Below are 288,358 nucleotides of genomic sequence, written 5' to 3'. Positions count from 1 at the left end.
AAAACATCCAGAGTCCGACGAATAGCCACAATCAATTTGGACGAGCTAACGAGGGTGGGGGAGCTAAGTGATGGGGGGAGAGGGACAAATTGCTCTCTAATGACGGCGGAGCTTGCTTTAGCTCGGAGAGATCGAATGTACAACTAAAGTATAGGCTCGAACTTTATATTATAAAATTTTATTTAAAGTCGGCCACTTGAATAGAGATGCCAGTCTTGTAGTGACTATAGTTTATACAACTATAGCCAGTAATGTAATTTCAACTGAGAAATGACTGGCTAAAAAACTCATTAGGTAGTTACCATTTCTACTCCATCATCGGTCTTATGCCATGCATTAAGCCATTGTAAGCCACACAAGTTTACCCTAACAGATATATAAATCCTTTATTGAAATATACTAAAGATAAAGATATTCGTTTTTTTTAAGTCGTATTATTACTGCATACCTATATGTATTTTCAAACGTCTAAATTTGTCCGATAAGTGATAACAAAGATGAACGACTAGGACCATCTGAAAATGTCGTGCCAGTGGAAAAAGAAAACCCCAAACGCAGCATGAGACGATAAACTTATTCAAAGAGCTGACGCTGGCAAAACATTTTGATCACCACCAATTACCAGTGTACTAAGCGGTCACAAATATCCATATCGCCATCTCTATTCCACACAAAGGAAATGTGTTTTCATCTCTTTTTAACCGAACAGTAAACTGTTCTTAATCATTTTATAATCAGCTTCAAAAAGCACTATGAAATCTACATTCTATGATAAAATTGTACTTTGAAGAATAAATCAATAAGGTTTAAAATCCCATGCGTGAATCAGTTAAACTACGCAGAGGCACTGCTGGAGAAAAATAACAGTTACGAAAGAATATGTTAAAAATGAAAATAGTTAAGCAAACTGAAACTTTAGGATGTTGTTAGAATAGTATCTTTTGATAGTAACAGTGGTATTATCGCGATAGTAATAAAGCTTATGTTCGCTTAACCGACTAAAGAGCATTAATAAAATAAAATTACGCTTCGTCTACACCCCGTATGTGGGCGGGGCGACAACAGTCGACAAGATGAGACTCTGAGTACATCACTACGATGCCGCGGAGAACGCACGTATCGCGCGTTCCAAATTCGAATTTATTTTTTTAATTTTAAATTCCGTGTGTGTTTGTGGACAGTGTTACGTATTTTTTTTTTGTTACAAATTGTGAAATGGAGTCCGAGTTGGAATCGCAGATTAAAAAAAAAGCCCCAAAACCATTTTCAATAGAATCTATTATCGGCGACAGAAAGTCTCCCGAAATAGACATAGAGAACAACATTTCGGAGAGTTCTAGACTTTCCGAGGAGGAAGAAAATGAACGATCAGAGGGATTCAATAGGATGCGATGTTATTTGAATGCACCATTTTTGCAACAAAATGTGAATTTTCCTTTTTTATTGGGCTATCCCGAGCCGTGGTTGTCGAGGGTTTTCGGTGCTGTTCCGACACAGATAGCGCAGGAGAATAGAGAAGAAGAGAAGAGGGAGAGTCCTGTTAGTGTTGGGAGTGAGCTGGAGAGTGATGGTGCGGAAGACAATGCACAGGGTAATTATGAATCTCCTACTAATCGTTTTTTTTTTTGTAGTTAGCTATACCTGTTATGGATATCACTAGTTGTTACGACAAATCCAACGTGTCATTTGACAGCAAAGGGTAGATGAGAACTCATTGATGACTTGAGTTTTTATAATTATTAATTTGCCCTTTTATCGGTCCTGTGCCACTGATAAGCAAAGATATTCTGTCTCGTTCTTAGACGAAAATAGACCTACCTCGTTGCTCCAATGGAAATCTATAACGTTTTGAAAACAAAATACCAAATAAGTTTGAGGCATCCAAATACTCCGAATCGCGACGTTCTAATATATCTACACTGCCGAACCTTTGAAGTAGCGAACGCCCGCCAGTCATAGTAAAAAATATCTTTATTCAGGAAAGTAAGTTTAAAATTTGTACCACCAGCAGTCTATTCTCCTCTTATTTTTTTTCCTAATTCAAAGGTTGCCTGGCAGAGATCGCTATTAAGCAATAAGGCCACCTTTTGTATTCTACTTCTTTCTATACGTTTCTGTTTTTATTATATGTTACTGTTGTGGTATACAAATAAAGAGTTTAATAATAATAAGTAGGGCCATAGATGGCAATAATGGTGCGTACAAATATCTTTCGGTATGAGCCCAATCACGAGCGATCCGTTGCATGCAGAGATCGATTGCAGATCGTTGCAGAATGAGGCTAACGATGGCTTCATACCGCTCACACACCTACGGTCAATCGCTATGACTCGTTTGCAACGGCACGTGGCAGCACAGAAAGCTCGTGGAAGCCGAAAACCTAGTAACTTATGCAAAACGCATGTGCATATATAGCTTTTACTAGAAGTTTAAGTAGTGTTATTGCGTTCAGTGCATAGGTAGCTCTTACCAGGTAGGTACTTAGGTATTTACTTATTTCGTGAGGCTAACTTGGGCAAGTCCCTAATTTTTTTTTTTCTCATGGGATAAATCCTCATGGATACCACCGCGCCACGGAGGCACGGTGATTATGTCGGACTCGTACCGACTAAAACCGCACGGTGTTCCTACCAGTCGCCTGGTGGCTGGGTCACGGGAACACTTTCGCACACATCCGCGACCCAGCTAGCGGAGGGCCAGTCCCTACCTAGCTTAAGCCGGTGCGAGAGTTTTCACGATCATTACACGCGAGATTGAATTTATATAAAAGTTTTTAGTATGTAGGTTTTGGGGTAAATTTATCCTGCAAATTAAGTTATCTAAAAGTCCCGTTAAAAGCCATTTAGCTATTTTAGCATAAAATAATTTATAACAAAATGGCTCTTTATAGTCTCATAGGGCTTGAATGTTTTTACGGGTTAAAAAGTATTAGCCTATGTCTCTTTCCGGTCTATAGTCAGGTTATGTGTAAGCTAGTCCTGTATCTGAGCTCTTCGTAATTATATAATCACGTAAATACTAAATCCGTGGCTTTATTGAAGCGAAAATGAAAAGGCGGTTTCCCACTAGTTGGCGAGCATATAATATCGCATAATATATATATATATGTAAACTAAGGTACCTGATGAATGATGATACAGTTCGCGTTACCACCTCAATGGAGGACATGAAAAAGCTCTTACAAATACTGCAAACGGAGAGTTTTAGGCTTGGGTTGTGCAATAACAAGAGCAAGCAAAACTAATGATAATTGATCTTGCTGGCAAAACATTCGAGTAATACGGACACCACGGTGTCTACAGACAATACAAAGACGATTTTTTTTTTAGGAATTTGTGTTTCTGATTAAACCAGTACCCTTATTATTTTGACAGAATAACGCGGGCTTGTTGACGTGCCTCCGAATAGGGGCAGGACGAGTTTGAACCTTAGGGCTCAAAGAAGCGAAGGGATTGTCGGCTTCATATTATGAGGCCGACCCTGGGTTCAGGCGACGACTGGAGGGAAGGGATTTCCGACGGTAATTAGTCCGCACGCCTCGAAGGTCGTGGTGTGAACCCACGTCCGGATGGCGACAGAATTCGAGGACATCGACTTCGCCGGCGAAGCCGCTGTGCAGAGGTTGATTGTGTGTCCTGAGGGCATTGTCAGTAGTAATCTAATCGTCGGGGTTGTGAAGGATATGTTTAGGCCTCTTCTTGTTGAGAGTGGTTTCTTTTTACTCACCCAACCTTAGGGTTAGATGAAATTCAAAATTCAAAATTCAAAAAAAAATTAAAGTAAAAAGAAGCCGCAACTATGAGAGAGTTGGGATGCCGAATGAACTTCTCAAAGTAAATTTCGAGAGTTTATTGAAATATTGGGCGATTGTGGGGAGTTTGTGATCTCTATGCGATCTCCATGTTGCGCACGAACTAGAGGCAGCCGGTAGCGTTGCGCATGAAGCGATTTTGAAGAGTCTGGAATCTCTCATATGCGTAGGGAGAGTGAAACGCGGAGGCGACGCTCGCATATGATATTATAGGGCGAACACAGATTTCAAAATTCTAAATTCATTTATTTCAAGTAGGCCTACTTTATAAGCACTTTTGAAACGTCAAGTAGGTATGTTTGTAGTGACTCTAAGAGGTTTAGTAGAGTGTCACTTTATGACAAAGTGACAACTTGCTACGCCTGTTTAACTGTTTTCTCATATTATTTCTCTACTGAGGCCGAACGCAGCGCGGCCCGCACCGCGCTAATGTGATCTGCGAAACGACTGTCAAATGTTTCACTCAAGTACGTGGTTGTCTTTCGCCACGGTATAGCACGGTTGAATAAGTTAAGGGTTCCTTTTACATTGGGAGTGTACCATCTGTAGACATTAGGTATAGAGAATTACATTAACTTTTCTGGGCTCTCAAATATGCAAGGATGGTAGTTGTCATTGTGTCCTCATCCAGGGAAATACTACCATTCTTATTTCTGCCGCGATATAGTGTCGTTATATATATTATATATCAATACAGTATTTCGGTGTAAAGCGTGGTTTCCGCACGCACTTGACGTTTTACACTTACGCCTCAGTTTGATGGACACAGGGCGTCACGTTGCAGGACGTGTTCCGTGCATGCGTGCCTGTGAAATGTTACTCTGCTTAAGACGATGACTATGCAGTATCCAAGACCATCAGGTGCGCCATTTACTAGGTCTGTTGATTATTATAAGTATAATAAAATCTACAAACAGAAGCATCGCGATGGCGAAGAGTGCTATGACATGCCTAGACGGTAAGATATGGTGAAATCGAGGCATAACAACTAAAAACACGAGTCGAGCCATTATTTACCCTATTTTTATGAATGCAGCTGAATCATGAACCATCAAGGCAAGAGAAAGGCGAAAGATAGGGGCGCGATCGAGATGTGGTGATTGAGGCGCGTGTTGAGATCACCCTGGCTAGCCAAGCACACAAATATGTCTATACTAGATTAGAGATTATTCGAATTTTCTCTCATCTACTTACACATAAGGCAAAATACCCCGGTCACCAACGAGATGTGCTCAGCAGTAAAAAGAGTCTAACTCATGCAGATTCTATACTATCAAAAAAAAAAACATTTAAAATGTAAAATTAATTTATTTTAAGTAGGTCTAGTTTATAGGCACTTTTGAAAAGTCAAGTCAGCCTGTTTGTGGTGCCTCTACCATCGGTTCGGGAGGCAGCTTCTACGCAGAAGAGCCGGCAAGGAACTCAGCGGATTGCCCTTTTTCAACTGAATTTTTTAGGTTTGCATTCTTTAGAATTTCCTATCTTGGGAGAGACGAAAGCAGAGTGGACTGCTTCCAAGCAGCCTTGTCGCTAACTCGCTAAAATGGACAAAACGTAAACCAATAAATATAATTGAATATTTAATAGCTGAGATCTTTCGACGACCACGATCTTCAGTAATGACGGAATGAGCATGGAAATAGAGACAGAAAACTTACCTAAAAGTTATTTCACTACATAGTATAAAAAAAAATCGCTTCCCGCTGTCTGCCTGTTCTATACGCAATGGATTTTGATGAAGTATTTTTAATAGATAGAGAGATTCAAGAGGAACGTATACATGCATAATAAATTAGAGAAACACGGTCAATTTTAGAGGTTTCAAATGTTATGTCGTAAATAAACACTTTTTTTAGCGCTCGCATTGCAAACGCTGCTGGCTGAATGCTAAGATAATAAGAATAATAAACATTAATGTACATTATTGTACACCTTAAAAAGGTCTACAAAAAAGACCGCGACGGTGTGTGTTTATCCCTACAGATACCGTATTTATCTTTAACATTTTCCACAGTACAAATAACACAGTATTATTCTTTGACCAATTAAATACTATAGATACGTTGTGAATTTCATGAGGATCAAAATTTTCCTTCACTGCATTTTCTTCAAATGAGATGATAAAGCGGGGCGCGATATTCAACCACGCGAAAAAAATATCAAATCAGGCAAAAAAGCACTCTGAAATACATTGCGCTCGTTCGAAGCCAGGACGGATTTTTAGTAAATAAATTAATATATACTACGACATCGCCATCTAGCCCCATAATAACCGTAACTTGTGCTATGAGCACTGGGGTAACTGATGAATATATATTTTTTAATAATATACATAAATACTTAAAGCATACAGAATACAGTTAAACACCCTTATTTTAGTTGTAGTAGGCTTTTTGTGATCAGTCACAGCTCAACAATCAACAGCAATACAAGCCCAACAGCATTTTTGCAATGCTGTGTTCTGGTCAGCAGGGCGTGGATGGCGGAGTAATGACAGGCACAGATAAGGCTTCACAACTAAGCCGTTGCGGACACAGGACAACACTGCGGTATGTGTTCCTTTCATGCCCTGTTAAGTGTTGCTCTGTTAGGCAACAGTTTTCCACTTACCATGAAATGGTCCATCAATTATTCACTATAAAAAAACCCAGACACTGAAAAACATTTATGTTCCTCACACGAGCATTTTTCCTTTTCAAAGTCAAAGTCAAATATTTCTTTATTCAAATAGGCACATAGATGGCACTTTTGATGCGTACATTACATGCAAAATACGACATAGGAGTGAGTTGATGGCGATAAATAAATTCGTCAACTTAAAACTAAAGCTACGAGGGTTCCAAACGCGCCCTGGTCTAAGAAGAAGCACACAACAAACTTAGCCGGTTGTTATTTTTTTTTTCGTTATCACCATCTCACATTGTCATTTAAAAACTATTAAAGAAGCAACCTGATTAGAGCAATAATTTACACTCAAGCTTTTTTATCGTTGACGTAGTCCTTAATACTATAATAGGACTTTTCTATAAGCTTATTTTTAATACAAACTTTGAACTTTTTCAGAGACATATAAACTGGTAATTTATTGTAAAATTGTATACAATTTCCTTTAAATGACTTACTTATTCTGTGTAGTCTAGTATATTGCACTGCAAGTTTATTTTTGCTTCTAATGTTCAAATTATTGCAGTCAAATTTTCTCTTAAATTTAGATGTATTTTTGTGAACATACATTAAATTTTGAAATATGTATTGGCTAAAAACTGTCATTATCTTAACATCTTTAAATTTATCTCTCAATGACTCTCTCGGACCCATTTTATAGATCGCACGAACAGCCCTCTTCTGCAGCACGAAAACAATTTTTAGGAATAGAACTCATTGATAAACTGTTAAAACCTCACATTTATTTCCTAACTAAATAAAATCAGGCGTACCGATTGATAGCTCAGACAGAAGGTCGCCTGCGGTCCCAATGTTCAGGAATCGCCGCATTAGAAAACGCAGCGTTGGTTAGTTGTAATTCGACGCATTTTAAACTGAGGCTTCTGGTCATAAATCATATTTATCTATCTATTTTGATCGCACTTACAGGTCTTATTGAGATGTGTGTCGGTGGGTGTGCAGTGTAGTGAGGTGTGTAGTTATAGAAAACAACCGGCATCAAGGGTGTAAATGGGACAAGTGGATTACAGTATGACAGTGCATACCGGAATGTCTTCTTCACTACCTAGACTCTGCCCTCCAAACAAAAGTAGGTACACATTATTCACTTGGTTTCAGTGCATTAATTGTACTCTATCCTATATTCTGCTAGGGCCCAATGTAGAATAAGGACATTATACTGATGATCACACAAAAAAACAGCTCTAAAATTCTACTATATATTATAGAGTAGAATTTTAATGAATAAAAGAAATATTGAATATATTCTAAATTATTTAAATTAATAAACATATTATAGTTAAATAACGCTTTGCTATATCTACTCACACACAAGTACAGATAGGTTCAATAAATTCCTAAAGCACATTAATAAATAACCTATTTCACGCCTGTTATCGTTTTGAAATCATACACAAACATTAATATCCGTGGCTGTATGATTAGTGACGCTTGCTTGAAATTTGAAAAAGAAAATAAATGTCACGCCACTAGAACTGCATCTGTAGCGTGAAATTGACATTTGACATTTGAGATTTCCGAACAGAATATTTGCAGCCGTTTTGGCGTGAAATGGAGTAATAAGTTGACAGCTGTCCTACCTTTATAAGGTATCACAATTATCGATAAATTAAACTAAGGTGTCAAAAAATATGATAAGGAGCGAATTCGTTATCTAACTCACACCTTCTTATTTCGGTTATTAGGTAGGTAGGTACATAATATGCTCCCGACTGGCTCAGCTTAATTGCAATCGGAAATAAAACCACTGCACACTTTTAAACCAGATTGTTTTAAGCTTGGATAGTTTTTACCTTTGTAAAGCGTATCGAACCTGAAAATAATCGGGAACTACATAGGGTTCTAATTTCTATGAAAAGATTTCTCTACGTAGCACCTTTTTCAAAATCAACAATAACAAAAATTATTCCCAAGAAACTCATTTTTATTTATTATATTTAAAATAATAAACAGAAGTGACCACACAGGAATATTTTTCAAAACTTTTTATAATGGATTTGTATCTTTCCGTTAAATCAAAAAACGAAAAGGTCCTATGTGTGACTGAATGTATGTTTTTATAATGTATGTTTTTTATGTCTGTTCATCGACTTCTCGCAGACTGATTGCATTATCAGATTGTGACATGATGATAAGAACAATAATACCGGGCTTAGTTTGCTGTGGGCGAAAGTGCTCTTTGTTGGTTTGTGTCAATCAGTCAACGTGCTGACGTGATTGCGTTACTTTTTGCTGCTTGTATAAAGCACAAAGCAACAAACACACTTTTTTTATTTTTATAATTTTTTATTACTGTTTTTACCTATACTTGGAGGAATTAATAATTTAAATTTATAAAACAAACACACTTCTGCTTTTTTAATACGAGCAGTTCGCCCAATGGTTTCATCCACGTACTCTGACAGGATGATTTTTCCTATACAAAATTTCATCCGTTATGTTACAACCCACTGCAATGCATGCTTCAAGCAATTAGTACTGAGTACTATGCAATGGTCCTTTGTCAGACGATAGTCCGATGCTAAAATTGAAATATTTATGCATTATAAATTAACGGATCTCTTTAATTTTCGACGACCGTGCGATGGTACCTAACGTAAGGAAAAGATAGATACCTATACTATTTCGAGAAAGAAAAACAACATGAAGACGTGACTGAAGCACGCACCGAACAGTTTAATAATTTCGGTTGGAAACCTTAACAAACTTAAAATCACATTGATAAGGTTTTTTTTATTATTTATTTTATTTTATTTATTAGGGACAACAGATAGTCATACACAAAATAAAATTAAAGACAGCTAAAAATAAAATATCACTAGCACAAAACCCTCATCATTGTCCACGAATTACTAAACTTATATTAAAAAATAATATTATTACAAAAATAATAAATAATTCATCCTTCAAACTACTACTTTTTATTTTGATTTTTTTTATATTTCAGATTGTTTTTTTTAAATTATAGATTTTTAAGCCTTTTAAAAAACCCGCCCGCCGCGATTCGTCGTTTGCCAAAAAATTGCAGCTTATTAAATATTTGTCATCAGTAATTTTGTATGCCAGAAATCGGTTCAAGAGTTCATCGGTTTCAAGAACGATGAGCACAAAAACTCCTAAACAAATTCATCAAACATTTTATCACTGCATGTAAAATACTTAATGCTTTTAAATTTCGAACGAATTTTTCCCGCGTGAAAAATTTAAACCGCTCCGAACGTGACCGCAATGGCTAGTGAAGTCCGCTTATCGAAATTTACCGATAAATATCCGATTCAAGCGAAACTGCATATTAAAGGTTCACGGGCGATTTAACTTCGCCGACTGACTTTCGAACGCACTATTTACGAATTCGAATTTTAAATTCAGATCGCGCTGCCGCGGCGGCGGGAACTCGGCTTTATTCGTTTACAAACATATCACATGCAATTAATTTTAGATCAACCATTCTTATTTGTATGAGTTTAAGGGTGCTTATAGCTTGTTTTGGTAGTAAATAAATTTGTGATGTGTTTACAATTCATTTGACGCGTTCGATAACTGTCAATAGACGTTGTCGCAAACGTAAGAAATAAATGTGTTTATTTGCTAAGGGGATCTTTTTATCGGCGTTTTTTCATGGAAATTTGCTCAGACGAATGCTTAAGTTCGTTGTCGATTGACACATTGACACCACAGTCTACGAATTCTAAGAAATTTGTCTCATTACTTTAGCGTGGAAAAGAAATATTAGCGTCGATATTTTGGGACGACGCGACGTGCCTTAAACGTCTAAAATGGAAATTATTATAAATCATCATCATCATTATTATCCCACTACACGACACGGGATATCCCACTACACCCTTAAAATAAAAATAATTTAGGCCAAGTGGATTGGTAGGCGAGCTTTTGAGATAATTTTGTCCTCTAGCAAAGGAAGCCGAAGTCCTTGTAACGTTAAGCTCTCACTGCTTCTGAAGTCAGAAATCATTGGCTTCAGTTGAAAAGGACAGGGCAAGAGTAGGTATGGTATTGTCATTATGCTCAGCCTATTAATATGCTGGGCGTAGGCCTCCTCTCTTATAATGAGGAGATGCTTTTAGAGCGCAGACCCACCACGCTGTATCCAAGGTTGGCGGACTTTAACCTTTATCAAGGGCTTAACGTACTTTCCAAGACACGGAGGTAAACACCGCTAATTTTCTGCCAAGTTTGCAAGAATTCTATTTTTTTAGCATAAAAATCCGATACCTAACGATTTAATGGGCTGCCGCAACACCTGCTATTATCCAATATTTCATGAAATCCTATTTATGAGGGTCATGGGAGCTTATGTCATATAATATGTTAGCACAAAGATGCTTTTGCCTGTAATATATTTAAAAATAAATGGTATTTTCGTTCAGACTGGCGAAAATTATTCATTCCTAATCAGGAACAACTTACCTTTTTTATTTAAGAAACTCAAATTTTTTAATTTTTAACTGCAGCGGTTTAGGCAGTAGGACAAGTCTTTTCAAGTATTGACATTTTGAAGAATTCCTGACATCTTAAATCTTTATTACATTTCTTTCATCTCTTATTACTTTCTTTTACGTCGGACGGTATTCGCGTCCAATCATAGCGCGCTACAGTGAGAAGGCGGAGTGCTGACGGCGCAGCGTCCGTCGCTTTTTATTTGCTTTTTATCGACCTTGCCGTCATTACCGAGGTGCAATCTAAGGGCGCTTGTACACGCTAAGAAAAAACGCCGGGCGTACCTAAGAATTCGTGTCGTAACTAGAAAATAACTGTGTACACTGCTCGCAGCGGTGCACGAAAAAAAATCTTGTCTGCGCAAGACACGACGCGGCGAACGTTGTTGCGGAGCGGCGGGGGGGCGGTGTAGTAGGGTTGAGCCAGCCCAGTTTTTGTTGTGCGTTGTGCGTTTGGTGTGGACGTGTATTGCAGCGTAGAGTACAAAATGGCTGATGAGTTACTTATAACTTTAGTAGAAGGACGACCGGTATTGTGGGACAAAACTTTAGACATATATAAAGATAAAAGACTCACATACGAAGCATGGAGAGAAATATTTACTATCTTAAACAAAGACTTCGACGAAATGACAAATGTCAAAAAAAATGAATATGGTAAGTACATACAACATATTACTATCTTTTTACAATTTTCAAAAATACAGATTACTAGATATATTCTATATAGCTATATATTATTATAAATATTAATCATTGTCGTTACCCACATTAAATACATCTACAATAAAAGATTTAAGTTGCAAGCAATCATAAGTTCAATAGCGCTAAGTAGCATACGGACACGGCTTTGCTAAAAACGATAATGACTAATACTTATAATAAAATACGTATAAACATGAAAAAAAATATAACATGTAATTGTTTATTTAAACAATATGGCAGGTAAGAATAATTCCTTGTTTCACACTTTTTGGATTAAAATTTAGTAGTCGGGTTTTAGTTTTAGAACTTATTTTTTATGTGTATTTATCTTGCCATGGCAGTGATCCTTCATCAGAGGAAAAATATTCAGTATATTTTTGACGAATTTCGTCTGCTGTGAGATTATTGCCTTCTAAATGCAATGGACTATTTAATCGGTCTCGATTGATTAAAGGCTCAACGTGACCTTCTTCTGTATGAATAAAATTTTGCAAAACGCAAGTAGTTTTTACAATAGCAACTGTTAAATCGAGACTTAAGTTTAAAGATCGGTGCAGAATTCTCCATTTGTTGGCCATTATTCCAAATGCACACTCGACGTATCTTCTTGCCCTTGTCAAGCGATAATTAAATATCTTTTGTTCTTTTGTGAGTTCGTTACCACCGTAGGGTCGAAGTACGTTAGCATGAAGTGCGAAAGCTTCATCAGCTACAAAAACATATGGTAATATATAGTTAGTATTTATTATAGAGCATGGGGATGGTATGTTTAACGTATTGTCAACAAGTTTTTTCCAAAACTGTGTTTCTTTGAAAACATTTGAATCACATTCTTTACCATACGACCCTACATCAATAAAAATGTAATTGTAGTTGGAATCCACAATAGCCATGAGAACAATAGAAAAGAAATGTTTATAATTTAAAAACATTGATCCACTTTCTTCGGGTTTAATTATTCTAATATGTTTCCCGTCCAGTGCTCCAAGACAGTGTGGAAAATTGGCATTTATTTCATATCTTTGTGCTATATTCAACCATTCTTCTTGTGTTGGCATCCGCATATAAACTGTAGATAATTCTGACCAAATATGATGAGTAACTTCACGTACAATGTTCGCTATTGTTTTTATTCCGATTCGAAAATCGAAATGAAGACGTGCGAAGGTATCTCCAGTTGCCATGTATCTGTAAAAAATTGTAACAATGTCTTAGAGCAAGAACACACTTGCAACTTGCAGTGCGATTAATTGCAAGTGTGTTCTTACTCTTACAATGAGGTCATTTCCTTTTTTATATGAAGTTTATGTCTACTTGCAATAGATGGTACCTACTTTCTAACGGTAGTTCGTTTTTTGTTTCAGCAAAGTCTACAGCAAAAAAATGGACAAGTTTGCGAGATAGGTGGATGAAATGTCACAGAAGACTTAAAGAAATGAAATCGGGATCGGGTGCTAAGAAGATTCGTAAATGTGATTTTTACGACGAAATGTTATTTTTGACAAAAATTGTAACACGCCGAGACACTGAGTCAAATATACCCGAAACAACAAACGTGGAAAAAAGTCCCGTAGAACATACACCGATCGCGAAAAAAAAGAAACAGGATGTTAGCGAGGTGGACAAAAATATGGCAGAATTTATAAAGGCTGTTACCAAAGAAGAAGAGAGCCGTGCCATGTCATTTTTTAAAAGTATAGCTCCGAGTGTTGATAAGTTCAGTGATGAGGAAATGGTGGATTTCCAGTTTGAAGTTTTAAAACTTGTGCGTTCTACGCAACAACGAAAGGGAAGTGATGTTCAGCATCAATGGAGTACTGAGTATTACAAAACAACGCAGCCTTCTACGTCGTCATTTAACGTACCCGGCCCATCATACTCGACTCGACCAGGTTACAGTACTCAAAAATCTACATCCATTGAATTTGACACCGAAACTATTAGTAGTGTGGAAACATCGCATACAGATGAATTTCACTTTGACTTTTCTGAAGAATATGAACATGTGGAGTCTGTTGAATTTGGAAACATGTAACACTTCAAAGACATTTATTATTGTATAACGTTCAAATCAATATGCTTAAAAAAATTACTTACCTTAATGTTACGGCCAATCTAATGTATGGAGGAATACTTTCTCGCATTTTGGTATTTTCATGTCGTATATTATTTTCTATTGTTGTCAAAAGCTTGTCAAACGTAGACATTTTCATGCGAAAATAATCCACAAATTTTTCCTCATGTTGTCGCATGACACGGTAAAGGGTAATGAACCCGCCAAACCCATTTTTCTCTTGTATAATTGGATGAACCCAGTAAAGTCTCTTGTTTTTTGTTTCCTTTTTTATTTTGTTATAATAATAATATGCAATTATCATTCTTTTTTGCTTTGTAGTTAACATTTATATAAATAAACGAAACTCACTGATTACACTTGTTATTACTTGCGCGCCCTACGCCCGACTGTCGACTGCACGAAAAGAATCGTGTCGTGTACACGTTTCCATTGGTCTTGTCTGCGGAAGACACGAAAAGTTTTCGTGTGTGGAACAGACAAAATTCTTGTCGTCTACACGAAAAATTTGTCTTGTCTGTCGCAGGAACGGCAAATTTTCTTAGCGTGTACAAGCGCCCTGACACCGTCTATTTCACATGATAGAATGTATTCACCCACAAGTTGCGTTGACCCCTCTGGTTTGGAAACAAGCCGCTCCGTTTACATCTCGCAGTGACATTCATACATTTTTTTTTATTACACCACAAGTTACACCTTGATTGCAATCTCCCGACGGAAGCCGACTAACATGTTATGGGTACGGCAATAATATACTTTAATGGATTCTACGTACATCGTACCGTAATGCTAAATCGCTTGGCCACACATCTCAGTAGTAGGAGGGTGGCCGTAGCCTCTCACTAGACCAGACCAGAGAAAATTTTGATACCTATTTTGAGTTTCCGAATTGGCCCTGCTAGGGGATCAAACCCGAAACCCCGCACTCTTAAGACCACTTCCGGGGGTCAACGAAATTGTTGGAAAAGAAAACTTAAGTCTCAAAAACCGAAATATTACACAGGCTTTAGAAGTACATTATTTACTTTCTCTGAGACTTATCTGTGAAACCGAAACGCTAATAGTGTCTGAGTTAACCACTTGCGTAATTTTTATTGAAACACTCACATGCAAAATTAAAATCAAGTTACTCCTGTCACTTTATTAGGTTCGTGTCGCGTAACGTAGGTACCATGCCCTTGTCGGTTTTTTATCTTCAATAGAATTGTTATAAGTTTGGTTAATGAATTTTTACAGGGTGATTCTTTATGAAATGTACTTATGCACGCCTCAACAGTATTTCGTTATTCGGTAACACACTGTAAATATCTATTTGCTTTTATTCAAAGTAATCCTTGCGCTACGGATCGTTGGTGCAATCTTAATTCAGAAACTGCTACTTTGGTCTAGCGGTTAGCATAATTGACTACGGATCACGAGATTTTAGGCTCGTTACCCGGATTAGACTGTTCAGCCCGTTAATTAATATGATCAATTCTTTATTTCTTAAATAGTACACCCTTTAAAACCTCATGTAGCCACTATACTACTATTTCAGTTAGTTGTTGAGAGTTTTCTGTCAAATAACTCTCAGTGCAAGCCAGGTTTTAGGTAGGTAATTGGGGATGTCCACCCCATTATCCGAAAACCAATTTTTTAACTGACAGTACCGGTGTAGTATGACTAACATAACATGATGTGATACTAAGGCTGTCATTGCTTATCTTTTGAAACATATTTATACAGTTATTTCTTTAAAAGTATTGAATTCATGAAAACATTGTGGAACATAAGTTTTTCATTATAACGAATCCTTTAATTAGCTTTGTAAGTCCTTTCTAACTTTAGCCTTGTATATAAATTTTTAAAAAAAAATATTACTGTTTCTCTCAACCAGGTAACGAGTCGGAGCCAGACCAAGAAGACGGAGCAGACACTCCCAGAGAGAACAAGTCAAGAAGAAGACGTACAGCATTCACATCGGAACAACTGCTTGAATTGGAGAGGGAGTTCCACGCTAAAAAGTACCTCAGCCTCACAGAGCGATCTCAAATAGCCTCCGCCCTCAAATTGAGCGAAGTACAGGTAGATTTATTTCAAATTCTGTGTTTTTTTAAGGTTTTACCCAAAATAGAGCACCATTGAAGGTACGTTATACGTTAACATTAGGCAAACATTCACCAAATGTTAGGTGATCATCGCTTCCCATTGTCACCACCAGAGGAGGCATGAGCCGTTATCAGCTTTTAAAGATTTTTTTATTTACTCCTTGATTAACCTCAAATTGTAGTTTTGAGGGAACACGTTGGATAATTTATAAATTTTTTAAGTGAGATCACTTTCCTAACAAACCTGACGAGGACTGCTCACACACTGCATAGAATGCAAACTCAGAAAATTCACAGCTAAGATAAATAAGAGATACCTTCTCCAGCCTGACAGAGTAATAACAGTTTGATGTCTTGGAACTAATATCCACGCTCAAATTGAACGAAGTGCAGGTAATTTAAAAATAATGGTTGGCAAGCTGGCAATCGCCGTGGTCTTACAAGCAGGAGGTCGTGGGTTCACTTTAGGTGCGCCTATTTACCATCCTATTATCAAAGACGTGCTGTGATAAGCTTTGTATGGGATAAATTTACCGCTTATTGATAATAAGTGGAATCGGCGCGCGGCGGCTTAACGTACTTCCCGAGGGGACAAACAAGACCGACCTCTTTTCTCTGGTCTATTATGAATATCATAGGGGGAAGGTAAAAATCTTAAAAATGTTTTATGAACGCAAAGACGGAATGACCATAAATTATCTTTGTTTCAGGTTAAAATATGGTTCCAAAATCGCAGAGCGAAATGGAAACGTGTGAAAGCGGGACTGGCTTCCGGAAGTCATTCAAGTGGGAAGAACACCGGCACCAAAATCGTCGTACCAATACCCGTTCACGTCAACCGATTCGCAGTCAGAACACAACACCACCAAATGGAAAAACAAAATCTACAATACCGACTTGATAGAACACAACCCTTACCCGGTAGTCTGTTACAGTCCCAGACATCAGCATTCCTCTCCGCCTCGAAAACCGATAATCGACAAGAACCTGTAAATCTTAATCCGCTCAGTCGCAGCAGTATTTACGACGCGTCGAGGTTAATGTCACCGGCAGTCAATTTGAGACATTATGCGAACCAAAATATTCAAAATGCGAGGCACAGTTAGTTTTAAAGTAGTTGTAAGTATGTAAGTATTTAAGTAATAATTGCCTAAAGATTATTTGTACTATAAAATTATTAAAGATTGTGTGATAAAGTTTTTTTTTTTTATTTCATTCATAAGTCCCTATGACAGTTGTTTTTAAAATTGCCGACTTGGCAGCAGTACCTACTAGGTTCATCTGCCAAATTTAGATAGAGATTTAATCGTCGATATAAAATTACCAATTTAGGTCTTTCCACCACAGTTGTGCAGCTCACATTTTTTGGACGCATCTCTATTTTACAATGAACACGTTTCCACTTTTATTTTTAGCATTGAAAGCGTTTCCACTTGTATTTAGTTAAGCTTTTTATTGTTGCATATTATATTGCACATTCTTATCTACATAGCTTAGCAAATCTCTGATGGAAAAGCAGTACTGTAACGTAAAGAAAACGTATTTTGCTAAAAAGCATACACTCAGGCTACAGAGCTTAGAGGATTACTAATATATATGTAAAGAACTCTTTTCTCGAGTTCATATATCGAACCTTTTCTGAAAGTCACCAATGTTTTTACAGTGATAAGTGACATAAAGAAAAGGATGTTTAAGAAGAAATTATTTTGATTTTAAAGACCTGAAGTAAGGGCTTTAAATGTTGTTTCTTGTATTTTCACAGAACCGCAATATCGTCTTTATTTCAACTACCCATTGAAGGGAGTATTATAAACATTATTATATATATATAAATTTTTCTCCGCTTGAAAAACCGGTAAATCGATACGTGCAAATTTGCTACGGTGCATCACTATTTACGATGCATCCGTGCCAATGGGTTCATTGTTACCAAAATATCACGAAGTGGTTAATACTTAATGCATTGCATTGACAATGGCTAAATCAGTCAGCACGGCTAGCATGGGCAGTAGACCATTATATCCCCGGGGAAAGGATAAAAATGTATCTTCTCCCACAGCTCTATCAACTCTCAGAGCACTTGTGCGCCAGTGGAAAGTATATCCAAAAAAAAGTCAGGGGATATAATCGGGGGATATATTTGTTATCTCCTGCCTAAACTAGCCTTGCAGTTGAGAGCCAGAGTCTCTAGACTACTGATTCCAGATATTATTAATTAGATACCTGGTGAAGTTGGTACCACTTAAAACTCACTGTATTTTAGCTATAATTATGCGATTGCGAAGCTAGCTGCTGCGTTTCGTTCGCGGTTATAACAGTTTTTTACAAATCCCATGGGAACCGTTTTATTACCCGTTTATGAACGTATTACCGTTGTGGACAGCCGGTTGGCGCAGTGGGCAGCGACCCTGCTTTCTGAGTCTAAGGCCGTGGGTTCGATCCCCACAACTGAAAAGTGTTTTTGTGATGGACATGGATGTTTTTCAGTGTCTGAGTGTTTATATGTATGTTATTCATATTCATCAGTCACCTTAGTACCCATAACACAAACTTCGCTTACTTTTGGACTAAATGGCGAACTGTGTATGGTTGTAGTAGGTGTATTTATTTATTTATTCCGGGGATAAAAAGTAGGCTCTATTACTCTCTGCTTTTGAAGTTATACTTCTTTTGGCGCGTTATGGAAAAATGATGAGAGTAAATTTTTACGATGCGCGCGCACACCGACACCATGAAGTTAGCTATAAGGCTTGGCAGTGTACACTTTCAATTGTCACAGTCTGCGGGCTCATTACGGTGATTTAATTGTTTCAATTGTACAAAAATCGCAAACTTTAATTTTGAGTGAAACTTGGTTGTCCGATAATTAGTCTATTAGTTTTCCAAATTTATTATGACCATTTCTTTTATTATGTAGGAATAAGTATTTTTTTGTGATATTTAGATAAACTTTTTTTAACTAGATAATGCGTTATAATAAAACTTTCACTGTATCAAATACCTTTTGTTCTGTTGTTAGTGTCGTTTTTTCTATAAACTTGGAATAAGGGGAAAGGCAAAATTTATGAAAAGATTTTTATCTTGTTACGAAGTATAACTTCTAACGCGTGTACATAAGTAAACACACGTTTTTTTTTCAACTAACTATGCCAATAACCATGTTGATGGTTCCTTAATAAGGGCACGTAGAAAGGACAAACACATAAGCACACTTTGATATTATATAATATTAGTAAGGATTATAATCGATTTGAACAACATCTCTTAAAAGTATAATTCAAAATGACATACTAAATTCCCAATATCGGGTTTTAGCCTTTGGGTTTTCCAAATTGTGTCGGACGCTTCTTCTAGTAGAGACGGAATTTAACCCCCCACGCAATAACGACAGGATGTTATAAGTTTTATTTTCTCCGGGCTGATACTGAACACAGTGTTACAAGTTTTGCCCCGACCCGGGATTCGAACCCAGGTAATCGTGATCTTTAGTTCAATTAACAGACCGACGAGGCAGTTACTTTTATTTAATCTGTACTGTAGTCATAAAACTTAAGAGTTCGTTTTTTTGTTTCAATGGGGTTCCAGGGAATTACCAGATTCGGATCGGATCGGTCGGATTTTAAAAATCTGCTTTGAATTGGATAGCCTAATCCATAATTTAAATAACCCTATAACCTTGTTATAGGGTTATTTAACTACACGTGACATAACTTAGTAGTCGAGCAACTGGCGGTTGAAGCGACGTGGTGGTTAGAGGAATGAAAGTTTGTATGGGATTTTTTACTTATTATTTGTTAACGTGGGCAAAGCATCTAATCTAGAAATTAGATAGATATAAATTTTCAAGTTAGTATAATCTGTATACTAAGTATATGCAAGACTTTTGGAAGGTCAATATTGTCTAATTGTTGTGTTGACCGTAGAGAGTCTATATTCTGTAGATACGCCTGTTTGATTAATCTGACGGGATTCCCAAAAGAGCATAAACCAAAATGATGAGTGGTCTTTGGACTAGCTGAAACAATTTACAAGAAACTTTCAAATGCTTATTGTGCTATTCAATAATTTTAAAACTTTTCACCGCGAAATGACTAACCGATTTCGATGAAACTTTTCATTACTTAGTTGAAAAGAAAACTTTGCAAAGAACTCCTGCAAATTCCTACCTAACTACACAATTACACACCACACTCCAATTTTATTTGTAAAAAAAAGAACTCTGTGGTAAAAATAAATCCATCTATCATAGCCACCCTACAATAAACGTCAAGTGGGCGTGGTAGAACACAAATTCTATTAAAAGCTATCAAATTAAAGCTTTAACACCGCAAAACCTACAAGCGAATTTAAACCCTATGTACAAGATATAGAGCGCAATAAAATAGCTTGCGGAAAATTCGCTACTAATCCAAATTTGAAATGGATTTCTTTATTGACCATAGATCGTCTGTACAATCGATATTTAGCTCTACTTCTGGAGCTTTATGGTTCAAAATCGTGAACAAAATAATTTGCAGCAAATCCAAGTTCTAAATATCTTTACTGACCAAAAGCTGTTACTACAATCTAAACTGAACCTTGTCTTAATCCGATAAGAGTGAACTTTTAATACCTATATTTTCAAGTAAACATACAATTCGCTCAAATGATTTTCGACTTTAATTTAACAATTTCTGAGTTTATTTTTGTACGATAATAATTAGTCCATAGCTTGCCAAAGGCACAAAACGATTATGCGATTGCCCTTTGACATCGGATGAATGGTAATGAAAGATGGCCGATTCTTATTTGCAGTTATAGAGTAGGGTAGATATGTCGTTTTATGAAAATGTATTTTTTTTAATTTATACTTTTGGAGCATAATGAAAATTAAATAAGGATGAGATCGTGTACCTACTTAAATATACTTCATCACATAAACCTATTGCCAGCCCACTACTAAAGCCACGGGTCTCCTCTCACAATTACAAGAGTTTAGGCCGTAGTCGACCACGCCACGCTGGCTCAGTGCGGATTGGTGGACACAACACGCCTTTGAGAAAATTACAGAGACCTCTCCAGGTTTCCTCACGATTTTTTCTTCACTGTTGGAGCAAGTGATCGTACTGGGATTTGAAATCGTTCACCGAAAAATGAAGCCGAAGTTCTTACCTCTAGGCTATCACCACTCTTTATATTTCAAAGATTTAAAAACTTCGTTAGCGCGTAGTAGAACTTCAAGATAAGAATTCTCAGTAGGTACTACCCCATAGTGCGGAAATTCAAATTATTCCACCCCCGGGCCTCGAAGGGCATGATAACACAAAACCTTGTCCAGATATAACGATTCATTTGCCAGATCCGATCACCGTTGTTATACCGAATGGATACTGTGATCTCGCGAACGTCGCTTTCAAACGTCACTTTTACATGCAAAAATAAAACGAAAGTGACGTTTGACAGCACAGATTGCAAGATGTTGCATCTGTCACCCTGCATTTTTTTTATTCACCTACAAGTTAGCCCTTTACTGCAATCTCAAGCGGTAGTAAGTAATGATACTGTCGAAGATGGTAGCGGGCTAATCTTTTAGGTATTTAGGAGCTAGTTAAATTAAAACCCATATAACCCAAAAGGTTTATACTCGTATTAAGCGGCATCTTTTTTCAAGAATCAAGCTTTTTTATCGTTTAAGTAATCCTTAAGTTTATAATAGGATTTTTCTGTAAGCTTACGTTTTATATAAACTTTGAACTTATTGAAAAATAATCCCGTGTCCCAGCTGTGGGCCCCTATGAACCCTTAAACCGCTGCGCTATAGGGACCCTGTTAGGGCAAGCAAAACAACAATTTGTCGCAGTTTATCAAACACGCCTCTAACGGCCCCGCCCATAGATTAGCAGCTATTAAACGCATCTGCCGTGAGACGATGCCACCGTTCCGACTGCAACTAGCTGTGACTTGCTAATACATCTACAGTATCCTGAACTTTTTTATAGCTCGTATTGTAGATATTCTTCATTTTATATCATCTGCATACCCTGTATGCACGCCACTGGTGTTGTATGCTTCTGTAAGTTTATTTAACCTGTAATTTGTGATCCACTTTCCGCCTCACTATTAGTTTCTTGTGTTAAGTTTTGCTTGAAATGTGCTTTGTGTTTTATTGATTTAAAGTTGTTCCATCTAGCTATATATCTTTAGTTATCCCTAGGTAGGTACACTTCTAAAATCATGACCCCCTTTTAACGTAGTCGGTTATAACTTACCCCACACGCTACAATTAACAGTTAGTTGCTACAAAAGCACAAAGCTTCAAATCCCTGGGGGCGTGGCTGCGCATTACTCGATGTGACTTTTGGGGCGCGATAGATTGTATTTGTGAATTTGTGATCCCGGTAATTCGGGTGACAATTCCTCTATTGTTGGCCATTTGCGCGGCCGGGGCGCAGATGGTAAGGTTAAATAATGGGAATTTAAAAAAAGGACAATCGAAAAAGCGACGATAGCCGGTTGTGGGTGTGGATAGAAAGATAAAGTCTTTATTGCACAAATTAAAAGCGAAAACAAGAAATAACAAAACAGAAAAAAATATATATACCTAGTATTAAATATAGAGTATGTTAAATTTTTATTTATAATATTACTATATGTTTATGTGGTGTACAATTAAAGTGTATTCATTCATTCATTAATTCATTCATAGAGTACTTAGTTGGTAAGGCTTCAGTCTTATCCCTTCAGAGGGACTAAGTTCGGTCGCTGGCAGGCAGCACTACTTTTTTGAAATGGAAACTTCCTTAGGCGCGCTGAGCACTTTTTGGCTGAACGAAATACGTGGAACTCGCGTCACCGTCACCGAACGCTTTCCCAGAGCTATACCTATACCTACTGTGTACATATCAGTGGCGTGCACTTCATATATGCACAAAAGCACTGCCTACCCTAAAATTTATATATAGGAGGAGGAATTTTGGCGTTTTTTGCAATTTTCCTGCTCTATGCATACCCTCGGATGAAACCCAGTGCAGGCCACTGGTACATATGTTTGGGTGAACAAAAATCGTAAAACTCGCGTCATCGCCCCCGCAAGCTGACATACGCATACTTTGTATATGTGTATACATACATTTCGGTTTCCTTTCTATCGGCAGTCCCCAAAAACTAAGTACTTCTTTTAAAATCATCATTATCATATCAACCGACAGACTTCCACTGCTGGACATAGAACTATTGTAGGGAGTTCTAAATTCCACGGTTTTATGCCGCTTGGATCCAGCGGCTACCCGCGACGCGCTTAATGACGTCTGTCCACATCGTCGGGGGTCGACCAACGCTGCGCTTACCAGTGCGGAGCTGCCATTCCAGCACCTTGGGAACCCAACGTCCATCGTTTTAAAATACTAAATTGGATTGCGCTTGACGATTATCATGTTTTGTGGAAAGCAATTATAGGGTCTAAGTTGGGGCGCGCTTGCCTAGAAAATGCCTGTTCACTCTCTCAACTTTACGGAGTTACGTGCTTTTTAAGCTATTAAAGACAACATCATGAGGAAACCTTCATGTCTTAGCGTAATTTTCTCTATTGTGAAATCTTGGGATTCTTGTGAAATCTACCAAACCGCACTTGGCTAGCATGGTACTTATACTGCGGCCTTTGAGACCTCTCACATTTTTCTTGACTCGTACGCCCGGTATCAAAGGGTATTAAGGTTGACAATAAGAATGCTAAAGAAAATGCTATAAATATTCCAATCCCAAAGGATATAATTGGGGATGGAAGTTTGTTTAAACGCGCTTATGTCCCCGCTATTAAAGGTCGGATGTAATTATATCTTATTGCGTTTTATATCCCAACTCAGAGTCGCAAAACCGCCGGGTTATGCAACGCCAAAGAAAGAGTGTATGGGACAGAATTTGTACACTTAGTTGCGCGGGACAGCTGGTAAAAAAATCAAATCTACGAGTATATATTAAAAAAAAATCTTATATATATATAAAAATCTCGTGTCACACGTATTATCTATCGAATTCCTCTGAAACGGCTAGACCAATTTATATGAAAAATTTTGGTCTTATATTTGATAAGTCTGAGAATATCTCAAAAGCTATTTTTGATAACCCTATAAGCCTACCTCTTTCTCTCCGAAATTGTTTATTTTATTTCTTGGACTATATTTAGATTTTATTTATTTTGTGATTTTGGTTCTCAGACTATTTAAAAAATAACCAAAATAAGCGTGGAGTCACGCGCAACAGCTAGTAAATAATACATAAGTAATCGCTCTACCTAAATACCAAAAACACGACACATAATCGCATCAAGTCGTGATATTCGCGCGCGTCGCTAATTCTATTTCCATGTCATATTTGTGATGCTAATGCTGATGCTACACGCTGCGATACGCCACTTAGCTCAAGTGATGTACCTTAGCGATATCGATAACTTTCTTGCCGATTTTTTTATTTTACCCTCAAGTTTTACGGACCTTACATATCTAACTTGGCTTTTTAGCGATAAGGCCGCCAACTTTACCCGTGTGATAAATATGGAGTTATAATTAGTGAAGCGAACTGGATATGGCACGCAGGCACATAGACAACCACCTACGTTACCCACGCCTGCAGAAAATTAACAGTTCGATATTCCAAGGTATTGAGCTAATTGAGCTTAATGGACATCGATAAAGTGCAGGGATGTCCATCACTCTGGAAGGAGGGTAGGCGGAGCATAAAATTCATACCGCTGTCGGCTCGCTGCGATCTGACAGCTTCCCGCCGAGGGATACACAGAGCGTGGTTCTTCCACGCTCGGCGTAGCTTTTACAATTACCACTCATAAACTATTGTTGTCATTAACTCTAGCGCCAAGTGAAGCGTCTGTTATTTTAGGTCATAACTTCTTTATGCGCACACTTTATGAGTACTTTTAGTGTCACCGAACAATTTCCATGAGCTATATATAAACTGTATAAATCAGTTAGTAGATTTAGTTTTCACCGCTATCAGCTGTCCCCCAGGACTTTTTTTTCAATAGACCAGTGCTTGAAGACTGCTTTTACTCAACAGGCATGAACGAAATTTTAATTTTACACGAAATCCATGATATATTATGAAAATTACCTTAATTTGCTATACTCCGCGTATATCTTTATCCATATCCCTATCACTCTCGCTAATGCTAATAATATTATAAATGCCAATGTAAGTTTGTTTGTTACGCTTTCACGCAAAAATTACTTTCTATTTTAATCGAGTAATAACATGGACTATATTTAATTATATTAGTAGTAAGGATTAATAAGATTTCAACCTGAAAAATAGTAAGTCAGAAAAAATTATGTTCCTGAGTTGATTTATCCTCGTGCGCTAACAATATCGTCGGTAGGACCTTCATAAATACTTTTTACTTCAAAATACACAAAACGAACCAAATTGCGGGCAATGGCTAGGCTATTCAAACTATACCTAAGTAACTAACTATACTCTATTTCGCTATCCTTCCTCGTGTCATGGAATCCAGAGGTATGTTAAATTTAATATTCTTTTCACGTAAAAAACAGGCGCCACTGTTTAAAAAAAATATCACCGAATCGAAAAAAGGTGTAAATCCGGCGGATTTACTACAAAACAAAACACACACAAAAAACGTAAAACAATAAACCATTTTGTGTTAATTTTTAACTCTCTGGCGCCGTAGGACAAAAAATAGAGATATTATAATATTAAAACTATTCACGAACCTCTTTATTTTTGCTTGATGTAAATATTTTGAAGAGATTGTTGATTTATGAAAAGCGGAAGAGAGTTATTTTTTAAACTATTTTAAGTTCATATGCGCAGTATTTGATGGCGTTAAAATATATTTGAATGCGATATTAGTAGATTGGGCATAAACCAATCGTCAACTTTAATTATCTCGGATACAATGGGTTTTATGACCAAGTTACACACTCAGCTTTACACTTCGATTGCGAGGAAATTGGTTCGTCTAAGGTTCCCGGTTCAAATCAAAAGTTAATATTTAAGTTGACGATAAAATGGCTTTTATGCCCGAGTTAAGCACTGCCTTTATTACGATTGAGAAGAAATAAAATATTTTAAATATAATAAATGATTTCTTATAATGACAAAATTACTTCTACTTAAAGGTAGGTAAGTGCCTAATGGCTAATACGCGCCACTTTTGTTTTATATATTGGAATATATTTTACATAAAAATGCACTTACAATTATTATAATATTACTCTTACTCTTATTTGAAAGTTTTTTTAAATTTTTTAAACAATATTTTATTAATTAATAGTTAAGTTTACATGACGCGCCGGCCTTGTATATGCTAAGCTAGGTGCACTTGTAATTAACATGCATGTCGGTGCATGTTTATTGCGTGTGCGTGTGCGCTATACTTATTTAAAAACGTATAGGTAATATGTAGGTAAGTTGTAAAAAAATAAACGCACGCCTTTAACAGTGCTAGTAAAATAATAAAATAGATAAAAAAAAACTAAATAATAATAGAATCTCTGTTAAAAGTTACATCTGAGAATAGAAAAGATTTAGAAAAACAACAACTTCATAGTTTCATGATTTCCACGAGTTATGTTAAGGCGATCCCTAGTTATTTTTGTGCATAATCGAATTTTAGTCCGTCTAAACAAAACTGTTTGAGATGGTTTATAACTTTTAAATATTTGTTTAGAAGTCTTCTTCAGTCATTCATTCATCACCAGCTCATTTCCTACTTAATAAGAGTGCCTTACTATTACTTCGGTTAATATTATTAATTTCTATAAATAGGCACCTATCTATTTGCTCTTAAAACACTGATATGAAAAGCAAAGCTTATTTTCCGCTTACACCAAGCATAAAAAAATACTTTAATAGCATGAGATATGAATAACATATTTGTAATTTGTATGTATAAACTATACTTGTTTAAATAATTCCGACATGAGCTAATAAAGCAATCAATTTCTAATTCCATATTCCATAAACAACCTTCTTTGTTGCACCGCTCATCTATGCCCGCCGTTGTCTATGGTCCTATTTCTTTTTAATTTCTTTACGGGAGCCGCCGATCACGCGTTCATGGAACAATCGGCTCATGTCTTGAATTTACGAGTTGGTTCGATTGAATGCAATTATATATTGGTATCGGTATCTTCTCTTTAATATTATAAATGCGATAGTGTGTTGGTTAGTTTTTCCCTTTTTCACGCAGCAACAGAGTAGGCACGATTGATGTTATTTTTGCGCATCAGATAAGTACCTGTAGTTATTGGCTGGAGAGTGATTTAGAATATTTTTTATCCCGGAGGGACCACCCGTTAATATGCGATAGATCTTCATCACAATTTTGTTTCAAAAAATCTTTGAATGCTTAATATTATTGAGACAAAATCCTCATTATCAACCCAATACCAGACCGCTAATGGACACGGGTCTCCTCTCAGAATGAATTGTGATTGAGATGTGACAGTGTAGGCGAGAAACTTGAGCCCTGAGGAACTGCAGCATTAATGAAATTACCTAATGAAAATTAAATTTAGTGTTTGTATCTCTGAAAATTAAATCTCTTTGGAATTGGATTCCATTTATAGCATGCGAGCCTGTGTTTTTTTTTTTTTTCTTAGCTGTTATTTTTCGCAAATGTATTGCATTCTCTGTTTTTTCAATTGGTCCGCTAGAGGTATGGAGGGTAGAGGTAAGGAGAGTCATCTGTGTATATGAAAAATTGTCGTCAAAATGTATTAAATTAGGATGGCGCCACATTTGCATCAGGGTAACTCTTAAAAGAAGCGCCAAATATAAATATTGTTAGAGTAGGCTTGAAAAATAAACAAGGAAGTATGGAGATACAAGGAAGTAAAGTTATATTTACCACAATATTTTGTACAACGTAAGTTGTTGAAATTCTCAATAATTAACTACTTTAGTCGATAATGACATTAAATTTTTTAACTCGGCATACTTCAATTCATCTACAATTCACCAGCGCCATTGTGGAGGATTTTTGAACTGTTATTTAGCGCATACACTGGACACTTTTTCAACTTTTCTCCCATATAAGATGACTCTCCTTACCTCTACCCTCCATAGCTAGAGGTCAGGCAATGATCGATGACTATACAACCTATTTAATTTTTTTTTTAAAAGGAGGAGTTTTCAATTCTGGTGTTTTTTTTATGTTTGTTCGGCCATATTCATACTAACCAATTTTTTTTTGTAAAGGGGATTTCAACAGATCAGACAACGGAACCTTCAAAAAATTACAGCATCAACCACGATTGCTGCTATCGCATAAATATGCAACATAACATGAAGCCTGAAGACTGGAGAGGCCCAAAGGTTTACGAAGATGTATTCAGTGTATCGAAGTACACCTATATTTTCAATCAAAGTTAGTAGTAGTTGCATATTTATTCAGGAATGAAAGCTAAGTAGCTGTAGAACATAATCAAGCTTGATTCACACACTTACTTCTTAGTTGGTAACTATATTTTATTCAGGAGTTTTTTATTTTATCTTTATTTATTTGGCACTTTAATCCAACACGGATGCATTCGCATATCCGTGTTGGATTAAAGTCATCCGGCACCATCATTCTTTAAGTTACTAGGTATATAAAATAAAACTTAATTATTACATTAATACCTACTATAAGAGATACAATCTGTTATTGCTGCCTACGCAAAAATATCTCGACAACAGACCTGAAACCTTCTGTGGTCGGTTGAGAGAGAAGGCTCGTTAGAGCACCTACGTCAAATCTGTTTTTTTGTTAATTCTTTATTTATTCGGGACTTTTCTTAATTCTATTTTATTAATATTAACAATAATAGACAGACAGCTGGCCCACCTTATGATAAGTGGAAAACCATCGCCTATAAACAGCTATGTTACGTTTGTTACTGTACTTTGTCACACAGGACGGTACTTTGTCGGCCATGTAACGTGTTCTTTACATGGCCGACAAAGTACCGTCCTGTGTGCATTAACCTGAGGCGTAGGTGTTAAGCCGCATGTTCATTTACTTACACCGGCAAACCATCAGACCCCAGATTTGGGCCGAAAACAATTATAATGCTGCTAGACGACAGTAATTAGCATAGCAGTATACTGATTACTTGGGTTCTGTTTAATTTTATTTAAACAACTAAATATTGGCAATGCAATGGAATTGGAAAAGTGCACGGCGGCCATGCTTTTTTTTCACTGAACATACAAGGATCACTTCCGACCAAATGCCGTGTGTTCAGCAACCTATGCCGTAGGTTTTTTGGCTTATTGTGCATGATATTACACCGGCAACCACGTCTTTAAGATTGGAACACAAATGCTGCTTGGCAGGAGAAATAAGCAAAGTGGTAGTATTCCTTGAGTAGATATTGTAAGTAGACTTAAATTAAAATGGCCAATACATCACACACGATATGTTATGCTAATGCTATAATTGGAATCGGTCCGTCTGTCGGCGCTGCGGCCATCAAAGTGCATTACGTGACGCTGTTGAACGGACAACTGTTTGTTTGTTCGGAGAAGTTATCATATCTGTGGATAGGTATATTAATTTATCTATGCAAACGATGACATTATTAGACCTGTATGAAAAAAAAAAATAATTTTATAGTGTTTTTACCTAGACTTGGAGGAAATAAGAAAATTATATTGTAAAAATTTGTATAAAATGCATACAAAAATTTCAGAACCATGAAACCAACCAAGGAACCAAATTTGAACTTGCTCTCATTCCTTCAGAGCCGAAATAAATAAATACGCTCTCTTTTAGCGGCAGGTTGATGAGCACAGAGCGGCCTTTTTTAGGATGTGCTCCTTGCATTTTCTGCGAAAAAAAGACGTGGCCGCCATGCTCTTTTCCAATTCCTTTTTTTTGGCAATATTAAGTTGCATAAATAATATTAGACATAACACTGCTTGGGTTATAATTATAATTATTTTATTTAATCAGTAATCAGCATCTGCAATGTAGCATTAAGTAAGTACCTAGATGAAACTTGAACATTTTTGTTATAATGTGTAGGTATAATTGATATCCATTCAGTCAGAAATAGGCTCTTTTTTGCTATGTTATGAAAACTAAGCTTAATTGGCTATACCTTCGCGGAGTATAGCAAATTAAGACTAATTTTCATAATATATCATGGATTTCCGCAAAGTAACGCCTGCTTTTATCCAATATCTTTTTTCGCTGTCAAGAACTTCATAGATTTAATAGTACTTACTAGGAAACTAGTAGTAACTACTTTTATATTTTTTGATCTTTATTTTCGTATAATGATTATACGAAAGGTACCAAAGAAAACGTAAGTGAACATTGGGTAATCTTATAATATACTTCTTCACTCGTTGTAGGTACTTACTCCAATCCTTTCCAGCTACATTGATTTGAAAACCAAACTACCGAACCGAAATCAATGTAGCTGTAAAAGATGTGTAGTAAAAGAAATTGAAAATATAATGGTTTGATAATATCACGCATTACTTTGCGGAATTCCATCATATATGTACAATGAATAAACCTAATTGCTATCGGAAATAAACAAGAGGCAAATCTGTCCGAGGGTACATTGCCGAAGATCTGTTTGTTGTGGAGTATAAAGATTGAAGAAGTTGCAGATTACACCACACAGATTCTCCTGCTTTTCCGAAGTAGGTATAGCAAATTAAGCTTAATTTTCAAAATATATCATGGAATTCCGCAACGTAATGCCTGCTTCTATCCAATATTACGTTTAAGAAATAAGATTTAGCAAATCTTATTTCTTTGTAGCTCCTTATTGTTTGAAGCTATAATTTCGTTTCAGGCAAAGATCAATGCCCATACAGCTAAGTAGTAGAAAATTTATTTTTTTAATTGCGGCTGCATCAATGGCTTGGGCTGCATGCGATGCGCGTCGCGTCGGCGGCATAAAGGAGGTTTTATATGCGGACAGCATTCGTAATATATGATGAATGCGTGCTTAATTGTTGTCTGTCGTCATCGGCCATCGTTCATATGAAATCGTCGCGTAGTCCGATGACACATCAGCGATAACAACCGTAGGTAGGTAGGTCTTATGTAGTACTAGCGTTCCTCTGAGATTTAGCCCGTTTTTTTTTAAAGTTATGTCCCACACATACTTTTAATCTATGACCCACTGCGTTGCATCACCTGCCTGTTGATTGCCTACGAATGTTCTTACGTGAAATATAAGTGTGTGCAGAAAAGTTTTTTTAATACCGACTGGCAGTTCTAGAGTTTGTAGCGCATTAAGTCAAACAAACAAATAACAATTTCTTCAGCTTTATAAGTACAGAGTATATATTATATAGGCCTGTTTTATATAGATAGACGCCTGCATTCAGACATAAGTAAAGTTCATAAGGAAGCCATAATGTTAAAGGTATGATATTCATATGCATTATGAATAGAAGCCCATAAAATTATAACTGGTAACAGGCTAACAGGTTAGCCCGTAACCTTAGACTGCAATCATTTATCAACACTTTACGGGCATGTAAGTGCAGTCAGGGGAAAACTAAAAAAAAAATATTAAAAAATCCTTTTGTGAGAACCCTGGCAAGTACGTACGTACCTCTAAATTTTCGTATTCATGTGCGTTTGTGTTAGTCAAGCTATTAAATAGCTTCAACGTTGAAGGAAAAGTATGTGAAGAACCTGCATGTCAGAGATCTCCATAAAGTTCTCAAAGGCGTGTAAAGAAGCGGCCAATAGACTAAGCGTTTCGGTACGATGTTGCGTAGAATACGATTAGGGCAATTTAATATAATCAGTCCACTAAACCGCACTTTGCTTAGTCTAACAAACCAGTGTGTCTAACACACCAGTGTGTTTACCTAAGCAAAGTGCGGTTTAGTGGACTAATTATACTAAATTCTCCTAAACTCTTCTCATTCTGAGAGGAGAATGTGCCGTAGTGGGCCGGTAAGTGCTTGATGGTGATGAAGAGAGTTGAAATTTCGTTTCCTTTTACTTTCGTTGTCGTTTACCTTTAAATAAGTAGGTACTGTAGACACATTATTGCACGTATCAATGACAGAAAATTTTGATCGTCAGGCCTTCAAGGCTGTATCCGTTATTATGAACCTTTAGTATAATAATAGGTCATAAATAAGCTCACCAAATACCGATACACTCGGTATCCTTCGATTATTTGGTGATACGTCCACGTGCCTGCACGGCGCTCTAGTAACGACAGCAAAATAGAAAAATCTGTAGCTAGTCCATTTTTTTTTTTACCTCTCTTATATTGTCAGCAAGTAAGTTTTACAATAAATATAAAAATAAAAAAATAAAATTTCTTTTTGTTATTAGGTATGTATGTTTTAATATTTTTTAATATATCAATTAAATCATCATCAACCCAATTCAGGCCCACTACAGCGCACGGCTCACCTCTTAGAATGAGAAGGATTTATGCCACGCTGGATAAATGCGGATTGGTATACTTCACACGCTGTTGACAACATTATGGAGAACTCACAAGCAAGCAGGTTTCCTTACGTTCTTTAATCGTTTAAAGCAAGTGATATTTAAATTGCTTAAAGTAAAAAACGCACATAACTCCGAAAAGTCCGTGGTGTGTGTCGGAGCCCGAACTCGGTCTCCACGAAGGAAAGCAGAAGCCTTACCTACCGCATAAAAGTAACGATAAAATAGTTAGATAAATTATATGAAAAAATATATTATGAAAACATGGAGTAGGTATCTAATAAGTAGACTAATGTTACAGTTAATTTATAAAGTGGGTAAATAATTAAACTTTTGATAAGTATAAATTCATATTTGGCAGATATTTATGTTCATGACATTGTGTGTGGGTATTATGATATAAATACGACTGCATTATCGATGCACCGCAGTCCTACATGGACTCGAACAATGCAAAGATACCTCCCGGTGTCTTAGTCGTTTATCACTATGTACGTAATATAGGATGAAATATCATAAGAATATGTCTTAAATTAAAAATTTCACAAGACGGTGATTAGTTTGCTTAGCCGTCTAAATAAGCCGACGGTTATGTAAAAACAAATAATTAGATGAGTCTAAAGAGAAGATTCGTCAACGGAATCAGCACAGGATTTTACGCTTTCTTAGATACCCCAACACGGCTAGCATAGGCAGGAGGTTAAAAAAATATCTGCCGTGGATATACCATTGATAAAGGATATAATTTACTTTTGCTCTTGCATAAGCACGGCAACAGCGAAAAGGAGAAGTTTAGCGCCATTTACTATTAAACATGTGACGTACTTAATATAATAAGTAGGAATAGATAAACATTTTGTCTATTCCCCGTGGAGAAAAAATACTTAAATGTTTTCTGGCCATGCTAGCTGTGCAGATTTTAGTTAAAGAAGTTTTTTGCTGTCGCTACATTCGAGCGCCATCATCCGGTGGCCAGGCCAGCACGTGAACAAATCTTTTTATTATGATAATTATTATCATTGTCCATTGCCAACGGATATTATTCTATTAACTATTATATTAATTTCAGATATTTAAAAATCAATTCGAAGCCATATTTGGAAGCGCTATTATACCTTTTAATTTTAATAGCAAGCGCCTGTCGTACTCTGTATTCTTTGTTAGTAATCAGCACTGCGACTTCTTCTATGTTCAATTTGTAATTCCTTAAATATTCAGATACAAACTTCTCTTCTCTATTCGATACATTCAGCAATAATTATTAGAGGTTTTTTATGTAAATTACGCAAATTAATTAATACACTAACATCAAAAACGTGGGACTTTTCGACCATCTTCCAACTCCCATTTTACCACTTTATTGTTTATACTATGCCAGTGGCAACTCGCGATGGGTGCATTTGCTACAAAAATAGAAAACAATTATATTTTGATCTAGATCTTGCAAGTCAAGTTGACTAGCTAGTCTCCTATCGGCTGGCACTACTGTATTTTTTTTACTTGACTAATGTGAATCCGGCAAAACCAATGTCAGTAACACCATTGCGAAATAGGCACGAATTAGGCTTTACGCTCTTTAATCATTGCCTTTAATTTGCCACACAAAAAAAAATTGCTACGCATAATGCAAATTGAAACCACCATAAAAATAAAACTATTAAACAAATCACCACAACAATAACTGAATAACAATTACGCAACAATTAGCATTGTTATGACAAATTGGATCGAAAACAAAACAGTGGCAGTGCCATTTATAGCGCCAACGGATTCAAGATGGCAGACAATTATCTGTCATTTAGCGTTCGGAATAAATTCGAATAAGCAAAAAAATGTATTCAGCAGAAAAAATAGTACGTATGGTTTCAAGCATAAGGGTCATAATTTGATTCTTTATTAAAGTGGAAGTGCTATTTTGCTGTGGTAAATTTGACGATTGTATGCAAAAATTGCAAACCGTTTTTTAGACGAAACGACAATATATAAAATAAGCATTCGGAGTTCGTTTAGAAATAAGTTTAGTGCAATTTACAGCGCTTCTGGTGGTTCAGGAGTTACTGTCGGTCTACAGGTGCCAGATCATCAGGACTGCCAAAATGACAGAAAGTGTGATGAAATAAAATACGACACTCACAAGATTAATAATAAATTGCCCTTTAATCTTTATGATATACTTCCTTCTAAAATTCCTCTTCCCTTAAATGTCGAGTGTGTGTTATTGTCAGTGTATAGTCGGTATGTATAGATGTATGGTATAGATGTTTAATCTATGTAAATTTATTAAAATTAATATATTATAACTATGATATTTATATTTTAGATATAAATTTTTAATTTTATTTCACCTTCAAATGATTGTTAAATTCATGCGTACTTAGGTAGTTAATTTCACTAACAACTTCTATTGTAGGACGAAATTATGAAATAGACATTTATTTTTCTTCACTAACCACTCTAGTTCGTGCCTTTTCCAAACTACTTGACACTGGCAAAGTACATTGTGCTGTTTTGGCACTGCGGAAAGCCATAAAATTAAAAGAAGAAGAAGATTTATTATGATAGGTGCTGTTAACTTTGACATTCTAATGTTTCGGCATTCAAAAATTACTATGAACGCCCAAACTAATGTTAATGCACTTAGTGTAAGGTGTTGTTCAAATACATTCGCTTTATTATTGTATCATCTAAATAAGAAATTCATGCCCTTGCTAAGTGTCCTCACTTCGCCAGTCTCTGGGTACATAGAGTCGAGATCGATACATAGAGTTGCTACTTGCACTACATTGATTGTGTGGTTCCGCCGTTTTAATTTTAATAAAAAAATGTTTGGAAACATTTACTGTATTTATTACTATTATAAGTCGTATTGACGAATCGTCCATACGATTTGTCGGATTGTCGTATCGTTCAAACAAAAGGAGGCATACATACGCCTCTGCTCAGTGTCATCACTTTGCCAGGCGCTGCACTGGTGGCATGCGCATTGCATTCATTATGATTCAATCAATTTCGACGAAGTAATTCAACTAACGGATATTGGCTTCATAAGTTTTATGCTTTACTCTACGCCCATAACTTATTTGCGGTGTTGGTTTTGATGACTCAGCTGTTATAGTTACGTTTTACGAAGATTTAATTCAATGTTTATATACAAGTTCCAGAACGTATCTTTGACGAAGGATTTATACTTAGGATTTGTATCATCTTTGTTTGTAATGTAATCCAAAGAGGATTCAAACATCTATCACTTAAACTAAAATATGAATAAATACAAAACCACTGACCTCTGTAATACTACAGTTAGAGGTCAATGATACAAAAGACACCTTAACTAAAACTTAATCGGCCCAGTGCAAGTCAGACTCGGGCACTGAAATTTAGCTTGGAAATATGCATAATTGGCTACGTATTTATTTAGGTGAAGGTACCAAGTAGAAAAATTATCTTCATAAAATTGGTTTTTAAAGCATTGGCTACCCGTGATTTTTACAATTAAAAATAAAAATGACATCCTCTTCAAATTAGCTGCAACAACTGCAATCTCACCTGATCATAAGTAATGATGCAGTCTAGGATGGTAGCGGGTTAACCATTTAAGCCGGCACCGTTTTGGAACGCTTGTTTGGCGCCACGTCTCTGAATAAGCAAACTCAGGACTTCTCACTTATAAGACAGCTTAGTGTTAAAATGGTAAGCACAAGGGAGGTTGTCAGAATTAGCTGCAATTTTAAGCGCATGAGTAAAATCTGGTAAGTTGCCATTACCATAATTCTATATTTTTTAAAATTCGTCAAAAATAAATGTAGCTCAAAATGTCCTAATTCAAAATTTTAAATTATTGGTTTCATGTACGCTTACTCTTTTCCTAAGCAGTTATAAATTAAGTCAGTCTGTTTTTAGTAACTCTACAACCGGTTCGGAAGACAGACTCTACCGAGAAGAAGCAAGCAAGAAACTCAACAGTTGATGTTTCCCACCGTAACAATATACAATTTAATATTCATTTTGCTATCTTATGAGAGAGCTGGGAACTTCCAAGCAACCGTGTCATCATCAATTATGTGTAATCAATAACATCACCTGGCTGTAAAAAATGTGTTTTGTAAGATAATTTATAAAACACGTATATTATATTATATCCTGATGGATGCAAATAAAGGCAATTTATTTAATTTTCTAAGACCATTTAATATCCCATTGCTTTATTTGTATGATTATTGATCTCAAAAATACCAATTTACAAAGTATAAGTTGATTTTTCGATAGTTTAAATTTTAGGCCTTTTTACCATCCCTTACAAGGCCTACAGACCGAGTTTATAGAAAAGTTTAATATTGTTTTAGTTTTTCGTTAAAACTTTGTAGTAATTTAAGTAAATTACTGATTAATAATAAAACTTGTTAATTATGTTGGATATTTTTCATTTTATCACAAATTTCCCTTAGCTAGGCCTTAATACCCGCGGGTACCTTATATATCATTTGACTATTTTGTTAATTACCTATGTATAACAACGTCTTTTTTTTAAATTATAGTAGATCAATTTCATATGTGTTTTGTACAAGTCAGACATTTTCAAGGGTTTAAATAAACCTAAATCGAAGCATAAAATAAATTTTACAAACACGCAGTGAAACTTATGCATTGTTAGGTCCAAAATTACCTCGAGAATCCTCACTAATATTAAACGTAATCTAATCGTAGTAAACTAATATTAAACGTGCGAAGGCGTGTTTGTTCGTTTGTTTGTCCTTCCTTCACGACCTTACAAAGCATTCAATCAACTTAATTTTTGGCATACAGTTAGTTGAAATGATGAAGAGCAACATAGTATTATATCAGGGAAACAAAAGGTCCCCATGGGATTTATAATAAACCTGGACGAAGTACGTACAACGGCAACAGCGAGTCATATTATAAAAGCACATAAGTAGGTACTTCGGTACTCAATCCAAATAAGGTACAAATGATTTCTGTACCTTTGCAAGACGATGCAGATGTCACTAATTCGAATAAGTCGGTTTTTAAATCTTCTTTGTCCACTATGCCCGTGGCATCACTGTCAAGCATAAAGTAACATGTTCTTTGAAAAAAAACTACGTTTCCAATTCCCAGGAAACTATTTAGTATTCAACGCGTGCGTGGTTCGGAAGCTATGATCGATTTTATGACCTCTAATCTATACAGCGTTACGTCATCCGATTCGATTATTAACGTAGAGTGGGCAGAAACAAGATGTCCTATCTGAACACGAGGCGTATGCATTGCACAAAGCTGTTTGAGCTTTTTCTTAGACCAAGGCGCGTTTGGAACCCTCTTAGCTTTAGTTTCAAGTTTACGAATGTAGTTATCGCCATCACTACTCACTACTATGTACACTTTTTGTATGTAATGAATGTATCAAAAGTGCCATGTATGTGCCTATTCGAATAAAGAAATATTTGACTTTGACTTTGTTGGCAGGGGCAGAGTGTTGGGGGTTCGAACTCCATACGAAATGCCTTCATCATCATTATAAACCCGGCTCACCAAAAGGTCTCGTCTCAGAACAGCTAGCATAGGCAAGAGACAAAAACTACATCCCCTACCTGGTTCTGGGCTTGGACCACAATTCAGGCCATTTTTTAAATATATTACTATGATATTTATTTATTTATTAGCTTTTCAAGGGAAACAAACAGTACTATTACACATAAGAGAAATGCCGTATTTTTATATCACACAAACCAATGAAGTTTCCACAATCAGCAACTTCACCACAAAATAAACATTGATTCTTAAAATCAAACACTTCACCTCGTTTTTTACGGAGTACTAATGGAGAAGTTATAGTTTCTCCTTCTTCTTGTTTCCGTTTTGCTGTTTGGATACAGTTTTTACTAATGTAAACACTTCGGCACTTTTCATGCACTTTAACAGAGGCTACTGATTTTAAATAATCAAAATTTAAAATCATAATAATTTTACACCACCTATTTGTTCTCGCTCTTGTTGTCTCCTAATCTTAAGGTTGCCTGGCAGAGATCGCTTTTTAGCGTTTTGTATTCTACTCCAGTTTTTTTGTGTTTCTCTCTATTCGTCCTTAATTTTCCTAACTGTGTAGTGGTGTACAAATAAAGAGTTTTAATAAATAAAAATTTCCGTCGTTTCGGTAAGTGTTGTTAAGAAAATTAATACTGAATAAAAAGTGGATAGGTTAGGAAAAAAATTATAAAACATATTATAATAGTTAATAATAATTAACAAATATTTATAATCATTGATTTATCGATAGTTCATCAGCGACGAGTATATATGGCGCGTTTTCGACCGGAAGCACCGGTTGACCTGAAGTGATGTTGTGACCGTGCGCTCTCCGCCCTCTATCTCGATAACGATTCACCGTATAAAAAAAAATTTTAGACAAAATTTGTAGACAATTTTGTATTCTACATAATTGATAATAAATACAAATAGCAAAAAACCCATAGGAAATGAGATATTTCCAAAAAAAGCGTAAAAAACTGATTTTTGTGATCTTTGACCTTGAAATTTAATAGTTGCTTACACCCTACCATATGTAGGTTTTGAGACAACATTTAGGGTGTCAACATACAAGTATTTACAGACTTACAGCTGGGTATCTCGAATTCCGAGATTCATACCGAATTTAAGCTAAAATGACTGGACTACAACTTAGTTATACATAAACGTGCACCCTAGCAATTGTGGTTAATGTTATTACTACAAGTATAAGGGTTTAAGTACAAAGCGAAAATTATACCTACAACAAAATTAAATTAGAACAAAAAAACAAAAACTTTTAAAGCTCATTTCACTTATTTGCCATAATTATACTTATTACTTTATTCTCTTTGCTTTATGTTGTCTATAACTTAGTGTTTATTTTAAACTCATTGCCTACGTTGTGTAAAATAAACTTTTGAATTCGGCCGCCTGAATGCCAGGTTGCCAAACCGTGTTCTATGCTAAACGACCAATGATACCATCATTATTGTCTATGCCCCGCGCCGTTCCAATTTCAAAATGCAGATCGATCGCAGGAAAACTGTGGAGTCGAATTATCAAATATTTATTTATCTTTCGCTTTATCATATACTAGCAGTCCCTCGCGACTTAATCCGCGTATGAGTCAACCTTAAAAAATAGTCATATGTTTTCGTGGGTTTTTTGTAGGCATTATCAAGCTTTACAACTTTTTAATGCCTACAAATCTCTCATTGGCAGCGTTCGCAAGAAACGTATTCGCTTGACCTTTTTTCTCCGATTTACTTTGCAAATCCGACTACCACGATAAGTTCTTTTCAGTTTTCAGGTTAATATATAGCCTATGGCATTCACAAATAGTTTACCTTATATTCGTGCAAGAATTTTCAAAATCAATTCATAAGATCCAGAGATTACCCCCGACATTGTCACAAACTTTAACTGTATGTAATACTAGCTGACCCGCGCAACTTCGTCTGCATCAAATATAATTAAAATATTTTTAAACATTTCGTTACCCATCGTAACGTATAAACGATAGGTCCAATTTGAATAATTTAAAGAGGAATTTGCAGGTACATAATCAATTTTAACTACAAAACTATTTATTTGGATAAAGATCTGATAGGAACGTCACCATCTTAAGATTGTACCCGTGTTTTGATTGACAAATTATAACAAAAAGCGGTTATTGTGCCTTAACAGTTAGACATTTAGCCTCCCGGACTTTTTTTAGTAATAATGATTACTTTAATCATGTCCATCGATCCATACATACATACATCCATCCATCCATACCTCCATACTCACAAACTTTTGTATTTATAATATAAGTAAGATGGTACGTATGCATTCGATCGTTGTCCCATAATTATGCCTTGCGACCCGCTGTTATCTGTGAAGATTTATGTCCTTTATCTCCGACAAAATTTATTAGACCTTCATTAAAATTACACAACACATGCTTGATAGTAAATACACTTACAAATAAGAAAATAATTATTTAAATCGGTTTAAATTTAAAGGAGCTATAAAGTAAAAATTGTAAAAAATTTCATGTAATTTCCCGGGAGAAGCTTATTGTTTATCGGGATAAAAAGTAGCCTATATGTTGACCTGGAATATCAGCTACCTAATTATATTTATATCCGTTCAGTAGATTTCACGTGATGCCCGGACAGACAGACAGACAGACAAACAAAAATTAAATAAAAATCTGTTTTGGACTCAGTGTCGATTATAAAGCATCCCCCGGTCAAAATTTTCTAAATATATTAAATGTACAGAAATCTTCCAGTTACAGTTTTATTATAAGTATAGATTAGTAGAGGGGTTTTGATTTGCATGTATATCGAAGGCTATACAAATGTTTAAACGGTCCTGTATCCAGGCCCTTCAATACATTTAAACATTCCAAACTACAGAAATTAGTAGAGAACTAATTATTACATAACTTTAACTAACGTTAAGTAACAAAAAAGCGATTTATCGATTAGGATTAGTTTCGCGGCATAATTACCATCCTTGGCGCATGAATATACCGCTATTAATGTACGAAGTATACGAAGAAAAGGATATTACGGAGATTTGCGGCATTCAAGATTAAAAAACATCTGTTCCGCAACTTTTTCCGTGGATCAATATTTTAAGAGAAATATCTATACAATAAATACGTGGTCTCAACCGCGGACACAGAAATCAATGCCAACATAAAAAAAGACAAAACAATAATTCACAGTAACTGTTTAATTTTGTAGTTCTGAGGCAATGTCTTGGTTAATGCCTTTTTTCTAGCAGGAACATTTTTCCGGTCCTGTAGGTAGCAGTGGGTACCTTAACCCCAACAGCTACCATTACCACTTACCAACAGGTGCGATTATCTCGTACCACAAAAGCAAAATTATAGTGGAATAAAAAAAAATTATAGGATAATGATAAATAAAAATATTCCCTCCACACCACCCTTGTCCCAATAAGCAAATGTCGAACCCAGAACAAATTGGTTGGATGACTGTGCGTATTTACTAAATAATGATATTTACATATTGTTTTGTCACTTTCCACTTTACTATAGACTAGACCCAAGCACGCGGTTTTGGATGCAAGCACAATAGTTAGTTATAATTTTTATACTAATGAATTTTTTATCCTATATCCTATATCTGGTATCGCGAACCTTTAGCACGTGTGCCAACGACGACACGAGAGTAAATATTGGGCATGTCATTAATTGAGAAACCACTTCACCAAACTTCGTGAAAAATACCTGATAATTGATAGAAGCAGGCGTTATTTTTCGGAAGTCTGAGATGTACCTACAGTGCGCAGTTAAAATTTAAATCACGATGGCACACATAGCGCAAAAAAAGGTTTCTTGTAAAAAAGTTTCCAATCCTTGTCCTGTGATATATAACTCAGTGATTGCACAAAGTTTAGAGTTATTGTACCTACTAACACATAGAACGCATGGAACTATCTTTGCGTCAGAATGAAAGATAGTTATTTTTTAAATATAAGTCTAATCCTATATTTTTAATGTCGTTTTAAAATAAACGCACATAAATCACAACCTACCAAATGAAATCATGAATATAGGTCGCTCTTTGTTTTTTTTACGAGATAAATATCATAGCCAATGCGTTTGTTTGGAAATTTGGCGATTGTCTATGGACCCGCTATTGTTTTATTTTTAAAAGTCATTCAAAGATTAGGCTAAGGTTGTTTTTTTTGTTTCCTCTATATCTAATTGGTTTTACATCCGGTGTTAGGGATTAGCATGGTAAACTATTGCTTCTACCCAGCGATATAATATTATAGGTAAATACAGACTATTCATTATAATTATAACATATAACTCATGGACTGTAATGTAAAGTCGTTTTTTGTACCCATAGATATACAGCATGGAGATATATATATATATAAATAGACCTATGCACTTTCATGCATACATACAAATTTTACATGGTACCGAATGGAATTTCTATGATGGTGATAACTAAATTTGTAAACTTAAAATCAAAGCTACGAGGATTCCAAGAAGAAGCCAATAACAAAATTACCCGGCTTTTGCTTTTTACAATCGACTTTCGTTCGGACGCTTTTAATTTTGGAAATTTATAATTTCTGAATTTTCACTGGTCTGGTCTAGCGGGAGACCTTGGCCGCTAGTTACACTCTAGAAAACACTTGCCGCCTTACGATGTAGTATTATGGGCTCGAACGCGATGCCGCGTAGAAACCTTGGTTGGATGGGTTTCATATAACAGGTTACCTACTACTACCTACGCTACCCTCTTAGACTACATAAACATTTACCACGAGGTTTAATTGAAGTCAAACTAACTTAAAGTGAAATTAAAAACAAACCAAAGCATAAAAACAATAGTCTTTCAATAGTTTCTCATTCCCGTAGATCCTTTATCATACTTGTTTAAGCTTTTTGAAACCGGTTGATTGTGCATTCTGGAGTTTCCTATTTACTTAAAAAAACAATTTAAAGATAAACCTAGTTTAGTTATTCACACATAAAATCATCTACGACAACTATCGTTTGATGACGAGTAGGTACAAATGCGGTGAAATCAGCTGCCTTTTGGTACTCCAGCACGTATAGGAATCGGCTAAGAGTCTGAAATCAAGCAGGACCTTTCCCTCCAGGAAATATGCCACTACTAGTAAACGCGTGTGGTATATATAGTAATTAAAACAGTTCAACTGAGGAAATGGAGCAGTGCGGCGTGCCGCACACGTTCGGAGGCTTTCCTTATGTCTAGTGCTTTAGTACCTAGTACCTACAAGATGTTCTGTTTTGTATTTATAACCTGAAAACTCCGTCGTTTATTAACCAATTTGGAATTGACTTGACTTGAACTATTGAAAGGATGTTAGGCAAAGAATATTATTTGATAGGATATCTTTATGAATGGCACCATAGAAATATCATCAAAAATTAATTAGGTAAATGGAGATTTTTTGAGTGATTGCTACAAAGCCAAACTGCTCGCTTTTTCGGAAGGACACTTGCCGATAACCACCTGAGGGGTTGCTACGGCGTCACCGGGGGAGTTTGGCGAGCGCGAAAGCTCGCCATGAGAAGAGCCCCAGGGCTCGACGACATCGGGGGGGGATCAAACTGCTCGTTGCGGAGTCTCAGTAGGAGGTGTAGGGCGGTGTCGCAGCAAAGCAATATGCCGCTTCCGCTTCCACGTCGCGGTTGTGTTTAAATGCGTCTATTACCCACTTGGCACGCTGCAATAGGAATTATAAATTATAACAATTTTACCATTATGCCAAATAGTGCCAAACCTAGGAAACTAGGAATTGAAAGCGTGACTTCTCGTGCAGTAAAAGCGCATCACTGTGTTAGCGACTGTATTGGTACAGTGCCTACCAATACAGTCGCTTTTTAGGTAAGGTTCTCATTTTTAAGCTCTCGAAATTAGGTATGTACCTAATATTTTAGTAGGTAATAGGTATAGGAATCCTAATAGATCTAATAAAAAAATACTATTATGCTGTTGACAGAGAGCCCATACAAATACTCCAATAAATAACTTCAAATGCCATCAGTAGGTGATTCATTCTCACAAATAAGATTAGGCCATCTAGTGTTGAATAACCTAACTAGTTATTTAGCAAATAAACTTACAACGACATCTAGTGTTCAGTAGAATAACTAAAATCTATAAATAAAACGAAGGTTTTGTCTATGGCACTTGGCACGACCACTTGAGTGAAGTTAAATTTTGACAGTTCTAATGTAACAGTGGTCATCTTATTTTTTTATATCTCTTGCATTTTGATACAAAATATTAGTAATTCGTGAAGTGGTATTACGTGAACAAGATGAAAATACGAGCCCACGCACTTCGAGAACGGTGGAATGCGGCCCGCTAGCATCGGTGAGTTAATAAAAATTGCGATACGATCATTGAATGTCCTTATTTTTAACTGATTAAAAAAAACTGTAGTCAATTGCCTGTTAACCTTTTAACTAAAGGCGAGAGACGCGTAATTTGACGCTATGCCGTGTATAATTTTATTACGATTCGCCTCCTTGCCGCATACATTTGTCCGACACTAACCGGCTGTATATTTTCGGCTTTCGCAGTGATACAAACCCGAAGTCGTTTACTTATCGTACGTAATTGTGGTGTTATCTCAATTAGTACAAAATTCACATTTAAACCTATGATTGGCTCTAAACTGTATGATAAAATGCCTTAACCGATATTCTCAGTTATCTTTTTAAAAAAATAGCGAATTTTTTAATCGTGTAAAGTTGGCTGAGTGGGACGCTTCTGAAGTTTTGGAACGAAAATGGAAGGAATTTGAATTTTTAAAGGTCAGTTTCCAATTATTCATTTATTTAAAAATATTTGTAAAGCCCAGCTTTCAACAGCATATTTTGTTTTTTTCAATGTTGTTTTTAGTTCTTTATCTTTAAAGAAATGCTGTTGGACTCTAATCAGAAGGAACTTTATCTGATAGTAGAATTTTTCTTTGACTATTTTAATCTTATATTACCAAAACATTTTCTATTTATTTTTATTTATTTTGTTTCAATCCACATAGCCCTTCTAGTGGATCATGAAGGGCATTCTTTTGAACTCTTTTGTGTGTTCTTAATTTAAATTTTATTTATTTAATCATAATGATTATAAATATTTTAATAAAATTATCAAACATTGTGTAACTTAATTGACTGAATGTGAATTTTCAATTTGTGAGAAATTGATAATTAGTAACAATAATTTATTTAGTTATTTAAAAATTTAATTCCTAATTTGAAAATAAAATTGAAAATTCTATTGATTTTATGTAGCAAATTCTGGGAACACCTATTACTTGTAACAAAAAATCTTCTAAAATAAAACAGCACAGCGGATATCATCATCCAAACTGGTTACTACTACTATTTTTAGTTTAGCAGGAAAAATAATATGGATTAAATTATAATATATTTATCAGCATAAATGTCTTATTAAATATTTGATTTTGCAATTTAAAAGATTTTCTAATAAAAATATTTAACCTTCAACAAATCAGATGGAATAATCAACAGTTTTTATGTTTTTATATAATATTATACTTTTTGCACACTTTAAATTCAGGTCAACTTGTATTTTGATTTAGACTACCTATATTTTTAAGCAAGGTTTAATCAGTGTATTTATAAGTTTTCATTATTATTTAGTATATATGCACAGAAACATGAGAAAAAGTAAACGAAATCAATTTTATAATTATGTTGACTATAGGGATTTATCATTTTTATAACCTTTCTAATTCTTATAAGTCTGTTATATTTTTGTTTTTCAGTACATAGTACCCTAGGTGTACAGGCTTTCTGTATGTCAAATTACATCAAAATCAATTTAGCAGTTGAGCTTAGAAAAGGAATTAAATAGACACACTTTTGCTTAAATTTAATTTTGGATGCCAAACATTAAGGTGTACATATATATTTATGATGCCTGATGAAAGGTAATGAAACAAGATCCGGGACAAGGTGTGCTAGTGGGTAATTTACTCTTGATACTATAGTAATATGCAGTAGAAATACTACAAGAGAGTTAATACAAACATGTATCAGTCTGTATAAGAAAATCAGGTACAGTTATTGTGAACAAAATGATGAGGGATGGTTTAAATAAAAGAAGGTTTGAAAAGACATGGGTCTTTTCAAAGGAGTTCTAAAATTCACAAGTGGATGTCCTTTGGTTGATGATGATGACGATAATGATGGTTTTAAATAACTTCTTTAGATTAAAATATTTAAATCTTTATCAATATAAATATTTAAATTTTTACCAATATAAATATTTGAATTCGTATTGATTTTCGATCGCGCTACGAGTACTTTGTGTGACTACATTTTATTATAGTGCTATTAATTACTCTTAAATTCGTATAAACGCACACGTAGGTAAGTACTTACTATTTTTATTTCTCAGGTGGAAAAGTAGTGCTATTTTTATTTCTTAGGTGTAAGTAGTTTAAAAAAAAATAGATTATATAGTTAAAATTTCATATAAAATAGATACAAAAAACAAAGAGATTGTCTCTATTTATAATTTTCTACAAATATTGTTTACAATATGAATAAAAGGCTATTAAGAGAAATAGAGTGAAATCTTACGACTCATTAATAAACCAATATCGAACTAAGAACACGTTCTCAAGCTCGTCATACCGAAGTATGATCGAAATCGGTCCTTTAAAACCTGAAGAATCCGTGTTTTGCAGACGTAAAACAGGCCTACTTTAAAAGCAATTTCGCGGAAGGCAGATTATAACCGAGAAATAGAGAAGCTGGCAAAGAGTTTTATGTAGAAGTAGAGCTTTTCGTGGCAGAGTTCGTCCGGAGAAGTACCGCCTTGCTAATTTCTACCGCATAAAAGCATTGCTATCGCCAAGCGGCAGTGCTGTGTTCTGGTCTATAGGGTGCGGTTGCTGGTAACATAACAGGCATAACACCTAAGTCTCAGTTTGATGGACGTGTCCCCCGCATACCTTGTACTGTGTACATATTCGATGGGTTTTATTAGGTGGATGGGTCGGCTTGGTCTCTCAATGATTGCTATAATAAAACTCAACACTTGATCTATATATGACAAGGTTGATTATTCACAAATTTATTAACTATAACAAATCTAACGCGGGCGAATCCGCGTGACACAGCTGGATCATTCATAAAGGTTGAACATAACTTCAAATTATTTATAATCTTGCTATATCATTAATCTTTAAAGTTAAAGATAGTGAATACATTTATCTATTTTTATCTTAACTATCAAATAATAGGTATGTTATATAATAAAGTTACACCTTTACAGAAATAATTGTATAATTTTGTTTATTTAGATAAGCTTATGTAAATACTGTAGACTAAAGTCTTCGAACAGTGCGTTGCGGAACTGTTGAAACGTGGTCGCTTACTTATCTTCTCTTTACTTCGCCTCACAAGGAGGCTCAGAGTTACTCAGCGGGCGATGGAGAGAGCTATGCTTGGAGTTTCTCTACGTCATCAAATCAGGAATGAAGAGATCCGTAGAAGAACTAGAGTTACCGACATAGCTCAGCGAGTCGCGAAGCTAAAGTGGCAATGCCCACACATAGCTCGGAGAACCTATGAACCTTAGAGTCTTAAGGTCCTGGAATGACGACCCGCAGCGGTAAACGCCGCGTAGGTCGGGGCCCAACGAGGTTGACAGACGACATCAGGCGAGTCGCTGGGAGCATTTGGAGGCAAGCGGTCCAGGACCGTGGATTGTGGAACCTACAAAAGACCTATGTTCAGCAGTGGTCGTCAATTGCTTTAATTGATGATGATGATGAATATAAATACTAAATAGGTTATTTATTTCGTTTACGTCCTAGCTGTAAACCGTACCCTCAAATCAGCGACCCTACTTTAGTTTGCGTCTAGCGTCAACAATCAGAAGACGCGCCCATTTCAGCAAGTCTTGTGACTGAAATAAATAAAATAAATATACTATGACAATACTCACGTCGCCATCTAGCTCCACAGTAAGCGTAACTTGTGTTATAGGTACTAGGATGACTGATGAATATTTTTATAAATAACTAGCGCACCCAGCCCGCTTCGCCTGGCTAGATTTTGCTTTATTTTATTAAAACAATAAACTTACATCACTAAATTTTTAATTTTAGTCTCATAATATATTAAATCATTTATTTCTCTTCGTATTCATTCACTTCTATTCTCTTCTCGAGCGGGTGAAGATCATTATCTACACCCATGTACACCCAACAATAGAATATCATCATGGTAATTAAAAGCTGTATTTGACAGTTTGACAGTTCAGAAATAAGAGTGCTCCGATCGTCACCAAACTTTACAGGATTACTCGCCAGCTCAATCCGGAGATTCCCTGAAAGTTTAATTGAAATCGGTCCAGCCTTTTCGGAGCCTATACGGAATATACCCACACACTTTCTCTTTAATATATATAGATATACGTTAATAATTTTAATACACAGATAAAGACCCAGACACTAAAAAACATTCATGTTAATAAAACAAGCATTGTCCAGTTGTGGGAATCTAACCCACTGCTTGGACTCAGAGAGCAGGGTCTCTGCCCAATGCGCCAATCGCCCGTCTAATTAGAAATTTACGATGTCTACGCCCTTGGATCCATATACAAGAGTTAATAGCCTAATGGTTAGGGCTTCGGCTCCCTTTTGGGCGGAAAGAGTTCCATCGGCACGCACCTATAACTTTTTCGTAATTATGTGCGGTTTTAATGTAAGCAACTAAAATAGCGTTATAGTAAAACATCGCGAGCTAACCTGCCTGAGAGTTCTCCATGACGTTCTTAAAGTCGTGTAAATTCTACCAATCCGTACTTTGCCTAGCGTGATGGATTACGGCCTACACCCTTCTCACTGTGGGGGGAAACTCGTGCCCCTATGCTCGTCTCTAGAAAGCAAGCAAAACGTTAACCAAATAATCGTCAAAGTACTAGTTTATGAGTTATATTTAAAAATATATACTTATATAGGATACTTTAAAAAATTAAATATTATTATTTTTTTTAAGCTGTTCGTACGTAGGTTTAACGTCCTTATTTTAACAGAAAGCCAAAAAAATCAACGCTTTCTTTTAACTGGAAAAATGACTTACCGGGGCGGAATTTTCAAAAAGTCTGAAACACGTGCTTCTTATTTTCTTAACAGAAAACACAAACCAAGTTTTATAGAGTACACCACCTCTAGAATGCTCAAACAACAATATCTGTTCAAAAATTGTTTAATTATTTCAGCCATTTGGGCTGTAAGTTGTCTATCAGTCAGAACAAAGCGTTTTGTATATACATATTAGAAGCCAAAGAAGCAGTACAAGAACTGATTTCGCCGGCAAATGTAATAAAAAAAACTTGAGAAAGAACTACCTGAGAAAGTTTATTTCAACTGTCACCAAAAGGAACCCGTATTTGTTCAACGTCTACACTAAACTTATAAAATAAATAGATAATCAATTAATCAGTAACATTACGGGCCGGCCATTAAATAGAGTAGGTAGTAGGTTTTATTTTATTTAAGGCCCAGTTACACAGGGAGAGTTTATCTAATGCGAGCGGTAATGCGATTATCCTACGACAACTCTACATATAATATATACAATTTCCTTATACAAAATATTAAATTCCATTTAGTCTTCTGTGTTTGTGAATCGATTTTCTTTTTGTTTTTTCGTAATTATTGACGAAAATCAGTGTTATATCGTAATAGAAGTAGTAGTATTAGTAGATAGACATATTTACATGTCTGTGCTTTTAAACAATGGTCGGGCGACAATCGCAAATGTCGAAGCGAGATTTAGCAAAATCAGGTTATATTATGAAAATTAAGCTTATAATATATCATGGATTTCCGCAAAGTAATGCCTGCTTCTGTCCTATATTTAAAATCAGGTTACTTTTGATTCCACAAGACGACGACGAACACAGATGAAGTCGCGTGGGTCAGCTAGTTTGATATGGGGGCAATTTTTTTACACTAGGTAATAAGATTATCTCCAAGCAAGAAATTGAGGAACTCACCTTGTGTAACTGAGCCTTAAAATCAACAAAATGTTCAGTTATTAATGATTTACTTAACGTATCCTGCGTTTAATAGAACGAGTTTTCTTTATTGGCCGTTATTTTTAAATGTAACGAATCGAATCGAAGTGTAAATATTTGGAGACACTTTTTGTTAGTTTTTGTGGTTATATAAGGTTTATAACCGACTTTAAATGTAGTTGAGGTTCTATCAATTCGACTGATTAGTTTTTTGCACAGGAGGGTATTCAGGAGGGTATACAGGGTGGGAGGTCAATTGACGAAACAAACAAAATTTAGATCCGGTATGTTGTGGGGTACCCGAATCGCCATGTTTGTTCCGCGATTTTTTATGGTTTTGGAGTTATGATTTTCTTTCGAGTTTTTGAGGAATTTTGACATGATCTTAAACAAAAGCAAAAGTCTTTTTGAGTTTTTTTTTTTTTTTAAATGAATCCTCATGAGTTGTTATTTTATTCATAAAATAATCAGCTGCGTAACTTTGATGAAAGTTATGAAAATGTTGGTCTAAAGTATACGTTAAAAAATCGTGATTCGGATACTCCACAACGTACCGGACCTATTTTTTTTTTTTATTTCAATTGTCCGGCCACCCTGTAAAATAGACGTGTGGATATTGTGTATTGGATTTTCTGGCGACCCTATTGGCCAATTTATTATTTGAAATTGGAGTATCGTTCGTTGGCTTACTCTTAGCGTTCCTAGTGTGTCTATCCCCTTTCACCAATGAACCCTATTGTTTTCCCCTATATAATTAACAAAAACATTAACATTAATATAAGAATAAATTTATATATAATGTCCCACCACGTGACCACGACCACTCCGGAAAGAGTGTCACGACAAAGAAAAAGATATAATTAACCCAGAGCGTACCAACTATAAGAATACCAAATTGCATTCCAATCAGTTATCAGTTTTTGAGTGATTTGCGAATAGACAGACGAATTATTTTTTTTAAACAATACTTATGTTTTGGGTTCTATATCAACATAGATTCCCGCGATCGAAACTGGTATTCACCAGCGCCAATTGTATTACACGAACATCTTATCTATCTATTACAAAACTTTAATATTAATATGAGTATTAATGTACAGGAATCGTCCAGTTACACAGTTTTATTATAAGTCTATAGAGATTATATTGGGTTATCTAATTATCATATTTTTTATGTTAGATTAAAAATCAGCGTGAGAACATTTAATCTAGATCGCTTTCTAACCGATTGACAGATCATTAGTGTATGAAGTCACTGCTTAATGTGCTTATATCGATGGATGAACCCGTTTTATAGTGCTGGTTAATAAAATATGTTGCAAAAATTAACTCTTATGTTAATTTTGCAATATATTTTATTTTAGACTCGATAAAGTCGGATGCCTTCATACAAATCGTTTTACCTGTTATTTATAGTGCAAGATTATTTTTTCTTTTTGTAAATAAAAATTAAATAAATATACTATGACAATACACACATCGCCATCTAGTCCGAAAGTAAGCGTGACTGATGAATATTTTTATGAATAATATACATAAATATTTATAATATACAGATAAATACCCAGACACTGAAAAACATTCATGATAATTACACAAACATTTTCCAGTTGTGGGAATCGAACCCACGGCCTTGGACTCAAAAAGCAGATTCGCTGCCAATCGGCTGTCAATTTTTAAGAACCAATTTTTAATAGACCTAATTTGTCGATTAGGTCGATTCCCGGCAATTTGGGAATTTATCCTTTTTTTAGAATAGAATTCTAAAAAAGGAAAGATTTATTTTTTGTTTGATTGTTTGAACCCTAAAGTTCTGGCCATTTTAACCATTGCTTGGCCAAAAATAAGGTAAACTATAACGACGTAACATAGGCTACAACTTTTTTTTAAACAAACTTGAGATGCCAAATTTTGTCTATGAAATATGTTACTTGGTGTGCGCTGTAAAAAGTATTGATAAAACATAAAAAATATGTACTACATGAATAAAGTACTCATTATTACCTACACGAGCTAATGTATATCGCTATCATAATTAGGTCAAAATAGCAGCTTTTGAGTTCTAAAATTTTATTAGTAGAAAGTTATAAATTCTATTATCGCTGGTAGAAAGGTACGAAGTTGATTAGGTACATTAGGATCGCAGTATTTATTCCTATTTTCTTATAAATGGTATTATATAGAAAATACTTTACATTACAATATGATATTTAATTAAGAAGTTATCAGAACAGTTCTTTTTTTTAATTCTATTTGTATAAAATGTATTTTTTAAAACTACACGAGATTTTTTTTCGAGATGTACAAAAAAATCTATCTGTCTATCTATCTGTATTCTTCTAAAAAAAAATCAGCGTGCTACTTTAAAATATCAGTAGAACTACACCTAAATTGAATGCCACACGTCTCTCAAATAAACTAAGGGATGATTTAAAAACGAACGCGGGCGAAGAAGCGAGCGACAACTAGTATATTTGTATAATTGTTTGAGTTTTGTCTAGTCTGGCCTCGAGAGTTATACTTTTTAAATATTACAAGAATTTCCAAAATTCCACAATTGACGGCGATAGCTCGATGACATTTCGACTGCATCATTACTAACTAACAGGTGTGATTGCACGGGCTAACTTGTAGTTTAGAATAAAAGAAAACATAACCTCTGCCTTTTTTGAAGTCGATTAAAACACTTACACCGGACAGCGTGCTACCACCCTTATCGAAACTTTCGCACGGCGAAACGCAAACTAGCTTCCAATGTTCAAACAGTGTTACATTTTTTTTTCATACAAAAACAAGTTAACATGCAAATTCAATAACCAGTTGGGACCACTTGTTGTATTATGTATCTACACGAAAAAATAGGAGTCTCTGTTTGTTGGTTTTTAAATAATTTATTTTAGTAGCGGTTTAAAAGTAAGTGCCCGTTACATAAGACATTTTCCAAACAAACTTTTCAATTAGGGTTAAAAGAAACGCCTTTTCAAGTATTTTATTGAAATCTTTGCATATTTCTATGAACAAAACAATCACCATCAAAAATAAATACATGTCAAACATATACTGTCGTCGCACCGTTTTTGAACCTCTGATATGATTACAACTCTAATGATATGATTCCCTCGAACCTGTGGTAGCCCAGTGGGTAGGACTTCGTTCACTTTCAGGGGCCCGGGTTCGAATCCCAGCACGCACCTCTAGCTTATCTAAGCTATGTGCGTTTCAAGTAATAAAAATATCACTTGCTTCAATGGTGAAGGAAAACATCGTAGGAAAACCTGAGCCATGTCTGAGAGTTCTCCATAATGTTCTCAAAGGTGAGTGGACTACGACCTTAACCCCTTCTCATTGTGGGAGGTGAGTGGTGACCCGTTCCCTGTAGTGGCCCGGTGTTGAGTTGATATGATGATAATTATTTTCCATACAAACTTTTCACTAGGGGTTTAAAAAACGCTTTTACAAATCTTAATATAAGAATATTTTTATGAACTAGCATCAAAAACTGGACTGTCGCACCGTCTTTAAACCCTCATTTCGTCCATTGAGGGGTAATAATATGATAACACTTCTGATGATTTGATATCTGCTATTAATTCCTTGAATCGGTGATAGCCCACTGGGTAAGACTTCGACTTCAGTTTCGGGGGGCCGAGTTCGAATCCCAGCACGCACCTCTTAACTTTTCTAAGATACCTATACCCGTAGCTATACAATGCTACGCAAACGCAGTCGCGAGTTACTACTAGTGCTCCACACTAAAGGCCGACCTCTTTTAGTTTAGTGCCAAAATAAACGAGTATACCTAGTTTTATGGGATTAAAAATAAGCCTTTTACTTAGATATACAGAACGAGGTTAGGCGGTACTTCACATCAGCTCAGGGTTCTTACTACCATCGCTTAGAGCAGCCTTACTAGCTGTTGCCCGCGACTTCGTCTGCGTTTGATTTTGTTTTTGATGTGGCATTAAATTTAGTTGTAGATCTAAAAAAAATTAAAGTATGTAGTATCGCTAAGCCTTAAATGTGGGGTTTGCTGTTGTCCGCTGAGGAGTTCTGTCCTCTATCTCCAAACACAATTAAACACATATTATAACCTCTATAGTACAAAAATAATTATTTAATTCGGTTATAATTTGTCGGAATTATGGTGTAAAATGGTCAAACCCTCATCCCCTCTCCCAAAGGAACCGAGCTTAATGTCGGGATAAAAAGTATCCTATATTACTTCTAACACTTCAAAGAATATGTGTTCAAAGTTTCAAGAGGATCGGTTTAGTAGTTTTTGCGTAACAAACAAACTTACATTGTCATTTATAATACTGGGATTGTTGACATCAAGCCTTAGAAACAATTTTTATCCGCACTTTTTAGCTGTATTCTCTTTTTTTAGTAATAGTAGCTTCTTGTGACAAAACTCGTCCGGTAAAGTACTACGACTATTTCTGCCGCTAGGCTGTGAAGGGCGTGGTTGCCATTGTAATAACAGCACTTGAGGCTTAACACCTTTGCCTCGTTGGACACTTCTATATATACATCATTAGGGTGGTAAATTTATCATCTTATTTATGTATATATATATTTATAAATCTTTTTGTGTAATGTCTTATTTATAGCATCACCATCCTCATAATATCTATGTTTGTTCCTTTTACGTCCCCTTTTACGTTCCTTTTACCCTCTTGCTCTAAGATGTGTATATCTCTGTAAATACTTTTTTTCTTGGTACAATACAAGAGTAAGAGTGTTCATTAATTGATTCATTAAATTGAACAAGTCCTGCTGAAACCTACCAGACCAGACTAGGAATTCAGATATTATAAATTGCCATATTGCCCCTGCCGGCCTCCCCTCCTCAGACCTCCCACATATAAGACGCAGCTATCACTGCTCCAGGTTGGTCGAATTATTGTGTGGCGGTAAACCATAAAATGTTAGAAATCTTTAAGTATACATCTATACTTAGAACCTTTAAAGCAAACTTGACTTGACATATTAATAATGCGTTTTTTATACACATGTATAATTTAATTCAATAATAAAAGTGTTTAAATGTTTAATAATGAATCATGATTACAGTATAAAAAGCTTAACGATCATAAATCGGTTACTAAAAGTGAAGTAAGCTAAGGTTTATCACACACTGTAAATTTTAGTATACAGAGTGATATCCCGTCTTTGAGAATCATCATCATCAATTCCGATTGACGTCCACTGCTGGACAAAGGTGTTTTGTAGGGAGTTCCAAAATCCACGGTTCAGGGTCCTTTGTTTTCCGGATGTTCTTGAGTTATTTACGGTCCATACTAATCGCGTCTAGGCTGACATCCGGGATATCTTCGGTATCTGTCCATATAATTTCATTTTAAAATTTCACCCCTAATTAAATAGGGGTGAAATTTTTAAATGTAATGTAAGAAAAAAGCCCGTTATTTTTCAAGTTTTATCGGTGAAAATTGGTATTTAGGTTGATAATTAAAATAGTAAAATACGTGTTCCAGGATTTGTAAACATTTCACCCCCGAAGGAAAATAGGCGATGAAGTTTATTTGTCAGAACGCGGTTAACTAAATACCACTCTGATTTTATAAATATACATTTTTGCATTGGAAAGCCCAATTTAAAATCCGAACAAACGAGAAATAGCGCTGGTGGGTCACGGAATAAAGTTAGAATGGGAAACTTATCCAAGTAGAAAGAGTCGCGGACAACCACTATTACTTAAATATTTAAACCCCTGTCGTTAAAGAGGGAGTAAATTAAACTGAGTTTGTTGTTGGCCTTATTTTAAAAAAAAAGCCGCCCGGTTATCTCGCTCAATAAAAGTAACCCGATCTCGATGAATATGCATATAACATATGACATATAAAGGTTAATTCAAACACGTTACATGCGCTGTGTCTATCTGTATCTATATATTATACTAAAATGTAGCATACACGACCTGATTTTTCGGAGATCCTCGCGTCAATCAGTGATCTATGCATATCATTATCTGGTTCATCATCAGCCACAGACTATCTCTCTAATTGGAAGCTTTGCAGTTTGCAGGAGAGCATTATCGAAGGGTCAGTGTTTATGCCCGTCAACCTGCGTTGGTGCAGCGTGGTGGCTCTGCTCTCTTAAATACTCTTCTATGAGCGAGAGGCCTTTGTTGCATGCACAAGGTGTTTTTTAGATATTTAAATTATAAATTTTAGATAGGCAGTGGTTTTATGCAATTGGCAAGACTGCCTGTTCCCACACTCATCTTATAAGGTAGATATATATTATTTGCATACATTTAATTAATTGCAGTTAAAAAGTGTCTCTCTCCATAGGTAAAGGTTTTATAAATCGGAAGTAGCCAGTTTGATTTCCGCTCGCTGCGACTGTTACATTCCCATGCCCAAAAAGGATATGCACGACTTTTGATAAAGTTTAAAAGTTTTTTTTTGTTTTTTATTTGCAAGCGATAATCTCTAGAATGTTATTTTTTGCATTTGATAGGCCAACTCTTAAAGTAAAACTCTTAGCTTTAGGAGCCGAAAAAGCAAAGTAGAAGCAAGGGAGGGCGATGCAATGCAGCGGTTCGGAGTATATAGTGTAAAATAACGGAAGTAACAATAAGCTTAATTTGCTTTAATCCGAAAAAAAATAAAATTGTTAAATTTGTACAGTGCAGTTTATAATTTCCGAAATGTACTCTCTTCGCAAGAATCGCTCTGACACCGGGGCATCTTCAGTAAACGTTAACTTTACAATAAACAGTTACTAAGATTCTTTCAATTTCTGTCAGACTGGCAAAACGGCCAGCTATTACCTATAGCTTCAATGAAGTAATCTAACTTCATCCTTCATTTGCTCGCACTTTGAAAAATTCACTAAAATAATCATCTTAGTTCACTCGGTCTAACATCTGCGCTCGCAACATTATTTCAATTGGAAAAATTCAATAAAATAATCCTCCAACTTCACTCTGTCCCATACCTGCGCTCGCAACTTCATTTCATTCGGAAAAATTTAATAAAATAATCATCTAGGTTCACTCGGTCTCAGTGGCGTGCATAGAGGGTATGCACAGGAGATGCAGATAAAATAAAGAAAATCTCCAGTAAAACTTAAGGATAGGCATTGTTAGACTTATAAATAGCTTATCCTTAAGTATTTATAACTCGTACTAGAGATTATCTTCATGTTATATCATCTGCATACCTCTGTGCACGCCACTGCGAGTCGGTCTAACATCTGCGCTCGCAACATTATTTCATTTGAAAAAATTCAATAAAATAATCCTCCAACTTTACCCTTTCCCATACCTGCGCTCGCAACTTCATTTCATTCGGGAAAATTCTATAAAATAATCGTCTAACTTCACCCGGTCTAACATCTGCTCTCGCAGCTCCATTTTATTCGGGAAAATTAATCTCATCTGATTTTCATAACTTAACGTACATTAACTTGTCATCTCACAAAATCCGGTGGGTGCGAGTTTTTGTCGTTTTTGACCATTTAGTTGCGGAATGCCGTCTAAATGTCAGACGGCCAGTCTAGATCGAGAGAAACAAAGCGAATAAATAAAATGGTTACTTTTAACCTAATCTTAACTGAGACCAAGGTCTCTTGATTTTTTATATTTACTAATATTATAAAGACGAACAATTATTTTTTTTGTATACCCAATAGGCACCGAAAGTTCTGGACCGATTTTATCAATTTCTTCGACAATATAAAGCTAAACTCTCAAAATATGCAATCCATAGTAGCAAAGTTTTTCTAATAAAATTGATAAGACGTGAAAGTTTTTGTGTGCTTAAATTCTATTAGATCGCCGGTAGAAACAAAACTGATTTTAGTATGGCAGTATAATACTTATTCTAATAAATATTTTTATCATACAGGGTGTTTATATAGCAGCATACTACTTTTTAATTTATTCCAATCGTATATTTAATGCAAAAGTTATTGCGAGTTTAAAATATGTAAGGGCTACACCCAAACAAAACAGTTATATTTAGATATACACTTAATTGGAAAAGTTCTTTTCAAAAACTACAGCTTAAAACAACCAACAACTTTCAATATGCTTTAAAAACAAAACCAAACGCGGAAGATGTCGCGGGCAACAGCTAGTTTTTAATAATTATAACTGACCCAAGATGGCCCAAGTGAAAACCATCGCCATAAACAGAGCAACCCTTCCAGCATGGCATGCCAGACACACGTACTATAAAGTGCCGCCCTAAATTCAAATTTAAAAATGTTTAAAAATTTAATGATGTAAGTTTATTGTTTAAATAAAATAAAGCAAAATCTAGCCCGGCGAAGCGGGCTGGGTACGCTAGTTTGTTATAAAACGATATAAAATCACCCTTAAACGAATTACTAATTTTATGCAGCGTGTGTCCACCATCTTGAGGCATAGGCCTTATGTACCTGTAATTACTTATATCCGGTCTGCACACCGGTAACCACGCTGTACAGGCCGGATCAGCAATTTATTTATTATTTATTTATACAATTTATTTGTACACGACAAATAGGAAAAAAAACAATGGACTCAACAAAAATAAACTTTAAAAGTAGAATGCAAAGGGCGGCCTTATCGCTTAGTAGCAATCTCTTCCAGGCAACCTTAGGATTAGGCAAACCAAGGGAAGCAATGCTGCTTGGCGACAAAAATAAGCATCGCGGTAGCATTTCCACGGACGAGCTTTATCACAAGCTCTACTATTTTACTTGTAATAGATTACTTTTTACACAAATCTCCAACTTTACTAAACTTGTAGTGTCAATTTAAAGATATCATTAGAATTAAAGATTTTAAACTAAGATTTTCATGGTTAATCAACATTTCTTAAGTATAGTTCAACGGGTACTACATACCACGATAATATTTTGAATTTGTCGTTATTTCGACCCAGTTGGTAGTCAGATTCTGCCCGTGACATCCAACTTGACATCTCGTGCCTACGCAGTCCCGTCGTGACCACGATTCATGCAACTGGGTCGAAATATCGACAAATTCAAAATATTATCGCGGTATGTACAACGGGTACATACCGCGATAATATTTTGAATTTGAATATAACTATACTTAAGAAATATCATTAGAATATTGCTATCCTTTTCCTCTAGGAACATAGTGAAAAGGATGGATATACGATTTACGTTTGCGATCACATGTGTGCCCGACAGCACGTATTGCAGTAGCTTGATGGGTAAAAGCTCCGTTTTCCCCTTTCCAATGATACATTAGGTCCGTGCGTAGTAGTGGGAAGTACTAGGCGAAGAAAAATATGCAGATTAAGTCGCGTAGATAATATTCAGCATCTAAATTTTTAACATGTAGTCTGGGTGGAACGAGAACCTTGGTATAACCAGTCCGTCAGTTTAATGTCTCAGTCAACAGGTTATATTGATCAGATCAAGGATTGAACTCGTATCACCAAGACATGATAATAGCGTAATGACACTACGCGGTCAAGAAGTACCGGGATATGTCCTGCTTGATCTGTTACGGTTTTAGACGACCTTTGTTAAATTATAAAATATTTATCTTTGAAAGAATTGCCGCGTTAGGAAAGTCGTGTTATCCCCCTCGAAGAGCACGTTAAGCCGGTTTTTTTTCATTAACTTGCTGTATATAAAGGTAAAACTCTACACTAATAGACTGCGCTGGGGGAATTCTGTACTATACACGCATTTTTTTCGCATTTCAACAATTAACAAATATTCAACGAAAATAAATACTTAATGTTAATAAAACCAAACGATGTTTGCTAGTTCGAAATTGAACTCAGATATTGACGTCCTTTTTTCTCTTAGGCAATTTATGTCAAAGTATGTTTACATTATTTTTTTCTTTTCGTTGACCTTCGTTTAATTTCTTTAGTTGCCGGGATTACACCAACGGAAGAGTAACCGCTGATTCGCAGTTAATGCGATTCGCAATAAGTCGGGTATACACCAACCAAAACGCATAAGGAAATCGTTTGTGAATTGTTAATGCCTTGCTATTTAAAATTCATTGAGGAACGTTAAATATCCTTGCTTAAACTTTCAAAAGAAGTCTTGGGTCTAACGAGGACCTTGGTAGAACCAGTCCGACATACAGTTTAATGCCTCAGTCAACAGGTTATACCGATCAAATCTAGGATTGAATTTGTATCACTAAAATATGATAATAGCGTTATGACACCACGCGGTCGTCTAATACAGGGATGCGTCCTGGTTTTTTTCTGTAACAGTTTCAATATTTGTACATTTAAATGATTAAAAATAAATCGTAAAGTTCACATTAATTACCAGTAAGCTTGCAAACACATCATATTCGAGCTGCTAATAATTGAAGCATTTGAATGTTATTTCATAAAGTCACTGTTTATTATGCACACATTTGTTTCGAAATTGACAACATGGTTCATATACGTGCAGACAATATTGAGAAGAAGCCATTTTTCTCTGTTGTAAAATTTAACGGTTTAAATTTAATAATACATAATAATGGACAGATTTCTGCAGTTCTTACGGAAAATAGTATAATTAGTGTTGCCCAAATTCAGTCTTGGTCTTGCAGTCTTGGTCTTGTTCTTGCGTTTTTGCAAGACCAAGACCAAGAACAAGACCGCGTATTTTTAGCAAGACCAAGACCAAGACTGACCGTGCAAGACTTGAGCAAGAACAAGACATAGCCTGCAAGACTCTTGCGTCTTGCAGCTAGGACTTAGCGCTATTTCACGGAGTAGTTAGGTGTAACAGTTCGGTGTATAGGTAGGTAGGTACGCTTAGGAATTCTATGAGACGCAAAAAACTATATCAAAGAATATGAAAAACTGGACCTATGCGCATTACGACTAATACCATAAACATAGCGAATAAAAAAATATCTATTAAAATCAAACTGAGTGCATGCATAGTTATGTTTTAACCATCGGCACTTTGATAATGCGGCATCAAAGGTTTTGTACTTACTTCTCAAAGAAATTTGCCGCTTTTTGGAAGTACATGGTTATGATACACGCGCCGGCGGCTTCTTTTGAAATCTAAAACAATCGTTGCCGCCGCGCCGAAATCATAACATTTGACACTATTCATGCAAAATAATTTCGAATTTTAAGAGTACCTACAGGTGTTCCAAAGAATAAATAAGTTTCAGATTGGTGATTTTAGATTGGTGGAGGACGCATGAGACAGAGTATCCGATTTTATCGAAAATGGCCCGTGATTTTCTCTCAATACCTGCAACTTCAGTACCTGCTGAGAGGTTATTTTCTAAAGCATCATTAGTAATTAGAAAACATAGAAATAGGTTAAGTGATGAGTCAGCCAGATGGTTACTTTGTATTAATTCTTGGTCAAAAGAATTGATATAAAGTATCATAACCTAATGATAAAGCTGTTGATTTGTGTTGTATTTTATTTTTTATTCAAATAAATGATAAATCGTAAAACTCTTTTATTAAATTTCTTATAAGTTGAGGGTTCAATCTCTTTCTAGACAGATAAGTATTGTTCTTTAAAATACAGTCTAGTTATTGTAATTAATTTGTTTTTTTACATGTTTTAGCAAATGTAAGCTTATAAATCATAAATGTTTATTAAGAAACAGTTACTTCCATGGAAAACGACATATAGGTCAGTTGATTTTTCGAATTTCTTATCAAATCTTCAGTTATTTATTAATCTGCTTGATCTTTACTATGGCTATGTTAATTCAAGCTCACAATGTTCCAATTCTAATACGTTTTTCTAAGATTTAAAGTAAACTTTAATAAATAGTAATAGACTAATAGGTAATTGCAAGACTTGCAAGACTCTTGCTGCAAGACCAAGACCAAGACCAAGACTGGGAGCGCAAGACCAAGACCAAGACCAAGACCAGGTGTATTGGCGCAAGACCAAGACCAAGACTGGCTAAGTCTCGTCTTGTTCTTGCATTTGGGCAACACTAAGTATAATTCTGCATATATATTCATTGTTAAGTAAATTTTCCCTTATGCTGTGTATTGATCGCAGACGATTATGATCTTTGAATAGATTTAACAAAACTTGTCCTGATTAATTTAGCTTTAATGGTCATACTAGCTGTATTCTAAGAGGACTGTGAAGTTTTGATTGATCGTTAACGCAAAAAACACTGAACTCGTATTTTAGCACAGATTTAATGACCACTCCGGTTTAATTCAGAGCAACTCAACGAGAACTCAACACTTCTCTTCTTTTCTAGCTTTTAGGGGTCCGTAGTCAACAAAAAACCCGCCTTCCTCCCGTCTGCAACATGGCTCACGAACTATTAGTACTGGAAAGCTGTAATTTAGTGCGGGTATGCAATATACAACGTGTAAATGAAAACCGAAATACTCGTAATACGTCACAAACATTAGAAGAACATTATACTGTCTCTGAGACTTATCTGTGAAATCGAAAACCTAATAGTTTTTGAGTAAACAACTGCCATAGTTTTTACTAAAAGAAATCAGACACAGCCCTTACATATAATCAAAATTAAAATCATATGACTCCTGTCGCTTTATTAATAAGTACACGCTTACCATAGGTGTATGGGCGTGTCGGTTTTTTAACTTCAATAGGGTTGCCATAAGACACTTATACAAAAGACATACACAAAAATAAATATGCTTCTTTTGAATTATTATTTTACAGGTGGATTACTTATGAAATATACTTATGCATCCTTCAACATTATTTCGTAATTCGGTTACACGTTGTATAAAAAATCGGTAATAGCTCAGTAAGTAGCCTTCGGTTTTCCTTTTAGAGATACCGAGTTAGATATCAGGCACGCCTCTTTAAATTTTCGGAGTTGTATGCGTTTAAAGCAATTAAATATCACTTGATTTAACGTTGACGGATAACATCATAATGAAACCTGCAAGCTTGTGAGTTCTGCATAATATTCTCAAAGACGTGTGGCGTTTCCGAATCCGCACTAATAGCTTAAGCCTATTATTCTGATAGGAGACCTGCGCCCTAGTGGGCCGTTATACAAAATTGATTGCACGTGTAAATGAGCAATCGTACATTGCGAACAATGGCTATGACCCTTTTGCAACGAGACGTAGCATAACAGAAGCTAATGCAAGTATAATTACTAATGCAGATAGCTTCTGCATATCGCTTGCACCAGTAGCTCAAGATTGCATCATAATCACCATCAATGGACGTCCACAGCTGGACTCAGGTCTTTTGTAGGGAGTTCCAAATACCACAACCTTTTTCTTCTTGGGTAGTTTAATGTCATCTGTCCGCCTCATCGGGATCTACCAACGCTGCGTTCACCGAGGCAAACTCGAAATTCCGGAACCTTGGGACTCCAATCTCCAGATGCATGCAACCTACTCATACATAGTTACAACGAAAGAACTTGCAAACATACAAGTCGAATTATAAACCACAAACAACATCCTAACAAGCACAAAATCCACGTGGGTTTAAATTTTTTGTCAATCTTGCTAATTATTCGATAATGTAAAATATAACACGTTTGCTAATAAAGCTATTAATTGATTGTATAACAAGCGTTTTCCGGCGACTTCGTCCGCGTGCAATCTATACATTAATATTATAAATGCGAAGGTTTGAATGGAATTTTGTTACCCACTCACGCCAGAACGGCTCAATGTATCTAGATGAAATTTAGGACAGAGATGGATTCAAGCCTGGAATAGCATGAGGGCTACTTTTATCCATATTATATAGATTTGTTTCTGTTTTGAACAGAGCAAGTCACCGACATGATTTTTTTAATAGTGTTTAATATTGGTAGTTCAGGTATCAGTGAATAACATAGGCGTACATGTTTAAATCTCCACAAGAAAAATTCGCGGGCAAAAATTAGTTTATAATAAGTAAACTTTTATACCTTGTTCCAGGATATTAACATATTAAATCAATGCCTTATTCGACAACCTAAAAACAAAAGCTTGTTTTAAATTGCTTAAAGGTAGAGCTATGATTGTAATGTTTCTAAGTATAAAAAAACACGCGAGTCGCGAAGCTGAAGTGGCCATGGGAAGGGCACGTAGCTCGGAGAACCGATGGACGTTGGGGTCTTAAGGTGCTGGAATGGCGACCCCGCACCGGTAAACGCAGCTTAGGTCGGCCCCCAACGAGGTGGACAGATGACATCAGGCGAGTAGCTGGGAGCCACTGGAGGCAAGCTGCCCAGGATCGTGTATTGTGGAACTCCCTACAAAAGATCTATGTCCAGCAGTGGACGTCAATTGGTTGAGGTGATGATGATGATGATGGTAAAAAACCCAAGAATCTAATTAACAATCTTACAATTCCCATTTTACCCTGTTTGGTTTCCGAGCCTTTACCCCTGCACCAGAGCTTGTGGATTATCGGACAAACTCGTAGAAGAGATTTGTTATAATAATCACATTTTTCTCTCCCTCATTTCACCCCTTAAAGAGGGGTGAAATGAGGGAGCGGTGATAGCCTGTAGTGGCTAGGACTAGGCCACTAACTACATTTTATTATATGAATGATTAGTTTCAATAGGGAAAGATTACCACTATTTTCACTCGATTTGTTACGTACGCATTATGCTCGAAATGCTACAACATTTCGCGCATTCTCGTTTCTTAATAATCTGATTACTCAGCACCAACAAATTGACATATTTAATATAAGTTTAGCTAAGTTCATAAGTTATACTCTCATTTACTGTGAGATGGTGATAACAAAAAAAAATACCTTGCTAAGTTTGTTGTGGGCTCTTCTTAGACCAGGGCGCGTTTGGAACCCTCATAGCTTTAGGTTTCAGTTGGCAAAAGTTATCACCATCCCCTTACAATTATGTAAAAATATTATATGTATGAATGCTCCATAAGTGCCTGTGAGAGGCCTACATGAATAAAGAAGTTTGGAATTTGAATTTATATCCAGACAAATTAACTAATATTTTTGTAATGTACATCTGTAACTGACTTAGTATACGTTTTGGCTAGCTGTAAGTATACTAAGGATATAAATAAATAAATAAATAGCAAAGTATTTTTCTTCCAGAGTGATATGACGACGCGCAGCAGCGCGACCGCGATACGAGCGCGGCGCGGCCACAAGGAACGCTCCAAGAACTTCACGGAGCTGGAGAAGCGGACGGTGCTCGAGCTGATCGCGCGGCACCGAGACGTGCTCCGGCAGGGGCGCTCAAACAACGCCACCAACCGCAGCAAACAGGTAACTGACAGGCATGGGGGTGAAACAACAACAGGAACGGGGGTGAAACTACTTCAAATAATCCAGCGATCAAATAAAACAGAGGTGGGGATGAAACAACATTAAGGACCCCAGGTGCACGGGTTAAACTACTTCAATTATTACAGACGACGCGGGGATAAATAAACATTAACAACAACAGGGACAGAGGTGAAACTATTTCAGCTAATCCACCAAAAAACACTACTTCGAATATTCCAGAGAGTAGGGATAAAATAATCTCAATAATTGCAGCAATGTGGCAAAGGGTATAATAAACTGTACATCCACAATAACAACAGGCATAGAGGAGACAATGGTAAAAAAAAATGTATGGTAATTTAGGATTTTCGAAACATATTCCTCACCCATTGCGTCAACTTTTCCGTTTTTCAGTTATTCATTTTAAGAAAATGCGAAGAATGTGTTTAATGTTTTATTCTTAACGAGCCTCGTCTCAACTTGTACGGGTAACTTTAAAGTTAGAGGGCTTCAAACTCGACCTCCTCTAAAGTGAGGCCAAAGTCCTAACCGTTAAGCTAGTACCGCATAGACAGTATATCCCATTGAACATAAGACAGTCGAAGTCACTGGGCATATTTAAAAATGTTGTTAAGGCTCATTATCTCGTTCAGTAAAGACTACTATTATTATTTATCTTCTCAAACTCATATTTAAGTATTTATGTACACATTATGTATATAATAACGCATCAAAAGTGCCATCTATGTGCCTATTTGAATAAAGAAGTATTTGACTTGACTTTGACTTATGGTATGTTAAAATATGTAATAGTATATTTATTTTTTATATTAATCAATAGAATTATTGTATTTGTGTAGACTGGCTTATGTATTAGTACTCGTATGTAGATATTTGTATGTATGTACTAAATCGTGTACCCCACCTATTCGTTTTTCTTTTTAGTTTTCCTAATCCTAAGGTTGCCTGACAGAGATAGGCGGCTCTACTAGGCCGCCTTTTGTATCATGCTTCATTCTTCAAGTGTTTGTTCTTTTTTTTTGTCTCGTTTTTCTGAGTGGTGTACAAATAAAGAGTTTAAATAAAAAATAAATAAATATCTTCATCATGTCCCATTAGCGGCCCACTACAGCACACGGGTCTCCTTCCACAAAGAAAAGAGTTTTAGCCACCACGGCCGAGTGCTGATTTAAATTCTTCTGACGCATTTGACGTTTTTAAATCACATAACTTCGATAAGTTAGAGACGCGTTGCCGGTGTTCGAATACGGTCCCACAGAAAAAGAAGCTGAAGTCCTAACCGCTTAGCTATCAACGCATAGACAGTATATAAAACGTATTAATTGTTAAACGCTGAGTAGGCCAGCGCAACAGTAACCCGATACTATGCGGTGTAAGTGATTTGCCTCGTGGAACCGCTCGCTGTGGTAAAGGACTGCGCATACTGCATCTATAACAATATCAGTTAGTACGCAAAATTGGTGTTTTTTTTATAAATAAAATATTAATAAATGTACTACGACATTACACACATAGCCATCTAGCCCCAAAGAAAGCATAGCTTGTGTTATGGGTACTAAGATGACTGATGAATAATTAGAATAATTATATGAATAATATACATAAATACTTATAATATATAGACAAACACCCAGACACTGAAAAACATTCATGTTCATCAAACAAACATTGTCCAGTAGTGGGAATCGAACCCACGGCCTTGGACTCAGAAAGCAGGGTCGCTGCCCACTGCGCCAATCGGCCGTCAAATTCATTTATGTTAAATATAAGACGTAGGTACTGTTTGTAACAACAATAAATTCCTATTCTTTCTTCATAACAATAAGAAAACTATTTCTTTGTATTTTAATAAATCAATCATCCTACCAATTAGCTTATTAAAGTCCTACTCGGAGGAGAGGTTTTTGGAGCTAGGAACCACTACGCTAGTATGCGAGTTGGCGGGTTTTAACGATTATCATAACTCGTTAATACACGTTCGTGATAAAGATGCGTTCAGGGCGCCCCTAGGTACTGGGGTGGAAACCGCCATTTTCCTAACCTTTACAGCAAAACCCAAAAAAATCTTTGCCTGACCCCGGATTAAACTCAATTATGAGAATTAAGCTTAATTTTCTTTCTACTCCGCGAAAAGCTGGAGAATCTGTATGGTGTAATTTATAATTTCTCCAATCCTTATACTCCCGTCAAACAGATTCGGTACTGTAGTACCCTCTACGCACGTTTCGCTCCCGAAACCGGAGCATCCTCAGGAGATGTTGACTTTACAATGAATAATTGTTGAGTGAAAATTCGCCAAATGTGACGCCTTTCTTTCCTTCAAAATTAATTTATTTCAAGAAGGTCTAATATAAGTGCTTTTAAAACGACAATTATGTCTGTTTTTAGTGACTCTACCACCGTGTCGGATGGAGGATTCTGCCAGCAAGAAACTCAGCAGTTTCTCTTTTCCAACATCATTTTACAATTTAACAATCGTTTATCTATCTTGAGTGACATAAAAGCGGAGCGGATTCGGACCCAATACCTCGTGATCCGTAGCTAAACCTAATAGTCATACGAGACATTTATATAAATCAATCAATGGAATTCATTTAAAACATATCGTAATGCACGCGCGCCTTTAAATAGCAATACGTTTCTGTATACTTACGCGCTGTAAGGAAAAAAACGCATTTTGCATTTATTATTATAATTAACATAACTCAGTTAATACCAACTTGCATTATAGTATACATAGTAGGTATATTATGTTATAATTACCTAACTTCTTCCCGCGAGTTTATGATGCCGGATAAGGACAAATCCTATCCTGTATTTATCCGGTAAAACCTAGGACGTTTAAAAAGCAGCGGGTAAATGGAAATTAAAAAAGCAAGTTGTGATAACTTGCTAGTGATAACCCAGTGGGTAGGACTTCGACTTCACTTTCGCGGGTCGAATTCGAATCCCAGCATGCACCTCTAAAAAAAAAAAATTTGGAGATGGCAATAGCAAAAACAACACCCGGCTATGTTTTTTGTGGGCTTCTTCTTAGACCTATACGGCTATACAATGTGTCCCACGAGATAGTATTAGAAATACTCGGAAAAACCCGGTACTCTTTTTTTCTTTTGCTAGAGACGAGATAAAGAGTAGATATAATTTTCTCGTGGTGCTCATGCTAGCCGTACTAAAACAAATTAAAAGTGCCATCTATCTGCCTATTTGAATATAGAAATACTTGACTTTGACATATAAACCTAAATCCACGCCTTCCGCTTAGCTGGTGTGGTCGACCATCTGCGAGGAGGTGAATAAGCGCTGCGGAGGCGAGCGGCCGCGAACTCCAGCGCAGGTCAAGATGTGGTACGAGAACTACAAGAAGAAGTGCAAGATGCGCGCGCACGACTCACAGGTACGCACGCGCTCAACATCACAGACAAAATTCATAGATGGCCAAGACACGGCCGCTTATGACGCTGTCCTTGACACTCACTAATTCAAATTCCAAATAAAAATTCATTTAATCACAGTTCGAATGATATTAGAGCACTTTTGAAACTTCATCTGTTTGGTTCAAACGTAGCTCAATAATAAAAAAAAACACACGCACACCCTTCTGAAAATACAACAATACAATATAGATCACATGGACGCTTTATATGATATCGTTTGTATCGTTATTTCTCGAAAATATTGGTCACAGGAAAAGTTGTAAAACAAAAGTTTTAACTTTTTGTTGATACTGTTTACCAAATCGCCTTAGTAACACCTTTCGCACTACATTACTTAAATTAAGTAAATACAATTTTTTTTTTACTTCTCTTATCACGTAAAAAATCTTTTCATCACTTTTTAGTGTTAAGTTTGTTTTAAAAATAGAAGAAATACAAATGTGTTGAAATGAACAGAAACGTATAAAATACAAAGATATATTTTTTATTACTGTATGCCTTCATCATTTTTTAATATTTTGAATACGATCTTTACACTAAATTACATCTTTACATTGTGTACTGTATACTCCTTACTGTTTCTTTTCCTGTATGTTATAATTGCAATAAAGTGTTTCTTCTTCTTCTTCTTCTTCTAAAGAGTAATTGAAAAATTGTTTACATAAGAAAAAATGGAGTGTAAATTAGATTCGTTTTTTTTAGCAACCGACCTCGGAAACTCCCAGCCTCCTCGACGGCATGCTGTGGCAGAGCATTCACCCCCTAGATGTCAAAGGTAAATCCCGTAAAACAATTAGGCCAAGATTATGAGAAGATTGCAATGCAAGGTACAAGTCCTACAAAATGTTGCCCTGTGTCCATCAACATGAGGCGTGGGTGTTAAACGTCTGTAAATGCTCCTGCAACCACGCACTTCAGACAGGAACACAGCAAGCCTGCTTGCCGACAGAAATAAGCATAGCGATAGCACTTGAACCCACATAACATGCAATTACAGCGAAGTTCCGAGTTCTATTCAAGAAAAATCGGAGAATTTTGTTATTTCTGAATTGTCTCTGGCATTGTCGGGTGGCAGGCTTTTGCCGTGGCTAGATACAAAACTACAATAAAGACGTGCCGCCAGAGGTTCTGGTACGATGTTATACCTCGATGTCATACAACATAAACTGCCCCCCTAACAGGTAAGTCCGCTACCATCTTAGACTGCATCATCACTTTCCACCAGGTGAGAAATCAGTCAAGGGCAAAAGAGAGAAATATATGCTTACGTATGTGTTAGACACATCAAAATTGATTTTTAAACCTAATAAACTCCCTTGTTAGACACCCACAGCATTAAAAAGTTTCCGAAGCTTTAACCATGTATTCACCATGTATTGTATCTGTGAAAACATGTAATTGGCTATACTTGATTACTTTACTTTCATTTTTTATTTTCTGTTATTAGCTGTAAGTTTTCCCGTACAATAAAATAAATAAATAAATAAATTGTTGTTTCAGACGAGGAGGGTGAAGCGACCACAAGCCTGGAGGGTGCACACAGCGTCAAGGATGAAGACTGTCTGCCCGTCAATGTAAGTACAGTTCCCCATTGTGGAATAACATTTCTCCGTAAACATTTTATAATTAAATTTCTCTATTAGATATTTTAATGTCTCTTTTAGAGAATGACGTCGCTCCAAGTATGATAAGAGCAAAGAATAATCATCAAAATCGGGTTCGACGCACAAAATCAAAATACGCTCATTCGCTATTTAAGCTGAAATCCGATTAATTTTTTTGACAGATGTCCAATGGCCGCCTTTCGAATACGAACGACAGCGACGACACGATGCCAAACGTACTTGAACCCCAAGTTCAAATCATACCCCAATCGTCTCCCAGCCCACCCCACTTAAAAAGTCTTTCCACACCCCAAATAAACCCGCTAACTCTCAACCTGCCTTTACTAACCAATCCGCTGCAAGCGATCGAACAAGCGAGAATACAACAAAACTTCTTACAAAAATTGAACGAATTGTCAAATACCCCACTAAATCTAAGCCATTTGGATGAAGAGAAAAGAAAAAATGGCCACGAGAGACAAGAAACGTCAGATGACCAAATCAAACACGACTGCGGAACAGCCACCGAAGAGGAAAGGTTATACTTCACAGCCAAAAGGCAACATGCTGTCTGGGAGCATGAGGCGAAAATGAAAATTTTAAACATGGAACTTAGACAGAAAGAGGAAATTTTTTCATTGCAAAAACAACTCTTCCTCATTGAGTTAAGGTTAAAAATGGATTTCCTTGAAAAGGCCAGCGCTAAGTGACAGATGCCATTACCTGATATTTAATTTATGGTCAAACAGAATGGCTTGATCTCACAGCTGTGAAGTCAGATTGAAACAGAAAATAGCCCCGCTGTTTTTGTTTTATTCAATCAATGGTCCACAGGCGTGAATATTTTAAAATAATTCCCTATTGGGATGTCTCTATCCTGCGTTAGGCGTTGAAAAGAGACGGGTGAAACGTAATAGATAATATAAACCGCCATAGTCCATTTTGTGCCATCATCGTAATTTTAGTTTACAGTTGTTGTTTTTTTTTAAATAATGTAAACCTTTGTTGCTTAGGTTTCTTTTTACTCATTCTGCCCAACATTTTGCTCAAAAAGGGTTAAATTGCATGATTCGTTTTGAAATATTTTTTTGTGTATAGGCATATTCATAACTAACAACTATTAGCCTTATACACCTATTTTTTCGTAAAACCAACTTGAAGTATGCAAGTTTAGAAGGAAATATAGAAATAAAATCTACATATTTGGGCATATTCTTTTATCACTTGCCATGCCATTTTAATTTTTATGGAATCGTAGGTATAGTTTCAAGTAGGATGAATTTTGGTACAATTAATAAAAACCTGTATTTGGCGTCATTTCAATTCAATGTTGCCAAAATTATTATTCGAATTGTACCAAAAATGGGTTTTGCATTGTGATGATACAGATAGGAATTTATTTTTGTAACCGTTATTTTGCTTAGGTTATTTTGTACCATATTTTTTTAGTTTTTAGTACATATAATGTGCTTAAAATTATTTTTAATCGCGCAAATAAATTGCGGATTTATTCTTATAGTATTATATATTTTTTTAATATTTTTTGGCAGCTATTTTATGTTACGTCGTGCAAACTAAAACTGCCACATATTTAATTTCGCATGTGTAATTATTGTTATTTTTATGTTCTTAGGTACTTAGTGTCTTGTTAAGGGACCTTTATGTTTTATTTTTTCATGCAAGGTTTGATTACCCGATATTTGGGGTAACTTTTGACATTTGTGTCGAATCCTTTGGCATGACGTTAAATATTGTGAAATTTCCTAGTCTAGTAAGTTTTCGATTATTTTTATGAAGTAGTAATTATAAATTAAATTTAAATATTACGCACACAATAATGTTAAATATATTTTAAAAACTGATTTAAAGAAATCGCGAAATCTGTGAAATTATTATTTTTATTTACTATTGCGTTTGATTTATATATCCATAGATATAAATATTCTTAACGCAATAACTTTCATAAACCTTTAAAAACAGTTTTTAAAATTTTTTGAACGTAAAAAATATATTTATTTTGTTTAATGTTTCGTGATTTTATAAAAAGACAAGGCATATTGCCTTTGCTCATTCAATGAATTAAACAATAGCTGGCAAAATAAAAAACTGTGTTCGCGTGTACGCATACGAACACATAACTCACTTTTGCAATCACTTTTAATTGTATAGTACAGGTCCCTACTTCATAAAAATAATAAATTCAAGTCATCGACGTGCCAATAACGAGTAACTTTGTTATGTAATTATTATATATAGTTATTACATTTATAAGAAGACATAGACAAAAAACAATTTTAAAAGAATAATAAATACGTAAACTTAGACAAATACTGAAATACGGAAAATTTTAATTCGACACAGTATATGATATTAAAATTAATATATTAAGTAATTTATAAATAATACGTAGGACGTGAAATAAATAATGCAGTACAAAAGTGTTGTTAGAGCAAAAAATAATTACCTCATTCTGACAGTGTATTGTAAATAAAATAGATTGTAGTTTGTAAAAGTTTTAGAAACATTTTTTATATGGGACTTACACCCTCTTTGTTTTGAACCCTTGCGAAATAGTTGGCAGGTATTTAGAGGAGTCTACTAAAGTAGTAGATTTTTTGCGGGCAGCCACACTGACGTTTGAAACACTTTTTTTAATATTGTGATGTATTTATAAGATCTCAATACATGTTATATAAATTTTTATTTGCTGATGATATTAATTAAAAATGGAAAACATCTATATAATTCATACTATGAAGTATTGAAATATTACGTATTAATTTTTATTTCATTCATGTTAAGTTAATCTGATTAAATTGGATATTATTGATATTGAAATAAAGAATTTATTTTCTGTTCCGAGGTTTTTGATTAAAGGACCCCTCGAGAATATATTACACTTGTCTCCTTTAGTTATAATTTAAAATTAGTGACAATAACTAAGGCTTGGAGGGTATAAAGAGGTAAAATATAGGGTCATGCATAAAGAAGGTTGGAAAAGGTTAAACCTCTTAGCTCTTTAAGTTAAAGAAGAGATAATAACCGGGACCGAACCGCCCTCTTATCGTGCTATTCGGAGCAAAAATAAATATTTTGATATGATGGTGATGATAGATATAATTTGTTATACCACTTTGATGCTGTGAGAATTATTCTTCCTCTTTGGCATACAATAATTTCGAGGACAAAATTATTGCGAAATTGATCTTGTTGCAAGCTATAGGACTCCTGATCTAAATCGAATAAATGTCTCCATCAGATATTTGGATTCGAAAATCAAAATAATGTTTACCTGTACCAATGACTATACAAACAATCAGTAATACTCTCCCCGATGTCGTCGAGCCCTGGGTTCTTCCCATGGCAAGCTCTCGCACTCACCCCACTCCCCCGGTGACGCCATAGCAACCCCTCAGGTGTTTATCGGCAAGTGTTCATCCGAGAAATCTCGGTACAGTAATGCAGTAAAATTCAATTCAATTCTTGTTTATGGCTTTTGTCTGTGCCAACTGGGCACAAGGTACTTCGCCAATGTCTTGTAGATGAAGAAGGTACGAAGGAGATTGATCGGTGAAACTAATGAAAAGTTAATTTTGAATAATGCAGTAAAGTTAAAAATAAAGAGTATACAACTGACATTGACATTAGACAGTCCCTAAACAGATAATTGTCTGTGAAAGAAGTAAACGTCAAATCATTTACGCTGTGCGTCAAACAACAACAAAACAAAGTGGTGTTTCGCTTTGTGCTGTGTGTTTTCGTGGTTATTATATTCAAACTTTAACATGACAATAAAATAAACATGGATAATAAGTTAAGGAAAATAGTATGCAGGACCTGTCTTTCCGAGGCTTCTGGTTATAAGTCTTTACTAAGCAAAATGGACGGAGACAGCCGAACCTTACGGGAAATTATTTCTAATTTTATCAATATGGATATATTATTGAGCGATAAATATCCAAAACAGGTTTGCAATGAGTGCTACGCGATGATATTCAAGGCAGATGAGTTCAAAAAGCGATGTTTACAGTCGGAGACTATACTAAAAAATGGTTTTCTATCTCACACTTTCGAGGATCTCATAAAAAGAGAAATAGTTTGTACAGATCATACTAATACCGCTGAATCTCAAATGAATGATACTTATTATGATAATTGTATTAAAATCAATCACACAGCCAAAGGTGACTTAGAAATAGCTGTTGTGGACAATTATTTTAATCCAAAAGAAAGTCTCAAAAACGATATGAATTACGTTAAAGAGGAGCACGACGATTTTCTACAAGATGATATTAGTGATTTGGCAGACAGCATAGTTGTTGAGAGACCTGATGTTGAAAATATTCAAAATACTGATGTTACAAACTTAATGAGAACAAAAAGTTACGACAAAATTGTGGAGAAAACCGAGGTCAATATAAGCAACAACAAGATCTCATTAGTATGTACAGTGTGTCATAAATTTTTTTCTAATTATGAACTTTTACAAGTGCATTCACTTACACATAAAGAAGAGAATGTTGACAAAAATAATTATAAATGTACAGTATGCAACAGTAATTTCACATGCAAAGTATCATTAAAAACCCATACCAAAACCCATAGAGTAAAAGCCAAGGTTAAACATAAAAAAACAAAGAATAACATAGATAATAAAAATGGTTTAAATTTAATACTAATATGTCCAAAATGTGGTGAAAAATTTACCAACATGGGTTCATTCCAAACACATCTAAAGACGCATAAAGAAGACAATGAGCCAAATATCACTATTGATAATATTATAAAATTAAATAATGAAAAACAGAACTACCAATGTTCATTATGCATGCGTAAATTTGTACGTAGATCCTCTTTAGTAACTCATATAAAACGCCATGAAGACAGGTAACTATGTGTTTTAAAAAATCTTTATTTGGGTATTTTATATTTTGGTCCATAAAATCTCATAATGCTGTTTTCTGCACCTTTTTCTCTGTGTGTAGTAATTATAAACATTTTATAGTCCAAATGGATGAAATTTTATTTTTTAAAGTAATTGTTTTAATTTTCATGTCCTGTAGTTAGATAGAATATACAAATTTCATTTTTTTATCATATCATAGTAATACGTAATTATTGTTTTATTTTTAAATCTTTATTTAAGGAGCTTGGTCCTAAATATGATTAAGTCGCTCCGTAAGGGAATCCCAAGTTATTTATTAGTAGTTAAGTAAAGTACCCATGTATAATAATTGTATAGCAATAGTTTGTGAACACAATAGTCATGTAGAAAACAAAAAAGTTCTCTTATTTGAAACCCAAGGATGTTCAGGGACAGGTACTACTAAATAATCAATTTGATTTGACTGGACATGTGGTGCATTTGGGTGTCATGATGTGCCATATCATGGCACCCAAATATGTGTGAGATGTTATATAATTAAAAGTTTTGGTGGGCTTTGTCCTATGATAAACTAGACTAATGAGTAATGACTATGTGAACTAGACTAGTCTAGGGCACAAATTTAGTTAGCTCCAAAATTGCACTGGAATGGAAGTACTATTTGAATCAACAAAGTTTTGTCTTTGACTTGGTTCCTCTTTCAACTTACTGTTCGTTTACAAAATGTTTTTTGTATAATTCACAGAGCACAGATCAAGTATCCATGCAAGACTTGCAAGAGAGAGTTTCAACATAAGGCCCATCTTGAAAATCATGTTGTCTTGGTACATTCAAAGGACAAAGGATTTATGTGTGATATTTGTAATAAAAGTTTTTCTACCCAAGAAAGTCTGGATAGTCATAAGGATAGGCATAAAGTTAGCAGGAAACATGAATGCAAGGTAATTTTTTTGAGTTACGCAAGAATTTGGTTTAATCAAGATTAATTATTATTATTTTACAATTAACTAGCTGTTGTTTATGCAGTTCATAGGTATTGATGTTTTTATTGTTATGTAATTTATATGTAGTTTTACAGATATTTTTAAATAGTGTTTTCTTGTACAAAATTACATACAACTGAGAAAATTCTTTTTAAACACACCCGGTTTTTAAAAAGAATTTTCTCAATTGTATGTATCTCAAAAGGAATTGTTTGGTTTAGGTCTACTACTTAAACCTTGTAAACTCACAATAAATTCTAAATTAAATGTCAGATTAGCATGAATTAAAGCATATTTTGATGCTAAATAAATACCCTTGATGGTAAAATTCTTTATTTGAATACTGTCAATAGAAATGTAACCCACTTCTGTTTCTAGGGGCAATTTAATAAAATTTAAGAACACAAAAGCTGTTATTGCGACTTAACTATGATAGTTAGATATATTCCCTTGTTGACTTTTTTATAGGTAATAATGAGTACTTTAATCATGTAATACATTATTTTTATATATCATTAATATTTTTCGCAGCACACGCCTAGTAATTAATTTTGCTACTTTGGGTTACATTAATGCATCTTTCTTAAGGATCTCCCAATTTTATTGAAAATAAATTATATCCTATGTAACTTCGAGATAGGTTAGGTTTCACAAATAACATTTTTTTTATGTATATGTACCTATTGAATATGTATTTCAATGTATTTATATGTACCTATTGTTATTGGTATCATAGAAAAGGTGTGAATCCACCCAACCATATCACGATTTTCGTATAATAACTTAATTTATATTAATTACATTTTTATTAAAAAGTACAGGGGTACTTTTTTTTCAACAAAATAATTCGTATTGGAGACTAAACTTCACGCTCAGAGTCTTATCTTATTTCCATAACGTGCCAATAGAAGTCATCACATCTTGTTATTCTATCTAAAGGCAAATTGAAATTATATTTTTTTTATACTGACAACCCTAACATAGATTCTTAAGGAAATAATTGTTACTATAGTCGGAAAAATGTAATAGGCCCGTTTTGATATTTGTGCAAGACCATAGAATGTAACTTTAAACGAAACTGAAAGAAACAAAAAAATAAAAATCAATTACATACAGTGTTTTAAAAAATACGTAAATTTTTTTGGGACGTTAAAGATTATGAAAGAATATATCGCGAGTATTCTTTTTGCGCTTACTTCATAGTAGCATGCAATTTATAATTTTGCGAAACGTTCCGAAAACAGTTACGTTCTCAGTCTTTTTTTTTTTATACTAGAGCTGTAACCATTTTTTTACTGAATATCGAAATTAAATATTGTGTAGTTATCTTTACTGCAAAGAATGAGCTTGGTTCTCAAAATGGGTTCTAAATAATGAGTCTGAGATGATGTATCTGACCAAGCGGCACATGACTAAAGCGTCCCCACGCGCACTGCGCAGTTTTTCGTTCCTCATCTTGTAAAGTTGACTGTGCGCTCGTTTAAGTTTGATATATATTGTTTACTATTACGTTAACTATGGCTCTTCTATTTCGGACATTAATTTAAACATAGTGATTTGACTCGATTTTTGTGTTTGTTGTTATATAGTACTAACTCTGTTTCAACATGTTGAAAAGTGGACGTATAATCAACAGCCAGTCACGCGTATTGGTTGTGAAGTTAAAGGAATACTTTGAATGAACGAACACTGTACAATACATAATAATATCAATCAAGTACCGATACAAACTTGAATTGATTTATCGTGAGTATCGAGTACAGAGTTTTATGGTTCCATAACTATAGTCGTAAAAATGTAATAGGCCCGTTTTGACATTTGTCATTGCGACGTAACTAGTTATGGAACTATAAGACTCTGTACTCGATACTCACGATAAATCAATTCAAGTTTGGATCAGTACTTGATTGATATTATTATGTATTGTAAAGTGTTCGTTCGTTCAAAGTATTCCTTTAACTTCACAACCAATACGCGTGACTGGCTGTTGATTATACGTCCACTTTTCAACATTTTGAAACAGAGTTAGTACTATATAACAACAAACACAAAAATCGAGTAAAATCACTATGTTTAAATTAATGTCCAAAATAGAAGAGCCATAGTTAACGTAATAGTAAACAATATATATCAAACTTAAACGAGCGCACAGTCAACTTTACAAGATGAGGAACGCAAAACTGCGCAGCGCGCGCGGGGACGCTTCAGTCATGTGCCGCTTGGTCAGATACATCATCTCAGACTCATTATTTAGAACCCATTTTGAGAACCAAGCTTATTCTTTGCAGTAAAGATAACTACACAATGTTTAATTTCGATATTCAGTAAAAAAATGGTTACAGCTCTAGTATAAAAAAAAAAAAGACTGAGAACGTAACTGTTTTCGGAACGTTTCGCAACAATTATAAATTGCATGCTACTATGAAGTAAGCGCGAAAAGAATACTCGCGATATATTCTTTCATATTATTTAACGTCCCAAAAAAATTACGTATTTTTTAAAACACTGTATGTAATTTATTTTTATTTTTTTGTTTCTTTCAGTTTCGTTCCAAGTTACATTCTATGGTCTTGCAGAAATGTCAAAACGGGCCTATTACATTTTTCCGACTATAGTTACGTCGCGATGACAAATGTCAAAACGGGCCTATTACATTTTTACGACTATAATACTTAAACACTTGTATATTGACACCGGTCTGGAATGAATAAATATTTATTTATAACTTCAGAATCTAATTTTGTAGGTCTGCGGCAAGTGTTTCACTATGCTATCGACTCTGACGGAGCACCTCAAGATACATACAGGCGAGAAGCCCTACCTGTGCGCGGTGTGTGGTCGTGGGTTCAGCCAGAAGAACAACATGACCCAACATATGCGGCGGCACCAGGGCTTGAAGCCTTTCAAATGTGACACTTGCGAGCGGGGGTGAGTGAAACATTTCGATTTATCTATTGAATTACTAAACGCGCATAACTTGGTTAAAGCTTTAACATCGCGTCTTCCCACTTCTGCACTCCTGGTATTGCGATTCTCTTTTACATAGTTAAACTTATGCGTATATCTGTTCTGTCACGGACGGAATATGACAGTAAATAATATATTTCTTATCTTTGTGTATGCTGTCATATCAACCATGGCAAATTTGTGTATAGTCTAATATTAGCAGTTCCCTCCTACTTTGTCCGCGCACAACTTTGGATAGTTGTTTTCTTATCTTACAATTGATGGCATGCTGTTTTTTTTTTTAGATTCGTGTCAAAAGGTGAACTGGAAGCCCACGCCCGCAAACACAGCGGGGCGCATCCATTTGTATGTGACGATTGTGGCGGCAGCTTTACTACTTCTAGCTCTCTGACTAAGCACAGGTATGCAACTCTTTCAGAAACGACTTACGTTCAGAACCTAAAGTATAAAAAAAAAAAAAAAATTGTAGTTATTCTCATGCATTCGTTTTGGTTTTCGCGTATAGAGCTCAATAACTGTATACATTTATGTGAATAAATTATAACTCATTAATTATTACACTAGCTGTTGCCCGCGACTTCGTCAGCATTTATTTTGGGTTTTTAATAATCACGCTGGTACCCTCGTATTTCTTTAGATGCATTTTTTTTGCAAAATTTTACATAAATTAGTTAGGTATTAGCTTTTGCAGAAAAATATAATTCTATGTCGATCTCCGGGATGCAGGTTACATGCGTACCAACTTTCATCAAGATCAAACAAGAATCAGACACTTTGGCGTTTATAATAAACTAGCGACATGCCCCGGCTTCACACGGTTGCAATGTTTATACTTATAGGGCGCAATTTAAAGTGATTATTAACACAATTTTGTGATACATTAATTAAATCTGACTTGTTGGCAATGCTATACATCACATAACAAATCTTTGAATGTCTTTGCGTCTATCTTCATAATATGCATGTATGCACTGATAACACTACCTATGGAATCATATCTATCTATTGCTGCAAACTGCATTAAAATCTGTTGTGAAAAATCTAAGCGTATAAACAGCGGGAGTGACTTTATTTTATGTTTTGTAAAGAGGTGTGGATTAAGCTGCTAATATATATGCATGTATTTAATTTCACAGGAGAATCCACACTGGCGAACGCCCATACGCTTGTGACTTATGCCCAATGAGATTCACCGTACTAAATACTTTGAAGAACCACAGACGTACGCACACTGGGGAAAAGCCTTTCCAATGCTCGCTTTGTGAAAAGGCATTCACCCAAAGGAACGATCTCGTATCACATATAAGGTGTCACACGGGCGAGAGGCCTTATATATGCACGTGTTGTGGGCAGGCCTTTAGAAAGGCCTCCGCTTTAAAAGTCCACATTAAGGTGCACGGTAAAGAGAGCATGGCTATGTAGCGTTGACTAGTAACGCTAAGATGTATGCTACAAAAAAAAACGGTTTTTTTTTTGTATAAAACTGAAAATACGCTAAAACTAAAAATTAATGAAGAGACTGTAAACTGTAAATTATATATTTGACCTTGACCTTTTAAAACCCTAGTGTTTCTTCAAAAACCAATTCTTAATTAATACTCGGTGTAAAAGACACACACAAAAAAAAATTGAAATTATACGCGTTATAAAGTATAATAAATAGGTCAATATAATATTTAGCTTTTCATTAAAAGCAATGAATTACCTAAAAACAGTGATTTTCGTTAAAATCCTTAATGTGTATAACAATGCAGTATTATCGCAATACTTTTACGCGAATGTACGATCGTGTGTCTTACGATGTCACACGAGCGAGTGGCCTTTAATTTTGCACTGCGTTTAACATTGACAACGGGTAGAAAATTAAAATCGCTAAGATATAATATATAAGAGAAAAAATCATCTAAATGTAAAAAACTAACAACTTTTCATAAGCTTTCATAAGCTTTAAATTGTTTTATTTAAAAAAAAAAGAAATATATTATAAATAAATTATTTTTAATATTATAAATAAATTATTTATAATATAATAAATAATTTAATAGAACTGATCCTCACACGCTAAATAATAATAAACTATAGTATTGAACATTCAAATATAATTAAATGAGGTGTGATGAAATGAAAAAAAAGTAAAAATGAAAATCAAGGCATGTCTTATAATCAATTGATAATTATTGCTTCATGTTAAAATTAGGGTTTTTTTTGAAACTAATTCGTTTTATATTACATAATTAGAAAAAAAACGAGAAATTACCATTCAAATAACCGATAAATTAAAAATCAATCATATCTTCCTCTCAAGATTTCTTGCTCGTACGTGCCACACACTAAAAGTATAATTAATATTACTGAACTTTAACGATGAAGGAAAACATCGTGAGGAAACCTGCATGCCTGCGAGTTCCCCACAATGTTCTCAAAGAAAGGAAATCTACCGATCCGCGATGGGCCACGGCCTAAACCCTTTTCATTCTAAGAGGAGACAAGAGCCCTGTAGATAAATGAGGATTTGTTTTTTTCGGGATAGCCGTCTTACTTTCCGTCTCTTCAACTAACTCTGTGCCAAAAATCAAGTTAAATGGTTGCTTAATTAGGGCGTAAAGTAAGGACAAAAAAACCATGACACTTACGCATTCATAGTATTACAGAGGTATGGTTTCTTACAAAGTAAATATTTGCCATGTTGTCGCCGATTATAGCAAATTAAGTTTAATGTTGTTTCTAATACGTTTGTTTACGTGGTGCCATGTAAAAGCGGTAAGTGTGTTGTAAAGAGTTGGTAAAAAATATTGTTAGTATTTGTATTGTCAATAATATTGACTGTGAACGGGCAGCCTAATAAGTGAATTTCGAGCCAGTCTACATTTGTTTATACAATAAGACTGCTCTTCCAAAAATTTTGAAACCAACCCCAAGGCGATTTAGAGAATCTGTATCTTTTAACCACTGATTAGGTATGAGTTTGTTTAGGTAAATATAAAATTCTTCGCCCTGACAGTCCGGTCCGGTCCGGCCCTAATTACTTAAGACTGGACCGGACCGGACTATATTTATAATAGGTTTGATGACGGTAACAAAGAATCACTAAAATATTGTATTTGTTGATTTTCATTTTGATTTCAAACTATCAGTTGGTAAGTTTTTTTACTAAAGCTCAAATTTTCCTATGATGTCACGAGTACAGGCATGGCAACCAGCGAGCGTTATCGCGAAAAATGATTAAATTTAATTTACAATTTTCATCTACAACTCCTTATTTCTGCAAAAAAACATATTTTTTGGATATAGTAGATACTTCTGAATATTATAGGGCCGTTTTCAAAATTAGTAATCATGGCTGTTAGTTGTGTTAAGTTAACAAGAATTAGCTTGTAAATTATTATTTTTTTAACTTTTTATGATTAAAAGAAGGAAAAAAAAGCATTCTTCCAATTGTTTTGTGTATTTCTAGTTGTCCCCGGCATGCTTCTTTTGTCCTCTCTACCCTGTGAAACGCACTGTTGAAATTCTCAGTAAACTTCGCATACTAGGTCATAACTCACCTTAGTACTAGACTTTTTCGCTCGCAATCGAGGACTCGAGGAGTCGTTTTCGCATAATATCAAATGGGCTTTATTTTATCAATTTTAAAGTCGCAAATCCCGTACTTCTCATTTTTAATTTACAAATGTTCTGCCAAAAGCACTAGCTGAAGAATTACAGGCAAATCTGAGCTTACAATACGTATGAGATCCATTTTACTCGGATGTTCGTTTCAATTCTTGAAAACGACTCCTCGATTACGAGCGAACAAAACTTGCACTAAGGGTTCAGTTTTATCATAATCGAATGGATGATACATGATATATTTTTCGATAAATCTACTAATACCTCATTTGACTGAATTTAAGTTTAAAAACCTCTGATTTTAAGGACTCATTGTTAATATTTTTCATCGAATCAAACCTTCCTTCCCGTTAAAAAATATCGATAACGTGGACGATGGGACTATTTCTTATATAAATATTGAATTCCCACCGTCCCCGTTAAAAAGATAGATAACGGGACGATGACGACACTGTCGATAACTTTGGGACTGCACTTAATTGAACTGAATAAAAAAAATTATAAATTACGTCCACAATTATTTATTATCATGTGCCGCCACATTTACTTTCATAGGACTTATTCAATACAAATACGCTATACAAATGCTAGTTTGTAATGAACACATAAAAAAATCTTAATTAGTAACACATAATACTCTTTTTTTTTAATTATAGATGTAATTACAATGTAAAGTCTTTTGTTTTTTTATTACGTACAAATTTTGACAAACAAGTAGGTACTTAAAAAATAACAGATTCTTTTTTTTTTAAGTTTACAGTCAATGCCACTTGTTATGGTGTAAGGATTCTAAAGATACACCATACATCCTAATCTGCTCTGTGAAGGAAATTATGAATTTAATGCAAGACAGTGTATGTGTGACAGCTCCTAATACAATACCGGATAAATAGGAGATTTTTTTTACCAAAATATATAGAAAAGAGATAATGCTATGCATTCGATGATTTTTTTTCCATTTGTCTATCTGAGATCAGTCTCTGCACGTCTAGCATGGACAGGAGACAATTATGTCCCCAGGGAAAGGATAAAAATGTATCTTCACCCATAGCTATATCAACTCTCAGAGCACCGGCGGGAATAATATCCAAACAATATGTGTAATAGTAAACAGGAGTGAACTTTTGTTTTGTTAATTATATCCCCTGTCAGGTTTGTCTCCTGCCAATGCAGGACTAACATCAGATATGAGGCATTCAATGCTTAAAATAAATAATTTTGTAGTTTACTCCAGATTTGTTTCACAAAACTAAGCGTGAATAAATAAGTTACTTGTTAAGTCTGCGCTCGAGATCAATAAAATATTCAAAATTATATTTAATCTCCGATTAATTATCAGCGTGCTAGTAGAAGTTGGAAAGGGAGTAAGCCGATATTACGTAACAGTATTTCAGTATTCTTAAAAATGAAAATCTTATGTTCCACAACTTTGTCCTGAGATCAACACCTTTAGAGAAATAATTGAGCAAAGTTGACATAAAAATACTTAGTGACCAGTTTACATCAGTTTTGCTTACTTTTACGGTCAAAGTTCTTACATTATGTTAAAACCATAATTCACACACACATAAACTATTATATATCTTTATCCATATATTTCCTTTCCGAAAACCTTATATTAATTTCGGACGTCAATAAATAAAATATTATGTTAAGCACCAATCTTAAAATAAAATGCAGATAATAAATAATATTGAAGCTTTTAACAATCATTAATATAATTTCATGATTTTAGCTTAGCTTATTTTTTATACACGGCGATATTTTTATTTAACATCAGCAATTTCTATAGTCTCTGAGAGTCTGAAATCTCCTTTAATCTAAGGTATGCTTGCAATTTACAAAATGTATTGACTGACGGTACTACTTATAGAAAATAATATATATTATTTAGTTTAAAAAAAACTGTGTATGAAGTGCCTCAAGAGGCATTGTTTAATCGTATATATTTGAATCACTTCAAATTAATACGAATGTGTAGAAAAACATCGACGAATGTGTAGAAAGTATATCTTCTTCAAGTATTAAGACAAGATTTTTTATGTTACCATCGCCGTATATTAAACAAAGAAAGAGATGTATCAAATAAATATTTATTTGTTATTGACTTGCAACGCGGCAAGTTGTTTCTTGAGATCCAACAGTATGTTAACTTCCGGTTGCCACACTGACTTGTCCTTTGTTGAACCTTTCAGCTTTCTTACTTTGTCACCCTGCAAATATAAATACCTTTAATTTGGACACCAGTAGCCTTAGTACAAAATTTTCTCGCTCGCAATCAGACTCTTTTTAGAGTAAAAAACTCTGTATGATCAAAGCAAAATCGAACGAATTCCACTAGTTTTATATTCGCAAAACCTGTACTTCTGACTTTTGTTTTACAAACGCTGTCAAAAGCCTGAGCCAAAACTTGTAGGCCAATTTAAACTTCAACACAATGAGACTAAGATCCATTTTACTCCGATATTTAAGTATTTTCATAATTCCTATCGACGTCTAAAGTAATTTAGCAGTTGAGCGTGACACATAATTTATGCACCATCCATTTTCCACTCTTTTATCGGCTTCGTACGCTCAGGTTGCCTTTAAAAGATCACTTTTAGTGATAAGGCCGCCTTTGCACCCTAGCACTAAGTACTATTACTGTTTTCCTTGTATTTTCCTTTTTTTTGTTGTGTTGCAATAAAGTTTTTCTATTCTATTCTATTCTATAAATACCTACACAGAAATACATATACCGAAACAAAAACATTCATGTTCATCACACAATCATTTTTCAGTTATGGGAATCAAACCCACAGCTTTGGACTCAGAAAGTGGGGTTGCTGCGCACTTCGCCAATCGGCCGTCAGAATGAAACTCGAGATATGATGTACTTGAACTGTTAAAAAAATAAATTTTTTTCGTTGAAATCTCGTTTTTTGGATATTACACATAGTATATGAAAACTCAAGAAGCCAAATCTCATCTAAATACAAAAAAATATGCAAATTCTACTCTACTCTGAAAAAAGTCACATTTAACTACAGAAGATGAAGAAAGTATGGCGGGTAATAAGGCACTTACGATAGTATCCGAACTACGCCGGACGGAACCGAACAACTTGCATAAGGTATAACTCTTTTTCTTTACGTGACGATTTCTTCAAAAGTTAAAATTATTAGTTATTAAATTAGTTTTTTATATATTAATTTAAGACGCTTACCTGTTCAGCGATGGCCTTTTCTAAGTTGGCAGCACTATTATTAGCGGCTACGTTGGGAACACTGGTTTTAGATTGCGACTGCGCATCCCCCAGTTGTTTCTTTAGCGCCAATAGTTTGTTGACTTCCGGTTGCCAAACTGACTTGTCCTTGGTCGTAGATTTTAATTTCCTTACTTTCTCACCCTGAAAACGAATTGAATGCCCTAAATGTTTACTTGGATACTATTGTCGTAGTGACAATAATATCCAAGTAATCCTTGAACTTTAAAAAAAGTCCTTCAAATATAACAGTGTAATGAACAACGTGGTGTAACGAGCGCCGGGATCAATGCCAAGCGTACCGAGGGGTTTATGGGCGTCAGGACGAAGTTTAGAAGCTAGGCTCTCGCCAGTGATAGGGACGCCATAAAATTCAAAATTCCTTTATTTCAAGTATGCTTACTCTATAAGCACTTTTGACCATCCAGTCTGTCTGTTGGTAGTGCCTCTACCACCGGTTCGGAACGCAGATTCTACCGAGAAGAAGCCGAAAAGAAACTCAGCAGTTGCTCTTTTTCACCATCAACTTGGTTTCTTGGCAATTGTTTTTATATTCACTTTAAGACTATTATTTTGTCTTAAAAATAGTATATTATTATAATAAATTTATTGAGAAGCTACAGTAAGAATACCAATTTTTTAGTAATTTAAATTTAAGCTGCAAATTCGAGATTCACAAAAGTGTAGTAATTCCTAAACTTTCCATTAACTAAATTAAAATTTTATGTTCTTGAAAATCGATTATAACTTGTTTGTATTAGTTAAATTTTAAAACTATTATGATTTTATTAACGTTAAGTGTTTCCAATTATATCAAGTTTTACCTGTTCTGCTACAGCCTTTTCAAGATCAGCAACAGTCCCATTGCTAGTATTGCTCGGAGCGGGAGCGCTTTGAGTCGGCAGACTGGATAATTCCTTTTTCAACGCCAACAGCTTGTCAACTTCCGGTTGCCATATTGATTTGTCTTTGGTCGACGATTTTAGTTTTCTTACTTTTTCGCCCTGAAATTAATAAAAAAGATTATAATATAAAAAAAATCCTCCTTTACCTAAAGATCGTTCACCGGGTCATCTACTGTAAGATAAACATGTGTCAGTTACTTACTTGAGTGGCAATGGCTGCCTCTAATTCAGCGGATGTAGACTGCTTCTTATCGCCATTCTGCTTAAAGAAAAAGAATAGCTAATAATGTAGCAATGGAAGTTGTATATTACATTATTGACAAAATACAATATAAAACAAAATAAGTGTACAGAGTATTGTCTATACAAAGCACTTGTCTATATATTTAAAAAAAAAAAGTTGTTTGTTTTCAATCATAATTTTTTTAAAACTACTAAACACAATTTATCATCATTACAATAATTATTTATATTATTTTATCATTATAAACCTACTTTATCCAGATGCAACAAAAGCTATATTTTATTCAATAATTGGGATTTTAGCTTTAAATAATGGTCAGTAATACTTAAGCACTATACTATGTGTAAATAAAAACCGAAAAAGTACTTCAGAGGCTTTAGAGGTACATTGTAACCGAAACGCTAATAATTTTTGATTAAACCATTGCCATAGTTTTTATTCAAAGAAATAAGACAGCCCTAACATCACATGCAAAAGTAAAATCAAGAATCCTGACACTTTATTAGGTAAGCGTCGCGTAGTACATAGTACTATGCACGTGTCGGTCTTTTATCTTCAATAAGGTTGTCATCAAACACTAAAAATGGTTTGAATTAGTTTGCATGAAAAAATTAATATGCTTCTTTTGATTTAATATTTATTATCCTGTATAAAACATGCTTATGCACCTTTCACCAGTTTTCGTAATTCCGTTACACGTTGTATATTTACTGCAAAAATATTAATCTCTAGTAGATTTGAAAAAAATCCACGTTAACATATATCATGATCATATATGGGTCAATGATGATGACAAATTTATCGGACTTGAATGGTTAAAAATCGCTATGGTACTTCGTAAACGCTATTGAGTGAAAGTGAGAGAGAAGATTTATTGACCTGATAACTAATGATAACGGCCTTATTATAGTTACTATAGGAACCTTATTGGCACGTTCGCTCTGCGTGCCAGCGTATTTGGCACGCAGTTGGTCCAGAACTTCCGATTCGAGCTTGGTGAACAGCGGCTCCGGTTTTCCGATCACATGCCCAGCTGGTAGGTACTGGACCAGAGATGGATTCCTGGAAAAACGTTCAACTTGATATAAAACTTCACTAAAGTGTAATGTGGTAATTGAGAGTTTGGTCCCCAGGGGAATTTATAAGTTCAGAATTTTTTCCTTAAATATTCTCTTGTCTGGTCTGGTGCCTAGTAACAGGTAGTACCGCTACCATCGTAGAGTGCTTCGACAATTAAGCCAGGGTTCTCGTACCAATGCCGAAATATCAGTATTTTTTAGTTACTTTTGTATCAGTATTACAAGAAGAATCTCTAGCAGTCCTATAGAGGTTCTCTATATAAGATTGATGAAACAAGAGATGCCGCAGAGATGGGGGTTCAATCGAGCCAGGTCTAAACTTTTTATATAAATTTTAAATTAATTTGCAACACACGTGAAACTCACGAAACATGGATAAAAAACACCTGCATCCCACAATGAATACAAATCTCTCATAAAAGACACTTTTAACTCGCATGCGAGACATGCAATACTAGCATTAACGACACCTGTTTTTTTCGTGCTGAAGATACCAACTCGCATGAAATACACTTTCATTTTACATGCGAGACATACAGATCTATTATAAAATACACTTGCATCTCACATGCTGGGCATACAGAACTCGCATATAAGACACTTGCATCTGACATGCGAGACATACAATACTAGCATTAACGATACCTGTTTTTTACGTGCTGGAGATACGAAACTCGCATATAAGACACTTGCAACTGACATGCGAGACATACAATACTAGCATTAACGACACCTGTTCCTACGTGTTGAACATACGATACTCATATAAAATGGGACACATACAAAACTTACATCAAAATAAATACTTATTAGTATGTTTTATTCCACTACAACATAACATAGGTTTCTACGTCGCACCAGAGTGTCTCGTTTACAAATGCGACTCACTGTGGGTTGATCCTCAAGGCGTCTGCGTGTACGTTGAGTTGCGCGCGCAGGCGTCGACTTGTGTCGGGCACGTAGGGCGCCAGCAACGTGCACAGTAGCGCCACCAGCTGGCAGCAAAGAGCAATGGCGGTGGCACCTCGAACCCTGCACATAACATAGTAATCAGCATGGTAATATACCTTGGTGGTGACACAGAGTAGAAGAAATACTTTATTGCACACAAACATAACTTACCTAGCAAATACCTAATTGGTGCAAGCAAGTCGACCTAAGTCTGAGCACAGAGCTAAGGAGGTGACTTATTGAATAGAATAGAATATAATTTGTTTATTTACCAGAACAACACAAACAGACTTACATACAGAGTAACTTAAAATTTTGTACTTAATTATTAATAGCTTAAGTCTATGATGTGTTGTGCCAATAATGTACCTACAACGCTGGTATTCTTTCAGTACCTATTGAGTTGAGGGAAGTCCAGTTATGAAATCACATATAAAAACAAAAAGTATAAACTTTATAAAAGAAAGTAAACTTCATAATGGAAAGGAGATGAAAATTCATTTTTATTTAAGTAGTAATTTATTTTTATTTAAGTAGTAACACATTGATCACAAAGACGCAACGTAGTTATTATATATTAAAGTGTTTTTTAAAGCTTGGGTATGAATTGCTCTAACTTCATAGCTCAACATTAACTCGACTGCGAGATGGTGATAACAAAAAAAAAACCTGGCAAAGTTCGTTGTGGGCTCTTCTTAGACCAGGGCGCGTTTGGAACCCTCCTAGCCTTAGTTTTAAGTTAACGAATGCAGCTATCACCGTCACTAACATTAGTGTAACATGTTAATTGTATGAACGCTTCATAAGTGCCTGTGATAAGGTCTACATGAATAAAACATTTTTGGATTTATTATTTATTGCAATAAAAAAAAGACAATTTGTCCAACTATTTCTGGAACACATCGCAGAGTTTTTTGCAAGCCTACACTTTATCGAAAACACATCCTACATATATTTGCCAAGATTTTGTGCAGACCTGGAATCTTTTTGAAACATTCCCATAAGCCAAGGTTTCGCGTGAGGCTTTTTAACAGTCCCGGAACTGACAGGCAGTGGCGTGCATAGAGGGTATGCACAGGGTATGCAGATGATACAAAATGAAGAAAATCTCAAATACGAGTTATAAAAACTTAAGGATAGGCTTTTTATAACTCTTACAATGCCTATCCTTAAGTTTTTTTATAACTTGGACTGGAGATTTTCTCCATTGCATACCCTGTGCAATGTGCATACCCTCTATGCACGCCACTGCTGACAGGGCCTCTCGAATATGTTAAGAAATAAATAAATTTAGAAAAAAACACTTTTACTTCGTAGACTTACGCAAACAAATCAGACCCACTTACTTATCGTCATCGGAGCCTTTGAGCAGCACCCAGGGCTGCGTACTTTGCATATGCTGGTTCCCTATACGCGATACGGACAGCACGTGTCTAAGCCCCTCCCGCAGGCGGCCCTTCTCTATCTGCTGCACGTACGCTGGAACAATGGTTCGCTATTTATATATTCAAACGCCCAGAAGCCGTATGGCCAGCCCACAGAATTAAGAACATACCGAATCCTCATTCAACCATTATTGTATGCAGTGTATTGTGTCCAAAAACATAAAAAAAACGCCCCAAGCACGTCACACTTCACACCCGCAGAATGTTGCTAGATCAAAAATTTTATGGTAAACGTTTAGAACATGTGAGGTAATATAATTACTGTCAACTGCTAAATTAAGCATGAATGATATGAAAGGCTAACCGCCTGTTAGAGAAACACTGCAAAACTGAAGTGGTTTAGATGCTTCCATATTAGTTCTGTACCTATATATCCTATGCTTATGATACTACCAACATAAAATAAAATCCAAGTTGAATCTGCAGTTCCTGAGGTAGAGAATACTTTTACTTGTGATGAAATTATGTATGCGGTTCGGTTAATACTGAGTTGTATGATTTATTACCTAACTTCTAAAAGGAGTGTTATATTTGTCCTACATAATATGTGTACGTAAACGCATGCCAATTTCGCTATATGACAGGTTTCAAATGAGTGAATGAAATAATTATGATTGATTAAATATGTGATGACTTACAAAAAAAGTTATTTATTACCAAGGATGTTCTCAATTTGGTTGTATTTTTTTATTCTGTTTCCTCAGAATTTATGAATCGATTTGAAGTTTTTTTTTTTGTTTTAAACGGTATACTTCCCATGAGGTCCCATTTTCATCAGGTTAAGATCTGTTGAAGAGATTTTGGAGAAATCGAAGGAACTCTTCTAATATTATAGGGGCACTTATAGCGATTCAGTATTTTTTAAAGTAACTTGAGCATTTGCTTTCGAAATTCTTTATTTAGTCAACTGAAACTGATGATAAAGACCACGGATGATGCGTGATGTAGGGTATTGTGGCGCCATCTAGTTAGATACCGTATACAGCACGATTACTTACCACCAGAGAGAGTTCCCTACTCTCGCCGGACACCTGCGCGAGGGGGAGGAAGACGTACTGTTGTCGCTCTATGCGGATGACAGTGCATATTTTGCGTCATCATTTCACCAACTCGTCGCTATCAACCGAATGCAACGTCTGCTGAACCTGCTTCCAGAATGGCTGGACAGGTGGAGGATGGCTGTCAACGTGGGTAAGACGGCCGCCATTGTGTTCGGCGTGCGGAAGCCACTGCGTCTACTCCAACTCCGAGGCCAGGACATAGCGTGGCAGACCTCAGTTCGCTACCTAGGGTGCCACATGGACGCGACATTGAGCATGGTGAGTATGGTCAATCATGCAGTGAACCATGCACAGGCAGCCGCGTCGATGTTGCACCAAGTCCTAAGTTCCAGACTTCCAATAAGGACCAAACTGAGGATCTACGGAGCATATATCCGCTCACGCCTCACGTACGCAGCCCCAGCCTGGTTTGCCCTCTGCTCGGCCCACCAAAAAGACCGGCTACAGGTTCAGCAGAACAAGTGCCTGCGCCTGATTGTAGGAGCTCCAAGGTACGTCAGAAATGACGTCATCCATCGAGACACCAGGACGCCTACCGTGGAGGTTTTCGTCCGCACAATCGCACGCCGCATGTTCGCTCACGCAGACTACGGGCCGTGCGAACACCTCCACGGAATAGCCCTAGCGCTGGACAGACCTATAACAGGGCGTCCACTACCTCGAGAGCTCCTCCAATCACCCCCGCCAGCGCGACAACGCGGAGGCACAAATGGTGACATCGATGACTCAAGGCCCATCGGAATTAACAACATCCCCGCGCGCGCCCACGACGACTACGCTGACAGTGACGCCGACATTTCACGGACAAGACAAACCAACAGGCCCAAAGCCAATGATGGCGGGCCCTAGCCCCTAGACAGGAGCTAAAACATCAATTACCAGGGCAGCATAGCTGCCCTGCGAATAAGACCCGGGTAAGGAGGCGTTGCCTCGAGGCCCGTACCCCCGACCGGCCTATTGGCCGCTTGGAGATGACCCACACGAGAGAGAGTTTAAGGCATCTTTTAGAAGAATAAATAAGAGAGAAGAAGAATGCATAGTTACCGATAACTTCTCTGTTAACGAGCGCGACAACTTCGTAGTCGGCTTCTGTCAACTTCATGTCGGGCAGGACGCCTTTGAACGTGTTTGCGCAGAAGCTCAACGAGCGGTGACAAAAGTTGCCCAGATTGTTGAGGAGTTCAGAGTTGTTTCTGAATAACAAAGAAATTTTATGAATTCTAAGAGCTCGTAAAAAACGCATTAAGAGTAAATTATGAATTAAAGAATATTGCCAATTGGCGTCATTCCATTTTGCCGCAAAAACATATTTCGTACGAACGTTTACACAAATTTCTATTCTATTCACTCTTGTCTGAATCCAAAACTTGTTTTTCTTTAGTTGACTATATATATTACGAAAATACGTAGTGAGTGCCGCGACGAGTTCGAAAAAAAATGCTCAGAACGTACTAATTCGAAAAACATGATCAGAACGTTTGCTCGGGTTCGAGTGTGTAGACAGCACTAGTTAGGAACACCCGCTTTACTCAGATCTGAGCACTCAAAGTGTTAAAGGAAATAACAAACATCAGGGCGTCAAAACAGAAACTTTTGTAAAGTTTGTAAACAAATTCTACTAAACTAAGACTGCGTTAAAAAAGTAAAATGTATTCTTGTTTACGGCCTGGCCTTGTTTGCTAGTAGGGGCACATTTTTACGGAGAGTAGATAAACAAGAGTTAGGACAGAAATAAAGAGATTCATCGCGATATATCATAATTTTGAACAGTGAAATAATTCTGCTTCCATTAAAATTTCAGCTTTTATAACAATTGAATGCCTACCACTATTTAAGCTTCTAGTAATTACCTGGTGCCCAATTCCGTCCAACTGAAACTAGAGTCTGACGTCTCAGGTCGAATGCTGGCCAGGTAGAACCGCCACACGTCTGCTGGTATACCCGTGTCCTGAATCATTCCATCATTTCTTGGTAGATATCTTATTTTTCCACTACAAGATAGCCCTTGTCTGCAATCTCACCTGGTAGTAAGTGATGATGCAGTCTAAGTGGGCTAACCTGTTAGGGAGTATAGTAGCCATACCCCTTATCGGTTTCTACGCGACAGCACACCGGAACTCTAAATCGGCATGTCTTTGCCTTAAGAATAAGCTTGTGTTATGGGTACTTAAAAGGGATACTTAAAATATACAAATAAACACCCAGTCACTGAAAAACATTCATGTTCATCACACAAACATTTTCCAGTTGTGGAAATCAAACCCACAGCCTTGACTCAAAAAGCGGGGCGCTGCCTACTGCGCCAATCGGCCGTCGAAGTAAGCTAGATAGTTAAGAGGTAAGCTAGCTAATTTAGAAGTATGCCGCATTGTTTAACGATAATTTGGTTAAATTAAAGGTGCATCGGCTAACGCAGCTTGCTACTTTTAAGATAAGTTTCCTAATTTATAGATGCATCTGTTACGTTAGAGGTAAATACAAACATACCTGAGCGTCCGTCCCAAATACGCCCACACCTCTCGACTTGGAGAATTTGCCTTCCTCGTAGTTCAGGTATTCTGAAACATTTATAATTGAACTGGGTCCATCAGAGAAATAAAAATAGCCGATGTATGTTATATGTCTGCCAACTCCTTTAGCGTTGTGGTCTTATAGCCGGGGGAGCCCGAGTTCGATACCCAACATGCACAATTTGGAAATGTACAATTTCTGTATTTTCTCGAGTCTTCCGTTGTGGCTAGTCATCACCGTGCCGACAAAGACGGTACGGTACAGTACTGCGTAGGAACCTATTGATAGTAGGTATAGGTTTAATATAAGGGACAAACACCTAACAGGTTAGCCCGCTACCATCTTAGTTATAATTATAACCAATTTAAATTTTAATCAAGGACTAACTTGTATTGAAAAAAAGTCACTTTCCCATTATTATGACGATGGCTTGTGGAGTTCTTCGTTTGGTACATTCAGCCACCGGTAAGGTCAATTCCAATGAGTATACAAAGAAGGTTGATTGACTAAAAACTTAATACGCATATTATGATTAAAACCGTAGAATTTTTTACTTACCTGTAGCAAATATATGGTCTACCAATGCGTAACCCTCGTTAACTCCAATAATGGTCGCCGGAAACATGATGCCGTGGAACGGAACGTTGTCTTTCGCCATGAACTGGTACAACTTTATCTGCAATCGAAAAATAATACACTTGCTTTCCGCAACTTTGTAGGAGTTTGTTTCTTTAATTGATTAATTGAAGTTTTTGACATTTCACTAGCGAAGATGTGAGCGCTGTGGCGTCCCAGATTTGAGTCACGGCAGGCGCAAACTGGGAATAAATAATTTCGGCCGTGGGTATTTACTACACTACCGACAAAGACATGCCACCAAAGGATTTAGCGTTCCGGTACGATGCCGCGTAGATTTCGCCCCGCCTATAAATTTAGGCCGCTCCCATCTAAACATCATCACTTCTTCTTCTTTTGCTTCATCAATTACCAACAGATGAGCTATCAACCAAAAGCTAACAAGTAGTGAAAACACAAAATGTTATCAGATACAATTAAAAAATTACATTAAAATTACACTAATTGTTTAAAAAAAGCGGTCTTAGTTTTGTTTTATATTAAACAGGGCCTTAACTGTTTTGCTGTTGCTATAGTAATCCGTGACCCTATTTGACCTTGAATGTAAACAGAGCTAATTTTGGCACTGCGGAGTTTTAAATTCTATTATTTCTCTAAAAATATTAATCTCAGGAGTGGAACAAAAACTTTTGATTACTATGCATATGTAGGTATATATGCATGGTTATTAAAATAAAATAAATAAACTTATTGTTATAGTAGTGATTTTTAAGACAGAGCTTGTTTGGGGAAGTACTATCGCCACGCTAATTTCTGCCGCTAAACAGCATTGTTGCAATGCTGGGTTCCGGTCTGAAGGGCGTGGTTGCTGGTGTAATTACAGGCACATTAAACTTAACAAATTGACGGACACTGGGTGGCATGTTGCAGGACGCGCTCCTTGCATGCCCCGCAATATTTGCTCTATTTATAGACGATGGCTTTCCGCTCGGTCCGTCAATTATAACTATAAAAAAAACAATTTAAAAAAAAATTGACTAAAAAGTAATTAAAACATTGATTTCAATTTATGAGAGTAAAGAGTCAATTGAATATAGAACATATTGAATAGAAGCAGGCGTTACTTTGCGGAAATCCATGATATATTATCAAAATTAATTAAAATTAATTTTGATGAATATAGTACAAAATATACTCACATCATAATCCTTGTCTTTTTTCCACCATTTTTCGTAGTTTTTAGTGAAGCATTGTGTTATACTGAGGTAGCCTAAGGGTGCGTCGAACCAAACGTAGAACACCTGGATAAACAATAAAACATCGTTATACCGCCAAAATTATCTCTCATCGTTAAGGCGGCGTTTGTAAGAAACTCTTTCAACCATTTTTTCCCCGACTTTGTAAATGTTATCTCCTATAAATTATTGTGTTTGTTTTTTTAACTACATATTATTCAGTTTCCAAAAAATAGGAAACAAAATGTGTAATCTATTTCATCAAATTCTCTCCTATACATATAAGTATTTGTTTCTTTATCACATCGTTTGTTAAGAAGTTCCAACTTCAGACAGTTAATTATAAAGAGTTTCTTTAATATAAATAAAACAAACTTTACATTAAAAATAAATGATTTGACACGACAGTAAAAAATAATTGATTTGACGTTACAAAAGTAGGACTTTTGTAACGTTAACTAGACTTGAATATATGAATTTCGATTATATTTTTTTGATTTTATTTTTCAAAAGATTATTAACTTAATAAGAAAAGTAAGAAAAAATTAAGTGTATTCTCACCTTATTAGTATAACCCGGAACAGGCACGGGCACCCCCCACTTCAGATCCCTAGTCAAAGCGCGCGCCCGCAACGAGTCCCTCAACCACGATCGAGTGACAGCTCTAGCGGGCGGTGACCACCCGCCTTCTGTATTGTTGAACCACGTGCGAATTGAAGGCTCCAACTGTAAATATAATATTGTTTTTAGTCATCTCAACAAATTTGACGCACTTAAATGACCAAATAAAGATTACCTGTCGCTTATCGACAGAAACGTAATACCAGTGTTATTTTTGGGACCATAAAAATGAATTTATTGTAGCCCAATTCTACAATCGATAACTATACATCATTAACCTTGCTTATCTCAATTCAAATAGGACGTCTTAATGAACAAATAAAGCTATAGTAGTATATTAAATAAACAAAGTAGTAGTATAAACAAATATATCGTTATACAAAAAAAAATGTAAACTACAGCATAGTTCAATTATATATAAGGATTAAGATTCAACAAATACCAAGCAACCAAATATAATTAAGGACTGAATCTCAGTGTTTCCCAATGCAATTTACCTTTCGCAGATCAATGAACAAATATAACTTTTCTATATTTGTCACCATCACCATCACATGTCACCATCTTAATAACCAAATAAGGATTGAATAAACATAACGAACCATATAACTTACTTGTCACAGATAACAAATATACCTTACCTCATTTATCTGAGTTAATAAATACAAATTACCTGTCCGAGCTCGATGAACAAATGATCACTTGATCTAACGGTGGGTTTAAGGGAACACACTTTGCATCGCGGCTCTATCAGCTCTATGGCGTTGATCAGCTTGCCGCATTTGTCACATTGGTCACCTCTTGCACTGTCATACAGACAGCCGGGATGAGGGCACGTGCCTTCCACGAACCTGGGCAAAAAATAACGTAAAATAAACCAATGAAATAAAAAGAAACACAATCAAAACAAAGAAATCTTAACAATTTCTAATCTGGCAAGTATGTAAAAAAGATTTGCTCGCTCGCAATCGAGGAGTCGTTTGGGAGTATGGAATGGAATACATGAGCGTTGGAGTGAAATGGATCTTTTTTGCATTAAAGCTAAAATTTGCCTACAATTATTTAGCTGCGCCTTTTGACACAACGTTTGTAAAACAAAAATTAGTACTAGTAGTTAGATATTATAATATGATGAGTATGATCTTTAACAGATAAATTACATTTGTTCGATAGTCAGTCAAATACTAAGTCAGATAAGTTTAGTACATAACATTTTGTACCTTTGGGTACCTAACCTATATTGTGTTGCGGTAGGCCAGTAATATTTAGTAATTAAGATGCAAAAATTAAATTTTAATCACAACACTTGCACGACAATATCTTACATGTTACATGAATTAAGAGTGTGGTACCTGTCAGCCAAGAATCTCTGGCAGTTTTCGCAGAACAGCTGATCGACGGATTGGTTACTGACGAAACCGTTGTCCATCAGTTTTAAGAACATCCTCTGGGCGATTCTGTTATATAGAGAAAATATTATCCTTAAGGTTATATTTAAATATTTTGTGCTGTGTCGTGAGGGCAGATCAAAACACAGTTGTCACCACCCCCTCTGTTCCCTCGGATGTCTTACGAGGCGACTATGGGAACCTCCTTCGTGGAACTACTTCCATCTACTGCGATCAACAACCCGTTTGCACAGGCTTTAGTTAAGTCCAGTAGTGAGCTGTTATTTTACTTATTTTATCTCAGTGGTTTGGAAATGTCTTCAGTATCAAAAAGGGACATGCCTCAGTTTGAGACGACTTTAAACCAGTGGCGTGCAATGGGTCTGCGATCAGGGTATGCATAAAGCAGGGAAATTGCATAAAATGGGAAAGTTCCTTTCCAATACGAGTTATATAAAATAATTTGAAGTGCACGCCACTGCTTCAAACAGTTGACTCTTAAAGATCCCCGAAAAATGTATTGGAACAAAAAAAATTCAATAGCATGGACTGTAAAACCCCATCGGCATTAACCCTTTTTCCAACCGGGCGTATATACTCACTCAGTCTGCTGTGCAGTGCTGGTTCGGCCGAAGTAGTCGAACCCGATATTGAACCAACGATACACCGCGTCGTGGATCGCAAAGTATTTATCGCAGATCTCGCGAGGCGTTATGCCCTCTTCCAGCGCCTGGGGAAAAACAAAACTTATTTATCGCCTACTCTAGGAGTCTTATATTGTGATTCTTAATCACTCAGTCCAGTGTTTTAAAATTAATGTACGACTAATTTGATCCATCCCGTAAGTTTCAGCCCGAGTTCGCAATATAATGCGCACAAAAATATGTTAGTTTAAAGACATTTATTTCTTAAAACGAACACAATAGTTCACTTACATCGAGAATACAATAAATAATATTTTAAAATTAGTAAATAAAAAATCTCAAAGTGCGTAACAAATGTACCATATTATTTAAAAGTAATAATTTTTGCGGGTGGTTAAAGAAAAAGTTAGCGAGCGATAATCGAAAATCGTTTTATAAAAAGGAGGTCACATTAATTTAATTTCAAAGATTTGTAATGTTCCTCAAAACCTTCCTCTTGAATCACTCTACCTATTGCTGAAAGCTTCATTAAAATCCGTTGCGTAGTTTAAAAGATCTAAGCGTCCCAGGGGCGGGAGCTACTTTGCTTTATACTATGTAATTAATGTTTTATTATAAATTATAATAATTGCATAACTAGTTACTAACATTTAAATATATTATACATGCATATAAGTGGAGCTAATTATAAACAAATTGTGTGTTAATTAATGAGTAGGTACTAACTTTGGTTTCTGTTGCGGTGCCGTATTCATCAGTCCCACACACATATAACGTGTTGTAACCACACAATCGACAGTACCTGTGGTAATATTTATTTATTTATTCATAAGACACACCAGTAATTAATTGTAACTACATTCATAAAAAAATTCAATTATGTGTTAGAATGACTCTGTCTAGTGCCATTACAATAATCAATTATAGGTGTATACAGCATTATCGTTATTATCTCCGGTCAAAATTTAAATACTTAAATAAGTATTTAACTAAAAACTATTAAAAATAATAATGTAAATATGATATTACTATATCTATTATAATAGCTTAATTCAAGCAAGACCAATGAAATGCAAAAAAAAACGCTATATTATAATTATAGCCAACCAACCGCATCGTCTCAACCGCTTGCCTTAGATAACAATTCTCACCTAGCGAATATGTCGGCGGAGAGTACGCATCCAATGATGTTTCCCAAGTGGGGTACATTGTTTACATAGGGCAAAGCGGAGGTGATGAGAACGTTTCGGCGACCCTTTATTGGCAATCTGTGGACAACAAACATTTTTACATTAATTTATATGCATTCATTAAAAAAAATCACATATGTTGGCTCGTTAAAAAGGAGTTAACAAGCCGATATATGAGCCGATGATGAGCATTCATGTCAGGGAACACTTTTGTTTTACGACTGTTAACTAAGATGTAGATTTAAAGAAACATAACTGTAAAAAGTTATCATATAAAATACACAGTGACAACCATATTTTCAGTTGACAAACATATATATATTTTAAGGTCAAGTGGGAGCACATTGTCTCTTAAGACTATCTAAGAGCAAGCTGTAAAGACACACTTCATTTTAACCCCCACCGCAAAAACGACGGGTTGTTATAAGTGTGTCGCGTCGTGTGTGTGTGTGTGTGTTTGTGTGTGTGTGTTTGTGTGTGTGTGTATGAGTGTGTGTGTGTCAGTGGGTGTGTGTCTTAAGGTCGTTGTGGGTGTAGATTTGAGTGTGTGTGTGTTGCGTGCTTGTGTGCGTTACCGAGGTGATTACTGACTATACACTATAACAAATTTAAAATCAAAAAAGACCTCCACTACAAAATGGTGATATACCTTTTTTAACAACTCACTCAATATGGATATCAAACGAAAGAGTTTACTAGTAGAATAATGAACACTATGTTGAAAGTTAGGGGTTTTTTTTTTTAATTTTTTGATCATTTTATTCATATGTCCTATAAACCGGTCACGTTTCTCAGACAGACAGATGAATCAAAATAACTTGCCACACTTAAGACGCATCGCTCGTTCGATCGATAAAAAATTCGAATTGAATTTGTGTGATAATGAAGAAGAAATATTTACGGTGGTTTCTCCGATTTCATTGACTCAGGTAAGTTCTGGACACCGTTAATTAAGTTCTGCTTGGCCGCTTCGATTTCCTCGGGTGTCACACTCAACTCTGGAGCTTCTTCGGGGGACCTGAAAAAACATATTATATATACGCGATGTTCCGACGATCTTCCTGGCGCAATGTTGAGCGCTGTGAAGTTAAGTAGGAATTTATTATTTATGAATTTTCTAGTCAAGTGGGTCACTTTGGCGTGCCTCTAAGCGATTTAGTGTTCCAGTGCAATATCGTGTAGAAACCGATTAGGAGATATGACTACCATACTCCCTAACAGGTTAGCCCGCTTCCATCTTAGACTGCATCATCACTTACCACTAGGTCAGTTTGCAGTCAAGATACCACAGAAGTGTTCCATTTCTTTTGTATTTATTACTTCTTTATTTTTTGTGGTGGTTTGGTGGTCAATAGAAGTGTATTAAGTTTTGTAGTCGTCTTCGAGTATCGAAACGCCTTAACGCAAAAAGCAATATGGACCTAATGTTACACGTTTTAAAGTCTCATATTCCTTAATGATTTTGTATATTGGAATGCGTATTGTATATCGATGAATTCCAGCTATTAAATAAGTTTCATAAACTCCGTTTTACTTTGAAGTTCGATTAGAAACGTGCAAATCTTATCCTGGGGATACTTGTATAGCATGGCCTAGCTTATCACATTCTTATATATAAAATTAACGTACCCTATACGTGATACCATATTCGTTATTTGTGGAACGCCCAAAGCTGCATTCGAACCAAATGGCCCTTCCACCGTACCGTCCCACTGACTGAGCGCATCCTGTAACAAGAAAAACTATTACATTCAGTTCTGTCGACCTCCCAGTGGTGTGCGCGTGGTCTTATTATTGTTAGGTCCTAGGTTCAAGCTTCAGTAGAGCTAGCACAGGCAGGAGACAGAAATTATATCCCCCCTTTATATCCCCTGACAAGGGATATAATTAACATGTCCACCTGCTAAAGCACGGGAACATCGATGATGGAATAGGAGAAGTTTATCCCCGTTTTAGTCTATCATTTATTGATTTTCATTTTTTTTTTAATTCTTAACAATGCTTATTATTATTTATATTAGGATATTATTTCCACTTGTGCGTCAGTGCTCTGAGAGTTGATAGAGCTAAGGGAGAAGATAAATTTTTATCCTTCCCATGATAGCCGTGCAGGGAATTTAATAATTTCTGAATTTAACTCAGTTCAAGCCGGGGACACTTTAGCCAAGGCTAGTTAACTACCTACTCACTAATTGGATATGGGTTTAGTATAGCTGCCATTCCCCACCAGGTTAGCCCTTCTTAGACTACATCATAGCTTAACACCAGGTAACATAAACTACAGGCTAACTTTAAGTGAAATGAAAAAAATAAAGTCTTACAATTAGCCAATCCAGCGGTAATTAATTTTCTATGGCTAGAAGATACAGATGGTAGGCTGTAATAAGGCAGTAGTTAATTATTGTCGACACCGGAAACTTGGGCAATTGCTGGACTAATAGATTTTAAAATCCAAACCCCAGTATTTTAAAATATATTTATAATCCCTCTCACCTGCACAGCTTTGTTAGATGCTAACTCTTCCAACCATTTTGCAATGTTGGTGAACTCGTTAAGGTAGGTCTCTTTTAAGGTTTTATTAAATGCGATGGGATATAAAGTACTCCATATTGATATATCACCTGCTGATAGTTTATCCTGAAACAATACATTCACGTCACGATTAAGAAGTCTGGTTGTATCTCATTAGCCATAGTATATATATTTCTACTGCTGCTTAAACAAAAAATATTACAATATAATACAAGAAACATGATTCTTTTGTTTAGTTTTTGCTTGAACTTAATAATGTTATTAAGTAATATCAAATACAAGGGATTGTCTCTATATTGTCTGCGAATGGTACAGAAGTTAAAGCCCATACAAAATACCAAATAAGCAACTATTAACAAATGCTAGTTTGCTATAAAATCCACATAGGCAAACAACAATTATTAAATATCCTACTTATTTCTAGGTTTAAATGCAAGTTTATATAAAGTGTTATGTGTCTATTTTTTTCATTAAGTGTCTATTTTTTTAACAAAAACTAATAAATTACTCAAGCTTTTTTTTTAGTCATTCCTTTAGCAATAATTAATATAAAAGGGAAAAAACGAGTCACTTTATGCATAGCATATAAACAAATTTTACTATTGTCTTGCACAAATCTTTATGACAGTTGCAGCTAATAAGGGTATGCAGGTTGAACTAAATAATCAACTCACCAAAACAACATATTTTTGTTTTGTCAACAAACCCTCAAGCATAAGCAGTAAGGAGTTTAAAACCTGCTTCAAATCAGACGGTACAGATTTGCTGGTTAGTATTGTAGATACCACTGGTTGCAGGCGTGTCGCCTCCCATTCTAGTATTTCATTACTGGAAAGAAATATATTTATTAACGTGACTATTTTGAGAGAAAAACAATAGTCGTATTTGTAAGGCTAGCCGGCGAAAATGGGCTAACAAGAATCCCCTCTAACTTAATAGTTCTTAAAAAAATTCCACCATATCAATCGTAATGTTTATGGATAAGTCACAATGACAAACTTTACATAGAAAATATTTTTTTAAACAACCTTTCAATGCTCATTAGTAGGCATAAAATATAATTGGTACAAACAAAAAGATATTTATTTATCAAAACAACCTTATGTAGATAAACCTTGTCCTTTAAAGTACGTTATTTAAACACATCGCTTAGCATATAATGTAACATTAATATATTGCACCATCACATTGCAGTAAGAGAGTTAACTTTAATGAGTAAGATCTTCTTCAAGTTTTAGATTACTGAAAGACCTAAACTGGCCCATTTGTGGCTCATTTGCTTTAAAATATTTCCTTATGACCCATAATTAATGAGTGGGAAGCTACCGGGAACAGTAAGTATATTATAAAATATTATAAAATAAAATAAAGAGTAATTACTTTCATAATTTTGCTTACCATTTACCCATGTCAGATAAACCAGAAAGTAAATACAATGTAGCTGCATTACTGCTAAATATCGTCAGGTTTTCATCCACTTCAAGCAATGGCAGCACCTGAGGGCCAGTGAAAATGTCTGTTGTACCTAGGACAGAAACAATTTTTGATGTCAAACATATGATATTGGCGCGCCTAGGCGGTAAAAATGAACCCATTATTATCAGTAACTTGTTAGAATAGTTTGTAAAGCATTGGAGTAGCATGGAGGGTAAATGCTATAATTCCCTCTCACCTATGAGTGCCCAGCAGAGTGGTATTAATAGGCTAAGGATGATGCTTTGAAAATTATAGACAGAAATATACATTTTATCGATTCATTTTATTTATTTCTATAATATAATTTGTGTTGTTTTGTTGAGTTGTCTAACCTCCACGACAATGTAAAATATAAATGATGCAATAAGAAAATTTAAAAAAGAATCACCATCGTATAGCTATAAACTAGACTGTTAATAAAATAAATTTACTTTAAAAAGATTTAGAGTAAATAAACCTAATATTTAATAGAGAAACAAGAACAAAATCGCAATATAAAAATACCTTCCAATGAAGTTTGGTGTATCGTGAGCCCTTTGCCGGCTAATTTACCGGCTATCAGCAACTTCAGCGTTGCTGTGTTGTTTTGGTTTGTATGAACTTTCATATTCGCTATATTTAATTTTTTTTTAATAAAATAAATACCTAAATTATTTCTAACATAACCTATGTGTAACTCAAACCTCGCAAAGTTGGCACTTGGCAATTACTTGTTTTGACATTGACATATGGCATGGACCCTCACACTCCCACACGTTTAAGAAATTATGTTGTGAACCTGTTTTTCAGTATGTGTTTTGAAATAATAATAGTGATTAAATATAACCATAAAAAATATTTTAATTTTTACAGGATTTATGTACCTACCAAAAAAAACAGGCTATAGAAATATATGTTTAAAATTGCCACGTAAACGGTCTCATCAAACCGCGTGTCGTCACTGTATGTATACATATATGTCTTTAAACCGTATTGACCAAGTTTTTAGGACGCTAAATAATAAAGAATACGCATAATAAGTCGGTATTTTGTTAGATATGACAAAAGCGTACGATAAAGTGTGTAATATGATATACTATTGCTGCTGTAAAAAAGCTGTATGACCTAGGCATTCGAGGAACAACGTATCTTCAAACAGATCTTCGGCAATGTACCCTTGAGTATAAGGATTGAGGAAGTTATAAATTACACCATACAGATTCTCCTGCTTTTCGAGGAGTAAAGCAAATTAAGCTTAATTTTCATAATATATCATGGATTTCCTTTCTCTAGGTGGCATCTTTAACAAACATCGTTATATTTTTACCAATTTACAGAACACTCATATAAATTATACACATAAACCTTCCACATGAGTCACCTTATCCATTAGTGAAAACCGTATAAAAGTCCGTTCAGTGGTTTTTCACACCCAGACCGATACAGTCGCGGCGGGGGACTTTGTATAAAAGATTATATAAGCTAGTTGAGAGTTCTGGGTGAGGATCATGTGGGGGAACGTGAGGCAACAGATAAGTGATATATGGCTGCTGAATCGAGCCGTGGTGGTATGCTGCCGATCTACGAATATGTCAGCAATTATAGCGAGGGTTGTCAATTTCTAAATATTGTATTTAACACTTTCTCATTTATAAACAATACTAGGTATAAAATATTTAAAAAATATGTGGACGAACACAGATCACAGGCAAATGCTAATTTTCAATAAATAAGACTTATTAAAATTACAATAAATATTTACTAAAAATTATTTACATTATATTTATACATGTAATATAAATTCAGATGATTTTAATGAAAAAAACGATGTGGCATTTTTGTTTATTTTGTCAGCCTCTTGGAATTTCGCATGTGTTCGCATTCAACAACTTTGTTTTTGATTTCAATTATTCAGTTTGTGTCTTCTATCTTGTCATGATGATTTTTTTTCTTTTTTTTCCTTTTCAAACCTTCATGATCTGGAATATCAACATTAACTTTGCATTTCAATTTTGCAGATATTCTACCAATTATTAATGCATTATTTTCATTCTTAGTAACACTGTCATTTGATAAATTATCAATTACTTGTACATTTACACAATCATCTGTTCTATCGCATTGATACTTCTTCTTCTTTCTTGTTTTCATTATTTCTGTCTCCTCTGGAATCTCAGCCTGAGTGTTTTCTTCATCAGTTTTGTGTTTTGATTTTGTAGGTTTTCTACCACTTACTAAATCATTTTCATACACTGCCTCACTGTCTTTTGGTACCTGTTCAGCTTCTTGTATTTCATTGCTTCTTGTAACTGTACTGGTGCATCGTATTTTTTTCTTTTTATTTTTCTTTTTAATAGGATTCATCTCAGTTTGGCTGTTTAAATTTGCATCTTCAACAATTTGAGAGTCTTCTTTACAAATATATTTTATTTTCTCATGCTGTGTGTACCCTTTGTATTTTAGCTGTTGTATAAGAATTTGCTCTTGCTGTTCTATCCTTAAAAGCTTGCCTAATGCCTTTAGACCATGACGTGCACCTCTGTAAAATAATAATTTAAGAACCATTATAAAATAGGTTTCAATCAAGGAGTTGTTCATTGGCCGATGTCAACAGATACCAGCCAGATTGAATGAATGGCGCGAACGTTCTATTGAAGCCGGATCTCTAAGCAACAAGGGTCACCCAGGTGCGTGAGGAGCGTTAACTTCCATGGGTAAGGTTTACATCTATGTACCCGTGATTGGCTTTGTAATAATACGTTTTGATCCATAATTTTTCCAGTTGACGCGTGTGAAACCGCAAGAAACAGCGATATAAATATAAAGATAGTAATAAAATTTATAAATAGCGGTGATTGCCTGGTTTTAGGGCTTTAGCCTCTCGCCTACCAATCTACACAATTAATCCTGCATGCCTAAGAGTTCTCTATAATTTTCTCAAAGTCTATCATACAGTCCTTTTACCAAATAACATAGAGCCCAAGTCCTTCTCATTCTAATATTGTGCTAGAAATCAAGAACCATGCGCTGTACTGAGCAGATAATGGGTTGATAATGATGATAAAATATATTTCATATAAGAACCCAAATAATAATTTTTTCACGTCTGTGCTATATTCAACTTATAATCTGTATAAGTAATTTCCTTCCTATATCTAAGTTATCTGATGGACTACTACCTCTCTTTGAGGGATGACATTTGAAGTGGTGTGTAAATTATGTATTAAAATTTAGTTATGCATATATTTAATATTTATATATATTAAGTATATTTTATTTAAATTACGTAATGTATTTGTATTTATACATTTTGTTATATGTGTATATATTACAATACTCTTGGCACTATGCTGTTCTCTTGCTTTAAGTCCTGTCTACAAAGGTTGCCTGTAAGATATCAAGAAGAGGCCTTATTGCTTGCTTATCTGCATTGTGTTTTACTATAAACTACTGACTGTTTCTTCTCCTTTATGTTATACTATTAATATATATAAAATTTAACTTTGAACTATTTCACTTTCACCTATCATTCTTCTTTTCTATCTCAAAAACAATGCAGTGCTCTGATTTTGCAAAAATAAAAAAAAAATTGGAATTCATACTTATGAGCTGTTCTCCCCTGGCAGGCTACGTATAATTCTTCATCTGTCAATTTTACTTTGTCCTTGGTGTCATCTTCATCATCAGATTCCGAATCAGAGTCTCTGACTCTAGTTGTTATATCACCACCTTAAATTAAAAGATGTAATACAATTGTTTAAAAAAAATCAGAACTTATTAAGGAATTCTATACCCAACAGGATAATAAGGTGAAAAGGTGATTAAAGTGTACTTGTTAAAAATAAAGAAATTTTAGTTCAATATTATCAAATAACTTTACTACAAGAGCAAATTTAAAATTTTCAGATCTATGGAACACAAGTCTCTTATTTTTTAAATTTCAATTTTAGAGTAAAATGAGTGGTAGAATACAGACATCAACATGCGAAGCAACATGAGATTATTGTCTACAAAATCTAGACAAAAATTTCTTCACCTTGCCCAATAACAGCAGTCTTAACAAACAATTCTGAATACTGCTCATTGTCTTTGGGAATTTCCTTTTTCTTTTTTTTCAACTTCCATGTGCTGTTTGTTATTTCAAATTCATCTTTGCTCTTCCTTTGTATTTTTTTTGTTTTCCCATCTTTATTCTCCACCTAAAAATATACAGAAGATTTGTAGTAAGCCATCTGGTCCTAAGATATTTTATTATAACAAAGCTATGTTTTGTCAATCCTAATATTGAAGCCCCCAACCATGGCATTAGTGTTTCATCCTAAAGAGCAAATAATTATGTGTTTTTTTTTGTCAAAATTACTGATTCTTATTAACATCATATGATTCTTCAGGCTATTAATGGCCATTCTTCAGGCTGTTAATGCCCCCTAATCACTTCTAGAGTTTTAGAGCATAGATCTAACATTGCTTCAATGCAGTTTGTAAGGTTTTAATAGTTTCACATGTTAGTGATAATAACAGAAACAAAATGATAAACTTTTCTCCAGGCAATTTCCTAATTCCAGACTGAGACCTTTCACAGAAAAACCCAATACAATACTGCACCTTGCCTCCACAGTAATTCCTAACGGTAAGTAATTGATAGTATGTGAAAAAATCTAACCTCTAAATTGCTTGCAGCTTTATCATACAAGGTACTCCACCAATGTTCAGTAAAGTCTGCAGCAGGATCGTATCCAACACCTGTAAGACTGTGCTTTATTTTTGCCTTCAGTGGTTCTGATATGCCAGTTTCATATTTGCCCAGACCTTTGCCTGCATAAAAAAATATGGGTTAAATATTAATGTTAAACTGTGTTTTTTTTAAATGCCCCAATAAATGGATGGTTTAATACAAAAGAAATTTGTTAATCTAAGTTTGGTTTAAGTTAACAAGTATAGATAGGGCCCAAATTTTACTGCTGCACTAACCAGTTCTGTCCTTCACCAATGGTCACCTGGGAGAGATCGCTTTAGGTATAATATTACCTTTTGCACATCTTAATTGGTAGTTCAGCTTGCTTTTATTATTTTATGTGTGTATAATATCTTTAATATGTGCAATTAACCTCAAATATAATTAAGGCCTCATTCAAAAGGCAAAAATGTGCATACCATTTCAAGTAGATCTACTTGATATGGTGCATCTCTTTCGGCCTGAGGAACCAATAAAGCATTGCGAGATCCTGGGTACAATACCCTAGTTGGGCCAAAAATTGTTTTTCCAGTACTAGAACAAAGTATGGACATTGGCTTGGTCCACCCAAGAGCCACCGAGAGCAAGTAAAGCTTTCGGTACCGGTTATTATCACAAACGACATGTTTGTGATAATAGTTGTGGAGTGTTATGGCCCACAAAACTACATTGGAACAGCATGATGAGTCTATGCTATAGAACCCTCACTCCTTAGAGTTCCAACAGAAGGATGATGACTTTGTGTACTCATGAAGAAATAAGGATAAGCTCACCATCACTCCAACCGTATTTTTCCAGTTGTTTTCTTGCGAATTCCATTTTATTTTTTAGATAACTATATTAAGTAAGTTTGCGGAGTATGCTTAAATCTTGTGATAAGCGCTGAAGCAGTACACAAGATTTGCTGTATTTTCATATTACAAAAACAATTAATTTAAACAAATATAACATCGCAATTTCCAAAGAAACATTAGGTACCTATGTACAAAAATACCAAATATTTCTAACCTACAAGAATTGAAGAAATAAGTAATAACCACCAAAGAACAGTGTTGCCAGTGGTAAAAAGTAACAGTACCTAACAACGTTATTTTATGTGAAAAACACACAAATCAGGTACTATACTAATGATACTAATTTACAACATACGAGACGTCATCTGTCTCTTCTTAATCAGGGGATTAAGGAGAGACAGATGAGAAGAGAGAGATCGAAAGAAACATCTTTTTTTAATTTAAATCTTTAACATGGTCAACCAAAGTCGGCTCACAGAGATTATGTGTACGTAAAAAAACACAGACTCTCGCTTGTCTGAGCATAGATATAATATAGGATAGAGATTAAGAAATTCACCAGAGTGAATAAGAGAGTCAAAATATTTAATAAAATAATAAAATAAAAGAGAGTCAAAATATTTATCGTCCTAAAAGTAACATGAAAGTATCTTTCTGAGTCGTACCATGGAGGTAGCTAAAGTAACGTAAAATGTTAAACAAGTAACATTCTGGTTCTACACTACCAAAGACCCTTAATCCTAGATTGAGCCCTAGATATTTAATACGTACCACTGAAAGATACAGGACCTATAAGGTTTTTTTTGGACCTGAAATACAAGTTGTATCTCAGGCCGGTTGTATCATACAACTGGCTTATGTCGGAAATTGATTTAAAATTTTTAATAAGCAATTTTGGCCAATGGGTGTTCACGCTTATACAAATTTCCATTCCCTTTTTAAAATATTATACTACGATCAAAAACGTCATTAGATTATATTATTTTTTCTTGGACTGCCTGCCTAAATATTGCCAATACCTTTTAACAATTAAATTCTTCAACACGCCCCTCATTGGGGTAATATTATTGAATGAATATTACGAAAAAAAACCGGCCAAGTAAGTAAGAGTCATGCTCAAGAAATAAGAAAAAGTAGGGTTTAAAATAAAACTATATTATTATTTTAATGAAACTGTTAATTTTATTGAAAACATCGGCATCTTGAGTCAATTAAGTATGAAATTTTTGCCACATGTACAGGTTTTTTTTTAGTTCGAGAGGGAGGTATATGAATGAGGTATCCGTGAGGTGTGTGCCAATATAACATTACGTTACGAGCCCCAGTTAACGCGTGTCAAAACCGCGGGAACAGTTTTAAAAAAATAAGGAAAAGAAACCCGCAAAGTTTATTTCCGGACCATATCATCCAGATCGTCGATCGTAGACTCATTGTTGCTAAATAAAAAGGAGAACAATATTAATTAAATATTCAAATAATCACACTATCTCTCTATACACGGGTTATACTGCGACTGTTTAATTTTGATGAAACAACATTTTTTAATATTCCACCTCCCATCTCCCTGGCGCAGTGATGTGCGCTGAGGACCCAGGTTCCATACACAGCAGGGGCAATTTGAAACTTATAAATTTCCAAATTGCCCCTGCCATCTGACTTTCTTTAGTATGGTTTGATGGGAGGCTTCGGCGGTCAAAGACGTGCTATTTTTGTTTAAGCGGTCTTGTATAATACCAATTAATAACTACCTAACAGGTTTAATCACTAACACCTTAGACTGCATCATCACATACCACTATTTTGAAAACAATTTTCCAAAGTGAATTGACATATTTAAAAATAGGGCTATCCATTTCCAGCAGATACTGAGTGAAAATGAGCACTACATATAGATGTACCAAGATATTTGGTACAACAGGCCTTACCAATTTTGACAAAACAGAAATGATGCCTAACTCTTAATGTTTAACTTCATGGTAATAATTATCATTGGGATCTCTTTTAGACCTTTCCAAATAGCGTAGGCCGTGGGAACCCATTGATGAATAGTTTTCAAACTGCTCTTTCGATAACAAGTCAGGCCTGAAGTTCTTCAGGAAGTACACCCAACATTTGACTGTTTCTCGGTCAGATGATTCTCTGGAATTACATTTATAAGTTGTTTATGCAAGTTGTCCACAAATGGCAAACAGTGAGAGATTTGCAATTGGTGGCAATCCGTCCTTTCCACCTTATTCAGTTGTGGTGGGTATTCAGAGCTGGAGCACATACCCTCATATGCTTTGAGTTTTTTTTTGCAGCAAATAAGCAGACTTTACTCAAACTTTAAAGCAAAACTCCCAGGAGCTTTGGTAAGCATGTGTTTTTATAAGCAGGAAACCTCTGATTCAATCCCAGGCAGAGGCAATTTGGGAATTTATAACATCAGAATTTTTTCAGAAATGTGCCAATTATATTATGGGTTTTGATATAACTGTAATACCCCTAAAACTTTTGCCTGTTACCAATTTACTTACTCTACATCATCACTTAATTTTAGATAGAACAAAAACTTTAAGAACTTTAAGATGGTAAAGAAGTTTAAAAAAGTAGCAAGTAGTGTTAAGTGTATATTATGGATTACTTGGTTGTTGTTTTAAAGCAAAGATAAAAGCTTAATACTTACGATTTATTAACTATTATGTCATCAATTTCTCTAACATAATAATTGGGATGGTCTTCTAATATATCTAACTTGGAAAGCATAGTATCATCTACTTCGTATACCTCGCCTAAAAATTGGATTATAAATCTATATTAAAATTGACATAAAAAATTATCAACATAGGCAGAGTTTTTTGTTTTATTTACAGTATCTTGGAAACTGCCTGTATTTCAATTATGTTTTCATTAATTTTTTAGGGTGAAAGGCACTACCAAGACACTTTTTGCCAAGTTCTGTTTTCAAAAGTTGTTGTAAAGTGGATCTTTTTGAAATAAATAAATTTAGCATTTTAAGGTCTGTATTTTAAATCTTTACCTCTGACATAATGCCCATCCCCAGGGCTGTATAATAAGAAAGGAATGTTGTACTTTGTTCCAATAATCAATGGATACTTAGTCTTTGTAGTTCCCTCTGTTATAAATTTACCAATACCATGTTCTGGATTCGTTAGCCAATGGTGGTTCGGTTCATTACGTTTTAGTGTGCCGTACACGAACACTTTGTGGTTCATCTGCGAATACAGAGTTCTTTACATCCTCGTTAAAATTATAAAGAATCTAGAAATCTTCTAGGAACATACGGTTCGAATTTTTGTCTGGATTTTTGTTCTTATAAAAATTGTTCCCAGTAGATGGGTCATCTATTGAATAATAGTAAATGCGAATTTAATATTAACATTTTTAAATAAAATCATTTATACAACAACAATAAAGAAAAAACAATGTTCACAGATTACTAAATACTACTTAAAATTGACGTAAGATCCGATAAAGTCGATCAAAAGTAGTTGTCAGTTTTTATCCCCGCCGATTATGAATATATTGTGACTTTTTATGTTACGTGCCGAAATAACAACAATTGAGCTAAGTTATGTAAACACATATTTTATTTATTTATTATTAAAAGTATATGTAGTCGCAATATTTTAATTCTTACTTGGATGGGTTTGATTAGATGCCTTAATTACTATGTTTTTGAACAGCATATTGTCTGACGTACTGATGCTTGTATGTTGCAAAGTAATTTACAACTCTCCCTTTTCTTGTCTGGAAAAAAATAGCAGGCTTGAATACCAGGACATTGGATTTTTATTCATAATATCATGTACCTAGGGGGCGGAATTAAAAAAAAGTATTTTTCAGTTGTTATATTTAACTGCAGGGTTTTAGAATGTGCGTTGATAGTTTTTAAATTGTTCCCTTTTTTTAATATTAAATAATAAACCATCCTTTCATACAATTTTTTTGTCCAAAATAGTTTCGATGTTTCACATGTGCCAGTTGCAGGCGTTTCGGAACGGCACATATTTCTATATTTTAAACTATTTATTTTTATAATAGACTACTATAATATAATGGACTTAAAGTTAATTTGTCGGAATTTTTCATTTTATGCCATCTTCTTTATTTTTACATCCCTTGTTAAAAATCCTGTGCACGCGACTATTGTGATCTCTATTGAAGACATACTAAACTTGCATTTAAGACTCTCGCGAACTGAAAACGAAACGTACTATAATTGCATAAAAGATACTCATATACAAGATGCACTAAACTTTATGTATGACACTGGCAATCCAAATACAAGACATTGAATGAAAGACTTTCGTTCTTATAAAAACGTACCAAAACTCGCATAAAATACAAGTTGTTACCGTACACGAATTATTCAATACTTGCGTAAAAGATACTTGCGACCAGTATACGAGACGTACTAATCTTCCATAAAAGACTTGCAACCCAAATATGAGCCGTACATAACTTGCATAAAAAACACTTGTGCAATCCAGTGGTATGCACATCCTATATGCACAAAAGCACCGCCTTGCCTAAAACTTTTGTATAACTTATAAAGGAGAAAGATTTTTCAATTTGAAACCATCTTCCATTTATCGTCGTTATGTGATATTTACTTATGATAAATATCCTATTGTTAAATTTAAATATTTTTATTTTTCTCTAAGATGACTAAATTTTAAAATGCATCAAAAAAAATTACCCATCTTAGAGACTTCAATTAAAGGGGAAATTTTTTTACTCTCCATTTTCTCATGACATTTATGACAATAAGTGTCAACTGTCGTAACTCGTAGTAGATTGCAGTCGATTCATTCAAGAATTGTTTTTTTTTCATCAGTTGAAAATTTTGCGTACACATGGATTGTTTGCGCGTTTCGAAATCAAATCGCTTATTCAGTGATTATTATTTGCTAGCGAATCTTTTCAGTATGTGCCGCACCGTTATTTAGTGGTTAATTTATTAAACAGTGAACATTTTTAAATTATTTGGTGTTAGAGTGCTAAAATACAAATCTATCAAAATGAGGCTAGCGGGCACAATTTTTTCGAATGTTACCAAAATGTTGGACTTTTATTCACAGTTTAACCCATCGCCGCTCTCAATAAAACAGTTTATTGACTTCGGTAAGTCTTCAATTATAAAGTTATCTCAATAAAACCTATGTTTTACGGCTTAAGTTTCAATAAATAATTGTGAATTTTTCAAGGTCGACCAGAGTACCGCCGAGCTGTTTACATGTTTTTATATGTATGGGACTTACGCAATTTAATAATATTAATAATGAGTTATATATAAGAAGTTATTACTTATTAACCATTATAGTGTAAACTATGCAGTAAGTAAGTCAAGGTCGTTAAGGTTATTATTTTGCGATGTTAAAAACTAAAGATACACATGCGTAAATATTGAAAACTTGTGTATAAATACACAATATAATCATCAAATGTTTTTAACTGCAATGTGTATAGCATCTGTAATGATTTAGTTTACTCTGTTTGATCACTTAAATTATTATTATGAAAAATATAGTCCATATTGTATTGTAAAGTTTTATTACTTTACTATTTCAGTTGTTAAAAATATATAATAAATCACCCATTATTTAGATTTCTGTTTAGCTGGTGGCAAAATCCTCATGTATCAGGCTCCAGCTTATCCATAAAATTCAAAATTCATTTATTTCTAGTAGGCCTAATATAAGCACTTTTGAAACGTCAAGTCTAACTGTTTGTAGTGACTCTACCACCGGTTTGGAAGGCAGATTCTACCGAGAAGAAGCCGGCAAGAAACTCAGCAGTTGCTCTAAACATCCATTTTTCTATCTTGTGAGAGATGAAGTGGAGCCGGATGCTTCCAAGCAACCTTGTCATAAAGCTTCTAATGTTAGTTGAATATCATCTTGCCATTAGCCAGCCATCCAAAACGGGTGGATAGGATAACAAAATGTCACCCTTTTGTTTTATTTATCTAGGTTACACTGTAGTAAATGCCTAGTTAACATTCCGTATAGTGTGTTAGCTTGCATCCTCAGGTCAGTTTTATTTCGGTTGATATGTCCTCATAATCTTCATACCTTTGTGCATGCCTTCTTTTTTCTTTCTGCCGTATTTTGTAAGTGACCAAGTTTTGCAGCCACAACTCTAGCAGTTAAGTAATCTGATACATTCACAACACTTTGCTTTTTATAATTTCTAGTTAATGTTATGTTTGCATTGTGGTGGCTAAGAGGAAAACCCGAAAGAGTTAAATCAACAGACTGAAACACAATTTAATTTAGTTATTCAGAATAATTTAGGTCAATAAACAAACTTTACTATTAATACAAAATTAACCATTTCAGTATGTATATAAAGTTTAAAATTCTTTAAAAACTGCTTTCAGCGAACTAAATTAATGAATGAAAAACAATTCATAACACATAGACAATAAGTGTTGTTTTAAAACTAAAAACTTTTCACACTCAAGGTATAAGTGAAAAGTATTGTTACCAACAACACAATAAGTGCTGGCAATCATAATCTTTTTAAATCAGTTTACTTCAGCAAGTAATTGTTTGTATTCATGAGCTGTTATTCATGTGTCAAATAATAACAAATCTATATCTATAAAGCTGAAGAGTGTTTTAGTTTGGAAGTGCTAATCTCTAGAACTTCCAGTTGGAGTTTAATAATATTTTTTGATTTGTTATTCTCCAGAGAGAATATAGCCTAATTAACGTGAAAGTTTGTATTGGTTAATTTTTTTGCTTTATTCTACTACAACTGGTTGATTGGTGAAGGGCTGTTCAAAGCGAAGATGCAGTCTAAGATAGTAGGGGGCTAGCCAGCCTGTTAGTGGTATGGCAGTTTTATTAAACCTAAAGCCCTGTAAGCAATTTCTAGATGGAATCAAACCCAAGCGCTTAATCCTTTGTTGGTAGGGTTACTAGCCATTGACAAAGCATTACACCACACCAGAGAATTCATTAACTAAAATTCCCAAACTTCCTCTACAGGGGTCAAACCTTCCTACTCCCATAGTCACCACTGTGCCAGGGAGGTTAACATATTAGAAATTGTATGTTGACAAACTCAGTGATAACCACAAGTTGGTAACAAAATATGTGTAGAACAATTTGAATGATTCTGACTACAAAATTATAATATAACTTTTTTAGCATCTTTCTCTTCTAATTATACATTTTGAGAGTGTTTCTCATGTTTTTAAGGTTTCTTTTATTTAATAATAATAATAATATAAGAATGTTCTGGAACAAAACAATAAGGTAGTAGGTATGACACAATCAGCCTGTATTTAATTTATAAATTTAGGTCACAGATGACAATGTTTACTGAGTAATTGTAACTCAATATGTTTAATTATATATACCTAAAGCTTGTGTGATATTTATAATGAACTAGCTGTTGCCTGCAACTTTGTATTTTTTACAGTTTTAGGGCTTGTACACAAAACTGCGGTGCGACGTCGCATCGCAAAAACCTGCGACCTCGCACGACCCACCGCAAGAACATACGAACTGATTCGCATCGCGTATTTCTGCGATGTTACGTCACACTTGTTGACCATATTATGTTTAGTTCGCTCTGAGACTGCGCGTGGGCAAGACGTGTACTTTAATGTAAAAAAATGACAGAGTACGACGTTGATTTTTTAATATCACTGATTGAGGAGCGCCCTGTTCTTTGGGACACTAGTAATGAAGATTATAAAAACAAATTCATCAAACAAGATGCTTGGAAGGACGTATGTAAAAGTTTATTTCCAAATTTCGAGGAAAAAGAAAACAATGAAAAAACTAAACTTGGTAAGTAGACAAAAACCGTGATAGCTAGAAAGCTGAAATTTTCACAAATGATGTATTTCCGTTGCCGCTATAACAACAAATACTAAAAATTAAAAAAATATATATATTAAGGGGGGTCCCCATACAATAAACGTGTTTTCTATTATAGATAATAGTACGGAACCCTTCGTGCGCGAGTTCGACTCGCACTGGGCCGATTTTTAGTTTTGCGATGTGATCCTTTTGTACCTGTTGTATTGACTTAATATCAAGAAAGCGAGCAGCAATGTAAGCCGCATTGTATATTCTTAAATTTTTTGTAGTTGCCAGCTTAATGCTCCAACTTCACTAGTAAAGTAATCCGAATATTCGTTTCTTATTATATTTGCACTTACTACCTGACTACCTACATTCGAAGTGGTAAGTTGTTGTTGAAGTGGTTGTAGTTCAGAATCTATGATCATTTCAACAGGGGTGTCTAATCCATCACGGTTAATTACAAAGTTATGTAGTATGCAACAAGCCTTGACAATGTCTATTGCAAAATTATATGAGACGTTAATGGGCCGGTGAAATATTCGCCACTTATTGGCCAGTATGCCGAAAGTACACTCGACATATCTTCTTGCCCTACTCAAACGGTAGTTGAATACTCTTTGTTTAACGGACAAATGCTTGCCAGAATAAGGGCGCATGACATTATTCGAAATAGAAAAAGCTTCGTCTCCGACAAAAACAAATGGAACCGGTTCTTGAAAACCCGGTAACGGCCTCGATGTTGGTGTAGGCAAATCACCTCTCATCAGTAAGTCGTACAATTTCGTGTTGTGGAAAATAGTGGAGTCGCTTTCCTTTCCATACGCTCCTATGTCCACATAGATGAATCTGTATTTCGAGTCAACAATAGCTAACAAAACTATTGAATTGTAGCCCTTGTAATTAAAAAAAAGTGATCCACTGTTTGAGGGACTACGAATACGAATATGTTTCCCATCAACGGCTCCAATACAGTTAGGGAAGTTGGCTTTCTTGTCAAAGTTCGCAGCAATTTCTTCAAACAGCTGTTGCGTTATTTTTGGTATGTTTTCATTTAAACAAAATTTCCATATTGCACTACAAACTAATCGTATTATTTTAGCAACTGTACTTATTCCTCGATAATAATCTAAATGTATATTTCTGATTTCATTTCCGGTCGCTAGGAATCTGTAACATAAATAGAAAAAAAAAGGATTAATTTATATAATAAACTTGAAAAGTAAAGAACACTAACCTAAAACGATATAAACATACATAAATTAAATATTGTCTATTTTTTTTGCAGGTAATTCAGTAATACAAAGATGGAGGGGGATTAAGGATACCTTTAATAAATATGAAAAGAAACTCAAAGATGCAAGTAGGTCAGGGTCTGGATCAAAAAATATAAAAGAATACCATCTGTACAAACAATTAAAATTTCTTAAGAAAAATTTACAAAATGAGACCACTACCAGTATAAAAGATTTAGAAAATGAGCCAGATAATCAAGAAGGTTCATCTAAAACACGTTACCAAAAGCAACCACCAAAAAGAAAGATGGTTAATAATAATTTTGAAGATGATATTGTAAAGATTTTAAAGGAAACGGAGAATAGACACATATCTTTTTTTAAAGGTATTCTACCATCTCTTGAAAGGTTAGATGACAATAAAACACTAATCTTTCAGAGCAGAGTTCTTCAAATTTTAACAGAATTGCATCAACCTCACGGCTACTACTATCCGAATAGCAACTACCAGGGTGGCTATCAAACTCAACATTTCGCTACATCTCAACAAACGCCACTTGTACGTCCACAGTCATCTGCGAGTTACATACCAGATCAAATTGATTCACCTAGTAATGATTTTTCTACCTCAAGCATATTAAGCACACTTTCAACTGAAGAAGACTTTGATTTTACGTAAATTTAATCGATTGTAATATTTGGAAAACTCTTTTCTCAATAAAAACTTATGTAAACAATTAATGTTTTACTTTACTTACCGGATAGTGAGGCCAATCATTTCCAGAGGCATAACAGGAATTCTCCCCTTGTACGATCGTTTCTGAAGATATGGTGATAATAAACTTAAAAGCTGTTCGAATGAAGATATGCTCATTCTAAAATACTCAAAAAATTTTTTTTCGTCGGTTTTCAAAGCTTCATATTTTAGATGGAAATAGTTCCCATCGGGATTCATAACAGTAATAAATGGATGAACCCAAAATCTTCTTTGTTTCTTTTTCCTGTATCTCCTTAGCAATAACAAAAGTGCACACTTCTTTTTACGATCCATGTCACGACCTAGTATTCAATTTAAAATACGTTTAGTACGGTTGACGGTCGTCGAAGGAATGTTCACCCTGGGAGACGCCTTGCCGCACGAAATCGCATCGCAGCAATTCGTGTCGCAACTTTCTGCGTTGCGAATTCGCATCGCGTCGTATCGCAGTTTTGTGTTCAAGCCCTTAGTCTTAAAGCCACAGAAATGTGTGTTACAAAAAAAGATGTAAATTTATGTTTCTTAGGATTCATGAAAAATTAAACCCCAAAGGGCTTAATTAAATTGGGAATAAAGGTTTATTTATTAGAACAAGCTATCTCTGGAACTCTTGCCCAATTCTTGAGAAAGGTTTTTTTAACATGACTCTAAATATCCTTAGGAGTCAAGCAAAAGACGGGCGATGCAGTGTGGTAGAATGAGAATTTGTATGTAGCTCAGAAGGGGATAATGGATCGTAATAATTAATCTCGATAAATACAGTCAAGTTTTACGACATGCACCTGTGCATAAACAATAGCTAAGTAGGTATTTACCTTACACATAAACAAGTGATTAGGTTACATAAAGGTACGTACATAGGGTAATTCGTAGCAAGGGATCACAAGCAACGGATTGCACGTGTGACCATATATCGAGCCATAACCGACAAAAAAACTATTTCGATATAAAAAAAATATCGATATACCTGAAAAAAAACAGGTATTCATAAGGAGGCCGCCAGAAGTAAATACTCAAAACAATGGAATAATTGTGTTTCGTTATTAATTACATACGTAGGTACATGTACTATATTTTTCTGCATAAACATATATCACAAACTAACTAATTATTGTACTGCACAGTGGTTTTACAATTTGTTAATTAAAATAATAACTATCGAAAACACTTAAAACAATACAAAAAATAAACTGTTCAAGTGGTCCACATGACTGCTATACTACGCGTCATTACTCTGGCTAATTACGCTACGAGCATGTCGAGGTCATCGGTGACGCAAAACCGTAAGTTTTTCCCCTATCAAAAATCTATGGCGGTCACCGAAGATGCTACTGGAAATACATAATACATCGTAGGTATTTGTGTGATCCATTTTCGATACTTGTATTTTTTATGTTGATATATCGATTCATCGATATTTGTTTTACAAGCCTATAACTACCTACCTACTATAAGTTGTTGGCTTGATGCCACGTTAACGCTCACGGCCAATGTCAGTTATAACGCTGAATAAAACCATGTACATCCCAAAGTAATTAGACATAAGGTAGAATTTGACAAGATTTTTCCATGAAGATTCTCTATCCGGCGGAATAACTCATAGCGATGAACGAGCAAGTAAGCGCTCGACACCTACGAGAACCATGGTCAACCCAGTGTTAATACTTCAACTTTCTAATGTCAAATCAGTAGGTACCAGTCCAGAGTTAGGAAATTGTCACCCTTTTGCCTCGAACACCACATATACACGTCGGTCACGGTTATTATCACTATTACGTTATAATAATCGTTGAAGGCTACCAATCGGTATTGGAGAAGAGTCCCGTAGAAGACGGGGTTTTAGAATAGACCCTCGTTTTCTAAAACCCCGTCAAGAGAGCTAGCCTGCGCCCAGAAGTAGGACCTAAATAGATGAGGATGATGTAACTCCTCAATTTGGTAGTCGATTCTAATGAGTCATGAGTAAAAAATAAGCATCATAAAAATGTATAAGTACGAATCAAAAGTGCCCTTTATATATAAAGGTAGAAAATTTTGTGTTTTATTTTATGACGTCATTGCCTGCATATAACGGCATTTGTACACGGCTTACTACAATTCGCTTCCCCCATCTATTTATAGCTGGCTGCAGAATGCGAGGAGGAAGTTAGGTTTAGTACTTTAAAGTGCGATATCACCAGCATGATCGGTCGGATGTTAAAAGCAGATTAAGATTGACTATTGATAGGACAGTTTTTTTGCTGTTTTTGGCTAAAAAAGCTGTTTTACTTTTTGTTTTTTCGTTTGTAAAGCACACTTTTATAAATATTGGTTGTCACTAACGTAAACTAACGCTAATAGGTTACCATATTGTGGATTAGATTCATTTTTTTTCAGACGAAGTCGCAAAAGGAAATGAATGTACATGCGAGAAGATACACGTGCCGAGTCTTTAAAGTAGCCAACGCTCTCTTCAGCATGCCGGCGGTGCTGTTAAATCTCGAAAACTATTTGAGCAAGCGAAATGTATATATCCTTATCGAAATCATTCGTTTTAGATGTACATATATATTATAAACACTTTACAGATACTATATAAACATAATAAAATAACCTACTAGTAGGCACTAACTACAGTGCAAAGTCCAATGACGTGTTGTTTTGTATCCAAAGAACAGATAGGGATACCCGTACGTACCGTGAAATTTAATTCTGTGCGACCACGGCAATAAAGGGTATATTTTAGAACGTGCTAACCTCTTGATCTAGGTATAATTCGAGTTAATTTTTTTTTTAAATTTTCATAGCCAAATTCTTGTGGAATACTGAGGGAAAAATACAATGTTGTAGAACCCATCTCGTTCTAAAACATTTAGGAGTCAAACAACGGTCGGGCATGCAACGCAGTATGTCGTAGAATAAAAGAGAGGAGATAAAACTTATGAGAAGTTTTTGAAGAAATCGCGTGGAACCGTTAGTTAATATACATTTTCTTCTATCTTCTTCTATTTATCATGAGATATAGTTCGCTTATAGACAGTCGGACGGACGACACGGCTGGACAGACAGCGGAGGCTTAGTTATAGGTTTCAGAATCCTAAAAAAGCTTTAATCAATGAATCCGATACAGTTTGAACACCCCTCCTCGTCCCGAAGGCGTTGTACGAGACGACTAAGGAAATATAACAGATAATGGGCAGCAGCGTCCTCTGTATGGTGTACCACTACTACCATCTACTGCGATTACCAACGTCTGCCCAGTGATTATAAGCAAACCCTCCCTTTTTAAAGCCTTTTTCTAGCAGCGAATTGTTATAGGCTAAGATGATGATGATGATGACTATGTTTTTGACGTAATAACTTAAATATTGAAATCGGTACCAGGCTTACATAAACTTGTGAGACGTAAACAATCATGACTCAAGTGACCGTGCTCGGTGTCACGTGGACGAAGCCGCTGTAGTCGGTTCGCACGTACGCCGTACGCCGTACTAGATGCCACACCTGATTTTACTTTCAAGGGTACAAAATATGTTCTGTATAATGTATGAAACCATATAGAAACTGTTCAATTATGCTATTCCGAGCCTACTTACGAAATGAGTAAAATAACATTTCAAATATTCTTTAAACACACACATTTTCTAATGCAAGCCGAACGCCATGCCATGGCATGTCAGTGCCAGTGCGCACGGGTGAATTCCACACACCTTTATTTTTATTATGGGGAACTCTCAGGCATGCAGATGTTTTCCCTAACCGTTGTAGCAAGTGGTAATTAATTCCTTAGAACACATATAACTCCGGAAAGATAGAGGTGCCTGCCGGAGATCGCTGCTTGGCCTGTCCATTGCCACTTTAGCTTCGCGACTCGTTGAGCTATGTCAGTAACTAAATTTTTCTACTGATTCCATTTCTGACTTGAAATAATCCGCACATGCTCTATTCATTGTCCGCTAAATTACTATGTTAGCTCGTCCGGGAAGTACTATCGCCATGCTTATTTTCGCCGCCAAGCAGCATTGCCGTGTTCCGGCTAAAGGTCGTAGTTACCAGTGTAATTATGAGCACATGTGTCTTAACATAAGACCATGGTTGAGGGTAACAGGATGGCACGTTGTAGAGCGAGAACTGAGAAGTGTTTCTCTGTTCATAGGCGATGGTTTTCGACTTATAACACACACTTGGGCCATCTCCTTGGTCCCTTCAATTAGTAGCATAAAGTAGCGTGCACTTCATACACGCACAAAAGCACTGCCTACCCTCAAATTTTTGTATAACTTATATATGCGAAGGATTTTCCCATTTTATGGCTTCTTTATGCCTACCCTGGTCAAAAACCCTGTACACGCCACTGCTGGTACCTAGTCCTTATTTAGATATCATGTTCCGAGAGGCCATCGTAATGCCTTTATTACCCAGTAACAAGTGCCATTTAATAGCGTGATGGAGATTTAGATATAGCGATATCTTAATGTTTGCTATAAAACAATTTAGATAAATAACCGATGATTCGCTATACCGTTTAAGTGCTTTTTAATACTAGTGTATTATGGTAGACCAGTTGTTAAATACTCAGGATTTGTTTGTAAGCCTTTCTGGCTCAGTGGTGGGCGCGGTGATCTTACATGTGTAACATCTGAGTGTGGTATAACATCTGGAGTTTTTCTGGTCTGGTCTGGCGTCTGCCGTGGCTTGTTCACTACCCTACTGATAACCTCAGCTCAGAGTATAGGTTCAATAAAACTGTCACATCCCGAACAGGTCAGCCCACTGCCATCTTAGACTGTGACATCACTTAACACAAGTTCTGATTGCAGTCTCACAGCTAACTTGTAGCGAAATAAAAAAAAAACAACTGTTGTCATCCTATTAATGCCCCATGCTAAGCATAGGCATAGGCCTGATCTCTGATTAGGATGGAGAGATTTGGAGCCTTGACCCACTATGGTGCTCCAGTATGGATTGACGGGTTGAGTGGTAATGCTATCAGTAGGTACGTTTTTATCGATCAATTCTAGCATCAAATATTTGCCGATGCGTTTAATGATTATTACGATAAGTGTATTATTTCTATTTGTTTTTTACCTTGTTAGTATCTATCAAGGTTGTAGATTATAGATCAAACTGAACGATTGATAAGTAAAGCGTGAACTTTGTTTTTTTTATTTGAAAGTAGGGGGATAAAGGTAGGTTTTTATTGACTTGAATAGTTCTAGAAGTTTTTTGTAAAGTAGCCAGCGAAAATTTTCGCAACAAAAAATATACAACTTTTAAAGTTATTTAAAACGCTCCCAACTTTCAAAATTTACCTCGCCAGCGCAGTGGTAAGTGCTGTGTGTCTTTCAAGGAGGTCCCGGAATTAATTCCGGGAATGGGAAAATCAGAAATTTTGTCTGGTCTGGTCTGGTTACTACGGCCGGTAATAGAAAATTTACTGTCTGTGTGTTGGGTAAAATACACGGAATGTAACCTAACACACACGAATATAAATCACTAGAAAGTCGCGCGGACTTTTTCGCAGTGCGGGCCCTAAAGCGGATTTGCTAAAATACAAAAGCCTTGTCTTCAAGTATTATCAGTGGGCAATGAGTCGATGACATTGAATATATTATCGCGTATTTTATCAAGCTCACCTTAGAATATTTACTTGTCCTCTTAAAAGTTTTATCTGTAACATTTCGAGTACCTACTTAATACAAAGGGATAACGAACTTTAGCGTAAAGACCTAATACGTTGTTTTCTCTTCTCCTAGTACTTCTGTATCTAGTGCTATAAATTCATGCTTAATGTTATGAATGCTTGTATCTTTGTTTATACCTTTATCCGGCTCAAAGATGCTGATTAAGCATGTGATATTTAGTTGCTTTGCTTTAAATGTGAAGACACATAATTCTTTTTATTATGAGAGGATACCCGTGTCTTAGAGTGGACCTGTAAAGGGTTAATGATACTCGTGACGGATGCACTATGTTTATTGTAAATCACAAGGCTGCTTTCCGATTTATTTACTTTTCCAAAAGTTGCTATCCGGTGCAGTGGCCACCTGCAGGCCAATTCACTATCTCGGTTGACACCAAATTTAGCTAGCCACTGTGGAAATTTCCCAAACCTCCCTGACAACCTCTCTGGCGCAACGGTTAGCGCTGTGAATTTAAGTGGGAGGTTGCGGGTTCCTTTTCTGGCAGGGGGCAATTTGGAAATTTATATATTCCAGACCAGAGAAAATACGGCTTCGGCTGTGGCAAGTCACAACAAAGACGTGCCGCTAAGCGATTTAGTGTTCCGATGCGATGTCGCGTAGAAACCGAATAGGGATATGACTACCATACTCCGTAACAGGTAAGCCCGCTACCCTCATAGACCAAGGGAAAATTGTAGTTGTAGTGGAATAAATAACAAAAAGAAAAGTTTCTAGTAAATTAAGTTTCCGACTGAGTTAATTTCATCTCGGTTGCCAGGTAAAGGTAATGGTTTGGGCGTTGTTTGATGGTTACTTTCCACAGGGGCTAGCTAAATTTGGTGTCAACTGAGAAATTGAATCAGCCTGCAAAAATCATCTCCATACAAAAAAACGATGTCTGTTAAATTATGCGTTTTGTATGAAGAGTCGCTGAATAATGGAAAATTTTGTGAATCGGGCTGCCGATATAAAAACATAGCTTGTTAAAAGTTAAACCCTGAAATAGGTGAGAAATCGTTACCTAGTCCCCTGACAGGACGCTCTCATCCCGGCGAGTGTGTTCATTAACATTAATCACTATGACCTTGGGTGCCATATTGCCTATTTTTTCCTTTATTATTGTACGGACCTCAAGGCTGGTGATAATATAATACATATAAACAACGTTGGTACATAATAGGTATATTTGTATTACTACTTACAAATCGTATAAGAAGCGTAGGTCAGTTGAATGATGCGTAGGCTTTACCTACCTAATTACGTACCTAGTGCCTTTACTTACTCCATTTTTATCTAAGTTACAATGTAAACAATCATTTCATTACTTTTGAGTGCAAGTTATGTCGGTTTGTTTTTATAGTTATTTTTTTTTTACTCTAAAAAGTAATGAAGAAATTCGACAACTTAAAAGTCAAAGTGAAAAATTTATTTTTTCAAATAGAACTGTAGATGGCATACTGCGTCTATATAAAGTTGGCCGTCTCAACACAGCAAGCTGATTTAAAACATTGCAGTACATACATTAGAATCTACAATATTAAAAAAAAATAGAAAAACGAACCGACTTTGTAATACAACTAAAAAGCAAGAAATAAATATTTAATACAACATCTACAAGTCGTTGCCAAGTAGGTTCTCTTGTGTAAAAAAAAAAAAATCACTCTTTTATGTCAAAAAGAAATTCACGCATAATATCTAAGTTATAATTCTGTGGTTATAATAGCCGGAAGTCGATTATAACTCAGAAGCTTATAAGCTTCTAAAAAGAAATCTGTTTTCATCAAGCAATCCATCAATGCAAGTAAACATCCTGAAGCATTAAGATACTTGAGGAGTTATCCCGGCCCTTCTGATCCTTTATTGTGACAAGCATAAATTGCTTACCTACCATTATACCTTATTTCAAGCGCAACCAGTGTAATACTTATTATTGTGTAGCTTCGGTGGCCATCCTTCATCGTCATTTTCATTTGACAAAATAATAGTTTTCGATAGCAAATGCTCAAGTTACTTTAAAAATACTCAAATTGCTATAGGTGTCTCTATAATATTTGAAGTTTTCCCTCAATTTTTCCAGGATCACTTCAACAGTTCATGACCTGATGAAAATGGGACCATATGGGAAAAAATATTTTTTCAAATCGGTTTGTAAATGACAGAGTTCGGAGCCGACAAACATAAAAAAATACAAACTAATTGAGAACCTCCCCCTTTTTGTAAATCGGTTAAAAAACAATACCAGTACTTCCGTTCAAAAGTAAATATTAAGTTGAAAATTCCTTATCGTGTTTCGAAGCCCAATTTCCGAGTAAGGCTATAAGTACCTAGTTACTTATAACTATATTTTTCATTTGTGTAATTATACTTAAAGTATACATAAAAAGTAAAAATATAATTTACAAGTATGGTGTCTTAACAAATGAGATTTCCATTTCTCTTCTTAGCAATCGTAGTATATATTTTTCAAGTTTTGAACACTATAACGTCTCTTAGGCTTTGATAGGTATAACGTGATTATGATCATTAGAGACATTTACTCCTAATGTGATCTAGCACTACAATAACTTCGTGACTCGGTCGCGACTTGTGTACCTTTGTCAACGTCACGATTAACGCTATTATCAATTATCACTATGTCACGCCCCGCTATGTCGCTGATAAGGGACATAACACTGCAGAAAATACAATTTTGTTATGACTATCTATTTTCCATTGTAGTATGCTACACAACAGTTTGTAGATATACTAAAGCTAGTGTTAGTAATGGTGGCATTGAAAGTGATCAGCTAATCGTTTGTTAGGATCAATAAAAACGGGCTTAAAATACAAATTTTATTTTCAAAGTGACAATAAAAATCGCAAACACCCTGCCATGATCATACTATGTGACTCCGTCGCGACTATGTGTATCTATCACCTACGTCACAATTCAAGCTATTTTCAATTATCACTGTCACCGCGTCACGCCCCGTTACGTCGTTGATAAAGCACACAACACTGCACAAATACAATGCAATAATATTATGACTTATTTCCGCCAATGCAGAATAGGAAATAATTCTTAACGCCAATGGGTTTCTAGCGCGGTGATCCATCGAATCCAATGCATCGAAGTAGGTACTTGGCAAAGCCATCCCATTAAGGGAAGCCGTACGAGGAGAAGGTTTTTGAGAAATTTTATTCAACACTCTAAAACGAGCCTGCCTTAACGCTGAAAAGCGCGGGAGTCTCTTCCTACATTCCTCCAACTCTCTTAGAGGTAGATTTCCTTATAAAAACGGGTTTTATGTTATACCTTATATATTTTTTAACGTGCCTGTGAAAGTTCCGTCAAAATCGGTTCAGCTGTTCCAAAGGCTAACCCGTACGAACTGGGAGACAGACGAACAAGAGGTAGTCACACTTGGTAAGAGGTAGTCATTTCGAAATCACAGACATACACTTCAATTTTATTTATGTCTCTTAGGGTTTTAGTCCACCACGCTGGCCCAGTGCGGATTGGTAGACTTCACGCGCCTTTGAGAACATTATGGAGGACTTTTAGGCGTGCAGGTATCTTTACAATGTTTTTCTTCGCCGTTACGGCAAGTGATTTGTAATTGCATAAATTTAAAAAAAAAAACTGAAGGTTACAGATGCTTGCCGGGGATAGAACTCTTTCCCCGAAACAAAAATCGAAGCCCTAGTGACTTGGCTATCACCGCTTAGTCGTAAGAGTTGGTATAATAAATAGTATCTAGACTAGCGGAAACCGCCGTAATGATCTTGATCATGTTGAGACGGAGCCAAATTTGCAGATTCAACTATTTCATTATAAAAATACAGAAATGCAAAATCCAACTAATAGTATGTGCGTAGTTGCAAGATTAATTATATTATTGGCGTCACGATTTGTTTTTCTCATTAACCGCCTGCAACCTTTGTGTGTTGTGAAACCGCAGTGGTGTGGGCTATGCTTTTGTAAGTCTGAGGTTTCTGGTTCTTTAAGATATTAAATATCATTGCTGAACTCTTCTCATTCTGAGAGGAGACCGGTGCCCTGTAGTCATCAGAGGATCAGTAATGAGTTGATGATGATAAGGATGATATAAGGATTTTATTTCAAGGGGATAAAAAGTATCTTAATTCAATAACATCAAGTTGAATTTAAAAAATCCACATACTTTATAAACCAATTTTTTTATAATGATCACTAATGATTAAGCTGACAAGTTTTGTCTTCTGCTTGCTTGATTTCTTGAACAAGCTGTTCTCAAAAAAATTCAGTCAGATTTGAAATTGAGACATGCATTCTATTGAATTAAATAATCACATTCCTGAGGAAGGTTATAGGCAGTTTAACTTAAAATTAGCTGTAGGCAAGGCCAAATCAGGTCCTTCGTGCCGTTTACGTCCAGGGTGCGACCCATTACAAGAAGCGTGTGTTCGAGCAACTGTCGAATTCATCGCTCAAACGAAGGAAACGAGGTAAAAGTACATGTGGGTGAGGTGTGCGGTAGGACATTTAACTGATATTCTACACAATATACTCCATAATATTTGTGTAATATTTGTGTGATATCTGTATGGGAATTTTATTAGTAGTTTGATGCGGTACGAAATCACGGAAAAACGCTAGTAATAATATAACACTAATAGAGATTTACCCATTCTTGTGACCTTTATAAATTTTTTTGTTTTGTTAAAAATACAACTGACAAATGGAGTAATAGCAGCCAAGAATTCTACAATGATATAATGTTGTGTTTACCCATTCGACATGCTTTTGTAAAATCTATGCTATCTGTCTATCTTTATCTATACTAATTCTTAAGCCGAAGAATGTGTTCTCACACACTGTGTGTCTGCACACTCATCTCTGTTGTCGTAGTTAAAAAAATATTCTTGAAGAAGGTTATAAGGTCATACATATTTAAATTTTCACCCTCGAGGGGATTAACTAGGTGGTTTAAGTTATATCAACATAAATTGGTATTACTATCAATAAGGGTAATTAAAAGATTTTTACTTGTTTGAACGCTATAAACTTAGAAAATACCAAACCGATATAAAAGTTATTTTTTGCAATTGGTAGACCTATTCTTGACGAAGGTTAAATGATATTTAACCTACGCTACGACCCTTAGGAGCCGAGAAAACGTCGCAATAGTGCAGGCGGGTGAGTTAGTGCGGTGTACCAACTATGAGGCTGAAAATAGGAATGATAGGGTGATCCAAGAAGAATGTGAACGCATTCAAGGCCATGGTATGAACCAACTTCCAGATAACGTGAGAATTAAAAAAATAACGTAAATTAAAATCATTAAGAGGCGTATTTCAGGGCGTATACTGGGACCTTTTTTGTTCCTCCTTTCCATTAATTACTTTTTTAGCGCACGTAAATTAGAACACTACTAATAATAGAATAATTCTGAACGAGAAGTTTCTACGTTATTCAATTCAGATGTTAAAAAACTCTGACAAGCGTACAGATAGACAAAAAGGCAATTTCACCCAAATATACTAATCAGACTTCGTTACTCTATATCAATTATATATTTAGAGTCAATGAGTCCTAACAAGTAGTATCTAGACGATCGCATGCCGTCTGGTCGCCAAGGACATGTTTATTTGTAAATACGCGAAATGTGTGCAAAGTCCAACCAACCGGTCGTAGGTCGACGGTCTTTGAGCGCTTGCGTCACAGTATAGAAACTCGTCGATTGTGTAATTGGCCAGTTGATTTAGACGCAGGTACCATTTGCACTTTTAGGAAACCATACATTAACAACGCTCGCAACTAAGGCGATGTTTACCATAGTTGAATTTATGTTTTTAAGACGTGCCAAGCGATTTAGCGTTATGGTAAAATGCCGCGTAGTTACCGACCAAGGGTATGAGTTTAATATAGCTGCCACAGTTGTCTGTTATAATAAGTTACAAATAAGAAAGTGATACAGACACGCGTTAACGAAATGCGCTTCTGAATCGCTCCAAAAAGTCACCGTGGGCGAACTCCATAGTGTTTTTTACCATCCATGAAATACTTGCCACTTTCAAACTATCATACCTTTGAAATTCTTACTTAGATACTTTGACCGTATTCCAAGGACATCATTGTTTATAAATAATACACCAAATGGCTTCAAAGTCCGCTCACACTATTGCCATTGGCATATTTTTGTCATATATAATGTAGTTAATTATATCCGGGAATAGTGTTGTCAGTTGACTAATATTTACCGCTAATTCATGGAGATGGCTCTTCGCCATAGTTACCAAGCCAGCGGTGTCGTCATGATAAATTCTTTCTTAGAGAATTTTACTATAGTGTGTGAAGTCCTCACTTTTTCAATACCGGGCAGAAAGTACTTTTTATCATTACTCAAAAAATATAATGTTTGCAAAAGTGTATCAAAATTAGCTAATGTGTGTTTTTTTTATATATCAGTTTAGTAATTATAAATTATATTATAATGTGACAATTTTCTTTTTGACTAACAAAATGATGAATAATTTAAAAAAAAAACACATGTAAAATTATACTGATTTAAGATTTTTTAATTTTTTTTTTATAGTTTTTATACTTTCCCAGCACACCTTATGGCCGATTGGCGCAGTGTGCGACCCTGCTTTCTGAGGCAGTGGGTTTGATTCTCACAACTGGAAAATGTATCTGTGATGAACATGAATGTTTTTCAGTGTCTGGGTGTTTATCTCTGTAACACAAGCTGAGCTTACTTTGCAGCTAGATGGCGTTGTGTGTATTGTCGTAGTATATTTATATTTATTTATATTCTTGCCAGTTGTTTATTATAATTTTTTTTATTGTTTATTTAATTAGTTGCCAATTAATTCTTTTGGTGAACAATGTCGATATAGTATGTAGTAGTACTCGCTAGTTAAATACTGTATTTAGTTTTCTTAGTACTATTAAACTTTTATTGCAATTTTGAGCACAAGACTGTGTCGTTACGACAGTCTGTTAATCTATTTATTAACCCCCGACGCAAAAACGACGGAATATTATCACTTTGTTTGTCTCTGACATTGATTTTGTTTTGTTTGAAAGGTGAATTAGTCTAGAGTATTCTCAGTTATGATTCATGAAAATCGGTATAATAACCGCCGCCAACAAATGGCGGAGCGGATTACATATTTTTCCAGAACTCTGACTGAACTCTGAACAGAATTGGTATTGAATGAAAAGCTTGACTAGAAAAATGTACAGTATATAGAAAGTCGGTGGTTTTTTAATTTAAAATTTGTATATTATTATCTGAAACGATTTTAATTTAGTTTGCCGCCTACGCGTCGGCACGGACGGATTTCAAGACATTTTCCAAGCCGTCAGCTTGGAAAACTACTCCTGCCTACGTGATATGATAAAGCGTTATTGAATTTTCCGTTCCAACGCATGCACATGTTAACAGATGCTTAAAAGTGATTGCAAATTATTGCCAAATAATTTAACAAATTTATGAGACTTTGTACAAATGAAATAATCTTTCTTATTTAATGTATTGAAAAGTTTAGAGAAAATAAATCCTAACTATTACTATAAATGCGAATGTACGACAAGAAGTTGTTTGGTGGCTGGCTTCGCCCGTGGCTAGTCTTGCAAAATCGCTTAGCGACACGTCTTTGTCGTTTTTGTGGTAAATAGCCACAGCCAAAGCAACTGCAAACAGATTAATTACATAACTCGTTAGCTGGAGACAGACTGGATAGTTCTCTCTCCTATACGCTGAGTGATTTTTTCTGACTGCAAAAGCAGCTGAGCTGAGCTGAGCTCATGCGCTAGTGCCTCGATATGGGCACCCCACTGTAGCTTACAATCCAAGGTAACTAATAGAAAAACTGTAGAATTCTCCAATTTAAATGATTCTCCATTTATCATTACTTCTTTATCAACTTTACATTTGGTAACATAAATACCACACACTTTGTTTTCTTTGCGTTCAAAACTAAGTTATTAACAGTAAACCAGTGAGATACATGCGACATAGCACGGCTTTCATCGTCAGAATTGTCTTTACTTCTGTCAGCCTTGAAAATTGAGATATATCATCTGCAAACAGTACAATGTCACAAGAGTTACTGACATGGTGTGGGAGACCATTTAAATAGTCGCTCATTCTTATCGGGAGACTTAGACCTGCGGTTTTTCGTTCCGCAACAGGGCTTTAATCGAGGGTTGATTCATAAACATGTCTTCGTAGATTTCTGCGTCTGTCTCAGAGATCAAAATCGCTCAACGTGTAAGCTAGCGTGTACTAGACTTAAAAACTCAATTTAAAGTCATACAAATTGCTTGAAGGCAACTTTTGCCTTCCAACCTGTCCGAATACTGATGGATGGACACTAAAGTATAGCTAAGCCTTTAATAAGCGATTAACGTGTCTATTATAGCCTATTTTCGAACTAAGCCGATTAGTTTCGTTGCCGATTTCGTGGTTTTCAACGTCGGAAGCAACCACTGACATTACTGATTCTCTAAGCGCGTAAAACTTTATGGGGCTGCTGTCTATTAAGGCTTGTGATCACATCAATAACCTTGATCGTTCACCCCGTACTGATTTTATGGACAACCGTGGGATTTCCATATCCGTTAACTGTGGGTCTGAATCGGGAGCAATAATTAAATCATCATTATCACTTCAACTGATTGACACCCACTGCTGCAAGTGAATTCTTTATAGGGAGTTGTGTTGCTTGTGTTAGCGGCTCGCAGCGCTCGATGCCTTGTTCGGGGTCGAATAACGCTGCGTCTACTGGTGCGTGGTCGCCTATTCAGCACCTTCTTGGGGCCTCAACGTCCAGAGTTTCTCCGAGCTAAGTGCCCCGCCGATTGCCACTTTTGACTCGTTGCGCTATCTATAAAAATAATGTTGTTATTGGAAATTCAATACAAATCCTTTATGGTAAAAAAAAGCTTCCTTATGATAAAACAAAGATTTCGCATAGATGTTTACAAATGAAAAAGTTACATGAGATTAATAGATTTTTCATTACCATTATTACGCGAATCTAGATGTTATATTAGAAAGATTAACAAAACCCAATTTACTTCTCATATCTTGTAGATTTCTAATTATTATTTTGCGCTAAGTTATTACACCACCGCCAATAAGGTCTTACACTTTACAGATTAGATTATTACACGCTTTTTAAGAATTTTCATTTGAGAGAGTGGCCTTAACAAAAAATGCAAATTTCAACATTGCATACTGAAATCGAATCCGGTTGTGTTACGCTCTTAACATTAGTCACTGGAGTGGAGAAACTTTAAAGGTACTTCGACGTATTGACTCCCGCATTGCGGGTAGGTACTATCGAAGTCTCGGGAGTACTATTTTGTTCTGTTGTACTCGTAGTACATCCATACTACCTAAACCTAATATTATTATTATTAATAATAATAAAGCAAGCAAGCGTGCTAGGACTCAAGAGTCCCGCAAAGGGACTTTGCGGCACTCTAGAGTCCTAGCGCGCTAAAGATATCTTGAAACCTTAAAACGGAGGATACTCTTAGCCCTTAATAAGGGATAAAAGTTATAAATGAATCTCAAAATCATGAAATCTTTTATTTGGGATAAAATATTAAACTGACTGCATATATAACGGACACATATAAGGTACGGAGCTAATATAAGGTAACTAAATAAAATGAAATAAACTAAAAACAAATACAAAAAAAACCTAAAATAAAGATAGAATAATTAAATGCTGTTTGGGCAGTGACATAGTACTATGTTCCGTTAATATATCTATGGTGTTAGTTCTCCCAGAGTATCACTTCCGCGTTATACGCTGTAGCAGTAGTTTAGTGATCACTACTAGAGCGATTTTCAGGCGACCTCTCTCGACATCCCGGGAGGACCGGCCGAGAACTGCTATTTTTGTTGGCCCCTAGTGTATATAATCTGTGTCATATATATACGCAAATAATATAGTTTACCTCCTTCCTGTCTGCCAAGCGTTACTAAGACTTGGGTCCAAGATATCGGACTTCCCAATTCCTTTTTGTTGTTGTCCTTTTGATGTATATCCAGCAACATCTTTTTAATTTTAGACTTTAAATAAAATATCGATGTACGTTTTTCTATTAATATTAAGCATTTGTTAGACGAAGTCAGTTTGTAACGAAGAGATGGTTTAACATGCTTTCTACTTTAAAGTGTATATAGTAGTATTATAGAATTCTTGTTAACCAGAGCGCCTTTGACATTGTAGACTGCATAAAGTCCTTGTGGTTAAACCTTATCACTTGACCCCGCTTGATGAACAACAATGTAATATAAGCCCACTGTGTACCTAAGCAAACATATTATTATTTGCGGTGTCCTGTTACTTACGTACTGACCATACAGCTAGTTTATAGGGTACCCGTAGTTCCGTACCCAATCATATCGACCCATTACCGACCCACTATAGGGCACGGGTCTCCTCCCACAATGAGAAGGGGTTAAGGCCGTAGTCCACCACGCTGGCCTAGTGCGGATTGGTGGACTCCACATACCTTTGAGAACATTATGTAAACTCTCAGGCAGGTTTCCTCGCGATTTTTTGCTTCACCGTCGAATCAAGTGATATTTTTAATTACTTAAACGCACATAACTTCGAAAAGTTAGAGGTGCGTGCTGGGATTCGAACTCGGCCCCCCGAAAATGAAGTCGAGCTCCTACCCACTGCTCTATCACAAAGGTGATCCTATTAGGTACTTAGAATTAGCTATCTTTCTGTTTCCGTCTGTTTGTGTTCTGTCACTAGGCTGTATCTCATGAACCGTGATAGTAACCGTAGTTGAAATTTTCACAGATGATGTATTTGTATAATATAACAAAAAATACTACAAAACGTTACAAAATAAATAAATAAATAAATATACTACGACAATACACACATCGCCATCTAGCCCCAAAGTAAGCGTAGCTTGTGTTTTGGGTACTAAGATAACTGATGAATATTTTTATGAATTATATACATAAATACTTAGAAAATACAAATAAACACCCAGACACTGAAAAACATTCATGCTCATCACACAAACATTTTCCAGTAGTGGGAATCGATCTGGGCCTTGGGCTCAGAAAGCAGGGTCGCTGCAAACTGCGCCAATCGGCCGTCTATGGAAGCTCCCATACAACAAACGTTATTTTTTTGGCTTGTTTTTGCTCACGATATTGTTAACGGCAACACGTAGATACTTGAAATATTCACAGAATATTTCGTTTTAGTTTAACTCAAAAAAAAAAATTCAAGGAAAAAGCACGTTTAGTGAAAACTGGCATTTTTATCTCGAAAAATTGACAGGAGAAAAATAATTAAGTAAGTGTTCTGTATTCATGGTAATCTTTATTTGTTGCAGGGTTGAACGCGTGCGAAAGGAAATCTTATTTGTTCCTGAGGAAAGAGCTTCCAGTGAGGTGAGTGCAAGATATTTTCGGAGAGTGCTGGTGTGAAAGCAGGCAAGCGCTTGTCTATGTTTAAAAATTAAGGCTTATTCCGACCTACGGAACGGGACTAACGGAAAATGATCATAAGTTGTAGTCAAACTCAAGAATTTCTGTATTATATAAATAGGCCGCCAGAGGGGCACGTTTCTTCTTCTTCTTCTTCTTCAGGGCAGTTTCCGCACGTAAGCGCTTCGCTTGTTGTACGTGAAATTTCCCAATGTTGCTCGCTACTCCAGCCATCCAAGCTCGTTCCAGAATCCCAGCATGCCGCCCAGGTTGCTGAGGATTTCTGGGATAGTGGCTGGTGATCCCAGGTAGATCTCGCGTTGCTCTGTCACGCCCGTGCACTCCAGCATCACGTGCGTAGGTGTTTCATTCTTCTCCATGCATGCTCTGCAAAGAGGGCTGTCGGTGACACCTATAATGGAAAGATGTCTGTTTAAGGAGCTATGTCCTGTTATGAGTCCCACCACCTTCCTAAGTTTGCTTCTATCCAGGCGGAGTAGTTTGTTAGTTAGATGTTGGTTTAGGTTAGGGAAAGCTATTTTGGTTTGTTTACAATCTTTTGCATTGGACCAAAGTAGGGAATGCTCCCTTTGTGTTTGTTCATGTAGCCATGTTTTGTACTCACTGAACGGAATCGGTACGATCGGTTCTGGCCCTACTACCTTCAGTGCTGTGGCTTGGCGAGCTAGTGAGTCCGCCGCTTCGTTGCCTGGGTTCCCGTCATGCCCTTTGACCCACCTTAGGGTGATGTCATTAGAGGCAGCGAGTGTTTCCAGGGCGTTGTGGCAGGGGCACGTTTGATACATAACATATTTTTTTCATTGTAGCGAGTTGGTTGCTAAATGTTCCGAATGCTAATTTGCGATACTAATTCTCAAGAGCAAGCAATCCGCTTAGCCAGATATTCTTCTTATTCCTATCACCACTTTACAAAGTCTTAAGAGACTTTCATTTTTTAGCACTGTCAAATTTGCAAGTATGTTACAAATTTGACAATGATATGATGATGATGATATAATCAAATATGTATTTATTTATTTATTAAGAGCACTAACAACATGCATAATACAAGTTTTTAAACATAGCACACACAGAAAAACATGCACAGATATGCACGTCAATGACAAGTGCACATAGCATTGACAAAGCGTCATGTAAACTTAATTTGACAATAAACTTAACACTAAATTTAACTCACCGATAAGTGTTCGGTGAGTATTTTTCTAAAAGCTGTGGGTGAGTCATGGAAGATATCGATGCCAGGTATCTTTTTAGATAACTCGTTGTATTTGTTGTAAAGTAGTAGAGATTTACGTAGCAGAGAAGGACTATCACTGTGCTTCTTTCTGCAGTTGTTTTATTTTAAGTAAGTTACGTTTTACTAAGGACCACATACACAGGCAATCGTCGCAGCAATCCTTAAAGGAGAAATCCGTCTGAACTTACGCCAGTAAGCATGCGATCACCGAAATCGTAACAAGTAGGTACTCACCTGACAGAACCCATCGCCTATAAACCGAGCAACACTTTGCAGGATATGAGAGGGTTACGTCCTGCCCTGCGCCCTGTTACGATATAATTGTTCAGCCTCATATGCCTGTTATTACACCGGCAACCACGCCCCTCAGAATACAGTAAAGCAGTAATTCCTTTGCCGTAGAAATAAAATATAATATGTGTATGGACCCATTTAGAATATCGGGTGATATAGGAAGTACTGGAAAAATATTCGTAATTTTTCTATCAAAAATCAAATATTAGTTTTGTGATAAAGAGTTCACTGATTCACTTGACGACCTTCGCTTTAGTTGCCTTGCGAAACTAGCGTTTTTAAACCACAATTAATAATTGACAAGTAAAATTTTCCCGAACAAACTTTTATCCCCTATATTACTCACTAGAGGCAAGTTTTAAGAACTCGATTTTTATACAAATTTCAAATCCGTTTTCCTCATTCATCAGCATCGCCACCTTTTCCTTTTTAAATATATTTACAGTATCTTATATCTTTAAACGACCAATTCTTGTATTTTAAACGTCTTATTCTTGTAAATAATTGGAATCTCGGCATCGGCTCCAACGATTTTCATGAAATTTAGTATACAGGGGGTATCGGGGGCGATAAATCGATCTAACTAGGATTCATTTTTAGAAAATGTCTTTTTATTTGTGTTTTCCGGTAATAACCGATTTGGTGCAACGAAGTTGCACGGGTCAGCTAGTATTGTTTTATTTAAACTAGCCTATTAATCTTATTGCAGCTTTTGTTAACAAACACTCTATGGAGTGAAGCTGCCCTCTATGCTATTACGAGTTATAAGAAACTTAAAGATAGGCATTGTAAGAGTTATAAAAAGCCTTCCCTTAAGTATTTATAACTCGTACTGGAGATTTTCTTCTTTTAATATCATTTGCATACCCTGTGCATACCCTCTATGCACATCACTGGGTGTTCTAGGTTCGATCCTTGGCAGGGGGCAATTTTGGAATATATAATTTCAGAATCTTAATGTCTGGTCTGTTGCGGCGGTAAGAGTTTAATATAACTGTCTTAGCCCTAACAGGTTTGCCCCTTGCGATCTTGCATCATCAGTTATCTCATCAGAAGAGATTTCAGTCAAGGGCTAACTTGTAGTGGATAAAAAACAAAAAGCCAACCCCACGTTTCTCTGCCCCTTTGATTTAAAATCTATTTTTTATTACTTGTCAAACATTTCATTACTTTTTAGTGTGTAGTATGATTTAAAAATAGAAAGAAAAAGATACATTCTTGAATCATACATCTTGATTTAATTATTTTTTATATTTTCAAAACTATTTCTTGATACTAAAAGTTTGTGAGAGATTTTTTACATAATATGACATTTAAGAAAGTTAAAGTACCTATATATGGTTAACATTTACGGCTTCAGCAGGTTCACGCGTTCCTTATTTTGATTCACAGCAGATAATATGTTATGAGGCTTATTTACTTGGCCTCTTATGTATTAAGGTGGATTTATAATACTACTTTTATAGAAACCGCAAGAATGTATAAAATTATACATTTTTAGGGTTTCTTAACCAATACGTATGTTAAAAACAAAACATTGTCAGTCTTTCACCACTTCATATTTTTGGTAACCGCTTATGCTGTCGACTTATAGTTTGTTTTAGTACCTAAACTACCTAATACAATATATTTGTAGATATGGGTTGTTCAACTTTATCTTATCTTATCTTATCTATATATATCTTTTTTATTTTTTTATTTTACTACAAGTTAGCCCTTGACTGTTATCTCACCTGGTGGTAAGTGTCAAGATAATGCAATCTATGATGGTACCGGGCTAAATTGTTAGATATATTAAATCCAGGATTATCGGTACCTTATTCGCGACATCCGGGGGCATATGTCTACCATTACAATTGTACCTCAGTGGTCGATCACTGGCAAAAAGTTGATAGTCCCCTTACAATTATGTAAACATACATGTATTCATAGGTGCCTGTGATAGGCCTTCTGGAAAAATTTTTGAATTGGAATTTAGTACCTACTACTAATGAAAAAAATATTAAATAACGTTCATTATTATTAAAACATTAAGTTGCAAAGTCAGTCTTTTATTCTATGTTATATCTATCTTCTATAATTATAAAAGATTTAGACCCGATTGACAGATATCCTACAGCCAAAACGACTGAACGTAGAAATTTTAAATTTTGAAAGCATATTCTTTGAGCACTTTGGTAGTTGGAAGGTAATTATTTTATATTTATAATAATAACTCTCTTTATTATTTACACCATAACTATTAGAAAAATATATCAAAATTCAAATTTATACTTCAGTTATTTTAAGTATACCTTCTTTATAAGCAGTATTGAAACGTTAATTCTGTCTGTTTGTAATGACTCTACTACCGGCTCGGAAGTCAGATTCTACCGAGAAGAAGACTAGCAAGAAACTCAGCAGATGGTTCGTTTCCAACATCGTTTTAAAGTTTACCAATCCTTTTTCTATCTTGTGAGACATGAAAACTTCTTCCACCATGCTTATTTTTACAGCCAACCAGCAATGCTGAGTTCCGGTCTAAAAGACGTGATTGCCGGTGTTGGTGTGTTACAGGCACATAAAGCTTAACATCTATAAATAAATAAATAAATATACTACGACAATACACACATCGCCATCTAGCCCCAAAGTAAGCGTAGCTTGTGTTACTGGTACTAAGATGCCTGATGAATATTTTCATGAATAACATACATAAATACTTAGAATATGTATATAAACACCCAGACACTGAAAAACATTCATGCTCATCAAACAATCATTTTCCAGTAGTGGGAATTGAACCCACGGCCTTGCGCTCAGAAAGCAGGATCGCTGCAAACTGCGCCAATCGGCCGTCCCTCAGGTTGATGGACACAGGCGGCCCTTTGTAGGACGTGTTCCGTGCATGTCCTGCAAAGTGTTGCTCTTTTTATAACCGATTGTTTTCCATTTAAAATCAGTCCAACTCGCACTTAGCCGTATTATTTATTATTAAATAGCCTTAAATTGATCTAAGAGCTAGCTAGCTTTTGTACTGCTGGGTATTCTGTACGCAAATTTGCAGCTTTTATGAATAGCTGAATCTGTTTCTTCCACTGCTTCCATACGTCAGCCCGGCTGACTGGGCTGCCATCCACATTGAGTTCCAGGGGTGGTCTTGGATGCTCCATCGCGAATAAGCATGCAATCCACCGTATACTTCTTTTGTTATAGTAAATCAAAGCAAACCATGTTATGTTGATAAAACTCATGTTGGATGACAACTGACTTTATTATCAAGGTGCGGAACCCGGTGTTAGAGACTGACTCGCACCGGGGCGATTTTATTTTATATTCATCGCACTCACTTCAATTGGAGTGGAAATAGCGTCTTTATTACGCTACATATAAAAATAAACAGTTGAGGTCATTGCCCCGTCCCCAAAAATCGTTGAAGTCACAGCATGTACGCACTCATGCATACTAGCTAATGACTGTGACTTTGACCACTTTACTTACCTAACGAGTAAAGCCCTTTTAACAGTGCAGGTATGCAGTTTACGTAGCCGAAACCGACAAGGGATTATTATTATATCTGACTAGCGAATCCCAGTTCCCAGAGATCTTTGTCTGCATAGAATTTTTGATATGACATGAGATTAAGAATTTTTTTAGAGCTTATTTTTATCACGGGAAACCGGAAAACAAATCCACATTGAGTTGCCGGCAGCAATTCGGTAGGTAGCAAGGAAAAATGAATCGCAATTGATGATATCATTTGAACTTGTAATTCTGCACATGATGTGTAGGTCCACACACCTTGACACTAACAACAATATTATGTTAATTGCGATTTTATTGTTTAAGCACACCTTATTGATTGTATTCTAACTCAGCTGAAGTCGTGTCGTGTCATAGATTATAAATTTCCTAATTTGTCTAGGCTGAGGATCCCGGCACTCCTTTACCGATAGAACAAGTAATATTTAATCGCCTAAAACGCACATAACTCCGAAAGGGTCTTAACCTCGGAGCTCGAAAAGGAAGTTCTTACCCTAGCCCTAGTAAGGACTAGGCCTTAGGTCAACAACAATTGGTTTTGTTTTTTATTTTATATACACGTATAAGGGCTTCGCTCACGTGCCCTAATGTAGCTTATATACACTATTTCAGCTCTAAATGCATGTACAGTAGCATATAAATGTACAGTCAAAGTAATTGTAGGCAATATTTGTCTTGCTTTAAGAAGATCACTATAAGCATCCAGATCTGTCCTCCTTCTGTCTTCTAATTCTAAATAGCTGCCACTCTGCTGGACTAAGAGCTTTTACTCAGCTCGATTTTCAGCCAGACTTTCTTAATGCGAGGGGTTTACTTTGCATCCATTTGTCTGAGTATTAGGTTCGCTCGATTCGAGTATGGAAATACTTGAACATCGGAGTAAAAGGGATATTATTCTTAGGCTCAAATTTGCCTACAATTCTTTAGCTCGGGTTTTTGACAGAACGTTTGTAAAACAAATATGTAAAGTACAGGACTTGCGACTCTAAAACTTGACTCATTATGACCATTTTACTTTGACGGTATTGTGTATGATGCGAAAACGAGTCGATTGCGAGCGAGAAAATCTTGTACTAAGGCTACAGACAAATACCTTCTGCACATCTTTATATACCAAGAACTGAATTTAACTCTCCGTTCCTTTAAGGAACCCCTACACTGGTCCGACACGTTTTAAAGTAGTTGGACGATTATCTCGTACTGCCTCTCAGTACTTGTATTAATAACGAGCATGCACTTGCATTGTTTATCATGCTAAGTGAGCCGACACTTCCTTTGTTAGATAATATACTGCGATGAGATATGTAGCGAAGTAGGTATCTATGTTTTCTTCGATACCCTTTTTGTCTACTACGCTGGCTCAAGATACGCGGCCAAGTTTGTTGTGGGCTTCTTAGGCTCAGAGCGTACTTTGACTTTGTTCAGAATTTTCCTAGGCTGAGAAATGGAGAAACTTAAATAAATAAATATACTACGACAATACACACATCGTCATGTAGCCCCAAAGTCAGCGTAACTTGTGTTATGGGTACTAAGATAGCTGATGAATATTTTTATGAATATACTACACATAAATACTTATATTATACATAAAAACTCCCAGACGCGGAAAAACAATCATGTTCAACACACAAACATTTTCCAGTCGGACACATAACTTTGCCTCTATTGAAATGTTTCTTCAGACTAAGTAGTAAGTACACTTAGTGTAAACCGAGACAGAATAATATCAGAACAATCACGTTACAACCCTTGGAGCCGAGGAGCCGAGCAAACGAAGTTATAGTGCTTGCTGACGATGTATTAAGTCTGGTAGAATAGCGGATGAGACGATGTATTAGGTATGGTGATGGTGGCAGAGGTCCCGGATAACTGCTAGTCTATATGCCACGCTTTAACCCTACATAAACTATAGGTCGATCATTACACTTTTCCGCCAAAATTTCTTATTTCCCGTGAGGTGCGAGGATCGAGATTGTATAAATGAACACCATATCGAGATTTTCTAAATGTACATCATAACGATATTGTTTAAATGTACATCATATCGAGATTGTATAAATTTAAATAATATCGAGATTGTGTAAATGTACATCATATCGAGATTCTGTAAACGTACATAGTATCGACATTGTGTAAATGTACCTACATCATATCGAGATTGTGTAAATGTACATTATATCGAAATTGTGTAAACTTACTGCGTATGGAACTTGTTAGTTGATTATGAACTTGTTCTTTTCCAGGCTAGCGAACATAATGAAGGAGATCGCGCTATTGCCGGACAACCTGCTTCGGATGCCCTCCCTGGGGCTGGTGAACCAGTGGTACGAGCGCTCCTTCGAGGAGATCATCGAGTTTGAGAAGAAGGAGCCGGAGCCGCCGGTGTTGAGCCAGTGAGTACTTCTCTGTCGTTACAGCGCAGTGTTAAAGGGACAGAGTTATTTTCTTGCATTATCATCATCCTAGCTGAATAGCCTACTATTACTAGGGAAAAGGAACATAAAGTTTACCACTTTACAATGGTTTATAACAAGATCTGTTATCTAAAGGTGAGGTACATCATTACATTCAAAAGGCTTAGAAGGGTTGTAATGATGAACTGAATTTCACTACACCTACGGGTTGTAATTTGATTTGAATTAAGAAGAAAACCCTGTTGTAAAAACTATCGATCGTTTTACAATACCACTACATTTGATACAAAATCAAAGAATATAGATTTCGTCCGATATTCAGTTTTCTTTTTAATGTTTAAAGCTGATAATTTTAATGGCGACTTCCACGTATCTAACCTAAAAAAAATACAAACTTCTAAACTTTACTTCACCCCTTTAGGGGAGTCATTTCTAGAAACCGTTTCTTAGCTGACGCCGTCGTTCTAGAAGGAACCTACCTTTAAAATATTAAGTTTATAGGCTTTATAGTTCCTGAGATTTTGTGATTAGTCAGAGAGTGCGTGAGTCAGTCACTGGTTTCCTCTTTTATACATTAAAATTAAGAAAATCCCGCTGATGCCTAGTTCATTTGAACCATTTTTCTTTCAGATTCTGTGAACGTCTAGTGCACATCCGAAATAGGCACGCAGATGTGGTCCAGACCATGGCGCAAGGAGTTCTAGAGCTGAAAGAGTCGCACGAAGTGGACCCCGGCATCGAGAACTCGATACAGTATTTCCTCGATCGATTCTACATGAGTCGGATATCAATTCGGATGCTCATTAATCAGCACAGTGAGTTTTAACACCACATTTAAATTCCACCTCTATCCATTTCCATCTCTATATATATATGGATCTAAATGAATTTAGACTCGATAAATTATTTGATGAACCGACTCGGCTAGGAATCGTAATGAACTTCTTCGTTCGTCTAGTTAAGTGGTTAGATATAACCGATTAAAATATCACTTGCTTTACCGGTGAAGGAAAACATCGTGAGGAAACCTGCATGTCTGAAAGTTCTCGATAATTCTCAAAAGCGTGTGAAGTTTATAATTAGGCCTAATTTTACTTTTTGATTTTGAGAGGAGACACGTACCCTGTAGTGGGCCCATATTTAGTTGATTGTCTAGTGGATTCGGACCGAGCATTGATAGAGGAAGGCTGTGCTCACGTGGGTAATTAATGGATGAAGATTATATGACTCTAAAACTTACTTTATTCTCGGTCAATGAAGATTTGGATTGGTTGGATAGTAGTTTTATAAAAAATAAAAATCACTAAGATATACTCTATGAGGAGAAAAGGTTTTACCTGCAAGTAATTTGTATTTAATTTTCAAATTAAATTTTTAAATAAATTGACAACTCTACCTATCTACTATTAAACGAATAATTTATTTGCTATTGTACCTATTCTGTTATCACTTATCATACAGTACAAAATGGTTTACTATAAAAACAACGGCATAAAGCAACAGAGGCCCTCGCGTGGGGAGTTTGCTTTACCCAAAACACATATTTGCAAATTATATAACCTATATCATATTTGCAATTGCCAAAGTGACGAAAAAAAATATATATTTTTTATTTTTATTGCTTCGTAGAATTAATTTGAACTGCATAAGATGGTTACAGCATCCGGATTTAATTTATAAAAGCATCCATTTATTTTTGTTTACCTCCCTCCCTGGCACATTGGTATAATTGTGGTTTTATAAGAGGGGGGCCCGTCCCTCCCGATAATGGATGGATTTTAACGATACCTTATACATCGAAACAAGCATGAAGAAGTTATGGTAGAGTATGAAACGTATAAGATACGTATATATACATTAAACATACATACATACATGAGCCATGAAACCATTAGACAAATTTTTTGGGCAGTTGTGCAAATCATATCTTGTCTTAAATCTTCCATGCTACTCTATAAAACAATAGGTTAATATATTAAATGTGTATGAATAAAATATACTTACATAATATATCTATCTATCTACATATACGTACGTACACTATATGTACATGCGATAATTTATGATAATTTTCGCGGAATATTGAGGTCGTGACTCTGCAGGCAATAAGCGTGCTATAATATATATACTCGTATAAACAACAGCACTTGTTTTGTAATCTAAGTCATTCTGATACGTTTATTAAAAAAAGTTCCGCCGGAAATAAGAATGTCAGTACAGCGCGGCGCACCAATATGGGTGTATAGCACTTTGAATCGACTGCCTTTCGAAATGAGTCGGCAGCTGCTTTTTGTCGGCTTAACACTTTTTAGAACACTATACCTTTAGGGTTTTTTCTAAAGTTATTTGGTTTGTCCTCTACATGGTTTAAATAGCGGCTGAAATTTTGTATGATTATTTAAATTAGAAGTTTGGCAAATAAAAAGTATATTACACGCAGAGGCGTGCATTGCATATATGAAAATAAGCAGTTCATACCCTACCCTCAAGTCCTTACAGATCCTTCAGATAGGAACATTTAAGTTTGGTAATTAAAAATACACTTAGGAAAAATTATATGAAAGCGCCATCTAGTTATGAGCGGCCACACTTCTGGGTCAAACGTCGCTAGACAGTTCATTACACAAGCATTTTCCAACTTTGGGAATACAAATGGAAAATGTTTTAATTATCTGTATGTTATAAGTATTTATGGACTTATATTATTCACTAAAATATTCATCAGTCATCTTAGTAGGTACCCATAACATAAGCCACGCTTCCTTTGGGGCCTTTTGTGTGTATTGTTTAAATTTGACCTCCATTTTAATTTAACATTCTCCTTATTTAGATGTTAAATAAACATTGGTATTTTCCAAAATTAATAGAAATTATGAATAACTGCAATAAAACCTAAGAAAGAAATGACTATTCAATAAGCCTCTAGCGAATACCGAAGATCCCAAAAAACTATCACCATTCTAAATTTTAGACAATAAAGTTTTGAGTAACAATGTGTAGGGTGCAAGGAGTAAAAACATTCAAATTTATACTAATATTATAAATGCGAGAGTGTGCTTGTTTGTTTGTTTAAATCCGCTATGTGCGACTCCTTGTTGCACCGATCTTGATAAAATCTGGCACATAATAAGACATTGTGTTACTTCCATGTTGATCAATGTACTGTGATGTGACTATTATTATTGTGTGTATTGTCGTAGTATATTTATTTATTTTTTATTATTTATTGCTGATCTCGTCTTCCCGCAGCGCTTCTGTTTGGCGACCAGCTGGGCTCGCGGCAGGCGTCAGTCAATGGCATGGGTAACGGGGGCAGGCATATCGGCTCCATCGACCCCGCGTGCGACGTTGCCGCCGTGGTGCGAGACGCGTTCGAAAACGCGCGGTTTTTGTGCGACCGCTACTATCTCGCGTCGCCGGAACTTGAGCTGATGCAGGATGGAAGTAAGTAGCACAACTATACTAATAACAAAGCTGAGGAGTTTGTTTTTGTGTTTCAACGAGCTTTTATCTGGATTTTTTTAATTTGCATTTCATATCCCAATTATTAACGATTATAATAAAACTATTTATTACTTTGAAAAGTTTCGCCCCATAGGTGGTAAAATAAAGGATGAAAATATATTTTCTTGTTTATTGGTCGAAATTGGTATTTAGGTTGACTGTTACAACAGTGAAACTCAGGAAATATCTGTCTTGTTATTGATAGCTCAATTCTTGAGAATTAAACCGATTAAAGGTTTCTATTTATGTTTAGTATAACGGCAGTTCCAGAGATTAGGACGTTCCAAAAAACAATTCTTCGCAAAAGTGACTAGATATGATTTTCTAAGACTCCTTTATCTCCCAGGGCCGAGCGACCAGCCAATGCCAATCGTGTACGTTCCTTCCCATCTCTACCACATGTTGTTTGAGCTGTTCAAGAACTCTATGCGTGCGGTCATGGAGAGTCACGAGAACACTCCCCCTCCCATTCAGGTCAACCTGATCAGGGGGAGGGAAGACGTCAGCGTCAAGGTGTGTACTATTGTCTAGTGATTAGGAAGTTCGATTTAGGATTACGAAGTCCCACTTAACGGTACCTGGCTTCTCACCCAGGCTTCTCAAGCCAGGTATATAAACTGATCGAGCCCACGAGAGTGGGTGGGTAGTAAGGCGTTCCAGCGCAAGACGAAAGTGTTTCTGTTTGCGCAGTGATTAGGGCACCCATGCCCGTTTTCACTAACGACGAACAAGGCAATGCCTAAATAGATATTAGAAGTAACGCCTAATCTAAGGAGATTCCTAGTCATACAAGATCCGTCCACCCATGAAACGTTTTGTTTTCTATAGATACCGCCTGAATCAATAAGCATTCGATTTACGTGATGCCTACGTTTAGTGAAAATGGACATAAGACACAAAAGTGTCTCTGTTTGTGCAGCGCCACTATAATTGTCTTGTGTGACTAGGCTGATGGTTGTCAATAACTCAGTATTACTATTTTCTTAACGCGAATGGACTATAGCATATTCTGACCCTATTCTGACCCTCGACACCCGTGGGTATCGTTCGAGACCACTAAGGGGACGCTGCTGGCCGTCCTCCGTTTTTTTCTCGCAACTACTTCTAAATTCTGCTGCAATCATCAACCCGCCTGCCCAGCGTGATTTTAATGGGAAAACCTTCCAATTGAGATAGGCTTGTCGAGCATTGGATTGTTATAGGTTTTTTGATGAGTCAATTTCTTTGTATACTCATTGGAAGTATCGTACTCATTACAAATATAACTGTTATAAATTGACCGAGAGCTACTTTATAGTGAGCCACATAAATTTAGTTAGCATTTTTATTTACATAAATATTTTTATTACGTTAATTTTAAATATTATGTGGTAATTTCCCATGTCCACGTATGCCTTTTACGCGTTTTGGTTTCCTGGCGGAGATCGATATGTAGCCATAAGGCCACCAAATTGTGTCCTCTATCCAACTCGCTTTATGTATTCTAATTATCTGTTGTTTTTTTAATTCTGTATAGTACAATAAAAGTTTATTCATTAATTCAATAACAACAACAACAATAGTATTATTATTATGATAACGTGTCGCAATGGCCCCGCAGATCTCGGACCGCGGCGGAGGTATATCGCGCAGCGTGTCAGACCTGCTCTTCAAGTACATGTACAGCACTGCTCCGCAGCCCTCCAAGTCAGATTCCCACAACGTGCCGTTGGCCGGTGAGTGTAAACCTTTATTTCACAACGCTCTAAGTTAATAATCAATCTAAACCAAAATCTTTAGATGGCAGATTTAATTTATTAGTGCTATTTTTATCTACAGGAGAAAGCAGGAAAAGGATAGAACTACTAACTAAATGAATTCAAATTCAAATTTTCAAATTCAAAAATGTTTTATTCATGTAGACCTTATTACAGGCACTTATGAAGCGTTCATACATTTAAATGTTACACTAATGTTAGTGATGGTGATAACTGCATTCTTTAACTTAAAACTAAAGCTAGAAGGGTTCCAAACGCGCCCTGGTCTAAGAAGAGCCCACTACAAACTTAGCCAGGTTTTTTTTTGTTATCATCATCTCACAGTCGGGTTAATGTTGAGCTATGAAGTAAGAGCAATTCATACCCAAGCTTTTTTATCATGTATGTAATCCTTACTATTATAGTAGGATTTTTCTATAAGCTTTAATAAATTGTACTTATTGGGTAAATTTATCATACCATTTGGTTTAAATTGCCTATTAATTTCGAGAGAATATAAACACAAGGTAAAGTACGTCATTCCATAAGGTTATATAGGGTCGTAATGTACTGTAATCCATTACCTATGAGTTGTAATGTGATTTGAACAAAAAAACATACTGCATCCGTAGATAATTTGAATTCCGCTTCGAAGAATGATGACGTTTCTCTTACTTTTCTAAGTTTAATGTTGCCATCTCGCTTCGATGAATCTCTTTCTAAACAAAGTCCGTTCAGCGCAAACCATAGAGTATATAGATTTCTGAATTTATCCTCCAACCCTTATAACTCCGGAACGGTGCAAATGAAAATATGTGTAAAGTATACAATGTGTAATTGAATTACAAAATACTGTTGAAGGGTGTATAATTATATTTCATAAGGGATCACCCTGTAAAAATATTAAATCAAAAGAGGCATATTTATTTTTTCCATACAAACTAACTCAAAACATTCTAAATGCTTACTTTTGACAACCCTATTGAAGATAAAAGACCTACACGTGCATAGTACCTCTTCTACGCGACGCGTACCTAATAAAGTGACAGGAGTCACCTGATATTAATTTTGCATTTGATGTTAGGGCTGTAGCTGTAAAAACTATGGCAGTGGTTTACTCAAAAACTACTAGCTTATCGGCTTTACAGATAAGTCTCAAAGACAATAAATAATGTACCTCTTAAGCCTCTAAAGTATTATTTAGGTTTTCATTTACACGTTGTATAGTACATAACGCAAGGAAATATACTGTCTTCATCTAAGACGCCCCTAAACCTATTTATGCTCAGTATAACCTAAGATATTGCATAGACTAATATTAAACACTTTCAGGTTACGGATACGGGTTGCCCATATCGCGTCTGTACGCGCGCTACTTCCATGGCGACCTGGTGCTCGTGTCATGCGAGGGCTTTGGAACTGATGCAGTCATATACCTGAAGGTAAGGCTTACTACTTTTGTTGTTAAGATTTCGACCAGATTCGATTTGAGAACATTGTAAACTAAAAAAAGACCTAAACTGCTGCATGCACTTTTCTTTTTTCAGTCATTTTTTGTTTTTTTTTGTACCAAAATCATCAGTAATCCCCACATATAAAGTGTTTTTTTTTATGTAACCCATAGTAAAAATTTTCGTATTGTTTAAATTTGACCTCCATTTTAATTTAACATTCTCCTTATTTAGATGTTAAATAAACATTGGTATTTTCCAAAATTAAACGAAATTATGAATAACTGCAATAAAACCTAAGAAAGAAATGACTATTCAATAAGCCTCTAGCGAATACCGAAGATCCCAAAAAACTATCACCATTCTAAATTTTAGACAATAAAGTTTTGAGTAACAATGTGTAGGGTGCAAGGAGTAAAAACATTCAAATTTATACTAATATTATAAATGCGAGAGTGTGCTTGTTTGTTTGTTTAAATCCGCTATGTGCGACTCCTTGTTGCACCGATCTTGATAAAATCTGGCACATAATAAGACATTGTGTTACTTCCATGTTGATCAATGTACTGTGATGTGACTATTATTATTTCCAGGCGCTGTCAAACGAAGCCAATGAACTACTCCCAATCTTCAACCGAACGTCTAGCAAGTTCTATCGGACTGCACCAGCGGCTGCTGATTGGTCGGGAACCGTACCGAATGTGTCCCGAAATCCTTCCCGGGACAAGCCGTCTCTGTCACACAAAGCGTAACGCGTATATGTTACAAGAGGACAGATATATATATACCATCTATATTGCATGTTTTCTAACCGGACCGGAACCTATCGTGTTCCGATATCCTTCGCGGGACAAACCGTCTCCTATATTATGTATTATATACAACCAATTTTGCAGGTTTTCTTACCGGTACCCGTACCGAATGTGTCCCGAAATCCTATTCGCGATTTGCCCTACTTATCACACAGCGTATTACGTATATATTTTAGTAAGGGACAGCTGTATAATATATATAATATACAGCATCAAACACGCATATTGTATGGTTCAACATCCGCGGCATTTCATGCAAATTTCTCGGGACTAATATCAAACGTGTCCCGAAATCCTGGGACAAGCCATCTCTTTGACACAAGGTGTAATGTGTATATGTGCGAGTAGGACAGCAGTTAGCAAAAATTTCATTGTATTATATTTTTATGACTCATGAGGCTTTTATGTGGTTTTTACTTCAATTTACAAGATAATTGTTATCTTAGTATAATTATAATTGTATCTTGCATTACTATACTAAATATCGCGGTAAGGCAGACTAGGTCTGCGAACTGCGGCAAAATCACAACGACTGCACACCGACTCAACTAAACGACCACACACTTTTCTCACGATCGTTCGAAACCTCAACTTCCGCTCCCACCCATACATATGCGCCACAAAAAACATTTTATTTATATGAAATGTTTTATTTTTCGTTGAATATTTTTTTTATATTATTGAATGTGATACTCAGTATAGTATAGGAATACTAAGGTTTGCGAGGTTAAATGTTTTTATATGTACAACTTCCGCGTTGTGTTATAACCCTGATAGTTGCTAACCTACCTCCATACAAAATCGGCGATCTCACAACAGTGGTTGCACACTCTCGCAAATTTCGTATGGAGATTACAGGTCGGTTGTAGAAACATTCAGAAAAGGTACACAATACTGGATCTGGTGATGGTGAACAGTGATTTTTATTTTTATATACTGTTTTTGGCCATAAATTGTATACACTTTGTATGAATTCATAATTTCACAATAAGAAAACATGTATATGTTTTAATTATATTGAAATTGTTTAGATGAAATGATTGACTGATTAATTTGAAATTAAATTTATGAAAAAAATGTGTAATGTATTTTTAAGTTGGTTTTATGTTAAAATTGAATGGATTCAAATGTCATCGATTTAATGGAATTGTTTTTTTTTTTGCGTTTTTATTTCGGATTGAAATAAGAAGAATAGAGTTAAATATATTTTGTAATAATAAAGAATTAAATCTCACTAATAAAAAAAATACTAACAAAAACTGCACAATGAGTACATACAGAATATAAGTAATAAAAAAAAACATTAAAGTGTATTGCGTAGATGCTAATTAAAAAAAATATATTTAAGGCTAGCGTGTCTTTGTAAAAGTCCGTGATATACAATAAACCACTGACCTCTGTTATTAGCACACTGGACTGGCATCAGTGTGACTAAGCAAAATTCAACTTTCTACCGTACTGTGAGATATTCTATCATTTATTTGTGCCCTGCTCGGCTATCACGGGCAGGAGACAATTATATCACAAAGGAAACGATATCAATTTATCTTCTTCCACAGCTTTATCAACTCTCAGAGCACTGGCGCACAAGTGGAAATAATATCCTAATAAAATATAAATGTATTAACAAACGGGGGCAAAATTCTCCTATTCCATGTTATATCTCCAGTGATTTAGCAGGTGGGCACGTTAAGTATATCCCTTGTCAGGGGATATACATTTTATCTCCTGCCCGTGCTAGCCCTGCTGATGAAGGACTGTTGCAAGGTACATTTTTAATTAGGCTACTGAGTGAGGTATTGTCAATGTACTGTGTTATTAAAACTCAGTGTGTTATTAATAGAGGACTGGCTGTCCCTACACAAAGGACAGCTGTAATTTTGTCCCCATTTGAAGCACCATATGTGACATATGAGTGTCTCTGGAACTATTGGATTAGTGTTTTAGTAATTCTAAGTTTAGTTCCTCGGCCACTAGTTTTAAGCTAGAGATAGACTGGTGCAATGTACGCAGCCTATACAACGCATTATGGTATCTTTTGAAAAACTATGTAATATGCAATAGAAGCACATATCGTATGAAATGCAATCAGACGCCGCCCACGCAACGTCGATCAGCAATGTCGAGATATTTGTGGCAAAGTAAGGTGGAAGGGATGATCTTAGCCACTCACGCGTTTAACCAGTATGTTTGCAGAACTAACACGTGGCACGTCATAAAGAAATAGTCATTTGAAAAATACAAGTGTCTGTTACCATCTTACGTTGCTATATGTTGTGTACGTGAGACCAGTCTGTCTGTAGCTTTACTAATTGATGAAGAACTGGAGACAAAATCGAGGTGACAGCCCTATCCAGTGGGTATTAATGAACTTAAAAGTTTAATTTGCTATAATCCTGGACAGCCAGAAAAATATGTTTGGAGTAGTTTACAATTGTTTATTTGTCTTTTATTTATTTATTGTAATCAGGAAATAAAAAATGGTTTATGATACCATAGAGATATGTCTGTCGGTCAAGGATTGAAGCAAATTAAACTGAATGTTAAATGCAAATAAATAATAACCTAGGACTATTAGGTATAGGGAAAATCATTTTTGTAATGACATTTTAATAGTACAAAATAATGTTTTATCATAAAATCATAATGTCTTTGTAGTTTATTCAATCTTGGTTTATTAGATCTATACTATTCAACTATTCAACCCTCAAAATTTAATAAAATTAGTTTATAACAAATTGGTCCAATAAGAAGGCTGGGTTTTCACGCAGCAATAATGATCCGATGGTTAACGAAGGAAACATTCTGTTATGACCTGGAACCAAATTACATATTTTATTCTTTATTATCTTTATTGACCCAAATATTATTAATGACCATGTGTGTTTCCTTTGTGCTAAACTATGTTGAGTAAATATGAAATCAATAAGCAATCACTTATCATCAGGTGAACCACTTCTCGTTTGCTCGCTATTAATATAAAAAAGTAATGCAATAACTTTAAATTCGGTACGTCAAAAATCACCTATCGCTTACACCAATTAATGAATGGAAAAGGCTTAAACTAAGTGAACTTATACATGGAAAAAAATTTAATACATGTTTTAATGATTGATATGAAATAGATTTAAATTTAAATTTAAATTAACAAATTAGCGTGATACGGTTTAGTACTAAGCTATATTTTGTTTATCAGTGTCAGATAATTAAAATCCAGTCGCAGACTGTTTATAAAAGTTATATATACTTCAGAAATATAATTCTTAGATTATATTTTTGAACAATCAATCCTTAAAAAAATGTTTAATAGCACCTAATGCAGTGCTGCCATCGCTAAAATTTTATTTTCCCTATTGTTGGGGAAAATGTGCGATATTCCAAAGAAGTGTTAGAAAACAGCCAAATTGTTTTATTTATTGTAAATGTAATTTGATAAATGTAAACGCGCCATTAATTTCTTAGAAAGTACAAATAATTATGTACTATGTCATTTGTACTGCGTTCCGTTAGACCACCACTAAGAAACCTTCTGTTTATTATTGAAAAAAACATTTTCCCCTTAAACTAAGAAATATCCGTAAGTTGGGGGAAGATAAACGAACTCTCTTTTTAATTCTTTAATTTCCAAATTTTTTAATTACAAAAATAATATGTTTTCATGGGATAAATTTGATGTTTTGACAGTGTTTGCGTATCGGTCTAATTTATTCCTGAATTAAAATTATCTGAAGATTGAAAACTGGCCTTAAACATAACAAAGCACCTAGTATGAGACTTTTGCCTACTTTTACTTATTCGATCGCGTGAAAGCTTACTACGATTTATATGTAATCAAACGTACCGTACAAATCTTTGTACTTAACTTTCACGCGATCAAAAAAGTAAACCGGTAGCAAAACTCACCCTCGGCACCCTGGTATCGTAATATGTGAAGTTAAAATGATGTAGTAATATTATTGTGGTTGTGGATACATGTGAGAATCAGCAATATCTATGTTGTTTTCTGTATTCTGTCATAGATTCAATTTTCAGATGTGCTCTGTAGAGTTAACAGCATAAGATTCCAACCAAGCCCATGTAAGCATTTCCGAGTATCGAAACACTTCATTCTCTAAGTAAAATGGACCAAATGCACTTCGTTTTAGAGTTTGTTTTCACAACAAAAGTTCTGCCAATTGAGGCTGAATGAAGACGAATTTGAGATTTAAGAACTAATAAATGAGATCTAATTAACTCTATAGTAAATGTTTCAACACTCGAAATTGGTTCTACAATAGTAGCGGGCGAAGTAAAATGGCATCTAATGTGGCATTGTTTTTAAGCTGTATAACACATTTTGCAAAGTGTGTTATAGATATGAATTTGAGCTTAAAACTAGGTCGATAAAGTTCAATTTTACTCTCATGTTACAGTATATCGGTACTAAAAAAGGAGAGCGTGCTTTTAACTCAACTGACCGATGAAAGAGGCATAAGATCTCTTCTCACTCTAAATTAACATGTCTATACATCTATCAATATTGCCAGGTGCAAGTTGATAAGGTATGTAACTTAACGGTGGCAACCTCGCCGTTGGGAAATTAAGGTGGGCATATCTGTTAATATGAATGTTTATATTTTTAGTAAAAAAATCGTATTTGGATAAGGTAGCTCTGTTAAACAAATATTTTTATAGTGAAAGAAAACTTAGTTTTACAAGTACAATAAGGTTTTAATTTGTATTTTCATATTGGCATTATGTAGTAATTTTTTATTTCATTTTTCTTGAAAAAAGTAATTTTGAACTCATTGCATTTTTCTATTATTTATTTATTGTTTAATTTTTAAGTGTTATTCCAAAATCGATATTTAATAAATAAGTGTAGAAATAAAGTAGGGAAAAGAAAATGTTTAATTTTTATTAATAAAATGTATGAAAAAATAATAAATAACTGGTTTTATTCCTATCACGCAAAATGATTTATCGATCGAGTTATAAAACTCGCAATAACTGTAATAGTTCGTAATAATCCAGTATCGTGTCTGACCCAAAGACAATCCAAAACTAGCAAAAAGGTTATTGGCTTGGTTGTGTTAAGAAAAGCTAACGAAAAGATATTAAATATCTGAGCAACTTCGTTAAATTACGTTATTACTATGGAGGGTAGAGGTAAGGAGAGTCATCTGTGTATATGAAAAAGTGTCGTCAAAATGTATTAAATTAGGATGGCGCCACATTTGCATCAGGGTAACTCTTAAAAGAAGCGCCAAATATAAATATTGTTAGAGTAGGCTTGAAAAATAAACAAGGAAGTATGGAGATACAAGAAAGTAAGGTTATATTTACCACAATATTTTGTACAACGTAAGTTGTTGAAATTCTCAATAATTAACTACTTTAGTCGATAATGACATTAAATTTTTTAACTCGGCATACTTCAATTCATCTACGATTGCTACATTCATGCCATACCCTGTGCATCCACCAGCGCCATTGTGGAGGATTTTTGAACTGTTATTTAGCGCATACACTGGACACTTTTTCAACTTTTCTCCCATATAAGATGACTCTCCGTACCTCTACCCTCCATAGTTATTACTGCGTTTGAGAGCTATTTCAAACTGGCATTAATTAACCGTCATTCGTTAGGATCTAAAGTCTGAAATCGGAAAACCCAGTTTCGTTTGTTTACTTTTATTATTTTCGTCACTTGGCTCGTTTATTCATGTCCCAAGTTTAGTTGAACCGTAGTTGGGCACAAATCGCATAAATTTATAGATTATTTTATTGCTAATAAGTATAATAAAAAAGCTAGAATCCAACGCCGTAAGCCAGTTTACTAAATAAAAAGGAGCTGTCAATGACCTGTCAATTTTATAGTGTCAAACTGAAATTTTAGGTTATGGGTTGTCTATGATCAACATTTTATTCGAAACTAAAGCAATAATTTGGTAAAAATGTCGAGCTCCATTATAAAATTCTTAGCTTTAGATAAAGTGGCGACTGTTTTTAATATGGTACGCCAAAATGGTGGCATCTTAGGATCGTTGCATAAACTTTATAGGTAAAAAAAGTGTTTGTTATTATGTAATATTTTGATTGTTTTCAGTATTCTGCAATAATTAAGACAACGTAAGCTCTCTAGTGGTTTCTTAAAAAAATGAATGTAATCATATATCATGAAAATCTCTTCCTATCATAATTTGTTTATTTAGTTTAGACACTATTGTTTTTATTTTATATTAAAAATATTTTTAAATTGATAAGTAATGTGACGACTAAGACAGATTACAAAAAAATACTCAATTTTCCCTATGTTTATGTATGTATGTTAACATTCTGTTTTATTTATTATTTATGTGTAAATTTTCTAGATATAGATCTATAAGGTTCTAGATAAAGGATATAAAAACCAGTGCAGTTTGTCTCAAGAGTGAGTCAAAGCAAATCCTGATATTATTAATACAAGTGATCATGAAATATACATAGTGCACTCTAAAACCTGTGATTTAAAGTGTGTTCTAGAACCTTGGATTTAAACTTATCAATTGGGTAGCACTTGTTAGAACTCTAAAATACCAAATCATCTTACACAATATTCTTCAATATATACTCTATTTTTTGAGGAATGTATTTACTACTACATTTGTTGTCATACCTACAGTTACAAAAGGGATTGTGAACTTTTAATCCCTTTACATGTAACAAACAGTATATTTTATAATATAAGTGCATAAGTTTGGTATTTCTCTACAATGACTTACCATGTGGGGTTTCTCTAGCAAAATAAATTGTAAACAAAGCTGTATTAGCTTGACTGGGCTTTACGACAGTTCTGTTCAGTTCTTTGCAGCATATTCTCAACCAGCATATACTTATTCTTGACCCTATTTTTGACTTATGTATACATCTTCTTTAAACAATTCAGTAAAATTTCTCAAATAAAAAAGAGTACAAGGTTTGTTTACTATTTCAGTTATTTATTATTTTAATTGTTATTATAATATTGGGTGGGATAAAATAAAAATACTATATTTGACACATTAGACTTATCTCATTTTACATCTGGTTTTTGTTAAATACTATTTTTACAATGATGTTAACCTCAAAGTTTAGGTAAAAAATAGTTAAAAACAAAATATAAAACTTAACTTATACTGCACTGCCGCTCTTCGATAGCATTGGAAAAATAAAATTACATATCACAACATTGCATACTAAAATGTAATCCGCTCTTAAGAATAAATAGTTTTGAGGGCTCTATTGCTAATTACCTATAACATTGGTCAGTTACATGAAAATTTTAATATTACAGACAAGAAGAACTAAAAGACGGCAAGCTTGTTGGTGAGGATTCATTTGGCAATAAGTATTATGAAAACCCACGATACTTCTACAGCAGGAACAGATGGGTGGAGTATTCCGACAACTTCCACATGAACTATGATGCTAGTCAGGCAAGTGTACTTCATGTTATCACTTGGGTTTCGTAAACGTCAACATTCTTGAGAACAGGACCTGAGACAAACTTATTGTACAAAATTTCTTGGGACTTTTTGTTCAATCAATACTCAAGTACTGCAACCCAGACTCAAAGATGTCATTTAAAACAGAGTTGTAGCACTGATTAAACAAAACTTGCTATAAATGCTAATTTACATGCTCTTATGAAATCATAGTGAAATTCAGTTAATAATGCTGGCCAACAAAGACATACAACCTCCAAATTTAATTAGTATGGCTTGAAACTATTTTTGGAATAACTGATATTTAGGTTTCCATCTCTAAATGTTAACAAAACCCCTACCATATTGAGTGTGATTTTGTTCCTGAAAAAGTACTTTTAATTACAATCTGGTAAAATTAAAAATTCATTTATTTCAAGTAGGCCTAATATAAACACTTTTGACATGTCAATTCTGTCTGTTTGTAGTGACTGTACCACAGGTTCGGAAGGTAGATTCTAGCGAGAAGAAGCTGGCAAGAAACTCAGCAGTTTCTTTTTTCCAACATCAACAATTTACATTTTACATTTTTACAGTAATTTTTCTATCTTGTGATAGATGAAAGTGGAGCCGGATGCTTCCAAGCAACATTGTCATTAAGAAATTCATCAATTGTATAGTAACCTTGCTGTAATAAATGTGTTTTAACATATTCTTTAAATTTATGCTTTGGTAGGTCCAATTACCTTAGGAATCATATTATAAAAGCGTATACTCAATCCCACAAATGACCCCTGTTCCTTTCGCAGACAATATGCAGATGTCACTAATTTATGACCATTTTTTGTAAGTCAACTGTTTATATCCACTTTTTGTTTATACTGACTAATTTATGTCTTACAAATACTATATTATTATTAATATATTGTGAAACTACAGTAAGTATACCTATTTCTTTAAACTTCTCACGGAGGGATTGGCGTGATTAAAGTTTATATATTGATTGTACAGCTCTTTTCAGTAGAAAAAGCATTGTTGCAAGCTAGTATATAAAAAACTTGCATATATATATATATATAAAGTTTAGCGCATCGTAGTAAGGTCGTCTGTCTATCAGTATTCTACAAGACATATTTAGGAGTGTGCTCAAACTTGCATTGTTAAAAATCTCTCATCAGATTACGATAACGCACGAGAAAAAAGTAATTTGAAAAAATAAACAATTAATTCTAAGCTTCTCATTTTGGTTTTGCAGGTCCCTGCTGAATGGTACGGTTGGCTGCATTACAAAACGGATCTGCTACCCCATCAGGTAATATTTATAAATATCTTGCTGCGGCAAACCAGTTCTGTAACTGCAGCTTTGGTCTGGTGGTTAGCAAAATTGTTGGTACAAACCCAGGAATTAGGAAATCTGTCCATCGCTTTTCATTTGTTTTTATAGTTACTGTTGGTATATATATGGGTCGCAGGGAAAAGAAAAGACGTGTGCACTGTTCGACTGTCTAGTTTATATTGAATAAATTCAGAAAAACATTGTACAAGAAACGAACAGAAAATGAATGACATATAAGATTAGGCGCTAGTGTTGGAATAAATGCATAGCCGCAGACAACACAGACTATTGCACCAAAGACATGTATTTTTGGTATATTCCAACAGTTACAATTGACGGGCCAAACGATTGGCCCATGTGGCGAAAAACCATTCTCTGAACAGACCAACAATTTGTAGAGCATGCCAGTCCACCAACCTGAGGGGCTGGTGTAAAGCCATGTGCCTGTGATTAACTGGCAACCAAGCCCTTCATACCGAGAAACAGCATTGATTGCAACAATGCTACTTTGCTGCAGATATAAGAATGGCAGTAGAACCCAGATGAGCTCTTTCACAAAAAGCCCTGCTACAAGTAATGTCTGTATGGATGTTTGGATGTTTGTTACACTTTCAAGCAAAATAACTGAACGGATTTGACTGTGAAATGAAGATAAATTGCGTGTTGGAGGTGTATCGAAGAATAGTAGTATTGATAAAAAATATTGACAATAATATTGACTGTGTGCTTATAACTTTAGTGATAGTATCCCATATTACTTCCTCGAAACATTTGTAAACTATTCACAGCAGGTAACACTGCGGGCGCAGCTAGTATACATATATATGCCAGGCATACTATGCCTGTGCTTTGGAGTGTATGCAAAGCACACTTTGTTTATTATCTCTGACGTGCAACAAAACAATCTTAATAACTCGCCAACCCAAATTGTAACATGGTGGAAACTGACGACCTCCCTGGCGCCGTGGTCTATTATTTATTTATTTAGAAGAAGAATAAAAGAAAACACAGACAGAAGAAGTATACAAAAGTCGGCCTTATCGCTTTGTAGCGATCTCTTCCAGGCAACCTTAGGATAAGGAAAACAAAAGGATAACATACTGCAGGTTGTGCATATTAAAATGTATTATGTGGACGGTACTGGGTTCAATGCCCAACAGGGGCAATTTGAGAATTTATGTCTTCCGAATTTTCGTTACAGTGCGATGGTGCGTAGAAACTGATTACAACAGGTTAGTCCGCTATCATTAGATCATATCACTAACTTTTTTTGTCATGTCATGATGACTGCTAGTAAGTGATGATGGCAAAGGGCCGACCTGTTAGGGGGCTTGGCAGATACATTAAAATCGTCCTTAGTCGGTTACTACGCGAAATTGGACCGGAACGCTAAATCGATTAGCAGCACATTTTTATCCGTAGGGTGCTAGCTAGCCACGACCGAAGCCTCCCACTAGCGCAGAACAGAGAAAATTCAGTAATAATAAATTCCCGAACTGCCCGGAAACGAATCCGGTAACTTCCTCTTAAAACCACAGCGCTCACCATTGCGCCAGAGGGGACTTCGAAAGCCGCAACTTGTAGTCGCATAAAATAAAACTTATATTTATCATATATATACGGCAGAAAGTGTGATTGCCAAACTGCAAGCTTGTAAATAATAATAATAGGTCACTTTCTTCCTGGGTTAACAAAGTAACTTATAAATAATCATCTGTGCTGTTACAGGACCCAGGCAGACCCAAATACAAGTGGATGGCGGAACACACAGAAAACCTGTCTGGCACCACGGGCCAGTACGTTCCGTACAGCACTACCCGCCCGAAAGTCGAAGCTTGGATGCCTAAGCCAAAAACCAGTGCTTAAAAAAATGACCATAACACGAAAATCTATTTGTGAAAAGTATATAAATAATTTGGGTTTGTTTTAAATTATAATTACAGATTATTATTAAAAAAAAATTACAATTATTTGTATTATATTTTGTTACGATAGCTTAGCTGTAAGTAGAAAATATAATAAATCTGTTTTAGTTTAATTTTTGGTTATATTATTTATCCGGCTTATTTTATTCATCCATGATAAGTGCCGTAAGAATAGATTTGTAAATGGCAGCCGATCTCGTGCTATTGCATTCGTTAAGAAACCGCATCTCTGCTTCCTCCGGAACGTTTAGAAAAACGGTAATAGCATTTAAATCAAAGGTCGGTTTTTTATTCTACAAGTTAGTCCTTGACTGCAATTTCACCAGGTGGTAAGTTATGATGCAGTCTAAAAAAGTAGCGAGCCAAACTGTTAGGAGTAGTGGAATTTTTATCATCATCATCATCATCGAAGCCTTTAGTAAATGCTGGAATAAAGGCCTCTCCCAACGGAAGGGTTTTCATATAATCACCACGCTGGGCAGACGGATAGGTGATCGCAGTATTAGATGCATAGAGAACGCTGCTGACCGTTGTCCGTTATATTCCCTTAGTCGTCTCGTACGACGCCCGCAGGATTCTGAAGGATGGTGTCAACGGAATTCTGTTCTGCCGTCACCACATGGCAGTTATCGGTTAATCAGTTTCTACGCGGCATGGAACCGCAACGCTAAATAGCTAAAAGCACATCTTTATCAAAACTGGCAAGCCAGGGCCTTCCGCTCCTTAGATGACAGATCGCGCCACAGCTTTATCGAGGTCGATAAAAACTAGAAATACTTCGCCTAGGTCACAGACTACAATGGTATATCGGGGGCATAACATCGATACTTTTTGGCACTTGTGTCATCCCTACTCCATACAAAATTTGACAGACAAAAACAACTGATGCGTATCTGTATGTAAGAGTAATAAGGTGTATGTAGCCTTATTACTTTTTGCAGTTTCTGTACCCAGCTGTGGGATTAAAAAGTCTAATGGTTTATGGTCATTTTAATACTTTCTAGCTGCATTTCACTCAAGTTTCAACAAGGGTTCCTCAGGTAACCCAAAAGCGAATGCTAGATAACAATCACAATGAGTTAATTCATATCAAATTGGGGCCTGTTATTTTATTTCTCCGCACTAAACAGGTTTGGTGCTACGGGTCCTGGCCAGTTGTCCTCAAACCAATATAAGACCTAACGTTTAGCTGTAATGGTGAATCTGTATTCTGTAGTGTGCACAGGGTGTTGTATTATTTATATTACTGCCATCCCGAAATTTAGGAATAGTCAAAACTTGAATACTGGATAGTTGGATACCATTAAACATTTCACTAGTTTCTATTTTACTTGTCATTATTGTTAGTAGGCGAAGGTGTTACTTAATTTTTAACCGGTAACCAACCAACCAAATTAATAGAAAGCATACATGCGTGGTTAAGATGATAATGATCATGATATTGATGGCTAGATCCGATATGGCGGACTCCCAAAAATTATGGATCAATTGTTTATTATTCATCCCTGAAGATGTCAAAATTTAATAGAATATTGTAAAAAATTAAAAAGATTGTTATTTTTTAAGTTATTTTGATTTTTTTACGTTATCTCCCCCGCACAGAGAGTTTTTGGTTAACACACTTCTACATAAGATACTTGAGTAGTTAACAATCTAACATGCGTCTAAATGATAAAAACCGAATCTAAAAACCATTTCCAAAACGTTCCTACACATAAAGATGTTCATTGTTGATGTGTTACGCTAATCAAGTGTAATTTAAGAAGTTTAACAATCACCTTTAATGTCACTTGATTAGCGTAATCCTTCAATATTAGAACGTTAGAAATGTGTGGAAGTATAGTTAAATATTTCTTACTATGTCGTATAATGCATAGAACTGGAAATTACCTACAGTCGAACCAGAGTCAAATACAAACCTGTCTACTAAAATGATAACAAATCGAACATAAATCGTGTAAAATACATAGTTAATGTATTTAAGTCCATCAATCCAAATGTTACACAGATAACGATCCCAAATACTAAAATAGGCCAACGATAAATGTCTTAATAAAGTTTGAGAACCTTTGACTCAGAACAACTGCTCGCTCTGTAGTTACTAACGCAGAATGGAGCTTTAAGTTTAACTATCAAATAAATATTAACCTTATCATTAATGCATAGAGTTCATATTACATCGTGTTTTTAATTCAAAATGGCCACACTAGTGCACTTTCAATGTGCAAACGAAAATCGACTTTAAAAGCCATTAATTAAAGTATAAATTTATGTAGTTTAAAATTAAGTTGCTAAGAACAAAACTTTTTTCTCTCAGGTAAAAATATCTTGACTATAGCCAGTCAAAACGCGACGCGGACACCAACGCATCTCGGATGCGTTAAATAAACTTTACAAACTATAAACTAAGTTGTAAAGTTTAGTTTATTCGTGTTAGTGAATTAAACTATAATGTTTGGTGCTAGTGAGTTTAGTTAGTTTGTATGACGCTTTGCAAAGTTTTGTAACAGTTAAGTTCGAAAGGATGCTAGTAATTCGAAAACAGGATTTGATGTGACGAATTTTATGGTATGTAGGTATTTGTTAATTAATCATTGAACACTAACAAAGTTCTAAAAAAGTTCGTTAGGCATTACAGCGAAAGGCTTTTGCCGTTTCCTGGAATGAAAATTAAAAAAAAGTTTGCGTGGGTGGGCAAAAAATAGTGATGGGGCCGCTGGGGCGTATACCTACCTCGATACTAACGTCTTTCAATTTTTTTTGAATTGTGTATTTTTTTCAAATACTTAAGCACCTAGGAAAACGTTTTCTTTGTTTCTTTTGAAATGATTTGTTACAAGATCCTAGTTATTTTAAAACACAACAGTTTTCTTAACTGTACGAATTTTGAGTTTTATAATAATGGCCCCAAGCAGCAACTTTTCAATTTATAGCCAGTGTCAATCAGATTTATGTTAGGATCCTAGCGATAACTATACTAACTCATAAAACCAATTTGCATCAGGCTTTTTAAAATAATGATGGAATAAAGACACAAAAAAATGCTATGGCCGTGGCTAGTTACTACTGTACTGGCAAAGACGTATCGCTAAGCAATTTAGCGTTCCAGTATGTGGTCTACCGTCTATAGTGGTTATGCTATTTTTAGTGCCTACCTATGTGTTTAATATAAATAAAATAATTAAATAAATAAATATACTACGACAATGACTGATGAATATTTTATGAATAATATACGTAAATACTTATAATGAGAAAAACATTAATGTTCATCACACAAACATTTTCCAGTTGTGGAAATCGAACTCACAACCTTGACTCAGACAGCAGGGTCGCTACACACTGCGCCAATCGGTCGTCAAAATAACATAACGGCCACAACCCTAACAGATTACAACTACTACAATCTTAGAACGCATCGTCACGTACCACCGGGCGAGACTATAGTCAAACGCTAACTTTTGATGGAATAAAAAATTTTTTGGGAAGTCGTGTAAAAAAGAGGATGTGATTAATAAATGAACACAACTATTGGCGATACAACTCCATATCTCCGTCGAATCTGAACCGACAAAACTACCTAACCTGATCTTAAAATTAGTGGCTTATTGCTAGTGTTTTTATTGGAGGAATTTTAGTGCGAACGAAACCTCTTCGCTCTGTTATTTCTCGACCATATCATGACACCAAAAAAAATATATACCTACCTCTATATCGATATAATGGCAATCAGGAATGTGCGCAATTAAGAATTTCTGTCTAATTTGAACGACACTAATAACACGAAGGTAGATAAAGGGTAGGTACCTATATTAGTAAAAGTTATCTTTACCTGCTTAGGACTTGAAGCCATTGTTACGAATGTTTCGAGGCGCACGTCACTGGCGTACCTATTAATGTTCTACTCTGTAAAGGCCACCGTCGATTGTTGAAGGTTTATCTCCCTGGCGTAGTGATGAGCTGTGGTCTTTTAACAAAGTCCCGGGTTCACTCTGGTCAAGCCAATTTTGGGATAATGTGTTTCAGGATTTTGAAATGTATTTTAAATGCCACGGAATCAATCTCAGTTTACTTTCCCGTGATAAAAAATATGTTACAAACTAACAATCAAACACTTTCGCATATTTACATTATAAGTTATACCTAACTATAGATATGATATTGCAAAAGGGGCTGATATAAAAGGGTTTAACTAGGTCAAATGGGGTTTCTTTATAGTATACGATAATTATACTTCATTTGACCTAGTTACCTCTATCATTAAATACTATAGTTTTAGGTATGTTGTAGGCCTCACTTGCACATACTCTCATAGGTAACTAACTAGCAGTGGCATAAGGTTTTTGACAGCATAATGCAGGAAGATGTCTGAAAATCGTGAAATTCTCTGAAAAAAAGGTTTTTTTAGGGTCACCCACCCTATCCTTTTGTGCTTAATTTTTAGCTAGGATGTCGGGTATACATACAAGTCTGTAGTTTTGGTACTTGCTACACTGTACTAAGTGATTGAAGTATTAGAAAAAGGTCTCAATATACCTGCCTACCTATTGGATAGCTTTCTTCGTACCTTATTTAAAAGTACCTATAGTATTTATAGTGTTGATAGCCTAGTAGTTACGACTTCGGCCAAAATATTGGGGGTTCATTTGAAATAGTTCGTTTGCCTTCACGCATCTCAAATTTTTGGTGTTTGTCTGTTTTTAGCAATTGAGCATCAGTCATTACTTTCTTTGATAGTGAAGGAAAACATCGTGAAAACACTTGCATGCCTGAGAGTCATCCATAATAAATTCGAAGTCCACCAGTTTGCACTTGTAGTGGAATACGGCCTAAAGGTTCCTCATTCTAAGATGAGAACCTGGGCTGTAGTTTAATGGTTTGATAATATTGATCTTGAAATATTCGAATAAAAAATAGTTCGTATGGAAAACAATGTTTTGAGACGGTTCCCTCGGATTTCTTGAACAAAGTCTTATGTAATTGTAATCTGTGTCAGTCACTTGCGACATGCCATGCTGAACGGCGAGGAACCGAACAAAAAGGTTAAGTTTGTTGCCGCGACCTCTCTTTCTAATCTTTCGTGAATAAATAAAAGTACCTAAATCCATTTCAGAAATTAGCCGGAACAAACAGACAGACAAAAATTGTAAAAATCTTATTTTGGTGTGTATATATGTACCGTATATAATTATATTCATATACCTACATGTAGTAAAAAACAGTTATTTCAATATTATAAACAGACAATCTGTATAATAGATGGAACTCTTTGCTTTTACGCCAAACAAAAGAAATAGAAAAAGGAGTATACCTAGGTAGTAAGTAAAACATATTTATTATTACATCGTCCATCATGGTGGACTCCACACGCCTTTGGGAATATTATTGAGAACTCCCAGGCTTGCAGGTTTCCTCACGATGTTATAATTCACTGTTGAAATAAGTTTGAAAAATTATAAGTGTTTGCAAAGTCGGCCTGACTTTGAATCCCAGAAAAAACTCGAAAGTAAAGCCGAAGGCTGATACCGCTTGTCTTATTATGTTGACAATTATTAAACATTATAAATGCTTCTTACATTAAGAGAATATTTTTTAACATATATATTATAAAAAATATATATTATAAAAAAACTTATTTATTACTATTAAAAAAAAGTTATATTAAACCATACTCCTTCAATATCGTACCATAAAGTATATCGCAAAATTTCTGGGCGACAAGTCTTTGTTGGCAGGGTAATAAACTAATAGTTAGCCACTGCTGAAACCTTCCACCTGATCGAAACAGTTCACAAGCCTTCCCTATTATCGCAGCATAGACAGACTATGCAACTCAACTGTGGGTTAATGGGATTGTTACCTACTAGTGCATAAAACTGTAACTGTAACTGTAACTTTAGTTTTATTTTTAAATCCCATTATGTTACGGTAATGACAGCTTGCCTCTCCGACTGGCTCCATGTGATCGTCAATCTGTTTTTTTTGCCATATGGTGAACGTTATGGCGTTTTATACGCATCAGTAAATCACGCACGGGTCAAAGGTTGTTAAACTGTATCTATCGTTGTCTATACTAAAATATAAAATCAGAGTCTTTGATTTTAAGCTCATTATTTTATTTGAACGATGGCATAAGTTAGAAGTTTAGTGTTATTATCACTAACATCATTCTTAATATTATAAATGCGAAGTTGTTTTTCGTTATTACTTTACGCCCTAACTCTATATCCAATCGACTTGATTTTTGGCGTAGAGTTAGGTGAAAGGACGGATTTTGATATAGGCTACTTTTTTTTCCCAGAAAACCTAATGGTTTCCACGGGATTTGTAAAAAACCATAATAAACGCGGACTAAGAAAGCAGGCAACCGATGCGCTCTGGTATGATTATAATAATGTTAAAACCCACCAACCAGAATTGGAGCAAAGTGGTGAGTCTGTGCTCTAAATGATCTGATTTTCCTAAGAGAGTAGGTCTGTACTTTGTGGTGGAACTTCTGAAAGATTAAGCTCGTGCGCTGTGATAGAACTTTAATAGGCTGATAACGATGAAGCCATATTTCATTAAAAATCACGAATTTAAAAAAAAATCAAATCCAGATTAAAAAATCGTGTCAACTGGCGGAATCTGTCAATAAAAATTGGTCACTTGAACTTCAAGTGAGTAGAGCGAAGCCAATGACCGCACAATTAGTTCCACACTAACTAACAATGCTGTGGGAGAAATTCCCGGCTAATCGCTGCGAGGTAATAATCGTTTCGATCATGTTACGTGACGTTCACGTTACGACCCTTGATACCTCCCTGGCACAGCGATGAGCACTTTCATTTTATGTGGTAGATCACGGGTTTAGGATTTGGGAATTCATAATTTCTGAATTTTCTCTGGTCTGGTCTGGTGGAAGGCTTCGTCCGTGGCTATTTACCACCCATCGACAAAGCCTTGCCCCTATGTGATTTAGCGTTTCGGTACGATGTTGATACCGATTAGCGGTATGGGTTAATATAACTCCAATACTCCTAACAGATATAGCTGCCATACAGGTTTCGTAGATACTTGATGTCGTCTGCACACACTGTGTTCTTTCGTCACAATAATATGAATATAACAACATATAGTAAATACGGGCGCGAGTCTATATCAACTAGCTCATAAAGTATCGAGTAACATAAACGCTATGATATTACAATCGCAGTGTAAACAAAAACCCATTGTCTATCTGAAGGGCATCGATCAAGACAATGAATTGCGGTAAAACTGATTACAATTTATAAATAATTGCTGAATATAATTTAATAAACAATGGCAAGCTTCTTACTTTTTTATTTATTACTACGCTTTTGTACACCACTACAATATTAATATATGTTACGTACAAAAAAAAAGAAACAAAGAAAGAAGTAGAATAAAAAAGGCGGCATTATCGCTTAATAGCTATACTATACTATACTTTGTGGTTGGTGCAGGTAGAAATAGTTCTTTACTAAATTGCTTATAACAAGCCTTTTTGGAAATACAATTCAAAATGATCAACAGTAGGCGGATAAACAAATTCGATCTACGGATAAGGTTTTAAAAAAAATAGTGTCAAGTTTCATTTAAATAAACAATCAAAAGTATAAACATGTAATTGGTAATGTAAACAGCCAAAGCGGCATTGTCTCGTAAGAGAATGGCACTGTTGAGTGGAAGTGAGCCGGAGTTACGCCGAATTGACCCGTGGCCTCGATGCGTGGGAGTGGTCGCGATTAATGCCTCTTTTGGAGTACTAACGACGATGTCAATATTATACGGAGGTCGAAGAATAGCACAAGAGTAAATACAAGGCAAGCTAGAAAGGGGGTTGGAGCCTATAGGGCACTAAAAAGAATCACTAATACTTTTTTTTATATATTTATGGTGTTATAATAGAAGTAAACGATAAAAAAGCAGAAGACTAAGGTCTAAATAAAATGACGTGAAAACTCATAATATTGGCATAGCAAAATTAGAATCAGTCGGTAATCGCATGATTGTAGTCAAAATGTCAAAAACGCATAATATACATGATACAGTCTAGTATAAATAATAGTTTGTGTATGTACACCCTATGTATATGCTTATACATATACATAGGGTGCGTCGTCGCTAGTCTCGGTGCAATACTTGTAGGGTGTCAGTGACGTAAACACAAAGATTTTCCCCTACAGAAAACGACTACCATGAGTAACTAATTGTAATTACACTGAAGTCAAATTTAAACGAACGTGTTAGTGAATTATTGTTTAAAATTTAAATAATATCTAGGACTAGGAATGTCCTTTATAATAATATGTTTATTTAAAACAATTTTGTAGTTGGTTCTCTCCATTCCACTAGACAGACAAGGCAGTTAAACACAGTAAGTTAACTGAAATCTAGGACTTCAATTGTTTAAGCAATGAACATTGTCTGTGACATAATTTCGCCAATTGACGCCATCTTGGTTAATTGACCCGGCTTAGAAGGTCATTCAGACACTGTATCTCTTTATAAGCACTTATCCGGGACTATGTGTACTTCAATCCTTAAAGAGAGAATACGTATACAGTTTCGACAAGCATGAAGAAATTTCACTTAACTTTTTACCCGACCATTAGTGTGTACCTATTTATCATGAAGATTGTGTGAAAACATAAAAACTAGAAAATATAAGACACGAGGAATGTTTGTGATTCCAATTTTCAATTTTCAAGTTGTAAATGTTAACACAATATAAAATATTATGAATTTGTTTCGCGTTACTGGGAGTTTATATTTTACCTCTAATAAATTATCGTGATAATATATTTAATAAAAACAATATTATGAATGTGAAATATTGTGTTTCAATGTTAGTTACTCCTCACGCCAAAATGATAGAACCAACTTTGCGTAGTTTTGGAATGGACTTAGTACATCCCAAAACTATTCTATTCATACACACGCTGATTACTTCAGGCTATAATTTATCCCGAAAAAATCAAAAGTTCCATCAAGTAAAACTATTTCCAAACTTCACGCAGATAAATTCGTGACAAGAAGGTAGTTTTCAATCTTTTCTCAATAGATATAATATAAATTCACGGGTAGTTAAAATAATAATTAATTAGCCACGACTAGGTATATACAATGAAATTTGAATGAAAAATGGATTTACCCAAACGCAGTGTTAACTTCATTGCATCAACTTTTATTTTCTCTTCCACGCATGTACAGACTGTTCCACAACATTCGTTTTTATTGCTATAATTATATATTAGTTTCGCATCACTATTAGCTATATTAAAGTTAACGATTTGTTTAAAATTTACTACAAATTAGTATAAGACGCGAATCTCGACATACAAATCGATTTGTTTTTAAAATTGATTTCCGAATATACCGATAGAACAGGGTTACCAACAATCTCAAACGGAGACGGCTCCATGATCTTTTAGTTGGTGGAGTATTTTATTTTTAAATATTGGGTAGAATCATGGGGTTACTGCGCGGACCTATTTACGATGAGTTTTTCTTTAATAAGCAGACTGTGAATGTGTATGCGTACAATGAGTACGCATACACATTCACAGTATTCACAATAGACTAGGATAACCAATTGGTACTATGAGACGCACAAAAACATGTAAAACAGTCTAGGTGTAGCAATTTGTCTGTTATGCGGATTTTCGATGAGGGTGTAATCCAAAATATTTTATGTTTGTGTTTGTAGCATGAGTTTAAGATGTCAGTAGTCAAAAACTTCCGTTTTAAAAAAGTTTTCACCTACGAAATTATATGTTAGTTTAGTTTAGTAGTGGTAAAAAATTGTTATTTTAAGTAATACCTAGTTAAAGATTTATTTATTTATTATTTTAAGGAGTTCATTATAAGGTTCTTTATTTGTTATATTCAAAATTATTAAAACAAAATCTTCATGAAAAATAAAAAACCAGACACGCTTTTTGTTAAATTTTATATGGGACTGCATGTCTAGTTCATTATTGATCGAAGTTTACATCTTAGTAAGCTGTAACAAGTTAACAAATAGTATAATAAAAAGTAACTTAGCTTAAGTTACTCCTAGTAAAGGGCAGTCACAGGAAGCCGATGGACAGAAGCGGCATATGACCATGTAGTGTGAAAAACCCTACGAAAGAACCTGCCCAGAAGTGGACGACTTGAATTGAAATGATAATGAGTGGCACCAAACCTAGTGTAGCAGTAAATAAATCACTAAACTGCGCCTATTTGTGCAACTCGATTACAAGAATCGTCTGTAACGGTCGATGAAACAAATTAACAAAATCGATTATGCAAACGCGAATTCTTGAATCACCTCAGAGAATAACCGATAGATAAAGTCATTGTTTATTGATTCCAATATTTTTTTATGACTGTGAATGGGATTTATAACTGCATTTGGGATAACTATTATAGATCCCGGGACAAAGTACCATAATATTGTCTTTATTAACAATTACAAAATAGAGTAGCTCTCTTAATTACTTACTTAAAACAATTATTCTTATAGTATAGGTTTATTTCTGTAATAAGTTACTATATACATATAAATTCCTGGGATACCTAACAGTGGCGTGCACTGGGTTTCTTACCAGGATGCATACCCTGGTAAAGCAGGAATATTGCATAAAATGGCAAAAATCCTCCTCTTATACGAGGAATATATAAACTTTAGGGTAGGCAGTGCTTTTGTACATGTATGAAGTGCACGCCACTGGTACCTAAGTATTTAATGTGCACAAAACAACTTTGATGACACTGCCTTGGTGCAAAAAATGGGATACAGAAGTACATTGAGGTAGATTTAAAATGAAAATAATTTTCAAAATAAATGGATTATTTAAATGGTAATTCCAGACTCGCGTTGAAACAAATAAACAAACTTCTGCTTTTATACGAGCATAGATTATCGAAGGTGTCAGAGGATATGGCGCAGTGATAAAAGATGTGGTTTTATAAGTGGACGGTTCCGGGTTTGATCTCCGGCGGGGAAAATTTCGGACCTTATAGTTTCTGAATTTTCTTCGGTCTGGTCTAGTGGGAAACTTCGCCTTTTACTAGTTACCAGCTACCACCCAACATGGATTAATATAATTGTTCTACCCCTTACAGCACGGCTAGCATGGGCAAGAGACAATATATCCCCGGGGAAAGGATATAAATTTATCTTCTCCCAGAGCTTTATTAACTCTCAGAGCACTGGCGCACAAGTGGAAATAATATCCAAATAATATATGTGTATTAATAAACGGGCGTAAACTTCTCCTATTCCATGTTCCAGTTATTTAGCAGGTGGGCACGTAAATTATATCCCTTGTCAGAGGATATAATCAGGAGATATAATTTTTATCTCCCGGCCGTGCTAGCCCTACCTGGTTAGCCTGACACCATCTTAGACTGCATCATCACTTATCTACAGTTGAGATTGCAACCACTAACATGTAGTGGAATAAAAAAACAATCTTTAGATCAGATGGGATCGCCATCGATCGCTAGCCTGTGAATGAGTAGACTACGATTGGCAGCGAGATTCACATAACTCCCACGGTAAAACAAAAACTCGTAATAACGTTGACAGACCCGCTTGGGGTCGCTGACCGGTGTCATTCAATCACGGAAGATGTATTGTGATACAAAAACATCAACTATAACTTCTTTACTCACATGTTTGTCTAATTATTTTACCCACATTTATAGCATCAACAAATAGAGAAGGTACAATCATTTTTTGAAACCAAAAAAAGCGGTGACTGCTTAGTGGTTAGGACATCGTCTTCAATTTCGAGGGGCCAAGTTCTAACCCGGGCACGCATTTCTAATTTTTATAAGTTATGACCGTTTGCTTTAACGGCGAAGAAAACGCGTGTTTCCAAAGGCGTGTGAAGTCTACCAATCCGCAGGGTGATTACGTATCTCGCGACAGGCGTAAATCTTGCAATCACTGCTGTTAAACGTCACTTTTCCATACAATAAATAAACAAAATTGACATTTGACAGCAGTGATTGCAAGTTTGTTATTTTGTCCCCTAATGTAAACTTACCACGCGACCTCAGTTACGCCTAATGCAAAATTCATTTCCTATGACTTAGTTAGGTTTTCGATTTATGGAAATTTGTACTAAGACTACGTAATCTATAGAGGGATTAATATCTCATCATCGATGCTTTGGCAATTCCTGCAGATATCCGTGCCGGAAATGCCTCATTCACGGGCGATCCGTCGCAGCGATCGATTGCAAGCAAATTGCAGAGATTCATCGCTTTAAAACTGCCGTCGACACTCAACACACGAGCAACCGATCGTACAACTAGAATGTCCTAGTAACTTGTTTAAGTCGCATGTCCATGTGCCTTTTTGTCATAAAGAGACTACGAGAAAATTAAAAATTGCACAACAAAATTATGAGTTGTGTTCTTTAAAATAATTATGTTAGCTAGTGAAAGCCATAAATTATTATTCTTTTGTACAGTTTATATTTAAATGTATTTCTTCTAATTTTCAGTTGTTTTAGTTTATATAATTGGCTTCGGCTCGTTTTTAGAATAAATAATCATAAAGAAATAAAATATTGTTTTTTTTTTAATTTATTGTTAAATTTATAAATTAAAGCACAATTAACAGCTGCATATCGCAAATGTCATTTTGACAGATGTTGTTCAATAAAAAGGGTGTAATGAGCACAATCAAACGGAGTATGCGCTTGCGTCGGTATTTTTCGATTTTGCGTTGACAGCTGACCGGAAGCAGGCGGTCAGCTGAGTTAAAGTTTGTTTTTCTTAAACGAAAGGCTTAGGCTGAGTGCCCCTTATGGCTTAATATATGAATATAAAACAAATCTGAACTGAAATAAATAAAAAAATAACAATAAATTGAGATGCTGAGTTTTTCAAAATGGGGTTCAAACAATCGAAAATCGATTCGATCTTTTTAATATTATAGGTGCTATCATTAAATCGATGAAGTCACAGCAGGAATTACACGGTTAAAATTTCGAGAGACGAAAATGCCGAAGTTACTTACCTCTAACGCTAATTCGCAGAAAGGTTTTTAAAAAAAATATTTATCACAGTTTTCGAATAAAATAAGAAAATATTATAAATGGCATGGCATCTTGAAATTGCAAAAACAGAAAAATGCGCAGAGTGCCCATGTAGCAATTTAGCCTTTAGGTTGCGTTTTACTGGCGACTTTCTGAAATCGATTTCGATCATGTCAACACTTAACAAATAAAGTTTAAAAAAAAAAAATCTAAATTTTAAATACCGAATGTAGTTTAGTGATGTTACTCTAAAATTTTAAATTGTATAGTAATCGATATCGATGTTATAAATTTTGTCTCTTTGTTTCAGAAGCCGCGATATGTCGCTAGCGGACGTGCGCTCAGCGCGCAGTTCGCCCGCACCCGAGGCCTGTCCCGACTGTGACACCGGCGCGTCCGTTACATCCGATTTGCATAAGGTGAGTACAGGTCCTGCCCGAGATCTATAAAGCGTGCTTAGCTTAGACTTTACAATGGAACGTCGTTTTTTATAATGTTAACAGAGAATCCGTGCTCATCGCGTGCTTAGCAAAGTTAAGTTTGCAAAATCGACGACTTGAAAGATTTTGAAGTCCTATCAACACAACACAAATCAATACATCTTCTTGTTTATGTCTTAGGGATATCTTTTAAGTTAAGGTATCCTTTTTTCCTAGATAAGATTATTAATAATAATTTTAAAAACACTTTTTCTCCGTTATTATTTGCTTCTGTTTAGCCTTATTTCAGCGTTGAATTCCAAAGATAAGCCAAGTTAAACGTAAGCAAAGTCCAAGCCATGTCAAAGTATGGATCTCAGCCGCAGTGTTCGTGACATTGGAGATGAGTTGCAGGAAGTTTATGACGGTGCGGCCATGTAGCATGGAAACCTGTGGACACACAATACTTACCAATACTTCTATATAGCCTTCCCTAGAGCTAAAACTCGCGGCGGTCCAAGAATGTCATGGCTGGAAGGCATTGTCTGAATGATGTTTTGACTATTTACCTTGATTTGATCTAACATAATCCTTGTTTGTATTTTATTTAGTTCAGCCATCCGAACTAACAATTATTAATGCTTATGTGAGTTTGTATGTTCGTTTGTTATTACGCTTTCACGCCGCGTCTACTAAACTATGAAATTATGCAAAAACGCTGTAATTTTTTTTTTTTACTTTTACAACAAGGATCACCCGAATTAACTGTCAAGCTATTGTTTTAAAAATTAATTACCTTGGACACTTACATGAAAATATGAGTATACTATAACGGATAGTAAGTTGACTTAAACCTTCAAAGCAATTTGTTTCTCTTTTCAGTATCAAGTAGCATGCACATGCAAGCCGGCGTCAGCGCAATACGCGTGTGCAGAGGAACCTGGGCCTCCCCCGCCAGCCAAGACGGACACACCTCCCGCGTTACCTCCACGACCTCCCACCAGTGTTCTTGCTGCCACTAATAGGAGAAATAATGGTAAATATTTAATAACAACTATTTTTTACTGACACATGAAAGTAAGTGAAAGTGATGGTGACGTGAACCGTGCTTGTTTTAACCTATACCATTAACCCTTAAACTGACCTAAAGCCTGGTTAATAATTTCGGTATTAGTTTGCCTTGAATTAATTTCAACGTAATTCTTGATAAAGTTTATACTTAAATTACAAGACATTTACTTTAAGTTAGTATATTCTTAAATCCATAAAATTACAAAAAGCAACAATAAAACTGGTTTTCACTCTTGATTTATCTATCTATCTATCTACCTATCCAATAATATCTTCTTGGTCTGTTTATATCTCCTAAGAGATCTCTACGCCATGCGGTATCGAATATCACAGACAATCCCGCTCTTTTGTGCATATGTCAATGACATAGTTAATTGATGGCTTCCGGTCAACACATTGTGTCTATTCAATGCAATAACTTGGTATGACGCCGCAAAAAATAAGATTGATGATTTTTGCGGTACTTTGGAGACAAAAATTATTACTAACCTATAGTGATGCCAATACACAAAACAGGTTTTGTAAAAACGTTCCCACGTAATCTCAACAGATACAAAAAATGTCTTTACTTTTTGACAATAGCGTAACCTGTACCTACCTGCCGGTTAGTTGTTTCATTTAGCGTGAGATTTACACGCTCGATATCCTGGACTCGTTTTCGAGTATCGAAGCACTACAATATAAAAGTACAATAGACCTAATTTCTCTACTTTTGCAAACTATCAAAGGTTTGCACGCGTTTAAGCTTATAATGCAGTTGTACTAAGTTTCATTTTACTCTGACGTAACAGTACATCATTCCAGACAGTAATTCATTCCCCGAAAAAGAGTAGTGCGTCCAAAAATACTAAGCTAATTAATTTTTCTAACCATTGTTCATGCTTGTCCAAAATCAGCGCCTGTAACTGAAACTTTGTTAAATAAAAATTGGTACGACGAAAACATATATATCGAGGACACTCAGTCTATTAAGGTTGGTCATTTCGAGGTTTCGATACTCGAAAACCATCCAAGTACGCTAAGTTGTACTAAGGTTACTGTTTATTTGTGAGGCTTCAATGAATTTTGTACCTGCTTTTATCAGATTTATGTAGTTCAAGAATACAATTGAAAGAAAAGAATGCCACAGCGTGTTAATTTTTTTTAACTAGCCTTCTTTATTCTTTCCAAAATAATAGATCACGCAAAAGTTTTTCTCGCACCTATTATATTCTGAATTTAAATAGTTTTTCAACCGAACAAAAGTTTTTACATATACAATTTATAGTTATTGATATTGCCTCAGACGATTATAACAGCACTAAATTCTAATATATAGTTCAGCTCAACTCTATTAATAGCAAGATATTATCTATATCTCATCATTTAATAATATGTAGATAATTTTGCTCCGTACCCCCGCATGTGTTAAGGGATCTATACACGGTGTAGTCGGTCGCAAGCGTCATGACGAGAACTCTTTATGCTCCCGGTATAAAATGCTATACGTCGCCAGGGTGCTACGCGGATAGTTTCTTCAGGATAAAATACAGCATGCGTAAATGCCAGTTATTTTATACAGTATGCCCATATACAGAATGCAAGGTAAAATTTCATCAAGATCTGTTTTACGGCTGAACCGAACATAGATACTCAAACAACAAACAAACATACAAACTTTTGGCGTTTATAATATTACTTTGGATTACTGCAATGGTTATTCATAATTGTATACAGAATAAGCACAAAGCCTCCGATTATAATATAACTGATTACCCTAAATTTCTTGCTCCGTGGCTGCTTAAAAACAGGACAAACCACAGCAAGCCCACTTTTGGAATTGCAATAACATAAGTATGATATCTCATATCAAACTCTAAATATAAATACTAAGTCTATGCAAAATATCAGGCTGGCACGTCGACACGTTGCTGCGGGAAAGAGAACCAATCCACCGAACACATTTTTGCGTTATTTATATAATATAATTGTAACAGTAACAGTTAATAAAGTCACTTTTTTACTAACGTACTTTTTTATTAACGTACTACTCAAAACACTACATGGATTGGGCTATTTGCCATAAAGGTAGATACTATACTGTCGGCGTCGAATGTAAAAAATACATTTATACAATATTGTGGTTTGTAATTTGTATGACAATCTAACTTGCATTACCGACACAATTGGTAAAAGCTAACTAGTATGGTCAAATCACACTTTTAATATAAAATGCAAAAGAATACCACTTATCCCATAAATTCTAGACTGTATTCAAACCTTTGTATTATGTTTAGCTAATCATGATTGCGCGATTTTATTTGACAAAGCAGGTACCTACGTCACATAACAATCGTAAAAACATAACTATATAAAAGTAGAATAGTGAATACACAAAATCCATAAACATAAATTCCTCTAAAGGAACCTTTCTACCTGTGCACCATAAAGAACCTACTGATTCTGCGCGAATCTCTGCCTTTGTAATACATAACCTAGTTTACAGGCAGAATTGCATCAAATACGTAGCCAAATATCACGCCATTGTTCAAATAATACACGTAAAGTAATAAATATAGTTATAATATGTTGTGTTTAATTCAGTTGTTTGTGATTATTGTGAAATTGCAGTGTGTTTAATTCAAAAATGTCTTGTTTAGGAGTAAAAATACATCGCGTTAGGCTATGGGCATTATCTAAAACAAAAGGAATTATATTCTCTTAAATAATAAAATACTGCTTTTTCTTAAATGTATTTTATGAAGTTAAATTGGGAAACATAAATATTGTTGTCTTAAAGGGTCATTGTTCTCGCTGTATAAATATCGATTTTGTGGAAATGGCGCGCATTTCAAATGTTATAGTAACTGTGCTTACGTTATTTTTGATTAATATCACTAAAATTAGTTTCAATAGCGTGCAAAAGTAATGTGATTTTTCTTAAATGGTAAACATTTGTTAAAATCGAAGTTCGCTTTTTAAAATATCGTAATGCAATCCAGTGATGTCATGCAAGTGCTTCAATATCAAGTATCGACTCCGCAATCTACTATCGCAGCTGATGTTGGACAACACTATGTTCCCCCACCGCCGTATTTTGGTATACATGTTTTTAAAATTGGAATCTATTTTAAATGCGAATACCTTTGCCTTTTCCCTATGGGAAAGAATGGAGAAGAAAAATGTAATGCAAATTTTATCAATTTTTATAACTTTTTATTTGAAAACTATTTTTTGCTTATTTTTGTAACGATTTATGGCAAATATCAAAAACGGTATCGCCATAATATAAAAAAAAACATAATTATAAACAAAGTAATTATCTCATTTTAACAAGAGCCACGACTTTATATTCACGTTTTAATTTATTGTGTTAATTTATATTAGTAATTTAGTAATAGTCGTGTGAAAAGCGCAAATTAAAACAGAACAATAGACTAATTCATAAATTTTGCGAAAGTGTGGGAACGTATTTTTTGTATTCCGTTCCAGTAGTAGTTTTAGTTCTATTTTTGGGAGCTCTCTCTGTACCATCGGGTCTAGTGGTTTAGATGCAAAAATTTACTACTTAACACTTACAAACAATTTGCAACCTAATGCCGAAAAATATTTACTAAATAAAAAAAATTTAGTATCGGGAGCCCGAAGTTTGGAAATTTGTGCTGTCCGCCACCGTGCTTCTGAGAGCACGTTAAGCGGTCCGTTCTAGTTATTATCAAATCAAAACAATATAAAATACGCAGGAGCAGCTCTAAATCCTCCATTTCTTTGAGGCAGAAGGCCTGTGCCCTTTAAAACTAATTAATTCGGCTGAAAAAGCTCGATGCGGTCGAATATTTTTTTTTCACCCAAATAACAGCTATTTATTAGTATTTTCAAAGTACGGAAAGTTTGGAGCGTGTACTTAACAACATAATTCTGGCTCAAGCAAAAGAACTCCTGTCGAACTGTCAGAACGTTTTACACGATATGGGTCCACCGAGGATCTTCGGGTGTATGACACACAACGGTATACCAAGGCTTTTGACTTTATCTCATATGAAAGTCTTTTAAGCAGGCATTCAGCTTACGGGATAGCCAACAGCCTTTGCAACTGTACATCGGATTTCCTGAGTCGCCGAGCATTTAGTCTTAGATAGCTATCTAAGACTATCATCTGAACCTATACAGTGAAGACATGGGTGCCCTATGCACTTAAGAAACCGTTGTAGTAGAGCATTTTGTAACAGAGTTTGTCCGGGGAAGTACTATCGCCATGTTTATTTTTGCGCTAAGCAGCATTATTGCAAAACTGTAAAAGAAAAGTGTAAAGAAAACTGTGTTCTGGACTGAGGGGTGTGGTTGCTGGTTTAGTAACAGGCAAATAAGGCTTAACACCTACGCCTCGTTGGTGGCCCCAGGGCGGCATGTTGCGGGACTTCTTCCTTGCATGCCCTGCGAAGTGTTACTCTGTTTATAGGCGATTGCATCCAGTTGCCATCAGGTGGGCAATCTGCTCGGAAATATTCATACTAATATTATAAAAGCGGACAAAGCACGTGGGCCACAGCAACAGTTATAGTAGCGCAGATATTAACTATGTATATAATTAAAAACCCAAAGGTGCGCGAGTGGCTCTTTTTTTGTTCATTGATACTTTTAGCAACATTCAAATATATTCTGTTCATTCATTCCACAGCATCAGTCGGCTGCAGCGGCAACGAGACATCATGCCGCCGCCGCAAATACGCGTGGTGGTGTTGCGGTTGCGGTGCGCTGTCCGCTGCATTGGGGGGCCTGCTTGCCGCCCAGCACATCCTGTTACGGGCCTACACGGCCTCCCCGCACCACCTTGAGACAGTGCCGGCCGCAGTGCCAGCCGCAATGGTCAGTACTTGACTGATCCTACCTGACCTTGACTACCCTGACACGTTACACATGTCACAGGTGGATAATCTCGTTAAAGACAGAATCACAGCCAATAAGATAGTTCAATGTTGGAAAATACAATACAATCGACAGAAGAACATCGGAGTAAAATCGATCTTATTAACGCTTATGCTTTAAAGCCATGTAGGCTTTGTCTGCACGTTTGTCTGCGCTTTTGATAGAATGAACGTTTATAAAACATCAGAAGTACAGGATTTGCGACTCTAAACTGACCATTAGGTCGATTTTACTTTAGCGATACAGAGTTTGATATGCGAAAACGACTCCACTATTGCGAGCAAGCAAATCTTGCACTAAGGCTATATATATAGCATAGGATCAATAAATATTAGAAAAGATGGAACTATTTCAAAAAGCATAAGCCAGTGGCAGAAAAGACTATCGAAAAAGGTAAGACAATGTCGGAAAGGACGGGACTATTTCGAAAAAAAGGACCATGTTGAACACTACAGTTTTTGATACAACATATCTTATATCGATATCGATTATCTATGTATATATGAATAATATTTCTGGTTGATAAAGCCGCTTTTGCATGCTTAGATTTATTAGGTACAATTTCCAGTTCTTATGCGCCTTTTATGTATTGCGCTCAATAAGGTATTTTTATTCCTCTCAAATGCACATTTTGTTTCAGTTGGTGCTGACCGGAGTATGTATTATGAGTCTCGCTCGTCGCCGGAACAGATACAGCTATATGGTAAGAAAAGTATGTTCCCAAACATATATTAGGCATGTACCTTTTCCCTATGTCTTGCTGGCTTGCCGTATGTCTGTAGTTCTACAGTCTTATACATTTCACGGTATAATAGTTTCTGAAAACCAAGTTTAAAACTATTAACTGTTAATTAATTATCATCGTCATCAAAAAAGCTATCAACGTCCACAGCTGGACATAGGTCATTGGTAGGGTGTTAGAAACTCCACGGTTTTGTGCCGTTTGTATCCAGCGGCTCTCTGTGACTCGTTTAAGCCAACGCTGCATTTAGCGTGTGCTCGTAATTACAGCACCTTGGGACACCAACTTCCATCGGTTTTGAGCCATTTGCCCCACCGATTTCCGCTTCAGCTTTGCGTTTCTGAGCTATCTCGATAGCACTGATTATTTACAGATTTACTGTTCATTTTATCACGTAGAGATACTCCAAGCAGCTGTCTTTATTTCCCGTTAAATTGACCACATTCGTATTAGGCTCCGAGTATGCGACCACGTTTTAATTAAACATGCCTGGATTAAAATCTCCCGTATAATCAAAAAATATAACGCCTATTGTGTTGCGGGGAACCGCTAGTTAGTAAATGAAGGGCTTAAAAAGTGAGAATTATCAGCTAACATGCACCCATCTTGAAATAACCTATGGACAAATTAATAAAGTTGTTTGTTTTTATAACTTGGTTTACAGATTTACCAAAAACCTTGGCATATTTTCAGATCAAAGTGGTTGGTGCTTGCTGCCTCGTTTGCGCCTTGACTTGCGTTCTAGTAACTATCACGACCACCGTCATACACATGAACAAGTGAGTATTCATCATCATTATTATGATCGCCATTATCATATTTATGTTATTAATATGCAGTATAAATAGTGTGGGTGACTACATTAAGCCTTGTGGAACGCCAGTATTCATGGCTTTAGGCTCGGAGACTTTCGGCAGCGACTTTGATGCTTCGCCCATTTAAAAGCTTGCGACACTAGAATCTTTTCCAGAAGTCCTTAATTTCGTTGGAAGTGGCCTACTCCTATTAAAAACCTCTGCATGTATCATGGTAACCGCATTTTCTCTATAATAATAAGCCTCTGACGTGCGGAGTTAACGAGATTATTTTCCGCTGATTGATGCTAAATAAATCAACTTTAAGACTTGTTTGCTATAAACCGCGAAAACTAGACAAATCTGCAGAGTGGTTGTGCATCATTAAGTCATTATCTACTGAGGGTACACAAGACCGAAACGTGGTGTGATGTGAAACGTTGAAGACGTTAAAAATTGCACCATGCAGATTTTACTGCTTTTCGCGGATTATAGCAAATTAAGCTTATATTCATAGCTTTAGCCAGAGTTCGAGATCCAGTACACACTCCCAATCGCAGGTTAATCATAGTCCAAAATGGTAGCCGAGGCATCATTTGTTGAACTCTGATCTTGCTTCGCCTTACTCTTAGAGTAGATTAGACTCAGCTACGACGTACGCAGGCTTCTCTACAAATAAAAATATATTATATATTAAAAATATGAAATTGATCTATACACGGAAATCGTAAAGAGAGGGAATGCTCCAGAATCATTTTGATTCATGAATAATTCAGGAATGTTTTCTTAAGTACGTTCTTTGAATATGTTTGTTGTAGGTTCATGAACTTTAATCACCTATCAATAAGGTTCTTTATAACAGTATTGCTAACTTTGGTCACATATGAACTCAGTTTTAACTCTTCCAGATTGCAGACACTGAAGTTTTGCGATTACACTAAGCTCACAAGAACTTGTACCTGTTACTCGATGCCCACAGAATCACAACACAGCGGATCAGATGACGATGGTAAGTGGAAAGTGTCCTCTTCTTAAAATACAACGTGTAAATGATAACCGAAATAATACTTCAGAAGCTTTAGAGGTACATTATTTACTGTCTCTGAGACCAATCTGTGAAAGTCTTTTTGAGTAAACCATTGCCATAGTTTTTATTGAAATAAATCGGATGCAGCCCTAACATCACATGCGAAAGTAAAATGAAGTGACTCCTGTCACTTGGTTTCGACGCGAAATCGCACCGGAACACTAAATCGCTTAGCGGCACGTCTTTATCGGTAGGGTGGTAACTAGCCACGGCCAATGCCTCCCACTAGACCAGACCAGAGAAAAATCAGAAATCAAACGAACAGAAGATCGACGTTATCTATGATAGCTTACGTCCTGAGGCATATTACATATGTTTATTCTTTCTCTCGTGATCCGGATAAAGTTGGATAGAAGCGGGCGTTACATTGCGAAATCCATGATATATTATGAAAATTAAGCTTAATTTGCTATAGTCCGCGAAAAGCAGGAGAATCTGTATAGTTTTATTTATAATTTCAAAACGCAACAGTTATTCATTGTAAAGTTCCGGAGCGAATCGTGCGTAGAGTGTACCCTCTACATCCTTGCCGAAGATCTGTTTGGTGTGGAGTATAAGGATTGAAGAAATTATAAATTACACCATACAGATTCTCCTACTTTTCGCGGACTATACCAAATTAAGCCTAATTTACAACTTTATCCGGATCAACTCCTTACCAACTAGCCATGTATGCTAAAGGCGCCGGTGTTGCAGGGGTCCGCTGCGCTTTCGAAGGCGTGACGGACTGTGGCGTGGTGCACGGGGCCCTCTACTGGTGCTTGCGCGGAGTGTTTGCGCTGTCCGTCAGCGCAGTGCTCGTGTGCATCTTCAGCTGTATGCTTGCCTACCAGCTTCTGAGGTGAGGTTTACAGGTGTGGTACAAGCACACTTGTTTTTTTATTTGATGACTAGCGTCCGAGTGGGTTCATAAACACTGGACTAGAATGGCTGTCCCTTGTACCTAAATGCTCGTGAGAAAAGGCAAGCTTTTATGTTACTCCGATGAAAAAAGAGACATCTGCCATAATGAATTCCGATTTTTTTTTTGTAATGTGTAATCGAAAAAGTTTTGTTTTAATAAATAAATAGTAAAAATAATAATAATCAAAAAAAAAAACATCATAAAAAAAATGCTTGTTTTAGGCACTTGTTGTATAATCTTCTTTAGTTTTATACGAATGTACAAACAACAAAAGGTACTTTTATTATAAATTTGAAACGAAAAAATTAACAATTTAAAAAAAAGTTATTAAATTAAACTACGTTTGTTACGTTTGTTTATCTCAGCAACTGCACTAAACTTAATACATACTGAAGATAGATGTTGGATACTTATTACCTCGGTCTCAGGTTCACAGCTTAAACGATCTTGGCTACATTTTAAATTTCGATAGCTTGCACACTGTATACAAATATTAAACTGGATTAAAGGTTTCAAGAGATTTAAAAAGAGAAAATAGTATACGAGTTTGCAAATAATAGCGAGTTTATTTTATTTAGCAGATTCTATTACACATATGCAATATAAACAAACAAATGAATAGTAGAGTAATTCAAATAGTTTTACTGTCCATTTATAAATAAAGATTTCAATTTTTTATGTAGTGATGCCAGCGCAATCTGTTGGATGTGTAATCTATTTTCCAACAGTTTGACACTGTGTTTCAAATCAGCGACTTCAGATTTCACGCTAACATAATCCATAATATCTGGCACTTCATATGCTAACCTCACCTTTTTAACATCGTCCAACCTTTGAGCTAAACTGTCCGATTGTATTTTAATGACATGTCTCTCTTTATCTAACTCCACCGTTTTTAAGTATTTCTCTTTAATTGAATTCAGTATATTCGACAAATATCCATTTTGCTCCATCATTGCTTTCTTATGCACCGTTAAATTAAGATTAGCATCACCTGTCATCTTCTTTAACTCACTCAGTTGTTGTAATTTATAATCAATTGTTTCTAAACATTCTTTATTCTCAATTTTGAGTTTGTCAAAATCAACGGCACGTAAATTATCACTTAATTCGGCTTTAACTTTAATCTGACCTTTGAGATTGCTGTATTGGGAATTCAAAGTGCTTGTTCGAAGTCTGAATTTGCCGATGTGGCTATCAGCTATTTTGACCCATTCAGTCATGAATCTTATCCAAATCTCTGCTGGGATTCTCTGAGCAATTTTATCCCACCCCTCAACTACCACCTCTTGATGAAACATCTCTGAAGCCTTTTTGATATGCGTTTCTTTTATTCCGATTTCTTCTAACTGAGCTTTCAAAAGTGCATGTTGTTTAGCCGCCTTTTGCCTAGCTTTTTCTAGATTGCTTATCAAAATTTCCATTTCTGTGGACACAAGTTCGGAACGTTCAAGAACGTTGATCCGAGGACCAGTGCCAAATATTACAGTGCCACTGACTTTGCCGGACGACTCGACTCGACGCGTGGATACTCTGGAGGGACTGGTTAACATTCTCGAGGGGCTCATAAGGGATTCTAGGCCATATCTTGACGCTTGGGACTTGACAAAACTTCCAACGTTCAAGGAAGAGTTGCTTTGGAGTTTTGTGGCGTAGTCCAAGGCCTGTTGTATGCCGTGCATCAAAGCTGGGTCCAACCTCATGATTACGCGTTCAAATATTTCGTTCTCTAGAGAGAGTATCTTTATTTGTTGTTTAATATCGTTTACCTGTAACAACCACAAAAGAAAGTTAAAGAAAAACAAAAAACTGGACTGCTTGGTTTCAAAAATGTTTCCATCTAAGAATACAGTGACGTACTTTAAAACAAGGAATGGTCATAAATTAGTGTCATCTGCATATCGTCTGCGAAAGGTACAGAAGTCATTTGTGGGATTTAGTATACGCTTTTATAATATGATTCCTAATAATAAGGTAATTTTGGACCTACCAATGGCATAAATTTAAAGAATATGTTAAAACACATTTATTTACAGCGAGGTTACTAAACAATTATCGAATTTCTTAATGACAAGGTTGCTTGGAAGCATCCGGCTCCGCTTTCATCCGAGATAGAAAAATGAATGTTAAAATGTAAAATGTAAATTGTTTATTTTGAAAAAGAGCAACTGCTGATTTCCTTGCCGGCTTCTTTTCGGTAGGATCTGCCTTCCGAACCGGTGGTAGAGTCTAAACAAACAGACAGACTTGACGTTTCAAAAGTGCTTATATTAGGCCTAATTGAAATAAATGAATTTTGAATATGAAATAAATTAAATTGAAGCGTCTGTTTGAATTTCGAAATATCTATATTCTTAAAGACTTAACATCGTTTCATCATTTAAAAGGGTAAGAAAAGCTCTGTCTGTCTGTTTTAGCAGTCTTTGGATATAAGGATAAAGGATTAGACAGGGGTTGAAATTTGTGAGAGACCTTTGTTATTTAAGTAAAGCGTCATTTAAATCAATTGCTAGCATAGTTCTTGAGAAACTTTAAAGGCCATTTACTCACGCTGCGACCGTAAACAAATAAGCAACAAGAAAAAAAACACACCTGGCCAAAACTCCGATTGGTTCGTCAATTATTACTATAACGTATTGTATGTATTGTAACGTATTGTATGCGGACAAACTCGCTAGGAACCGCTAGTTGTTAAATATACAAATTTGCTTGAATTTTTCACCTGCTTAATAAGTTCAGCGTCCGTGAACTCTTCGATGTAGTTCATCAAATGGCTCTCCGATCTTGAATGGGGACTCGTACTGCTTCTGTACCCGTGAGAGTGAGACATTTTTAAAATAAACGACATCAAAATATTTTGTATATTAATAAAAGCAGACACGTCAAATAATTATAATGAGGCTTCAAAGATGTCAAAGGCAAAGAATTAACGAACAAAGAAGTTACAAACACTACTTGGATATAAAAAATGGTTATTTTTGTATTTTATGTTTGCATATTTTAATAACACAAAAAGACAAACTTTTTACTTTATTATGAAAAGAACTAAAAAAATAAGATTAAAATATTTAGAAAAAATATATGCATTTCATATATAAAAATTCAGCTTTCCAAAAAGTAGTTAACGGATTAACTTGAAATTCGTGCCAAATGCTCGTCTTTAGAACAAGAGATTTTAATGAATATACTATAAATATAGTTCAATATCACTCAGCGGGCAATGAAGAAATATATGTTCGGAATATCTTAAATTGATGAAGAAATTAAGTGCTACGTAGAAGAAACCAGAGTAACCGACAATTCAACGAGTTGCGAAGCTAAAGTAGCAATGGGATGAAGATGCAAACAAAAAAGATATCTACTAACACCATTCCCAAAGAGGATACAAATACTCGAAAGATGAAATAAAACACTGAATATCACTTCTGTTTCACTATTGGCTAAAATACAGTTTTAGCTTGAGTACCACTAATTGAGCCAATACCAGTAACTCTTACAGATCGCAACGCAATAACCCTCACAATAACCACAATTCATATTTTACCACTTTCCTCTTACCGTCAAAAATGATCTTCTATATACCTTATGGGTTTGCATATAAGATCTATATTTCCAAGTTTTTTATTTGTCTGGTTACTTTTAGTTAGTTTATGAAGTTAACAAGAACAGTCGTCACGGCAACCGTTTAAAATAGATTTTCGTGTTCCGCAAAGTATGTATTCGGATGACCTCGTTAGCCGTGACCTGAATGTTACGACCTGGCATGTGACCTATAAATTTGAGTAAACTTCCCCTAATACGACATTGAGTTATAAGTATTAATAGAGAAGACTTTTTCTGTCCCCAGCTCTCTGTTAAAAATTGATGGGTCGCTTCCCGGTTTATCATTATTCTGTTATTCTGTTTGTTATCATAATTCTGTTAAGTCTGTTATTTCTTAGTTCATCCAATTTAACTCATAAAATTCAATCGGTGGTTTATACTTCAGTCTTCCTTAAAACTTCTTTAAACTATAACGGTAAAGGAAACATCGTGACGTAGGTATCAGCATGCCAGAAATAACCTGTATATACAACGTGTAAATAAAAAACCGAAATAATACTTCAGAGGCTTTAGAGGTACATTATTAACTGTTTCTAAAACTTATCTGTGAAACCGAAACGCTAATAGTTTTTGGGCCATACTTTGTACTGAAAGAAATCAGATACAGCCCTAACAGCACATGCAAAAGTAAAATCAAGTGACTCCTGTCTCTTTATTAGGTACGCGTTTTGTAGCGTAGGTACTATGCACGTGTCAGTCTTTTATCTTCAATAGGGTTGTCATAAGTAAACACTTAGAATGTTTTGAATTGATTGGTATGGAAAAATAAATATGCTTCCTATGATTTAATATTGTTATTCCCCATTAAATATACTTATACACTCTTTAATAGTATTTTCGTAGTTAACCAATACCAATAAATAAGGAATATTTAAGAACAAAATATCTAAGATGCTATAGTCTTATGCTATAGCTGGCCCATTCGTCATTAAAGTATCCATGTTTCGTGAGTAATTAAGTGTCTTTCGGTTAAAGTGTTTTTTTGACATTGTGTATTTCATAGTAAAGCAGAATTTTTATATTTATTTCGTTTAAGTCGTTTTATGGATGCACTCTTTAAAACCTTTGGACTTCATCGGTAGGCAAGTTTTTTTTTGTAGTTATAAGCTTACTAAGATACATTCTGGTTTAAGATATTTATTGTTCCATAAAGGAATTTCCACTTAAATGTAACTTACAGGCTAATATACAAAAAGAGGGTAATTATATAAAATTGCATCTTCGAGCGCACAATAAATAAATTTTAAATTGTAAGTGGGTAGCTTTGAAGCACCATCGCATAAAATCATATCGGCCAACTGCTGACGCGAGCCGCGGCTATGTCACTGCATAGGTAACATGGATTCATCCACAACTAGATGTGACAACTGAAACTGCTACTTGGTTATTTAGTTTGGTAATTAATTTCTTTATTTCTTAGATAGAAAATAAGTTTTCTTTTTAAAATGTAAAGTTTAAGTTTTATTCTGAAAATGGTATTTTAGTAATTTTTTGAAGGTGTGTATATTTTTGCACTCTTTAAGATTTTTAGGTAGTTTATTATATAATTCAGTACTTTCAAAAGTAATGTTTCGTTTCCCATAATCAGTTCTCGGTTGGCGTAGGATTACATTGCCTGATACTTGCCCCTATTTTTAAAAGCTTTTATTTTACTCACATTGTTTATATACTAATATTTTGTTGCGGTATTCTTCAACCGATCTAGTTGAAGATTTGCTTATATATTTTTCATGACAATGCATGGCAATACAATACGTAGCCAAGTGAGAGTCAAAAAGATTACAGAGCTTTTGAGCTCATCCGGGGTTGCTATGCTAATTTCTGCCGCAAAGCTGCTGTGTTGCAATGCTGTGTTCCGGTCAAAAAGGACTTTAATTGCTGGCACATGTGGCTTAATAAAGCAGAATAAAGAAAGCTTGCTTCTAAATTGGTTTGATAACAATTATTAATTTGTTTACAGTCACGAACGTAAGAAGATGTACTGGGAACAGCTAGAGTTGCGTTGCAGGTCTTTGTACCGACCACCCAGCGGACAACCCGCCGCTACTGGGAGACCTGTGCAGGTATTTACTGCCCTTAATTTAGATTAACCTCACCCTACCGAATAATTGGGGCAATACTATCTACTACTACGAATACAAAACTTCAAGTTTATACTTAGTTTAGATCAAATTATGCTTCTTGTTATAGAGCAGCTTTTGAGTCTCTTGCTGGCTTCTTCTCTGTAGAATCTGCCTTCCGAACCCGCGGTAGAATCACTATTAACAGACATACGTGACGTTTCAAAAGTGCTTATAATATACATAAATAAATTTTGAATTTTGTATCCTAATAATAGGATCTTTCCCAAAAATATCCTTACGCATGAAAACATAGGGCTCCGGCTCGATGCATGCGATACGTAAGTTCATTAATCCAATTAACCAAAAAAAAAAAAGCTTCGGCTCAGTTTGTTGTTGGCTCTTCTTAGACGGCGCTTTTGGAAACCATCTACCTATAGTTTTAATTTAACCAATGTAAGTATCACAATCAACTAACTAACATTAATAGTAATACGTATATTATAATATATGAACGCTTCATAAGTTTCATGTGATAGGGCTACATAAATATTTATTTTTACATTTCATTATTCGTAGCATAGCTATACATTTTGCAGTGGTGCCACACATTATGTATGGAAAGGGCATCAAAAGTTAACTGAAAAACAATATTTCATAGATAGATTATATTAACAATTCTTAAACATCTTCAAAAAAATCATCCATGTTCAAAAAGTCGTTAAGATGAATTAATATGGTTAAATATATAAAGAATTTTTTTTTTACAATTGTTTCAGTCCAACTGCAGTTGTTGTGCACAGTGTCACACTGCTCAACCAGCCTGGGATTTCAGCCTCCAACACAGATTCTGGGCACCTGGTAAGAGAGTTCTGGACAGATATGAAATTGTGTTTTTTTTTGCCCATATGTGTCTCATAATAATTGTTTTCCAACACGCGTATTCGTGATTTTATATATTACTAGCTGTTGCCCGCGACTTCGTCTGCGTTTGATTTTGTTTTTAGATGTGGCGTTAAATTTAGTTGTAGATCTAAAAAAAATTAAAGTATTTAGTATAGCTAAGCCTTAAATGAGTCCGCTGAGGAGTTTTGTCCTCTATCTCCAACCACAGTATGGGCAAAATTTAACACATATTGTAACCTCTATAGTAAAAAAAATATTATTTAAATCGGTTATTATTTATCGGAATTATGGTGTAAAATCATCAAACACTTTCATCCCCTCTCCCTAAGTAGCCGAGCTTAATGTCGGCATAAAAAGTATTTTATATTACATATAACACTTCCAAGAATATGTGTACAAAGTTTCATGAGGATCGGTTTAGCAGTTTTTGCGTGAAAGCGTAACAAACAAACTTACATTGACATTTATAATATTAGTAGGGATAGGGATGTAAGTCTAGAAGTACGGAACCCTAGTGTCTATGTGTGTACTAGTCTATGTGGACGCAAAACAATAATAACAGCTAAGCAGATTCTTTATTTTCAGAATTAAAATATCATTTTTACTACCCATATTTCGTCTGTGCCAACAAATTGAAATTCTATGCCTACATAACAAACTTCTAAAACTTCTTAAGTACTGTTAAGATCAATGATTAATTAAATTTTGGGAATCCATCTTCTTTGCACCAAGTTTACATCCTCTTTGTTTAAAATTATCCCACATATATAATCTACACGTAGGATGTAGTAGTAGGAAAAATAAAAATCTAATCTCATCCTACTCATGCACCGAGGGTTCCATACTTTATAACAAAAAGTTTTACATTGTGCGATAGTTAACAAACATACGTAATAATAAAAATTTTGCAAATCGTTATGCGATTAATTAATGAAATAATGTTTTTTTTAATTACCTTAAGGTATCGTTTTCAATTTATACTTTTTGTTCTGGAATACGGAACTGTCGGTGCACGAGTATGAATCGTACTTGGCCAGGTTAAATAATGGGAACCATTCACCCATCTGTTCACCTAGCTTATACTAAACTATACTGCAATCTTCTACAGGTCGTATTGGAAACCTATATTCTCCAAACCCCGGCACTGGCAGGAAGACTTCTCCTTGGAGCTGGTTTCCTTGGCCCAGGGGAAATAGTCAGAAGTATGTATCTTTTAATTAATATTTATCAGATATAGCAATATCCTATTGCCTATTGGTACAATTCGGTCTCCCTTTCGGAGTACTGAGCTAGATCTGTCTAGCAATTAAACATCGCTTATTTTAACGATTAAGGAAAACAAGCAAGCGGTGATAGTCTAACGGTTAAGACCATGGCTTCCATTTCAGGGGAGAATGAGTTTGGTCTCCAGCATGCACCTGTACTCATAGTTACGTATTTTAACAAACTGTGCCAAGCTCTAACTAAGCATCATCATCATTATATTAACCCAATACCACCATTACCTTGACGACGCGAGAACGGTTTAGGCCGTAATCCACAACGCTGGCCTAATGCGGATTGGTGAACTAAGCAATATCAACCCATTACCAACCCACGACACGGCACGGTTCTCCTTCCACAACGCTGGCTCTGTGCTGATTGGTGGATTCCACACATCTTTTAGAACGTTATGGAGAACAACTCTCAGGCATCCAGGTTTTGTTACGATGTTTTCATTCATCATTGAAGCAAGTGATATTTAATTGCTTAAAACAAAAGATATCAATGAAAAAACTAAAAATAAGTGCAATTTTTATCATATAATTAAAACGAGCAAACATGTTAAATGAACCATTTTTTTTGCCATAGACGACCAGTTAACAGAAATATAAAAATGTAAAAAAGCATAGTACATTTCTCCACAGTTCCCGATGCAGAATGAGCGGCGTACCCCAGTCAGGGGACAGCGCTTACGGCTTCTGCGAGAACGAGCCTAATCAAAATCCGTCACAGCAATACGACGAACGGACCTACCCAGCGAACTTTAATCAATTCCGCGCCCAAAACCCGCAGAATTTTGCCCAAAGCTCAGCAAACTTCAGCCAAAACCCACAAAATTTTACCCCAGCTAACTTCCAGCAGAGTACGGCTAGCTATCAACAGAATCCGGGGACATTCGGGCCTAGTCAGTTTGCCCAGGGTTCTGCTTTCGGGCAAGGGACGAGTTTCAGCCAGGCTGGTTACCAGGAAGGTTATGGGGAAGCCAGTGGTAGTTTCGATGCTCAGACCGGAGTTTGGGGTCCTCCGCCACCTTATAGCCCTCAAGGGAGGAGTGGTAGTAGGTGAGTTTACCTTTTAAAATATTTAAGCTGCCTCTGAAAAAATACCTATTCCTCAAACATGCATTTTTATTTGAGCACTGTCTTTTCTAGATAAATAAAAACTGCTGTTCTGGCCAAATACATGCGAGCAGTGGCTAAAAAGTTGTATGGAAATCGATATCTATCGTGGATTAGCAGTCAAAAAAAAATTACATAGTTAATATCTGTCGAGTCATTTAACTTTTTAACGTCATTTAACTCGATCATTTACTTCGAAACATAACATGGCAAGGAGGTTTTAATTAAATTTCGAAGTGGCTCGCAAATAGAAAGCAGTTTATTGTAAAAAATAAAAACAAATGAACAATTTAATGCCTGAAAAAATATTTTACGTTCCGAAGCCTGTCACATACCAGCAACCAACCCTTTAAACTGGAGCATAGATTTGCGACAGTGCTCTTTAGCGGCAGAAATAAGCATCGTGGTAGTACTCCCCGGACGAGCTTTGTCACAAAAAAACTTATTATTTTTGGCAAAATTAGTTCAAGTGTGGTTACGAAGATCAGTACACAGTTGTCACCACCCCTCTTTACATAGCGGAGCCCTATTAAAGCCCCTCTTAATGGAACATAACGGAGAGCGGGCAGCAGCGTCCTCTGTGCTACTACTACCATCCACTGTAATCGCCAACCCGCCTACCCAACGTGGTGATTATAGGCACATCCTCCAGTTGGGAGAGGCCTTTGGTCCAGCAGTGAACTGTAATAGGCTGTTGATGATAATGATGAGTTCAAGTGAAGACATATTTGGGGAAATTACTAAGCCTTTCCCATTCCTAACTAATTTTCTCTTTCCAGACACCACCTCCACCATCAAGATCCAGCAGCGGCGACGCTCTTGCACCACCACCATATCGACCACCGCAACATGCACGACCACATGCAACCGCACACATGCACGCGCAACTATCTCATACAACCCGAACTATCCCGTATCCCGGACGGAACTAGAATAAACCCGGAACTAGCAAGAATAAACCCGGAATTAGATCGTATCAATCCGGAGCTGACTTTGATGAATGCGGAATTAACTCGTCTAAACCCGGAACTTGCTCGAATAAATCCGGAACTGGCTCGGATAAATCCGGAATTGGCCCACATGTATCCGAACGACCCGAATGAAATCGCCCGGTTGCAGGAAATGGTCAGCATGGGTCCGGAGAGGTTCAACACGCTGAGAGGTCATTTGGTTCCGTACAGGGGCTGTCAGAGATCCTTGGGAATGAGTTCAGGGAACCTTCATTGTAGGGAAGAGGTTGCTATAGAGTGTTTGCATCAGAAAAGTGCTAGTAAAGGTTAGTCCAATGCTATAGTTAATTCATATTAAGAAAATAGTGAGTTATCGTTGTCAAGCCACGCCCCTCAACCAATCAGGAAGCCGAACAATATAATGTCAAGTTCACGGTGCTTTGAAATGAAATTGTTTTGTCCTATTAACTATTCTTTTAAAGTTTAAAATTGGATCGATTTACCCTCTATCTCAATAACATAGCCCTTGATCTAGAAAGAGATGAGCTGTCTAAGATGGTAGTGGGCTGTTTCTACGCAGCATCGCACCAAAATGCCAAATCGCTCGACGGCACCTCTTTCAAAATCAATGATTAATGCCTCCTTACGAAATGCAATGAGTAGAATCCCAAAAAAGAATAAAAAAGAAACTAAAATAAATCATATCTTACCTATATCTTTTGTAGGGAATCAAAGACTTTGCGGCGAGTGCAGGTCATTTTATAGTTTAAAATGTTAAGCTGTAAAGACAATACAATGTTATAAAATATAAAATACAATGATATGAATTTCTTTTGATTCAGTTTCAGATCAGAGCAGTGACTCTTGTCAAAAGCAAGGGAAAGAAAACTTGGGTTTTCAGAATGACAAACATTCTCCTATCCGGTAAGTAATAATAAGAACTATACTATATAATACAATCTATCTAGAATATCAAGCTATGATCAAACAGAGACCGGTTGCGGGACGTAAAGTTTGATGAAGTTCTTTTCAAACTGTATGAACAGAACGTTATAGAATTTTTAAGTGATTTTTTAATCGACAAAAAAATGGTTCTGTGTTTTATATTCTTTTATATACATTTCAATACATAAATAGGGGGTAATAGTCAATACATAAATAGGGGGTAATAGTATCTTACATAACTGGGGCCGGAATAAATCCCAAGAAACATAACGTCAGTACAAAAGAAAGGATAACGCAGATGTATTCAGTATATCGGGGTAAACATCCATTGTCTATAAAAGTTAGTAGTAGTTTCATATTGATTTCCGACTGGAAGAGCTGGAGAGACTGGTAGCAAAGTATTCAAGCTTGATTTATACAAAGAATATTTATTTTTTGTTGTATTCAATTTTTTTTTTACTTGTTTACCTATTAGATCCTCAATGCAAGACTGCCATCGCGGTGCCAATCTGAATGCCGAGTCTGAGGTGTATTTTGCGGACGTGTCCAGCTGCTGTAACGTGAGTGTCAAGGTATCCCTTATTAACGGATTAAAAAAAATAAACGGGATCTTCTTCATGCAGTTCCATACAAAATGTAGCAGAAAGTCATTAGAATAGAATAGAATAGAAAAGCTTTATTGCAACACAACAAAATAGGAAAAACACAAAGAAAAATGTAGTTGTACTTAGTGCTAGGGTGCAAAGGCGGCCTTATCACTAAAAGTGATCTTTTAAAGGCAACCTGAGCGTGCGAAGCCGATAAAACGGTGGAAAGTGAATGGTGCATAAAGTACGTTACATACTTACATGAACATACATACTACATTTACATAATAACTACAAAAAATATTTAAACTTACATAATACTCAATTACATAGATAAGTAATAATTTTTTGAAGCCATGTTAAATCAGGTGAATAGACTCGGAATGGGAAATATGGCCGGAGAGCTAGTTCCACAGTGTTAACAGCTTTTAATACATGTTTTACAGTGATGCCATTAATTTATTTTACGCAGGATTATTTGCTTGTGCAGTGTCCTGACGGGAGTTCAGAATATAGTTTTTACCATTTCACCTGTTCCCGCGGTTATTGTACGAGGCGATTAAGGGAATATAATGGAGAATGGGCAGAAGCGTCCTCTGTCCCCTTCTACTACCTACTGCGATCACCAATCTGTCCGCCCAGCGTGGTGATTATGGGCAAATCCCCTCGTTGGGAGAGGCATTTAGTCCAGCAGTGGGTTGTTATAGGCTATTGATTATTGCTTAGTGGTAAGCGGTGATAGCCTAGTGAGTCATCGGCCTCACTTTTGGGAGTACCGAGTAAAAAAAAAATGTACTACGACAATACATCTAGCCCCGAAGTAAGCGTAGTTTGTGTTATCGGTAGATGACTGTTGAATTAAAAATTGTTAAATACTTATAATATACAGATAAACACCCAGACACTGAAAAACACTCATGTTCAACACACAAATATTTTCCAGCAGGGCTAGGACGGGCGGGAGATAAGAATTATATCCCCCGATTATATGCTTAACCTAACCTAATCTTGTCAGGACTGCCAAACCACTGGAAAATGGAATAGGAGAAGTTTATCCCCGTTTATTAATACACATACGTATATTATTATGATATTATTTTCACTTGTGCGCCAGTGCTCTGAGTGTTGATAAAGCTGTGGGAGAAGATAAATTTATATCCTCTCCCCGGGGATATAATGGTCTCCTGCCCATGCTAGCCGTGCAGTAGTGGGATCGGCCTTGGACTCAGAAAGCAGGGTCGCAGCCCGCTGCGCCACACGGCTGTCCAGCTGAAGCGAGTTGGATCTCCAGCACACGTACCTCTTAGTTAAAGTGCGTGTGCTGGGGAATGGGGATCGAGGTTATTTGCGTTTAATACGACCTCTCTGGAAGAACTAAGTCAAGGCCAAGCCAAGTCTAACTAATGACAACGTTGCTTGGAAGCATCCAGCTCCGCTTTCATCTCTCACAAGATAGAAAAATGAATGTTAAAATGTAAATTCTTGATGTTGGAAAAGAGTTTCTTGCAGGCTTCTTCTCGGTAGAATCTGCCTTCCGAACCGGTGGTAGAGTCACTACATACAGACATACTCGTCGTTTCAAAAGTGCTTATATTAGTCCTACTTGAAATAAATGAATTTTGAATATATTTGTTTTTGAACAGTAAGCGCTTTGGTCTTATAAGCGGGGGTTCAATCCTCGGCGGGGGAATTTATAATTTCTGGATTTTCTCTGGTCTGGTCTGACAGATACGTGCCACGTAACGGATTTGGGGTATTGGTTACTTATAACTGCCATTACCCGTAGCTCGGTAGCATTTTAGACTTTAACTACCATCTGGTGTTAATTTATGATAACTTACCACCAGATGGCAGTAAGAGCTAACTGGTAGTAAAAATGCAAATAATGTATTTTTGTTTCAGGCGGACTGTTGCGTCAACCCAAACGTCTCCGCCCTAGTGGGAACTATAGAGAATCACCCAGAATCGACATCGGAATCCGACACCGGTTCATTCACCCTAACCCGTCAGCAACGCCCGCAACCGCAAGTTGGCTCGAAGCGGCGAAACAGGCAGACAGACAAACATATCAACAAAACACAAGAAAAACGACAGGACTTCAATAACTCCATTCGACTTACCGAGCAACAGATCGAACATCTCAATAACTCTATGAGAATGAGTGAAAGAATCAACGATAGACTCGGTGATCGAATGAGTGATATTAGAATGAGTGACCGACTCGATTCAAGAGAACGTTTGGATCGTATAGAGTCCAGAGATGGATTGAACGCTGGTAGAATTGAGAGAGAAACGATAGACACTAGAATTGATAGAATTAATGACTCTAGAGACCGCTTGAACGAAGCTAGAAGCGAACGAATTAGTGATCGAGATAGGTTGAACGAATCTAGAAGCGAACGTGTTTGTGAAAGGGACTCTAGGATCGATCGAATGAGTGATCGTGACAGGTTGAATGATCCAAGAATTGATCGGATATGTGACAGGGATCGTCTTAACGACTCAAGAATTGAGAGAATGAACGATCGCGATAGAATGAATGACCCAAGAATAGATCGCATGAGCGATCGGTTAAACGATTCGCGTATTGAACGTTTAAGTGACCAAAGTAGGTTAAATGATTCCAGATTGGATAGAGGTGACCCTATTCGCTTAAATGACGCTAGGATTGATCGCATGAGTGATAGAGATCGCTTGAATGATTCGCGTATTGATCGAATTTGTGACCAAAGCCGGTTAAATGATTCTAGAATCGATCGTATAACTGACCGCGATAGATTGAACGATTCTCGTGTCGATCGCATGATTGACCGAGACAGACAGAACGATCCTAGAATCGAACGAATGAATGATTCCAGAGTGGAGCGCATATCTGACCGTTTCGAAGACCGCAGAATGTCAGATTTAAATGCAAGTGTAAGAATTGAGGGCAGTCCAAAAATGCGCACGCACATGAGTCCCTTGCGTATGCCAAAAACTAGTCCTAAAAACTTGCCAAAGGAGCATCCCAGGCAATCCAGCTCGGATTCAAAAGAGTTTTTTGTACCACCAGCACATTCACCATTATCACCTAACACAGAAGAGTCATTATTGTCCGACGACGATGATCGAAGGCAGGAAATTGTGTATTCGAATGAACCAGAAGGTTCTAAATGCTTAGGACCCGACTCTCAGTATGAACCGGAGAGGAAGGATGAGATATTGAAAACAAATCACCATCACTGTTATAGTGATACAAATACTATGGACTCGGGCTGGCAGAGTGGCTCAGAAAAACAGGTTACGGATTAAATACATGACGTCATATGCTTGGAATTGTTTGCCTCTTTTGTCGAATAGATGTTCGACTACGGATATAGTTGTCCTGGATTCATCAATTGACAGTTTGGGCTAGAACTTTTTTGATTTTTAATCCTTACCGATAATAAAGCTGAAATATTTTGTATGGTTAAAAGCACTAACCTCTTACAATATCAGTCTATTTGAAAAATCTTATTCGCATTTATACAAATTCTTATTTAACTTTTCAAAATTTCGTTTCGAAATTGAAGTAGTAAATCAGACATTCCACCCCATAGGGGTTAAAAAGAGGATGAAAGTTTTTTGTTTCAACGAGCTAATCTCTGGAACTAACTTGTTTAGTTATTTTTTTTTGTAGTGATTATAAAATGGATGACATGTGGATGTGGGATAACCGTCGCGTAATGGGATTTTATCATCCTTTGGTAACCTAACCTTGGTCTGTCTGTCTGTATGCTATCTGCATCCGTAACGGCGTTCAAGGTTGATTCCTGCAAATGACCTACTACAAGACTTGCTCTAATGCGCGCTTCTTGTGATTGGCCGATTAAAAGTCTAATGTTTTAAAATTGGAACATAAGTCTTATTTACCTGCTGATAGTGATAATTAATAAAAAATTCCAAATATCCTACATTCGATTTTACATTTGACCAGTTTTATTCGACTTTAATAGTGTCCATAATATCGGTTTTTCTATTAAATAAGAATTAGCGAGCTTTCAAACTGTGGTATTTTTTTCAGTTTTACTATTGGGTATTCGAATTAAAATAGTAGGTACGGTTAAAAAAAAAAATGATTTTCAAATAAATTTTAACTATTAAAAATCTTTTTGTTACTAGTACTTTCAAGTGGGATCTTTGTGATTCAATTCCGAGGAAACCCCCTGTGTGTGTAAATAAAATCTAAGCGATTTTGATGGTGTTTGTAGTTGTAGAGTAGAAGGAACAAAGAAGTGTTGGAAGTGATCGTAGTACGTCGGTATTAATAAGTCATGATTTTACTAATAAATAATAAATGTTCTTGTTTTTCGACTTATTTATCGTCTTACATCGAAGGTCACTTTATTCCATTCTAAATTTTTATTAAGTAACATTAAAATGTCTTATGTTTATAACGCTAATAATAAATAATTGTAATTAATTAAATTTATCGTGTTCGTATTCAAATTGCGTATTTGAGCTGAAATTCGAATGAATTAATGAATGAATGAACGAATACAAGAAATAATGAATAAATAACTTGTTATTTTCTCATTATACAGCAAAGAGAAAAGTGATAGAAATATAAACACAATAGAGCCGGCTAGAGGCTAGAGGCTTACGAAGAGATTTCTTTCAGGTGACCAAAGGCGTGTAAGGTATACAGTCAGCCAATCAGAAAACTTTGCAATGGTAGCTATCTATGAAAATCTACCTCCAGAAAATCGATTGACACCGCGCCGTTCACTTTTGCTACTGGAGTTTTGTTAACCACTAAAACCAATAATATTGTATTAAATATTACTTATTTAATTTTAATCTATTTACTCTTTGTTACGAAATTATGAATGCTCTCTAAATTTTTAGTTATAAACTTGTTATTCATAAAAACTACTCATTGCGTAAGTATACAGATTATAGGGTGCTTTTTGTTCCGGATAAACAGCCAGGTACCGACCTCGCGGGATTTTCAATAATTACCTTCGTTACCTCTGTTACTGCGTGAAAGAAAGACAAATCAACAAACAAACGTACACACTTTCACATTTATTATATTTGTATTATGACAGGGATAGTAGAGATATAACAGCTAGTACGAACCTATCAAAAATGGATTTTTACCAGGGATCTTTTCTTGACTTTTCTTGTAAGCTATACGCACAGAAAAAACGCAGAATTTGTATATCATATCCAGTTTCAGTTCAAATTAAATTTAAAACAGTCCATAAATTTCTATATATCTTGAAATCGTCCAATATAAGCTATTTGTCATTTTATAATAGTCAGCCCTCCGTCTATGTAGGTAAGATCTTTTCCAGTTTTGAATAATAACTAATTTAATATTAAGTTATTTAATTTGATTTGATACGAATACTTTAAATATTAGCAAATGAAATATTTATGATTAATATAAATCTTGTGCCAATTAGAAATAGATCTTGCACAAATATGACCAAATGCAAAAAAAACTTTAAATTAAGGTTTACTAAAAAAATGTTGCAAAACTTTAAACCTGAATGTTTATAAACAACAGTTTCAAAATTGGACCGTTACTACAATCTAGTGAAGGGTTCATTCATTTGATCGAAATACCAATTTTGACATCTGAATATAATGTTTTTGTGAGAGTAATCATTATTGTTATTTAGTTTAGTTGTTTTATTAAGCCTTAATTAGTTAACTAAATTAACAGGTTTAAAAGAATTGTTTATATTTTCCACAAGGAACTTGTGTATAAATAGATAACCAATTGAGTTGTTTTTTTTGTTACATATTGATGTTGTTTGTTAGTGAGACCACCGAAATAATAAAAAAGAAAACCACTGGGATACATATTTTCCACATTTTTGAGCACTGTTCGATCTTGGCTGACCTTGTTACGAAAAAAAATATTTGTTTATATTAATTTCATATATTGGTGGTCTCTTTGACTATACTTAAGATTATCGTAATTATTTGCACTCGTTCTTGCCACTGGTTATTGAAGTTACTAAAAATTGCTTGGCTAGAATTTAGTTTATCTGTTTTTTTCAATTTAATCAGGTCGGATGTACTGTTATTTTATCGTATTCAATTTGCAGCAGAAATAGTATAATAGTTTAGCTATTATGTACAATATTGTAGGTTAAAATTATTACCCGATCGAACTTGAATAAACTTCGATCGATCATATAATTAGACGTTCTTGTTTATTGTATTCTAGAATGGTTCCATCGATTGGATGGTAATTACCGTAAATTTTAAACGATATTTCTTCAAATTATAGGTTCGTCCGAGTTGAATTATTCAAGTTCGATCGATTGATCATTTTATTACTGAATTTACTTCTGAAAGGTACAAAATCTTTTGAAACATTTAAATATCCTCCTAAGAAAATACTATTGTCATAAAATAAATGTGAATTGATTTGAATGTTCTTTTAACTCTAAATGTAATTTATTAATTCCCTACCACTGTAATGCAAAAATGGAATTGTTTAATCTATTTTTATTTGTAACAAAAATTTTGTATTTTTATTTTTATAATAAGAGTTCGAAACGTACTCCTGCGTAATTTAATTTTTTTGTATTAAATTAACAATTAAGCGTATAATATAGGAAATATCCTTTTTTTGTAAATGTTTAAATTATAAAATAATATCTACTTATTAATAAATACAAGCGGCAAAAAATTGAGGTAAAGTATAGTATTTATGATGCTGGTTTTTATAAAATTTATTGAAATTTCTTGGTTCAAATTCTTGGCGGTTTAAGAATTCTTAAACCATACATTTTTAATAAAATAATATTATCTTATTTAAAGAAACAATTCATACTTTGATTCTTTCAATACATGAATTGTTAAATCTTCTATTAAAAATCATAAATACAATATTCTATCTGCAAATTACCCGCAAAAGAACCTATTCTTGTCTGTCCAATTTTTATACGTAGGAATTGAGATTAAAAATAACTTTTTTGTGATGTGATGATTTCTCTTCATTATTGTAACTTGAATGTTAGTTTCGATTAGTATTCTTAGATTTATCTATAATGGTTCTATTAAAAGACTGAAATCTTGTTTTTGCCTATTATTTAATTCTCGGGCAACCTAGAGCTTCAGGTAGCATTATGAAATGGGGATCCACACTCTTAATTTATTCCGTAGTGACAAATAAGCGAAACGACTATACCATACTCTTACAATATATAAAGCAGCGCATGTACGCAGTAAGTACGAACGGGAATCCGCTTTTCAGGTCGCAGCTTCAAAGCGTTTCAATTCATCGTTAACTTATCGTTAACGCGGGGGTAGCTTAATATTTCTTTTGAGCGTCAGAAAATCTAATAGTGTAAGGACGATTGGCACCCTGATTAAAATGTTGTAGTTTTGTTAATAATTTCACGATGTTTTTCATTTGATTTAACGTAGATAGAATCTTTAACGGTAGTACCGACATCGGATAAAATGTTGAGTTTATAGGTGTTATTTTTTCCCTCTGGACGCCATAAATAAAGATTCGTAATTTGTCTATGAAGTATGACGTCACGAGTATAACCATGCCACCTATGAGGGAAAAAACTTTTTTTAAATATAATTTGCAATTTATATCAACAAAAACTTTAATTTCTGCAAAAATAAAATCAATTTTGGGTAGAGTAGATACTTTCGGACAGGGCAGTTTTCCAAAATTAGTTATCATGCCTAATATATGAGATTCGGCTCTAACCACTGCACGATGAATAAAGTGTAATTCCACTCAAAAGAAACCAATCTCCGCGCGCTGTTGATTAACTTTTAAATAAAACAAAAGCTTGTTTGTAAGGTAATTTTATTAATTAAAAATATTATCCTTTTACAAATTAGTCGCTGTTTCACAAAGTAAATAGTACCTATTATTCGAAGCACCATAAAATTAAATTTATTAACTTAAGTACATAGTTATTTTTTTCGGATACCTTATTTTAAAGTATTAAAAAAAAACAGTGAGGTTAAAAAAGTGATATTTTTGTTTAGCCTAAAAGTATGTAAATATGAAACTGGATTCTTTATATATATTCTAATACTAGCATTAAATTTTTTTTTTATGTATGTTTGTTTTTGACTAAAAGTTATAAAAAAATATTGAAAAATTATATATACTTTAGTATATATTTATCTGCCAAAGATTTCATTTTATCGCTACATCACACCTATTGACCCTCAATCTCCCACAGTTAGGCATACACTTCAAAAGGATTATAGCTTAGGCCTGCCACGGTCATTATTTCCTTATTAGGTGATACTTAAATACTAAGTGGTAAAAAGTGTGCTATTGAAGTTTCTCATCTATGAAAAACTAACATGTAAGGTAGATACAGCTATTTTTCTATGCTATAAAAGATAAAGTTAGTGTAAAAACGTTCGTTGTTGAAATGAACAACAACGTCAACAGACCTTTCAAAAGCAATCTCTATTAGCTATGGTGTGGAGTCCATTGAATTACCAGGATTTTTGGATATTCATGAGTTTTTAAGGTTTTTTATGACGATTTGTTCTTCTTTCAGTAGATAATTAAGTTTTGTGATGCAGAAAAATGTAATGTTTAAAACCTAACGAAAACTATTCGTTGTATAAACGATTTCGTTTTCTGTTAGGTTTTCTGATACCGTTCTCAAACTACCTTTATTTATCGTCGTACATTAAATTACCCGCGTTCATAGCAAGATCGCAGTAAAACACAATATTTCCTGGATAAACCCAATTTAAGTACGAGTACGAGACTGCGAGACTATTAAAGTCATCTAGTGATATATTTTTTTAAATATTATCGGTCCCATTATTCATCTATGGTTTAGAAACCTAAAAATCTTGTTCTCTTTACTTGTTATCGTTATTTTTTTACCAATCTTATCAAATCTTTCAATACTTTTCATTTTGAAATAGGAAAAAACGATTTAAAATATATTATAATGTTACAAGTAACGGAACAGGAGGTTTATTCAGATGTATCTCTTTTAGAATTTTTTAAAAACCTACTTTCGCATAAAAGGAATTAAAATATTGTTTACAATTTCAGATAGACAAAGAGACTATAGCTTGTTCTAACCTACATGTAAGTATCTGCCTTGTTTATTTCTTATACAATAAGAAATAAACAAGGCAGACAGATTTAACAAATTATTTTAAGACTAGTTGGCCTTAAATGCGTTAGCATTATTATTATCAGACTAATTTTACGTTAAGAAGGCACTACAATTTAGTATTATTTTAAATCACTTTGTCTTACAAACTAAATTCTTATTTAAACAATTATTATTCGACGAGTTGTAATTTTTACCTACCTATCTTATCACAAAAAATCAAAATCGAATATAATCGATTATAAGCTGAATTAATAAAAAAATTAACTAAAATTAGATTAGACGGTAAGTACATTAATAATTTACTTTAAATTATCTATATTAAAATAATTGTCCTACCATACTATAAGAATAAAAGGATATAATATTGAGACTATCGTGTACAAAATTTTGATAAAATGAATAAGATTATTATTTGCTTGAGTATTATACTTTACGTTAAGAAAAATCTACTAAAATCGTCTATTCAATACATTAAAAAGTATCCAATAAAAACACATTATTTAAAAAAGGAATTAAATTGACATTATATTTCTTCAGTACAACATATTTTTTCTCACCTGTCATATTTAAAATGTTAGCAATCCCTTCATTACTATGGTATGGTTTTAAGATTTAAAATAAAACCAGTTTGCTAAAATTTTCTTTGTGTGTATGTCTTACAACAAACGTTAGAAGAAAAATTTTTTACATCACTATAATTTGACAGGTAAGAAAAAGTGGATTATATATATTTTTTTAATAAACTGGCTAAGCCATTGCACAAAAAAGTTCTGGGTTAAGATGAAAGAATTACTGTCATTAAAAAAAATTGTCTCTGATCAGTACTGCCCTTAAAAAACGACAATATCTATGGTTATTCCAAAAACACCCACTGTTTTCATTCCATTATCATAATACTATTATTACTACTAGTATTTTCACCCTAAAATTATTTACGCGATACTAAAAATAGGGTAACGAGTAAAAGCATACAGCTGTATGTTTGTATGTGCGAATTGTTTGAATACCATGTTAATTCTTCTCGGTTGACTATAGGTCTGCTATCCTGGGTTTGTTCAGAGACCGTTGCTGGGGTACCGTCTTTATCACCAAGCAGTTGATTCGCGTATTTCAGGTTCTTCAATAGCGTGAGAACCTCTTCTAAAAGAAAAAAACAAGTCAAAATTTTACTGTCCGCAAATATTTATTAAATTAGGAATATTAAAATTAATAATTTATCTGTGGAATGTATATAAACTTCTCCTATCAAAACCGATTTTTTTTATATTAGAGAAAAATAATTCTAATTTTTCCGCTTCTTTTTTATGATAATGGTGGAACAAAACTATTGAAGTATCTATTACCTTTTTAAACAAACATAGGCAAAGGTGCCTCATTTTTTGAAAGTTGAATAAAACACATTACCTTCCTCCCTATTCCCATCTGCCCAGTCCACCTTAATGATAGTGGTGAGCGAAACTTCAAACACTTTGTTGGCTTCAGCGCCGGATGTGATCGCACGGCGTTTTCGACCGTAAGCCGTGACTCCGTTGCTGCATTCAACCTGAAAAAAAAAGTAAATCAAGTTTGGCGTATGTACGTAACCTTTTATTTCTTTCGTCGTACTGACGTTTGCCGGATTTTTATAAAAAATCTATTACCAAATTGTTTTTAGTTTCTTTAGCTGAGGTACTTAACGATTTTGTTCGTTCGCTGGAATGGAAATCATTTCATGACTTGAGTACGGGCCAACACTTGTTAGGCATAGGTTTGTGTTAAAGAATTTTCAGTAGGTAGGTACCAACCCGAACATAGGAAATTGTCAACTGCCACGTGACCCAGAGAGCATATTTAGCCGTCGTTCTCGTTTATTATCACTAACTTATCGATTATATAAGACGATTATATAAGATATAATCGATTATATCAACTCATAATAGTCAAGCCCACCATCCCACATTGGGGCAGCATGCTGGGGATGGTCTATCAGGGAGATGGTCTGTATCCAGCAGTGGAAAGTCAATAAGCTGAGGGTTAAATAACAAATATTAAACATACCCCTTGGCATTTGTTCAAGCATACTGTAACAGTTCCTTTGAACTGAACGTAAGTAGTGTCGGGGAATTTGAATGCCCTGAACTTAGCGGTGAGATTCTTGCCATCGGTCGTCAGGAAGTTGTCGAAGAGGTACGGATCCACTGAGCAACTGAAAAAAAAAGATTTGGAATCATATCCCTGATTAGAAAAACAATTTTACCTTTTTTTGAGACTGAAATATATAATTTGTAAATATTGAGATTATCCCTACTAATATTATAAATGTGAAGGTAAGTTTATTTGTTACGCTTTCACGCGAAAACTACTTAAACGATCTGCATGACACTTTGTATACATATTCTAGGAGGTATTAGAAATAACATAGTATACTTTCATTGAAAAAAAAAATTACGTAAGATAAAAAATGTTTGTGAAAAAATCTTAAAATCTCATATATGACTATAGGTGTAGACTATAAAGTAGTACGCTGCCTCACAAAATGCGGTACCTAGGTTTAGTAAGGGGCATTAGATGCCCTTTTTTATTAGGTTACTAGCAGAAAAATATCAAAAACTTAAAACCTTACCCATTGAATATAATAGTTTCCTGCTGCTTTCCTGTATCTGTGACGTGCATGTACCCGACCAGCAGACCGTAGACCGGTGCTGATGAGTTGTCCAAGAAAATCTCCATGGATAGAGGAGTTCCAGGGGTAACTGAGATTTCCCCGGATACTCTGAAAAATTGAATCATAATCATCATCGTAAACTCATTACCGGCCCACTCTAGAGCACGGGTGTTCTCTCAGAGTGAGAAGAGCCGTTGTCTACGACGCTAGCCAAGTGCGAGTTGGTAAACTTCACACGTCCTTGTCCCTTTAGAACTTTATGGAGAACTCTCAGGCATGCAGGATTCCTCACGATGTTTTCCTTCGCTAAGGTAGGTACGTGATATTTAAATATGTACATAACTTTAAAGTTAGAGGTGCGTGTCAGGGTTAAAACTCGGCCCTCCCGAAAATGAATCCGAAGCCTATCCATAAGGCTTTCTCCTCGAAAAATATATAATGAAATATACTACGGCAATACACACATCGTCATCCAGTCAAAGTAAGCGTAGATTGTGTTACGGGTAACTGATGAATACCTTTATAAATGATATATACAAATAATTATAATATATAGATATAAACCCAGGCACTGTAAAATAATTATGTTCATCACACAAACATTTTCAAGTTGTGGGAATCGAACCCACGGACTTTGTCTCAGAAAGCAGGGTCACTGCTCACTGCGCCAGTCGGCCGTCCAAAATACAAAGCATAAATTTTCTTCTAGGTATATTACCAAGGGATTTTAGTAAGCGCTCACCAAAATAATAAAATTCACTTAGTTACCGCCCCGTTAGTGGTTGGCTTACATTGGTAAATCTACAGATTGCGAGGGTTCGATTCACGGTTCAGGCCAAGAGTTGTAAGTATAGGTTTGTTTCTGTCAAAAAAAAATCTGCACCGGAGTTGTAAAATTGGCGGTGTCCAGCGCTTTACCTAGGAAAGTATATAAAACAACAAAATATATAACCTAATTTTATATAGCTAGTATTTCGTACTCACTGTTTTCCGTTCTGCTTTACGAGAGCACCTAAAATAGGTTCAGGAGCCCGCCCTTCCATGTACCTCGTGATGTCCAGGGTACTAAAAAATAATACCATTTTAGACCCATCACTAGACAATGAATGATTTGTAATCATTCAGGTCTGTTATCAAGTTGTTAAATTACACACGTAGGTACGTACATTCATACGCTTAAGAGGATTGTAATTTTTGTACTGAAGTTATTATCCCTAATGGTCTCCTATTTTACTTAAGTAACATTCCGCAACCGGTGAAAATTATGTTTAGTTCTAAAATTGCGACAAACAATGTCATCCCTCTCTCTCACATAACTTGAATGTTACAATCTCGCTTCGATGAAAAGGCTCTTGAGAGCATAAATTATTGAAAATACTCTCCAAAACTTATCTCTAAAATATTATATAATTAAAATTAATGGAGCGAGCTAGCAGTATTGTAGGAGTAATGCTGTCTTGGCGTAATGCACTCAGGTCATTGTAAACACAGCTGATATTAAGGTTGCCATAGAGTATATATCTTAAATAGAAATAAAGCCCAAGGAAAATACTGTAAAACCTTATGCAATCTATGGTCAACCTAAGACACACCAACCCTACAGTTTTGCAGCCCCACCTTTTTTGGGGAGAAAGTCACGTTTAAAATGCCTTAAATTTACAGTTCATGTTCAGTTCATGTTGTTAATACTTTTGCTGATATTATGCTTATTATCTACAGCCGATTTGTTTAAAGATATCCTGTGACATTTTAGTCAGTCTTCATTTGATCATGCAAGTAGCGTTAGCATAGATATTGTCTCTGGTTCAGAGTTCCCCTTTTCCTACCCAAGTGAATTCACCTCTGCCACTTACTCAGGCTCATTGAAATTGAGCGGGAATTCTTCCACAGCCCGCCGCGACAGCGCCCGCATCTTCCCCGTCACCACACACCGAACGGTAACAATCTCCCGTCCACCCGCGCCGTCCTCTATCACAATCTTGTGGTAATATGTGCGTTTACCCTAAAACATAAAACGGTTTACATTTTATTCTTCGTTTTAAAATAACGATTTTTAACCTGTACTGTATTTTACTGAGCCTAGTAGTTCAGGGAAAGGCAAATTAGCAAATGCACGAATATACATACAAAAGTTATAAAAATGCTCAAACGAAAGTGTAGTGTAATTTTCTTAGCTTGATGGTTAGTTTCTCTCATGCAGCAGCGGATCAACATGATTTTTTGCTTGAATATAGTTAAAGAGCCGGAGAGTGATATGCAACTTTTTATCCCGGTATCAGTTGATTCCTTCGCGATTTTTAATAAACTTAAACACGTTAACGGACTAGTTAACTATAATTGGCATCAAGGAAGGTATCCTGGGAGCATCCAAGATGCGAAAATACGTTCCCTTTGTCACTAACGATCATTATTCGCAACCAAATATTCTTTCGCGAGCTCAACTTTACAGTCGTTTCTATGTACTCACCTTACTGTTTGCGAACAAATGTGCTCGTGTTATGCTCTCCCAAGGTATGCTTGCGAACACAAAGGGGTTTGAATATTTTAGTATGGAGCCTGGCTTATTCACTGTCCGCCATTTTTATTTATTTCCATAATAACAGCCATACTTAAAACCTATACTATTTATCATTATTATGACCTCATTACTGGCCTATTACAAATTCTAATTCTAATTCAAAAATGTTTAATTCATGTAGACCTTATTACAGGCACGTATGAAGCGTTCATACATTTAACATGTTACACTAATGTTAGTAATGGTGACAACTGCATTCGTTAACTTAAAACTAAAGATAGGAGGGTTCCAAACGCGCCCTGGTCTAAAGGCCCACAAAAAACTTAGCCAGTTTTTTTTTTGTTATTACCATCTCACAGTCTAGTTAATGTTGAGCAATGAAGTTAGAGCAATTCATCCCAAGCTTTTTTATCATACATGTAATCCTTAATATTATAATATAATACAGGTGCGGGTCTCCTCTAGGAATGAAAAGAGCTTAAGCAGTAGTCCGACCCCTAGCTAGCCAAGTGCGGATTGGTAGACACACGCCTTTGAGAACGATGGATAAAGATAACTTACAGCCATGCAATTTTTCTCACGATGTGTTCACCGTTGAAGCAAGTGACATTCTAATTGCATGAATTAAAAATCAGGGTTCATCATTATTCATTTCATCAAACCTCCGGTTTAATTTTTTAGGGTTTTAAGGTAGGCCTAGGTTAAGGCACAAAATGTCATGTGTTGTACACTTATATATATTATGTGTAATATGTTTATAAGTATTTTGTATATATATAAATATATATTTTTAAATTTAAATTGCTGCACCAACCCGTTCCTTCGTTTATTCCTAACGTCAAAGGTTGTCTGGAAGAGAGCGCTTATTTTCTAAGTTTCTGCTGTATTTGTGTTTACTTTGTATAAAATGTGTGTATGCAATAAAGACTTCAAACAAACAAACAAAATGATACTTTCGAGCCAAGTTGTATGACTATTTAATATTATAACTATTCCCGGATGGCGTCACCAGTACAACTATGATAACTTCTATTTTAGAAACCTCACAATTAAGACGATTTTGGTCGTAATACTTATTTGTGTTGATGTGAGTAGGTTCTCATAATGGATTTGTTTATTGTTGATTTATAATGGATGGCCGTTATTTTGAAACAATGAAGATATTTGCAAGATAGTGTTATTTGTAAGTGTTTGTTAGTTAGCTGGTTTGTACTTTTTTCACGCAGCAGTAGATCTTCGTGATGTAACGCTGGTAACTTGGCCCGGCAAAAGCTCCTTCACGGCCAGGAATTTAACCTATGCCCTTAGCTACATCCACATCACGGTCGGGAAAATATTATCAATATTTTAAATGTGAAAAGAGGTTTGTTTTATTGTGATACTTTCGGGTGGTTTCGGTAAACTGCGAGCGAGAGGTTGTGTAGAAAATACTCGCTTGAAAAAAATTATAACCAAGGAATAATAATATTTTAATGTTTTGTTGCAATTTATTTTTCCGGAGGCGCGTATGTCCCCGTAGAGTATACTCCACATGACCAGAGTTTAAATAAAAAAGCTCTGAGTGCGAGAAAACTCGTTCCAAACGAAAGCAGCCATGTTGTTCGGTATCTATTTCCTAGTTATAAAAAGAAGTACCTAATGAAGTAACATATTCAACATTACGATAGCGTCTCTACTATTTTTGTATATATTAGTACTAGCTGTTGCCCGCGACATTATCCGTGTTTTTTTGTATTTATAACAATCCCACCGAGACCGTTATATTTTCAAATGACTTTATCATTGCCCATGCCGTCTTCAGAATGAGACAAATCTCTCTCTCTCGCAGAATTTCAGCACATATATGCAAGCTATATATGTGCTAAATTTCATCACTATTGGTGCAATAGCTAAGCCAAATATACTCGAAACTACAAACAAATAAACAGACAGACTTTCGAATTTATAATGTTAATATCGATTGAAAAACTAGTTTTCGTCGTAAAAAGTGTGGATTTGATTTCTGGTGATGAAAAGCAGTTAAGGCTACATTTTGGTATACTTCAGTGTGTCAGAGTCAGTATTCGGACGAGGCTAAGTGGCCCATAGTTCAATTCCTCCTTAGAATTTAGGGTATCATTTATTGAATAAGGCTCAGCCTTGAAGGAACCTTTGCCTCGAAGATTCACTGCGTCTTTGCTGCGTGAAAGTGGGACAAACCAGCGAACCAACAAACACAGTTAATAACAATATTATTCTTATAGCATGATTAAACCATTTACAGTAAGCAATTTCAAAGGCGTCGTACAAAAAAGGAGGAAGCTAATCCTAGATGCAGTGGGGAAACAAAAACTAGTCTTCTGCTTGTATTTTATAGCGAGGGTTACCAGCCGTTTGAGAAACGAAATACTATAAGTATTTCCCTTAGAATAAGAGTAGCTTTTGCATCTCTCACATGATGGAAAAATTATTATTATGTTAAACGTTGTTGGAAAAGAGCAACAGCCGAGATTTTTGCCGGCTTCTTTCTGGTAGAATTTACCTTCCGAACCGGTGGTAGAGTCAATAAAACAGACAGAATTGACGTGTCAAAAACGTCTATAAAGTAGGCTAATCTGAATTAAATCAATTTTGATTTTTTTCCATCTGCTTAGTTCGCTAATTAAACTTACAAAAAAAGGTGTTAAGAGCCATCACCCTTGCATACCTTTTGTTTGGAAGCCGTTAACGAGCAAACTTTTAATTGGTAATTGAGTGATGACACGTTGAGTTAATGTATTTAAAAAGGATTGGCCGATTGGCGCAGTTTACAGCGACACTGCTATCTGAGTTCAAAGCCGTGGGTTCGATTTCCACAACTGGAAAATGTTTGTCTGATGAGCATGAATGTTTTTCAGTGTCTGGGTGTTTATATGTATATTCTAAGTACTTATGTATATTATTCATAAAAAATTTAATCAGTCATCTTAGTACCCATAACACAAGCTACTCTAAATTGGGGCTAGATGGCGATGTGTGCGTTGTCGAAATAAAAAAAAAAATGTTTTTATGAATTTGAATTGACGCTCTGTGCGCCGGATGTTAAGCTCGTGTCCCGAGCACAATTTCCGGTTGGTTAAATTAGAAAATGATCTTCTTTTACATTATATCTCCATCTGTACATATAATAAAGGTGAAGAGTTCTTTTATTCTTTTTATTCGAACGTCTCATCTCTGAATCTGTTTACTGGAGGCTCGCGAATATCAACAAAGTAAGACAATAGTAAGTTTCGAGGTAGTCCATAAAACAATTCGGTAATGGACAGACATTAGTGCGAGCTAAGTTGGTATAGTGACTAGTGTCATCTATCGGCGGAATTGGTAACATGCATATACTACATTAATCGGTATTCCATCTCAGGAGGAGGTTGTTATAGCGATGTTTATTTTTCGCGTAGTAAATCTGCTGCGCGAGAAAGTTTGACATTTTTAACTACTTTATATGAATTTTCGTAAACTTTAATTTTAAACTGTAACAATTATACAGTTAGTAAGGATCCTTTCCTGGCCCCGCACTTACTACGGTTACTCTGTCTAGGTGGTTTTCTCGTTTCGAGGTAGTCCATAAAACAATTCGGTAATGGACAGACATTAGTGCGAGCTAAGTTGGTATAGTGACTAGTGTCATCTATCGGCGGAATTGGTAACATGCATATACTTCATTAATCGGTATTCCATCTCAGGAGGAGGTTGTTATAGCGATGTTTATTTTTCGCGTAGTAAATCTGCTGCGCGAGAAAGTTTGACATTTTTAACTACTTTATATGAATTTTCGTAAACTTTAATTTTAAACTGTAACAATTATACAGTTAGTAAGGATCCTTTCCTGGCCCCGCACTTACTACGGTTACTCTGTCTAGGTGGTTTTCTCGTTTCGAGGTAGTCCATAAAACAATTCGGTAATGGACAGACATTAGTGCGAGCTAAGTTGGTATAGTGACTAGTGTCATCTATCGGCGGAATTGGTAACATGCATATACTTCATTAATCGGTATTCCATCTCAGGAGGAGGTTGTTATAGCGATGTTTATTTTTCGCGTAGTAAATCTGCTGCGCGAGAAAGTTTGACATTTTTAACTACTTTATATGAATTTTCGTAAACTTTAATTTTAAACTGTAACAATTATACAGTTAGTAAGGATCCTTTCCTGGCCCCGCACTTACTACGGTTACTCTGTCTAGGTGGTTTTCTCGGAGTTCTTTGATTATCGTTATATAACTTTTAGTAATTATACTTACTCTAGGATGTTAGTATTAATAGTGGTAGCTGAGTTTTATTTTGTGAAATGCTGCCCCCCTGAAATCTGCAGCGCTAACTTTCTCTATCATGATAATCCAGATATGTAAGGGTAATTACCGTAATTTTATTGAGTACTCTTGTGACAGCGCATTTCGGGTAATCTTGCAAGTCCAACATGAAAGTCGCCAGGTTGCCCTCCATGGTGGGCTCGCAGGGGGTGTAGTCTGAAAAGGTAGAGGAGATAAGTCTGTTTTATTGTTGTTGGTGTACCACTTATTATGTGACCTAGACAGTGGAGGTGAGTTTGGTCGTTTTGCAACAATTGAATAATGACTACTTAATTTTTGGATGCTAAGATATTTTAGTATTTTTTTCAATTTCTAACTCCATCATCATCATTTTTCAACCACATGAAGTCCACAGCTGGAAGCGGGTTGTATCCCTGCGACTCTTGCCTGGTGGGAGGCTTCGGCCGTGGCTAGTTACCATACCCTACCGGCAAAGACTTGCCGCTAAGCGGTACGATTACGCGTAGAAACCGACGAGGGGTATGAGATTTACATAATTTATTATTTATTGTAACCCTAACAGTTCCTACCTTCATCACTTATCACCGGTTCTCCGACATATATGCCCCGCCCATCGTAACTTCAGCTTCGAGATTCGTTTAACTGTCGATAACTTTATCTACGGATCTCGTCATAGCTGATTTGAGCGCGTATACTCGGAGCATACCTCTATCAATAACACAAAATGTATTTTTTTGTTACTAATGAAACTAGAAGGCGTCTGACATATTAACTGAGCCATAAAAGTGTGTGGGTGAAACTTCCACAAAGATTGCTTTGACCTTCGATCAACAATCGATATAAATGTGTGTAAAATAAGTAACTATGTAAAATAAGATTTCACTAACGAATTGGACGCCTAATTTCTTTAGTGACTGGAAATACCAAAGCATTTATGGTTAACGTCGATAAGCAATAAAAGTATTGGTTTGTCTGATTTCACGTAGATATTGATGTTCGCTACTCAATTAGGTACGCCAAGACGGCTGAACGGATCTGGATGAAAGAAGAATGTCTAAGTTGGACCCAGCTATTTTAGCCCTTCAGACTCAGAAATAATTTATTTAGAATTAATACTTTTCAAAGTATTTTTCTGCGTAAACACGTATGATGTATTATGTGATTACGTTCCGGCTAATCCATAAATGAAGTCTAAAATATATATATATACCTACCCCTAAAATATAGTAATTGCTCATTGTACCTAACCCGAACTTATTGTTACACTTCAGAACACAAATTATATTGGTTGCTATGAATGTAACTTCAAATAATATTATTTAATAAAATGTTTGTATCAATTTAAACTCGCCTAAATAGTATCGCTCTTTAGAATAATTAGTAAAATGATTAATAATGGTCATTTCGCTTTGATATCAAAAAATGTAAACCTAACCTCACTTTCAACAATAATATGTATATCTTTTATCTCACCACTTTATTGGACTAACTTTGATTGACTTTTTTGTATAGTACTACAAGTATATGAAGATTGATTCGTGAACCAGGACTATATGGGAACTAACTATACGGTACGGTATGGAACCATTCTCCTTCATCACAGAGATAGATTATGGTAAGGGATTACCATATAGAAGAAAGCACAATTGCCACTTTTTCAGCGGGATTTTGGATCAGTGTGTATGAATGTTACATTGTTGATCGAAGGTTTAAGTTCCCTGGATAGAAAAAGGCCTAGCTTTATTAATAAGCTAACAGGAAATCGGGATATCTGTAAACAATGAGAATCTTGACTTCTCGTTGCTCTTTAGAAAAGCATATAAAAAAGGACGTATATAGTGTATTAACTTAGTATGCCTGCTTTGTTACCATAAATGAACACTATTATGAACAAAAAGTTCCTAGTTCCATATTTATATTTTTCTCATGGATATGCATTGTTTTATAATCTCCATTATCTTATTAAGAACTGCATTATCTATTACTAAGTATGCAACCCGGTGAAAGCTTGCTAAGTTATGTTCGTTTTAAGAATCAAATATCAAATGCGTTAAGAGTGAAGAAAAACGTCTCGAGGAAACCTGCATGCCTGTGAGCTCTCCATAATATTCTCAAAGACGTGTGAAGTCCACCAATCACCACTTTGCCAGCGTGGTGAACGAGAGTGGTGCACCCGTCTCATTCTGTGCCGTACCCCGTGCTCTGTCCTGAGCAGTTGATGATGATGATAATAGAATTCTTAGTCTAATGCTTAGCGCATACAGATTACTGATTGATCAACATGTCAACAAATGGACGTCCATTACGAGATATAGGTCTTTTGTATGGAGTTTAAGATTGGTCTTGTGCCACTTGCATCCGGCGTCCTGCAACTGTTTTGTCTGCCAACCTTACCTGTGTTAACCGGTGCGAGGTCGCTATTCCAGCCCCTTGAAACCCCAATTTACTTAGGTTTTTGTGTATTTATTATCATTCGCAGCCTAATTACGTCCCACAGTTGGACAAAGGCCTCCTATCTAATTCAAATTCAAATTCAAATTCAAATTCATTTATTTCAAGTAGGCCTACTTTATAAGCACTTTTGAAACGTCAAGTATGCATGTTTGTGTGACTCTACCACCGGTTCGGAAAGCAGATTCTACCGAGAAGAGCCGGCAAGAAACTCAGTAGTTGCTCTTTTCCAACATCAACATTTACAATCATTTTGCTATCTTGCGGGAGATGAGAGCGAGGCTGGCTGCTTCCATTCTACCTTGTCATTGAGGAATTCATCAAATGTATAGTAACCTCGCTGTACTAGATGCGTTTTTACACATTTTTTAAATGTATGCATTGGTAGGTCAAGAATTTCCTTAGGAATCATGTTGTAAAAGCGTATACTCAACCCCACAAAGGAGTTCTGCACCTTTCGCAGACGATATGCAGATATCACTAATTTATGACCGTTTCTGGTAAGTCGATTGTTAATTTCAGCTTTTGATTTATAAAGATTAATATTTTGCCTCACAAAGACTATATTACTATAAATGTATTGCGAAGCTACTGTAAGAATACCTATTTGTTTAAATTTTTCACGAAGCGATTCGCGTGATCCAAGTTTATATATTGATCGTACGGCTCTTTTCTGTAGTATAAATATACTTTCAATATCTGCAGCTTTTCCCCACAGCAAGATCCCATAGGACATAATACTGTGAAAGTATGCGAAATAAACAAGCCTAGCTGTTTCAACATCGGTAAGCTGTCTAATTTTCCTGATTGCATATGCAGCTGAGCTGAGTTTACTCGCTAGGCTTTCTATATGGGTACCCCACTGTAGCTTACAATCTAGGGTCACTCCTAGAAAAACAGTGGAGTTTTCTATTTCAAGTGTTTCTCCATTTATTATGATGTTTTTATCAATTTTTTTTACGTTAGGCAAAACAAATTCCAAACACTTAGTTTTTTTTGCATTTAAAAGTAAGTTATTAACAGTAAACCAGTCTGACACATGTGACAAAGCACGGTTTACGTCGTCAAAATTATCTTTGTTTCTATCAGTCTTAAAAATGAGAGATGTATCATCTGCGAACAGTACAATCTCACAAGTGCCCCTGACATGGTGTGGCAGATCATTTATATACACCAGAAACAATAAGGGACCCAAAATTGAGCCTTGTGGGACACCCATTAAGGCAGATGATCCCTTAGACTTTATGTCTTTTACGCATACCCTTTGAACTCTATCACTTAGATAAGAGGCAATTAAATTGAGTGCAACGTTTTTGATGCCATAGTGGCTTAGTTTTAATAACAACGTTTTGTGTTCAACGCAATCGAATGCTTTGGACAGATCACAGAAAACACCAATGGCATTCTGCGAACGTTCCCAGGCATCGTAAATATGCTTTATGAGTCTTGCGCCTGCATCCGTTGTACTACGACCTTTAGTGAAGCCGTACTGCTCCGGATGAAGTAAGTTATTTACATTAAAATGATTTAAAAGTTGATAAAGTATAATTTTTTCAAAGACCTTACTAAGAGTTGGCAAGATTGAAATAGGCCTGTAATTGTTAAGGTCATTTTTATGACCGGATTTAAAAAGGGGTATTAATTTACTACATTTCATTAGGTTCGGAAAAATACCCATATCAACACATTCATTAAAAATTACAGCTAGATAAGGGGCAATAACGTCAATAATGTTAGAAATGACCATCACCGACATACCCCACAGATCACCGGTTTTTTTCAACTTTAATAACCTGAAATTCTTTACAATATCTATTGCAGATATATGTTTAAAATTAAATAAAACATTGCACTCTTTAACATTATCTCTCAATATACGCTGAGCTGCTATTGGTGAAGAGCTTAGAGAATCTGTTAACAAAATGGGAACATTCTGAAAGAAGTTTTCGAAAGTATTAGCAACCTCCCTGTCAGACGTCACTTTATTGTTATCAACAATAAGTTCAAAATCCACATCACGAGATTTAGTTTTTCCTGACTCGTAATTAACTATTTTCCAGGTTGTTTGTATTTTGTTATCAGATTTCATTATACTATATTTAATGTGTAGCGATTTCGCATTAGTGCAAACATTCTTAAATATTTTAGAGTATTTTTTTACGTGTTCTACGAAAGTTGGAGTATGATTAAATTGTTTTTCATCATACAGCTCATACAACTCATAATCATAGAGAGGGTTTTAGAGCAAGACCCACTACGCTGCTCCAATGCGGGTTGGTGGGCTTAACGACTAGTCACAAGTTAGTGTTAATAACCGGAACCGACGAATTAACGTGCTCTCCAAGGCACGGGGTTTGATACAGCCAATTACCTAACTCCGGGCTGTTTCTAAATTTTTTTTCAGAGAAAACACAGTTGACACCTTGAATTTTATGGCCCGACCCGGGATTCGAACCCGAGATTTGTAGTTAAAAGTACTAACTAGAACAACGAGGCTGTCAATTACATTGGGGCCATACTCCTAATCGGTTGCTACGCGGCATCGCTTGGCGGCACGTTTTTGTCAGTAAGGTGTTAACTAACCACGACCAATGTCTCCAAGCAGACCAGAGCAGAGAGTGTTCAGAAAAAATCCAAAATTTTCCTAGCCTGGAATTAAATCCGGGACCGCCTACTAATAAGAACAAAGCGTTTACCACTGCGCCAGTGAGGTCAGTTCTCGTCGGAAGTAAGTTGGCATAGAACAGAAACGAATTCAAATACCTATAACCGTTATGTTCTTGGCATTTTAAATAAATGACGCGGAATTTGATATATCGTTGCGTTTTGTCACACACGTAGTCGCTTTACCCATTTATAATGCCCCCCACTTGTGATACTTTAAATCAGCGGCGCTCCGTTTGTCCGTCTCGCCATTCAGCTGTCAGTCTGGGCATCCCAGATTTATGGTGTTGCATTCGAGTGGACCCGGTCGTGGTTGTTGTGCTATTCTACTCAGACCATAGCCATTAACTAGTGTTTGGTGTTTATGGGGGTTTTAACTTCGATCAATAATGCAAAAGATATGCAGTCGGATATAAAATCTAGCGGAAAAATACTGGTTTTTATTGTTAACTGAAGGTTGGTGACTACTGGCGACTATAAAATCTATACTAATTTTATAAAGCTGAAGATTTTGCGCGCTTATCTCAGGAACGACTGGTTCGAATTAAAAAAATCTTTTTGTCTGTATAGTCCATTTATCGAGGAAGGCTATAAGCTATATAACATCAGGCTGCGACCAACAGGAACGGATCATCAATGAAAAATGTTCTAAAACCAGGAAAAAAATATTCCTTCAGGGCGATTAAGCGTTCCGATACGATCCCGTGGATGAACTGATTAGCGTAGGGGTTTGTTACTGCTATATTTATCCCAAACAGGATAGCCCGCTACCCTCTTAGACTGCATCATCACTTACCAGGTGATTTTGCAGTCAAGGGTTAACTTGTAGTGGAATCAATTTACCTTTAAGTTGGTCGAGATATGTCAGCTTCCTGTCACCATCCATGGGTATAGTCACGCGCATGTACTCTGGTGTGCACTCGCTCTGGGCTTCTGACCCTAGAACAAGGAATAGAGATATTACGATTTTTTCAACACATTTGCAAAAAAAAGATATTTTTATATCTGTATATTACACGATATATTAGATAATTTCCACACGTAAAACTGAATTTAAAAATATATTTTAAGTTTTTCCTTTCTTTATTTACCTATTGATGTCTTAAGCTATGGCTTAAGACATCAAACTAAGGAGTTTGAATTAATTTTTTTTTATAACAATATTTGGCTCTACAACCAGAACTGCAACTTAAATCTGTCAATTAAATGCATTCTGCAATTAATTAACAGATTAAAGTCGCACACCTGTTAAACTTTAAATTTCCTTTACTCAAAAGTCGACTTAAATTTACATTTAATGTTTTAAATTGCCTTTCCTCAAAAATTTCCTTAAATTTACCCTTAGTATTTTTTCTGGTTATGATCTTTCATTCAAATTCTTTATTACATAACTGCCTTGGTGGTGTAGTGGTTAGCATGTTAGACAGGACCTCGTCCTGTGTTAGATCCCCGGGTCGGGTCAATGAGCAGTACTAAGTTTTTTTTTATCATTCACTTTATTCCACAGCCAATAAAACGGTTTACAAAAGGCGTATTTAATGCTAAAGTATTTTTTACCTGAACATACTTTCATTAAACTAGTTTTAGGAAGTAAAAAAAAAAGAAATTATATCTACATGTAAAATTAGTTAAAAACTATATATATATACATATCAATATAATAGCCGTCAATATATAAACTATATATAAAATGTTTGTGTTATGAACATGTTTATTCAGTGTTTATCTGTATATTATAAGTATTTATGTGTATTATATTCATAAAAAAATATTCATCAGCTATGCCAGTACCCATAACACAAGCTAACGCTTACTTTGGGGCTAGATAGCGATGTGTGTAATGTCGTAGTATATATTATTATTATTATTATATACATATATGAGGACCATGAGAATAAAGGAGCAGAGAGTGCACCTGTGTTTGCGCACACATTGTAGACTTTAATATCTCCGTTGTTGGAAATATTTTTTGGAAATTGACCAGCCTGGCTGAAATCGGGCAGGGAAACTGTTTTATTTTTAAAGTGCGCAACTATCAATGCATTTGTGAATAACTTAGTCTACGTTGGTATTGTAGTTAACTTGTTATTTCAACTGTTTATTATTACGTACGAACAAAATCATAAAAATTTAACATTGCAAGATCACGTACGATACTCGAATCAACATTTATTTTGTTAATGCAGAAAAAAAAAACAAATAGATAAACTAGTAATACCACTCAGCTGACCTTAGCATAATGTGACGCATTCTGATATTACATCATCGTTCGCCCAGTTACCTATTGTGGGCAGTGACACCGAATTCTATAGTTTTGAGATACTAGCTAACGGTTGGTTACGAATTCATCTGAGTACAATATTCCCATACGAACTTCGGACGACCTCCCGGGCGCAGTAATGAGCGCTGTAGTCTTATAATTATAATTAGGAGGCCCCGTGTTCGATTCCCGACATGGGTAATTTGGGAATTCATAATTTATGAATAGTCTCTGGTGGGTCCGGTGGCAGTCTTCGATTACGCCTACCGATAAAGACTTGCGAAATGAAAAAAAAATCAAGTTCCAAATTTATTTATTTCAAGTAGGCTACTTTATAAGCACTTTGGAACGTCAAGTACTCGTATGTCTGTTTGTATGGACTCTACCACCGGTTCGGAAAGATTCTAAAGAGTATAGCCGGCAAGAAACTCAGTAGTTGCTCTTTTCCAACATAAACATTTACAATCATTTTTCTTGCGTGAGATGAGAGCGAAGCTGGCTGCTTCCAATCTTGTCATTAAGAAATTCATCAAATGTATGAGATGTGTTTAGATTTAGATTCGATTAGATTTCTCGCTGTATTAGATGTGTTTTTTACACATTTTTGAAATGTATGCATGCAACGGATGTAGCGTTCTGGGACGATACCGCAGGTTAGCCAACAAGAAGTCCTTCTTCAAGTTCGTAGATGACATGTTGTGCTTACTCCACATAACTGGGAAAAAGGGCAAGAAGAACAAGAAGAAACAGCCTGCTGACGGATCAACAGACGGACAGACCGACAGACAGATGGACAAACAGATGCACAGTGAAGGCTTTGTTACTGATCGCGTTGGCAAACTTTTTTATACACAACTAGCTGTCGCCCGCGACTTCGTCTGCTTTTGATTTTGTTTTTACATGTGGCATTAAATTTAGTTGCAGTTCTAAAAAAAATTAAAGTATTCAGTAACGCTAATCCTTAAATGAGGGGTTTGCTGCTGTCAGCTGAGGAGTTCTGTTCTCTATCTCTAACCACAGTTTGGACAAAATTAAACACATATTCTAACCTCTATAGTACAAAAATAATTATTTAAATCGGTTATAATTTTAGTTATGTTGTAAAATATCAAAGAACTTTCATCTCCTCTCCCAAAGGAACCGAGCTTAATGTCGGGATAAAAAGTATCCTATATTACATCTAAGAATATGTGTACAAAGTTTCATGAGGATCGGTTAAGTAGTTTTTGCGTGAAAGCGTAACAAACAAACTAACATTGACATTTATAATATTAGTAGGGAAGTAGGGATACGGATAGGGATAGGGCTAGGGATAGGGCTAGGGATAGGGATAGGGATAAGGCTTTACAGTTATTGTTGAATTGATGTACCAATTAGATCGCCCACGTGATTGTGAGTGGAAAACATCGCCTATAAACAGAGAAACACCTCGCAGGGCATGCAAGGAACACGTCCTACGTACGGCCTGTGGCCATCAACCGGAGGCGTAGGCGTTAAGCATTTTGTGGCAATTACACCGGCCACCACGCCCTTCAGACCGGAACACGGCAATGCATGGCGGTAGAAATACAGCAAGGCAATATATGGCTGTTCCTCTTCCTCTTCCTCTGGGCTTGTCTCCGTACTTGGTCGGCTGGAACCTTCCGTTGTACGTACTATATGGCTGTTATAATGAACCCTAAAAAACATCTGTAACATATCTCAGTAGTCCACGCTCTATAATTACAAAGATTACATGTTATACTTATAATAGGAATAACAATGGCTTCCCGAAATAAAGGCTCGTTCACACGCGCCGTGCGGCGGAGCGGAACGGGCGTCGAACCCGCTGCCCCGAGCCTGAGCTTAATGTGGCAATTAGAAAGCAAATTACTACTTTCTTTGAGCGAAAATTATGAAAAAAACATCGCAAAAAGCTTTTAGAAGAAGTAGGTTTATTGGTCCTTTTTTGCCTATATCGCTATCCCTACTAATATTATAAATGTGAATGTAAGTTTGTTTGTTACGCTTTCACGCTAAAACTAATGAACCGATCATCATGACATTTTGTACACATATTTCTGAAGGTATTAGAAGTAATATAGGATGCTTTTTTATGATTTTTATCCCGTTCTCTCATCCCGCTCAGTTCTTTTGGGAGAGGGGACGAAAGTGTTTGACGATTCACCATAACGCCGTCAAATAATAAACGATTTAAATAATTACTTAATTACTTTTTTATATAAGAATACACAACTTAAAAATTTCAGTAGAATTACACCTAAATTGAATGCCACATGTCTTTCGAAAAACAAAAACAAACGCAGACGAAGTCAGGGGCAACAGCGAGTGTTATGTATTTTATATAAAAGGATTTCTGTACAAAGAGAATCGGTGATAGTCTAGTAGGTTGTACTTTGGTCTCGCTTTCGGGGTGATCGAGTTCGATCCTCAGCACGCACTTCTATCTTTTCAGAGTTATTAGCATTTTGTGTATTTGAATTTCTTAACCTGTATGCCTGCGAAACTTGCGTGTGGGGTAGACCAATCCGGACTCGGCCATGAGGTGACTACGGCCTAAACCTTTTTTATTCTTATAGGATACCCGTGCCCGTTGTTAATGAGGATTCGTATCATTGTTATCAATCCATTACCGAACCATTGCAAGGCACAAGTCTACTCAAAATTATAATTCTAGATGATCCTTAGGGTTATTTTACAGCGGTTAGTGGTTAGCACGTTCGACGAATAACATTATCGTTAACAGTAAGACGATAAATAACAAAAGCTGCCCAGTTTTTGATGTAACTTTTGAACGTTATTAAAATTTTTTCTTGGACAAATGATGTGCTCCCGTCAAAGTCTTGCAACTACAGCATGTTCACTTTTTGTAAAAGTATTTATCTAATGCAAATTTTATCATATCAAAAAACAATTAAAGTTTGTTCAAAAGTAAGTAATAAATAACAAAAGCAATACCGTTTTTAATGCATTCCTTGAACCGTGATGAGGAGCGTGTTAAATAACTATCGTGAAAAACCATGCGCTTTTAATATACGACTGTCAAGTTTTCAACTAGATGGTGTCCACTTTTTTCAAAGATATATATATCTAGTGCATAAATGATTTAACTAAATTCTATAAAAACGGTATTAAAATTGTTAAAACTAAGGCAATAAATAAGAAAAGCCATACATTTTTAATGTATTCCTTGAACCGTAACAATTAGCGGGTTAAATTGACCCAAATTATACGCTCTTAATATACGACTGTCAAGTTTTCAACTAGACGGTGTCCACTTTTTACAAAGATATATATCTAGTGCATAAATGATTTAACTAAATTCTATAAAAACGGCGTTAAAATTGTTAAAACTAAGGCAATAAATAAGAAAAGCCAGACAGTTTTAACGTATTCCTTGAAGCGTAACAATTAGCGGGTTAAATTACTAACGTGGACAAATTATACGCTCTTAATATACGACTGTGAAGTTTTCAACGAGAGGGTGTTCACTTTTTGCAAAGATATATTTATATCTAGTGCACAAATGATTCCAATAACTTCTTTAAACTCTATTACAGTTTGTTCAAAACAAGAAAATGGTTAACAACAGCTGCACAGTTTTTAATGCAACTCTTGAATCATGAGGGGATCGTATAAAAGCACTTCCGTGGACCAACGATGCTCTCCTTATATACGGCTGAGAAGTCTTGCAACTACAGCATCACTTTTACAAATAAATAAATGTTTTACGGCAATACACACATCGCCAAAGTAAGCGTAACTTGTGGTATTAGTACTTAGATGACTGATGAAAATCAATTTATAATATACACAAATACCTATTCTATACAGACACTGAAATGATTATGAAAATTCATGTTCATCATACAAACATATTCCAGTTGTGGGAATAGAACCCTGTTGGACTCAAAAAGCATGGTAGGGGGAAACTGAGAGGCAGCACGGCGCCAATAGGCCTCCATACTTATATTTCTAGTATAAAAAGTATTCTATTACCTATATAATTTTTATTAAAACATCTCCGTCTTCCATTAACGTTATTTTGTAAAACAATGAATAAAGAAAGCTGCACAGCTTTTAATGTAACTCTTGAACCCGTGATGAGAGGCGTATAAACGCGCGCGGACGTGCGATGCACTCCTAATATATATCTGTCAAGTCTTACAAATACAAGATGTTCACTTTTTGTAAATATTTATATGCAAAAATCTCTACTATATTAATTGCATGAAAAACCCTATTACAATTTGTTAAAAGTAAGACAGTGAATAACAAAAGATGCACAGTTTCTAATAATTCCATGATGGAAATCTTTTACGAGTTATTGAGAGTGTTTAAAAAAATGCTTAACTGAAGGTAATTAAATTTCAATGGGACCTTTTTGAGAGCACCCTTCCGAATAAATGAAAATCAATAAACGATTGAGAAATCGATGTACATTCATAAATTACTGATTAAGTGCGTATTGGACTCGCACACCAAGGGTTGCGTACCATCCAACGAAATATACTATATGGGTTATATTACCTATTTTTAACTACCTATGTAAACGACATTGAGGCACTTTAAGAATATTTAAAAATTTATAAAGCAACAAATATTGTCAAATTAATTACATTCACAATAATACGCACACATATGCATAATATGGCGGCCATCTTGAAATTCAGCATCTTAATTTTTCTTTTCATATTCTTATATTCGTATGTATGCTGAAAGGTGACCAGTGTGCCTATGCTATATGGAAAGACGGGCGGACACACAGAAGGACAATGGTAGCTCAGAATAGAGTCTCGTTGGCACCACTCAGATACGGAAAGATTAAAATCTGTCAAATATTGGTGGAAGTTTTAAATACCATGCTACAACATTTGTTTATCTAATTTAGAACCTCCTATATTTAACTTGGTGATAGCCTAGTAGTTAGGACTTCGGCTACACTGTCGGGTGGCCGAGTCCGAATCTCGCCTCTAAATTTTCTAGGTTATGTGCGTTTTATGCAATTAAAATATCACTTGCTTCAACGGTAATGAAAAAAATTGTAAGGAAACCTACATGCTTGAGAGTTCTCCATAATTTTCTCAAAGGCGTATAGATTCCAACAATCCGCACTAGGCCAGCGTGGTGGACTAATTGTGGCGGGAGACCCGTGCTCTGTAGTCGGCGGTTAATGGGTTGATATGATTTTATTTCATTCGGGTAAAAAAAGAACGCAACGTCAAAGAAACGTCGCTTTATTTTGTCGGAGTATAAGTACTGAGCAAAACCTCAGTACCAACCTATCTCAATTGATAATCATTAAAGGTAGGTAATTAATTTACATATAAGCAGACGCGGCGGATTGTTCCGTGTAATCCGACCATCTTGCATTCTGGCTAGATACGGCTTTGAATACCAAGTAAGAATTCTGAGTTCGATACCAGACCAGACGCTTATAGCAAAAATTAACATGTGATACCAATATGATATTGTCATAATCATAATGGACATTAACTACAGGTCACGGTCTAAACAATTCTCATCGTGGGAGGTCACCATGTAGTGGGTCAGTAGTGGGTTGATATATTACCCCTATTCATAAGAATGGCCCAAGAAATATAGTAGCGAATTATCGCCCAATCTCTAAACTTTGCCTTGTAGCCAAAGTTTTGGAACGTATTGTCTATAATCAATGCTATACTGTCCTAAAGTCGCAATGTAGTCAGAACCAACATGGTTTCCTAAAGGGTAGATCTACGGTCACAAACTTGGCACTATTCTTAGATTTTCTTACTGATAAGTTAGATAGTCGTGACCAAGTACTGACTAAAGCAAAGCTTTTGACAGGATTTACCACATCTTGCTTCTAAAAAACTGGCCTTCTTTGGGATCAGAGGAGATTTGTTTAGCTGGTTTTCTTCTTTTATTAATAACAGACTTCAAACAGTTGTTTTAAATCAAATTGGATGGCAGTACCGTCGGGGGTGCCCGAAGGGTCCTTGTTGCGAGTTGGGACCCTTTTTATTCACTATTTTTATTCATGATATCGATCTTTGCTTTATGCATTCCAAATTTTTACTTATTGCTGACGATTTGAAGGTATTTCGTACAGTCAATAAATTTAAAGATGCGGAACTTTTACAAGCTGACTTGTCTAGATTAGATGATTATTGCATTCAAAATAAACTTGAGCTCAAGGTTTAAGTGTAATTCTATATCTTTAACTAGGAAAAAGGAACCTTTTTTTTATGACTGCAATTTAAAACATCAAACCCTTACCAGAACTGATATTATAAGGGATCTCGGGGTACTCCCCGACACTAATTTTTGACTATCATATAGATTCTATTGTGACCAAAGCATTTAAAGCTTTAGGTTTTATTACACGTGATAGTAAACCATTCAAAAAAATGAAAACCATCAAAATCCTCTACTGGTCCTCTACTGGTAATCTTTTCTGTTGCATCATCATTTATTTAGGAAGTAAATATTAATATTCCATCTTAATAAACAGAACACTTTGTTAAGTGGAAAACCATCACGTATAATCAGAGCAAAACTATGCAGGGCGAGCAACAAAGTGCTGACTTGTGTCGTCTGTTCTTTTTTGTTATCACCACCTCACACTGCCATTCAAAATTATTTGAAGAGCAACCTGGTTAGAGTAATTATTCACCCCTAAGCTCTTTCGGCTGACCTGCTAGGCGTATTGCAGACATATCTCTTGTTGTCTTGATATTCTACGTGATAATAGACAAGAGACATAATTTATACTTAACAGAAAACCTGCAACACCAGCTAAAGTAATAGTTTTTTATTCTTTCTCTGAAAGTGCGATAAGTGCGTTGTCAGTTGAAATCTCCGAGAACAGCTTAGCATAGATGGTATCGGGATTCGATTCCCGGAATTCGAAGTTTGCATGCGACGCCGTCGATATAAATAAACCAAAGATATCTTGCTTGATTAATTGGATATAACAGCAGCGATATGCTATACAAGTTTTGCAAATGGGAATGTCAGTGAATATCTTTTAAAGTTAAGTTTGAGTTAGACTCTGGCAAAAGAAATTTTGAAATACTTATTCAACCTCCCAAAATCTTCAATTAATAGGACAGATGAAAGAAAACTAAAGTATTTTCTGTTAAAAAATGTTTTTAGATAAAAATTTACAAATTTGATTGTAATATGGGTCCAGTATTTGTGAATACTGGTGATTAGAGTCAAGCAAACGATTTGGGTTTACGTTGCAGCGTTGATATTGATTAGGGTAAAATATTATAACTGCCATTATCCTAACTGGTTAGCTTACTACCATCTTCTGTTGCATCATCATTTATTTAGGAAGTAAATATTAATATTCCATCTTAATAAACAGAACGCTTTGTTAAGTGGAAAACCATCACGTATAAACAGAGCAAAACTATGCAGGGCGAGCAACAAAGTGCTGACTTGTGTCGTTTGTTCTTTTTTGTTATCACCACCTCACACTGCCATTCAAAATTATTTGAAGAGCAACCTGGTTAGAGCAATTATTCACCCCCAAGCTTTTTCTTCAGTTACGTTATCCTCAACAGGACTTTTCTTAAAGCTTACGTTTATTACAAAGTTTAAACGTTTTAAGATACATCTTCAATCACACCGGCAACTACGCCCTTAAGACGAGATAACAGCTATGCTGTTTGGTGGTGGAAAGAAGCAGGGGGTCGTTTTTCCCTGGGAGAGCCGCATCGCAATAAGCACTACTAATAATTGATTACGGTAGGGATCTTAAGTAAACCTATATCTTAAAGCTTAGTGTATCAACGGTGAGATGTGTAAGTTATTTATAAAATACCCCTTTCATTAGCGCTTGGGTTTTGAATCGATGAAGTTGATAAAATAACTATTCGCCGGCCCGTGTTTGTTCGCCTGTCACACTTTATCTCCTGAACCCTTCGGAATTCGCCTTTGTGTTCTGGTGTGCCATAAACCTCGATAGTTCAACGGTACGGAATGGCCGTAGGTTCGAACCTAATTAATAGAAAACAGAATACTCATTATGTCCAATCTATGAACAGTTCTGAACATAAGTCTCCTCTCTAACAGAAGCGAAGGGTTGAGAGCATAGACGCTGCTCTAATCCGGTTTGGTGGGTTTTTATAAGTTAGTGATAATTTAAACAAACACGACTCTGGAAATGGCCAATTTCCTCACTCCAGATTGGTACTGAGAAATTCTTTAATATAAAAAAAAGAAGTTATATTAAGCCTTTGGTGGCGTGGCTAAGATCTTAGACCCTTCACGCCGCTCCAATATGAGTTGGTGGGCTCTAACTATTAATATAATAGTATGTTAGTGATAATAACCGCGACAGACAGCTTAACGTCCTCTTTGAGGCACAGGGTTGAAACAATACCACTTACAATACTAGGAAATTGCAATAAGTAGGTAGGTTAGCTAGAAGGTAGGTAGGTTAGGTAGGTTAGACAGTCGGTTGGCGCAGCAGGCAGCGACGATTTCCACAACTGGAAAATGTTTGTGTGATGAGCATGTTCTTCAGTGTCTGGGTGTTTATCTGAATATTATTAGTATTGATGTGTATTATATTCATAAAAATATTCATCAGATATCTTAGTACCCATAACACAAGCTACCCTTACTTTGGGGCTAGATGACGGTGTGTGTATTGTCGTAGTATATTTATTTATTTATTTTAGCTACCTACTTATTGCAATTTCCTTGACAGAAGCTAATGTGTATTATGCTCGTGTAGCATCCTTTTGGAAAAAGATTGGGAGCTCTAACAATAGAATACTCAAGGTCGTCTGTGAAGGTACGCCGTGTCCTATTTCAGAATATTGGCTATCTGTTCATCGTGACAGGAACAGAAAATAAACCAAGATCCTATGACATCTGAAATAAGTTTATTAACTATTTCAGTTAGATGTAAGTTTTAATGTATAACATTTAACTACAGATTTCTTTGTATATAAGCTGATATATGGGTTTATTCGGCTCTAGTAAAAAACTTTATAATTATTATTCCTAACAGTCTTAGAAGTAATGGAGCTTTGTGTGAGAGAGTTCGACAATACACACTCCGCCATCTAGCCCCAAAGTAAGCGTAGCTTTTGTTATGGGTATGAAGTTGACTGCTGAATATTTTTTAGTGAATAATATACTTAAATACTTATAATATACATATAAACACCCAGACACTGAAACAGTCATCAAGAATCGAACCCACGACCTTGGACTCAGAAAGCATTGTCGTGCCGTGCACTTCATAAATGCAGAAAAGCACTGCCTACCCTAAAATTTATATACAACTGGTGTTAGAGGAGGATTTTTGCCGATTTATGCCATTTTCCTGCTGTATGCATACCCTTGTAAGAAACCCAGTGTACGCCACTGCGCTGCCCTCTGCGCCAATCGGCGGTCTAAACTAGACTTAGACTGAAAAATAAACGTCAGTCATAGTTTAGACAGCCCTGTGAACAAAGTGTAAACATTGAACAATAAGTTCTTAACAAGATAATAGGCTTTTCAAATGCACAGTGTGTATAAATCCTAAAGCACAGTTAAATACGAGATTTATGCCCCTTTCACCGCGATGACCATACGCGCAAATCGACGATGGCAGATTAATTGCCTATATTCAGCGATTTGCGATACAAATTGTTGGGAATGGGAATTTCAGTGAATACCTTGTAAAAGACTTTAAATATCTTCGGTATTTTATTAGACAACTTTCACAGGCATATAATTTACACAGGAATGAAACTGCTAGACTACAAAGTAAAAGAAAAAACTTTTAAAGTAAATAATTGTATAAAAAAAATGCCGCAATATTATGGTCACTAGCCTAAGCCTGTGACGAATACAAACCAAATACAGTAACAAAATTAATTCTGTAGAAATATTGATGTAAATAAAAAAAAGTAACGAATACTTTAATTAAAATCTATTGTGATAAAATGAAAAAAATATTTGTTATTGAAGTCGTTGTTAAAAAGAAATAAATTGATAATTCTACAATAATATAAATAATTTATTATGTTAATAGATGCTATTATGTGCTTGATCGATAACTTCTATTATAATGACATAAAAGAGGAGTTTATTATATCTTTACACAGTACAAAACAAAGTCGCTAACGCTGTTTATAACGCTTAACTTTTTTAAACTACGCAAGTGATTCAAGAGGAAGGTTTAAACGTAGTAAACATGCATATGTTTATGTAATGTAAGGTTAATAGACAAAATCAAATAAATTCAAATATATAATAATATGTCCACACAAATATATTACTATAAAAACATACAAACCTTGCAAGATGGATTAAATGAGTGTACTAGGGAATTCTGTCAAACATTAGTATCCACATTGCACCCGTACGAAAACGAGGCGGGTCGCTTTAAATAAAAAAAAAAAATTGTCATAGAAAAACACAATACACCTATTTTACATTAAATGACCATTCAGTCGTAGAATATATGAATACCTTTTAACGGGAATACATGTAACAGTTAGTGGAAACATAAAAAGCTATAATTTCAATTTCCAATGAACTGTACATTTGTAATGATGTAAGTAAGAAATGGGGCGCGACGTAGGTACACCCTGCGTCCGTTCCGAAACGTGAGGTGCGTGTTAAATAATTATATAATTATAATATTATTACCTCCTCGTTCGTTATAACTGCCTGGTACCTGATCTGGGTTTGGTTCCTCGATCTGTCAAATCATGTGTATTGGGTTTTAGAACAGGTGATAGCGCAGTGGTTAGAACTTGTTTCACTTTCGGGGGCCGAGTTCGAATTCCACCTTTAACTATTCTTAATTATGTGCGTAAGTCATTAATATATCACTTGCTTCGACAGGCCAGCTTGGTGGACTACGGCCTAAACCCTTCACACTGAGGCCCTTTAGTGGGATGATATGATGATAATGATGATGATTGGGTTTTAGTGTCATACTCCTACTATTAGGAGGCCATGGTGCCAGCGCCGCTACCAACGTAGCCTAAAGTCGCCATAGAGTAGCCAAGTTGCCAAGTGAGTTACTTACTTTATTTCCTTCTTTCTCTATCTTATTCTATAGCACTGTAACGTCGCACTTTATTTCCATTACCTCCTAAAGTGTATATACAAACCCGTAGTACCTAGTAGTGAAGGTAAGTATCTTATTTCAAGTACCGTATATGTTTTCATATGCATTATGTAAACAGTTGTTTTTCAGTGTTTTTAAATTACAGGCTGTATTTGGTAGTTTATTATAGAAAGTACTGCTTGGTTTGTTATGCAGATGGGTACCAATATAGTTCGCTTCGCAAGAACCCATTGTCGTGGGCAATTAACGCTTTAGCTCGCACGACCTGTGAACGCACTTAGGGCTTCATACACGAGACGGTCGCTACGAACCAACGCCTAAAAACTGCCGGCCACTCACGATACAAATGGTCGTTGCGATCGATCATTTAATTGTTTATAAAGATACCTGACATCACGTGAAACAAATTAGTGCCCGCAAGTTAATCCACAATGATGTTTTTTTAACTAGTTCCCGCGGGAACCTTTTCATTTCCTGGGAAAAAATAAGCAACCGCGTCAGTAACTTTTCCGCCGCAAAAAATTTTCCGGGATAAAAGCAATCAAGCTATATCGTTATCGTCCATTCCTGGACATAGGTTTATAAGGTTTTTTGGATTGGAAGTTTCAAAATCCACAGTCCTGGGCGACATATTTTCAGCGGCTCCCAGCAAGCTGTGTACTTACATATTTTGTTATAAAATTTCATTAAGATCGTTGCAGATGTTAAGACCTACATAGGAACCAAACAAACATTTACACTTTGACACTTAAAATATGTATCCATTTAGAGTATGGATAGGTAAAAAGAATATGACAAAAATCTCGTAGATCGTAAGGAGCCATATTCATTCGGCCAATCATTAGGATAATCACGACTGCAAGATTCGATACGTCTCCGATGACGTGCGCTTAAGTAAATCGTTAAAGATACGATACTGACGTACAATATGGATTAATCGTTTCGATCAGGGACGACGGATCATAGCGTGTCTGAGGCATTTAAAGTTTCGTCTGAAGGAAATAACGTGAATTGCAAGATATATTTTGTTATAAAATAAATATAACCACATAAGAAATGCAAAGTAAGATAAATTCCAAATCAATATATAAATAAAATAAATAGACTTACCTACTTCGACAATACACACATCGACATCTAGCCCCAAAGTAAGTTTAGTTTGTGGTATTGTTACTAAGATGACCGATGCATATTTTGATGTCTAATATAGGTAAATAAATACTTATGTAATACAGATAAACACCCAGACACTGAAAAATATTCATGTTCATCAAACAAACATTTTCCAGATGGGGGAATCGAACCCACAGCCTTGGACTCAAAAAGCAGGGTCGCTGTGTACTGCACCAATCGGCCGCCAAATATATATATGTATATGTTTAAGGCTGCCTTCTACTACTGCCTCTTTTAAAAAAACTCCAGTACTGTGGCGAATGAAATGGAATGGAATGAAATTTTATCGGTAGAGTGGTTAACTAGCCACGGCCAAATCTATCCTATGAACATTATATTACTTCTTTGACAGCTAGATAGATTTATTCCTTTGGGGGTAGTTAATAATATACTCAGTGATATGCACTGAGTATACGAATAAAGGATGCAATAAAGCCTATTTACTTGTTAATGTCTATTATAATTAAAGACCAATAAAATCTAAACAATCTACAGTAAAATGTAAAAAACATTGTAGAGTTTACTTCTCTGTCTACGTTGTAGAGTATAGAACCATATAAAATTTACCATAATGGCTGCCATAAAGGGAACTACACTCAAACGACATTTGCGGCGGCATTTGAGGTACATGAGTCGCGGGTGATAGATAAATATTCATACAAGTTTTATAAATGCAATAATGCGTTGGTCTCTATGGTTCAATCACTAAGTACACCAATCTTCATGAAAAAAGTTGAGAATCTGCGTAGGTTAAAAAGGCAATAAGTTATTAATAAACAAAACCTTAAACGAAAACTTTCTACCAAAACTTATAAATAATTACTTATTTATAAGTTTTGGTAGAAAGTTTTCTGGTTGCCTTTCTGGGGTAAAAAGGATTCTTTGTCATTCTCCGTGATGAAAGCTATGTCGTATTTGTGACATTTCGATTAAAAATTGAATAAACCTTGATACAACAGATATACGAAACTACACAACAAAAGGTGAAGGATCGTTTGTTGTATTCATTCAAGTCTACAATGCCAGATCATATCGTGTGCCCACCTTTTTGGGCATCTTCGATGTCATTTCGACTGCCGATTTATTTATTATTAAAGATGCCGTATTATGCCGTGTGATGACGGCATATTAGAATACAGTTGTCACCACCCCTCCTTTACCCGCGGGTGACGTACGAGCCAAATAAGGGAAGTTTCTTAGAACTTGTATCGTTACTTTCAAAATACAATCTTGTCTTAGAAAAACATATGCATAATCTATATATATGAGTTATTTATCTAATAAAATTCAAAATGATATTATTCATTCTGAAGCTGAATGTAATTAAGTCTCGCGTTGATTTTGAAATTAATTTGACATCATTTTTTTCGGTAATTATCGATGAAACTCTCGATGTTAGCAACAGAGAACAGTTATGCGCAATTCTTAGATATTACGGAGAAAACGATATTCATGATCGTTTCATAGGTTCATTAACAGCCAATTGGCGCAGTGAGCAGCGACCCTGCTTTCTGAGTCCAAGGCCGTGGGTTCGATTCCCACAACTGGAAAATGCTTGTGTGATGAACATGAATGTATTTCAGTGTCTGGGTGTTTATCTGTATATTATAAGTATTTATGTGTATTATATTCATAAAAATATTCATCAGCTATCTTAGTACCCATAACACAAGCAACGCTTACTTTGGGTCTAGATGGCGATGTGTGTGTTGTCGTAGTATATTTATTTATTTATTTATTATTAACATGTCTGAAAGTCGTACGTCAGATACACTTTAATATATTTTTAGGGCTTGCCCATCTTCAAAACCCTAGGAACGCCACTGGTACGAGGTAACTAAGGGAATATTACAGTGTACGGGCAGCAGCGACCACTGTGCTACTACTATCACTAACCCGTCTGCCCGGATTGGTGATTATGGGCAAAGCCTTCCGTTGGGAGAGGCCTTTTGTCTAACAGTGGACTGTTATAGGCTATTGATGATACATTTAAAATGTTCACATCCAATCGGGCTTATCCGTACACCGTCATTCATCGTTCAGCGCTCGGGATTATGAGCAGTTTTTTTAAAGCTACATATAAAATATTTAATACCTTCAATGACATCTTCCAAACCAGGTAATACATATAAAAAGACACACAAGGTACACTTTAGTTTTTATTATGTTAGTATGGAGTATGCATAGTCTGTGCTAAGCCTTATTTGATAGGGTTTATGGCCCTTTTATTTTATCCCCCACTACAATTAATTTAACTTTAATTAACTACAATTTAGCAGTTTTTTTTATTTCTTTACCATTTAGATCCCACGCGCGTCTCCTCTGGCTACAAATAAAGTCCATAAATATACTTTTACAACTATCTAGATAGGTACTATGAACGAGGCTTGTTTCTAATATAACTTTTTCCATAGAATCAATAGAACAAGGTTTAGCCAAGTACCTTGGGACCTTAATGGTGATGAGGATATTTATCGTCAATCTATGTCTTGTTGCTACTTTAATGGCTTTTTGTTTTGTTATAGAAGATGATAAAATAACTCAAGGCGCGGGAGAGAAACCGTTAATTTGAAACTTTGGTAAGAACTAAAAATTTTTAACTATTTTTGACCAGATTTGGGAATCAAATAAATGACCTGGTTGTCACTAACATGCTCTACTTAACCAACGAGTCAATTCAACATTATTAAAAGCCCACTATAGGCCTACATCTATATATATATATATATAACATCAGCAGAACGAGCAGTAGTCCTCCACGCTGGCCAACTGCGGATTGGCGAACTCCACACGTCTTTGAGAACATTATGGAGAACTCTCAGACAAGGAAATTTCCTCACGATGTTTTCTTCACGAGTCAATTAGCGCTAGTATTATATTAATTTCTAGCAGGTTATCTCAAAAGAATACCTCATATCATTTCACACACTCATTTCTTGTGTAGCTAATAATAACTGGCGATGTGTAATCTTTAATCACTTCTTAATTGGATGAAAGTTATCGTTATAGGTGATCAAAGCTAGCCTTATTGTTCTTTTTAAACAGTTTTTTTTCTCATGGTCGCGTGTGCTAAGAGATAGGATATTTTTTTTTTTATTCCTCTACATGTGCTGTCGTGCTATTGGAAATGGCGACTTTCTGACATTTTGCTAAAACTATCGGCTAAAACAGGGTTTCAGACTTGTCCTGCATCAACAAAAGGCTCATCAACTAATCATACCCGTTTTTTATATAACTTTCCGTTTACGGATGCAAGAACCTCCTTTTGCAGAACGTCTGGAACTCAGATTTAGCAAAATTTCAAAAAATCAGAGCCAGTATTAGCCCTAATTGGGTTCGACGCGACATAGTGCTGAAACGCTAAGTCGCTTGGCGGCACGTTTTTGTTGATAGGGTGGTAACTAGCCACGGCTGAATTCACCCATCAGACCCAATTGCCCTTCCCTGGGACCGCCACTTATTTTCCTCCCTTTTCATTTTAGCCCTAGATTTAAAATTATTTATTTTATTCAATTATATTTGTAGAAAATAGATTTTTCTATATGTGGCTATTTAGAAAGCGCTCGCGTATAACACAGATCGCTAACGTTTTTCGTCTGGCTGGAATAAATATTACAGAAGCGCGATAGGTCCGGGTATACTTTATAGAAAAGCGGATGAGAGGTTATTTATTTCAACTCTTTTTTGCACACCATTACAACTTTAGATAATCAAAAGGAAATGTAGAAACTTAAAGTAGTAAAATCAAACGGCGCGGCGTGCGGCCTTATAGTTTAGTAGCGACTTTGGGATTGAGCTAAAAAATTAAGAAGAGTGTATAAAAGAAATAATTACAAATTAAAAATAATTACTTAGAAATACACTGGCGAAGTCGCGAGGAAGCGCTAGAAACTCATAAACGGGATATTCCCACATTGATCTATAATGCGACATGACAAAACGACTATTGTTTCGCAAAAGAATGTCTTTTGTTTGTATGAGAAGCTCCGTAATTTTTGTGTCAACCGTACTTTCTTTAATTTCAACTTGAGTATGGTTTTTAACGTTTATTTCTTTGAATCCGTTGTAACTACTATCATAAATCAGAAACTTTGGATGGACGTTTGTAACTCAAGCACTCGAACGGTTCTGGATAAAATTTAGCACAGAGATAAGTAAAGTCTGGATTCGCTCATAGACTACTTTTTATCTAGGAAAAATGTACGGTTCCCGTGAGATAGATGTGTATTTATTTTTCACAGAACAAGACCTGGACTTGTTTTTTTAGCATAGTGGTAGTTTACAGAGATATATTAGAACAAATAACGTCATCATATCACAACCGTTGGATGTCCACTGCTGGACTCTAGTTCTTTATTGTGGAGTTCTTAATTCAATGGATTGTGCCGCTAATATACAACGGATCATTGCGACGCCCTCCACCAATCCTAATGATTATCGATTCATCGAGCTATGTGCCCCGAAAATAGACCCTTGAACTTTGCCAGTCCTTTAGCTGTCGGTAACAGTGGTTCTTCTACGGATCACCGTATTTCTGTTATTTTTACTACGTAGAAATACTCCGATCGTCATCATTATCGTTATAAATTCATTATGGTTCCATTATAGGATGCGGGTCTCCTCTTAGACTGAGAAGGGTTTGACCAAGTGCGGATTGGTAGAATTCACCCACCTTTCAAAAAGTTATGGAGAATTCTCAATTCGGCAAGGCAAGTTAAAGTGAAAATGAATTAAATCAAACTCAAATTTAAAATTTATTTAATTTTAAGTATGTGTACTTTAGAATGTAGTCTGTTTGTAGTTATCTAGATGGCAGATTCTATCGAGAAGAAGTTGATATCGGCAAGAAACTCAGAAGTTGCTCTTTTACAATATAAACATTATATTATTTTACTATAGAAAAGAAACTATGGTATTCTATGGTATGAAAGATATGAAAGCGAAACGGACTTGCTTTTATTTAATATTGCTTTATTTCGATATGGATAAGAAAATTGTATTACGTCATCAAAATACTCTTGTTACATTCTCAAAGTCGGGACTTAAATTAAAAAAAAATAGTTTAGGGAATATGTGGCAATTTGTTGAACCAGATCAACCACACGTCGGTACACTGTGCTAACATATTAAAATACTGCGGTCAAACGTTGATGAGTACCGTTGACATAAAAAGTCTATAATAACTATGCTCTTTGATGCAGGTAGTAAGCGCCGAAAAACCCAACAGTAAAGTTTTTGGCCCTTATCACAAACTAGTGGTCCTAAGTCGATCATTCTAACCACTAGACCATCAAGCCAGTTATAGGTAAATACTTTAACAAGAAAATAATGCCTGTTTTCACTAATGATGAACAAAACAATGCTTAAATAAGTAACGCCTAATCTGAAGGAGATTCCTAGGCCTATATCAACCGATCGCCAATAGTTATCACTTATGAGTTGGTGAAACATTTTTTATACAGACACCACCTAGTTTTTAGGCATACGATTTAGGCGATGTCTAGGTTTCGTGAAAAGGGAAATAAATGATTAATGAGCAAAATATCGATAGTTTAGCAATTCAGTTTGCGGTGATTTGTTGAACAATTCCAACCGCACGTCGCTACACTATGTTAACATAACGTGCTGCGGTCAAACGTTGATGAGTACCGTTGACAGAAAAAGATTTATATTACTCTTCCTATTGAAATGTTAGTGGAGATTTATTTATTCATTTGCTTTACGGTCACTTACACTAATACATTTGAGACTTATTCTATGATTTTATTTTTAAATTATTTAATATTATGTATCTTGTTGATTGGAAGAAATTGCGATGTATCGATGTGAACAGTAAAAAGTGTATCTATTTAATCATACATGAATTCACAATTTTATTTGCGGACAGTTTACTAGAGACTCGTTTTAAACTAAGCACGCTTAGCCGCAAGGTATAGCTAATTTACAGGCTTCAGAGTTAAAGACTTCTTCGTTCGACGATACGAGCAAATAAGCTTCTTATATCAAAGCTTCAAATAATGTTTTATTACCATTAGAGAATCTTTGTGATAAGAAAATTGCAACCAACATAACTCTATTACTTTATTTTCCAGTTATACTTACCTAGTTGTTACATATTTGTATCTAATTATTTCTTCAACGGAATTTAATTTTAATTTTATTTATTGTTTAGATTTTTTGCGTACTTATTCTGAGTAATATAAAATAACGCACGTTCATGCATACCGCATATCTAATGTATACTTCAAAAATATAAACTGGGTGGAAGATATAGATCAATGGTGTGTAAATTTTCTCACTACCTGATCAAAGTGTAACATATAAAGTTAAATTTGTAATTTAAGTTAAATTGCTGTGCTTTTAAAATTACCATTCGAGATTCAAAATTACGAGGATCCATATGTAATCAGGAGCTCAACCTACCTAAATCTAAATGTAATTACTTTATTTTCGACTGCTTAAAGTAGTTTCTGTTTCCTTTCAAACGCAATCTTATTTTTACAGTATTTTATTCGCCTTTTATTTAACGTGGTATTTTTTTGCGGACAGTGAAGTTCCGAGTAATTTAAAACTACGCACGCTTCGCTCGAGGCATACCGCATAGCTAATGTATATTACTAGGTACTTACAAAATATATACTCAGTGGAACATGAAGGAAAACTTGTGTGTTACAGTCTTCCCTCTCTGAACGGTCAACGTGTACCTACCCTAAACAGGTAACTTTGTAATGCAAGTTAAATTGCTCTTTTTAAAAATGGTGGTGAGGTCACATCTTAGGCAAGTATATTTTTATAACCATTTTAGTTTAAAGCGAATCTGCATTTATGTAGGAAGTCACACGTGCTTAAATATGAATAAGTATATCTATTTTTGACTGGTTAAAGTGGTTAGAAAAGACATTAGGCTGAAAAATTTCCATTGTAATTAAAACGAAATAGCTTCTTTTTCAAACTTTAGTAAGTTTTCAGCAATCATGGAAGACTATACTTACACTTTTAAATAATAAAAAAACGCTGAAAATCGGTCCGCAATTGATTCCGATTTGACCATCGATGAACATACTTAAAAAATAAAATACTAAATCGAACATACAACATCCTCGTTTGTGGAAAGTATGTTAAAAATATCTGTAAAAAAACTAAACTGTTTGCACGACTTCCCCATATGTGATGTAGGATGTAGATCTTGAGAAGGAACTGCCTGTTCTCAAAGTAGGTGAATAGCAAATACTTTGAACATCCGTCCTATTTACTCCACATACTCTGAGAAAATAATTATAAAGCTTCGTGTACAATATGCAGTTTGTTTTTAGGATTTCGTACCTATCTTAAAAGGAAAAAAGACGAACCCTTACAACCCTATAAGGGTAACTTCGTTGTCCGTCCGTCTGTCATATTTCGGTATACCCATACCCTCTTCTTCAGATAAACAGAGTAGAGGTATCAAGTCAAAATAAATATGAAAAAAACTGAGGTGGAGGAGCTGTAAAATAGTACATATTTATAACGTTTAAACTTTTATCTAATTAAATTAGATAAATTATTAGCTTCGGAGTGTTCACATGGCAGATTGAATTTAGTATTAGTGACCTGTGCCTATTCTAACCTGTATATAAGAATAGCACTAAGACATTCGACCAGTTATCTGAAGATCTTGGACTGATCAATTATTTCAGGCTTAAGTCAACGCAATAAACACCTTTATCATACCTACCCGTTAACCTAGAATTATGAAATTTGTCAAGACGTCATTTGCTTAATTAATTTACACGTAAAAGGAAAACCTAAATCCGAGAACAACCTTTTTTGAAGTTGTGTGTAAAGTATACCTTATCACAGGCAATTATGAAGCGTTCATACACTGAACTGTCTCTAGAAAGTGTCACATACACTAATGTTAGTGATGGTGAAAACTGCATTCGTTAACTCAAAACGAAAGCTAGGAAGGTTCCAAACGCGCCCTGGTCTAATAAGAACGCACAACAAACTTAGCCAGGTTTTTTTTGTTATCACCATCTCACAGTCGAGTTAATGTTGAGCTATGAAGTAAGAGCAATTCATACCAAAGCTTTTTAATCATACAAGTAATCCTTAATATTATAATAGAATTTTTTCTATAAAACGTAAGTTTTATATAAACTTTGAAGTTACTGAGAGACATTTCGAAGATTTCATCTGGTAATTTGTTATAAAATGATATACAATTACCATATCAGAGAGAGAAGATATTCAAATAAAGAAAACATTTCACACTAGCGGAGTTGTAGTGGTTTTAGTAACGGTGCCTCCATCATTTACTACGGAACCATAAAAACTAAGTAAAGTACTTTGTGTATCCTCCGCCTTTTCTTGATATCCGCCTCCGGCCGTAGGTAAATGAAGCTCTTTGAAACTAAGTTTACCTTCAATTTCCCTACAGAATGTGTTTACTGGGAATTGATCGAAGTCTGTTGCGAGATCGGCTAGAGGCGTAGGTTAGCGTGGGATGGGTCTATCAATCTATACTTATTCGCTCGGCTCGGATAATAAAACAATTTATTTTGTAAGAATAAATAATTTATGCCTAATAACGACGTTTTAAAATAATCATTTAATTTAAAATTATTTGCGACTTAAGATTATGTACAATGAATTGGTATAATATTAAATGGCATTGGAAACTTTTTTAATAGGCTTAACACCAATATTTTCGTAGTAGGTACTTAGTATTCACGTATGAAGAACCGCTAAGTCAGAGCACGCAGATACATTGGTAAGTTAGCTTTAATTATTTTTCTTCTTTACAAATACTTTAAATTCAGGCTAAACTGTTTTATTACTGAGATATATATTCCAAATTACTTTATGGATTAAATATATTTGTAATGGTGAAAGAATTCTTACTTTATCGATTACAAACAAACAAACAATCCCTTCTCATTTGGTTATAACACCAGTACAAGTAAGAAAACGGTTGGTAATGATGAAATAACTTATTTATCACTAGTCGGGTAAACATATACTGAAGCACACTGTATTCTGCGTTGCCCCAATATCTGCTTTTGTCCGTACGTAAATGAAGTTCTTTGATACTAAGTTTACCTTCAATTTCCCTACAGAATGTGTTTACTGGGAATCGATCGAAGCTTGCTGAAAACGGTGAAACGGGTGAATAAGCGAGGGCTGGGTATTAATACTTTCAAAAGGTACTATTACAACAAATACTATCAGGTATAAGAAGTAGAAATCATTAAAAAGAGAAAAGTCAAATATCTGGGCCTTGTTCTGAGACATGAGCGATACCAACAGCTGTAGCTCATAATGAAGGGCAAAGTAGAAAGCAAACGACGTGTTGGAAGAAGGAAGAAGCCATGGTTGCGCAACATCTGTGAATGGACCAATATCGTAAGTAGAAACATTGTTTTGCTTGGCGCAAGACCGCGAGAAGTTCGCTGAGCTGACGGCCAACCTCCAGTAGTGCAGAGGCACAAAGGAGAGAGAGATAGAGATAAGAAATAAGAAAAGATTAATGCATTGTATAAAGGATGTCTGGTTGGCGTCTTACGTTGCACTCGAAAACTAACGTGGGTCTTATCCATGATTACGGATAGCAGATGGCCTTCATCAACATCATTATATCAACCCATTACCGGCGTACAAAAAGGCACGGGTCTCCGCCCAAAATGAGAAAGGGTTAAGGCCTTAGTTCGAATTGCTGGCCCAGCGTTGATTGGTGGACTCCTCACGCATTCAGGCAACTCTCGAGCATTCAGGTCTTCTCACGATGTTTTCCTTCCCCGTTGCAGCAAGTGTTAATTGCTTGAAACGCACATAAGTTAGAAAGACAGAGGTGCGAATACGAACTCGGCCGCCCGAAATTCGAAGTCCTACCCACTGGGCTATCACCCCTTTTCGGATGGACTTAACCCTAGTAAAAGAAACCTAACTATCTAAATGTCACCCTTAAACGAGGTTCAAGCCCTATTCGAAGTTTTCGAGCCCCTGGAGTCAACTTCTAGTGAACTTTGCGCTGCCGCCCGCCCCTTTGAACCGCTGTTGTTACCCTTATAATACTTATCAGATACAGTCTATCCGAAACAACAATAACCACGTGATTTTTCCACAGTATGCAGACGCATCAATCACCATCAGGTTATAGGTAAATGGGTTAACAAGATACGAAGTGTGCCGTTCACATAAAGGTAATGTGCGACGTGTTCGGACGAGACCGCCTCATATCCTATCCTTGTTAGAATAACTACTTTTAACTAGATCTGCGGAGGTTTCCCCGGATCTGCCCCAGATAGTGGACGACCTCTTGAGACAGTTCCATTCCCGGTCGAATTAGTTAAACGTAAACGGGTTTTATTCTTTATTTTTATTATTGAGGGTTTTTTATATATTAAAGCCTATATTGTTTCTGGTCCAGTCTGGGAGGCTGCCTCTAATAAGCGATTACACGTGCGATTGCGTATGCGATTAGCGTTTGGGTTCGAGGTTGTGTATAAAACTATTAGGGGTACTGGTTTATTATAACTGCTATGCAACAGGTTACCCCGTTCCGATCTGAGAATGTATTATCATCTATTACGTAGTGAAATAAAAACATAAAAAGCCTGCACGAAAAAAATGAAGGGTGTACAAAAGACTTAAAAGTAGGAGACACATAATATGATAATAAACTAAATGCGTCTGGTACTTTTGGCATTTACAATCGATATTGGATCATAGCGATTAAAACGTAAACTGTTATGTATTAAATAATATCGATATATATAAAAGAAAGTTGTGTTAGTTACACCATTTATAACTCAAGAAGGGCTGGACCAATTTTTATGATAGTTGATTTTTTGGATTCCTCTAATCTCCCTCCTTTTCCCGGTCTAAACCGGAATAGGATAATAAGTATTAAAATATAAAATTCATTAAAAAAAAATTGATCCGCGGTACGAAGTTCGCCGGGACAGCTAGTATTAAATAAAAAACAAAAAACATAGTCACGTCAAACTTCTAACACCCCGCCGTTTATGCGTCGGGGGTTAAAAACACTACATGAAAAGCACTGAATAATATAAAAGAAAAAAAATAACGTAAGTGAGCAACGACGAAATTAAGTCATTTTAGAGCTAGCAGAAACGGTCATAAATAGTTTGGATACATACATATACATCCAAACTATTTATGACCGCTGACTCTTGCGTAATTTTCTTGCGGAAATTACTGTATTTATATCACATGAAGATTATTAGCTTCTATCAGTACCTACCATGGATTCATTTACTCTCACATTTTTTACTTCTCTCTGGATCCAATGGAGTCCACCCAAAGAATGTTGAGAGCAAGTAATAGAAAAAAATATCTAAAAATGAAACTTGTATATCCTATCGCAAAAATGTATGTGTCTACTATATTAATAAAGAAAAAAATGTTCCGTGAAAAGTAATTAAAGTAGGGTTATTTTTATAAATTATCGTCGGTACATAGATAACGAGTATTGCCCCATTACTTTGTAGAGTTATGGTCCTGTTATTGCACTAGTGATGCACTCCTAATTATCGATAAAACTTTTAAAACTGAGTTTTTATCATTGTTAATTTAGCGTAGCTTTTTTAATAGTGTAATATCCTACAGAGTATTATATATTTAAATAACATTATTCATAAAATAATGTACTAAAACTATGTGTTAAAATTTATTTCATTAGAGTTACTATACAATTAATGTGACGTGGTTGCTTGGAAGCAGGCGTTACCGCTTTCATCTCTCACAAGATGTAATAATTATTGTAAAATTGTTAAATGTTGATGTTGGGAGTTTTGGGAGTTTTTCAGTTGCTGAGTTTTTTGATGGCTTCCTCTCGGTAGAATCTGCCTTACAAACCACTAAAGCTACTTACGAACAGGTTGACCTTTCGAAAGTCGTTTTATTAGGTAAATAATGGATGTATTGAATAAATAAACGTTTCCCGTAGTCGATAGCTAGTTTAGACGGTTCAATAAAACATGCCTTTTAATTTTATTCCACCTTTTAAGGCTAAAATGGTAGTATTTTTAAACCAATTATAATTTTGGAATTGTACAAGTTAATATAACAATGAAATGTATAGTAAAAAGGTGCGAATTTAACTCTTATTCACCCATGCATGTAGATGCAATTGTTTTATTTATATACTTACAAACTGTGTGAGAATAGAACATGGTTACTTTTCAATAGCGACCCAATTAAAATGTTAAGTGTTCAATGTTCTATTCATTGGGATAGTAAAATACTTGTACAAAACAAACTCTTCCTAAGAACGTAAGAAATTATTCTTCTTTGTCGTTAATAACAAATGATTTTGGTCCACGTCCAAATAAGACACCAAATATTACGTACATAAACTTATATTACCTAATATTACAATTAACAATTAAATTCAATAACATAATAATATTAAACATTATTTTAATTTTACTTAGTCCTTTGTATGTGCGCTTTGTTTTATTGCTCTTATGATCACTGATCATATTATAAAATCGTTCTGACAAGGTTATGTCGAGTTACTTAAATTATATGGATACGACGCAGTCCCTTCATCGTCCGTGGTAGTTCATGCGCATTCTAAGAGATAGCGGTCAATTTATTTGTGGTTTGAATTATTGTAAATATTTATTTGCAGGAACATAGATCTATACATTTATATCGATGCTTTAATGTATGTGTTTTGTAAGTTATGAAGATTGACATCTCAGTTTTTAGGCAAAATATAGGGAACATAACTAGAAAAAACTAACTAAGTAACATGCTTTTTTATCGTGATGAGATTTAGGAGGTATTGTAAAAATAAATAGTGGCTACTAAGTGGCTACTTAATGGCTTACTTTAGGATCAAAAAAATAATAGTATGAGCAGCGTTTAATTCTTGCATGGAATAACGAAAATGTGACATTTTCGTTATTCCATCTCCACGCAATGGGTAATGAAATCAAAAGTGTATCGATAAATCGAGTATGTGCTAAGTGTCACATCCCTATGTAACAGTTACCTCCTGAGCCACTTTTTAAACGCCCCGCAAAAAGGATGCCATTAAAATACGCCCAGACTAACAGGTTCTTCATTTATATTAGCAAAGGTGGTGCTTAAGGCTATTTTCTAGACTGCCTAAGCGTTTAAGTGATAAGTTCTCTAGTTAGGGAAGTAAGTGTATATTGTACTCTCTAAAAGTTGCTATACAAGTCTAGAAGAAAAGGGGAAACCTAATAGAGATAACTGCCATAAAAATACGCAGTGACAACCATGACTTTAAAGTCAATTAATGGAGTCACAGAGGTCAATTAATGGAGTCACAGAGCAGGATATCGGGCAACAAAAACATTAGTTCACACATACATTCAAACCATGTCATGACAACTCATTACAATTTCTTAGGGTTGGCAATTTTTTTTTTATAAGTACTACTTTATTTCACATTACAATCATTTCTCTAAATCCAGTATTAGTGTTACTTTTCTTTTGGCGGTGGCTTAGTGCCCATTTTTAATTAGCCTTGTATTTAAAAAGAAACATATGACGTCATATCAATTGTTGATCAGTAATAGGTAATTTAAAAGATAATATACAGTACGTCACAAACAAATAAAATATAGATATAATTATTTCCTGAATCACAGCGCTGCTTTACAATACAACACCTATATTATGTTATTTACTTTTCATAACTTAATTGTTGTAACTTTATTGTTGCTATGTATTGTATTATTGTACGTACATTGTTTTAATAAGAATTAGTCACAGAAAACCTACAAAGATTTTTTGGTAAAAACGAAAACTCACGTTTGTCCGTTCATCAAAACCTTAAGAAGAGTAAGTGTAAGAGTAAGTGAGTAAGGTAAATACAAATTTTTGCATGGTCTTAAAATGACAGTTCGATTGACATAGTACCTTGACGTATAAAAAAAGGATTATAATTTTGTAACAAAACGACCACAATATTATAATGAAACTCCTTTAAGCGATTGTAGTAATGGCCCAGGACGCATTTCCAACCCTCGTAATATATCTATCCATTTTCCTCGATATATGGTAAGTGCGTAATCTTTTTTGTACGCTAAGAAGGACGGTAGGCTCATTAGTATAGATCAATATGTACGTTATCTAATATTAAATTACAACCATTCCCAGCTACAATGAACGCAAAACCGGCCCTTCATTATTTTATAAAAGCAAATGCCTTGTTTTTCAAGGGCCATTTTTAAAAAAAAGTACTGGCATCTCCGAGAAATATTGATGTCGCCTCGGCTTTACTTAAAAAAAAAGTTCAAACCGGCGGGAACCAGGCGTTCTATTTTTAAACGTGTGTCAATTTTGTCTTTTTCCCGCCATCTCGCATCTGTTGGTTACCGTTGCTTTCTTTATATTTAGTACTTACCTGGGCGACAGAGCTTTGCTCGGCGTTTTTTGATAGAGAAAAATCTCTTGGAGCGCCTTTGTAGAAAAATCAACCCGTATGGCGTCACTGCAAATAGCATGACGCTCTCTTATTTGGTCGTGACACCGCTTTCGACTCCCTTATTTATTATGCTTCATAATATTTTATTTATTGGTTTTTTCTTTATGAACTTAATGATATTAAACTAAGTGTTGCAATTCTACCTGTGTTTTTTACAATATATTTAGTATTTTCTTATTGGAGAAGATACTAATTTAGATAAACTTGAAAAGCAAAACTTTAACCGAATATAAAGAAAGGCTTCGAACCTTATTGTAGTGAAGCTTGCATATATAATATTTGGACCCTGAATATATAATATTTTCCTTGCCGGGCTCCAGGACCAAAAAAGTGAAAGGCATCCGTTTGCCACTTTGACCAAGCAGAGAAATAATTAATTAGAGTAGTAGTTTTCTCGTGCTTCTCAGTAGGATGTGATGTACCTGCTCTCTTCAATAAACATTGATAATAATTAATCTGGGAACGATTATTTTGATACAAACCAACGCCTATATCCATAACAAGTCGGTGTAATATATTCTTACATCCAAATATCTCTGTAACGTGACACTTTGGGTACTATGTTTTGTTGACATATTATTTTGTTAATGTATTGTCGTATCTACCCATATACATGTATACTACTTTCGCGGCGTGTCGCTGTGACAGATAGGTTCAATCACCTTTCATCCCGATTTATAAAGGTTTTTCAAACCTAAGAATACAGTGGATTCTTAAACAAATAATATTAGAACGCTATGTTAAATTTTTTCACCATCAGCGTAGTCTAGAAAGCTGGTCAAATGCGGATTCGACAAAACAAGCCTTTTAGAACATAATGGAGAACTCTCAGGCAAGAAGAATTCCTCATGACGTTTTACTTAACCATTAAACCGAGTGATATTTAATTGAACAAATCGCACATAACTTAGTAAAGTAAGAGGTACGTGCCGGGGATCGAACTGCCCCCCTGAAAATGAACCACCCACCAGCCACTTAAAAACCCTAACCACAAGGATATCACCGCTATCATAGTTTTTTTTTTTTTAATAATCGCGTTTTTTTTCAGGAAATACACCAATAGATTAATGTAATAAGCAAATCCTTATCTAAACATCAAACTAGATCGATAGACGATAGAGGCCATTTCAAGACAAACGAAATAGCCAACCATAGTGATTAATAATTGAACCTTGAGGATCTCGTGATCCGTAGTCTGACATGCTTACCACTAGACCAACAAGTTTATAGCTATAGGTTATAAGCTAGGCAGATATTGATTTGTATAAACTCTACGACACATTGAATGTGGCATTATATTTTTAGTCTGTGGTTGTAATCTAATATTGTGGTTCTACCTTTTTTGCCTGGAGTGCTAGAACTCTTTAGCATTGAGAAAAAAAAGAGCAAGTGCTATCCTTTTCACTTATTTTAATTGTAACTGGATATTAAAAAAAGTAAATAGAACTGAGTCGATTTAATCGTGAAACTCGTTTCATGCACTTATTATGAATATTGATTACATTTGCATAAGCTGACCGCCATTTTTAAACTGGAACATATATTTAGTCTGTGGTCGTAACAGTATAGTTTTAACTGAAAGATGCGATCGGGGAATTTAAACTATAGGCTACTATTATAAATTCGAAATTAATTGGGTTTCGTTTGTAAGATAATTTTTCATGTCTAAAATATTTAACAAGAATTTGATAAAATTAGGCAAGGTAGGCAGGATATAGATAGCATCCCGGGTAAGGATTAGAATACTTCTTAGCCTCGAAAAATAGATGTTGAGATTTAAAAACGAAACTAACGCGGGAAAGGGCAATATATACTTACTAGCCTTTTGGCTAAAAAGAAAAAGAAAGCATAGCACCGGCAAGAAACTTATCTATTTCCAATATAAACATTTTTACATTTGTAACAATTTTTTTTTATTTTGGGAAATGAGAGAAGGGCCGACTACTTCCAAGAAGTTCCAAGCAACTTTGTCAGTGAGATTCATCAATTGTATAGTATCCTCGCTGTAATAAATGTATAGATATTAACACATTGTTTAAAATTATGCATTTGCAATTAAGTACAGAATTAGGAATAACTCCGATGTTCGGAATAATGTTATAAAAGCGTTAATCAACTCCACAGAGGACTTTTGCACCTATTGCGCACGATATGTAGACGTCAGTTATTATTTATGTCCATTTCTAGTAAGTCGATTGTTTACTTGGAAGTATATTTATTCACTTTTAGTTTATAAGGACTGATGTTTTGTCTAAAAGAAAGCCTAAATCCATATAGAAGTATAGTAGTGATTGCAAAACTCTGAAAGATGTCTCCTATCTATGGCAAAACTTACTTCATGGACTAACTGAACTGTTAATTACACACTAATTTATGGAAATTGAATCTGTGCTGTAATTTACGAGTGATTGTATACGTAATCGTATAAAAGGGAAACAACAATATTTTTGCGAAGAACGTAGGACGACTGCAAAGGAGCGGAAAATATAGAAACCTAAAGACAGTTTTTCGTAAACCGCAATCAAATTCCGAGTCAGTCTCATAAATATGTCACTTATATTCTTGTTTCTAATTCTCCTTTGCAATCGTCTTAAGGTTTTCGGGAAGACTCAATTTATAATTTTATAATATGTCAAATATTTCATATATTATACTTTTTGTTACTAATTTGCCTTGGGAATGGGTATTATAACCATATACCATCGGTTTTTTAGGTCTGTACTAATATTAAAGAGTTATTTTTTTGTTGAATATAGAAAAAACTTTTGAGTAGAATGAAAAAGTTCTGGTAGAATAAACGTTTGTATGGGACTGAAGCTGTAGCGGACGACATCGTGGGGGACCACTAATACTATGTGTTATTAATATGTATTCCTATCTAAATAATAATATGACGACATATAAATTCATACCTTTCCACATATTTTGTGAATCACAACCCAACCCACGCGTGGAAACGGCCTTAAATCCCAAAATGGCGAACATTAAAAAGCTAATCACATTCAACGTTATGACAACTTAATTATAATGATCTTAAGGATCATATTACAATGAACAATCGTTATATAACGCAGTAAATTTAATAATTATAGTGGGCCTTATGCCATAGATAGGAGGTAAATTTTTGAACAGTTATAAGTTTCAAGAAGAAATTGAGCTGTCATATTAACATTATATTATAACAAATATTATAAAATCATTACAGACTTTAATGGCAAGAGATAAGGATGGTTTTGCAACGTGCTACAGTTTTAAAAGGTCATAAGTACTACATTTTTTATAATAAAAACTAAGATGTTTTACAGTAATTCAGGGCCGTATGTCTAAGACATAAAGTGGTAAATTGAATGATTTCTGTAAGAATTCGAAAAGGTCATAAGAACAATGCTCTCTTAATATAAAAAAGTGGTTTTACAATTGCTCAGGACCTTATACATAAGAGATAATGTTGTTTTTTGAACGGTGCTTAATCTTAAAAAGATATAGGGCTGCCTACGTCAACCTTCGAACCCACGCAAAGCTTTCAATGCTTATTTGCAATAACATGTTTGCTCAGACGGAACCCGTGAATAATTGTTCGATTATTAGCCATGCTCCTTGTAACGTCTGATGAAAGGCCTCGGCCATGGCTGTTTAAGAGCTTGCGGACTAAGCATCTCCACTTACTAAATTAAAGAGTATTGACCCGCCAAGCTTTATTAATGAGGGTTGGCGGGTTTTAAAAATATCAGCTTAATGTGCTCTTAAATGTCTGGTGATTTCCGAACATTTTTCGCGAAACCCGGTAATCTATCCCAGCACCACGTGGGAATCGAACACTGTCTCGTTGATCAGGTGGCTAGACCTGATCAACGAGTCAGTTGACTTCTATACCATTCATTATTAATGATGACTGGTAAATGATTCATCATCATCATCATCCGAAGTATTTGGCGCCGTATGCGGGAAAAGGGCTGCGACCCCTGCTCTGGGGATTGCCTGGCCCAAATGTTGTCCATCGCTATACGGCGCGGAAATACTGCCAGTCTTATTGGTACTTTTGGTCCGAGTGTAACTAACTTTTTGACGAAGCGTATTTACACTATTATTATATTTAATGGCTTCAATTCAAAACGCACTAAAAATGCATCGCATTAAAAACGCTCCGAAAAGTTACAGGTTTTTAGTATCTTTTTGGGGCAGAGCTCGTCTTGGGATCTACTACCGCCAAGCTTATATCATTTGCCAAGTAACATTGCTTTGCACCTTTCTAAACGAAATGGTTGCCCGTGTACCACGCATATGAGGCTTAGAACCTACACCTATGGTTGATGGATATAGGGCGGCATTTTGTAGGATTTTTTCGTTGTATGCCTTTCCATACCTGATGGTATGGATGGCCTGATGGTCCCATGAGGTGGGCCATTAGCCCGCAACGTCAATATAAAAAAAGTACGTACCGGTGGTCGAATTTGGTCCCCCCGAATCTCTAAGTACCAGGCTATCATCACCTCTCCTATACTATAGTGGGTATTCAAAATGTTGTCAGTTCGTTGACCCAACGCCTACACCGCATAGCTCACTACAATTGGATATTGTATTTTTTCGCGAATGATTCAGTCTAACTGTACATGAAACTTGTATGCTATCGGTCATTGGCGTCAAATTGAGATGTTACGTTTACAAGCGTTTGACCGTCATTATGTCCGCGTAACTAGCACCTAGATCTTCATTTGAATGCTAATAGAATAACCAGGCACTCGCAAAAACGTTTTACGAAAATATAAAACCTACTTATTTGTTAGAAATGTAATCAATTCATCTAGATACAAATAATAAAATTATTTATTTGACTGAAAAATCTAACAACAAACTACTAAACAGAACTTGATAATATTTTAATGGAACTAATGTAAAAGTATAAAAAATAAAGAATTTTCTAAATCGTTTACTAAATAATGGGGTTCTGAGGTCGTACTCGGTCCCTTAGAAAAGAAGGGGGAAGCTTTAACCTCTAGGCTATCGCTAGGCTCGAATTCTGAAGTAACAAACCTAAAAAAAAAAAGAACGAGAATGCCCTTTTTTAAATTTTGAATTTGAAACTCAAAGATTAGTCGAAATTTAAACACGACGTTGTATTAAATGTGTAAGGCATTACTAGGACGCTGCCTATACAAATTATCGCTGGCAATCGATTTACAATGTAGGTATATAATCGATTATAAATAATGTACGTAAATTTATTTCAGTTTTTATTAAAAAAATACAGTTTTAAAACTTATTGTACAGATATAGAAAGAACATGACACTTGATTTATGACACTTGATTGAAAATAAAAAAATAAACTTATACTGTACTCGACGGCTAGTTATCGTCAGCGACGACTCCCAAAATTGCAAATTGCAACGTAACATACACTGCTATCGAATCCAGTAATGTCACCCTCTCAATATATTATAAATTCGAATCTATGCTAATGTTTAAATACATACCTTTAGCGAAAACCATGTGCACGAAACTTAAACACAACACTAACTTTAACACCGCCATTTTTTTTAATTTTTCGCTCCAAGCGCGCACTAGCAACTGAAAGCAAGGAAAAATGGTTTAGTATTTAATAACTCTGAAAGAAACATTTTAGAGTAGGTTTTATAAACACCATCTTAAGAAAACCTCAGATAAGTCATAGGTTTATTTAATTTCGCATCATGCGCGTGCGCCTCTTAATGTATCGCTGCTGGGCACAGGCTTTCTTTCTCTGAGAAAGGGGTTCCGGAGTAAAGACCCACGACGTGACTCAAAATGTGGGTTGGCGGGTTTTAACGACTATTTTAACGATATATACAACGAGTAACCGAATTTCGAAAAGCATAAATATATTTCATAAGGTATCACCTTTTAAAAATATTAAATCAAAACAAGCATATTTATTTTTCCATACTAACCGAATCACAATATTCTAAGTTTTCACTTATAACAACCTTATTGAAGATCGGCACGCTACGTGACGCTTACGTCATAAAGTGACAGATCACAAGATTTTAATTTTGCATGTGATGTTAAGTGGCTGTATCTGATTTCTTTCAGTAAAAACGATGGCAGTGGTTTAATAAAAAACTATTAGCGGTTCGGTTTCCCAGACAAGTCTCAGAGACAGTAATTAGTTTAGCCATCAGTCTTGGTTATTATCACTATAATGTAATTATGATAACATCCTAAAAAGAGTGGTTGTTTTTTTGTCATTCCTTCACTCTCTAACTCAGCGAACAATCAACTTGTATTTTAGCACAGAATTAGTTTAAAGGAAGGAAAGTAGTATAGTCTATTTTATATCCCCGGAAAATAAGGCTTGCCACGAGTTTAAAAAAGTAATAAATCGTTGAAGCTCACCAACTCGCATGGGAGATACATGGTGGGAAGTCTATGGTCTTAACTCTCTCTATAGACTTGTGACCAGAAGTGGGGCGTTAATATGCTGCTGATGATGATGATGATATAAAAGTTAACAGTTACTTAAGTTAAATACACTGTTAACAGCTACTTAAAACAATAATTATAAATCACTTGGCATATAAGAAAGATCATATCCCATAGCGTTATAATTAAGAATAGTAATTAAATGTTCATAGAATATTATTGCATGGTTGGCTGGGATTCAGCGAGGTATGTCGGTTCGATTCTCGGGCGAATCATTATTAATTAAGATAATCGCCGCTCTAACTAGGAAGTGCTATGTTATGGTGTAGAGAAAACGAAAAATACGAGTCAGACTAACGTACAGAGGGTTCCGTACTTTGCAAAGAAACCTATAAAGAACTATTTGGTTACTTGGTTACATATACGTTCGATAACACTGAACAACAGACTTTTATTACTTATTAATATATATAGAATTTTTTTTTGGCAATTTTAATAATTAATCAAAAAGTATAAAATAATCATAACATACTTTTTTGAAATATGAACTCTGCACAGACGAGCTAAAGAGTTGCACGTTAAAGGGTTCGTTTTTAAAATTTTGCGAAAGGAACCCTAAAAAAAATACATCTTCGTCATAGATAATAGATTATTTAGTGCAGTTGTAATCTACGTCCAGTAGCGGTTATTAATCGAGTTTTTTAATCGCCGTTTATAATTAAAAATTTTAACTACCGTTTAATGTTAACTAGCAGAGTCGTCTTGAGACGCACGGGTGGGATTAATTAACTGCCTACACTTTCTGACATCACCAGCCTATTAATGCCCCATTGCTGGGCACAGAGCTCTCTTTATAGTAGAAAGGTTTTAGAGCGTAAACCCACTTGGTTGCTGTAAAGCGGCTTAAGGGATTTTACGATTACTTTCACATCTTAGTGATAATAAATTGAAAATTTCATGACCGGAAAACCCACTTCCTACCGTATGTTTTCTCCCTATTTCTGATTATAGCACGTGGATACAATACAAGTATGGCTCTCAACCATCACCCACTGAGGGAATCACAGCTATTTTTGTATGGATACAACGAACTCGAAAATTTTGGATGACTTCAAAACGTCTTATTATTAAATATCTTGTTAAATTCTAACAGCCGGTTGGCGTAATAGGCAGCGACCTAGCTTTGTGAGTCCAGGGCCGTGGGTTCGATTCCCACGACTGGAAAATATTTCTGTTATGAACATGAATGTTTTTCAGTGTCGGGGTCTTGTAGAGTATAAGTATTTATGTGTATTATTCATAAAAATATTCGTCAGCTATCTTAGTACCCATAACATAAGTTACGCTTACTTTGGGGCTAGATGGCAATGTGTGTATTGTCTTCGTATATTTATTATTATTAAATAAATTGTTAATAAATTTTTTCACTTGAAATTTTCCGGATTTAGGAAATATCGAATTCGGTAAGCATTGAAATATCATCAATAAATCATATCATAAATGTGTTTGCTTTTTTTTCTAAATTCACGGCCTACCTAAGCAACTATTTTGGCAAAGGTTAGTTGAAAGGACGGAGAGAATCATTGGCTACATTCTTTTCCAGAAAAACAAACGGTTATCACGGGATTTGTACAAGTAACCGGCCATAGCTAGTTTCAGAAATAAATCATTACTATCGTCTATCACTCTCAATTAGTATAATTAAGTGTATTAACGCCCCACTTCTGGGTACATGCCTCTTGAAAGATTGCCTGATTACACGTTTTACACAGACTATACGTTGTGTTTTTCTTTCGTAATAGTGACTCAGTTAATCTATCCAATGTCTACTAATCCTTAGCAAAAAAAACAAAAGGTAATTTAAGTCTACTAATCCTTAGCAAAAAAAACAAAAGGTAATTTAATTAACATTTTAGTGTCAAGAAGCATCCACAAGAGTGTAAGCAGCGCGGTGCCACTGCGGTATAGATTCAATCAATTGCGGTCGTTTCATGCAAGAGAAAACAATATTCGAATAGGTGCTTAATTTGCTCAGCTGTTTTAAAATTTCTTAATGCGGAAATTATTGTTTTAATTTGTTATATTTTGAATATTGCTTACAGTTACTATAAATCTTATAGATTAATGGGGCTGCAGATGTTTAAAGACAAAAAATCACTGAGTTTTGGGCTTACGCCCACCACGTTTCAACTATACACGAAGCATAAAGGACTCTTTTGTATGAGAGAGCCTATCTCTCTATCGAGTGGTAGTGTACTGTTTACGAACATACTAGTAATAAGTGATACAATGTTACTCTTAAAGCAGTAACATATTATCAAATGTTACAAATTTGTTAATATAATATGATTCCAATCGGAATTTCGTTATTAGTCACAACCAATTATAATAACCCAGTAAAATGATAGCTTAGCAATTTCTGTGTGCATTTCGACTTTTGTTTGCAAATTAAAACCGAAATAATACTTCAGAGGATTTAAAGGTACCTTATTTACAGTCTCTGAGACTTATCTGTGAAACTGAAACGCAGATAGTTTCTGAGTAAACCATTGCAATAGTTTTTACTGAAAGAAATCAGATACAGCCCTAACGCCACATGCAAAAGTAAAATCAAGTGACTCCTGTCACTTTATTAGGTACGCGTCAAGTAGCGTAGGTGCTATGCACGTGCTGTTATTTTATCTTCAATAGGGTTGTCATACTTATGTTTTACTTAAACACTAAGAATGTTTTGAATTAGTTTGTATGGAAAAATAAATATGCTTCTTCTAACTTTATATTATTACAGGGCGATTCCTTATGAAATATATTTATGCACCCTTCAACAATATTTCGTAATTCCACTACACGTTGTATATGTGACATATACTTGGCCAGTTTGGTGGACAAAGGCCTAAGCCCGTTTTCATTCTGAGAGAACTCCTTTCAGAATGAGAATAGATTAGTAGTGATCCGGCAATGTGTTTATAGTGATGCTGATATCTATATTTATATAGATGGGCTACTATTAGTGCTATTAGTAGGTTTTAGATTTTATAAATAAGTGATTTTGTGACTGACACACCTCCTTATGTAAATCTAAAACGCTCTAACAAAATTATTTAATGGATTGTAGACCAACAACCCGAATTAGAGTCGCATAATGGGTCTATGCTCTACAACTCTTGTATCTTATTAGAGAGGTAAGTTAACTTACCAAAATCCTTCCCATTAAAATTTAGTAAGTTTGGTTCAGTAGTGTATTAAGCATCAATAAATAATAAATACAGTTAAAGCGTGGTGGGTTAAAGCACCATACCCTAACTTCTATGGGAGAGTAGCCCAGTGCCCAGTAGTGGGACGTTAAGTGGCTGTGAATGATGATGAACAAATTTTGTGACCAACTCTACACAAGTTTCCAACTATAGAAATCACAAAACCCACTCACTGATACCACCTACGTAAGTGAAGTCACTAAATAATTAACTCCAAAAATAAACCGTGACAAATTACTACACTAAATCACAGCAAAATATTATTATTACACTTTACACTAAATATACACTTAACTTACCAGAATGACAGCTGTTCAAACAAAATGGCGGATCGTTGGGGAGTTCGGACTAGCGACGCGTGCGCCAGTGCTCGGACGACTGGCGTGTTGTGTTGAATGCGTGATCGATCTAAAGGTGTGATCATTATGGTTAGTCAGAACCTAATAATGTCCCATAACTGGGACATCAAAGTCAAAAGTCAAGGGAGTTAGGACCAGTCAAAGTCAAAACTTTCTGCGTTCAAATCATTATGCTGACTGTCTTATTCGTCGTAAAACAATGACCCAGTTAATCTGTCCAGTATATAATCATTGGTAAAAAATAATAACCAAATAATTAGGTAAATTCATCTCGAGAGGAAAACCTAACAAAGAATAACAGAATTTTTTAATCGGTTCACAATTGACGTAGAAATTACTGAACAAATGATGTAACGTAGAATTGAGTTGTAATGGTAAACTGCCATATATTTCATGTGAGCTCGTTACCATCATCACTAACCACCAGGTTAGATTGCAATCAAGGGGTAATTTGTAGGGAAATAAAAAAAAATTAGAACCTTTTAGAAGTCTGAACAAGTTATAATCTAAATCAAGCAGTCATGGTAGAAACGCGTTGATGTCTAAAGTATAAAAAAAAATATTTTTCCACATTTGAATGAAAGTCCTTCGTTTCTCTCGACTCTGAGTTTTCTTATGAGGCCCATGTACTCTCTGTGCGTCACAGCAATTTTGTTCAGAAATGTTTAAAGATCAAAGTTTAAAAAATGGTAAGAGAAATCTCAAGTAATATAATAATTTAGTTTGTTACCCGTGACCTGATCCCCTGATTACCCGTATCCTGATGGAACCATTCATTTTGGCGGAATAAGTATTCTATGTCAAACTCCATGATGCAAGCTATCTCTACGAAAATAGGCTTCACAAGAATATTGTAGGTTCGCGTAGCGGGGGTCTACTAACGCTGCGTTTTCTGGCGCGGGGTCGTCACTCCAGCTCCTTGAGACTGCATTGTCTTTCAGTCCTCCGTACCCATTGCAACTTTAGCGCTAGCTTGAAAAGCTATGTCGGTAACTTTGATATTTTACGGCCATTTCTAATAAATCACACACAGAAAATCCGAAAGTATATCTAATTTATCACAACAAAACTTTTAAATTTGTTTCTTTATCCAAAATAATAATAGATTATTATTACTAATTATTATATTATTTAGATACACTTTTACTATTTATACTAGCTGTCGTTTCACTATCCATTCACACGGACCTTTTACACGAATTCCCTTTTTTGCCCTACCCGTCTATCTCTCCTTTCGTCTTCCTGAATTTCCTCTGTCCTAAATCTATCTATATCATCATCATCATTATTGTACACCCATTTCCGGCCCACAACATGACACGGGTCTCTTCACAGAATGATGAAAAGAGCTCAGGCCGTAGTCCACCACGCTGGCGAAGTGCGGATTGGTAGACTTCACATAGGTACCTTTCAGAACATGACGGAGAACTCTCAGTCATGCAGATTTCCTCGCGATGTTTTTCTTCACCATTTATAAATAGATATTCATATTTTGTTTGCTTAAATAAAAAACGCACATTGCTCCAAAAAGTTAGAGGTGAATGCCGGGGACCGAACTTCTCCTCCCCATTGCCCAAATATATTGTTATGTCACTCCTTCATAGAAGAAGAAGAAGAAGAAAAACTTTATTGCACACAAATATCAAAATAAACATAAAATATAGAATAAGCAAAAGAACAAGAATTGTAGGCATGCAAAGGCGGCCTTATTGCTGCAAGCAATCTCTTACAGGCAACCTCTGGCAGAAGGAAAAGCTGCAAGAGAGCGGGATAGTGCAATTATATATACATATATATTCAAAAATAAATAGACATACATACACGTAGATATAAAATAAAAATAAATATATATATAAATATAATATAAATACATATATAATAGAAATTTAAATAGAAGTTAATTAACCCTATTCACTATTCAATCTGACGTGACATAATCATTATTATAAAATTTAAACCTTTTATTAAAACTCTCCAAGTTTTTTAAATAAAACTAAAGTGTTTCCTTATTTTAATAAATCTATGGAATAAATGAACTGCTTATTAATATATAATAAATTTACTTACCAGTTTTGGAAATTCAAATTAACTTGTGTATTATTTACAGTTTTCCTTAAAATAAATCCTTTTTGTTTTTATAATGTTATGTTTTGGTGCGTTAGTGGAGAATAATATGTGAGTGTCAATATGAACGCACCGCTATTTCCCAAAGGCAACATTGCGAGAGAGCGTCGAAGGCTGCGTTTACTTTGAATACCAATGGAAAACAGCGTAACTACATAAGATAACATTCAAAAACATACCATAAAATGTTATCGTAGAGTTAATTTTCTTATGAAATTAATGACTTAATGTTCCAATTTAAAACCACTTAAGTTAACAACCTGACATTAAAAAATGAACTTTAAGCGGCACCCATAAAGTTTATTTCACTACAATAGTAATGAGATTAACACACTTTATATTGAATCCAGGCACCAAAATTCATTTGAGTTTTTAAGATATTCTATTTTTAGGTTTTTAGTCAGAGATTTAGAAGTAAAGTTGATCTTAGAGATATGTTACTTGACCTACAATTTTTTGTTAATTTTACGGGTGTATATTTTATCCGGATAATAAAGGTAAAAAATTTATAAGTTATTTTAAAAAAATAATCCAATAATAATATATATCTCTTTTAGAAGCACTTAGGAAACCACCGTCTTGGAAGGCATGTTTACTGAGACTTAGCCGGCATGAAACTCAGCAGTTGCTTCTTTTCAACATCAGCATTTTATAATTTTGGTAAATAGATTTATAATAACTAGCTATTTCGGCCTGTTCCGGTAATCCGTATATAGTTTTTTTATGACCCATAAGATGTATATCACATTCTGATGGAATGTGTCCGTAGCGAGGTTCAGAATAAAATGTTTGCTGATGTTAGCATAAGCTTGTCATACCCCGATTCTGAGGCCGCGAAATATTTATATAATAGATTTAAGATTAATGTAGGTAGACGTAGAATAAGCTAGTTTGTAAGGTAGTAATTGTAGACACACACACAAGAGCTACATAGTCACTTTAGTGACTCAGCTCTTTAAAAGAGATTAAAAACAAAAAAAAAAATTGAATACGTAACCTAATATAGTACGCCATCCTTAGAAACGAAACAGTTTATGTACATTCCAAGATATCCCTTGACTGCAATCTCACTTGGTGGTACGTTGTGATGCCGTCTCAGGTGTTAGCGGGCTAACCTAACAGGTTACCATAGACCATACAGGTATGAAAGTTATAATAAACCCATATTCTCATCGGTTTTCACGCGGCGTCGTACCGAATGCTAAGTCGCTTTGCGGTTCGTCTTTTTCTGTAGGGCTGTAAATAAAAAACCGGACCAGACCAGACCAGACCAGAAAAAAATAGAAGTTATAAAATCCCAATTTGAGCATTGAACCCGGGACCTGCCACTTGCCCACAGCGCTCACTACTGTGCCAGGGGAGATTGTCAAAATCGAGTCACGATGAACGCCCGGGCCACTATAATAAATAACAAAAATATGGATTAGTAAAATAGCGTGCAGTTTATAAAAATCTACCCTGAAATCATGCAACTTAAATTAACAGATGATGTATACATAATATTAGTATGGTGGCCAAATAAAGCAGCATACCGCTTTTCCCTTACGTGACGATTTCTACCATTTAATTTCTGCCACAAGCCGCGTTAAGGAACGAAATTGCTGGCATCCATTGCTAGATAAGAAAAACTAATGAAACTTTAATAAGCAAATTATAAAAACAAAATTAAACATGTCGGTAATTAGAAAATTTTGCAGTTTCTGGAAGATTGAAGTTAATTACTTTTGCAATTTAAATACGATTAAAAGATATAACGGGACTTAAATTGATTCGGAAATTTTTGACATCTTATCAAAGTCATCAGGAATTAAGTCTTCCTCTTACTTCTTTCCTATGTGTATTTAATTTATTTATTTATTTAAAAAAAATCTTTTCAAACATAATTTTCAACGGAAAAAAGTGTATGTAAGATTTAGGAAGTGAGTTATGATGCGTCCTTAGCATATTAAGAATTACTTCCAACTAATTATTTCTTCAGTGTACTTCATTTTATTATAATTTGTGTTATCCCATTTCTGACAAAAAATAATAAAAAAAGTGTCTTCCAGTCTCTTTGTATAATAAAACATTACATACACATACTATCTCCCAAAACATACTTTTCAACGATAAAAACTAAACAAATCCGCATCATCGTATCTCACAGCGCAGATAAAGTGTCATTATTATCACGCGAGGCGAGAATTTGATATTATTGGGTGTATCTGAGTTACGTCTGTTTACGCTGCTGAAGGTGCCCCTACGTCAGGGTTGTGCCAGGATGTGGGTCGCAGATGTGTCCGAAAGCATTCCCGTGGCCGGTCACAAGGCGATCGTGGGGTTTTAGTAACTTTTACTTTAAAACTTACTGTAGAAACTGTATTTATTTTTCATTTTGGTCTGTCTGTCTAGACAGATATCCGTCTGTTCTTCTGTCCGTCCGTCCTTCTATCTGTCCGTCCGTCGGAAATCGATCTCGGGACCTTATTCGTAAATCCGGCTAACCGAGGCTAACCACTAGACCAACGATGCAGTTATACTATTATATTATTATTCCTTAATATGTTAGTTTCCATTTTGCATCAACCCTATAAGTAAAGTACATTGTACACTTATCAAATAATTTATCGGTTCGATATCGTAAGTGCCTGTGAGAATAAAGCTTTGGATAGATTGACAGTATGTAGTTTATCTGTAGTCTCGCGTGAAGAGAGTTATACTGACTGGCAGTGGCTAGCTCAGAGTTTTTGATCCAGCTAGGCATTAAGCACAAAGCTGGAATTTTCTCTTGTACGAGAGAAATAAAAAAAGGATAGGAAGTGCTTTTGCAAGGTTACTACAATAATTAAATTAAACTACAATATTGCAGAAAAGAGCTGTACGGTCAATATATAAACTTAAATCACGTGAATCCCTCCGTGAAAAATTTAAAGAAATAGGTATACTTACGGTAGCCTCACAATATATTTATAACAATATAGTATTTGTAAGACAACATATTAGTCTATATAAACAAAAAGTGGATATAAACAGTCGACTTACAAGAAATGGTCATAAATTAGTAACATCTGCATATCGTCTGCGAAAGGTGCAGAAGTCATTTGTGGGATTGAGTATACGCTTTTATAATATGATTCCTAAAGTTATTTTGGATTATTTTTAATGCATAAGTTTAAAGAATGTGTTAAAACACATTTATTACAGCGAGGTTATTATACAATTGATGAGTTTCTTAATGACAAGGTTGCATGGAAGCATCCGGCTCCGCATTCATCTCTCACAAGATAGAAAAATGAATGTTAAAATGTAAAATTTTTGCTGTTGGAAAAGAGCAACTGCTGTGTTTCTTGCCGGCTTTTTCTCGGTAGAATCTGCCTTCCGAATCGGTGGTAGAGTCACTACACACGGAAAGACTTGACGTTTCAAAAGTGCTTGTATTAAGCCTACTTGAAATAAATGAATTTTGAATTTTTGTATTTTGAATTAATACAATTGATGAATTTCTTAATGACAAGGTTGCTTGGAAGTATCCGGCTCCGCTTTCATCTCTCACAAGATAGAAAAATGAATGTTAAAATGTAAAATGAAAATTGTTGATGCTGGAAAATAGCAACTGCTGAGTTTCTTGCCGGCTTCTTCTCAGTAGAAGTCACTACAAACAGACAGACTTGACGTTTCAAAAGTGCTTTTATTGGGCCTACTTGAAATAAATGAATTTTGATGCTATTTTGTGCATGCATGGGGTGCATGCAGGCCGCCAGTGACTGGACTGGTTTAAATTATTGTAGTTTTGTATTCCAGTATTGAAATCCAGAGCTAGCCGAGGTCTTGGCTGCAATCTCACCTGCACGGGTTGGCACGGGCAGGAGACAAAAATTATAGCCCTCGATTCCTCCCCTGACAAGGAATAAAATTAACGTGTCCACCTGCCAAAGCACGGTAACAGGGAATGGGACAAGTTTTCCCCCGTTTATTATTTTGATATTATTTCCACTTGTGTGCTCAGAGCGTTGATAAAGCAGTGAGAAGATAAAATTGTATCCATTCCGCGCTTATGGTGAGTCTAATGACCGTTTTTACTAAATCTAGGAATAGCCTTAATCGGATACCTACTGACTTCGGTGATTCCTAGATGAAAAAACGTTTCAGGGACTTAAATGGTGATTAAAGACGTTAGGCGCCATCTTATGTTATGACACCGATTTGGCGGGTCGTAAGGTTTAGGGGCACATAAACTGACACTTAAAAAAATATTAATTCCGTTTTTTTTATGACCATACGAAAAATGAAAAAATATGACAATACAAACACAAGAACAATACGTGGCAAGAACCATAGACAAGTTAGGTTAAATAAAATTGAACATATGAAACCAATATAATCAAAAATCAATGTATCCAAAGTATTTCTAATTTTATCCAAAATTTTTGATTAATACTAGTAACTAAGAAAACTTTACTGGAATTTTCGTTCGGCCACTAACATACGTAACCCTAATACCCCCAAAAGCAGGATCTCTGATAACGGTATACAATATTCAGACGGGTGTCCGAACCACTTTTCGTCGGGGCCGTTGACCGGGACAAGTTTGAGGATATAGATTATAACATACACCTATTTATTGTAGTAGGTAGGTATATTGTTAATTGAGATACATTTCTTTTGGTGACTCAGAATCATGATTTCCAAAAATATTATTTGTAAGCAAAGGTTCTGCCGAAATTAAGAATATAAATAACTACTTAGTATATTCGAGGGTGCGTGGCACAATGCGAGTGGTATCATATTTTTAATTATGTATGATAGTTTTATTTTTTTTCAATGGGTATTTAACTAACTCCCTTGAGAATGGCATTTAAAAAAACCTGAACGAAACAGATAAACGTTTATATTAATATTCGTAACTTTTAGGGATTTATTATGTAGGACCTACTTGTTTGCTCACCATTTTTTTAGATATACATTATAGCATAAAAGAGACTTGCAGAGCTTTATAAAAAAAAATGTTTTTGTAGGTCTCCACTTTTTTTGCATTCCTGATATCCCTTCAAAGATTTTTTTTTTTTCAAATGAATTTCGAAATGATCGAGCTATCCCTATCGAGCGATCCCTAGAGACCAAGCTACAAGCAAAGTATATATGTGTATATATATAAAGCTAAAAGTAATTAATGAAAGTACAAAATTACAATACTTAAACCTACCTTTCTTGCACCTATAACTTAAAAAATGAAATACTTTTCTACAAACTCTTACTTACTTAATATTCCAATGTCGAAGGTTTTAATTGGAGGATTTTTAAAAACTTAGTAACAAGTAGGTGTTTAGTTATTTACCACGTACAATTTTCGTAGTTAGATATGACAAAAAAAATATCTTTAAATATCTTTAAACCTTATAACTTGAAACATGCATGTTTCTTTTACGAGCTTAAATAGGGTAAGAAGCCTTGTTTAACTTAATTATTAAAAAAAAAACAGACGAACGAAATTCACCTACGAACGTCCAAAAACCGTGGTCAAAATTAAGCAATTATTAAGAAGATAGCTTTTGCTATTACTTTTTAATCAGGCGTAAGATCTTTTATAATATTATTAAGTCGTCCTAGTATGGGCAAAGTAAAGAAAGGAGCATAAAAGATTATACATGTTACGAATAGTAATGAGAACCTTTGTGAAATACCAGTAAAGTTAATATAAAAGCTACTTTAAAATGTCAAACACGATTTCGCACCCAAATGTACATTCATTTGGACAATATTTACTTGTCGCAATAAAATCCAATTAAATGAATCGTAATGTACGTGCAAAGGGGACCTGTCTAATCCCATTTAAAATTTGAAACATTCTAAAACAAACCATTTCCCTAAAGATTTAAAGCTCGATTTGATATTTCTTACTCTCCATGAGCTCTACCAGGGTCTCGCTTTATCTGAAAACCCAATCCAATTTCAGCCATGTTCCTTACTAATAAAAGTTCAATTCAAAATCTACACTACCAGTGAAACTGGGGTGTTACAGGTTGAAATTATTTGTTATCGAAACTTGTACCGTAAATGCAGGTACAGAGAGAAGAAAATTCAATGTATGTGAGCTTAAATTTCATTAGGTCAAGTACGATAGTGACGCAAATGGAAAACAAGGATATATAGTGTTGTGACATATACCTTTTGTATCGATGTGTCGCACTCATATAACATCTTAATAAAATTATAGAGGTCCGAACTGTAGCTGTTGATGAGTTCAAATTGTAGATCTCCGTTATTTTGCAGGTTTTTTGCACGTTTCCGTTCCTTTTTTTGATACTAGCTGTTACCCGCGTTCATCGTCAGCTTCGATTACGGTCTTTAACAAATACCATGTGTGGTTATCCTGAGATAAAAGAAGGTTATGTTACTTTTCGTCCTTTGATCTAACTCTATGTCAATAATTAAGTTGACTGGTTGCTTAGTTTGGGTGTGACGGGAGGACAAACAAACATACTTTCGCATTTATAATGCTATAATAGCGCCATATATTGGATACTTATTCAATCCAGTCAACTTACTACCTTATACTGCCATCTGTTAGAACATTATCGAACTTACAGATAATTATGACAGTTAGATAGATAATAATAAATAAATTGCAATTAAATAATATTCCAACTATAAATTGAGATCTTAAGTTGTCACAAAACAAACTTTAAAAAATAATTAAAATTGGTTAAGTCGTTTCGGAGTTCATCCCTGACAAACATAGTGACTCTGGAATTATATATATATATATATATATATATATATATATATATATATATATATATATATATATATATATAATTCCAGAGTCACTATGTTTGTCAGGGATGAACTCCGAAACGACTTAACCAATTTTTTATATAATATATATATATATATATATAAGATGTAAAATTAAGAAAAATTAAGGAGCAACTACTTAGTTCTTGCCAGCTTCTTCTCAGAAAAATTTGCCATTTAAACCGGTTGTAGCGTGTTGATCTATTAAGTACCCTACCAAGTTATTTTTAAGTAGGCCTACCAGAAATAAATGTATTTGGGTTTTTAGGTAATTTAGAATTTCAAGAGGCCTTTGTAATAGAAAAAGTTTTGTAAATCATCTTGGCCAAGTGGAATATTCCAATGTTTTCTAATATATCCTGAAATACACTAAATACACTAAATACACCTACTTTCTTCTAAGCTTACCATAAACTTTGTTATAGGTTCAAAGATAGAGTTGCTCAGTAACTTTTAAAAAGGAGCTTATACAAAACTACATTGAATAAACAATAACACAATATATGTTGTATACATACAGGTACGAGTACATCGATCTCTGCGAAACAACCCAGAAAAAGAAATGATAAAAAACTAAGATTGGAGGGTTAGATAGAGCATTATAAAAGGTAATATGAAATTAGTTTGCCCAAATTAAAATTATTAATTATTATATCATACAGAGTATAAGCCAACAATGGAAAAAATTACACAAAAAAAAAAAAAAACTACAAAGCGGGAGGCATAAATTGCTTTTAAAGACGTCTCTTGAAAATCGGTAGTAACTGCGCGCTGTACATTATAGATGGTTAAATATTAAAAAAAAAAAAATACACAATACCGAGTTAAGCAATATCGATAGTTATTAACACATCACTACAGAGTAAAAGCAATTTTACAGTTGCATTGGGCTAATCGAGCCCCTGAGTAACATTTATAGGTTGCTTACTGACAAAACTTCGCACTGCAAATGGGTTTTACATTTCTAGTTCTAACAAAGCACAGTATAGCATGTTACAATTGGGCTACTTAAATACAAAATGTTTAACATACTCAAGACCAAATGAGTGCTCTTTTTTAAATTAAGACTAATAATTTGTAAAAAGATTGACAAAAAAGAACCAACATTGTTTAACTTTGTTAACAACTAAAAAGCAAGATATAAATAATGTTTACAATATTTTTAAGTCGATGCCTAGTAGAAAACAAGCAGATACAGAAATATAATGCACTGGTATGGAATTCGTTTACCATTATTTTGTACCGGAACATTTGTATGACGACTATTCATACAAAAAATCATCTTGAGCCCGTGACTTTGAAGAAAAATACAAAACGCAGATTTCGAATTTTCCTGTGCATAACTGCAGAACAAATGCTATTTAGCAGTTACACTAGACAAATCGAGCTTACAATTATGTTTCTAGTACTATAAGAAACGTTAAAAACGTTTAAAATGTTTCCATTTGTTTGTTCGTTTGATCAGTTTTTCTGCTAGCTTCTCTCTGGGTTCTTTATAAGTGTTTATTTCTTTAAATGGGATAATTCTGAGCTTACCCATATCGATAATTTCTTAGCACATCACCAGTAAGCACATCCCCTAGTTACATTTATATAACTTACTAGGATGCCACACGGGAAAATGGGTTTCATATTTATGGTAATAGCGTCCATTATCTATTTCAGTCTGTAACGTTGACATAACGTATGGATACTCTTCTATCACATACATTAGCTCATACTGTTACTTAGCAGGGAAACCTGTTTAGATTTTTTATTAACACTATCTATTACCCGCGTTATTCGTTATTACTGGTTTTACATACCCCGTGGCAACCTTTTCCTTTTCTTGGATAAAATTAGTCTATGTTACTCTCTGTCTACCCTTCAACTAACTCTATACCTAAAATCAAGTTGATCGGTGGCTTATTTAGACCTTGCAGGAATGACCAACGACCCCTTAGGGTAATGCTGTGGAAAACTATTCAGATGGGGACGCGTACACTGTTACGTTTTATAATAGGTTAAATGATTAGAAAACTTTGCAGCCCTTTTTGAACAACTTTGACTTGTAATACGCTCATGAAAGAGTATGAGATTTAGTATAGTCAAATTCGTTGTTCTCTTTTTACTTTGAGGTACAAAACCCTACAAATATGTTTGAGATAAGGAATTGCCAGCATTATCAAATCAATTAATTGGTAATAACCGTTGGACAAATTTCCCCCAGCCTTTTGACTTTTTTTGATGCCTGATGTCGCATGTCACCTAGCGAGGGGTTAACCAAAGTAAATGTAGCCTAAATGCTGTTAGTCCAGTTAGCCTAGACACGCTTCTTGCTGTTTGTTTGTCTTGTAAACGGGCTTTGGCTACATTAATAAAGTGCATATCGTATATCTTAAGTCCATCTAAGTTTAAGTCTGCCTAAATAAAAGCAGTTATCGATAAATGTTCGTGTATATTTCTGTAGTATGCACAGCGCATGGTATGCATACTACAGTAATATACACAACCATTTTTAATTTATTTTTATTTTTAAAGTTGTGGTACGTAATTATCGATAGACCTTTATATTGTAACTGGGTACATCACTAGAGTGTGCACAGCGCATGGATGCAATTGCACCCGGTCGATCGAGCGGGGCTGACATTTACGTAACACCCCAGCCCGGGGCGAAACGCAAAGGTCACAGGGCGGGTATATTTAGAACTAGGACTTGCTTTCAAAGCCAAAATATATATATCCCTACTTATATTAGATATGTACCTATATATATATGCAAAAGTTGGTGACTTTGTTTGTCCTTCTCGCTGCAGCAGAGCTATTTATTATTTAGATGATAAGTATGTTATGATAAGTATATTTGTAACCCCCGACGCTTAACCAACGGGGTGTTATAAGTTTGACATTTCAGTGTGTGTGTGTATGTGTGGTTGTCTGTGTGTGTGTCTGTCTGCGTTAACCAATTTCGATTATATTTTTTGTTTGAAATGTGTAGGTATTAGTCGGGAATGTACTCAGCTATGTTTGAAGAAATCGGTGGCTCTCGTCAAAAATGACGGATTAAATATTTTCGCTGAACTCCCTCAATATGGCTTCATATAAAAGTACTTGACTGACGAACTTTCATCCGCTAATCTACGACCGCCCGTCAGTGCTATTCGATTTCGCTAGGCGCTTTTTTCACTTTGCTCTACTCCCAATCGACAATGTTACATAGTTATAGTTAGCCTGTAGTAAGGTTCCTTAAAAATGCGGTAGCATAAAGGTTTTTGGAATCTACTAGTCACGGTCGAAGTTTCTCACCAGACCCGATAAGAAATTTAGTAAATTATTTATTCTTACATAGGTTTATCCTTTACGCAGCAACTATATACCAGAAACCGGGACACCCCATTTATAAGCGCTCACCTCAGAACCAGGGCGTTTAGCTTCTCTCAGCTATCCCAATTGGCCCCGGTAAATTGTAAATATGTATATGCCGCGAGATATATTTCCGAGAGTGCTTATTCGGGTGAAGTAATTATTCTTTGTTGATTTTTACTATTAGTATACCGTCCGTCGCATCGCAAGACACCAGGTGGATTCTCATCTGTTAAGTTGTAGACCGCACAAAGTCTTCTCTTCTTTTCTCATTCGCATAGCTAGAGTAACGCTAACTGGCCTAAGTTGCTGAGTATTCCAAAGTTAGGTTCAAAGAACATAATTTCTTACTTAATTCGATAGTAACATGAAAAGTAATACATATTAATAATAATAATAATCCTTTATTTCCATACTCTATTGTTAATACAAGTTTTTGAACTAAATTATTAACAATATGGCAAATGGCCGCAAACTCAGCCTTATGCTGTGCATTGGCAACAATGTTCAGCGCTGATTTTCAGTCTGCTCCAAACTGAGCAAACAACCGCGTAGCCCGTTACGTTATTATTTTAATAATAAAATTGAAATATTTTATTTTAATTTCTTTTTTAATAGACTTTATATTATTGATTGAATGAAATTCTTACTTAATATTTTATAATGATTTTACTATTTGACATAAAATTTTAATGACATATTAATTTTAATTAATTAATTAATTTAATAATGAATTTGTTATCATTTGAAATTCTATTAAAATTTGGTACTGTTTATAAACAAATAAAAATAAACTAAGCTAATCGCCTCGTACGACGCCCGCAATAGCTTGTTCACGACTGTATTTTGATCTGAACTCAAAAAATTGTTAAAATAAGAACTTTTATACTGTTTACGATTTTTTACAACAAAAATACATTTATTGCATTATTTGCATGATGCTTACATTTTGCACGCCATTTATGGCAATACTGTGTATATAACCTAAAACCTTTTTAAATATGTAACAGCTTTTAAACGTGTATTTTGCAAATAAATATATTCTATTCTATTCTAAATAAATAACATAGTAAGGTCATTGTTACAGCTATATGTGGGCCTGACAACCAGCAACGAACTAGCGTTGTGTGCCAACGTTTTCAAATTCAAAAAAATTCAAAATTCAAAATTCATTTATTTCAAGTAGGCCTAATAAGCACTTTTGAAACGTCAAGTCTGTCTGTTTGTAGTGATTCTACCACCGGTTCGGAAGGCAGATTCTACCGAGAAGAAGCCGACAAGAAACTCAGCAGTTGCTCTTTTCCAACATCAACAATTTACATTTTGCATTTTAACATTCATTTTTCTATCTTGTGAGAGCTGAAAGCGGAGCCGGATGCTTCCAAGCAACCTTGTCATTAAAAAATTCATCAATTGTATAGTAACCTCGCTGTAATAAATGTGTTTTAACAAATTCTTTAAACTTGTGCATTGGCAGGTCCAAAATCACCTTAGGAATCATATTATAAAAGCGTGTACTCAATCCCACAAATGATCCCTGTACCTTACGCAGACGATATGCAGATGACACTAATTTATGACCATTTCTTGTAAGTCGATTGTTTATGTCCACTTTTTGTTTATAAAGACTAATATGTTGTCTTACAAATACTATATTGTTATCAATATATTGTGAAGCTACAGTAAGTATGCCTATTTCTTTAAACTTCTCACGGAGGGATTCGCGTGATTTAAGTTTATATATTGACCGTACAGCTCTTTTCTGCAATATAAATATAGTTTCGATATCAGCTGATTTACCCCATAACAAGATTCCATAGGACATAACACTATGACAGTACGCAAAATAAACTAGCCTAGCTATTTCAACGTCAGTAATCTGTCTAATTTTTCTGACTGCGTAGGCAGCCGAGCTTAGTTTACCCACTAGTGAATCTATATGGGCACCCCACTGTAGCTTATTATCCAAGGTCACGCCCAGAAAAACTGTGGAAGTCTCTATTTTTAGTGATTCACCATTTATCATTATATTTTTATCAATTTTCTTTACATTTGGTAAGATAAATTCGACACACTTTGTTTTTTTTGCATTTAAAAGTAAGTTGTTAACTGTAAACCAGTGCAACACATGTGACATAACACGGTTTACTTCGTCAGAGTTATCTTTACTCCTATCAGTCTTAAAAATTAGAGATGTATCATCTGCAAACAATACAATGTCGCATGTTCCACTGACATACATTCCGTTTACATACGGAACCCTCGGTAGACGGAGATGACTCGCACTCAGCCGTTATTTAGTTATTATAATTATAAATTTATCGCAGAAAAGTCATTCCGGTGACTTTTCAGACATTTTCTTTTCGTTCCCTTAATTTGGTATTCACAAAGAGGTTTATGAAGAAAACAGGATGGATGGAAAATGGCATTTTTCTTTGGTTGACCTTAAAATGAAATATTAACATGCCACCTTTTATGGGCGGGTGTTTCTTTTAACTTATCTATTTTCCACTGACATACCACTGTTTGCTTTATAAACGTTTTCACTTCAATCTCATTGCCCGACGTCTGCCTGATGCAAACTAATAGTTGTAAGTATATGTGATTGTGAGTTTGAAGTAAAGTAAGGTTTATTAAGGAATATTTATAAAGTATTATATCAGCGAGATTCTAAGGAAATTCTCTGATACAAATCCGCATAAATGTAAACAATATCAATTTTTTGCCGACCCGGAAATCGATCCCGCGTGATATTATGTAGACGATGTTAACTAGATCACCAACTCAAACATCATAGTAATGCTAGAACACAAACATCTCATTCTCAATTATATACATTGTCCCGGTACTTTACCTTGTGGACGTAATATTTAGCAGCGCGCTAATCAACGGAATACCATGCAAATGTTCTAATATCTTACCATCATGTAACGTTCTGATTCTTGTAAACAGAATTTAGTCACAGTGGTTTTATATATTTATTTTTATTTGTTTAGGTTAACACCAATAAAACGCGGTGATAGCTCAGTGGATAGGACTTTTCGGGGGCCGTTTAAAATTATGAACAAATTTATATTTTACTAGCGGACCCCAGCGCCATCTGTCGGGCTAATTTGTGAATCTAAACCATCCAGGGTGCCACCCAAACGTATACCAAAAAAATCATTTAAATCGGTCCAGCCGTCTAGGAGGAGTTCAGTGACATACACACGCACACATGAAATATATATATAAAGATTATCTGTCAAGTGTCAGTATAAGAGTTCCCTAAACATTACGCACCACCGAATCGTTGTCGCAACTTTAAATAGCGTAGTCATATTCTAAGAGTTGGTGATATCCTTTTTTTTCCACGCATCACCCAAATCACGTTAACCGTTTTCCGTTTTTAGTGAAAAAAGAGTCTAAACACAACCGCCTAAAAACGGAGTGGTTGGTACTATTTCAGGTTCTAACTTTAATGCATTGCGAGATTATTTATTCAACCAGAACTTCTAAACGCCAGAACAGATTTGGATGTAGGAGTATCGTTCGAACCCTTACATTACTTTGAGTGACACTGGTTACAATTTTTCAATTATGCGGTATGCCGTTTTAAATTATAAAAATAAGTTGCTAACAGTAGTTTAATACTTCGCCATAAATTAACCTTTAAAAGCGCCTAATTAGAAAAGAAAAATACACCACGCCAGTGCAATACTTATTCTATTATATCCTTGAACATCATTGTTAACTTTTACGGTTGTACTCCAAGGAAGGAGAGAAAATAAAAACCAAGGCATTTCAGATCAGGATAGTTCATAAACAAAAAGATTATCTCAGAGTGCACATTTTTACATGGGATTTTTAACTTGTCATTCATTTTGTGAGCATGAACAAAGTCATAAACGTGTTAACCCTGTAGTGAGTCCTACAATAGCTTCTTTAGCTTTCTCTAAAGTAAGGTAGTATTTAACATGTAAAGTTTACGTTCAGAACGTTATAAATAATCTCGCAATGTAATAGTTGACTGACCAAAAAATCTGACCATATGTAATGATTTAAGGGCTCAGCCGTAGTAGATATTTTTGGGACAGAGCTCGTCCGGGGAAGCACGCCATTATTGCCATGCCATTATTTCTGCCGCTATTGTTGTAATGCCGGTCTCAACTGCGTTGTTGCCGGTGTAATTCTGGTTTATAGACACTCAGGTTCTCTGGTTATTGGGGATGGGTTTCCACTAACCAGGTGGCTCCATCTGTGGCTCGTTAATTTTTACTATACAAAAAAGAGTTTGTATTTGAGTCCCTTTATTCCATCATAACCTCGTTGGGCAGATTTGGATGTATGAGGTATCGTTAGAATCCTCTCATCATCCCTAGGCTATAACTAAAAACAAGCAGCATGGCTGTGTGGTGCCATCTCCAAATTTCAAAATATGTTGTACCTATGTATTTAGTTACTTTTATGAATTTTGCCTGGGTTTAACGGCTGGACATAAATTTAGGAAAAACACGTTTATTGGGAATTCCAACGATGTTTTTGTAAAAACCTAATTTAATGTGATACCAATATGCCAAATATCTAATATGAAGAGGTTAACGCCACTAAATCGTTGTTAATTGATTAGTTAAACTGAAATCTAAAGTAGAGAATTGTTTACTTATCTCTTGTACTACACGCTACATTGAACCTTAATATATTGCGTTAGAGACTTTTTAAGAGAGAACAGTTTGAAATCTAGAATGTTCACATGTACTATATAAACATGAGAACGTATACAGGTATCGAGTTATATTGTGTTCTAAAGTCGATTAGAAGTGACATATAAAAGAAATAAGTTCTTAGATATTGTTCCCTATTAAATTCCATTGTTTCTAATATGACGTCATTTAAGTCATTCATATTTTTTTGGATTTTGGCGCTTTTGGTTCAGGTGAGTTTTCTTTACCACTTTGTTCCATAATTGTGTATGTCTGTCTGTAATCAAATCTAGGGAATATAAGGCAAAATGTACGTGAAAATGTCAGCAAACGAAATTTTCTTCGCTGGAAAATGTAGGTACATTGTGGAATCGGAGGGATCAATAATCGCCGGAACGTGAAATATATGTTCCAAACTGTTTCACCTGCTATATCTATCTTCTGCTCCTAAAAAAGTTTCACTTTATAAAGGCCTTTTTTTCTTTTCAGTGTATAAGCTCCCACTGGATCGGAGGTTTCGGTTTCCATCCTCCACCACCTATCATAGGGGTAGGCATCGTGAGGCCAGTTCCGCCACCGTTCCTCTACCATCCTCTACCACCACCGCCACCGCCGCCTTTTTTCTACGGTTAATCACAATATAAGAACACGAATTCTCTGTGAATAAAGTTGAAATTCATCCCTTACATCCCCAGACAAATGTAATAATCTCTTTTTTGTTTTGTAATATAAAAGTACGTATTAATTGTCTGTTATATAGTTTCTAAAATAAAGTTGGATATATTTGTAAGATTTTATTTTATTTACCTACATCTTCTTGTTGTCATGCGATAAAAGTAGTATTTATTTTATTTTGTGTGAACTTTAAAGCACATTAGCAGTGTTACGGCCTTCTTTAATCATACTTAGTGAGACTTTAATTACATAATTTTAAGTACCCGTTTACCAGATTTGCATCGAAAGATGATGGACTTTAAGTAATAATTTATCACCTATTTACTTCTTATCTTATATTACACCCATAGGTACCTCTTACTGGATTCCACCTGGTATCGTACCGGGAAGCTAAATTGCTTGACAGCACCTCTCGATGGCAAAGATGTAACAAGCCACGATTGAAGCCTTCCTACAGACCAGATCAGAAATTCAGAAATTATTAAATGATTCTCATAATAGTTTCTGTTTTACGCAACATCTAGAGACCTAAACCCGGGACCTCCTATTTATAAGACCACATCGTTTACAACTACATGGTCGTTCAACTTTTTTATTGGTTTGTCCAGATTTCCTGTCTTAAGAATGCTACAGAAGCCAAAAGATCCATATTTCAGACAATTTTCTTATTAACTACTTATTCGTTGTTATTTTTTACCATTTTACCGTTGCACCCTTGGACCCCCTTCGATAGATCTCATCCCTAAGTTCATCTATACACCCTATAAGTCTTCGCTTCTTTTTTATTTCAAATTAAGTAGCTTCAAAGAACTTCATTTATTACTTAACCCGACAGGAGTATAGTAGAATCATTAAATATTATCTACCGCTATATGTGATCCTTTAAACCAGCATTGACTAGCGTCGTGGGTATTTGCTCTATAAGCTTTTCTCTTACCCGAGAAGCCTATTCTCTCGCGTGCTCAACAGTGGTAGGGTTTTTTAGTGTCATTTTTTATTGTTGTGCGTAACATTTTCATACGGAACCCTCGTTAGGCGGAGATGTCTCACACTAAGCCGTTTTATTTAATTATAATTTTCTAAAATATTTGTCACAAAATAATAATCATTCCGGTAACCTTTCAGACATGTTATTATTGTTCCCTCAATTAGGTATTCACAAAGAGGTTTATAAAGAAAACAGGACAGATGGAAAATGCCATTTTTCTTTGTTTGATCTCTCAATCAATGGAATATTTACATGCCACCTTTTATGGGCGGGTGTTTCTCTAACGGCCTTAAAGTGGAGGTGTTTTTTGTTTGCCACTTATATACGAGTACAGTTTGCATTGAAAACATTCTCTGTTACTTTGATCTCATTATTCTGCCCAGTAACTTATACAAACTTAAAGCGGTATGCGAGATGCAGGGTAGAATACCACGCAGCCGGTTGCCTCGACTGACCAGGTTCGCTTGATCTCAGACCTCCCTACTACTGATGCCGCCGCTATCAGAAAAGCTGAGGACTGCAGGGTACGGAAGGGTACAGGGAACACTTCTCCTTTAGAATAGGAATCCGGACAAGAATCACGTTAAGTAATGTTTTTTAAATAAGTATTTATTAAAAGCCTATTTATATATATTTAAATGTTATGTTGGTTTGTGTACGCTTTAAAAACTCAAAAAGTACCGATCGAGCTGAAATTTTAGCATGATATATTATACGCATCAAGGATTGTTTTTAACTATTTTTCTCGACCATTCAATCACCATGTGCCGCAGTGAAGTGCGGTAGGGTACTGCTAGTATGATATATTTATCAGTAGTAGATAAAATATAGAGCGTTAAATGAGGGTATATCCTAAATCTAAAACTTAAAATCCGCATAAATAGAAACAAAATCTATCATTTTTTATCCCGACCAAGAAATCGAAAACTCTTGTGACATAATATAGTCGATGCTAACGAGACCATCGAGTCACACTTCACAGTAATGCTAAAACACAAACAATATATACATTATAAAATCTTACCACATTGTGAAATATAAATTCTTGTAAACAAAACTTAGTCACAATGGTTTATTTTGGATGATACTCATAAAGTCAAAGTCAAAGTCAAATATATCTTTATTCAAATAGGCACATAGATGGCACTTTTGATGCGTTATTATATACAAAATGTGTACATAGCAGTGAGTAGTGATGGCGATAACTACAATAGTAACTTAAAACTAAAGCTACGAGGTTTCCAATCGCGCCCTGGTCTAAGAAGAAGCCCACAACAAACTTAGCCGGGTGTTCTTTTTGTTATCACCATCTCACATTGTCATTAGAAAATATTTAAGAAGCAACCTGGTTAGAGCAATTGTTTACACCCAAGCTTTTTTATCGTTTACGTAATCCTTTATACTATAATAGGACTTTTCTATAAGCTTTCGCTTAATACAAACTTTGAACTTCTTTAGTGACATCCCCAAGATGTCAACCGGTAATTTATTGTAAAATTGTATACAATTTCCTTTAAATGAATTGCTTATTTTGTGTAGTCTAGTGTACTGCACTGCAAGTTTATTTTTGCTTCTAACGTTCAAATTATTGCAGTCACATTTTCTTTTAAATTTTGATATATTTTTGTGAACATACATTAAATTTTCAAATATGTATTGGCTATAGAGTGTCATTATTTTAACATCTTTAAATTTATCTTTCAACGACTCTCTCGGACCCATTTTATAGATCGCACGAACAGCCTTCTTCTGCAGCACGAAAATAGTGCCAATATCAGCAGCATTACCCCATAGTAAAATTCCATATGACATAATGCTGTGAAAGTAACTAAAATAGACTAGCCTAGCAGTTTCTATGTCTGTCAGGTGGCGTATCTTCTTTACTGCATAGGCAGCAGAACTAAGCCTGTTCGATAAATTATTTACATGAGGGCCCCATTGAAGTTTAGCATCTAACGTTATTCCTAGAAATACTGTTGTATCCACCGGATTCAATTCCTCATTATTAAGTAGTATAGTGGTTTTTACATGTTTAACATTTGGTAATGTGAATTTTATGCACTTAGTTTTATTTTCATTTAAAACCAAATTATTAGCTTCAAACCATTGTACTACTTTAGCGAGATAGTTGTTTACATCGTCTAAAGCTAATTCACGTCTCTTAAATTTGAACATAAGTGATGTATCATCAGCAAACAATACTATCCCGTGATTGTCCTTAACAAGGTAAGGCAGGTCATTAATGTAAATAAGGAATAGAAAAGGTCCTAATATAGATCCCTGTGAAACACCAATTTTCACAAATGACCCATTAGACCGCTTTCCAAAATTATTATTATTGCTCTAACCAGGTTGCTCTTCTAATGATTTAAAATGACATTGTGAGATGGTGATAACAAAAAAAAAACACCCGGCTAAGTTTGTTGTGGGCTTCTTCTTAGACCAGGACGCGTTTGGAACCCTCGTAGCTTTAGTTTTAAGTTTACGAATGTGGTTATCGCCATCACCTCACTACCGTGTAATTCTTATGTACGCATCAAAAGTGCTACCTATGGGCCTACTTGAATAAAGATATTTTTGACTTTTAACATTAACGTCTACCATTTGCACCCTATCACGCAAGTAGTAACTAATCAAGTCGAGAGCTACACCCTGAATTCCATAGTGGTGTAGTTTTCTGACTAACGTTTCATGTACAACACAATCAAACGCCTTAGACAAATCACAGAACACACCATGTGCATCATGTGACTCCTCCCAAGCTTCAAATATATTATGTATTAGCTCAACACCAGCGTCGATAGTTGAGCGACCCCGTGTAAAACCGAATTGTTTAACGTGAAGTAAATCATACTTATGAAAATAGGAAAGTAACTGATTTAAAATAAGTTTTTTAAAAATTTTACTGAAAGTGGGCAGTACTAATATTGGTATGAAGTTAGTGGGGTCAGAAGTACTACCCGATTTAAACAAAGGAACTATTTTACTATGTTTAATTAAGTCAGGAAACACACCACAATCTATACAGTTATTAAATATTAATGCTAAATCGGGTGCAACGATGTCAATTAGTGATTTGAGAACTTCAACGGAAATGCCCCACAAGTCACTTGTTTTTTTATTATTTAATAATTTAAAGGCTTTAATAACGTCAGAGCCACTAACATGGCTGAATTTAAAACCGTTTTTACACTCGGGCACGTTATTCTTCAATAGAGAGAGAGCAATATCTGGTGAAGAGTTCAATGATTTAGTGGTGGAGATAGGAATGTTAGTAAAAAAGATTTCAAAAGCAGTAGCCACCTCGAAATCAGATGTTAAGTCTTTATTATCTACATTAAGTTTAAAGTTATTATGCCGCGGTGGTACTCTTCCCGTCTCCTCATTAATTATTTTCCAAGTAGTTATGATTACGTTATTGCTATTTTTTATTTTATTCTGTATGTATCGGGACTTTTCCAAGAAGCAATCGCGTTTAAAACTACTGGAACATAATTTAAAACAATCTCTAAACTCAGCATCAGTATTGTATTGACGTTCTGCATAAAGTTCGTACATTTTTTGCCTACTCTTATGCAGTTCAATTGATGCCCACTCACTAAAAACTAAAGCATCAGTCACCACAACCGACTTACTAGTGAATATAGAATTAAATAGTCGTTGAAACGTGTTGAAAAAACAGCTGTACATCTCATTTGGACTTGTCCCCGATTGTAAGAACGGGAGGTCTTTGACGAGGCTAGTTCTCATTTTCTCTATGCGGTTTGATGTCACTGGTACAAAAGTAATTTTATGTTTGGAGACATTTTTCTTCACATTTTCAAATTGAATTAATTGACCACAATGATCAGAATCTAATTTATTAATTATGTGTTTACTTATTGGAATTATATTCGTAAAAATGTTATCCAAACATGTGGCGCTAGTGGCAGTAATTCTTGTTGGTTCCATGAACATATTAAGAAGTAAGTAAGATTGTATGCTTTAAATAAATTTAATAAATTAACACTTAAACAATTACGTTCTAAGATGTTTACATTAAAGTCTCCGCAAACTATTAACTTTTTATTTGACTTTGATATTTTAATTAACACTTCATCCATTACCTTTTCAAAAAGTTCAAAGTTAGACAAGGGTGGTCTATATACAGTGACAATTATTAATTGCTCTAATTCGACCGAGGCTAGCTCTATTGTCCATTCAACAGACAGGCTCACAATATCATTTCTGTTTTTAAATTTTAAATTTTTATTTAATAGTATTAAAGAGCGTCCATGAATTGCAGTAACTCTGGTGAACGAACTACCAACCTGGTGGTTACCAAAATTAAACAAGTATTCATGAGTCTTCAACCAGTGTTCAGTTATACATAAAATATTAATGTTGAAATCATTCAAAAATAATTCAATCTCTAAGACCTTTCCTTTAATACATTGAATATTTTGGTGAACCAAGTTGATATGATTAGAATTAGATTTTTTGTATATTTTTTGGTTTACTTTTAAATTGTGCAATGCCTTAATATAATTTATATTGTATATGCCAGAGATAGTCTCAGTTGTCTGTTTATCTAAGCAAGAGGAAACCTCTGTTGTCTCCTCTCTCTCTCATATAATAATGAAGCAGCGTGGTGGTCTACGGCCTAAACCCATCTCATCGTGGGAGAAGACTCGTGCCGTATTGTGGGCCGGTAGTGGCTTTATATGAAGATGATTATGAGGACAAAACATGCTTTGCTGTTTTAAACTGTTTTATCCTAAAACCTTTAAAAATCTAGCTAACCTAGCTGTTAATTTTGTTGCCCGCGTTTATTTTGGGTTTTTAAAATGTCGCTAAAACTTGTATGTCCCGGTATAAGATGTATCCTATTGCCACATTCAGGATGCAAACTTTTTCCACTTTTGCAAAATTTAACATAAATGAGTAACGCCAAGCCATGCATCATCACCCACCCTAAATATGTCTAGAAAAAGTCCGCGATGATAAATGTTTATCTCCAACCACACTATTTCCATTAAAAATAAATATGGGCTATTTACAAAACTATTTTAAACAATACTATATTATATATATATATATATATATATATATATATATAATTAAATACATAAGATACGTTAAGCCTTTCATGTGGATCAAAATTGTCTTTTACAGCATATAATTTCAATGAAAATCAAAGATTTCAAAAACGGGCAAGGCAAGGCGATCGCAACATTCAAACTCCTGAAAAACATATTCAAATTTACAAATTTACATACATTGGATTCCGAAGCCAGGGCAGTCGCTAGATAAATGTTATTTTTAAATACAGCGATTATCTTTTACTAGCAGCTTGTCCGGAATAAATATTATTATTTGTCCATCTCCAGGAAACAAGTTAAATGTGTGCCAGGTTTCATCAAGATTGGTGGTGCAACCCAAAAATTTATAATTTTTATGTAAAAGTGATGTGCAGTTGATTATTGTAACCTAACTTAATAACTTCCATCGGCTACATAGTGAACAATTAGTTGTTGATAGGAGATGTTGATTTAACTTAATTTCTTGTTGTTGAGAATGCTCCGGTGTCAGAGTGAAACGCTTTTAGAGAGTCCATTTTGGAAGATCTGCATGGTGTTGTTTATAGAGATTAACGAAATTACAAGTTGTACCATCCAGATTTGCCTGGTTGCCACGGATAAAATCAAATTACGCTCATTGCAAATAACGGACTTTCGAGAAGTAGCACTGCTTATATCCAATATACCAGAGACTAGATTTTGAGATTTACACAGATAGTTATAGGGTTTTAACGCGACTTCCTAAAACGCAGTGTTAATTATTGTGAGTGATGTGAGTTTCTTTATTCTACTATTACTTTAAAATGCCTGAATAGAGTTGGAATTATGGGGTATGGTTAATTTAAAAAAGAATGATATTGTGGTCGCATGGTGCCATTATTAAACGTAAAAATTCGTAGTGTTCGGCAGGCATGTTTTTTTTTAACTAATTGAAGAGTTTTGCCCGTGCCAACCCGCAGGACATTACTAATAAATTAAATAAGCCATTGTTTTATTTGGGAAAAATCACATTTTTGGGGAAAACCAATGTATCTATTATAATATACCTTATTTAATTAGATACCTATACGTAAAATACCTAATATGAAAAAGATGACACCATAAAATCGTTGTTAATTGATAAGTCAAACTTAAAACTAACTTATAGAATTGTTTATTTATCTCTTTTAAAACAGGCTATTTTGAGTTTCAATCCATTGCGTTACAGACTTTAATAATAGAAAATCGTTGGAAATCTAAAGCGTTCATAGGTACCATATAAAAATAGGAACATGTATAGGTACCGATTTATATTGTGAGCTGTAGTCGATTAGAAGTGACACCAAAAGTGATCAGTTCTTAGATTTTATTGTGCCCTAGTACATTGCATCGTTTCTAATATGACTACATTTAAGTCGGTACAATTTTTTTGTCTTTTGGCTCTTTTGGTTCCGGTAAGTTTTCTTTTTTGTTTCATTACTAAAATTGTCTGTCTGTAATCAAATATTACTAGTTAATGTAAGTGTTTGTCATGTACCATAGACCCAAGGAAAAAGGGCAATTTTTTTTCAAACTCAAAACACCGAGCTTGTTAAACAACTAAAAATCAAGGAATAAAATATTTTCTACAACTTTTGTAAGTTGGTGCCAAGTAAAATGTTAAATTGCCATATTAATATATAATATTATTCCTATATATTACAAACTTGGTAATAACCAATATGGTTCTTTTTATGTAGTTAACCAGGATTTTTTTTAAATAAACATAAATAACCTATGTACCAAAATAAAACTAAACAAAATCTAGAACTTCTTCGAAAACACCGCCGGATAGTACTTACGATGCTGGCAGAATTGCCCCAGCGAATGGCAAAATAATTCAGCTCTAGGATCACCGGTAGGCTCGATAACTGTTTTTTTAGTAATATGTTTAATCATAATACATAATGTATAATCATTGCGCAATGATTGGAAGAAACATCGAAACGTAAAAATATATATGCGAAGTTGCAATTTTCACGTTTGCAATGACACACTAATAAGTATGCCTCTTCTTTAGCTCATGACACAGTTACATTTCGAATTAAAAGTCATATATCTTTATTTTCAGTGTATAAGCTCCCACTGGATCGGAGGTGTCGGGATCCATCCTCCATCACCTATCATAGGAGTGGGCATTGTGAGGCCAGTTCCACCATCACATGTCTACCATCCTCCACCACCACCACTTCTCTACCATCCTCCGCCACCACCACCGCCGCCTTTTTTCCACGGTTAAATATTATCTACGGACCAGAATTCTCATATAATATATAAGGTCCAAGATGAAATATTATCCCTTATTTTTCGACCCGTATGGATTCCGTTTTTTTTTTTTATAAAAAGTGTTGTGATCTTCTATGTTGAAAAGTCAATATGTCTAAGATCCAAAACGATGTTTTCGGTATATTTAATAGCCTTTTTTTTTAAATAAAGTAACAGTTTAAGATTTTATTTTATTTACTTACCATCATTTTTCGTTTTTTTTGGGTGTGTTGTGTTGTATCCTACAATACATATACCACTAAAAACAACGACATCGAAATCGTGAGAAAACCTGCATATGTCTGGGCGTTTTCCATAATATCCTCAAAGGCATGTGAAGTCTGCAGCGTTGATAGCCTAGTGGGCTAGGCATCGGCTCTCCTTTCGTGGAGACCGTATCTTTAAACGGAAACCTGCATGTCTGAGAGATCTTTATAATGTTCTCAACGGTGTGTGATGTCTACCTATCCGCACTTGGCCAGCATGGTAGACTACGGCCTAAAGCCTTCTCATTTTGAGAGGAGACCCGTGCCGTGTAGTGGGCGATGATTGATGTCTACGAAACCGCACTTAGCGAGCGTGGTGGACTACGGTCTAGACCACGGGTTCCCAACAGCGTAGCGGCGCACATACTTACTCGTACATGTGAAGTGATAGTTACGTTAGGCAGATAGGCACATAAAATAAATCCTCACAATGAAACTAATAAAACTAATAAAGAAAACTAATTAAGAAACGAATTAAGAAACATAAAGAAAAATAACTACTAAAAAATAAACTTATTAAGAAAAATAAAAATACCCCAGCAATAGGATTGCTGAGCTTGGTGATCTCCACACAATTTTACAAAGTGTTTACAAGCGTCGACACCCTTCACAATTTTTATTTTTCTTGATTTTTTTGAGGTTCTAAAGGAACGCTCGCGGTGCACTACTGTACTTTCGAAGCGAGGTGACCCAGGTTGGGAAGCCCTAATCTAGATTCTTCTCATTCTCCTTTTCTTCCTTCCTACCCTACTTAAAATAAACGAGCTTCGATTTTTTTTCAAGCAAATTTCAACATTCTTGCTGGAAGTCATTAATTCTACACAGACAGAGCCACAATTGACCGCTAGTTAAATAAATTAGCAAATGGTTGATGTCTTATTTCATTTTCTCATATACTTGTCAAAGTAAATAGAAAAACCAGTGCATGATTATTTATTTGCCCCATACCAAACGTTATGTCAAGCTATTTTTAAACTTATTTTAAAGATGATACGACCTATATGTTAAATTTATAACGGCTCAATTATTTTGTTTTCAATTAATACTAGGCGGGTTATAAAAGGAGCATTTTCCACGTATTTTACAATTGTTGTAGAACAATTACAGATTCCGGCGGTAATATTGCGTAACAGTCAGTAATATTCTGTAATTTTTTTTAATAATGTCGTTCGCTAATTCTTTGATTCTGTTTTTCACTATACTTTTACTAATTCAGGTGAGAAAGTGTTTTATAGTTTAGTACGTAAGAAATTAGTGAAATTAGTGAATGTTTGATTTTTCTGTGAAAAACATCTCGGTATCATTCAGAGGTAGGAATGTCCATCCTCGTGCCCTGTAGATCATAATAAGCGTATCGTCCCAGGTATTAAGGTTGTCGCCGCATATTTTTCCCCGATGACCTGGTACCGTTTGTATTTTTTTTTCCCCACATCTGCCTTATGCATGCGAGACGTGGAACAACATATGTAGTTCAGTTGACATGCGTTCTCCAGGTATTTGTAAATACCCGACGTCGTATTTTAAAAATCTTCTGGCCAGACACGATAACTCATTTGGATATGTGCTACGAAGATACAATTGAAATCCAAATGGATTGGTCACACCCTGCCGAGGAACCGGGCTCACGTTCCCAGACAGGCTTGACTGGAACCCACAGAGGAAGCGTAAAAGGGCCTAAAACAAATGGCGGCGAACTACCATAGCGGAGGCGCAGACGATTGGCCTCACATGGAGTGAAGTTAATACGCGTTGCCACAGACAGGTCACAATGGAGATGTGTTGTGTGTGTCCTTTGCCCCAAAGGTGGCACGTAGGACGCAAAGAGAGATACCGATAGGAAAGAATAATCGACAAACACAAAGTTAAAAAGTTAGTTGTGGGATAAAAAGTTACTTGTGTTTACATTTAGGGCCTTATTTATAAACGTGATATAACGTCATAATAGTTACGCAGTGCTCTGTCAGATCCTAATGAATAAATTATAATGCTCATATCTACACATTTAAGTGTAAATGTCAATACTTAACTAATACTTAATTACTTAAAACACATTACAGTAACTTTTTGGCAATTTTTTTTTTAATAATTCGTCACGTACTCATGTTTTAGAATGAAGCTAAATGTAGGTTATTTGAAATTCATATGTACTCTATATTTTTGATGTAGCAAAATATCTCACCTTCTTGAACTTTTCATTATTTTCCAGGCTATCGACGGCCATTGGTATGGAGGATACGGCCGCTTTGGGGGGTTTGGCTACCCCCCACCACCACCTCCCCCTCCTATAATCGTAGGAGGGTTTGGCTACGGGGGATTTTATAGACCTCACATTTTTGGGCCACCACCGCCGCTGTTCTTCGGTTAAATTTGTGTTTAAAAAAACTTCCTTTTAGTACTCAATAAACAACAAAAAATTAATAATTTATTCTATGTACGTATTTGTGAATCAAAACGTTGAACGGTAAGGGCCTATGTGTTACGTCAGAATGTAAAGAGGCTCTTTTGGAACGTTAAGTTTGTTTAGGCTTGCTAGAAAAATATCTATGTCGAGATGATCTATAAAGATTAGATCCGCTGCATCAGCGGAATTTAACTAACACATGATGTAAGCAAACATGGCGGTCGACGATTAACGATAGGTAATACTGCAGCGCACGTCACCGAACGACTTCCATATTGGGATAACGTTTTTGTCTTACGTGATGATTTCGACCAGTCTACCCCTAATGTAAAATTGTTTTAAAAATCGATGTATCTAAGTATCTGCAAGTTAAAAGTTGGTTTTTGTAATTATTTTGTTTTAAATTCAAATTTACATCAAAAATAAGAAATACATACAACCTCTATTGTAAAGCATAACATTTGTATATTTTATTAATAAAATTCCAAATATCTATGCCTGTACAACTTTGAAACAAGAATTTCTAGGTCTTCAGGCATTTTATTCGCGGTATTGGATATCTAACTCAGTATAAATGTATATGAATTTGAATGCTCAATAATATTATATGATTAACGTCAAAGAAGACATATTTATGTGCGTAAAACACTAGTAATTTAATTGATTTAAGTGAATGAATTATTGTGATATTATTTTTATTAAATGGCTTAAAAATAAGAAAATTTATTTTTTTATTCTGATTGATCCTATCGCTTGCTATTACTTACGTACTTTATTCCTATTACCCTACCAATGTTATAAATGCGAAAGTGGCAAGAAAAACAATCACTTCACAAACACAAACACATTAGTTTAGGGACGTGGTTTGTGAACAAGAAGAATAATAAAAAGAAACATTGCTGACATGATTTGTATAATATAACACATATATTAAATACACAAGTTAAGATCTTAGCATAAACAACGTTTTCATAATAA

General features: G+C 35.3%; 14 protein-coding genes across 23 annotated transcripts; 8 read left to right on the top strand and 6 right to left on the bottom strand.

The window, feature by feature from the left end:
• The first annotated feature begins 1,118 nt into the window (after positions 1-1,118).
• On the top strand, positions 1,119-16,963 carry LOC120625205 (homeobox protein GBX-1-like). Its single transcript, XM_039892192.1, has 3 exons — positions 1,119-1,591; positions 15,609-15,796; positions 16,530-16,963. The coding sequence occupies exons 1-3, from the start codon at positions 1,216-1,218 to the stop codon at positions 16,923-16,925; spliced, it is 960 nt and encodes a 319-aa protein (XP_039748126.1). The 5' UTR covers positions 1,119-1,215; the 3' UTR covers positions 16,926-16,963.
• On the top strand, positions 11,220-13,756 carry LOC120625206. The gene is made up of 2 exons (XM_039892193.1): positions 11,220-11,610; positions 13,023-13,756. Exons 1-2 carry the CDS (start codon positions 11,442-11,444, stop codon positions 13,691-13,693), a joined length of 840 nt encoding a protein of 279 aa, XP_039748127.1. The 5' UTR covers positions 11,220-11,441; the 3' UTR covers positions 13,694-13,756.
• On the bottom strand, positions 11,660-14,283 carry LOC120625204 (protein ALP1-like). Its single transcript, XM_039892191.1, has 2 exons — positions 13,756-14,283; positions 11,660-12,846 (listed from the first exon to the last, which is right to left on the bottom strand). Exons 1-2 carry the CDS (start codon positions 14,058-14,060, stop codon positions 11,973-11,975), a joined length of 1,179 nt encoding a protein of 392 aa, XP_039748125.1. The 5' UTR covers positions 14,061-14,283; the 3' UTR covers positions 11,660-11,972.
• Positions 16,964-44,012: 27,049 nt separating the features above from the next.
• Positions 44,013-71,802, top strand: LOC120625253. Its single transcript, XM_039892257.1, has 6 exons — positions 44,013-44,145; positions 64,846-65,019; positions 68,306-68,437; positions 69,180-69,252; positions 69,978-70,051; positions 70,264-71,802. The coding sequence occupies exons 2-6, from the start codon at positions 64,852-64,854 to the stop codon at positions 70,789-70,791; spliced, it is 975 nt and encodes a 324-aa protein (XP_039748191.1). The 5' UTR covers positions 44,013-44,145; positions 64,846-64,851; the 3' UTR covers positions 70,792-71,802.
• Positions 71,803-73,756: 1,954 nt separating this feature from the next.
• Positions 73,757-80,825, top strand: LOC120625413 (gastrula zinc finger protein XlCGF57.1-like). The gene is made up of 5 exons (XM_039892468.1): positions 73,757-74,968; positions 75,712-75,907; positions 78,696-78,877; positions 79,201-79,317; positions 80,053-80,825. Exons 1-5 carry the CDS (start codon positions 73,884-73,886, stop codon positions 80,336-80,338), a joined length of 1,866 nt encoding a protein of 621 aa, XP_039748402.1. The 5' UTR covers positions 73,757-73,883; the 3' UTR covers positions 80,339-80,825.
• Positions 80,826-84,239: 3,414 nt separating this feature from the next.
• On the bottom strand, positions 84,240-104,327 carry LOC120624934 (methionine--tRNA ligase, cytoplasmic). The gene is made up of 24 exons (XM_039891762.1): positions 104,132-104,327; positions 103,550-103,676; positions 102,826-102,979; positions 102,113-102,256; positions 101,249-101,346; positions 100,521-100,637; positions 99,581-99,697; positions 99,156-99,231; positions 98,388-98,515; positions 97,750-97,854; positions 97,071-97,248; positions 96,338-96,502; positions 95,741-95,842; positions 94,524-94,641; positions 93,942-94,012; positions 93,305-93,402; positions 92,499-92,647; positions 90,295-90,427; positions 88,886-89,029; positions 87,842-87,980; positions 86,877-86,933; positions 86,594-86,773; positions 85,731-85,913; positions 84,240-84,738 (listed from the first exon to the last, which is right to left on the bottom strand). Exons 1-24 carry the CDS (start codon positions 104,232-104,234, stop codon positions 84,619-84,621), a joined length of 3,006 nt encoding a protein of 1,001 aa, XP_039747696.1. The 5' UTR covers positions 104,235-104,327; the 3' UTR covers positions 84,240-84,618.
• A 1,064-nt stretch (positions 104,328-105,391) lies between these two features.
• Positions 105,392-109,393, bottom strand: LOC120625346 (G patch domain-containing protein 4). Its single transcript, XM_039892383.1, has 5 exons — positions 109,115-109,393; positions 108,270-108,421; positions 107,643-107,805; positions 107,209-107,335; positions 105,392-106,145 (listed from the first exon to the last, which is right to left on the bottom strand). The coding sequence occupies exons 1-5, from the start codon at positions 109,158-109,160 to the stop codon at positions 105,518-105,520; spliced, it is 1,116 nt and encodes a 371-aa protein (XP_039748317.1). The 5' UTR covers positions 109,161-109,393; the 3' UTR covers positions 105,392-105,517.
• A 913-nt stretch (positions 109,394-110,306) lies between these two features.
• LOC120625424 (putative gamma-glutamylcyclotransferase CG2811) lies at positions 110,307-112,566 on the bottom strand. 3 transcript variants are annotated; one of them, XM_039892486.1, is made up of 5 exons: positions 112,420-112,566; positions 112,155-112,350; positions 111,801-111,906; positions 111,061-111,274; positions 110,307-110,571 (listed from the first exon to the last, which is right to left on the bottom strand). In XM_039892486.1, exons 1-4 carry the CDS (start codon positions 112,477-112,479, stop codon positions 111,094-111,096), a joined length of 543 nt encoding a protein of 180 aa, XP_039748420.1. In that variant the 5' UTR covers positions 112,480-112,566; the 3' UTR covers positions 110,307-110,571; positions 111,061-111,093. The 3 variants fall into 3 exon arrangements, with proteins under 3 accessions (XP_039748420.1, XP_039748421.1, XP_039748422.1); XM_039892487.1 differs by having other exon boundaries at positions 111,143-111,274; XM_039892488.1 differs by lacking the exon at positions 111,061-111,274.
• Positions 112,567-113,953: 1,387 nt separating this feature from the next.
• Positions 113,954-152,630, top strand: LOC120624868 (pyruvate dehydrogenase (acetyl-transferring) kinase, mitochondrial). The gene is made up of 9 exons (XM_039891616.1): positions 113,954-114,262; positions 135,964-136,021; positions 143,378-143,527; positions 144,179-144,363; positions 146,798-146,992; positions 147,399-147,565; positions 148,653-148,767; positions 150,121-150,230; positions 150,833-152,630. The coding sequence occupies exons 1-9, from the start codon at positions 114,160-114,162 to the stop codon at positions 150,989-150,991; spliced, it is 1,242 nt and encodes a 413-aa protein (XP_039747550.1). The 5' UTR covers positions 113,954-114,159; the 3' UTR covers positions 150,992-152,630.
• On the top strand, positions 116,569-119,409 carry LOC120624869. The gene is made up of 2 exons (XM_039891617.1): positions 116,569-116,943; positions 118,247-119,409. The coding sequence occupies exons 1-2, from the start codon at positions 116,766-116,768 to the stop codon at positions 118,870-118,872; spliced, it is 804 nt and encodes a 267-aa protein (XP_039747551.1). The 5' UTR covers positions 116,569-116,765; the 3' UTR covers positions 118,873-119,409.
• A 4,279-nt stretch (positions 152,631-156,909) lies between the features above and the next one.
• LOC120625106 (probable NADH dehydrogenase [ubiquinone] 1 alpha subcomplex subunit 12) lies at positions 156,910-161,760 on the top strand. The gene is made up of 4 exons (XM_039892037.1): positions 156,910-157,094; positions 158,346-158,487; positions 159,731-159,787; positions 161,540-161,760. The coding sequence occupies exons 1-4, from the start codon at positions 156,988-156,990 to the stop codon at positions 161,675-161,677; spliced, it is 444 nt and encodes a 147-aa protein (XP_039747971.1). The 5' UTR covers positions 156,910-156,987; the 3' UTR covers positions 161,678-161,760.
• Positions 161,761-164,097: 2,337 nt separating this feature from the next.
• LOC120624987 lies at positions 164,098-203,192 on the top strand. 7 transcript variants are annotated; one of them, XM_039891878.1, is made up of 16 exons: positions 164,098-164,304; positions 175,090-175,198; positions 176,081-176,234; positions 180,927-181,114; positions 181,815-181,877; positions 182,610-182,695; positions 183,619-183,719; positions 184,494-184,638; positions 190,265-190,367; positions 191,144-191,225; positions 192,379-192,472; positions 193,178-193,594; positions 194,431-194,927; positions 195,444-195,525; positions 196,022-196,118; positions 198,036-203,192. In XM_039891878.1, the coding sequence occupies exons 2-16, from the start codon at positions 175,100-175,102 to the stop codon at positions 199,422-199,424; spliced, it is 3,597 nt and encodes a 1,198-aa protein (XP_039747812.1). In that variant the 5' UTR covers positions 164,098-164,304; positions 175,090-175,099; the 3' UTR covers positions 199,425-203,192. The 7 variants fall into 7 exon arrangements, with proteins under 7 accessions (XP_039747812.1, XP_039747809.1, XP_039747811.1 ...); XM_039891875.1 differs by having other exon boundaries at positions 193,163-193,594; XM_039891877.1 differs by having other exon boundaries at positions 181,815-181,886.
• LOC120624989 (coiled-coil domain-containing protein 113-like) lies at positions 185,294-187,548 on the bottom strand. Its single transcript, XM_039891880.1, has 2 exons — positions 187,424-187,548; positions 185,294-186,470 (listed from the first exon to the last, which is right to left on the bottom strand). The coding sequence occupies exons 1-2, from the start codon at positions 187,529-187,531 to the stop codon at positions 185,343-185,345; spliced, it is 1,236 nt and encodes a 411-aa protein (XP_039747814.1). The 5' UTR covers positions 187,532-187,548; the 3' UTR covers positions 185,294-185,342.
• A 2,380-nt stretch (positions 203,193-205,572) lies between the features above and the next one.
• On the bottom strand, positions 205,573-258,793 carry LOC120625428. Of its 2 annotated transcripts, none has more exons than XM_039892491.1 (10): positions 258,726-258,793; positions 254,248-254,341; positions 220,645-220,740; positions 214,775-214,881; positions 209,735-209,883; positions 208,866-208,946; positions 207,840-207,989; positions 207,275-207,422; positions 206,642-206,780; positions 205,573-206,377 (listed from the first exon to the last, which is right to left on the bottom strand). In XM_039892491.1, the coding sequence occupies exons 2-10, from the start codon at positions 254,303-254,305 to the stop codon at positions 206,166-206,168; spliced, it is 1,140 nt and encodes a 379-aa protein (XP_039748425.1). In that variant the 5' UTR covers positions 254,306-254,341; positions 258,726-258,793; the 3' UTR covers positions 205,573-206,165. The 2 variants fall into 2 exon arrangements, with proteins under 2 accessions (XP_039748425.1, XP_039748426.1); XM_039892492.1 differs by having other exon boundaries at positions 205,573-206,374.
• Between the last annotated feature and the right edge of the window lie 29,565 nt (positions 258,794-288,358).

The sequence above is a fragment of the Pararge aegeria genome, chromosome 7, assembly GCF_905163445.1.
Source record: "Pararge aegeria chromosome 7, ilParAegt1.1, whole genome shotgun sequence".
Classification (NCBI taxonomy): Eukaryota; Metazoa; Arthropoda; class Insecta; order Lepidoptera; family Nymphalidae; genus Pararge; species Pararge aegeria.
Note: the sequence above shows the minus strand (reverse complement) of the source record. Positions and strands in the feature narration are given on the sequence as shown.

Excerpts from the sequence above, each read along its gene's own strand:
- LOC120625206 (XM_039892193.1), top strand. The coding sequence starts at position 11,442 with ATGGCTGATGAGTTACTTATAACTTTAGTAGAAGGACGACCGGTATTG. Across the intron at positions 11,611-13,022 it reads TGTCAAAAAAAATGAATATG|CAAAGTCTACAGCAAAAAAA; the intron begins GTAAGTACATAC and ends TTTTTGTTTCAG.
- LOC120624868 (XM_039891616.1), top strand. The coding sequence starts at position 114,160 with ATGAGGCTAGCGGGCACAATTTTTTCGAATGTTACCAAAATGTTGGAC. Across the intron at positions 144,364-146,797 it reads GATGCTCATTAATCAGCACA|CGCTTCTGTTTGGCGACCAG; the intron begins GTGAGTTTTAAC and ends GTCTTCCCGCAG. Across the intron at positions 146,993-147,398 it reads TGAGCTGATGCAGGATGGAA|GGCCGAGCGACCAGCCAATG; the intron begins GTAAGTAGCACA and ends TTTATCTCCCAG.
- LOC120624989 (XM_039891880.1), bottom strand. The coding sequence starts at position 187,531 with ATGTCTCACTCTCACGGGTACAGAAGCAGTACGAGTCCCCATTCAAGA. Across the intron at positions 186,471-187,423 it reads ACGCTGAACTTATTAAGCAG|GTAAACGATATTAAACAACA; the intron begins GTGAAAAATTCA and ends TGGTTGTTACAG.
- LOC120625428 (XM_039892491.1), bottom strand. The coding sequence starts at position 254,305 with ATGGCGGTGTTAAAGTTAGTGTTGTGTTTAAGTTTCGTGCACATGGTT. Across the intron at positions 206,781-207,274 it reads GCTTGAACAAATGCCAAGGG|GTTGAATGCAGCAACGGAGT; the intron begins GTATGTTTAATA and ends TTTTTTTTTCAG. Across the intron at positions 206,378-206,641 it reads AGATGGGAATAGGGAGGAAG|AAGAGGTTCTCACGCTATTG; the intron begins GTAATGTGTTTT and ends TTTTTCTTTTAG.
- LOC120625106 (XM_039892037.1), top strand. The coding sequence starts at position 156,988 with ATGTCGAGCTCCATTATAAAATTCTTAGCTTTAGATAAAGTGGCGACT. Across the intron at positions 157,095-158,345 it reads TCGTTGCATAAACTTTATAG|ACAAGAAGAACTAAAAGACG; the intron begins GTAAAAAAAGTG and ends TTAATATTACAG. Across the intron at positions 158,488-159,730 it reads TGAACTATGATGCTAGTCAG|GTCCCTGCTGAATGGTACGG; the intron begins GCAAGTGTACTT and ends TTGGTTTTGCAG.
- LOC120625424 (XM_039892486.1), bottom strand. The coding sequence starts at position 112,479 with ATGACCCATCTACTGGGAACAATTTTTATAAGAACAAAAATCCAGACA. Across the intron at positions 112,351-112,419 it reads TCCAGACAAAAATTCGAACC|ATGAACCACAAAGTGTTCGT; the intron begins GTATGTTCCTAG and ends CTGTATTCGCAG. Across the intron at positions 111,907-112,154 it reads GGATGGGCATTATGTCAGAG|GCGAGGTATACGAAGTAGAT; the intron begins GTAAAGATTTAA and ends TCCAATTTTTAG.
- LOC120625253 (XM_039892257.1), top strand. The coding sequence starts at position 64,852 with ATGACGACGCGCAGCAGCGCGACCGCGATACGAGCGCGGCGCGGCCAC. Across the intron at positions 65,020-68,305 it reads CCACCAACCGCAGCAAACAG|CTGGTGTGGTCGACCATCTG; the intron begins GTAACTGACAGG and ends CCTTCCGCTTAG. Across the intron at positions 68,438-69,179 it reads TGCGCGCGCACGACTCACAG|CAACCGACCTCGGAAACTCC; the intron begins GTACGCACGCGC and ends CGTTTTTTTTAG.
- LOC120624869 (XM_039891617.1), top strand. The coding sequence starts at position 116,766 with ATGACAGAGTACGACGTTGATTTTTTAATATCACTGATTGAGGAGCGC. Across the intron at positions 116,944-118,246 it reads CAATGAAAAAACTAAACTTG|GTAATTCAGTAATACAAAGA; the intron begins GTAAGTAGACAA and ends TTTTTTTTGCAG.
- LOC120625413 (XM_039892468.1), top strand. The coding sequence starts at position 73,884 with ATGGATAATAAGTTAAGGAAAATAGTATGCAGGACCTGTCTTTCCGAG. Across the intron at positions 75,908-78,695 it reads GCAGGAAACATGAATGCAAG|GTCTGCGGCAAGTGTTTCAC; the intron begins GTAATTTTTTTG and ends CTAATTTTGTAG. Across the intron at positions 78,878-79,200 it reads TGTGACACTTGCGAGCGGGG|ATTCGTGTCAAAAGGTGAAC; the intron begins GTGAGTGAAACA and ends TTTTTTTTTTAG.
- LOC120625346 (XM_039892383.1), bottom strand. The coding sequence starts at position 109,160 with ATGGAATTCGCAAGAAAACAACTGGAAAAATACGGTTGGAGTGATG. Across the intron at positions 107,336-107,642 it reads GACTGCTGTTATTGGGCAAG|GTGGTGATATAACAACTAGA; the intron begins GTGAAGAAATTT and ends TTTTAATTTAAG. Across the intron at positions 106,146-107,208 it reads CAGGGGAGAACAGCTCATAA|AGGTGCACGTCATGGTCTAA; the intron begins GTATGAATTCCA and ends ATTATTTTACAG.
- LOC120625205 (XM_039892192.1), top strand. The coding sequence starts at position 1,216 with ATGGAGTCCGAGTTGGAATCGCAGATTAAAAAAAAAGCCCCAAAACCA. Across the intron at positions 1,592-15,608 it reads TGCGGAAGACAATGCACAGG|GTAACGAGTCGGAGCCAGAC; the intron begins GTAATTATGAAT and ends TCTCTCAACCAG. Across the intron at positions 15,797-16,529 it reads TCAAATTGAGCGAAGTACAG|GTTAAAATATGGTTCCAAAA; the intron begins GTAGATTTATTT and ends TCTTTGTTTCAG.
- LOC120624934 (XM_039891762.1), bottom strand. The coding sequence starts at position 104,234 with ATGAAAGTTCATACAAACCAAAACAACACAGCAACGCTGAAGTTGCTG. Across the intron at positions 99,698-100,520 it reads ATGAAATCGGAGAAACCACC|ATTGCCAATAAAGGGTCGCC; the intron begins GTAAATATTTCT and ends TGTTGTCCACAG. Across the intron at positions 94,642-95,740 it reads AAAAAGACAAGGATTATGAT|ATAAAGTTGTACCAGTTCAT; the intron begins GTGAGTATATTT and ends TTTCGATTGCAG.
- LOC120624987 (XM_039891873.1), top strand. The coding sequence starts at position 175,100 with ATGTCGCTAGCGGACGTGCGCTCAGCGCGCAGTTCGCCCGCACCCGAG. Across the intron at positions 175,199-176,080 it reads TTACATCCGATTTGCATAAG|TATCAAGTAGCATGCACATG; the intron begins GTGAGTACAGGT and ends TTCTCTTTTCAG. Across the intron at positions 181,115-181,814 it reads CCGCAGTGCCAGCCGCAATG|TTGGTGCTGACCGGAGTATG; the intron begins GTCAGTACTTGA and ends ATTTTGTTTCAG.
- LOC120625204 (XM_039892191.1), bottom strand. The coding sequence starts at position 14,060 with ATGTTAACTACAAAGCAAAAAAGAATGATAATTGCATATTATTATTAT. Across the intron at positions 12,847-13,755 it reads AGATTGGCCGTAACATTAAG|ATACATGGCAACTGGAGATA; the intron begins GTAAGTAATTTT and ends AATTTTTTACAG.